This window comes from Cyprinus carpio, chromosome B13 (genome assembly GCF_018340385.1).
Source record: "Cyprinus carpio isolate SPL01 chromosome B13, ASM1834038v1, whole genome shotgun sequence".
In the NCBI taxonomy this organism is placed as follows: domain Eukaryota; kingdom Metazoa; phylum Chordata; class Actinopteri; order Cypriniformes; family Cyprinidae; genus Cyprinus; species Cyprinus carpio.
The window spans coordinates 20016342-20304699 of NC_056609.1; the positions used below are offsets into that span (position 1 = coordinate 20016342).

Sequence of the window (288358 nt, forward strand, 5' to 3'; positions counted from 1 at the left end):
TAAATAGACTATTTTTAACTAAATCAGTTTACTTTATGAAAGCAGTCATCTTAATGAAAAGCTGGTCAAAGTCTCTCAAGTGTATGTTATTCTTTCTCTGGTTCTCCACAATGCCTACACTGTTTTAAAAATGGTTAATTATCCTATGTAAAAGTATGTACATATTTAGCATATTTCTAAAAGTTTATTGAGCGCGTCTGGATTGCATGAGGCATTTTGCTCATTAGGATTTTTTTTTTCCTTACCGCATAAATAAAGTTGATTAATTAGCAAGTCAAAATTACAGAGGATGATCAATGTAGAATACATCACTGTCACGGGAGTCACTGAATTTTTCATTCACAATGCAAGCTTTCTAATTGCCATGCTAGTTACTTCATTTCCAGCAAGACTACAAAGGCATAGTTTAGTGTACTGATCAGCTTTGCCCTGTCATGTCAATTCTTCAAGAGTTTATGCTACATAATGAGATCAAAAGCAGTTTTTCAAAAAAGTATGTTGACTTTTAAACTGTAAAGCTGGCAGATCAGAGTCTCATCAGTGGACCATTGCACTCTTGTGAAAATTGACCAAACATTTAGCTCTGTTGGAAAATAGTCAAGGCATTACACTCAGTGACAATTCCACAGGTTGCAATGAAAAGATTCTAAGATCACCTTTCATAATAACCGCAGATATCAAATTTAACTCTTCATTTAAGGTTCTTAAAGAACAAAAAGGGAAATGTATGTATAGGCTGATGTCACTGATTTCTCTTTCTTCTTAAAGTGGCTTTACTTTGCCATCTGGGCTCCATTAGCAGCTCCCGTGGGAACAGTAATGAAAGACAGTAATCACTCATAAGCAATTTACTTTCTGAATGTTTGTACTTGCAGGAAACAATATGTCGCGAAGTTAAAAAACTAATGAGTGAGATGCTCAGAGACTGACGTTCCCTGTAGACATATTAAACAATGATCACAATAATAGAAGATAATTTACTCGCTTGATTTTGACTCCTAAATGTCAAGTTGTTGTTGTTCTGCTAGCAACACGTGTTCCACATGCAACCACTCAACTCAGTTTAAAATAGAGCATCAAACCCCGCTACATGGAAACTATATTTGTATAACAAGTATCGTGTATTACTCCAAGTGGGAAAATGAATAATATTTTGGGAGTTACCATATTAATGTATTACAGTTTTAAAACAATGACTACAGTAAACTATGGATTTAGATGGAATTTTGGGGGGATGACCAAACAGTTTCTTATCAAGCTGTCATGGTTGGTAAACTTGTTTCTTAGTTCAATCTATCTTCCCATGTGATTTCTACTCAAACATGAATATGAGAATTATTCAGCAACACCATTAATATATTTACTTTGTCATTATGTACAGTACTGTTTTTTTTTTTAAGAAAGGAATACTTTTATTGTGCAAGGATTCATTAAATTGATCAAAAGTAATGGTAAAGACAAAAGATTTCTATTTAAAATAAATGCTGTCCTTTTCCTTAAAGAAATGTGTCACAGTTTCCACAAAAATATTAAACAGCTCAACTGTATTCAACATTGATAATCCTAAGAAATGTTTATTAAGCAGCAAATCAGCATATCAAAATGCTTTCTAAAGGATCACGTAAAACTGAAGACTGGAGTAATGGCTGCTGAAATTTCAGGTTTGCATCGCAAGAATGAATTACATTTTAAAATATATTAACATAGAAAACAATTCTTTAAAATGTTAATAAAATTTCACAGTAATATTGTTTTACTGTACATATTGAGCAAAATAGACTTCTTTTAAAAAAATTAATTAAGAAAAAAGGCGTAGAAACCATTTTCCTTCAGAATTTGCTAGTAAATTTCCCAAACAGTTGCGGCAAGTAAAACATCAAATTAAATATGAATTTATGAAGTATAAAGAACTGAAACAGTGTTTTCTTGCAAAACATACAGTTCTCCAATAATCTTTTTTATTCACATCTTTGAAAAATCAGTTTTACATTGTACTTTCAAATAGCACATCAATAGTGTGTGAATCTGCTTAACTGAGAGCACATGAAAATACAGGCAAAGATTGCACTGACCCATCAAAAAAAAATTAAAGAAGATTTAGACTGATATCTTATAAATGTGATGTCATAAAAGTTTAACTCATAAAGGTGTGTAGGGAATGAAGAAGTGGGAGAGGGTGTGTGTGTGTGTGTGTGTGTGTGTGTGTGTGTGTGTGTGTGTGTGTGTGTGTGTGTGTGTGTGTGTGTGTGTGTGTGTGTGTGTTGTGGTGCTGTCATTGCGTTGAGGTGGAGGTAAAGTGGTCTGTGGCAGCTCACTGTGACCAGTTCCTAGTGGTCAGTGGTCCAAATCCAAGAGACTAGATTGAATTTATTGCTACTGGGCTAAAGGTAACAAATACATGCAATATAAAGAGGTAGATAGTGCTATTATTCCTAGATGGATTTTGAGCCCATCTCAAAAAAGCAATCAAATGGAATAGATTGATACTGTGAGCAATATCATTATATCATCATATTTTAAGTGAACATCAGCACCATAGTGGAATACGACTGGGTGCACTTTAATTCTGTACGATGTAAAGGATTTAAGGCCTATGAACAATTTATTCTAGCCATATATTACAAGTTGGGCCAGTGCATTGCACATTTAGCAGTCTTATTTGTTCTTTATAGGATTTTAACATATCCGTGCATTAATCTGCTTCAGCTATTTGATGTTCTGCATGTGAATGTGGAAATATCTTCATCAGCCGAGGTAGTCAATAGGGATGTTGGGATGCCACGAAGGTCCAGAGGAAAGGTTACAGGAGGTCATGTAGAACGACTTTCTGTGACAGCGGCCTCAGATCCCCCTCCTCTCTAGACACGGCCACGCTAAACAATAGCCAGCGAGGAAATTAAACACAAACAAAGTCCCCGTGGCAACTCCAGCGTCACCACAGCAGATTCTCTCATCACCACGGATACTGAAACTTCAAAGAAGATGACCTCACACTCAGACATCAACACAGCCTTGTTATACACTTACAATGGACCACAGGAGAACAATGACTTTTAATGTGTTGAATATGTTTTAAAGGCGGACTGAAAAGAGGTAATTAATGAAGTAAACATATGAATACATAAAATAAACTGCAGGTTCTGGGAATAAGCAACTTACAAAAAACTTTCACTATAGAGTAAATAAATGCAAATATTTATTTATATAAATAAATTGTTTCTCAGAATTATGATGTAGTAAATATGTTGTAAAGGTGCTTGAAAAGAAAGTAATTCATAAAGATATAAGTTTATATACATTCTGGTAATAGGGCAACTTTTAATTAAAATAAATGTGTAAGTAAATGCAAATATTTATTTATAGATGATTTTTTTTTCTTAGAATTTAATGCACTAAGTATGTTGTAGAAGTGGTTGTAAAGAATGTAATTAATGAAGTAAATAAATATGCATATACATACACATATACTGAAAGTTCTAGGAATAAGCAAGACTTATGACAATAGACTAACCAACTATTTAAATAACTAATTCATATATTTATATAAGAATTTTAACTGTATTTTAATTGTAAAGGTGGTTGGGAAGCATATTATAAATAGAGTAAACAAATAGATATACAAAACAGACTGTACAGTTCAAAGCAACATTTATTTTAAGTTCTAGAAAGACTTAGGCATTACAAGAGTTGGCTTTTATAATAAATGTATACAATAATAAATATGCTTTTATCTTAAATCTCTATAGCAAAAAATTTATATTTACAAATATTTAAATATTTATAGGTGTTAATAGATTTATAATGTTCATTTGTCTATGGCCTGGAGGCATGAATCAGTGACATTTCAAATAACTGTTGTTACAGGCGTAATCTCCAAGGGAAAATGGTGCAAAAGCAGAGAGAAGATTTAAGTAAATGACTATGTCAGCCTCTATTTATTTGTTACATGACTGCCGGAGGCAGAGCCTGAGGGTAACCATTAGGACTTGGACCATAAAGGAGTCAAATGCAGAGCTATTGCTGAAAAGTCAGTATGTAATGCAGCAACTTATCAGCAAAGTGTTCCCTGTGGAGAAATAGAGAGAAAGCGGGAGAGCGAGGGAGGCATTATGGGAAATGAATGCCAAGCACTAGCACCTTAGGCCAAATGCATCCACTCTATTAGAGTTATTATCCAAAGCCAAGAGGATCATACAGAAATGGTCGGTCAGTGTCACCACGAGACAAATAATCTTAACCGTAATAGGTTATAGATTATAACTTTAAATTTGAAATGTTAAACATCTGCATAAAATAATGAAGTCTCCATTTATACCCGCAGAGTTCATATCGGTCCGAGAGGACGCTCAATACAATTTATCGCAGCAATTTAATTATAACAACACTGCACTTATGATAATTACATTTATTTACAAGAACATGCAGAGCATGGCATTTCCTTCAGAAAATAATTTGCGTTCCATATACTTATATCTATTAAAATTTTGTGTGTTTTACCGTGACACCACCGGGGAGATGTAAGTGAAGATGAAACGCGAGCCTGAATTAATTAAATGACACTAATGCGGCACGGAATAGAGGACACGGGGTCGAAACAGTTTGTAAGGTCTGCTAGACAACTGGCGCAAGTCCCTGCGGGGAGGAGATTATGATGGGTTCGGTGTCACTCAAACCGGGGGAACACAATAACTTCTCTAAACAGAGAAGAATGCAGCCTGAGGCAGGACAGCCTCTGCCACTGCCTCTTCCTCAGAGGGGACCGCAGCAACCCTGGCCCTCACAAAGAATGCCTGTAATCTGCAGGTTGGCTGGGGGTGATGCCAGGCCCGGGCTCTGCTCTGCAGCAGGCCTGCCGCTATTGTCGGCGAGTCTCAAAGATGCAGGCTGGGAAGGATTCGGGGGGGAATGGGGCTGCAGGGGGAAGGGGAAGATGTCGGGAGGACCTTGTGAAAGCATTGTCTGAGTACTACAATTGCACTTTTTCTAATCCTTTGTGCTCTCTTGTTGACAGTGGATATTAAGTAAGCAGTCGGACATGGAAAGGATATGACTCCCTCTTCTGTCTTGAGGCCAATAGAGGAAGAAGGCTGCCCGGTTTACTGTTTACAGATTGAGTGTGGGGTGAGGGAGGAGTTTGGGGTTTTTGTGGTTTATGATAGAGAAGGGGTGGGGTGGGTGGGGTGGAGACCCAAACAAAGACTGAAGAGAAATCTATGGTTGGCATGTAAATGAGCAAGCAAGAGAGAGAGAGATACTGCACTCAATACAAGAGAAAGAAAGAGCCGAGACTTTTTCCATCACGGCAGACACTTTTTCTAGCTCCTCAAACAGATGCTGAGGCAGATGGTAGCGAATTAACAGAAAATGAGAGAAGAAGAAATGAGAAAGCTCATGACTGGTCCAGGGAGGCAAAACATTAAAAAATAAAGATTAAAGTGTGTGTATGTGCTTCTGAGATCAAGAGAGCGAGTCAGTGAATACAGTAGGTGATCATGCCCATATTTGTGTGTGTGTGTGTGTGTGTGGGAACAGAGCAGGAGGTGGGCTTGTCCTGTTAAAACAGCAGCTCAGCTGGGGAAGAAAAGAGAATGGGTGGAGGAGCAGTGCTTGGAGCTACAGTGTGCAATAATAATCAGAGGCATGAAATTACAAGGGTGATATTTGTGGGACCCTAGGGTGTGGTGTATGGACTCTCCTGTATCTCACCTGGGTCTCTCATCACATACACCATACTGGCCCGCCATCATTAATAATCACAGGAGCAGTGCACCCACATTGCAAGAACTCTGGCCGTATTTACATCAGCGACCCCATTTTTGCCAGCGAAGTTGCTGTCACAGGTGGAGAGAATGTGCATATTGGTGCTTTTAGTGGGCCAGAACTGGCAAACACAAGTCGTGAGCTCATATGACAGTGGGAGGTATGTGATATTTATTTTTTAATCAACATTTATATGGCATGGACCAATAGAAGCAGCCATGAAGCATGAAAATCAATCATCAACTAGCTCAATTAAAGAGTTTATGGCAGAGACTAGCTCTCAACACCTGTCTCAGTGTGTTTTTACTCTAAAAGATGAGAAGAGAATTGAAAAGTCACAAATATAAACAATTTGATGTACTGGAATTTTAATGAACATTATCATTCATTACATACACTATTCAAACAAACTTGTATTGATGACAATTTACTTACGAAACTGAGTAATGCTGAAGTGAGTCATTTCTGTGCAACCACCAAAATGACTTACAAAAAAATTGTTTTCAAACAGGTTTCCCCAAACACATCCCTCATCTGCCATTGGTCAAACAAACAAATAGCCCCGCCCAGACTCACACCATTGGCTGAGCCACTGTTGCCATGTCAGGCTGGTCGGAATTTTTAAACAAACAATCATTGTTTTTGTCATCAGCACTTTTAAGGGGAATCAACCCATACATGTCTGTCATGTAGCTGCATACTAAACTGGGATATGAGAAAGTATTTTCAAATATAAATGACACCTTTAAAAAAATACCTGCATGAACTACTTAAAAGCAAAGCAGTTAGATTGCAGCGCTGACGACATTCAGATGAAATTGCCCTTCAGTCAATGGTTCCTTTCTCAACAGGGACCTCGATCTTTTCATCTCTCTGGTGAAAGTTACAGACCAGGGTGTTGTCAGGGTAAAACTGATAATAACAGGCAGAGAGTGCTCTCCTCCCGCTCAGAACAACCCCATATTTTCACCCCTAAATGGCCTAATGACAGAGTGAAAGGGGCACTGTCGGCTCTGCTCTGACAATGTGCTGAGTGGACATAATCAGCTACTGGCCAACATAGACCTTTCTCTTTGGCACAGAACATCGACTTTGGTTTATTGCAGGCAGGAACTATGCCATTCATCTCATGCTACCCATTCACTCCACAATGAGATGAATTTTTATTTAGCATGTTTAATGCTCTTTTGTACAGATGTTTTATGTATTTTAGTTTAATATTTATGTAGCCACTTTTTTAACTCATAATTATATGTTCTAAACCTGTATGACTTACTTTCTGCTGTACACTATATATATATATATATATATATACATATATATATATATAGATATGTGTTGTGTCTATATATATTATAGAGACACACACACACACATTTCACAAGTAACTTGAAACAAAAAGGGGCAAATAACACATTGAATTAAATGTGAAATTTTGAAGGACTGAAATATTATTCTCTTGTAAAGCTACTCCCGTAATAAAAAAAAAAAAAAAAAAAAAAAAATTTACAGAGTAGAACAAATAACTTTTAAATAATGAATTGGTCACTTAGTGCAGTTACAATTAATGGGGACTAAGGCTGTCAATACTCAAAAAGAATACAGAAGCGCTATAAAAGTAACACATAACAAGATGTTTTATACATTTTTTAAATGAATTTTAATCTTCTAAAGCTGTTAAATGGTTTTGAGTTAGATCTTTTTAACTAATAATTATTCACAAATCTGGTTCAGTTCTCACTGACTCAATGATCCAGCTGCAGCTCACAGGAGGAGAAGACTATCAGTGAATAATGACATAATATTGGTCTGGTTGACTTCAAAAGACTTGGAATATAATGGACATATGGACTGCTTATATGATAATGTTTTTTTTGCATACTTTTTGAAGCTTGAAAGATCCAGTCCCATTCAATTCCATGAAAAATCAACCAGCACCACAGAGGTCCTTCATTTTTGAAACAACATGACAAGAATTCTCCCTAAATGTTTCTATACAAGTCTGAGATTTTATAGCTCCGCACAGATGAGGTGTAGTATGATATAGCCATGTTTTGCATTAGAATATAATAAAAGCTTACCATTTTGTCCCTGATCTTGCAGGCCTCACAACAATGGCTCCCTCCAGTTTGGAAATACAAGCAGGCTCATTGGAGACCTGCAGATTAAGTGCATATTATAGCGACCATCTTATCAGGCCCACAATGCATTCCTGGAGGCCAGCGATTTTTCCGGGATTAATGCCAGTCGGGCACTTTCCCTCTGAATGTGCTGTCATCTCGGGGGTCTGAATGACTGCCACCCGTTCTCGTAATCACTTCACGAGCTCATTCCCCTCTGACTGTCACCACCATTCTGCTGATGGAGGCATCTTTCACAGAGACGCAGCATGGCACAGCAAGGCGAGAGATGCTAAATTAAGGGCAATAGGCGACGGACATTGGTCAGAGTGACCCGGCTGGGCCTCAGGTTCTTGTTTACATATAGGTGATGCTAAGATACTGTTACATTGTAATTTGCTAAATGGTAAGATACTGTAAGTGAGGTCTTTAAGAGAAAAGGGTGAAATTCTAGGAGGCTGAAGAGGGTGATGTGTGTGAAGGGGGAGCCACGGCCCCATTAAAAAACATGATAACGGCCTGCTGAATAGAGTTATAGCATATATAGCACAAGCTAGCCGAGTGGCAAGAATGCACTTTGTCTTTAGACATGAAAACAGCAGCAGCTGTGTTACAATTCCGTCAGGGGCCAGGGCGAAATTGCTGTTTTTACATTTCTGTATCATTTTTGCCCATAAGGAATATGGATAACAAATAAAATATTCAGGCCTATTGTCTGATTTATTTCTTTTATTATCCACAAATATCAGGCAGGCAGTTTAAAGGATAGCTTGCCTCATTCTGGGCCCTCTCGCTGGGGGCCTGACAACCTATCAACTCTGCTTGCATAAACAGGTCAGGATTGTCTGAACATTCCAATATGTTCTACTTTAAGCTTTCAGCATGCAGAATCTCTAAGTAGAGACTGGGGGGGGGGGGGGGGTAAGAGGGAAAATATCCTTGGGCGAACAATGGAGGCTGCTATCTCTCAGATGACAAATGTACGCTGAACGTCCTGAAATTGAGAAACAAAATGGTATTAATTTTCAAATAACAGGGGACCAGGAACTTGCAGGTTTTCCGGCATTGTCTGGTTAAGAGATTGTGATTCTAGCCTTTGCGCACTGAAAGATTTTCTATTATTTGTTTAGGAGGCAGTAGGGATTGGTTAGGCTTGAAAGAGGGTTGGCTAGTGTCGCTGTTGATGACACAGTGGGGCCCATGAGCTCTAAGTAATTGACCATTAATGAACTACAAAAGAGTGCCCACCGAGGAATATCCACAAGGACTCATGGGATATCATAATAGAGGCAATAAAGAGGTGTGGCTTCTACCCATTAACATTACTCCAAGGACTACAATGGGATTTTAAATAGCCAATCAATAAAAGACATCATGATGTTATGCTAATTACATGACCTTTAGATTGCAGATATCTGTGGATTTCTGGAGGGACTGAAAAGAAATAAAAACAAGCTGATGATGTTGTTAAGCCACATTTCCAGAAGCCTAATACGAAAATATGAATGATTAATGAATTAAATATATTTATTATTAACCTTTTTTTCAATTAATTATTTTGCAGTAGCATTTTTGCGTTTAGAAAACAACTATTTAAGATCCCGGAAGAGCGCACAAGTATTTAAGTTGCAATTTAAAAAAAAAAAAAAAACAAGGACGTCACAAATTGTGTCTGACATTTACTGTTTATTTCAATAGCTCCAGCTGAATATGAAGAGCATGCACCCCAGTCAGTTTTACTTTTAATTTTTCCACTGGGTTATATGACACTATGAAATGGATATCATTACATATAACACCGCTTCCATACAAATACCAAGTAACGTCCTTGAAGGCTAAATAAAAAATGGTTCATCATTGGCGAACAAATGGCAAGAGAAATTTATGGCCGCTGATGTCCCTCATCATTACTGCAAAGTAGTCAGTAAAATTTCATCGTAACTTTCAGGGAAATAAATAAATTTGGCCCCCTGACCTTGAGGAAAAAAACGCCAGAGCGGTGATGATGGCCCCTCTCTCTTTCCATCACCATCTCTCATTCGCACAGTGTTTCCAAACATACAGGCGGGCTAAAGATATTCCACCTTGAATCGCTCTACACGTGGCCCCCAGAGAGAGAGCGAGTCCCTGTGCTGAGGCGCCCTGTGCTGCCCAATCTCAGGCTCTGGCAGAGGAAAGGAAATGACAGCACAGGAATATGCAGTGAGCCTCACTTTAAATCAAGATAAAAGACAGAAATGGAAAATAATGGGACGAACAAACCCCCGGACGGCTCAGTCACCTAATGGAAACACATGGCTGAAGGCTGAGGTGTTGTCAGCAGCCCGCGCCATGACATTCCTTTTTGATAATCTGGCCTGCCATAAAATTAGAATAGCAAATACCTCCTGACAAAGATGCATGTTCCCCCTCTATTGTGGCATCATAAAAAACTCTGCTGGTGACTCTGAACGCCACAAACTTCAATTTAAATTTACAGCGCCGCGAAAGAAGAAGTGATATGCGCTCAAAAATTTTAATAACCTATTAAGTTACGACTTCAATTTCATTTTATGAATATTTTCCTTGGGGAGCGCAGCTATCACCAGAGAAAGATAGAAATTTAAAAAAGATAAATAGTGCCATTAATCTACAACATTTCTCTTCCATTATCCTTGAGATGAGGAGTTATTTTTGCTCAGATCCTCACGTAATTAGCTCCTTACACTTGATTCACAAGCCAGAAAATGACCGTGTTCAGAAAATTAAAAATTTGTCATTAAGTGGAATTTAACATAATACCATTTATCTTTATATATTCCCCAGCTGACAAGCGTCTGCAATGGAAGTTGATCAGGCTTCAGTGGCAAAGGCTTCAATGAAACAAATACATTTCAAAACAAAAGGAGATGGATCCGTTAAGCTCTCCCTCTCTCTCTCTCTCTCTCTCTCTCTCTCTCTATCTATCTCCTTCAAATAGGTGTCTTAGGGATATGAGTAGCCAATAAAAATATTACAAATGAGGAATATGTGTAGAAATACGGTAACAGTTTAAAAGTAAAATCTAAATTATACATAAATATTCAAAATTATAAATATATACAATATATAAAAAGAATACAATATAAAATAAATCTGACACAATACTGAAACGTGAACCAAAACTTTTGAAAAACAAAATTAAAAAATTAAAAAAAAAGATCTCACATACTTAGACTTTTTCCCCCCACTGTTTCATTGTGGGTGTTTTTCCCTAGTAGCTACAACAATATCACTAATATCTAAAAAATTAAGTGTCACTCACAACAAAACTTGTTAGACTTTCAGATGAGAGATAATGTCAGGAAGTTTTTAAAATCTAGTTATTGTTTGTCTCTTGGGCATTAAACACAAATTTGGTAAGATCATGACTATGGAGCTCACAGCAGGCTGCCCCATAATATCTAATGGGTCATCAAAGGGAATTGTTGGTGGAGAGCGAACATTTACTCAAATAGTTATGGAAAACCCCATGAGGTGTCACATGACTCATTACCACCAAGCTCTTTGCTTAGTTATCAGACTCATATGGCTATTAGAAAGGCAGGTTAAAATAGACAGGCATTTGGCACTCTTCTTATTCTATTAAAAAGCTCAAGCTAATGCTGATTGTAATGAACTGGTGTAATGCACATTATCATAACCATAAAATATACTGCCAGCATAGCCATAAATACAAAGACCTTATTATCCGCAAGTAAATTGGTGCCGCTATAGTCTTTGCAATTATGATTTATGACTGCCAAGCGAAATCATGGCAATGAAGATTACAACATAAATATGGCAAAAAAAGAAAAAACTGAAGAATTGGGAATTGCCTTGGTGGTCTCCGATTGACCCGCCTGTTTATCTGAGGGAATAACGAGCCTTGACTGGTGCTCAGTGAGAGTCCCGAGCGTTCAGTCTAAATACAAATCACAGGCAGAAATCTCCTGGAGTTCAGGACTATTTTATCATCACTGAAACAAGTGCTCTTGCCAGATTAACCAGGTGAGAGTTTCAAAACGACATCATCAAGCCTTCTTGACTCTCTGATCCATGCTTGCCTCACTGAAAATAGCACAAAACCCTAAAATAGTGGTGCATAACCAGCCAATTCAAAGCTAACAAACTCATTTCATAATAATATGTGTGACTATGCTGGCAATCAATCATGATGTGGAGTTTGCGCTCCCCTGATGTTGAATTGAGCCGTTGACCCCAATCAGTCCACGTGGCAAATATTTGGAATTACAGTGGGGAGTTGATTAATTTTACATGAATTCGGTTGCAAAGTATATTCTGGCCGCACACAAGGTCTAACTTCACCATAGTGAATTGCTCAGCCAGATTTTGTGTGGGTGGACTTTCTGAAGATTGAAGAGGGGCTCTCAGTCATAATCCTAGAGCAATTTTCATGTGATGTTTCTCAGTATGCGAAGCAAACCCTATTTTGTCCACAAATAGGAACAATTTATAGGGAACAATGGCCCACTCTTGAAGCCAGAATAGAGTTTATTTTGTAATGCCTGATTAGATGGACCTCTAACCAGGACGATTTATCTTATATGCACATAGATTGATGTGGTGATTTAATAAATAATTATATATGTAATAACTATATATATATTTAAAAAAAAACCCTAGTTAAAATGTCATGCTTGTATACAGAGCATCATGGGGTTGCACATAAGACTCCCCGCAGCTTTCACACCTGCCTTCACAAGCCTGCTGCCTGTGGCCTAAGAGTGCTCAGACAGGCCGGAGAGATGAATGGAACATCCACCATTTGGTCCTCATTACATTTGGCCACAGAAAATGGATTTTGATTTTTGTCACAGCTGCTGACCTCCTTGGGCCCATTTCAGGAGGAAATCTGGAACTCAGAAAAACACATCAGAATCAGGGTTATAATCTAAAAAATAATCTAATATAAAAAGATTTTAAAATATGTTATATTCCACAAATGTAATATTCAATACTTAGTTCTAAGAAATATTAGGGGTTTACAAGTTAAGTTCATAGACAGCATTTATGGCAAAATGTTTATTAACACACACAAAAAAAAATCATTTGAATTTGTTCCTCCTTTTCTTAAAAAAGTGAAAAAGTGGATCCCAATCCATAAACATTACATTTCAATAATATTGCCACATAGCATAAATATGTATTCATGATTTTAATGTGAAAATTTTCTTTGTAATTGTACAATATCATCACCACAACAATGCACAGTAACACCTAAGAACCTAAAGTAACCATACAATTAAATATTTTCAGTTTAAATAGTTTGTTTTGTTATCAGTGATATTATATTATATTATATTATATTATATTATATTATATTATATTATATTATATTATATTATATTATCTTTACCCATGTTGATTTTTGTTTTCTCTTGTTTTGTTTCACCTGCCAAACTCAAGAGAAATGTTTGATGGATGTCAGGTAACACTTTCACAACAATGGAGTAATAGAGTAACAAGGCAATCAGTGTTTTATAAATATAAATTGAACAAAAGAGGGACCATTGGAAATTAGTTTTCATGGTAATCAACATTGCGACTAAAGTGGAAATTAATTTCTATTGTTATCACAAATGCTTTTTACTGAGCTTAGCTTGCATTAAGCCCAAAATATTGCTTTAATCCAGTGTTATCCAGAAAAAAAAATGTGTGTTTATTAAAAACAAATCTGTCATAGCCTTACATCTCTCTCTCTCTCTCTCTTTCCACACACACACACAAAACAACAGTGCACTGCTTACATGCTACTCACATCGATTCAGCTCCCGGGGGCCCAAACCAATTTCTCTTGTTTTCTGCCCGTCTCCCTGCCTGAACCTGCAACAGCCATCAGACCCATTAATCCTTCCACCCAAGATGACTATGACTGATTTGGCCGCCAAACAATCAATTTGTATCTCTCTCACTCCTTCACTCATTCCTTCTCTTTTGTGGATGTAAAGAATATCATGAAAAAGTGTCAGCGGTAACAGTTTCACAACAATGGAGTAATAGAGTAATAAGGCAATCAGCGTTTGACCTTGGAAGACAACTAATTCATCTGCCCATCTATCTTGATTATTTCACTTTTCAAAGCACAGTGAAAGAGAAACTGTATCAGTCAGTCATTCATCCCTCTGAGGCAGCCACATCTCTTCACCCATGTTGGTTTTTGTTTTCTATTGTTTTAAGTTTCTCAAGAGAAATGTTTGATGGACGTCAGGTAGCAGGCGATCTAGAAAGTAGTGAAGAGAGATCACAAACACATCTTATTAATGCATCAGAAGGCTTTTACAAATACTTCATCAGATGTGGCTTTTTTATGTTCTCTTTCAATGCCGTTCTTGATACCCAGTAGAACATCGCAACATTACGCATTTCAGTAACAGTCTGAATGGCTACCACTGCAGATTACCATGCTCATCTTGTGAGAGGAACATGAGGCCAGAACCCCCCTCTGAATGGCGAGGAGCAGAAGGTAGGGTCGGCCATGTCTGGGAAAAGCTGCAGTGGAACATTTGTCAGGAGACAGTGACAAAAAGGGGGTGGAAGGGTGGGGAGGCAGAGCTCCACACTATTCAGAGACAATTTGTAAGCTCGGCTGTTGAAGTCAGGCCAAAGACTGGTGAACAGCTGGAGCCCCACCATGATTGATAAACGTGGGCCCCAAGAACTTCATTTCGATGTGAATGAAGACAAAAGCCCGACAATGTTCAGCGAGTGTGTAATGTTAGCGTCATTAAGTGTCAGCTCTGGACATGCCCTGGCTCTCAGATGGGCGACTGAGAGATGCCATGAGGGAGGTCAAGACCCATGCTAATTACCATTTTAGGACAAAACACTCTTTTGTAGCTCTGCAATTATTGATTTACCTCTGAGGGGAGATCATTGTGGAGTAGTTTTTGTTGTGCGTTACGAAGACTGTGACATGCATGCATGTAGAGATTGCATTCAGGGAAATTTCCGCCATAGAAAATATATGCAACTGTGGTGATTTATTAGTACAATTCACAGTGACAACATAGAAATTGTCACATAAACATTTACCTGGAATTTTAAATGTGGTGGTTTACCTGGAGGTGGGATTCTTATGATTGAGGCTTTTGTGGTTGAGTCTGTAACAATAAATATATTTATATATTAACCAAAACACACAACATTACTTCAGTGCTTCATAGCACAAATTATATCACAGTCAACACACTATTAAGGCACTCCTTTTGCAGTATACTCTTGTATTACAGTAGTCCTGTTTCCCAGCTAACAGTGGACATTCTCAGAACCTTGGCTAACATTCTGGCAAGATTCTTTCAAAAATGTTCCAAGTCAAATTAATAGAACATTTGTTCAAAGTTATCTGGTCTTTAATGACGATATTCAATGTTATTAATGTACTTACTATTTGTTTCAGAATGTTCAAGACAACATTCAAGAGTAATGTTCCCATAAATAAATGGAACATTTCTTTAATGTTTGCATGACCAATATTTTTTTATATATGTTTAAAAAAACTGGACATTTTGAACATTAAGTGAACATTCAGAAAGAATGTCCTCATAACTTAATGGGAATGTTGACAAAAGAACATATTTCTAACATATATTCACCATCTGGGATGTTGTTTACATATGATCATTTCCACAGCCTTGTAGTATAAACAAATTCTAAATAAAAAGATTTTCTCACCTTAAGCTGTTATTCCACTCAAAGTGTTTCAGCGATCTATATCATGAGCACCACCATCATTATCATCTGTGTTTGCCTCTTCATTTGGCTACTAAGGAGTTCTCGGAAAGATACACTAATAGAGACATACAGCTGTGGAGATACTAACAGAGAAGCAAACCTGATTGATAGTGCATTTTGTCTGTATTACAATTAAGTTTCCTTGTGGATGTTTTACAGTAAACCCAAATGTTTTTTAAGCATATCCATGTGCATGATATTGCATTCTCTATGTTCACATTGCAACTGCAAAGACATTTAAGACATTTTAACTTTTTGCAAATTCAGTTTAATATCAATAATTCAGTACAGTAGATTAAATCCTGTGCTAGAATTCAGCAATATTTATTGATTTATGGCAAGATTTTTTTGCAGTAGTTTCCTTTATTTTATTTGAAAAATATTTCTAAGTAAAAACAGAAAGGGAAAAACAATTTAATATTTGGCAAACAGAAAGCAGAACAAGTAGATACATCTATTCTAGGCTTATTAAATGGCTGGGTAATCTTAAGAACTTGCAGAGCAAATTGAAAAGTTTTCTGTCACAACATAAAATATGTAGATGAGTCTGAATTTCATAAAAATTGTGTATTGTTCTGTTTTAACCCTAAATCTCAATTGCAGACAACCTCATGACAACACAGTGGATCCCTGGGTCATCCATTCAGCAATAGTAGGCCAAATTTCAGCTGCCATGGCTCACGATGAATGAGTGAATATTGATGAACATGGAAGATCAGGGGCAATCTTTTTCCCCCTCTTTGGCGGAACGAGGGAGGAGAGAGGCGCCTAGGCGGTCCCGTGGGAGGAGTGCACCTCTCTCAATATTCAGAATATTCTGGTTGAAGTTCAGAGAGAGATATCAATCTCACTTTGAAGCGCCAGACCTTCATTTGTTTGTGAGAGATGTGAGGTGTTCGCCAGATGACTGTGCCAATTCTTCAAAAGCCACTTACAGTAGAGACACTCACTGTAGCGTTTGCTTTTGTTGTCTGGGCTAAGATGACTCTCAAACCCAATAGTGAAGCCTTGATTGAAGCAGTGCACCCAATTCACCTGTGCGTTAAGGAGAATGTGCAACCTTTCCTATGACAGAGTGATGCTGAATGCAAAGAGTATGGCTGGGAAATAAAAATGCAAAAAGCTGAAAAATGAATTATCATAATCAGGCAAAACTGATATTTACAAAAACAACCAGTAATGAAAAACTGTAAAAACTATTAAAACACTGTTCTTTTCAACTTTTTAACAATCCAACTAATTGTTTATTGATATTTTTCTCATTTATCAGACTGACAGAAATTATACTAATAAACAAATTTAGCAAAATAGAAAGAATAATGACTTACAGGAATAATGCTAATATACATTTATGCATAGTTTTAGTGAAATAAGAATAATGAATTTGAATCTGTGTTATTTTACTATTATTGCTTTACCATTATAGTTTTAATAATAATTAATATTTTGAATTAGCTTTTTATTTTCATTTTAATTTTCATTTTAGTTAAAGTCTTAGCATTTTTTAGTAATTTTGTAATATTAATTTAATTCTAGTTTTAGTTTAAGTTATTTTAGTAACTAAAAAAAAGAAAGAAACAATGCCTTGGCCCATGTTGCAGCTAGCTGCAATAAAATAAAATGTAATAAAAAAAAAATTAAAAAAAATCATGAATTTCATTATTTTACTATTTTTATTTGATAAATTTATTTCATGAAACTAAAACTTTTTTTTTAATGATTTCATTTTTCATTTTTGTTGATTAATATAGTTGATTAAATCTCAATATTCAGTTAGAATAAAATAAAATAAAATAAAATCCCAGCTATCACACAGCAGTGTCACACACTAGCATTTATAAACACATTCACATGGCTGTCAATTTGCCTCAATTTTGTGTCACTTTAGAGAGGATTTCATCACCTGGAGGCTCTCCACTTACCGCTGAGGTGCTGTTATTTTTCAGAGTTTTCAGAGTGGTGGCATGTGTTGCGTGTGTGTGTATGTGTGTGTCAGGATGTTGGTTGCGGTTTTAGCAAAGCAATGGGCCATGCCGGCCTCTCTGTGAGCGTGTTTATAAGGGGAGTCTTCATGGCCACTCAGTTGAGCCTGGTTTACCAACACTATTGATTGCAGGTGATGTTCTGGACAGAGTCCATCTGACCTCTTAGGGGACTTAAATACATCATTGTCCTGGAGGGGGACCTCGAGAGACCTTCCTGACCACAGCTGAAAACACACAGAAATGCAACCACTGTGACATTGTTGGGAAAATAAAGTCATCTTCACAGGGACTATTTACAGATCTGTTTAAGATGTCAAGTTACATTTAAATACACTAGAGGAAGAAAAATCTAATACGGTTTAGGTGGAAAATGGTGAAAATTTCCTCTTAGATATGCATTTTTACAATATCACACAGCTCTTCCCTTTTGATTCCCTTGAGTACTAATTCAATTTCTTAACATGCAATCATGTTAACATTAAGGCTAATCTGTGCACCATGCATCTTTGTTTTGAAACACACCTTTGAGCAATTGATCGAAATCCAATGAGACGTAGGCTTACCTGCCATGAAACAACCACGTCTAGTGCCGACGCGAGGCAGGGACAGGGGGAAGTACGTTTTAAATTAATTACCATCAGGCCCCTTGTAACTGTTCACTTTTGTAAACAAACATTCTAATATGCAGTAATTAATTAAATCTGCCACTCTCCCCCTCTCCTCTCATTGATCTTTTTTGGTTTTAGCTTCTAAATCTAGTTAAGGTGTTTTTCACTGGTTATCAAGCACCAAGTAAGAGTCTCTTCTTTTCCATTCAGGTAAGTAATTTCAAAGGATCTTCTAGAATCTGAAGGCATCAGCAATATGATGGGAATATACCAAGCATTTTCCTCAGGAACTTCCTTTGCAGTAGAGTAGAGCTGGTCTTCATGGGCCTGTTGGTTTTGGCCAGAGCTGAGAGCTTAGGGGCCTCCACTGCTTTTGGCCAAATCATCAGGAGCCCTGGGCAGGCATGACTGCTTCTCATCATGAAGAATAATGTTTGGCCTGGCAGACCATTAGGGATGCTAATTTTTGTTGGCTTTGTGATGTCACTCCTGATATCCTGGCAATCTGGCGGGGATTACCCGGTGCGGACGTACAACCCGGTTTGCCAGGTTCTATTCCTCGTCTCGGCCCCAGTCGAATCTCTAACGCCACCTGCCTGCTAATGAGTGCTGGCGTTGGGGATGCCCATGTGGACCATGTGGCAGGAATAACCATACACCAGCATCACCTAAAGCTCTACATGAGCGATTGTGGCACGCGGCGTGACAGATGTTGCGTGGTGTAGGGACTATCAGAGGGGGATCAGAGGCACAGATACAAACAAACCCCTGTATGATTCACCCCTGGCTCCGAATCATCCATTCAGAACAGAAATGATTCGTCTCCTCACTCATAAGATGGCTAAAATGGTTTGCACCTACAGAACAGAAAGAGATACAGTATTTTCCAATCTCATATTTCATCTGAAAAGCCTTTACAGTTATTAAAATATATTACAGTGATAGTTCATCCAGACTTGAAAATTCTTTCATAATTTACTCACTCTCATGTCATTCCAAAGCTGTAAGATCTTTTCATCTGTGGAACATACAAGAAGATATTTTGAGGTATAAGTCATTGGGGTCTAATGTTCTATGTACACAAAAGTAAATAACTATAGCTTCAGCTTGTCTAAAAGGTGAGTCTAAATTAAGAGGGTATGAGTAGCTGTGGTCAGTGGAGAGTGCTTATTATTTGTAATATAACACAGCCCTACTGTAATTTCGGAGCAGAGCAATACTTGCCAGGTGAGCTACTTTTGGAGAGTCCATGCAAATCCGAAAAAAGTCAAAAAGTCAATTACACAAGCAGCTCAAGCGTGCACCATTGAAAGCTGGTGATGTTTTATTGAAGAGGTCCTTTAACTCACGTGAAATCCAGTGCGGGGCACCTTCTCCAGAGAACTGGTGTCAGGTGACCTCCCAGAGTCCAGAAAACAACTCTCAGGTGGTCTGCCATGCTTCAATAGGCTGCCCATTCCCCCATACACCCGAATGCATCAAAGGAACCTACGAGCATATCAAAGCAGGGTCAACTTCACAACATTAGCTTGTGGCCGTTACTAATAATATTTTGCTGTGTAGCAGGTACTGCCTCTCATTCTCTCTACTGGGCAGTGCTAACTAATTAAGGCACAGCAAGACTAACAAAACACTAATTAATTACAATTACAAAAAGATCAGGTGTAGCTGGTGTCTTCAATCACCAACAGAGAACAAAAAAGCGTTTTATTCTAGACACTGGTCAACCAAACATGGTGAGTACAAGTGTTGCATATTATAGGATGAATTTATACTGTACACTCTTAAAAGTAAAGTTTTTTTTTTTTTTTTTCCAATGTCATAGAAGAACCATTTTTGGTTACCCAAAATCTTTTATTGAACAGTTCTTAAAACAACCATTATTTCTTAGAGTGAAGAACATGTTAATATTCTTCCACTGTAATGAACCTTAGAAAGGTTCTCTGGATTTTAACCTTCAATGCTTTTAAAGAAGCTTTATTTCTAAGAGTGTAGATGGTTGCATTCAGCACCGTTGCATCTTTCAGACAATATCTAAAAGATTATTTCTGTACTTGCATCAAACTATATGCCAAGCTGTTACATGCTGTCACCACAAATCGATCTGAAAACAGAAGCATCTGCATCTGGAGATGGGGCTAATGGAGGCATTGCCTTGGGTGTGTGATGGAGACAGCTTATTTTTTCCATGTGATTATCCTAACAGTGCTGCTTATATACAAATGTAAATGGGCTGCTTAGAAGCTCCCCCTCCCTCCATGTTTCTCTCTCTTTCTCTCTCTCTCTTCCATCTGCTAGACAATAGTTTTTAATCTTTAATCCATGAGCAACCACTGAACACCAGTGAATTGCAAATTACAGATGTTTTACTGTCTCAGCTATTTTTTTCTCCCCAGTTTTGCTTTCCAGCTTCCCACTGTCAGTCAGTGTCTCGCACATATCCTGTGCCATCATGGCACCATATGACACTGTCATCATTTGGTAATTAAACCCGTACTGGCTTTAAATATGAAAAGCTGGCAAGGGGAGATGAGTTGATGGGGCTCGCTGTTGTGGGGACCAGATTTCACAAAAGCTTCCAGATTTCCGCAAGCAGAATTTTCTACTTTTCCTAAACTATTTCTTGTCTCTCACTACTGTTTTTGGTGCCCTTCACTGGTATGCTGGGTAACATTTTGCTGACTCAGTCCTCATGTCCGATTTTGAGAAATGTAATTTGCCCAGAATGCAAAATTTTCATAACATTTTGTTCAAACAAAATATTTTTAAAAAGGGATAGTTCACCCAAAATAAATAAACGAAAACTGCCATCATTGACCCATTTGATTTTCTTCTCCACACAAAAGAAGTCAAATTAATCTCAATAGGTGTATGTTATATATTGGAAAGGACCAAGAGATATATTAGGTACATACAATAGATACATTTATTTTATAGGTACATTATTTTTACATTGTATGGACAAAAAAAAAAATACATTTTCAATTATTATTATTATGTTTTGTGTTCCACATATATATTGGGACCAAGAAGATATATATAAGACCAAGAAATATTTTTACAAATAAAATGACTCACATTAAAAAAAGAGAAAGATTTTCAATTATTATTATTATTATGTTTTGAGTTCCACAACCATAAATGAATTAAACAATAACAATAATAAAGAAAAAAAAAATATATGACATGGGGTGAGTAAATGATGACAATTTTAATTTTAGTTGAACTATTCCTTATATTACATACAACATTTATTACATATTAACATTTATCAAATACTATACAATGAAAAAAATATTTATATAGTTATCACATTTAAGATGCACATACAGTTTTCAGAAGTTTCCTTCTGCATCACAAGAGGAGTCTATGACACAATTATTGTTCATCGTTTCCAAAAAGAGAGGGATGATAAATGATGAGTGCTGAACTCATAGGGTGCATGAACCCACTGTGCCCTTCTTCGAAGAAAAAAAGGGAGGGTGAAACTTATTTAAAGCTAAATGTGGCAGGAACTGGGACATATTCAAAAAGCCTTGCTGAAGGGAAGGAAAGGTCCGTATGTCCGAGGGGGCTGGAGAGAACAGAAGAGCTGCCCCATTAATCCACCACAGCCTCTGCTTTGAGAAACAGTGTGTAGTGTTGACCAGTGTAATGGACTATGCAATAAAACCATAATCAGCCACTCCCTGAGTTTTCAATCTGGAATCACGTCGCCTTCAGTTGATGCCCTATCCAAATGGATGATAACAGGAGAGATCTCACATCCATTACAGACACTCCAACAACCTTTATTGCCAATCAAATGGCGCTGTTCTGAACCCTCCTTTGGCTTCCCCTGTATGCCGTGTTTCACTGTTATATCTGAGTGAGGAGTGTGGGAGATGCTCTCTCTTCTCCGTTATGGCTTGCCATAGATCAAGGTCACTGTTTCTGTGATCATTACACCACTGAAGGTGACAGGCTTCATTTACAGGGCTATGATCAGAGGCCAGTGTGGGAGCCGAGCGGCTCTGTATTTCTCAGAAGGATAATAGATATGTACTCACACAGACACAAACACATTTACAGTGAAACAAAGCATCTCTACGGCACGGGGAAATCCATGTCTCTCTTCACACTTCCAGACACACGTTACCAAGCGCTTCTGAGTTACTGCTGAAACAAGTCAAGGTCCTATGAATGATCTCCAAAATATCAACCATACGATGCTGTTGAAACTATAAATGACAAAACAGGGTAAGATATTAAACCATTTAACACCACATTTAACAAAAGTCATGTATGTCAGTGTGTGCATGAAGAGTGAGAGGGGGATATTAGAATCATGCCATGGGGTGCATTGAGGAGGTCGCTGCTTTCCATATTGCAGTCGTGTTAGTGGAAGCTGTTTCCTGTCTGTTTTAAACAGTGGCAGCTGGCTTGAGAGCACCCTGGGCTGCCTCAGGGTCCAACACACACACACACACACACAATTGGCAATTGGAAACTCATTATATAGGAATATTATTAAAATACATTATTGTTTGTAAATTAATGAGAAATTATATGTTGTACATATTTTTATTTTTCATATTTTACACACACATTTAAAGTGTATGTGTGTGTGAGTGCATGTATTTTATATATATATATATATATATATATATATATATATATATATAGACACATACAGAGTTTCATAAATCAATAATTTCTCAAATTACAATCCATACTATATTTTAATATTCCTATATAATGAGTTTCACACACACACATCCAAAAATAACTCAAATCAAAAGAAAAACAAAAGAATCAGCAAAAAGTTAATTGTTAATTAACGGGACTCCTTCTGTTTGCTTTATCCACTCATTAACTAGTTAGAATGTAAAAGAAAGAAAGAAAGAAAGAAAGAAAGAAAGAAAGAAAGAAAGAAAGAAAGAAAAGAAAAGCTCATAAATTGTATTATACTTAAATAATAACTGATCAACAGTTACTGAAATAAACAGGCTACAACAGTTTAAAATAATTGTATATACGGCTAAACTACACAATAAAATCAGTAGTTTTGATATGTATTTATTTCTGTAGATCAGCTGTGCATTTAATGATTCTTACAACGAATAATACGCGTATGCATCTGATTCGACATAAAAACCATAGATGGTTTATTGCAAAACGTCAACTATGCGAGGAGAACAGTCGCGCGGCCACTAAAGGCTTCGGTACATTAAAGTAGCAAAATGACACGGAATTATGTTGTGAGCAATATGGTTCAAATGCTCGATGCAGATGCATGTATAGCTTAGCCCATCACAAATGCACATATAAGTAGAGCGGATGAGTGGAAACTTCAGCCAGAGCTTAACAGCGCGAGCGATCGAGAAGAGAAGAGAGGAATGGGATGATAAAGTCTACTAACTGGAACATTAACAGACAAGTAACTTGCAAATATGCCGTATTACAATATCTAAAAGTACGACAGAGCGTGGTAAAGCTGTAAAACTGTACATTAAATTATTATGGCCTCAACTTCGCCTAGTTAACAAACATTTTGTGTGAATCTGCTGTTGTCAGAGTTTAGGGATCCAAAACGTCAGAATTGTGGTTATTGAAGCCAGAGAGGGCCGGAGAAATCGATTTCATTAAAACATGGGTGGACGCCTTGTTACATGTGCAATGCCCTGCTACATCAGGCTAATTTAATTGTCCTGAGTATTATTACTAGTGACAGAGACGTGTAACTATTATAAAGTCTCTAAAAAACAAAACCTACTACATAAATGCAGGACTAGTTGTGGTTTAATTCAGCCTTAACAAAGGTACAGACTTGACATTCTCAAGATTATTTTTAGAAATCGAATCCCTCAGCCATAAATTTTAGTAAGGTTTACTTATTGGATTTTACAGTGTTGCCCTAGATTTTATTTTATTTATTTCTTTACGATTTTCACTTGAACTGGCATTAAAATAACAGGCTATAATCATTAAAAAAAAAAAAAAAAAAAAAAAAAACTGATGTTTCATACAAAAAAAAAATACTTACAATATTTAGAATTAAAACAAAACTGCAAATGATGTAGGCTTCGAACTGCAGTATTGTAGTGCAAAGAGGAAACGTTACATTGGTTTAAAATACAACCAAATATCTTCCCCAATAAATAAGTATTGGCTTGTTTCCGTGACGGGGGGAGCACACCTTTGACTGCTCAACTGAAAAGTTTGGCCTTTCCTTTTTTTCTGCCGGCTGGTGAGGCGGGTAGGATAAGGATTACTGTGATATAAGGTTGCTATAGTCTCTTAACCCAAAGCCTTATGAAACGGTGATGTGACTGGGCAACTGCATATTCTGTACAGTAATAAATGTAGGCCTATATGTCATCAGGCATTAATTGCTTTAACCTGGTAATAAAATATGCAACATCAAGGTAACTATATCAGCAACATAGCATCAATGTTACATTTCCCACATTTAGTAAATTTTTAATATAACCTATATATATAAACCACCAACCCCCTCCCCAAAAAAATTAAATAAAAAAAAAAAAACGAGTGCTTAGTAACACGTAACAAAGTAACAAAACATGTCAGAACTGTTTAATATAACAACATGTACTTAAACTGACTTCGTAATATAGGCTATTAACATAATTCCAAATTCCGTATTAGCTCATTTATTTAGTTAGACCCTCCTACTGAGAACAGGTTCACCTTAAAGTTCAGCCAATGAGCAGCACGAATCAGTTATCACAACCATTCAAGCAGCAGTTATGCGAACTTCTGAGCAAACTTCATACAAGTTCGCGATCAGAAGATTTTAAGCTGATAAGTGCACACATAAGCATATAGATATGTTTTCAAATGATCATGAATATTCATCGGTACAAGTCCTACCTTTGAGTCTTCTATAGCCTACACGAAAACGCCTGCGTGCGGATCTTAGCATATCTCCATACTCTTAGTCCCCTTTTACTTCCAGCAGACAAGTTTTATTCTTTTTATATAACACCTGCAATGCTTTATTTGCTTTGATTGCTATTTTCCCTCCTTTATCAATCTAGTTCAGTGGAGCAGAGGTTGCTCTCCTTTTTTGTTGTCGTCTAAACCGTTTAGTTTTGGATGATCGGTCAAAGGTTGTGAAAAGCAGCGGGGAGAGGCAGGACGCCCAGCCGAGGAGGGAACGCAGGAGGCCGGACAGATCTAGTGGGCTGCATCGACGAAACGGACCATTAGACAGGGAAAAGCCATGGCTCACAGCTCTGGTCGATCAGGTAAGCGCAGGGCTCTCTTTTCGTCTCACCAAACAGTGTGAATGTTTATTTTCTAGCGGTAGGGGTGAGTCTCCGTCAGCTCAGGTAAGAACATACAGTAGGTACTTTACAAACGCATACTTGACCAGCGACTAACCTTTATTGACCGCCCTATACTGTTGCACGTCTGCTCTTAAGGTAGTTCTTTGCGTGCTGAAAAGTCTGGCATTTGCCTTGTCAATCTGTACATTTAATGTGGCAACTGATTCACGCTGGGATTATGCTGTATTATGCGATGTTATTAGCTGGGCCCGTGTGTTGACATAAGTGCTCACTGTAATCTATAATAGTATTACTGCGGGATCTCCCATTGCATCATTCAAATATTAATTTCCCCCAAACATCAGCCTTTTTGCGATTGCATATTGTTTTATGGCAATATTAACATTACATAAATTAAGATTTCCAACGTTATTATTATTATTACTACTACTAGTACTGTCGTCGTTGTTGTTATTAATAGGCTATTAGGCTACTGTTGTTGTCGTTGTTGTTTATGCTGTTCGGTTAATTGAAAACATAGATCATGCTAATTCACTTTTCTATTTTGGGTGTGTGTGAGTGGGTAGATATATATACTTGTAATAATCTAATTAATTATGGTAAAATTAAAAGCAAGTACAAAATCAATCTCTGATGCTGTGGACAGAACTCAATTGATGGTCCATCTGTTCACTCTATAGACATCATGAATTGGTAATCTAAAGACAGCTGATATCATGACTGGCGTTGTGAATGCCGTTTTGTTGTTTTGGTTACAGCGGTCAAATTTTTGGATACTTCATATTTTTGTTTATTGAGGTATTGGATTTTAAAACATCTCAATTGTAATTAATATAGGAAAGATGATTAATTTATCGATAAAACTGTTTTTGTATAATTTAGGTAGGCTATTGGGCAAAACACTAATATCAGTATTACTATATTATCATTATTACTTTTAGCCTACTATTAATGCCAGTGTTATTTGCAAAATTCTTCCATCTGTTTAATTTCTGTGATAGCCTCTAAACTTGACCGGAGATTGTTTAAACTTTTTTCAGTTATAATTTTTTTTCCCAATGAAAATAATGGGTTTTTTTGTGTGTGTGTGTGTGTGTGTGTGTGTGTGTGTGTGTGTGTGTGTGTGTGTGTGTGTGTGTGTGTGTGTGTGTGTGTGTTTGTGTGTGATAACTCATTACATCTCGAAAAACACAACTAAATACGCTATTTTAAAACAATCCGTCGACTGAAATTCGCAGTAAGCGTATATCAGATTTCTTAAAATTCCATTATGGGTTACTCCTGCTGTAAAAGCTAAGGATACTTGCATTCAGCTATAGACGTGGACAGCAGGTTTAGTGGAGTGGAAAGTATCGATTGGTGACGTTGAGAATATTACAGTGAATGAGATGAAACCTATGGGCTTTTTAAAAGTGGAAATAGAAATATTGGATAGTGGAACAGAAGTGATTTTCTGCGTTCTCAGTGGACGTTAATCGCTGTTCACTTTGACTAACAAACTTATGTGGTGTATAGCAGAGGCTGTCAAAACAGATGCACTATACCACTGCACCTTCTCTCACTTTCTCTGTCTGTCTCTCTCTTTGACACGTTCGATCACTCTCTCCCAATCGTTCTCTCAAGAGTAAAACCTCCTGGGTTGGTCTAATATAAAAATGCAAAATGTAAAACGTGTTTTCAAACAAATCAGACCATTTATTTATTTATTTATTTTATTGTTTTTTTTGTTGTTGTTGTTGTTGTTTTTTTTTTTGCATGTTTCTTGTTTATTTAAAATGGCACGTTTGCAATTTATTACACCTCTTCCCTTGCCCAGCTATTATAGGAAAACTATATATATATATATATATAATAAAAACATCGAGGAGCCACATTAAATATAATTTTATATTGTAGCACAGAAAAAGTCCCAATATCCCGCTTTTAGTATTCAGTGGCCACTACGATCAGTTGCAATTAGTTTTCCTATCATTTAACAGAGGAAGTAACTAATATAGTAAAGGGGAGTGGAGGCAAAAAGCTGGGGTCTTGCGGGGAAATAAAAGCAGCTTTAGGGGAAATGTGTAGTCGAGTGTGAAATTACAGCCCATGGTGTTACATATTGTACCAGAAGCTCCCTCCAAAAATACTAACAAAAAGAAGAATCGTCCCCAAATTTAGCCGGAAGGCATAACATAGCAAAGCCTCCTGTTTTTTTAGACGAACATACAACGGTCACAGGGCGAACACTTCATAAATGTATAAGATCCTTCTTCAGTCAAGCCAGAGCATGCACTTTTTACTAATTACTACAAGCATTTTTGTTTTAAACACAGCATTTGTGGTGCTTAAATTCAGATCTGTGCGTACTTGCTATTTTACAAAAAAAGAAAAAAGAAAAAAAGAAAACAGTAAAAACAATAATAATGGCAACAACTATAACAATGTGATAATAATTGAGTGAGATACGTAAAATGAGTGCATACGATTGTATTTTAATTTTAACAGTTAAAAAATAATACATAGTACATACATTTTCATAAAAAATTATGAAATTTAAGATAGCACGCTGACTTTATCACCTGCTTTAAAAAGTGATAAAAAGTAAACATGATCGCAATATGTTCCAGGATCTAAAAACTTATTTTGAAATAGCTTCTTTTTTTTCTGAGACACGTAGGCTATATAAACATTTTTTATCGATTTATTTGAAATGTTGCATAGATAGATAGATAGATAGATAGATAGATAGATAGATAGATAGATAGATAGATAGATAGATAGATAGATAGATATTGTTTAAAATAAAAATAGCGAAAAGATAGAAGTGTCTAAAAAAAATAGCGAAGCGTCAAGTGAAGCACATGGGTACACTCGGTGATCAACTATGGCATAAACAAACTGACAAAACCACGAGTCAACGATGTACAACCATCGATTTCAGTGCTACAAAACATTTTTTCTTAGATATATCAGCAAAAATATTAAAATAACATGAAAAATAAATGAAAATAAGAAAATAAATAAAACCTAGAACTCACTAACAAACATTAAGTTCATCACTTGCCATCAACAATAAAAAAAATTGTTGGATAACCATAAAACAAACTTCAAGAGCCTCCCTCAGTCAAATAAAGCAAACTAAGCAGCGCCATCTACAGAAATACCTACAATACAGCAGCTCAAACAGCATGGTCAAGACACAATCCTTTTACTAACATTTGACAGGCCAGCGAACTTAGTATTGTTGTTACAGTACCAAAAGTGATGATAATACTTATAATTCTCGACTGTCATATAGCTGTCAAATGCAGCAAATATTTGTCAGAAATTCAGATTGTAGGCTATATTTATATCTGTACATTGCGCATATTTATGCTTTATATTATTGTTTACATTTTCAGGTTTTACTGTTTTAGAAAAGAAATGCATCAGCGTATGTCCTGTTTTAGAAAATAAATGCCAACATATTGCTTAACAATTTACTATTATTTAACGCCAATGCATAAGCCTACAACCAACGTTCGATGGAAAAATGTGAAAATACCCAACAAGACCTAATTGAAAGAAAAACAGACAGTAGACATTGAAAACATTGTTACAAAGATTAAGACATTCCTTCATCTTAAAATAGTCTCATCTTGACAACATTATGCCCATCAACAACACATTTTTTTTTACATTCAGTCAACGTTTAGGTCACCAATATGAGTTAAACATGATTCATGTAGTTTGACAACATACAGTTTAGAAATACCACGATGCCTGGCCGCTGGTGGTACCGCTTCCTTTCCACTTGTCTTTTAATTTCCTCGATTTTTTTTTAACCCATCTCTCCTCATTTCCCTGTTTGCATCCCTCCCCTTCCGAAGTGTCAGATGAAGAGACCTCCTCATTTGGTGCTCCAGCTTTTTGCGTTGGCGAATCACAAAGTGTTGGAATCTATTGCCTTTGTCTGACATGTCATCCATCTCTATGCGAGGGGGGATCTGGGAAGGAGGGGGGCGGTGGACTGCAGCTTTTAGAAACAGACACACTGAGAAGAGGGGTTTCAGTCTCAGCCCAAAGCTTCTAACAGGCACATCCCATTCTTGAAGAGAGGGGGACCGAAAGACACTCGCCGTGTCCATGTTTTTTCCTGTCATCCCCGCTCGAATCTGACTGTACCCCTCAGACTTTACCAGAAACGCTTCTCCATATCGAGGAATTTACACTGCAGTTTCATCAGAGGACACTGGAGGAGACGCAACCACTAATGCTTGCGTTCCCTTAAATATGTAGCAAACAAATATTAACTGAACGACTGATTACGCTAACGTTCCTGCGTAAAAGATTGTTTCTTTTTTTTGAGAGAGAGACCAGTGCAGGACATGATCTGCACCTGACCAGCCTCGTGTCTTCACTGAATGGACTGATCAGCACCAGATAAAGTTCGTCGCGCGCTGAAGAACTTCTGAACACTGACATCGGAAGCATTGCGCTTTGAACGGATAGCGATCTTTATTAATTCCAATTAAAGCTACATAATCAAGGCGAGACGGCGACCTCAGTCGATTATCTTTCCTTCCTTTGCTATCCCATGGATATTCACTGCAAAGCAGACCCCTTCTCGGCGATGCACCGTGAGTAAAATATCAGTATTTTCCTTAAAAATCTTTACATCGGTTAGCATAAATAAAGTCTAAATTTTTCATCGTTTCGGTAGAGTTGGCTTTGTAAGACTATATAACCTTTGCGCGTTAAGCGATTTACTCTTACTAAGTTTTCCAAAGCTCTTACAAGAAATGTAGGAAATTATTGTTTAAATATTTTATACTTGACGCTCAGCAAAGCGAATACGAAAAGTAGTCACCGAGAATAAAAATAGGATCGCTTCTTATATTTAGCGGCCTTTAAATCGCTTGTTCCGAGCGACAAAAAGTCGATTATATTATTTAGCTTAATTTAAAATTAATTATCCTGCCTTGTATATGTAAAACGTAAATGATTATGATATTATAAACAATATATTATTTTTAAGTTCAGTAGCTGAGTAAATTACTGGTACATGTGGGATGGCAACAGATGTAGTTACAGCAATAATATAAATATAAATCAAAATCGCCAGAAATGTCTTACATGTGCCAAGGCAATAATACCAGTTGAATTGCAAAATATTAAATTATTTTACAAAACACTGCCTTTAAAAACTCTGCATTTTAAAGCGATGAATTTCTTATGGAAATAAATGTGCTCTACATTTTAAAAATCAGAGAAAATGCTTGATTTTTGCCATAATAATTTAAAAGAGTTGTTTGTGCGATATTTGTTGAAAACACCGTATTGTAACAAGATGACGGAAGGCCTGGGTCTAATTTAAATAATTAATTCTTAATTATTTTGCAGTAGCCTACTCCATGGTTGTAATATGAGTTATCAAAGCTCTTTTTAATTATTTACAATAATTGTGCAAGGAAAATTAAACAGGTTGAAACATAATCTATGCGACATGTGTTTGGCTGCAATGGAATAGTAGAGGAAAATACTACCTAACTGCAGCGGGTCTTATGGGTAGAACAGCACATGACGTTTGCCAGTGTTTACGATCATTAATGTGCGAATAAAAATATGGTTATGTGTGTATTATTATTATTATTATTATTATTATTATTATTATTACAATAGTAGATATCATGCTACTGTGCTGACAAAATATATCTATGAGCATAAAGAAATTAATTGAACTAACTATAAATTAAAAACTATAGCCTACTGTCCGACGTGCAAAATGAATTTGTTTTAACTGTATGAGAAAAACATTAACTGTCGCCGCGTAAACCTTTCAACCGATTTTTTATTTATTTATTTTTTTTTAAATAGGCCTATTGTCATAGTACCAAAAAAAAAAGTACTGGGACGTCAAGACCTTTTACGGATACATTTTCCATAATGTTTCTTAGTTAAGATAAACATTATAGCCCAACTATCTTATTGTTTATCGTTGTCCACATTGGCACAGGTAGTGTGTGTGTGTGTGTGCGTGCGCGCTTCCGTGCGGAGAGTGTTTAAAGGGAGAAAGACAGAGGGTGAGGGGAGAAAGAGAAAATTAAACGCTTCTGTATAGTAGCATGTTAACGGCACAGCCTATCTTCTATATGTATGTAATGTTATGCTTTTTGTGTCTGTGTTGTTGTATCCCATATAGGGCACGGCGGTGTGAACCAGCTAGGAGGGGTGTTTGTGAATGGCAGACCCCTACCTGACGTGGTCAGGCAAAGAATCGTGGAGCTCGCGCACCAAGGAGTCAGACCTTGTGACATCTCAAGACAACTACGGGTCAGCCATGGCTGTGTCAGCAAAATTCTCGGAAGGTATGAAAAAGTACAGATGCAGTAAATTTGGCCAGTTATACACGTGTAGAAATAACAATAGTAATGAAATGTTTGCTTCATGTAAATAAACATCTTAAACATTATTGTACTGTTATGTGTCGTATTAATAAGTTTTTCCCTTTTAGTGGAAAAGTATAATATTAAACATTTCTGACCTTAAATTCATTGTTGAGAAGGAAGGATATGTTTTCTAGGAAACTGTTATAGATTTTTGAATTTTCTGAAATATTTTTCAGCTATCAAAAGGATCTTATAAGGTATTCTGCACTTTAAATGTTCCTTAGAAATTATGAGATATGTGTTGGTGGCATGTATTAATCGTGGGGTGCATGGGACATATCAGTCGCTATAGAAACCGTTTGATAAATGGATGATTACGATTTTAGATCGCAGCATACGAATGTTAATGATTTAACACGGAAAACATATCAAATATAGGTGTTAAAATAAAAATGACACATTTTCCCGTCGCAAGGGCTGGGAAAAAAATTCACACTTGATCATTTGAAACTCAAAAAAATAAATAATTAATTAATACATTAAATTAATAGATTATATAACTATTTATGACCCGTATCCATAACGCACTGTTTATAAATATGCTCAATGCCACACGCTAGCAAACAAAGAAAAAAGAAAGAAAGAAAGAAACGCCATTACTCTGACATGTAAGGGATTTTTTAAATAACGAATTATCGTTCATCTTTTTCTAGATACTATGAAACCGGCAGTATTAAACCTGGAGTTATTGGGGGGTCCAAACCAAAAGTGGCGACGCCCAAAGTTGTGGATAAAATCGCAGAATACAAGCGGCAGAATCCCACAATGTTCGCCTGGGAGATCAGAGACCGACTCCTGGCCGAGGGCGTTTGTGACAATGACACAGTACCAAGTGTTTCATCTATAAACAGGTAAAGCCATTTGAATTTCGATTTTCAGTTTTGAAATTTCAAATTAATCCAAAAAGCATGATGTCAGACAAAACATAGCTAACTATTATTTCCGTTCTCTACTGACCTTCAGCATTACTGTTATTAAAACGGCAAATCCTAACACTTACGGCCAAATTATCATCAGCTAATTTGAAAACCCTTTACAGGCCTTGTACAGAAAACTACACATCGTTTCCAATTGACGATGCGTAATCAAAGAGTGACGAGTTTATTTTGATTTTTTTGTTTTGTTTTGTTTTTATTCTTGCTCTCAGGGTGGTCTCAAATGTGCAATTCAATCCCAAATCTGTCCACAGCCTGCAGAGGATCTATAGTTGAGGTCGCGAAAATCACATCTGTCTCGCTGAAAACCAATCAATACTCTGTAACCAGATCCAGTTGCACTGGGAAATACGCGACTAGACATCACTGCGTTATACGGAATATATATATATATATATAGTAGGCTACACAACACATAAAGTTAAGGTAGCCTATTTAAACGGGTTTGAAAAAAGGCGATGTGTATTTTTTTATATTTTCTACTTATTTTAACTAATAAAATAATAATAATTATAATTATAATAATTATTATTACTATACTATTATTATTATTAAACACAAAAGTGTAGTAAAATTATTTAATCATTTGAAATACGGTGGGTGTGTAACTGGGCTTTTACCTCAGCAATTTCAGTGAGCTATTAAACTTAGCAAGGACTAACAAACAAGTCCTGTAGTTCTTATGTTATCGTAAATAATGCAAGGGAGATCATATGCAACCCCACTTTGCTTATGCCTACCTACATTAAATCAGTCAGCTGAAAATAAAAAGTCCTAACAATTAGTTACTATTCTTTTTCTTATTTCTTATTAAAATACAAAGGCTAGCAAGACTATCCCAAGTGAGATGGAGCCGTGGTGGTGGGAGGGGAGCGGAAGAGTGGAAGAACAAGGTGAAAAAGGCCTACCTGCAAGCAGGAGTAATGAACTTTGGTTAGGAGGCACTGTTCCATAGAGCTGGCCAGCAGCATTACATTTTAATGAGCTGAAGAGAGATCATGGGCCGACCCACACAAGACATTTCCTAGAAAAAAAAAAAAAAAAAAAAAACCGGGGGAGAGAGAGGCTGAAAAAATTCATTTCATGCACTATGGCTGCTTAAAAAGGGCAATTTGAACAGGTCTCAACACATGTATGCGGTAAATTTTTAATCTGCATTAATGACATGAAAGAAGAGCCAATAAACCTTCATTTCCAATGTTGTTCAAGTTGTCATCTCAAAGGAGGCCATTGTAAGGACCTCTGTTTATGTTCAAAATTAATATGTATAATGATGTAGCTGGAATTTATTTCAACTGCTATTATGAATCATACAAAGTTGGGTTTTCTGTGCCCATAGGAACACGTAGGATAAAACTGCCTGAGCTAATAATTTATAAACTTGCCTGTATTATTTGATAAAATAGGATTTGCTACAGTAAACATCAGTGAGGGCTATGCTTTGAAGTGAACTGGGTTACAAGAACACAGTTCTTTAACTTTGATACTGCTGAAAGCAGGCAAGTGCAAACAAAATGCAAATACAATATTTTAACACTTCCTATGATCATAAAAGAACATTTAACACAGGCTGCAGTCGCCTTGTCAAGCTTGTGCCATTTCAAACAGGTGTTCTTGTACTCTGTCTAAAAGTATTCCCTCACCAGTGAGCAGACTTCAGAGGCAGGACTCTCATGCACTGAGCGCTTAAGAGGTTGACCTCTGCTCTGTTGACATTAGGAGATGTCCCAGCTTTAAGCACATTTTCTCTGCATGAATTATTAAAGATTACACACTGTCTGGGGTGTTCTCTGTGTCCTCCTCACAGCATGAAGTCACTGGCACACAACCAGTTCTGAGCCCTTCTATCCCCTGAATCCTAAGCGTCCTTTCAATAGCATCGATTCATATTTTAATATTTCTACAGGGAATTCTCAGCACCCTGGCAAGTCATTAATTCACACCTTCCAAATAGCTCATTCGATAGCAAGAGCATGGATCCAAGCTATTGAATCTGTGTGATTAATGCAAATCGTAGGGTTAAATCACTGTTTGGTTGGTTGTTAAAAAATTCACACAATACTTATAATGCTTAAATAGATTTTTTTTTTTTTACTTAAAATATTTCAAATGAATTATTGCCAGTTCACTTCACTCAAGTCATCAGCACATATGGAATAAGGATTTCCTTAATAATGAAATTTACATCCATGTTATAGTTTATACAAATATGAAAATGTGTAGCCAATGAGTATAAATGTATTCCTGGAATAAGGTGACCGCTTCTTCACTGAAAAGCGTGTCCCAGATTAAAGACATCAGATGCTGCAGTGGGCTTTGGTGAAGAAATGAGACACTATTGCTTTCCTGTCACATGTAATTTATAGCCCTCCATTTGCATCTGTTCTTCTCTTCCTCTAATTCCCAACTTTTTTTTATCCCCAAGTCCCAATCAATAGGGCCTTATCCGCACTGGCACCCCTGAATGTTTGTGCTAGAAAAAAATGTCAGATCTGGGAAGTCAGTATCTACACTCTACAAGCAATCTTCACTTGCTTCGGTGAGGAGGAGAAGGATAGAGGGAGAGATTGAGATAGATAAAGAAGGAGAGAGGGAGAGAGAGGGAGATTATTAAAGCTGAGGCCAGTTCGAGGCAGTGAAGCTCATCATTGAGGTGAATTGATGTGATTTCATGCTTTGTTTGCAAGATCATTCAGACCAAAGTGCAATGAAGACTTTCCCCCATATCACACCTTTGAGGTAGTGGGACTTTATCATATTTCTAAAGATGGGATCCCATTTGATTGAATCCACTCTCTCCGCGGTAGCTCCCACTCTGCCTCACACATCTACTCCATGATTGGCCCTAATACCCCTAGATTGGTTATTTGTGACAGAATCAGTGCATCTATATAGGAAGGCCCCAAAACAACACTAGAGTTTTACACATGCATTGGGTCGCATCAGGCTGTGTGAAAGCTTACCGTAAAGTGATCCAGCCAACCAGCTGCAACTTTGACTCATCATTTTCTTTTAATTGTCATTTCGTAGGATAATTCGAACCAAAGTTCAGCAGCCTTTCCATCCATCCTCCGACGGCACAGGAACGCCTCTCACCACAGCGGGACACACTATAGGTGAGACAGCATATATTTTGCATATAAACATAAAAATCGTAATGACATCAATTACGCCTGTGACCTAATGTTAATTCATTCTCTTTTAAGGTGATCTTGAGAGCACTCCATATACGTTAACCTATTCCTGTGCTCTTTCAGTGCCCAGCACAGCCTCCCCACCTGTGTCAAGCGCTTCCAATGACCCCGTGGGGTCCTACTCTATTAATGGCATCCTAGGAATCCCTCGCTCCAACGGCGAAAAGAGAAAACGCGATGATGGTAAGAGACTGGATTTCTCTCCATCGCTTTTATTCCCCTTTCACTCCTTTTCTAGGCCTCTCTACAGCCCCCTGTAATTTCCAATTTGTGTGGGGAGATGAAGATGGCATTTTGATAGCACTGGACAAAGCATTTTGTAAAAGAAAAAAGCGCTCTCAAGTGACTTGTTATGTAGTAAAGCAGATTGGACTATTTCATTCAGCCGCTTGATACTATGGTGTTTGCACGGCTGTAGCACATTTTATTTGATGATACAGTAGCTCTGCGCAAACAAGAATATGCCTACATGATATCATTTGGTCCGAATCATGACAGCATAACGCTTAGGTAGTGTGTCAGGGGTACAGCTTTATGCTGTTTGTAAATAATACAGGTCAACGAAATGAGGACAAATAAATCAGCAACGTAAATATAAGAGATGCATGAGGAAATGTGCTTAGAACCGACTGGAAATGCAGAATGCAATGCAAAAATGGCCTGATGTGTGATTTATAATTGACTTCTAAAGACATATTCTGACGTTTTAATTTCTCACAATTTTCTGGCTGTGTATTTTTTGCTTTTGAAGAATTGAAATAGTGGCAAAATGGGGGCTGCCAACCTTCTCATGCCAACATTCTCTCTCCTTTTCTAAATGAGAGGGCACATACTGCCTGAGGCCTAATGGCTGATCGGCTCTTCATACAATCGCCTTTTGAATTCTAGTGAATAAACATCCATGTGGCACCGGGCCGAATGGGAACACAGAAAGTGCTGTAGTCAAAGGGAGGGAGGTTGAAGCAGTTGGAAATGATCTCTTAAAACATTTATCAAAGCAGGGCTACTTGCTTCTTTTATGTTTCCATCTCTTTAGTTCTCTGGAGTGGCAACCACTTGGATGGGAGGAAAATAGGATATTGTAAGTTCCGTTAGCCCACCTTCTCTTTGCTTGCTCAATCACGAGCCACTCGAGTCTGATCAAGTGTTCTGTGAGGGTGTGTGTGAGTGTGTGTGTTTGCACATGTACGTGTAGGGTTGTGTGTCGAGGGGAGGGGGACGAGACGGAGCGCACTGACGCTTAATGATATCTTTATGGAGAGAGCTCTGGATCATATATAAACACTGCGAGAAAACGACTGTGGCAAATCACATTTGCTACAGCGTGGCAAGCTCTTACTGAGACCGTCGTGGGGCTTTTCCTCTGTCACTGTCATAGGCCGTTTGCTCCTAAAAACTGAGAAGGGACATAACATAAGCGAGAGGGGATTACCCAGCCAAACGGCAGCGGCGGTAGTTATTCCTAGTTTGATTAGAACTGACACGACGTGAAGAGTGGATGAAGGGCTTGGGTGTAATTGCATCATAAAACACTAGGAGGGAAAACACAAGTTTACTTGTGTGCGCAATATCAAATTTAATACCACTTCAGCGAGGATTACCTTTCATTATAATGACTAGAGTAAATATTCCCATCGTTGCCAATGCGTTTCCCTCCTCTGGCATCACACGACCTTATGCAGGTCTCTCAAGGTGTACCGAGACATTTGTAGGGCATATGTCATGCCGTGTCCCTGATGAAGAGCTCATGGCTGGTAATTTGATACAGTGCCAAATGTCTAAAAAGCTTTGTGTTATTTAAACTTAGCCCTTATTTCACACCGAGACATCAGGGAGGCAGAGCGACAGCCAGTGTATGGTTTCAATTTCATAGCAGCCCAGCAGCCTTGGGCTACCTGAGCTTTATTTGGCTGGGCACAGCCAATCTTCCCTTCATTAGATGATGACATAACAGAAATATGCTAATCCGATTTTAGGAAGCTGCGCATGATGCACTTTGAAACACGTGTGAAATGAGGTTAAAACCAGCCAGTTCTGGGGCGGTATAAAGCGTTAGCGTTTGATTTAAAAGATGTAGTCTTCCTCAGTCTTTATATTTGATGATGCTAATGCCCTTTTAAAAAAAAAGGTCCCCATTACATGAGTGATATGGAGATAATGTAGTGTGACACGTGTTATGTACACCAGGTCTTTGCAAGAGGAGCTTCAGGGACACAGGTGTCATAAGAGTCATTAATCTGTCATTTTCATGTGTTACTGCAAATTAAAAGTAGCGTGTTGCTCGCCGGCTACGGGTGACGTTTGGTGTGGCGCGGACCGTCGGAGGAAGGGAAGGAGAGAGGGAGAGGGAGGTAGGGGTTGGGGGGAGCCTCCCAAGATTAGTTCTTTGGTGGCAATAGCTCCCTGCAAGTTGAACATAGTGACATTTAAGAGAATTTGCAATTCTGCAGAGAAAAGCTATTAATTCACAAATTAGCACCCCCTTCCTCTATCGTGGATGTGCAAGCTATTGAGGAGACAAAAGAAATAGCCTAAAGGGGAAGAGAGAGACACAGCCCTATCTGTGTAAAGATTGGTTTATATGTCTGCAAGCAGTGATACCAATTATGCCAGCACAGAGAATGCGCCTCAACCTTATTGCTGCCTTCACAGGCCCTTCAATCCATTGCCAGATTTATTTGTGTATATCATTATGGAAAATAGAATGCCTCTCTTGCCAAATGCATTAATGGCAAAAGAGGGAAATTAAGCCTGTTTGGGATTTCTCATTTGTCAAAGTTAATACTTTGTTACAAAATGACACAAATGAATGAACTGAGTTAATTACTAGCGGTACAGGCACAAGTTGCTTATTTCCGCGCGGTTTCGTTCTCACCTGTCCTTGCGTCAGCTGATTAGCAGGTTGGTGTGACCCGGCTCTCTTCCATCTGTATGAAACCAAACATAACTTACATAGGGAGTAGGCCGATTGCAATAAATTTTGTGTGCAAAAACACAGACTTGACACTTGAATCAGCTGTGGGAGCATGCATTCACATGAAAGAAATGAAAGTGGGTTGATTTATAAGGCCTAGCGGCGTATTTATTTGACGTTAGCGCGATAAAGAGATTACATCCGTGCCATTGTGGTACAAGAACGCAAAAGTTTCACTTATAGCTTGTTTGTTCATCTAAAAGTATTGCTTTAAGAGTGAGCGACAACACACTTCAAATCCCCATGCTAAAATAGTTTGGCCCACAGCTAGAATGCTTTAACCTGTGCTTCCATTTCATGGCCTGTGAGATTCTATTGTGTCAATATGGATTCTACTTTAAAAAAGAATAGAAATGAAATACATCCAAACCAAGAAATGGATTGGCCTCAGTCTAAATCGAATAAGAACATCCCACCGATCTCATCATGATGATAGCCTCTGTATGAAAGAGAAAGACCAGATTTGAGAGAGGCTGCAGAGCGTAACCGGCAGAGAAGAAGGTGCCGGGCTCCTTATCAAAGGACACAAAAGGTCTATGCCCCCACTCGGCTGATACATCTGCATTCAAGCAGACCCGCCGCCCCGGCCTGGCCGATAGCTCAAACTTGAAAATCTGCAGCACGAAAACATGTAAGGACAGGGTGGTTCGCTCGAGGAGGAATAATGTCAGGGAAAAGTCAATTATGAACGCTGATGCTGAGAATTAATGGTGCGCCGCATTACGCAGATTTTAAAAGGAAAGATAGCAAGAGCGAGGGAGATACGCATTCATTAATTGCGTTCCAGAACGCTGCATCACATGAGGCCGATGTGCTAAATGACGGACCGAGTGTGAGTACAGTAAAGAATGTGTGTTATGGGTAAGAGGAGAAACCCATGCTGACAGCGGTAGCCTGAGAATAGAAAAAAAAGGAGAGAAAGTGCAGCTCCTACTTGCAGCCTGCACACTGCTCAGCAACGCTAAATTGAATTTATAAAGCCTTTAAACATGCTGTAACATAACAGGAAATTAACAACCCCGGTTGTGCTGCTGCCACCTCGCTCTTTCTCTCGCTCCATCTCTCTCTTGTTCTTTCTCCCATTGTCTCATCTTCTTCTGATTTAGTTATGTGCTGTGCAGCCTTGCAGCACCATAGATTTCATAAATAGGGGTGCCAAGCCTCTTTTCCTATTTGCTTCTCCAGCCTATATAATGAGTGCAAACCCACATAAATTCCTAGTTTTTGAGCAAGTATAAAAAAGTTACTTTTTCGTTAGATCGAAAAAAAAAATTTTTTAAATAGGAACACTCAACTCCAGGCTTAAAGAGACAGTTCATCCAAAAAATGTAATTCTATTATTTACTCACCCTCATGTTGTTTAAAACCTTTATATTTTTTCTTTAAATCCATACAGTGAAAGTCAATAGGGTCCCAAACATTGCAACAATTCTTCAAAACATTTTAACAGAAGAAAGTGATGACAGAGGTTTTATTTTTGGGTGAACTACCCCTATATAAGTTAATGTGTTATCAGGTCAAGGGTCACAGGGGTCATGAGACCCTCATTTGCTTTTCAAAAAGCTCTCTCATCCAAACCAGCCTTATCTGATGAGATGAAAGCAGGAAGCTCAGCACTGTTCTCTTAAAAGAATGTCACACCTGCCCAGTCAACCCTAAACACACACTTCCTAAACCTAATATATTCCCTCAGAATTTATATCACAAATTTAGGACATTCCACTTTAAAATATTCAAAAGCACTTACACGTATGGACATTGACTAAGTACAGTGCATCTATTAAAATGACAAGTTCACCATGATAAGCCCTTGACTGTCTCTTGTTCTTAGTTTTATTTGAACTGGACTCTCCAGAGGAGGAAGCCCAGGGGAGGCCTGTTTTATGGACTCTGGCTATCTGATCTGACAGAGCTCTAGTCCCATAGCACCAGAGTGCTAATGCAGTTGGATGTCAAAACAAACACACTCAAGTGTTCAAATGAAATCAATATAGCACGAGCACTGATGAAAACAGGAGCCATATACTGTACATAGTCTAGACAGCATCACCGCATTCACACTGTATCACTGTTAAATGTTCAAAAAATTCCAGTGAGAAATGCTGATCTAACCTTGATCTAACCTAAATCTCCCCTAACTGTAATGTAACGGAGAGCAGCCCAGCCCCCACAGCTCAAACCGCAGCTTCGGGTCAAACTAACAGCCCTGCGTGCTTTGGGCTTTTGAGTATGGGAAACATGCTGCACCGAAGCAAATGACGAACGCCTGCTTATTGATCGCAGTTTGCACTTAGACCAGCTGATAGAAAGTAATTAATGACTCTATTTTCTTCTGTACCAAAGAGAACAATTGAGGTTTATATGGCAACAACACGGAGCCTTATAGAAGGCCCCCAAGGGAGCTGTCTATAAAAAATGCCTGCACTCAGATATGGAATGACTCAGATAATGCGAAGAGAAAAAAACGCAACAAAACAACCTCAACTTGAATTAATAGGAAGAGAAAAAATGGCACCTTAGTGTAGCTTAAATACACACTCACACACGTAATATCTCCAAGTCTCTTATCAGACCTCTCTGTGGATCTATTTCTCCTGAAAGTCAGTTCATCCTGTGGCCTCAGCCATTGAAAAAAGGTCAAGCTGGTGGGTAGAATGGCAATAAAGCCCCTGAAATGGTACTATCAGTGGAACATGATTGATCAATTGAATTCCATAGCACAGAAAAATGTGGGATTAAGTAGAGTATTATACGCACAATGAGTTGAGGCATGATGTTCATTTCAAGTTCATTTCGCCTCTCTCCTACCACCAGATCAGGCAATCAATAGAGGCCTTGCATATCATATATCACTACGCTCTCGCCGAGGAGAGAACATAATCTGCTGCAAATTTAGAATGACAGATTTGTAAGGGAGCAAAAAAAGCCCCTCCACCACCAGAGACACGAGAGGCTGCCGGTGTGACTGCCGAGGTTGCACGAACGTTTGCTGAATGTTTGCGGAAGGGCTTCCGGAATAGCAAAATGAGGAGCCGGGGAAAGAAGGCTACCTGCTTCGGCAGGGTGATGAGGTCACGGTCTGAGGGGAAACTGTTCATTTGTTTATAGAGAGCGAGATGGAGGGAAATGCATAAGCTGGCAGTCAAGCTGTGTAATTGTATTCAAGCCGGCACTGGCCTCCCATTTTTCCAGGGAAAAGCAATCTGAAAGTGAAAGCAGCATTACATTCTAAAGGAAATTGTGCCTTTTAAATAATAGCTCCCCATTTTCCACCAGCCCACTGATGGGAAAGAGAACAAGGTGGCTCACGCTAAAACACATGGCGTTCCCAACGAGTATATGTTTGCTCTGAAGGTAATCCATCAATTACTGCAGGCCTATCAGATGATGACGGTGCTGATGCTGATCTGGGAGGGGGGAGGTGTGGGTCTTCTCTCTCCCACTTTGCACCGTCCACATCTTTCCTTCTCTCTTTCTTTCCCAGCCTCATGTGCTCTATCTTTCCACAGCTATTAGAATCAGTTTGAGGCTAGCGCTGACTGAATTTGAGCTTGATATACTCCAATCTTTCATCCAGTGGTGCTGAGAGGTGCACTATAGCACTAGACATAGCTGTTGTGTGGGTGCGGGGAGGGCGGGATGGGGTGCCTGTCCTGGGAAGAAACGGGACGATAACGACTGGTACTAGCATGTGGCATTGTCCCTCTCTCCTCTTATAGATGGTTCAGATGGCTCTGGCCCAAACAGTGATTCTCAGGGTAGTGTGGAGAGTTTACGGAAGCACCTGAGGGCTGATGCCTTCACTCAACAGCAGCTGGAGGCTCTGGATCGGGTGTTTGAGCGGCCGTCATACCCCGACGTCTTCCCTACGTCAGAACACATCAAGCCAGAGCAGGTTAGTAATATTGAGGCAAATGGACGAATACTAACAAATTAAATCTTAAACAAAAAATCTGGAGATTGTTTGCAGTACTAATTTTAAAACAGACTGTGAGCGGACAGCAGAGCTCATTCGAACCGACAGATGTTTATTTTTCTTAAGATGAACTAGTGAAATCAAGTCACCATACGATTTAATCCCAGACAAATGTTAACTGATGCATCTTGCCCAAGCATCACTAATATATGCATTAAATAGTGTAAGGTGCATTAAAGCCAGATTAATTTAGTTTTTAATAATTGCACATCAACATGAATCCACTGATACGAATACAAAAAATAATTGACAAACCTTCAGTCTCATGAAAAATTATGCTCTGAAAAAAAAAAAAAAAAAAAAAAAAAACTCCACCTTGTATATACAAGCTCTTATTTAAAGCTTTCGGCTTATTACAGGAGATAAGCTTTATTTACTTTCATTATACTATCAAACAACCAGTGACTATTATTTTTTCCCTTGAAACTCCAAGTAGAGGCCCTTAAAGCAAAAGCAGTGGCCTAATTGAGTTCATTTTAATTTCTCTCCGATCGCAGAGAATTACACTGGTGATAAATCAGGGGGACAGCCCTCACCCCTAGTAGAGGGCCTAATTTGGAGCTAATTACAAAACTGATTTCTACTGGAAGATCAATACCAAAACGAATTGGAAATGACTTGCAATCACAAAGAGAAGCCAAGAAGGTATTAAAAAAGGCAAGGAAAGAGGCTAAGTGTGAGGGAAAAAACAGCCCTGGAACAGTCCAGAAAAATCACTTTTAATTTAATGTAATATTAATCAGACTACATTCCCATTTATTGGTCCATTTTGTGCCCCCTTTTTAACTCTTGAAAGAGCGGACCTATTAGCCATGTCTGGTGTTTGTGGCTGGGCATTAAAAAGCCATTTTGGAAATGCTAAACTCAATGGGCTCACCCCTCCCACACTTCTGCCAGCCATTTGGTCATCCTTTTCAGATGGCTCTTCAGTTGCCCCACGCCCAACTTGCCCCTATCTGCATGATAAAATAGCTGTTGTGCATCTGAGGCCAGACCAAATAGAGAGGAACATCCGCTACTGGCCAACTGAACATTTGTAGCAGACAATTAGAGTTTATCTGGAATAGAGACAGACAAGTCTGGGGTCACAGCATTTCCCATTGGGACACCAGCCCTTTTGTGGTGCCAGATGCACGAACACACACACGCATGCAGACGTATACGGACATATGTACGCTCACAGTTTAATACACGAGGAACAATGGTAGCCGGAAATGTGCTATCATTTGTTGCATTCGTTACAAAGAAAGAAAATCATAGTAACCACAAATTACCTCAAATGCAACTTAATCCAACAAATGTAAGCGTCAATGTTTTAGCATTTAAAAATTATAACAGAAAGCTGTTTCAGGATTATGTTCGTGTCATCATTTTCTCATCCTTAAGAAAACAATTACAAATGGTCTCGAAACGAGGCCATGTTGGTAATCGAACAAAGCGCACCCGTCTCCTCCCTTGGCTGGTCAGGGGAATGACTGCAGTCAAGCACAAAGAGACAGCTGACACCCCTTCCTTTCAGTCTGTTCCAAATCCTACTCTCTGTCCCGCTCACATCCTTAATGTATGCACACACAGTTCACATTAACTCCACCAAAACCCACATGCACTGACTGAGGGAAATAAAAATAATGTGCAAGTTTTAGTACAGCTGGATTTCAGGTGCCCATTTACAAAGCCAAGTAACTGAGCAGCCGCTATATTAAATCCACTTTCCTAAAATCATAAGAAATATCATAAAAAGAAGAGAGAAATAAAATAATACAGGACTGGCAGCTCAGAGGAAGAAAGCTTTCTAATTGGACACCTTAAAAGTGATGCTTGGATCCCAAGATATATCTACTTAAAGTGTCCCCTCCCCTCATTGGCAGGCTAATGAATACTCGCTACCAGCACTGAACCCTGGACTGGACGAAGTCAAGCCCAGTCTGTCAACCAGCGTCAGCTCAGATTTGGGCTCCAGCGTCTCACAGAGCTACCCAGTAGTGACAGGTAAGAGCGCTGGATCCACCGTCCCGGCTGACCGTTAGAATACTGGCATATTACGTTCATATTCTAGACTATGTGAATGTTTTATGTGGTAAAGTGAGCTTTTTAAGTTGAGCGGACAGGTGAGAGTAGAATGTGACATGTTGATCTAAAGTGGATGGATTAGTGCTGCCTGCTCTGAGGGGCCATGTAAGAAAGGAGCGATCGAAACAGACAGGCGCTGTTACTTGCATGCAAGAACTGATTATGGAGATTTGTCGGCCGGTGTCACTGTTCAAAAACCAATGAATTGTTTTACTACTTCACCATTGTGTACTGAAATGTTTTTTTCAGCTCATAGTTCTCAGAAAGAAATATGGCGGCCTAGCACGGTTTGGCCTTTTAATGCCGCAGCATTTATTTTTTTTCTCGTGGTATGCGGTGGTTAATGTCAGCCTGGCTAATTGAAATATTGTTTCATTGTTGCAGCTGTTATTACCTCAGAGAAGGTTAAGTTTACTGATAGCCAACTGTCGTGCTGAGATTAATACGCTGAGCTTTTAATAAAATTCACATAATTATGCAGGAGCCATCAAAGCCAATGAGTTCTGTGTGGGCGGAGGACAGGATGATTGAAAATTGCTGTGCCCCCTTCTCAAATGATAGCTGGATAATGTTATGTGAAAAGAAAGGGCTTTTTTCCCCCTCGGTAATATGTGGGAGGTAGAGTTCCCTCCAGAAAGTTGGGCCTCTGGAGAAGAAAGGTGTGTTTTTGTCCTTTGTATGAAAGCAGTCTCGGTCTAGGGAGCACCCTCATGGCAGGTGGCCTTTCTTGCACCTGGGACGGGACACACCGGGGGTCTTAGTGCAGACCACCTCTTGCTTCTGGTAGAGCGTAGGACCCTGGTGGAGAGATTTTCAAATGGTTGCTTAAGTTTTTATTGTTGTTAATGATTTCACAATGGTGTCTGTTTATGCATGCATGATGAGAATACTTACCCCTGGAAACCTTAATTCAGCATTTTCTGAAAAAAATAAAAATAAAACACAGTTGTAATTATGTTCTAAAGCTTTTTCAGAATGTCTAAGCTCAAATGACATTTCTTGAGAGTCTTATATATTAACTGTTCCATGTCATATTCTAAATGACTTTTGGCAGTAATAACTTCATTTATTAAAAAAAGCAAGAAAAGCAGTTCAAATATGCAATAACGTAATGTTATGGTGTACTCGCATGTGATAAACTGGAAATCAGAATAAGGACAGAGTTAAAGGAGGTGCTAAATTACCCCACGCATTTATACTGAGAGCCAATTCTGAATAAATTACTCCCTCTCATTGGATAGAGCTGGAGATTATGCTCATTCCCAGCAATGTTTTCCTGAGCCAATTAAAATTCACGCTGCCATTGATCTTGTTGATTTTATGTCGTGCCATTTGCATAATCTATTAAAGATGAATGATTAATGAACTCTTCATTACAAAACAGAAATTGGAATTTTAAGGGCACTACGAGGCATATGAGACGTGTTTTTTGTGTTAACTGTTTACCCAATTAGTTTTAGGGGTTACTGCTCTGTACCTAAAGTCCTAAAGGAAAATGCATTTGAAAATGGCTTGCTATTGGACTGAAATTTATGATGCCCGATGAAATCTAATTAATTAAAAAAAAAAAAAAAAAAAAACTTGTAATACAGTCTATTACTTTAAATAATGGAATAGATGCATACTTTTTTAGATAAATTATAATATAAATTCCTAGAAAGTACAGATAAGTTGTTGTGGGTTTATTTATGTGCTTCTATTGTTTTAAAGGGCTTCAGAATTATAAGAGGCAATACTTGCCCTTATGCGTCCTGCACATTCCATGTATTAACTGTAGTAAAAAAAACAAAACCATGGCATGATTTATTCAAACTGCAGTAAAAGTCTGGATGCTGTCCAGATATGGCTAGCTTTTTGAAAAGCCCGTTTGCACATACCTTCACAATGAACGACTAGTGCGGATTCTTAAGCGCCGTCCCTGCCGAGCCGTATAATGGAAGTCTTCCTGGTGCCAGTAGGATGGTACCATGTAAATGGGCACCCCTCCGATCCGCTGAAAACCTGAGCAGGTGCTGAAGGGATCCCCCTTGTTCCAAATCTCTTCGGAGAGATGGGAGGAGAGGAGAAGGGGGGAGAGGGAGGAAAAAATGAACGCCTGGGCCTGAAAGCAACAGAGCTCCACGTCTAGGAAAAAAAAAACAAGCAAGAAAAGTAAGACAGAAAAGCAACATACGCAGGCAGAGTGAAAGAAAAGACTGCTTTGTGTCGGCTTATGCTGCTGATGAACTCCGGCTGAAATATATCCGCCAGAGAGCCATTTTTTAAGTGTGGCCCGCTATTCTCCAGTGAGCAGCAAACAACACGCTGCCGGCTAGACTGAGGTACCTGATGTGTGGCCCGGTGACAAACTGCCTCTGTCTTGAGTCACCAGAAGCCCCGGCAGGCCCTAGAGCCCAAATTAATGTTTATTTCAGACTCACAATAGCACACTAACCTTTGAGCACACATTTGATAATGAATGACTTTAGGAACTTATATTGGGGATTCAAGCAATTTGGCCGTCCAAACATTACATTGCTGTAATTGATCGGGGTGAAGCAGTCTATTCCGTTTTTTTCCTGTGAGAAAATGTTGAATATTGAGGTCAAAGATTGCAGTACTGTTACAAAACATTGCAGTGTCTGTGATTATAAGTTGTTGGTTTTTTTTATCTCATCTCTATGGCAAGTGACTTTGCTGGAGCTGTTGGGTTTTAAAAAAAGGAAGTCATTCCTCTTGCTCTCTCTTTTCACCCATGTGAAACTGTGCATTCATGAGAGCGAGAGACAGACGTGGAGAACTCTATAGCTCTTGTTCGTGTTGAGATGTGATGCGCCTCCACATAGACCAGTGTTTATCTTCCATCTCAGTAATCAGGAGGTTGACAGCCTTCCTTTTTGCAGGTCTTGCTTGTTTCCAGGACAATAAGCAACACCACCTCTGATTAGTTTCAGAGTTCAGTGATCTTGAACACTGGGCTTCGGTCAGTGTAGCGAATGCACTTGTCTGCTTTACAGCGGCAAAGCAGAGGCCGTGAAAACTCGAGGCCTAATTCCTCCGACAGCCTCTCTTCCTTTTCTCCTTTATTGGCCTCTAAGGTTTTTTATTTTTGAAGTTAGGCTTTATGGCCGTCATCTTCTTCTCTGAAATATAGTCATCTAACCGCCTCGTTTCTGTGTGTGTCTCTCGATTAAAAACTGTCATGTTTATCCTGCTCCTGTTGTATGAAGATTCGACTGTTAGTCCCAGACTCACTCAGGAAAGGAAATTCTGCCATTGATTTGTGTGGGAAAGAGGCCAGTTAAGTTGCCTGATTTCCTGGCGTTAGGTCAGAACAGGTTGTCGGGGTTGCGTCTGACAACAAGGAGGCCTTATCTTAATGAGCGACTCTCTGCTCATAGCTTGGTTGTAAAACAACAATAGTTGGGAAACAGCTAATGAGGCTATCATGAAGCTGTGAGAGCCCTCCCCACAGACCATGTTAACAGCAGAGGATGTTAAAGAGGATGAGTGGAGAGAGAGATGAAGACAGAGCTCACATTGATTGCTCGAGCTGCAGTCGCAAACCTGCTAAGATGAAAAATGCCAAACCTCATCAGCCAAATGATATTACGGCTGGCAATGCGTAGGGGCCGTGTCGCGATTTGCAGGCTTTTTGTTTGGAGATGCGACTCTTACCTCCGAACCTTAGGGAAATATGAGCATGATTGATCTGCAAGCCAAGCTTTTGTTTGCTGATGCTATTCTAGAGATATAGTTTCAAAGTGATTTACCTGTTTATATTTGCTCATTTTTAGCTCATTCAATGGATAAATAATTTCAATCAGGTTTGTATAAAAATGTAGCTTTATTTAGATTTAGATATAAATCTAAAGTTGATAGACGACTCATGAAAGTCTCTGTTATGGAGCAAATTATACGTTTCTTTTCATTCACAGAAAAACTAGATAGAAAAAAACAATGGAACCAAAGATTTCTCTGATCCATTTATAAGAAACAAAATCAGTTCTAATCTATTCTGTGTGCATGTATGAATAATCAGGGCTCAATACAAACACTTGCCAAGTGGGTAAAATGCAAGTAAAATATAGCTGGCCTGTAACTTTCCAAATACTCCCAAGTATGGAGAACCACTGCGATATTACGAATCAGTATTTTTTTCTTTTCAATGTGAGTGAATCAAATCTACAGTGACTATTGCATCTATAACAATGTTCACACACCAACACAAAATCTTCCACAATAAATTATTTCTATATAAATTATGTCGAAACTTCTAAATTTGTAGAGATATATTCCTGGCACCAAGCAACCAAAAGAAATAAAATCAAATTTTTTTGTGTGAGACAATGTTTTATTGAGAGATGCTGTGACTAATAATGCCTTTACTGCCAGCTGTAAATTTACTGAAAAACAGAAATGAATAATTATTTTGTCATAGAAAGAAAAATAAATATAAATAGTTTTACATTAATATTGCAACATTTTTTATAATAAAAATATTGGCAGCACATTTGTGTGGCAAAAGTTTTAAAGCATCTTTGATGTAATTATTTGTGGATCAGTGTTCACACATAAAACCCTCACATAGCACAAGTGCACAGCAACATTTCCTGGCTTTCCATGACCAAATCCCCTCGTGTGTGTAGAAATGTGGTTTTCTGAGCGTGTGCCTCTGGAGGCTCTGTTAAAACTCCTGAACACACCCGAGGAACTGAGTCAGAACACCACGACAGTCGTAACTTCACATAAATCCTTCTTTTCCTCCTAAACGCAATGTAGCATCACAACAACACCAAACACTGTCAGCCAACTTCATTTTCCTTTTCTTTTACTGCTTCCATTCAGTACTTCCATCTGTCATGATTCATCTTTGTTTTTTTGCTGAGTGCGAGCGATTGTGCATTGTCTGATTGTGTGTGTGTGGCTTTTTTGTTGTTTTTCTCCACCTGGCAGAGTCACATTCATCCTCCATGTGCGTTAAACAGGAGCCGCATGAGGCTTCCCTGGCTCCTTTCACCCCTTCCTCACTGGCAGTCTCGGGCCTAGCGGAACTGTTGCCCCTCCAGCCCAGCGTGTCAGTAGATGCCTCCACCCCCTGCTACAGTGCCTATGCCCATCTCGCCCCCAGCTACGGCCAGTATGCAAGCCAGCCTGTTATAGCAGGTACAGCCCTACAAAAAAGATAAATAAATAAAATAAAATAAAATAAAATAAAATAAAATAAAATAAAATAAAATAATAATAATACAAAGAAAGATTAGAAAACGTACCCTGCGCTGGTAAAGGGGGAAACAACCAAAGGCATCGTGCTTCTTTTTTTTTTAGTTTGATGCAGCAGCAATGGCAGTCCAAGGTCATTTGCCCTACTTAAAATAAGACATTACAAAAAGAAGGGAACATTACTCTTTAACTAATTTTCATTTAAGTATTACACTACTGTTCAAAAGTTTAGGGTCAGTTAGAATTTTTTTTTTCTTTTTTCTTTTTTTTTTTAAAGAAATTAATATTTTTACTTGCATATATGCATTAAATTGATTAAAAGTGACAGTTAAGTCTTTTATATTATTTTACAGTAGAAAAAGATATATCAAATAAATGCTTTTGTATTTAACTTTTTAATCACCAAAGAATCTTAAAAAAAGGGTTTAGCACTACTGTTTTCAACACTGATAATAATAAGAAATATTTCTTGAGCAGCAAATCAGCATATTAGAATGCTTTCTGATGGATCATGTGACACTGAAGACTGGAGTAAAAAAAAATTGCTTTACTTTCAATGGAATAAATTACATTAAACATTAACAATTTACAAATTGTTATATTTTGCTATTTCTATTCTATTTAAAATATACATTAAAATAGAAAACTAATATTTTACTGTAAAATTGCAACATTTTTAAAAGATACATTTTTTTTTAAAATGCCATTTAAAATCGAATTTACTCCAAAATCCATTTGGGTACATTCCATGGCACTGCTGGAGACGGCTACTATCCTGTACAGTCCTGAAAAGTACTGTTAATTCTTCTCCAGTCTCTAGTACTTTGATTTTATTTTTTGATTAAAAGTATCTGTATTAGTATTTCTAACATGCTTGTTAATGTGTGAGTGGAAATGTATGTCTGTCATACTCTGTAACTGCAAATTTTGCTCATATTTTTAGTTAATGACCAAAAACAAGACAACAACACAGTTGGTTGTAATTTGCCCTTTGTTCACATTAATTAAACCAAAAGCACATCATCACACTAAAACACAGATTTTCACATTTCTTACTGACTTAGTGTGCCACACTTACTGGCAGCTCTCTTATTAGTAACTAGAATGGGGTAGCACCCCCCCCCACAACCCTCACTGGTCCCCTTTCAGACAATGATGCGGGACCTCGCGAGGGCCCATTCGGGACTGACGAAGGCCTACGTGCTGTAAAGTTTGCGCCAGCACATCCAGCAGGATCGCTAGCCGTCACCTCCAATTACAGAACTGAATATAGAGATAGTGTGCTCTCTGCACTCTCGTGATGTTCTGGGCTTTTTTAGCAGCAGCGATGCCACCAGCAGGCCGTGGGCATTCTGTGCTTCTCTCTGTCGAGCAGTTTAAAATATTTCAGTGAAAACAGGCCAGCAGCGCCACTCTGTGTAATAGAGGAAGTTAAAAGGCCGAGTGACCTAGAAGAGAAAAAAAGCAGAGAGTTGTTTTTAGCTTCTGCAGGCTCATCAGTTTTTCAAGTTGTGAATTTATGGAGAGGTGATCATTACCTACTGTATGTTCGGCATGTGGGATTTCTAGTGTTTTGTCTACAAATAAAAAGCTACAACTGACTTCAGTTTCCTCAGATTTTAAGAGAAAAGGGTTACAGGGTTGTGTTTTTAAGGAAACCAATATGTTTGAGTATTTTTATTATTGATGTGTATGGTGTAACACTAAGTAGTTTAATGCATGGAGTGATTTTACACTTTATTTTATGCATCATAATTTTTAATGTATCAAAATATGTTTACTGACCTTACTGTATCTTTTTTTATATATATAGAACATCTACTTTAAATCATAATTTCTATGTGATTTTCCTCTTCAGTTTTATTATTATTAATTGTATTATGAAGATTTTAGGATTACTGTACATCCAGCACCCATTTGAATTTATTATTATTATTATTATTATTATTATTATTTTTATTATTTTTTTTTTTTTTTTTTGGAGCTGCCCTCACAAACTTTGACTTTCTTTCCAGGTCGAGACATGGCGAGCACAACCCTACCAGGATACCCACCTCACGTTCCCCCCACCGGGCAGGGCAGCTACCCCACCTCTACACTTGCTGGAATGGTCCCTGGTAAGTGTAATTAATATTTTTACGAGGACGTTAATTTTAAGAGAGCTCGTAATATTTTCAGCGAATAGTCCTCGGCAATTGATCATCTTCAGGAAACCTGAGGTCATGCAAAGCCAACTTGAAATTGCACTGCTGCACCTGGAAAATAAAACAGCGATTTGATAACAATTTAGCATTAATATTTAATTTGCATTGGCCCAGAGCTTCCTATTGTGTTTGAATACATTAGTGTAGAATGCCAGGTAACATTTTAAGAATGAGAGTTGTGAAAGAAAAGTGACACAAGCATATTGCCCATGACATTTCTGGTGATGCTAATGTTTATTAAACAGGATAATATTAATGAGGAGCATAATATTAATGAGAAGCCGTAATTGCAGGATGGCTGCAAAGACAACAGCGGGCAGTGTGAATCTCGATCTCGACTTGTCAATAACCTGAGAAGGAGCCTCAGCTTATCGGCTGCTGAGGAGAAAATTAGCGCCTCTCAATAAGTGCAGGATATAGGACAGTTCCTCTCAGTTCCACTCGGGTTCCAGCGCTCATTACACCCCTCCCTCGCTCTCCCGGACCGTTCGACGCTCTCACAGGCCATCGATAAACATAGCTTTCTCCACCCTGCCTCCAGTGCTGCAGAGCGTATCTCTTTTCCCCTCTACTTAACCTGCAGTTCAGGTTCACAGCAAACAGTTAAGGGTCACAAAACAGCGGGCGGGAAGGCCTGTAAATATTTAAATCACTATCTCTCAGAGGGACCCGACTTGAGTTTCACTGCCAGGACAGGATGCAATCTGGCAGCAAGACCGGTGCCCTCTCCCCAAACAGCGCAAACACACACATACGTATGCAAACGGATGGTCTGAGGGGAGCTGCAGAGAAGTCGGAAAAGTGTAAATGCAGTTGTACGTGGAGCCAGGGGATAACATCAGCGCTGGCAAAGTCCGAGCACAAACATGCAGTGTGCGAAAATTGGAAAACAAATATTTTACATCAAACACAGAGAGGGATTCTTCTCTCGGTCACCGTTGAGTGCCTCAGATAGATTCGAGTCTGTCTTGGGCTTCCACGGCCCACAAACATGAATAGTTTGCAGAGGCAAATTTAATTCAGTGACAGGATTCATTTGCTGGGCAAACATATCTTTACAGGTACATCAAATATGTTTTCATCAAAGATTCATTTTCATTGGTCACACAGGCTGAGAAATCCTCTTAAATCCTAGAGCCATGGGTTTTGTGTGCACTTCCATTCATCTGGCCCTCGAACGACTAAGATTTAGTGACAGACCCCAAACACTGTTAAAGCAAAAGCCATTCCTCACCAGCTTCATATAAAACCCAGCCTTTATTGTCTCATAAAAGAAAGAAACGTGGGGGACCAACAGCATTGCTCACTGACATGGACAGGGCCGCTTCCTGAAAGTCGAATTTTGCCGAATAAAAAGGGCAGAGTGTGTGCGAGAACGAATCCATTGGGGAGGTTTTTTAGGAGGTTTTTTTTGGTGCGGTCTTTGAATAGAGAATCTTAAGAGCGCAACAGCAGAATCAAAGAAAGGAAACTTCAAAACCCAGCTCAGGATTAATGTAACAAATTCAGCCAAAATGGCCGAGCACCAGGGCGTAGGAAAGAGGACAGGGCAGGCCATCTGCTAGCTAGCGCTGTGAAACAATGCCAGTTCCTTTAGTTCTGATGTGCTGAACTAATGTGATGCAATATTTCGAGTAATTCAGTTAAGCTCATTCGACAGCATATGTCATTACCTCACCTTAAAAATTCATTTCTACTTGTCCTTTGAATTTGAATTACACTGTAAAAATTATTTTTGTTGTAAAAAAAAACAACCATTATTGGAGTAGATTTTACAAGGAATAAACTATTTCAGTCTTTCTACTTTAAAAGTATACATTTAATTTGGGTTTTTTGTTATTATTTGTGAAATTTACTAGCAATTTTTTTTTATTTGTTTAAAGGTAAATCCTTCACATTTTTTCAGTATACAGTAAGGCTCTTTAAAGAGGCAAATCTGTAAACATTAAAATACTCACTGTTTCAATTGTATAGACACAAAATGGAAACAAATAGCATGTTAACATTTTAGTGTAAAAAAATGTTTACTTGCCTTTTTTGTGTAAAGGTATAACTCATTTTGCAACTGCATTGTCATCACAACAAAACAATACCATAAATGCCAAATATATATATATATATATATATATATATATATATATATATATATATATATATATATATATATATATATATATATATATATATATTTATATTTATATTTATTTATTTATTTATTTGAGGGATGAATCAAATTGACCTTTTGTGGTGATGAACATTATTCCAAAATTGCTGACAGTCAAGCTTTATTTCATCCTGTATGCATGAATATGCCTTTAAGGTACACAATTTGCTTTATTGCTAACCTGTCACTTGTGTTTGATTTCAGGAAGCGACTTTTCAGGAAATCCCTACTCTCACCCACAGTACACAACTTACAATGAAGCTTGGCGGTTCAGCAACCCCGCGTTATTAAGTGAGTATTAACCCTTTTTGCTTATCCCTTATGGGATTAGTCACTTTAAAGTGGGATTAATATAATCACATTTTACAATGACATTATTTGCATACAGCTTTACTAAACTAGCTACAGTTTTATTTCTCTTTTTGATAAGTGAGGTCATAACACGCCGCATCTCTAAATTAAGACGTGCATAAGCCCTTCGCAAGTGTTTTTGTGCGTGCCAAGGTTTCCGAACATAATAGAATAGTCTGATTGTATTTTACATAAGCAAAATGATTAGGAGTGGGAGTAAGTGTTGCTCTTGTGTTGCTGTTTCAAACGCTCCGCTCTTCTGTTAACTTCCAGGTTCCCCTTATTATTATAGTGCCGCATCCCGGGGCTCCGCCCCTCCCACTGCTGCCACTGCCTATGACCGCCACTAGTTACCATGGCAACCCAATCAAACTGCAGGACCATGGCCACGGCCTCCATATCGTACCAGTCTGAATGGCGTTAAGGTCAGAGGGATTGAAGATGGCTACGCGATCTTCAGTTTCATGGGGCCGAGATCGGATTAGGAGGGTCAAGCAACAGCGGGTTTCCCCCCAGACATCGACTATACCCCCCTCACGCAACATCAACACTAAGGCTCTCATTCTCTAAATCACTGAACAATGACTGAACTATTTCCTGAAAGACTTTGAAAGATTCTACAAAAATATATATATTATACAAGATATAAAACAAGACGAACCGTGTGAAGAAATACCAAGTAACAATTGATGTGTTGTTGTTTTTTTGTTTTCATTCTCTCTTTAAATCAATCAATACATTCCTTTACATACTGTATTTAGTATCACTAACAGATCACACACACACACTCACACACACACACACACACACAAGGTTGCCTGAGGCCTTTAACGTAATTTGCCCTCGTCCTACACCATTTCACTAGTGTCTTACCTCTCACGGACAGAACAGCGACGTGTCAGCTGAGCAGAAAACTGCAGTATTGCTCCATTTTCTGTCAAACAGACAAGTGTAACAGTTTTAGAAGCCATCTCTGACTCGTGGTATGAAATTACCAACATGGTTTAACATTTTCTGTGATACACAATCAAAATGGGGGAAAAGAAAATAGAAAAAAAAAAGAAAAACAGCTCAGACACTGAAGAAGACGTTAACTGTTGCTGTATATGACCTGAAAAGAAAACCGTATATTAAATTATTGTTTTGGTTTAGCTGATGGTTTGTGTGCGTGTGTACATTTGTGTGTCATACCTTTTCGGGATATTCCATTTTATCATGTGTAATCTCCAATATCATGATCGGTGCCGCTCTTTTCTCGTTTGCACTATTTTGCATTACTGGATTTACAAGTACAATTGAATCTTCAAAAGTTTGTCAGATTACATGCTCTATTTAAGCAAAAAGGTCAACTCAAATTGACAAAGTAACAGCCACACTGGACAAAAATACACTTGCTATACGCTAGAAACTAGTATATGCCTTTTATGTCCTTCAGTGTGGATTCCTTTAAAAAAAAAGTCCTCAAAAGAACCCTTTTTGTATCGTGAAACTGAGACAGCTTGACTCTGGCTGGCTCAGTACCAAAGTAATCATTAGCAGTCAATTGTACAACAAGTTCAACAAATGCCTTACAGCTTTTTTAATTTAATTTTTTTATGGTTTGGCTATGGTCCTGAGAGGTAGACATGCATGTAACCCTTCTGTGTGGATCAACAAACGTTTATCCACCGAGGACAGAAATGGAAATGGTCCATACATACACTCCTGGAAATGTAAAGTGAATGTACTTTATACCACGTTTGCCAAAGACTTAGTTTGATATTTAATATTTTATTTGCTGTATCTGTCAATAAAACAGTATTATGTTCTAATAGTAGTCAATACTGATTGTATGTGGTAATGTTGAACAAAAAGGAAAAGTTTCATCATAGCCCCACAGCGATGTACACAAAAAAGGTGAATTCTGTTATTCAAAGGTATGTCATTTGCAACAAACTGCTGCTTTGTAGAATGATTTGTGTATAATGTGAAAACAATTCTTCTATGTATATAAGATCACCTACATTTCACCATTGCAGTATCGTACTAATTTACTGATTCCATTTGTAGATATGAGAACTGAAAAAAAAAAAAAAGATTGACATTACATTTGTGTCTTCAATGTGTTGTGCTTTGCAGAGACGCACAACAAAAAGTTTGAAACCCGTCCTGCGTCGGTGGGTGGGTTTCAGATGCTATCACCACATGTGCGGCTGTTTGTATGTTTTGTTTTGGTTCACGTTTACTTAACTTGTTCATACTGTTTAAGTCTCTATGCAAATCAAGTAAAATGGTATTCTGTATTCTCCTTTACTACTGCGTTCAATTTTACCCTTCATTTTAAATGCTCCCTAAATCCTGTATAGAGGATAAGCCTGTAGAAACGAACAAATACATTTCACATGCCTGGTTTTGTGGATTGTTTTTGTACTTTGAACCTTCCTGTACAATTCAATACAAGACTTTAGAATTTCTTTTTTTTTTTTTTTTTTTGGCCAATATTAAGTTAAAGTTATTGTACTACAAGAGCAGATTATTCAAAATTCACAGCATGCAAATGGAGGAAAAAGTCAACAAATATAACTACACATAAATGTACACACAGGACAAGTTCTATAATTCAATCAATACAAAAATAAAAATACAGTTGTTTGGGTCTTCTTTATTATTATTTCAGCAACCAAGGTAAACTATTTTCCCGCTTAGAATGAAGATATTGTAACCCACTCACTGCAATCCACATTTGTTTGTGGCTAAAACAAGTCAACAGCAGCAGAGCAGAAACAGAGACAATTCTCCTCTCCTTTCGTTGAAATAATGCAAAATACTGTATTGTATCACAAACGTTATTTGTTATGGGCAAAAAAATAATTTAAAAAACATGTAACAAAAAGCGACATGGCCTCAGCCATTACCTTTATTCCACCTCTGTCTAGGTCTTTTTTTTTTTTTTTTGTGCATATGAGAAATAAATTTTTTGTATGTCAGCCTGTGACCGTAGTGGTGATTATTAACCCTTTCATGAAAGATTCCTTCAAGGATATGCTGAGCTGCAAGACATTTATTGAGTAGTAACACTAGTTATGAACTTATCATCATTTGTTTGTGTAGTTAGTGAAGAGCCAATAAAATTACACATTGACTGAGTGTTTAAAGAAGTGAAGCTAGAAAACAGGGAATTCATAATATTAAAAACAAGTTAAAAGATAAAAAATGAAAAAATATTAAGACCACATATATATATATATACACACACAGTATATGGTTTTAATGTACAACATATACTACAATATACAATATAATTTAATCGTTTTTTTTTAAATGTGAATATAAAATTTAAATTATATTACAAGTGATATTATATATAATATAAAAAACAAAATGTATACATATATTTTCTAACATTTATTTAATATAAAATAAATTCTATTTAATTCTAAGTATTAAATTAATTTTATCATAATTTATATATATATATATATATATATATATAGATATTATATAAATATATATATATATATATATATATACACACACACACACACATATGTAAATATATATCTTCAAATATGTTCTTTTTTTATTTGTAAATTGATTTTACATATAATTAAATACTTAAAAAGGCATATGCATTGATTTTGCATTAATGCATTGAGGATGTTTAAGGCAGAAAGAAACAGCGGGAAGGAGGGATGAAAGTTTAATAGTTGAATAGGGGGAGGAAAGAGAGTCTTAGCGAGAGTGAAAGTGTAAGCAAGGAAAAGGAAAAGTGGAGGAACAGAAGCAGAGAGAAGGAGTCACAGTGAGGGTGTAAAACAGAGTGTGGACTATTTAATGATGCATTGGGTTCCCTCCGCAGCTGACTGCTGCCTGCAGCAGCTCTCCTCCTGCCCGAGCAGACAATCCTACCCTGCTGTAATTCAATTTTTCTGCCTATTGTTTATTTCATAGCTCCCCTGTGAAGCATCAAAAGCTGCTGTTCTGTCAGCCTCTTACTGTCGTATATGTTTGTCATTCAGCCCTTGTTAAAATAACGAAAAAAGGCCTGCCTCTGTTCTTCCCCCAGCTGAGAATTCCCAGTGGTAAAATTATTCCATTTAGATGGAAACTTTTTTGTCACTCCCCTGTCTAAATTGGCATATCTGCTTCTTTTGCTGGAACCAATAAACTGTGAACCCGGATGCATCTGTCAATCAGGCTCATCTTTACTTTAGCATGCCAGATGACAACAGGGGAGATGGGAAAAAAGCAGCAGAATGGAATCAGCTGATTGGCTCTCATCAGCAAGGCATTACAAAAAGCACCTGTCATCCTCTCGGCTCCTCAAACACTGCGAGGGGCCCGAGCTCAGTTCTGCTGGAGACAACTATACAAACAACTGCATGATGGTTTAGTCTCATTCTCACTTGAAATTTGAGGTTACGTGAACTTCTTTTGGAAAGTGAACTTTAAATTCCAAAACGTATATGTTTACACTTTATATAAAGGCATTATTATGATACAGTGAATAGAACACATAAAGTAAAAAATTAACTTAAAGCCTTTAACAATTTCTCAGTATTATATATTTTAATTAGTAAAATGCAACAATCAGTCCTAAAAGAAACTCCATGAATCCTACGGAAACGCTCATGTAAGCATTATTATCTGACAGTCCAGAAGGGCTCTATGACTGTATTGCACTGGTTTTACAAGAATAACCTGATCACTGACATAGAAACATACACGTTACCAAGAAACAGGCCACCGTGACATCACCTGCATCTCATCAAGCATTAGTCACATTGGTAATCGCACGGAAAATGTGCCCATGTAGTTCTATGTAAATTTCCTACAAACAATAAAGATTTGTAGACACATTATTCATAAGAAATGGGAAAATGTCTAGTGTTTTCTGAGGCTTGAATGGGGAGAAAACGGCATCATCTGTCATGGGGTGTCACACTGGAGAGAGAAGGAGCACCAGAGGAGTTGCACTGGACAGCACTCACTGGTAAGTCCTGTCAGCCGTCTATGTGCTCGTCATCATCACTGCTGTCATATTTGATGCTGGGGAGGGGAAAGGCCAACCTGGGGCTGTCAATCAAATGCACCTCATTAGGGACACCACTAATTATGAAATGTTCTAAGATGTTTGGGAATGGAGTCTTTCTTAGGTACTGTCAAGACAGTGTAGTTTGTGAGATGACAAGAACCGATTTTCCACGCTGTTTAAGATCAGGGTGTGCAAATTAAAATAACTATGAAGACAACACAGGCCCACAAAGAATCTGAACAAGCAAAAACTCTTCATCGGCCAGTAATTTCTCCTGATTTCAGTTTCACCTTCTGGAAAAAAATGTCAATAAATCAAGCTGCTAATATTTCGCCATTAAAAACTGCCAAAAAATAAAACTTGCACACAAATTACACCATTGGGACTCACATTTGCTCTGCATGCATTTAATTTTTATTTTACTTTTTGTTTCTTTTTACATGTCCTGTTCCTGTCTGAAACATTTGTGAATGTAATCATCTGAATATCTGTGCATTTTGTCATATATATATATATATATATATATATATACACACACAGTATATATATACACACAGTATATAGATATATACATATATAAAGGCAAAAATGTGTTAAATGTTTAACTCCATTACACATTTTTTTTATATGAATTAAGTCAAGTCAGGTCAAATTTATATGTATTGGGGTTTTCACAAAACAGTTTCAAAGCAGCTTTGCAGAAAATTATGATGTTAGTGTTTATAATATCTTCATATCCTCATGCCTTATGGTCTTATTTAGCAGATTAGAGATGGCCAATAAAAGCCTATAGTTTGCATTTTGCAATGATACAAGCAGTGGAGATATACTGTGTATAGTATATCATCCCATACAAGTATGCTGCAAGTATGTGAATACATTTGGACATACTTTCATGTCTACTGTATATTGTACAAGTTAATATAATTAGCTGGTCAATAATATAGTTACATTTTCTGAAAAAAAAAAAAAAATCAAGTAGTTGAGATTTGCTATATAGTATATATGGCTTTATGTGATTGTACTGTAGCCTATATATCCAACTTCATATATAGAGCTGTATGATAATACAGTTTACGAGATTTTCTATATAGCATATACTGCTTTACATGAGTATATTCTATGTAATTAACACAGTGTGTTTCAATTTGTATTTAACACAACTGCTTTAATGAAAGTGGCAGTGATGGGAATGGAAAACCACTTTTCCCAGCATCATTGCAGTGGCTGTGGCGCTCAGACGCTGTCTTGATGGCTGCGCTGTGATTATGAGGTCATTTTTACCCAAGCTGTGTGAGCCCATCCAAGAGACGCTTACATAAGTTGGTGAGGGTCCTAATGAGCAAGCACTGATTGATTTTGCTTTGTAAAAAGCGCCGTGTGGGTGGCACTGAGAGCTACCAGGTTCGGCCTTTGCACCAAACAGCGGGGTGGTTTCATTAGTTGTATTATTAGCACAGGAATCTTACAGAAGCTTGTCTGATCAGAGACCCTCTGCATCAAAATCTGGCCACTTCCACCGGCAGCCAAATCTCATTTTCTTTCAGTGGCTAAATGATCGCTTCTAATGGCCATTGTGCGATACATTATGTAATTAACCACTAACGCAATCTGCTTCTCCATGCGATTATGTCACCTAGCCAGTAAGGAAATGAAAAATTGGGCCGCCTAGAGGGGAGAGATTTCCTCGGACCTGACCATCCAATCAAGTGGAGATCTTCTGAAAGCCTACAAAGGCCCTACCTAAGGGGGTTTGTGGGTTTGCAACCCCAGGGCACCCTTAACGTCCGAGAGAGAGACTAAAACAACTCACACAACGCCCCCTCTACAGTCCTCAAGACTCCATGCGGAGGCTTATCTCGCCCGTTAAGTGTCTGAGTGTAGAGAAAGCGAGTGAGACAGAGATGGAGAAAGACAGAAAAAGGAGAGAAAGTGAAGAAGCACCAACCCCCATCGTCCCTCCTAACCCCAACCTCCCCCTGGCTCAGTGTTCCTCTCTACACCCCCACCCCCTCCCCAACACCCAGTCACTGTCAGGCCAAACACATGATGAATTGCCCTGTCAACAGAATTCATTCAGGGACCAATTAATTCAGCAGAAATGAACTAGAGCCATCAGTCGCTGAAAAACTCAGTGCAAAGAGAGCAAAGTAGCTTACTTTGGGAAAGAGAGAGAGAGCCGGAGGAGGAAGCCACGAAGAGAAGGGAGAAAAAGAGCAAGCGAGAGAGGGAGAAAGAAAGAGAGAGTGCGTGGTGGAAGTTAGTCTGACAGAAATTGGTCATTTAATGCTTTAGCGCACTGGAGACAGCCCCTGTCATAGAGAAAGGCATGGCAGGGCTCCCCTGGTGCTTTATTTATTAATTATCCAAAGCAGCGAGGGGCATTTAACTGTCTCACTCCAGGCCTGTCAACCCCATTTCTTGTCATTTCCTCTCCATAAACAGATCCTTTAACACTGCACTCAGGTTAATAGAATAGAATCCCACCCCATCGTTTCGAATACTATAAACACTCTTTTATTGGAAAATAGCCTCTGATTCGTTATATATGTATATGGCCACTTCCGTAAAGGAGGAATCTTTTACTCTACATGTTGATCTTTTCGATTTCATGATTAATCACAGGTCTGGGAAAACAGCAGGAATTATACACATAGCGTTAGGCTCACTTCCATACTATGTAGCATGTGAAAAGCAGTATGTCAAATGAGTAGTGTCTGAATACATAGGATTTATGAAACCGTATGGGAAAAATACCCAAATAACCTATTATACTGCTTCTGCTGAGAAAACTTCATTATTTCATGAGGACACGGGAACTGAGGAGCTGTCAGATGTAAAAAGTAAAAAAAAAAAAAAAAAATGTAAGTACTACTCTAACATGACACCAATTGTGACAGATAAAAAAGTTATAGCAGATATAAGGAAGAATAAGATTTTTGTTAAATATTTAAATGTTTTTAAGAATACCATATTGTGAAATTTGAATTAATATATTAGAAGATATTTCTGTGAATATGCAAATACAAGTTGTCATATGAACATCACAGTAATAGTTTAAGGCTCATTTAGAACCAGAAAATTATTCATGGTTCATTCAGGGAGTAAGCTGTTCATGCTCTGAATGATTCACTTATTTTATGAGCCTGATTCAAACCAAAACTCAAGTGTTTGTTTAAAGAATCATTAGAGTGTCTGGAATCGGACATCATGGCCCATGCAGTGTTGTTTGTTGCATGCATAAAATCTAACAAAAAGGCATACAGAAAATAAACAAATATAGACACACAGAGAGCATTACTGAGTGTCACCACTGTCAAATTCAGTCAAATTGCCGATCATTTTGACCACAATCTGGAGCCCTTGAATTTATTCAGACTACACACCTGCATACCTAAAAAGTGTATAATTTAGTAATTTATACAGTAGAAAATTTCAAATATTGCATTTAGTTATTCATATATGATGTGACTGAAGAAACACCTAAATAAATTACTCACTGACTTTCAAATTAAATGCTTAATACATGAAAAACAAAAAATTGGGTCCCACTTTATATTAAGTGGCCTTAACTACTATATACTTAAATTTGAATTAATAATTTGGTACAATCCACTTATTGTGTACATACATGTTTTTACATTGTACTTATATTTGAAAAATATCTGCATGGAATTTACATCTGTAATTGATTTCTGTAACTACATTTATAATTAAACTGTTAACCCATCCCTTACATCTTAACCCAACCTTAAACCTACCCATACCACCAAACCTGTCCCAAACCTTACCCGTTTCCCACCTGAGTAGCAGCAAAAGTGATTTGCAATACAATTTGAACACAATAAGTACATTGTACTTATTTTTTGATGTAAGTACATAGTAGTTACGGCCACTTAATATAAAGTGGGACCAAAAATTGAAAGTAAATCACAGCTTGATAATTCAGCTGAAATTTCTCCACTTACATTTTCTTTTTCTTTGTGCACATTTCCAAAATTCGATTAGAATCAATTAGCACCTGTGGTATCCGGCCTATCAGAAAACATCATTACAGCAGCAGATTAGCCTAGGATGGGCTCTGAAGCAGCCCAAACTAATTAAGGTTGTTGTGTGATTTTTGGCCTGGTGATCAAGAGACTGTTCCCTCATCCCATTGGTAATTATGATGTCCATATGGTCAATGCAAAGCTATCTAACCAAGGGAAATACTATCAGTGTGACGTGGTCGCCGTCAAGCCAAAAGTTTGTTCTTCCCCATTGTGGAAGGTTTGATCAGAGGCTGAATTATTGATGGGGCCCTTTCTCTACCCGAGGCACTGGGACTCAGGCATCTGTGGAACACCCCATCTCAAACAGCAGGAAGTGAAATTTGAGGCTTTTTCCACCACCAGACTGAAAGCCCAGGTAGCTTGGATGGTTTTCCATAGCCATCTCTTAGATGAAAAGATTGAGGACTGATCTGCCAAAGACTGGAGTCTATTTATTGCAGGTGTCCAATATGGAAGCACCACATGAGATCGTCTTATGGTTTATCTTCGCCATATGCAGAAGACATTACTACAGTCGACAACATAGAGATCATCAGGAAAACAACAGCACGGGATCAAGTCGTTTATGAGTTTAATGCAGTAATTTGAGAAATTGTTTTCCCAACAGAGTTCTCCATCTGATCTTGAGATCTGTCTGAACTCTAACTCCACTGGAACTTAACCAAAATCCCTTATCGCAGATCAAATGATGAGTGATCACCCACAGGCTCGCCAGTCTGTGTCTCAAGTCCACACATTAGGCCTGGTTGAATTCTGGCTCCTCTACAGTCCACTCTGCTGAAAAAAAAAAATCGCTATTTATCACACCTTCAGTAAACCTGATAGACAACAGCGGCATGCAAGCTGAGTGAATCTGACAAATGAAATAGAGAAACTAACCGAGAAGAAAGAAGGTGCTTAGGTAAACTGTCTTTGCTGAAGTGCGCTGCTGACTCCGGCTCACTTGCCATGTTTAAAGTTGACTTGTTTTCTTAGGTAAGGTAAAGAGCCGGCGGATGAGTGTGTCAGTAACTAAATGCGAAGCACTGAGGCCTTGAGCACAGGGATTGCTGACGGAGGGTGCATATCAGATTGACTCCAAGTGACTGGCAAATGGACAAATTAATAAACTGGCACGGGAAATTTAGAGGGCACCAAAAATAAAAGAAAACAATACAAAACAATACAGTATTATCAGTAGAGATTTTAGCTAAATGACGATTTAATATGGATGTCATTCATTGCTATAATATTGTGTTTTTAACACACAAGACGTACGGCTTAATGTAAATTATTAATCCTGATTCTTGTTTTCCATACCCATATTCTTCTATTTATTTTATATTGCAGTAAACAGAAAAAAATAAAAAATAAATATATATATAAATTTAAATAATATATATATATATATATATATATAATATATATATATATATATATATATTTATTTCATTTTGTATGTAATATTTTATCATACATAGTTTCAAAGCAAAAAGAAACATTAAAACATTTTATTCCTGTGTGCTTGTTCATGCAACAGAAGGTTACTGCCGAAAAACGATCAGTCACTAGACGTCCTTCTATTTTAAGTGGTGTTACAAGGGCTACATTTCTTTAAATTCACTACACAAAGCTGAGCGGCTCATTTCTTAGCCTAATGTAAATGGAAGAAAAAAAAACTGAACCGAGAGGAAGATAAGGAGATGTGCAGCAGAATATAATTAATTAAATGAGACTAATTAGGAACATGAGAGCAGGTGCCAGGCTATGGGCTGACAGCACAGACAGCAAGACAACATGAGAGACAGAGAGAGAGAGAGAGAGGATGAGAGAGAGGGAGGGGGGATACTCCGGTTAAGGGGTGTAACATGACAGGAAGAGGGACAAAACAACTTTCTGCATTTTGTCATGTGAAACCCCACAGGAATAGGTATGACAGAAACCATAGACCCCAGCACCATAGGGGTCTTTCCTTTGTTTGAGACAGATTATTTTTTTGGCAATTGGAAGTTTGCATAAGCGCAAGATTTTCCCCCCTAATTATTCCAGCATATGCTCAGCACTGGTGGCGGCATAAATTTCTCTTTCTCTCTCTGTCTCTCGCTCTCTTCTGCTGTGGCAGAGAATGGGTGAAGCATGTTTCCCCTCTGGAGAACTTAAGTGAGATTTCATATTTAAAAATCAAGATGACAAGACTTTCTTCCTTTCATGCCCACCTGTACTCACTGAAACACAGTGTGCTTCCAGCACACCTGAATATGGAGATTATCATTGTGTGATATTAATTTAATATTAATATTAAAATAAATGTATGATATTAAAATGAATTCTATTCTGTTCTGTTCTAGTATTATTTTATATTTGATATTAATATAATCAAATCAAATCAACAATATGCACTGCAACAAAATGATTTATTTATTTATTGTTTGTGTGTGTGTGTGTGTGTGTGTGTGTGTGTGTGTGTGTGTGTGTGTGTGTGTGTGTTCTCCAGTAATTATATCAAAACATTCTTAAAGCAAGTTCCATTTTCTTGGGAAACAGCATAGCATAAGCTAAGACTTGCTTTCAGTGAACATATATTTATTAAGTATAGTATTTTATTTTAATTTGTATATTAAATTTATGTATTATTTATATATTAAATTATTTAGATATTAAATAAAAACACATGCAATTATAAAAAATATGTATAAATACATTCTGAAAATTGCCAGGGGAGTATGAAAAGCACTCTGAAAATTCTCTGATACATTCTTTAAAATTTAATCTTATCTTACACAAATAGAATAGCAAAGACTTGCTTTCAGTGAATATATGGTAATTATTTAGCATAATATGTCATTTTATTACATTTCAGAAACACATACACTTTAAAGATGCTTCGAAGATGTTTAGATTTTTACTGTAAAACAAGGCAAAATTAAGCAAAGTGTTTTACTATTAGTGTAAAGTCCATGTGTAGTAAAATGTGTTTTTTGTAGCCCTTTACTGGCTTATGTACATAACATACTTTGGTAAAGACTACTGCATTTATTCTAAAGTCCATTTTATGGAGGTGTAATTATGGCCTTTATTTCTCTTGACACAAAGACTATTAACAGCACAGCACAATGTGCTCTAGGTTAAAACAAAAAGAAGATGCAACAGCAGCAGATATATCCCTCGCTGAGAATAACTCTAGAGAAAGCAGGTTAAAAAGTCATTTCTGCTGGAAACCAAATGAGTTCATTAAACAGACTCATCCGTTCATGTTATCTGTTTACTACAGATGAGGTTCAGCACCTCCGACCACCCTCTCCAAATAAATGTCATATTCCTCATTTTGCTGCAAAGAAGATCAGTGAACTGCAGTTTTCATCCAGACGCAATGTATTCTCATGTCAGGCTTTGAAATGTGTAAGATATGGCATCATGGCAGAAAGGCAGAGAATATAACAGGGCCAAAGCCACCCAATTAACCCTGTGCTGCACTTCTCAGAGTGGAGAACATCATCTCTGCGAGAGTGGGGATAGGGACGGGGCATCAGCTGATTTTAGCACAATTTACTCCCCTAACAGGTTACAAATGTGGCATGTGATGAATATAATGAGGCTTGATGTCACTTAGCCTGTGGTCATGTGTGGATAGCAAAACACTTGCTCAGATGGAGAGAGAGAAGATCAAGGGAGATTTCAGAAGGGTCTTCAGGAAAGGAGATTCTTCTCCTCTTCCTTGCTCTACACTTCTAAAAATAAAGCTTCTTTATTGGCATCTATGGTTTCACGAAGAACCTTGAACATCCATGAAAACTTTCTGATGAACAAAGGGATCTTTATAGAGGAAAAATGTTCTTTATAATGTTTTTCACAATATAAATACAATGGTTCTTTTAATAACTGTTCACTAAAAGGTTATTTAGAGAACCAAACTACAGGACTGAAATATTGTAATTGTAATTAATTTTCACTGGAAAAATCTACTGGAAAAAGGAAACAGCTGAAAGAAAATGTTAATATGGGGCAAAAAAAAAAAAAAAGCTGAGCTCTGAAGAAAATGTAAAATAAAAATAAAAAAATGTACTCAAAACTTTGAAAACTTTGTAACGTGTTTCGAGTGAGAGGCACACAGCCGAACACCAGAGTGCATTAAAAAACTTCTGTCAGTCATGAGCAGAAGACCAGAGACCAATAAGTTTTTTTAGCTCTTGAAATAGCACAAGAGACCATTTGAAGAACTCGATGCTGGCATTCAGGATGCTGCCAAGAGGACAGCTCAATATTTCGTTTGTGCTCAGCTGTCAATGGGCCAAAAGTAAAGGCTGAGAGAGAAAGGGCGAGTTTTTTTTTTTTTTTTTTTAATTATCTCCGACCCAAGCCCACTGTGCATCATCATTAGAGAAACTAAATAGCACTGGTCACTTACTCAGGTAGTGGTAAACGGCACAATTAATGGGCTGAGAGGGGAAAACTGTATTCAATTTGAAAGCCTTCTCTCCTAATCCATCTCCACTGATCACAGCCTGTGCTGAGCTACACGCTTTTACATTCAATTACAATAATCAGGTTAATTCTGAGTAAAAAGTCAACATTTTAATCAAGGACTGACAATCTATAGTTATCTTGTGCTGAGACAAAGAAGGTGATACTAAATGAAGAGACTGGATATAATGAGTTCTGTTTAAATGTGAATTAAAACCAACACAACCACAAGCAATAGATATATAGAGAGTATAAGACATAAAATATAAATATTACTTTTTTATTTAGTACTGCCCTGAAGATACTTAACAAATATTTATATACTGTATATTCCACAAGACAAAATAATAACAACAAAACTTACAAACAGTTATTGATGCACAAAGAGGCAATGTTAAGGTCAGAAGTTTGAAAACTTTTTAAACAGGATAAATTGTGTATTTTACTACTAATGAAATGTTTATGTTTTAGAGACACTTTACAGCTGAAATCATTTGTTTCATAACTGAAAAATTTGCAATATTAATAATCTCATTTTCTTGTTAATTACCATGAAGCAGCTTTGATAAAAATCTGCATTTTATAAAGCATTATATAAATAAATGCTATATGCAAAATGTAATAGAAATGTAATGAAATATAATTAGATAATAAGATCATGTGACACTGAAGACTGGAGGAATGGCTGCTGAAAATTTCGCTTTGCCATCACAGGAATACAATTAATTTAAAACAGTTAAATAGTTTTGTTTTTACAAAAAAATACAGCTTTACTCTACTAACTTTTAAAATTACAGCATTGCAAAAACATTGACATAATGGTAAAAGGTATAATACATAAAAATGTATAAAAAGTTAAATACATATGATATTCAGTGCTTTTTCAATGCTGAAATTTTAAACCTTAGCTAGGTGTACCAGGACCACACAAACACAATTAAAAGCCTTTACCTCTTTCCACAAATAAATAAATGAAAATCTAATAAATGTAACAAAAGTTCACCCTGAGCACATCATGAGAGAGTGTTATTGCAATACATTCCAATTAAAACAAAACTATAAGCCCAAGAGTCCAGTTGTAATAGAAATGCCAACCCTTAAACTTGAATCAAAACTTTGTAAGGACTAATATTTGTTTTACCATGCGTACTGTCTTTTACTGGCCTATGCATTTTTGTTTTCGACAGTATGTGACCCTGAAACCTGGTCCTGAATAACAAGAAAAATCACAGCGGTCTGTTTAATCAGACCGGACAGAGGTTAGAACAGCTCAATATAAGAGATAACCACTCTTTGATTCAAACAGCCATGCAGAACCTAAAGGTAGCAGTGTCAGAAAATGTACTGTCAGGAATTTCGTATGTAAATTTGATTTTATTAGCGCCAACAGAATAAATGGAGAAGTAAGGGACTGCAGGATAACACCAGCCGGACTGCATCTGCATCTTATTTCCACTAAACGGGAATCTGAAGACGTGAAGTTGAATTCTATAGTGCTTTCCTAAGTTGATTTTCAGCATATTAAAAAAGTATAGTGTTTGTTGAGGAAAACAAAACAATATTGTTAACTTATCTTAACTTGTCTGGGATGTTTATAAAGTATCATCTCTCCCTAATACCTGAAACTAGCATTACTAGCTAGCAGTAAACAATATTTATGACTGGGCAAACAATGTTTATGACTAGTTTATGCTATAAACTAAAAGCTATTGGATATTTCAGAACGTGCCAAAACCATTTTCAACCTGTTTCAACAGAACACAAAATTCAAGTCATGCCATTTCAAGGTGTTTTCAAATATATAAAATATATATGTGTTTGCTGAGGAAAACAAAACAATATTGTTTTCTTGTCCACAGGGATGTTTACAAAGTATCATCACTAGGCCTACTAGCTGCAATTGACTAGCATTACTAGCTGGTATAAACTAAAACCTATTAGATTTAGATTTAGATTAAATTTACCACAGTAACAGAGACATAAAGTCATTTCTGAGTAGGAACCTATTTCCCACTAGACCTAAATGTAAAACATTCATAGACATGACACGATAAGCCTTTTATTATAAAGAACCAACACGTCTCTAATTAATATCATACTGACATTCCTCAGACTGTCAGGTTTCCTCATTCTCATACAGTCTGTGTTAATTGCTCGGATATCGTTAGCTGTCCGAATCCCCCCGGTTCCTTCGTTTATCCTCAGGCGACCAGTGTGAGGTTTTCCCAGCCTTCTCACCACCACCGAAACAGACCTTCACTAGTCATCTCCTTCTCAAGCACAGCGTCCTCCACTAACACGCACCTCAGGGGCAGTCGTCAGACTCCGCTGTTGATTTTCATTAATTCACAGACACTAAATTTGCCAGTTTGGGGCTCACCCTACTCCACCCCACGTGCACCTGTGCTCCAGGGCAGGTAGAGAGCAAAGCACACCCCATTGTCCCCTGGCAGCCGAATTAAATGAAAGCCGCCTGATTGCTGGAAATCACAGGCTGGGTGATAAAGCAATTAAGGTTCTCTAATTCTATCGCCAGGAAAGGGTTGGCCCGGGCCTGGGAGGTAATTAACTATATGTAATGAAATCCTTTTATTACCTCTTTTTTGATTCGATTTTTGTTTCTGACGCTACTCGCTGCATGAGAGCGGAGGTCTGTGTGGCAGGGGTCTCTCCTGTCCTAAGTTGTCCAGCAGATGAAAACAGATCTTTAGTTAATAGGCTCTCCGTGGACAGATGAGGTCTATTAGGAGGTTAATTTGAAAATGAATGGAGGGACCGAAAGACAGAGACCACAGACAGAGACAGCACAGGAGGCTCATAAACAGTGGCCACTACAATGATCCTTCTTTCTCTCAAATAAGCAAACAGGCCTGCTATTCTTTTCAGAAACTGAAAATAAATGGGGAATAAAACAGATGAATGATTTTTAGTTATTCTTTTCAAACTGAAGCTACTTGATATTTATAATTAAGAATGAAAATGAAAGAAATAATCATATATGCTTTCATTATTTCGAGACATATTCCATATTATTATAAAACATATTGAAGTATTTAAATTCTTTGTATTTAAATTTAAAGTATTTAAATATAATATTTTACTTTGCATAATCAGAGGCATTTTTATACTATTCTCTGTGGTTTAAGAATAGGGGGCATAAAAACACTCCAAAAATACAGAAAATGCAAATGGCAGTGTCTGTATGGCAACATGGGATCTGAACTTCTCCATGGAGTCATTTAAAAAAACAGCAAAGCATTGTTCAAATGCATGGCACCACCCTCCCTCCCATTTCCATTTTTTCCCACTGCCCAGGAAAATATGATCCGAGTTCATTGGTGTGTGTATAATGAGGAGGATCTGCGGTGAGCTGAGAGAGGTCGTGTAATTCCCCGTACCGAGGGACAGGCTTTTTGGGGGAGTTGGCTGAGCACTCCTGCTCTCTGATGCATGCACTCATGTGTGCCAGCGACGACCCCTCAAAATCCAAGGTTCTTCTTAGGCATCGGCTGCATAAAACTCATACAGTCAGACTGTACCAATATCCGCTGCTATCTGCACGATTTTTCCAACCAAAAACCAGAAATGAAACTAAAATGAATGATGTATGAATTGAGAAAATCAATGCGTTATCTGGAAAAGCATGGTCAAGGATTAAAAAAAGGACAAGAATGGATATATATATATATATATATATGACATTTTTAAGAAGAAATGCTATTTAAATTATATAAATGATATATTTATAAATACAAACACACACACACAACGCCAAAATATGTAAACAAAATAATTTCAATATTTTACAAGATTTAAAAAATATGTATTTAACATTATATTACAAGTGTGATATGCAATAAAAAATGCATACATACATATACACATATACATACACAATAATATAGAAAGAAAGAAAGAAAGAAAGAAAGAAAGATCAAAGTGAGGTACGCTAAGTAAACTTCTTAAGAACAGTATAGTCCGTGATCAACAAAATAACATATTGCTGATAGCTTTCATTTTCCATTACACAAAATAGCCAAATGGAAAAAATAAAAAGGCATCTTAAACTTCATTAAGTGGGCTCAGTTCATGAAAGTAACCTCTCAGATGTGGGAATAGCCTCTCCGAACTAGGGGTCACCTCCATTAGCATATAATTTGACAATATGGCCGGCTATTGTGGGAGGGCTTCCCTGAGGAGGCCTACTTGTGCCTCCCAATGGACAAGAGGAACCACATCATTCCAGGGTTAAGTATCCCCACTTAATTATGATAAAGACATACGGCACAGTGCTTTTCAGTCTCCCCAGCCTGTGTCAATATCCCGTATGGTCAGTGCTCTTTTTCCTTTGACCGCCTGACCTCTTAAGAAAGCTTTATCCATCATCAAACTCCTCACCCCCGATCATTGCAAATCATTACGCCTGGACACGGCTGGCCTCTGGTGGTCGTGGCCAGGACTTGGGGGTGGGGGGTGGTGGTGGGGGGGATGGTTGTGATCTGCCAGGGGTGATCAATCATGCCCGTGGCATCCTTACATCAGGATCTTGATGAAATCTTATTGGGCTCTAAAAGCGTGGGAGAAGTGAGCCATTCAACTCAACACATGCCAACACCGTTATACTTCAACTGAAGTCATTGATCTCACATTAAAACCTACTTAATCACTGCAACCTGCCAGGATGGAGTCTCCATTGTGATTTGGAATCATTTCAGATGATTACAAAGACACAGATTACAAAGATTACAAAGGTTCATTGTAGCACCTTAACTGATGTACTAATATGCACATTTTATGAGTGACAAAGTTACAATTTCTGCACCTTTTCTTTGACAGCATAGCATCGGAAACAAGGTGTCTTTTAAAAGGTTTGGTTCACCCAAAAATTAGGTAATCATCACGAGATATTTTGAAGATTGTTTCAGGGGGGGTTTGTCCATCACTCTCTGAAAAACAAAAAGGTACAAAAGCTGGGATGATACCCTTTCAAAAAGTACTAATATATACACTTTAGGTACAAATATGTATATTTAAGGTACTAAAACGCAGCTTTTAGGGGTAAAAAAGGTACAAAGGTGAACTTTTTGAAAGCGTACCATGCTAGTGACAGCTTTTTTTACCTTGTTTTCTGAGAGTGTACAATGAAAGTCAGTGGGGTCCAAAGCAACATATTTTAGACCCCATTGACTTTCATTGCATGGATAAAAACACTGAGGCATTTTTCAAAATATCTTCTTCTGTGTACCGCATTTGAAAATCATACAGGTCTGAAATGACACAAGGGTGTAAACAATGACCATATTTTCATTTTGGGTGAACTATTCCTTTAAAAAGACACTTAGTATCTGCTCATTTATCAAAACTGCATATTGGAGCCAAATACAAAAGCAAGAAGGACGCCATCCTTCATCCTCTCTTCTGTCTGCGGAGGAACCCCTCCTTCTCCTCCTCCTCCTCCTCCTCCTCCTCCTCCCTCGTGCCGAAGATGTTCTCCTGACCCCGCTTGCTATGCAAAACTAGCGCAGTGCTCTAACCCGAGGGTATGTGTTGTCATGCAAGCGAGATAAGTTTATTCGGCGTGTGGCCGGCATTTGTTCCGTCAGGCAGTGTGGGCTCTGGACCCTGAGTGCTAGCAGCGGGGAGCCCAGCTCAGCACCTGCAGTGCTAGCGAGGTGGCTATGGAGATGCTTTGGCCACAACCCAAATATCTGCCTCTACCTTCTGCGCCGAGCCCAGCCTAGGGAAAGCAGGAGGCAGCAATATTGTGGAACAAATGTCCTCTAATGTGAGCCTGCTGGTCGGAGGCTCCGGTGGGGCCTGCCGCCGCACGGCCTGAATTTACCCTTCACGCAGGCCGGCCGGCAGCATGACGGAGGAGGTGCTAAAGGCAGGTTAACGCTGTGGGGACTTCCAGATGCTCCACGGCCCAGGCACTTTGGCCCAGCAACAAACAGGTGCTGACAGGAAGAGCCAGGCTCGGAGTTTAGGCATGCCAACGACCAGCGGGGGTAACTGAAGCACTATAAATTGCCAGAATGATGTCCACTCGCTCTATTTACGTCTGCAGCGGGACAGGTTTGGAATGTACTTTTGAGACTTGAGATCAAAGTAACCCTCATCTAACCTATCAGTTGAAAAAGTATCTAGTCATGAACTGACTGTAATTGAGAAAGTGGAGCGCTTTGGGATCGAAATGGTTCTTCTTTAGTTGAAAGCACTAAACCAAGTCTTTGAAGTTCATCTTTACGACTCTCGGAAGAAAAAACACAATTACAAGCACAGCTGCATACGGAGCTGTTAATGTTCGCCCTGCAAGAGACGAGCCTCTCACTGGAGGAAATGTTTTTGTTTGTCTGCTTGTGTTCCTCTGTGATTTGAGAAGATTCTGAGATAAGGAGTGCATTCTCTCTCAGGGTTTCTAACAAAGAGAGGGTGGATGTACTAATTTGGAGCTAAAACTGACAGCGTTGACAAAAATTAATCCATATGTGCTCGTCCCCCCATTAGTGAAATAACTGTGTTTCTAGAAATAAACTGTCAGAATGAGTTAATATCTACACATTTATTCATAGATCACAGTACAGAGTTCAGCACAGACGTTCATTACGCAAAATGTGGAATGCATTTACACTTTACACAATGAGTTTGTCTATCTATTTAAAAATACATTTAAAAAAACAAACAAACAAAAAAATAACAAATAATAAAACTAAATAAAATAAAATAAAAATAATAAAAGAGAGGCAAAAAGTATATAGGCCAAACTAGGCTAAGTTCTTTTAATTCAAACAAAGTTATATTATAAACTACTAATTATATTATATTACAAAATTATATTCAAGTAAAATAATGTATTAATTATGCATATTGTTACTATACCTACTACTTATACTACAACAACAATTATAAAAATAAACTAAATTATTATTATTACTATTATCATTATGCACTAAGTTACACTTTAAGAATAATACAAAATAAAATTAATCATTATTATTATTTAATTATTATTTTACACTGTTACAGAATATTAATAACATTATTATTATTATTATTATTATTATTATTATTATTATTATTATTATTAACAGCAACGATATAAAATTATTATTATTATATAGGATTTTACTACGATAAATATACCTACATTTGCAATTATCTTAATAAATTCCCATCACAGAACATCCATAAACATGCTCACTATTCCTGCGCCATTACAAAGGCCAATACTGTGGGGAGGGTAGTGGTGAAAACTATTTGAAATAATTTTCCTGATCAGTGGCCTCACTATCAATTGGAAAGCTTCCATCTGCAATACTGTGCTCTGTAAGACAGAGCAATATAAACTCGAGGAAGGATGTCTCGAGTGAATGGAATTTACTTTTAGTGTTCCAAAAATGACTTTCCATTTTTTATGCAATTGCTTTAATTTGTGTGCAATTAAAAGTTGCAAACGCGTGAAAACAAAGCAAGTACAGTTACAGCCAAATTCCATAAGCAAAGCAAAGAGGGAGGGAGGGAGGCAAACGGCAAGAAATCAGCCCGTCTGGAAGTTTACAGATCTGCAGATCGGCGTTTCGTGTCTGGGTGGTGGACTGCTTCTGTCTCAAATGAGCAGTCTGGGGCACAGCAATGCAACAGAAGGAGTGATAACCATAGCAACGGCCTAGTCCCCAGCTGTCACGCAGGAGTGGAGATGGGTGCTACGAGCACGGAGACCACTTAACCTCGGCCGCACTTCAACTTAGGGGAGTCAAGATGCTGTTCAAATCTTCACAGAAACCCCACTTAATATGGAGACAATAAGCCCCGTGTGTAGACAAAGGATGCTTTTGAAACAGCCAATGAATAAATGAGCTATGCATGGGCTCTTCATGTACATTAAGTGCCTTATCAGAACATTGGATGTCACCTTTCAGAGCAAAGGAGAGAAAGGAACCCGAGGCTGTGCTTGGTTAAGCTCTCAAAAATGTGCACATCACATGTTCATTATGATTCATGAAATCACCAACATCCTTTTATTTGTCCCAGCCAAGAATAACCTTCATTCAGACGTGCTGTAACCTATTCATTGGACGGCAATGACGGTACAGCTCTTTCAGCAGCTGAGCTCGCTAAGAAATAGCGGCACGTCTGCCGTGGGTATTCAATTACTGACCTGCTTCCAATGTGGGTAACTAGGTAACTAAGGTCAAGCCATCCCATAATCGACATCATGCATAATGTCAGCAATAATAATCTTCATTCATTCACTCATTCATTCATTCATTCAAAAATCTAATTCTTTTTTAAAGCCTTATGGGAGTCAGTTTCTTCACACTTTCCAAGCCTTTGAGTACTGTGAGTACTGATTTCGACTATTATGACAGATTTATACTATTTTATATTTACAGGCAGCTGTCATAAACACTGCCAAACCTTTAAAAAAATAAAAATGCTGTATACGGGAAGATTAAACAGAATTTTTTTTACCGTACTTTCAGACTTTACTTTATTTTATACTTACAGCTGGGTGATGGGTCTTTCACACAGCTTGTTTTACACATGTTTGTGTCAGCAAAGCATGAAGCAGTTCTTAGAAGTAAAAAAATGCTTTTTAAAGGAAATCTAATCAAAACTAAAGCGTCAATATGAGCCATTCCACTGCCACGTCTTCTTTATTCTCGCCATGTATTGAGCGAGCGATACCAGAGCCAGACCTTTTTGAAACATTTCCAAAAAACACACAAGCCATTTGTTTTCCAAATGCGTGTTTGCATGATTAATGCAGCGTAAACAATGCCACCAACCCAAATTCATAACATATGACTTTTTAGGGATCGCAAGGTTACGGGCACCAATTTGAATATGACACTATGATGCATAAGTATTTTGCGGCATATCATAAATAGCAATTGGTATTCATCATAATTTGCGGCTAAGCAAAGCCAGCCCCCCTTCTGAGAAGGTCATCTCCATATTAATACGAGAGAACAATACTCAGATGAGTAACGATCCATTCCAAATGACAATGTTCGTTTCTAATGACCACTTCACCCAGGCCTGACTTGTGGAAACTCGCCATATTGCCGCACATCAGCAGGGTTAGTGAGGCAATCGCCTCAGCCATCGGTTGAGTCTGATAAATGCTTTTTTTAGTATTAAAATTTTGGTTGTTTTGTTTCATCCACATGTTCTCAGTTTAAATAAATAAACCCATTCTAACCTTATAAGGTGGATTTCTGTGGCTAAAGCCCACACAGAGTGTGCATTAGTATTCTGTTTGGTAGAGATGAAAACTCATGGTTCTATCAGATATTTTGCTGGGGGCTAAATACAGAGTGTCACTCCAAGACTCTCAGCCCCCAAAACCCTCTTCAGCAGCACTAGAGCTGCATTTCCTATCTCTTCCCAGCTCAATGATATACTGCACACACCACGGATATTGAATTCCACGCACATCTGTACAGAAGAGCTTTTAGGAGGAACCCAGGCTGAGGCTTTTCCTTAAACTGCCTTTACTGCAAAGCATTTCCCTCAGACTCTTACATGTATAGAAATTCAGCTTAAAAGTATATTTGGAGCTGACTGGAGTTGAAAAAGGGGTTTTCGTAACTGTGGTGAGTGGAAAAAAATCTTGTTGAAAAAATCTTTTGCTTGATTTCAAGTTAACGATGCCACTAATACAGAACAAAGTAATAAAAAACATCTATTTTTAAAACATGATGGAACATTATAATTCCCAATGAAGTGACTTTCTAGCTGCTCCCTATTTAAACTAATTAGTGGCGGCCAATGTGACTAAAATCTTCACCACAATAGGAGTAATTTTCTACTATAGTAACGATAGACATCACAGTATAGAAATTCTGTCTGAAATGTGGCTTGACTCTATTTGAAATCAAAGCCATATCCTATATTTCTCAAGAATTAAAATTGAAAAATGTTGAACTCAAATCAGACATTTCATCAACTGGTTATATTCACTTATAATCAACTAATCATATTTTTATTGAAACTTTTTGAGAAATGATCTTTGACGCTTAGACCAAATACTGTGGCACTAATATATATGCTACACAAAATAATAAATACAACATGGCAAGATCTAAATCCAGAGGATTATTTATAAATTATACATTATACATATTGCCCAGCCCTAAATCTTGCTCTGTTAAATCAATAGGGCATTAGAAACATAACAGACTTTCCGTAAAGTTGCTTTGAAATAATGCATATTGTTAAATATTACTTGACAATGCATTTTTAAAATGTCAGAAGTAGGCTATTAAGTAAGGTAAAACATTTTAACAAATTCTAAAAAAAAACATGCCAGAAACATAAACTTAGTCCAAACTGAACACGTATAAAAAAGTGTGTATATATATATATATATATATATATATATATATATATATATATATATATATATACTTGTGTTTCTATTAAATGTTCTGGTTGAAGGCTTCAAAAAAATGGATCAAACATTGTGTATCATGCTGCGAATGCAGACTAAAACGTGCAGAGTATACTCAGCAAACACATTTACATAATATAAAAAACAATCGAGTGCGGTCTTCCTCTGTTCTGTTGTTTCTGTATGTGTGTGTGCAAGTGTCATCTTCACAGTGACATACATTGGCGGTGACAGAGGTCAGACGGGCTGGCCTGTTGTTTTGAAAGGGAAAATGCGGCATTGTCCTGCTGTAGTCTCCTCTGGCTGGGAGGCATGCTCTAATCAGGACTCTCCCCTTTTCACTCCGGCTACAGAGGGGTGAGAGGCGGCCTGCGGTCTCTGAGGGGACCTGCCTTCACCCATCCTCTGGGACCCCTCAATGGGCTTTAGAGGCCAAATGAGGTGTAAGTCTATTAAAAGGGGGTTTGTCTGCAGATTTCAAGCCCATTGAGAGTGTTTGCCATGTCAGTCAGGTGCAGTTAATTCAAAAAGCATCGACTTTACCTTCAAGAGAGAAAACAATAAGTGGATAGACTGAATAGAGATTATAAGAACTTAAAAGAATTTTAGTTGACTGTTGAAGATCATAAACGTGCAGCCATGTATTTAAATGAGTATAATTAAACAAAAAACAACCGAATGAATGAGCACTTCAGCAATTGTAGAGTCTGGACCATATGCCCTACAAACAGATGAAGGAAAGATAGATTAAACAGGCCCTGTTTATTCATATGGAGTACCAAGATGAAGAATGGTCTCCAACAAGCAGTGCATTTTGGAGGACGCTGTCGTCACACTATTCATTATGTAGGAGTGCCTGTGGGTCATCATGCTTTATCTAAATCAGGTTCTAGCCCATTTTCCCCCAATACCGCCAGGCAAGAGCCATGTGTTCTCTGATTAACCTACTTCAGGTGGAGTCTTCAAGTCCTGCCCTTCCAATGCGATCTCCTTGAGAATATAGAGCTAGTGTGATCATTCTGGGTCATGTGATATGACGGGGAGAACAATTTGACTCTTCAGTTTGTTAAATCTCAAAGACGTGCAGTGCAGATACTTCTAACAAATTCATTTCACCAAATGTAAGCCGAATCTATGACAAACAAGCTGGCTTAGTGGGATTAAATTTCCATTTCCCTTTAATTAAGAGTCTACAGTATGCTGATAGTTGATGTCAATGTTCTCTTGGTTATTGCCTTAGACTGGGACAGATGTTCTAGCCTGGAAGCTATGATAAACAACACAGCCACGCCACTGTTTTTGTCGCAAGGCATTGAAATGCACCATAAAGCGTTGACGTGCCCCCTTCCAAAGTAGACTTAAAAAACGGGTTACGTGACAAGAGGCAGCAATCTAATTCAGCCCGGGATGGACTGTCAGGGCTAATTACACGTGATTGTGAAAGTGTGCCTCAGAGCCGAAAAATTTAATTTGCTATTGATTTGCTACTTAAATGCCTCACGTCCATTCTTATCATTATTACATGGAAGCCACAATGCCAATATGCAGAGACCCAACACTTCAAAGTACAAGTTCTGGCTCAAGGTGCTTTCTTTACAAAGGAAAAAAAGCAACATGAAACACTGGATTAATTTTTTCATATACATGCCCCCAGATTACGAGACCTCAGTCTGTCAGACACACAATACAAATAAAATAAATTTTTTAATAATTTTAAAATATTATACACAGTATATATACATAAACTACTGTTCAAAAGTTTGTGGTCAGAAAGTATTTAAATTAATTATTTCATTCAGCAAGAATGTATTAAATTGAACAAAAGCGACAGTAAAGATATACATGCTGTTCTTTTGAATTTTGTAATGATCCCAATATCTTTAAAAAAAAGGTTTCCAACTGTTTTACTGAGCACCAAATCAGCATATTAGAATGATGTCTGAAGGATCATGAGACACTGGAAAAATGGCTGCTCAAAATCTTAGTTTTGACATCACAACAACATTGTAAAATATATTAATATAGAAATATGTCTTTGTATTTAAAAACCCTTTTACTGCATTTTAATCAAATTAATCACTTTTTAAAAAAAAAATCATATAAAGTTCATAATTTCTTAACAATGTAAGTAAGCCTTTAAGTATTCGATTTCCCCAAAAAGTGAAACACTGTACCTCTGTAGTGTATCCAAACCAGCTCAACATGACAACAATGGACTCAACCAATGCAGTGATTTCTGGGCTGGGCTTTCCAAACAATGGCATACAGAGTGAGTGCCAAGGAATCCCATTTAAAAATATTCATTATATTTGCACCATATTTTGTTTGGTGAAACCCACAGAACTGAAACTAATGTTAATTACACATTTAACTTTTGATATGTGCTTAAAACATACTGACATTTTCCAATCATGCTCAGAGTCTTACTAGCTCGTTACCTGGTACGTTAATTATTCTACTTCTCTACCTTAACTGAACACATAATTGCTGAGGTTAACTTTACAAACTAAAAACAAAATGAGTTGCACTTTATTTTACATAAGATGCACTTTATTTTTACATAAGAATGTACTAGGCAATATAAGGTAACTACTGTACTTGGGTTAAGGTTAGGTTAGGGATAGGTTCAGGGTTAGTACCTGCAATTTTTATAATAAGTATACTAGATGCAGAACAGGACTGTAAAATAAAGTGCTACCGCAGAATGTATGCTATCTATTGTCAACGACAGTGAATTATTTGACAGGCAACATTGCTAGCTGGCAAATATTCCGATGAGTTGAGTAGTGTTTATTGAACAGCACTGGAGGGGACACAAGCAATTGTGTGAGTGTGGATGTGTTTTAGAGAAGATGAGGCAGTGGGTGACGCTTGGGTGGCTGTGAATTAGAATTAGTGGCATACATTGACTGGTATAAGAGGTCTGGAATGATGTTCTACCTGTTACTGAGCCTTAAAGATTTCCCTTCAACAAGAATCTACCACAGCTCCTCCTAAGTCAACTAGTCAATGGTGGAGATGTCCCCACTAAAAATTACAATTCTGTCATCATTTACTCACCCTCATGTTGTTACAAGCCTATGTGACTTTCTCTTTTCTGCGAATATAAAAGAAGAAGAATATTGGTAACCAAACAGTTCTGGTGCCCACTGACTTCCACTGTATGGCCCCCAAAAAATTATTTTGACAGAAGAAATAAGGTGATACGGTTTTGGAACAACATGAGGGCAATTAATGATAACAGAATTTGTAATTTTTGGTGAACAGCCATAGGTAGACACACTCTAGCTCAATTAAAGCACAATAATTAGACATTATGATAAAGGCTTTACAATAGTTCTGTTTGTTAATAGTTAATAGCTAACATGAAATAAACAATACAGCATTTAAAATTATCATGTTAATTTCTGCATATACAAGTACATTTTTGACATTTCAAGGTGTAAAATTAATTAATTAATTAATTAAAAGTTAATGTTATTTTATAAAATATACTACTGATAATTCTTTTTTTTTCATAATACCTTAACTAAGAGCAATGAATGTTTGAAATAAAAAAAGTTAATGACGTTGCCTAATACATTAAATCATTAATGAATTGAACCTTATTGTAAATACTTACTGAAATTATTTTGCATTATTTAAATTATCTCTAAATATTTTTTGTTAGTCCAGAGATACAGCTACTTCTAACTACCTCACCAGAATGAGTGAGGAACTGTTTAATAAAGGATGTGTTCTGGAAGCACAACAGAATGAAGCTCCAAATATAACAACATTTAATTTGACATGGTGTCTTAAAAATCTGGCAATTGTCACAAAGATGCTGAACATAGCAAGAAGTGACATTAATTTCTCTCAGCATGTGTAGAATTAAAAATAATTTTAAAAACTACCTAAATATGAAAACAAAAATCACAAATAAGAAAACATGCATTCTGTGTGAACTGCCCCTAAATGCCTCATGTGTTAGATTTTCTCAGGAAATAGTGATTTACTGTGATTAATTTGATTAATAAATCAGCATATGCTTTTTAATAATTTGACAAACCTAAATAAAAATGAATCTATGGAATAATCTGCAGAAAGCATTTATGATCAATGTCAACAAACTGTATTAATTGTACCACATATATAGTGAACTGAGCTGCTCTGATTTTTCCACCAAATTCATGCTCAAAAGACTGAGCTCTTTTGTTTGTGTGTGTGTCTGTCTTGGCCCCTGGAGACTGTGGCTGCAAGTGTAAAACCACTTCAGTCTTTGTAGTTGGGGCTGAGGTCACCAGACCAACATTGACCTTTGCAGTCCTATTTCAGTGATGGGCATTTGTCACTCTGTGGAGGCCAATGTGTGGTAATAGATTATTGACCATCGCACAAGTCTCATCTTGCCAAGCGTCCAGAGCCCCGCTGTTTTCTTTATCACCAGAACGGAAGCCTGCAGCCATGAAGAGAAGCACCTAATCCACATTTTACACTTCAAATGCCGAATTACACACATAATGTAGCTATAACATACAGAAGACTCTGTAGAAACATGGACATCATGTTTAGTTATCAGTTAATGCTTATTTTAGCATCACTGAACACACCTACTTGTGCTCCTGTAGCTCAAGTGTTAGAGCATTGCGTTACGAAGCACAAGGTTGGGGGTTCGAGTCCCCGGGAACACATGATAGGTAAAAATTGGTAGCCTGAATGCACTGTAAGTCGCTTTGGATAAAAGCGTCTGCTAAATGCATAAATTTAATTTTAATTTAATCTACTTGCTGCTTTTGACTAATTTAACCTTAAGACTTACTGATACAACAATCATAATTAAACTTTTTTTGGAGTACCACTTGTGCACAATGCACATTTCTTAATATTAAGCCTAAAATGTGCTTAATTAATCACTACTGATGAGGATTGTAAGATCTCTGAATGGTATCGGTCTTTAAATGCAAAATGTATAAAGCGAATCTAAAGTATACTTACAATAGTTCCACTTTAGCACAATTAAATATACTTCTGTGTATCTTTAGTTGAGCTTTGGCACTACTACTGCACAATTAAAATGCATTAAGTACTAAAGTAGTTGTTCCAATTTAGCAGGCTATAAGTATACCAGTACAATTACAGGGTATTTTTATTAAGTACATAAATATGTAAATGTATTTGTAGTACACTTAGCATGAAATAAATGTTTCAAATACATTTTAGTATATTTAATTTTTTACTATGGAACACAGCAAACCAGTACTGGATGTTATATACATTATTTATTGTTTGAGATCATTTTCTAAAACCTACAGTACATCAACCTTTATCAGACATAAAAACACCAAATCATCATTCAGGATGTACTGGACAAAGTCATTAATTTATTACAAGTAATATTTCAGCAATATTTTTCTAAACATCCACTCTCTTCTAGGAATGCATTTTGATTAAACATTATTTTGTTTTTAAAAATAGGGAAACTAGAAATATCCATCTCATTTCTCACTTTATCAACTACTGTAAAGGTCTAACTGTACACACGCACACTGACAAAATGAAAGTGAGCCACCACAGTCATATAATATGCTTTTGTTGGTTGTAATGTCTGGATTTTAATTCACTCAATTGTAACACAGCAACAGTGCTACGAGAACAATAACTTTAACGTGATTACTGAAAAACAGCAATTCTGAGTGCAAATCACTCCTCAGATTTTATATGTAAATAAATACAACAAACAGCAGAAAAAAAAAACTTACAATCTAAAAGTGAGAAACAGAGCAATGAAACAGCAATGTGATTCGCTCTATGTTGTGTATTTTGTTTTTGGCGCAGTCTGGAATTTTGATTATATGATAATTCATCTCTGAGCTCCAATTTACCCCCTGCTGCTTGCTTTCTATGTTGGACCATTTTGTGAACGGTCCCCCAGAATGCTAAATGAGCGACTCGTTAAAAAAAGCCTGTCTTCCAGCTAAACCACATATTTATGGACATATTTGTTAGCTTTTTGTCAACATTAAACCTTTGGGCAAATGAAGTGTCCATATGTGTTATTTTCTGCTCAAAGAAAAGTTCTGCTCAACTTCGTCTTGGAGTTCTTTCACAATTTGGGTTTACATTGACTTTTTTGAGGCAGACGGTACAAACGATTACACACTGAAGGCTTTGACTTTGGCCTCGGCCCTCCATAAGTGATTTCCTGCATTGTAATGGGTTAGACGTGGGACCCGAGGTCTGCAATATGTCCCTCTCTAGAACACTGTATAATAACTACCTGCTGTTCTGAGTCTCCGGCCCTGTCTGTCAAACAATCTGGGGACATTTAGTGTTATTTCACCGCTGCTTATTTAGCCACAGGAAGCCTATTAATGTCAGCAGGCTCCATCCTCTCTGGAAGAGAGCTAAGAGATCAAAAAGAGAGCTTGTGTGCCATTGTTTTAATATCTGCGCACACTAAACACTGATAACTTTCTGTGCAACTCATATTACATACATTTATGATTTCAAATCCCAATACAAAGACAAAAATATAACACATGACATCTAAATTGCTTCTTAAGCACCTTCAGGTGTATTTCTGGCACTATCCCAAGCATTTCTTAGCCTTTAAGTGAACCGCATCCTCGACGGTAGTACGTAGGTAATAGAAGATTTGATTCTATTGGTTGATACAATCTGCTGGCACAGAACAAAACACTTTGACTGGTTGTGGCGGCAGTGCCAACAGAAAACATCATAGAATATTAACCCTTTTTGTTGTCTGGCATCAGTAGCAGATGGTGCCGCACATTGGAGCGAGATAACAGCTGTCAATTTCAAGGTACTGCCTCTAGTGGAGCAATTTTTTTTCCTTTTTGTTGCCTCATAGGGAGCTGGAGATGATTTTTTAAAACATAATAACCAAAACCGATGCACTTCCTCACCCTGATGAATTCCCACCCCTGAAAAACCTCAGATGTATCGCTGTATACGCGCACATGTACACAATAGATGGACCAGAGGTGGTGCACTATAGGGAAAATCCGGTAGTGGCTGCCCTAGTTGTCTTGAACGTGCACACGCCACGACTGTTCCCTCGAGTCGCTGACTCCTTTTAAATTAACTGAATCCTCCAAATAAATTCCTCATTGTGGGCTCTCAAAGCACAGGAAAGTTGCATTTCACCCAAGTGGTGGCTTGGGAATTGTCCTTCTAACCCACTGCCGTTCTTCTGATTTACATGAGAAAGGCAAGGGCTCGGAGAACTGGCCCCAGAGCTGAACCACTCCTCATTTATTCATTTCTTTACCAACATCACTCGCTTTCCATCAGGGGCTAGTGAGGAAATCATAGTAGCAATTTAGATTTGGTTTAACATACTCCCGGGGAAAGAGGACAGGGAATTGCCTCTGTGTAGCATGTCTGCTTTCCCGCGCCCTACGCGAGCAGTATCAGACAAAAAGGCAAGAGATCAGAGTGGCGTTCAGCCTCGGGTAAACACAGAAAAACTGCACTTTCACTGGTTTAGTGCTAGATTAAATGCTTTAAAATACCTCAATATCCACATAATGACTTTAAAACCGAGTGACAACATAGTTAAGCACATTGGCTAATAGCCGATCATACACGATACGTGGCTCAATTGCACACCTGCTTTGAGAGCACTTCGACACACCGTAGTCGATTCTAATACAAGCTCTTGAAGCAGATATTCAATCGCAATGGCAAAGTTTCATGATCAAATGGAATGCATCAATTCAGCACTTGAAGGAAATCAATTTGGAATTGACCTCAGCTCTCTCATCATCCAGGGTGATATGCCTCTTTATATGCCTGTCTGCTTTTGCACTCATCAGCACAGCTCAGTACAAGATTCAGACTGGCTTCAAAATCAAGTAGAATCAGTCTGGGTTACGCAACGGCTCTTTTACAAAACCCAGTGAACTGCCCCGCTATCGCCTGCCTACATAGGGAGCTGCCTTTTGAGACAGCATGCTAACTGAAATGGAACCTCAAAAACGATTTGGAATGCTCTACATAAGCACATGCATCCCCTAAAATAGCATTATGCGCATAGGAGACTCCCCTGTTGAAAAAAAAAAAAAAAAAATTGCATATTCTGTTAGGTAGGTTTTGATGCATGGCTGCTAGTTTGAACTGGTTTACCTAACCAGCATATGCTGTTTTTATCAAAAGGGACCTGCCTCTGTAGAAAGTGAACAATGAGCAATGATATAAGTTTCAGCCGGCATTTTGCGGTTTAATACTTTATTTAGTATCACAGCTCACATAATAAATCTGAGTCAGATACACAAATATTTGTTTTGATGTCAATAATGGGGAACAACATGATTTTTTTTAAAATATAAAGGTCTTGTAAGCACAGTTTTCTTGTGATGCAGATTACTGGTTTGCATATGAGTTTCAGTAAACTATCAGATGTGCTGTAAATGTGCTCATTGACTTCACTAGAGTTCTGCATTAGCATGTTGCTAAGCTAACAATAAAAATGTAAGAAACACCCTGTTAAAAAAACAGCATATGCTGGTTAGATATGTTTTGACACTGGGATGCTGGTTTATGCTGGTCCTTTGCTGGTTTATGCGGGTCCTTTTGCTGGTTTAAACTTGTCCTTTGCTGGTTTATGCTGGTCATGTGCTGGCAAAGGACCAGCATAAACCAGCAAAAGGACCAGCATAAACCAGCATAAACCAGCAAAAGGACCAGCACAAACCAGCAAAAAGACCAGCATAAACCAGCAAAGGACCAGCATAAACCAGCATTCCAGCATCAAAACATACCTAACCAGCATATGCTGGTTTTTCAGCAGGGAAATTGCATTTTCAAATATTAAGCAAAACGGCTATTTTAATTCTGTTTTTTAGCAATACTTTTCAGTACTGACTGAAATATGATATTTACCTCATCCTGGTTTCCTTTTTTTTCGACTGAGCTTGTCGCATTGCATTCTGGGATTGTCTTCTCTATAGGATACGATCATGCAATGCCACTTTTAAAAACTAAAAATCTTAAAGGTAGCTTCATTATGCTTGCATTTGAGGCATTTGTATATAACTCCTTAAAAGTCCATTCAGTAGGTTCTAAGTTAATATTAGCATTGCTATTTTTCACATACTTTAAGCAGCCATACCACAGTGATGTTAGATGCTGTACTGCTATTTATCACGATTAAGCAGGTTTTTCTTTCTCATGAGTTTTACTTTATTAAATTGCACTTAATCTACTGAGGTTTAGAGAAGTCTACCCTTACCTGTCCAACAAAAAAACAAACAAAGAAAAACTAAAGAATTTAATCAAATCTTTCAACCTTTCATTTGCCATACCAATGTTTACATTCATTTACTAAATAACACTAACAGTGTGAGGATTCTCTCTGTCATTTAGTGAAATACAGTGGGTCATATCATTTGAGCATGGAATAATACACTTATTGAGGAGTGACCTATATAATTAAAACCCTTTTTATAGAAAACTACTAAAATCTCATGAGTGATAAGTCCTCATAAAACAATTATGACAAACAACTTTTTAAATTAGCAAACTACTGAATGCACCTTTTAAATTCAGTCTGTACCATGCACTCACTAGGTTATTTGTCACTGAAAAGATGATGTCATGTATTTTGAGTGTTTGAATACTGTTCGCTATTAACTTGCTGAACGTTCAGAAACTTGTGAACAATGCGACCAGATATTAAGAGTACAATATTATATACATACATTATCATAAGATTACCTGGGTATAAATACTCCCTACGCTGAAGAGGGCTTTAGGCTACAAATATTTATTTGCTGCATAACAATGGAAAAATCTCTCTCTCTCTTACTTGGACGCACAGTACAGCTTAACAGAAAAAGCATTTCATTTACATAAAAAAGGTTTTCATTTTCATAATTAGCATACTTTACTGTTTAGTTCCTCAATACATCCTCCTTAGCTCCCCCTGTTATTTATTTTAAATGGTATCCTCCCCAAGAAAGATTAATTGAAGCTGGGATAAAACAAAATGGCTCCCAGGGGGTGGACGACTGTTTGTTATTCATGTTGGTCTGAAAACGGCAACAGTAAATCCTCTAAGTTGTTGTTAAGCTGGGGTATTACCATATGTGTGCCATTTCCACAGAGTGACAGCCCCCTTGGATCAACTGGGGACTATTGATCCTACAACACTCCATTTCAAGTTAATTGTGCTTGAAATGAGGTGCGCACTCTCGAGCATACCTTTGTTTGAAAGGTGGTTATTTATTTTTATTTGGCCGGATGTTGATATCTGGGAAACAGGAAATATTGATATCTGGGAAACAGGAAATATATATATATATATATGTGTGTGTGTGTGTGTGTGTGTGTGTGTGTGTGTGTGTGTGTGTGTGTGTGTGTGAGATGCGATTAGCCTGCTTCAATTTCAAATGTAAACTGTTAGACATTTCAAATGGTTTTTACAGTAACTTACTGTAATTAAGATTTACAATAGCAAACATTATCTTATGTACAGTAGCAAACTGTAAATTACTGTAAAAAATCAATTCACCAGTATACTACTGTAATTCATTCATTTTAATATAGATTTCATTTATTTTATATTGAATTCATTTTATTTTTATCCTACTTTTTTTAATCATTGCATGTATAACACTTAAAAATACAGTCTTCCAATGCTGAAAAAAAGTGCATCTTCACCATTTCTCCTGTCTTAGGACATTTTGCTGTGCATTATGTTGTATTCTCTGGATTTATCCTCACAAAAAATCTTCAGGCAACAGAAACATAATAGGGAAAAAGTACATAGCCACCTGCAAAACCCAGGTGCCGTTCCAAAACATGGCCACCACCTTTGCTCACCATCCACTTTGTTAGTGACAGATATGTATTCCCTGAAAAACAAGAAGTAGAAATGGCACACTTTTCAAAGGCAAATCCCATATAGAATGCACAAACCTCTCAAAACCATAGGTAAGTTGTTCTCTTACAATGAATTATAAGTCTCAGGGTGGCTGGCATGCTTATGTCTTTCTTGATGCTTCATTGCAGTTGCCTTTAAAACACAAATACAAAAAAATGCAGTAAATATTAAATTCCATTAAAATCTATAACAAACTAATTCTAAAACTAGAAAGACAGTTAGCAATAAAACTTGTATAACCTAGCTAACATACAATTTTATTTTCTCAATATAGGCTACTGGCCAACATTAACACCTGAACAAAATTTCACATGAGCTAACTCATTTGTTAATATAAGATAAGTGTTGCTCGTTAAAAATAATTTTAATTCGGAAATTCAATAAGCTGACAAAAGTCGTTTGAAACCACAGCGCAGTTTTACCATACTAAGGGTACTAGGTTAACTGATGTGCAAAAATCTGACAAAACACACAGACAAGCATACACATATTTTACGTTGCTTGCTGGTCTTATTCTCTCATAAGGTGCATCGATACTCAGCGCAGATGTTCTCAGGAACTCCTCCACTCTTGCGGGTTAGTCACTGGGCAAAACCTGTGGCACTGTGGATTTGAATGGTGCGGCGCGACATGACAAAAGACAATATAGAACCCATCATAATCAGTGATACTATCTAGTATCTACAGTGGATGCGGGCAGTAAACTGATGCCCCGGTATATTTCTGACGTACAGTAGTACTCCAAGCGCTCGCTCTGTTTCTGACACAAAGGGCAAAAGTATTTGCCAATCATTACAAGCGATGTAGGCAGTCTCAAGCTGTTGTGGCATTGTAGACACGGTGTAGACACGGTGTAGGGCAAATCTTGCCAATCCAAATGTAAGAAATGAGGAAAATTAAACAACCTCAATGGAATGGCGTCAAGAGCAAATACAGCAATTTAAAAAAAAATTAAATAGGCCTACAGTGAGTCTCTGTATGTGGAGTTTAACGTCACAGAAAATTCCCATGATGCAAAGAGTATCACAGTTGCTTACTGAAAAGGAAATTTGCAGTATTATACTGGTTGATATGCAGTAATTACAGAAATGTTTAACAGTATATCTGCTCTTTGTTGCTCATCTACATCTGTAATAACTTAATTGGCAAAACATGTTATTGCTAAACAGTCACTTTCTACCAGTGGCTAACTACAAAAGGAACATAGTCCAATTACACCTCAAAATGAAAGACATTGTCTATGTACTACCTCACTCATGTTAACTCATTTAACTTCCCAACTTTTGTAGCTTGATTCACAATTTTAAAAAGTTAATGGATAAATAAAATTTGAAATGGCATTTCAGGAAAAACATCCCCTTACTTTGCGATGCAGATAACACACAAGAAATCATTCCCCAACCATAAGGAACAAACAAATTGCACGTAAACCAGACATTTCACTAAGAGGAAGATTCTACCGTTTCTGGGGATTTTCCTCCAGCCGAGTTAAACTTTAATTTCTGATCAGAGTATAATGTGTCTGCAGCTCAAACCCCATGCAGGTGGGTCTGGGACACCACCCAGAGACTGAAAGTCAAAGCTCTATTCGCTGTATAATCTCCGTCATCATTAAGACCAAAGCCGATTAACGTATGCACTGCATGTGAGGCTGCGACTCCTAACAAGGCGTACAGTAACAGGATGCAAAGAAATAAGGCAAAGTACACACTCATTAGTTAAAAAAGGAGAGAGGGAGAGGAAGGGGAAAAACAGGATAAGCTCAGTTACAGAGCAAACAGTGGCACTTGCTTGGATTAGAGTCCTAAGTGGCTGGCGTTTCCTAATCCCCTCTGAGAGATGGCGGTGAATAGAAGGAAAATGAGAGTGGATCTAAGAAAGAGAAATGACAGAATATGACTGGCTCCTACATGATGATCAGGGCTCGTCCTCAGGCGCCTGAGCCCCAAAACACACTTCATTTTCCTGTGCAATTACTGCTGCTCCTCGGGTTGGCAGAAGGTACAGGGGCCCATATTTGAAACAATATTACATCTAAACAAATAAAGGGGAGGTAAAATTAATAATAATATTAAATAGACAAGCATATTGAGATAGGATTTAATTTGCATGCTAGATTATCGTGATACTGGTGGCAGAGTGGCCTCAGGGGCGGTGCTGTTATTAATAGGATCTAGTCTCTTAAAATCCATTAAGTCAATTGAGCGGACCCATATATAATCTGATTTCAAATCCACCATGAAAATGCTTAACCAGTAGCCTCTGCCCCAGGCTGGACTTCTTGCCAGCTGAATTCCATGCCAAGCAAAACGGGTGAGGCAAACCACCCGCAGAGACAAGCCCACACAGAAAAATCCCCATTCACCTCATAAACTCAATAATTGAGTAAATAAATATTATAATTAATATGATTAATTAATATGAATAATTTTAACATAAATAATAATTATAATTATTAATAATAACATTAATCATATTGTTGTTGTTCTTATTATTTATAATAATAATATTATTGTTTTTATTATTATTGTTTTTATTATACTCAATTTAATTAACAACAAAAAGAAGGTATGAAAAACAGCAAGTTATGCATCATTTAATGTGAATCACAAGGGAATCAAAGCCTTAAAAGCCAAAAATGAAATTTTTGTCATCATTTACTCACCCTCATGTTGTTCCAAACTGGTAGCCATCGACTTCCACAGAATAGAAAAATACTATGGATGTCAATGGCTAGCAGCAACTGTTTGTTTACCAGCTACCAACATTCTTCAAAATATCTTTTTTTGTGTGTTCAAAAGAAAATAAAGGTTTGAAACAAGTGGAAGGTGAGTAAATGATCACAGAATTTAAATTTTTGGTTGAACTAACACTTTAAATACACAAATCCTAGATAGTTAAGATGGACAATGACCAAAGACTTTTACACTATCTAGTGTGAAAGGTATAAATGTGTGAAAGCTGGAGCATCTACACCTTCATTTAGTAAGTAACTTGTCAAAGCAACATTTTTAGTGAATAATGGCTTGAATTCAATGTGTTCCTCACATTAAGCTAGTTTACATCTTCAGAAGATTCAAAATATTGTGAAATGAGTTATATAGACAACTTTTATTGTGTTTTTTAATTTTTGTAATTTGACAGTTTGTGTTAGAACTGCTATTGAATGAAAAGACCTGTGTTTAGATTTTGGAACAACATGAGGATGAGTAAATAACAACAGAATTTTCAATGGCAATGTAAAAAATTTAAAACAGGCTCTGTTATTGCTGTCGGTCACATCCCAAAGGCAAGAGATGCAAAGCTGTGTGAGAGATGAACATATCTCTCAGGGCTGTATATGAAAGAAGGTGGAGTGGTTTCTGTTGGCAACTAAATCCCTGTTTGTGAGCTTGGTAAAACACACCGCTGGAGGCACTCGGTTCTATGCCCCCAGCACACATGGCCTGACATGGTCAGGGTCATGCCTGAGTGCCTCGGCCTGCCGTCCTTTTCCAGCCACTCTCCTCTCTCACAGCTGGGGTGGCAAGGGGATAGACAGCTAGAGAGCAGAGCTTCACACCGGCCAGCTGTACAGGGCAGGAGGATGCACCCGCTTTGGGGAAATTCATGTTGTTTATAATTGGGGCCACAACCAGAGGGGGATGAAGAAAAGAGGCAATGAAAGTCAACAAGACAAGACAACGTTAAAGCATTGTATATTTCAGTCTAGACTGCACAGTTTTTTAATTATTAATTTTTATATATTATATTATATTATATTATATTATATTATATTATATTATATTATATTATATTATATTATATTATATTATATTATATTATATTATATTATATTATATTATATGTCCTAAATATGTAGTGAGGTAAAACATAATTGTTTATTAAAGAATTTTACACTTTTTGTGTGTATATTATTATATTGAGTGTGTGTGTATACGAACAATCATTTCATAATTTCTCAACATAATAGATTCAAATCTATAATATTGAATATTTTAAAATGTACTTTTTTAAAGTAAAATATGTATTGTATATAAAATCCTTATATTAATATAATAATAATAACCTAATATTAAATACAAGTTTAAGTATTTAATACTTTTTATATACTAGACAGACAGACAGACAGACAGATAGACAGATAGACAGATAGATAGATAGATAGATAGATAGAATTTAAGTTTTTAAAATGTCTACCAAGTGCTTCCCTCTCCTGTGACACATTATGAACATAACATAGCCTGTCCTAAATTACAACCGTGTTCTTTTCCTATCTGAATCTCATTATCAGATATTGCAAGAGTAAGGTTTGCTAACAGTTCATGCATTAACACACAAGGGAGGGTCAGCGTATACCGGCATTTCAAATACAAATGCTCCCGAGTGCCATGTTGTAGCCACAGTATCTTGAAAAATAAGAGCCGTTTTGTCTGCTTCTTGAAGGAAGCCCCCGCCCGACCCTCCCTCCTGACAGCTGACCATGCTGCAGTTTGCCCATCACTGATTAATAAAATCTCCATTCTCCCGGCCGGCACCCAACCAGTACATACCTTGCCTGTGGATGCTGACAACAACATCAGTGAGTGAACTGTTCAGCATGGACACAATAGCATTAAGTACCGAACAAGGCTCAATGGTGAACACAAGCGCTGATTTCATTTGTAAAACACAGACCACAAAAAAAAAGAACTTAATCGGATGAGGCAATTAGCAGCGTTCTTCCTGAGGACTTTGCTTTGCCCTTAACCTTTACACAACAGTTTATGTCAAAGGATTTGTCACCTCCACTGTGAGGCCGTCTTGGCTTTTCAAAAATACATAATAGGAGGAAAGAAAGGGGGGAAAACTCTTCCAAGCCTCCGCTGAGGATTTGGGCACTTATATAACTCCCAATTATCAAAACTTCTCCAGGCAGCCTTACAGTCCTCTGCACTGTTTATATGACTCACAAAATATCTAATACTCAACTGTGTATAATGCCACTGTGGCCACATGACTGCAGAAAAGGCTCTTGCACTTTCTGCCCCACTGAGTCAGGCATAATAGGTGTCTTGAAGGCTCCAGGCTCAGGCCAGCAACGCTAACAAAGCCTGGGTGGCTTGCAGGGAAGAGCATGTCTTCAAGCAACTTGCCAAAAACTAATTTTCAGGAGCACTCAGGGATTTCCTTAGGATGCTTTGGTGGTGCTACAACATGTCCGGCTTTAGATATCATGGCGCATGAGGGATCTAGGGGTGCATCGCATAAATGACCAAAATAAAAGATGTAAACCTGAAATTTAACAAAAGAAAAATCTAAAATGCGTTCTTTTTTAGAATTTAAAGGAATAGTTCTCTCAAAAACAACAATTTACTGAAAATTCACTCAACCACAGGACATTCAAGCCATAGATGAGCTTTTTTCATCGAAACACATTTGGAGAAACCTTGCATTACACCACTTGCTCACCAGTGGATCCTCTACAGTGAATGGGTGCCGTCAGAATAAGAGTTGAAACAACTGATAAAAGCATCCCAATAATCCACAAGTAAACCACACAACTCTAGGCCATCAAAAAATGTCTTGTGAAGCGAAAAGCTGCATATTTGTAAGAAAGAAATCACTTCTAGCCAAAATATGCGTCCATAATAACCCATAATAATGCTCCTCCATCCCCTGTTGTCCTCTCACATCAAAATCCACTGACTTCTTTAGAATGGTTTTAGTTTGTGAACTGTGCCTATTTCTCTCCTGATTCAGACTAGATGATTTTACACTGGAAAAAGCAATATTCAAGATAGAGGACACATATTTTAGAAGCAACGGTTTGAAGTTCTGAAGTTATGATGACACGTTATTACATACACATAGCTTTTCAATTCACTAGAGTCGTGTTGATTACTTGTGAATTATTGTGATGCTTTTATCAGCTGTTTGTGCTCTAATTCTGATGGCACCCATTCACTGCAGAGGATCCACTGGTGAGTAAGCAATGTAATGCTACATTTCTCCAAATGTGTTCTGATAAACAAACAAAATCATCTACATCTTGAAAGGCCTGTGGGTGAGTATATTCCTTTTTTGGCTAGACTATTTCTTTAATGAAAAGTTAACATTTATATAAAAAAATAATAATAAATTGGTTTGAATTCTATAAATCAGACAACATTTGCACCTGCCTCTGTAGGTCAAATAACACGGTCCCTCTGGATTTAAAACATTCTGTGGAAATCAACAGGGGAAAAAAAATGGGCATTAGCCTCAATGGAGACCGCCCCTATCACTGACCGAATCTTTCACTCTTCCTCTCTCACTCCCTCTCTTTCCCCTTGACTTTTGCTCTCTCTCTTTAGGCCCACATTAATGTACCTGTTTACCTGATGGGTGGTCTTGAGCCTGGCTCAAATAAAGCCCCTTTCCCTGCAGATCTAAGTGTAGAGTAGCTGCTAATCCGATTTCAGGAAACAACCAAGCCGCCCTCCAGCTTCCCAGCTTATTTCTACACCGCCAGGGGAGGAGGTGAGGTGGGGGTGTGAGGGGGGTGCATCATTCAGCAAATATCTGAGCCAGACTTCAGGACCACCTAACCTGTGGCTTTTATTGCCCTCCCCGTAATGAGGAGGGGAATATTACCTTTTCACTGCCTGTGCTTTCTTAACTACGCTCTGCCCTCGTGGGGACATTACAGTGGCCAAATATAAAGCCGGGTTTCATGAAGTCCGGGCTTATCTGGCCTCAGAAAGTATGTGAGACATGCCAGTGAACAAAGGCCCGTCTCTCTGCCAGCAAGCAGGGCGAGGGGATCTCTTTCAGTGGCCACAGATTGCCCTGTGTTCCCTTAATTGACAGACCCTGGCTGGCTGGGACAAAAATGACATGCAGCTGCCCCTGGCCCGGCCTGCACAGGTAGACCACCTTTCAACAGGGAAATTGTCTCCAATCCTCTATTCTGCATGGGGGTCTTATACCTGAGCCTGAAAACCATGGCAGAGAATTTATGAAAGACCAAAAGCAATTAAACATTTTTTTTCTAATCATCAACATTAAAAAAAATAAAAATAATATGAGTAAAAAATTTAAATAGATAAAATAAAAAAAATTAAATAATTAAATAAAAATAATTAAATTGATGCATGACTGACCAAAAATAAAGAAACAAATTTCAAATAAACATTGAAAATAACACAAAATAATATTAAATAAAAATTCAATAAAAATAAATGCACAACTCACCAAAAAAAGAAAGAGATTCATTTATAATCCTCAACAATAAAAAATAAAAATAAAGTAAAATAAAATACAATTTAATTTAATTAAAAAAAAAAAAAAAAAAAAACTAAATTGATTCATGACTGACCAAAAAGCAAAACACATTCATGGATAATCATTAACAAATCAAAAATAAAATAACATAAAAATAATCAAATTTATGCATGACTGATTAAAAAAGCAAAACACTTTCATTAGTAATAATCTATAAATCAAAAATAAAATTAATAAATTAGACAAAATAAGATGAAATAATGAAATGATGTGCATAAATAATGGGATTGTCTATATCTCACTGCATACAGGAACACAGTAGCTCTATATGAAAATGAGGAGGAGGGCTGAAAGGGGTTAACTCTGTTTGAGAAGAACAGATGCAGACTATCTGTCCTCCGGTCTCACTGTGTCTGCCCAGTTTGGGGAAAGCATGGCCTCAACTGGTCAAACATTGGCAATGCAGTTCCTAAAACACTTCCCTCTAAAATATTTCAGTTTAAATCAAGCCATTACATTCATGCCTAAAAATTATTTTAAATGACACTGAAAAATTGTACACCTTGCTTTATTTGAAAATTCAATGAAAAAGTATTTTTCACACTTGAAATGAGCACCATTTCTACACTGCTATAAATTTAATAAATCATACATGTATTCATGCCTTTAATAGCATTAAAATACTGTACTGTTGTGTTTCCATTCTGGCAGGAATCAAGCCCATCGGTGCTACTGACACATTACAGGTTTCAGTCCACACCTCACAGCTCCAGGATAACTCATCTTCAATGTGCACTAAACAGTGAAGAGCTGAACACATCCGCAGACAGATGACACCACCTTGCGTGTGTTTCAGCATGGGCCGGTACATGTGATCGCTGACATACTGTATACGATGGCATCAGAACATGAGGGTGTCACCGCTGATCCCTGATGTACTGTCAGATGTCAACAGACCCCAGGGGCGTCTCTTTCTGCTGGGAATACCACCGACCATACGGCATCTGTCGCTGCCGCTCAAATCGCCGAGTCTCACCCACACCACGCCAGACCCGAGCTACAACACACACCACTGATGGCCAGATTTAACAAGCTATTCGGGCTCATCCACACCCTTACCCATTTTTGTTGCTTACATTTTTTATTATAATCGTTAGAATTTTCTAACATCTGCTTAATAAGCAAAACTGGGTCTGGATGTCACATGGGAAAGATCACAAGGGTTAAGTCAAAACTCAACCTTGTATGTTGGCGTTCAAGTTTTAAAAATACATCTTACCAACAGATCACATTTTTGCTTTAGCTATTTGGTAAACAAGTGAACACAATACCACTGACATTTCTTTCAAACATTTGCTGTTATTAAGTTTTTTGTTTTTGAAAAAGTTTCTTGTACTCTTATGCCCAAGGCTGCATTTATTTAATCAAAAATACAGTTAAACAGTAACACTTTGAAATATTATTACAGTTTGAAATAACTGTTTTCTATTTTAACATTTAAAATGTAATTCATTTCTGTCAACGCAATGCTGAATTTTCACGTCACATGATCCTTCAGAATCATTCTAATATGTTGATATGGTGCTTAAGAAACATGTTGAAAGCAGTTATGTTGCTTAATATCTTCATTTTTGTGAAAACTGTCACATTTCTTCATTATTTTTTTTCACTTTCATTTTTTAAGAATGCTTTGATGAATAGAAAGTTAAATAATATTTAAAAATAAATAATACAAAATAATATTTAAATAAAATTCATATTTCTTTGCATCAATTTAAAGTGTGCTTGCTAAATAAAATTATTAATACCTTTAAAAAAAAATCTTACTGACCCACAAATGTCAACTATATAATGAAGGTATATTTTATAATATTAGAATGTATTTTCAGGACAAGGGTATTTTTCATATTTATAGGTAAGCTGTCACATTTTTAGGTCAATCAATTTTTTGTATAATTTGATTTTTAATAGAATTTTATACTTTGATTTGAATTTGACATAAAAAAAATATTCATACATACAATTTAAAAAAAGACGTTGATATCCTATGATCTATAATCTCCAAAAACCCATCTTTAAACCACTTTATACAACAATTGCTTTCACAAACATGTTTTACTGCTTAAATTTTGTTAAAAAGCCTTGAGGCTATGTACGGTTCCCATTGGGAACAACATTGTTCCCATTGTTAAGTTCCCAACAACTTAGCTCATATAGTGTGACAACAAGGATATACTGGGGCATGTTGTCACAAAGGGTCAATGTGTGTTCAATGAACTGTAGTTTTCTTTCAGAGCAATGCTAAAAAATATATATATGTTTGTAGTCTTTATAATATGTGCCCATACAGAAACTGACTTCGTAAAATAATTTGCCATCAGAAACTGAGCACTGAGCAAAAAGTGCCCCAGCTTCCCCACTGCAAAAACTAAAGTTAATTCTAGAACAAATTCTCTCAATACAAATGTTCTTTGAGATATAGAAAAACAGGTATAGGTGAAGGTAAAGACAGATATAGGTGAAGGTAAAGAGGCCCACACGGCAGAGGTAACTCCAGATGGAAAGAGAGAATAAGAGAGATAAAAGACTCCCATCTCGGCCCTGCTTCACTGTTACCTGAGGAACACCACTGAAGTCTATAAAAGCCCTCTTGTGTCTGTCAGAGCTCTTTCACTGCTCTCTTTGATGGCCCATCACTCTAGCATTGCTCAGAGATGACCTTGATCCCACACTTACTCCACCTCCCATAAACGCTCAGCCACTTAACAGCCCACAAATCTAAATAACACATGGCTTTGAATGTAAAGAGACATTTTCTCTGGTACCCAAGTGTCTGCACGGCCACTTTGGGTAGGAGTTGTCTTTACCTGTGTCTGGAAATTACAACACCTTGATAAATACTCTGTAAATCAAATAATTAAACATTTTACACAGTGGGCAGATGAGAAAACAAAACAATATATTGAAACTTGGAGTATCTATTGTTACTATTGTTTTTAAACATTCATAGGCTTGCATGTTAAAGTCCAAATGCTTTATTAGTAACATCCAAATTTGAATTTAACTCAGTAAAAAACTACCTCAGTAATTTTATACATAAATATATATATATATATATATATATATATATATATATATATATATATATATATTTTTTTTTTTTTATTATTTTTTTTTAATAGAAAAAAACAATCAAATAAAACACCAGTCTTTCTCATGCTGTTCCCCTAACCAAGACTTCAGTTCAAGATATTGTCTGAGGACCATGTCTGTTTTAAAACAACTTGTTTTCTTTGCTTTTGTTCTCCAAAATGTTGAGGAAGGCTGAGATGGAGAGGTGGAGATCTCCAGAGTGAGCAGTGGGTATAAATGACCTCTCCACCGGCTCCTGAGGAACACTCAAAGAAGCGAGTCTCGTCTCAAGCACATAAAATGTTATTGTGTGCTCAGTGGAGCTGTAACCAGGGCACCAACAATAGCCATCACCACTAAAGAGCTTTTTGGCTCCAGTGGGGAGTTAATGAAACTAAAAGAAAACAACACTAATACTAGCGCTGGTGCCCAAAATGGCCTTGACAATTAGGAGTCCGCTTGACTCAGAAATGTTGCAGGGCAAATGCCTCTTTGTAGGAAAAAGATGACAAATTCGCAACCCAACTGACATATTTATGCTTTTGATATACAACATCTGAAATGTTTCCAACACCAAACATTTATTTAGAAAATTGAACAGATATTTTTTTTCTTTGTAAAATAAGTACTGTGGAGCATGGACACTTTGCACTGTAAAACATTTAATATATCATGTATATGTTTGATATATTTAAAGTATAATACATTTGGAGGATTTGCTAAAGTCCATATTATATCCATATTAACAGTAGCAATCGATATACAATCTTATATTTCCTAAAAAAATTATAATATCTTTTAACTGCATGGATTAGACATTTTGAGGAAGTATGAAGAATATCAGTTGTTGCTTTTGTCAATTAATAATTCATATTTTAAAATATAATTCCACTGAAATTGTTTATTTTTCATCAGGAAAATGTTTGCTAGCTCAGTAAATCAAATAAAAAAGGTCAATCTTTATATCAGTACATCACTGCAAATGTATTTCCTGGTATCAGCTCTTAATGGCTTCCTCATTTCAGCAAACCTCACACACAAAACATCCAACATCAGATATATTTGTAGACTAAATCTTGAAATGTCTTGCATGTTAATATGTATTGCATTTTAATTAGTGCTGTCAAATGATTAATTGAGATTAATCGCATCCAAAATAAAAGTTTTTGTTTACATAATTTATGTGTGTGTATTGTGTATATTTATTATGTATACATAAATACACACACATGCATGTATATATTTAAGCAAAATATGATCCTTTTATGTATGATATAAATTATATGAATATAAATATATACATGTAAATATTTTCAAAATATATGCTGTATGTGTGTGTATTTATATATACATAATAACTATACACAATACACACACATATATTATGCAAACAAACACTTTTATATTGGATGCAATTAATCACAATTAATCGTTTTAGAGCAGTCATTTTAATACTCAAATTTCAACTCTATTGCAGTCTTCTAAAGGGCACAAAACATTGACCATCGACAGTGAACAAAAAGCTCAACGTATCATGCATTAAAAACAAATATGGATTCAATGTGCTTGGCTGGCATGACAATTTTCACACAAGAGCTTAAAACACAGCAAGTGTTTCACACTTCTCGTTTACACTCTAAAATCACTCCAGGTTTTGTGTTATAAGCAATATGCTGACAGTGCATATAGCATACACTGAGCTATGTCCAAACTCATAGATGCAAACATCCAAAAATGATCATTTAAAATTGATTCCTCAAAGAATTAAGTATTAATCCCCAAAATTTATGAGCAGAGAGTGAAATACAGTTCGATCATCACCTTTACATAAAAACCATGAAGTGCAGCAACTCATCCACAGCATATTTGAGTATAAGTGCACAACGACAAGAATCAACAAGAATCCACACACTCAAGCATTACAGAGTGTTATTGCTATTCTCATCGCTGTAATTTCCCAACTGCTGGCCACTGATTGCCTTTCAGCCCAGAGGTGAATATTACATGCTCACTTAGCACCTGAGATCAGACAGGCCGCCGTGTGTCTTCCCCTCCACTGGGTACTTGGCAAAGCAAAACTCTGTGAACATAGAACAAACTACACCTCATGCACCTCAGACAACCACATCTGTGATCAGAACAGATAAACATGTATATTCGTGCAGTATGTCTGGGTGTAGATGTGTGCCTTACATCCACACTCACAACTGAACTGCATGTAAAATTATTATTATGTAACTTTTATTTCTGAGCTGTTATAGAATTTTATTTGAAATAAAATAATTTACACTGTCGTTCAAAAGTTTGGAATAAGTTTTATTACATTTTTTGAAAAAGATATTAATATTTTTATTCACCAAGGATGCAAAGTTCTCACAAAGAAGAGAAACAGTTCAGCACAGTCTTTTACAACATTGATAATAATACAAAATGTTTATTAAGCTCCAAATCATCATATCAGAATGATTTCTGAAGGATCATGTGACACTGAAGACTGGAGTAATGACTGCTGATAATTCAGTTTTGCCAAACCAGGAATGAAGAAGATCTAAAATATATTACAATAGAAAATCTTTTTTTTTTTTTTAATGCAGGCTTAAAATTTCAGAATTACTGTTTTTACTGTATTTTTTGATTAAATAAATGCAGCCTTGGTGAGCATAAGAGACTTATCTTCAAATTATTTTTTTAAAAATGTATTGACTGCAAGCTAATCAAATTAATCACATATTAATATTTATTGAGAAAAGACCCAAAGTCCCAAAACATTTGATTATTGTACCAGAATAAATTATTGAAGATATAAGTTTATATGTTGTAGTTTTATTTCTATACGATTAACTTATATTTGGTTTAACAAGTTGTTGGTTTATGTACACATACAGATTGATTTGCATCTCATCATTTGCTCCATGGGCACCTTATTTTTAGGACGCCATGTCAAATTAAAAGTAGTTACTTTGAAAAACACTTTTCAAGATCCTTGCATTCTGCATTCTGACTTGCAAAATACTTCACTATTGAATAACAGAAATATTGTAGTCAATTAACAAATAATTGTGTACATTTCTTGATCACGTTATTTCCAAATTAAATGACAACCCAATATGTAACTGACCCCTTTAACCATCAACATTTGTAAAATATTTTGAAACGGACACAAAAGAAGACCAATATTAAGATTTCCATTTCTGTCATTTAACTCAAGGACAAATAAGAGCAACAATCACTTCTCCTTCAGTGTGAGTTGAATGCATTAGAAAAGTCAATGTGGCTGAGAGGTGTTTTGTGTATTCACAAGCAGCGGAGGACTTAACCCTGCTATAGAAGGGTGAGAATACAATAGCTAAGGCACCAGGGGTCTGAAACCATACACTTTAATAAAGTCACCAACGGCTAAATGAGGAGCTGCTATCGCACTCACATTACCAACAACAAGGGCCACACTATGCCTCAAGGGGTTTTGTTTTCCACAAATATGCTAAGCTAATGCAGACCCAAAAACACAGAAACCTGATCACAACTCAAGGCTAAGGTTGTTCAGGTTTTAGCTGGTGTAAAGGGGTTTTGTACAAGCAACACCAAGAGCTTAGTTGTGGACCGAAGTTGTGGAACTTGAGCTTTTTAAAAAAAAAAAAAAAATATCTCAGCATGCTAATTCATGAAACAAAGCAAGCCGCTCGGCTCTGTTCTTAGCTCTGCATCGATGGCCTTCTTGCTCCATGTTGGCGCTGGGCGGCACACTACCTGATGGCTATCCCCAGGCCTGTGTTTGAGCGCTAAATAAATTGTTATCTAGTGTGGTTTTTGTCATTTCTGGTTTGGTGCCAGGAACATCCCTCCCAGCCACCTGTCTTTAGATAGAGAAAGAGAGAGAGAGAGAGAGAGAGAGCAGGGCAAGGGAGAGAGGTAAACTTTGGAGAGACTCTTTTGGGCCTCCCATTTGGACACGGGAGAGGTCGTAACCTCCCTCTTTATTTTTCCCAAGGCTGTTGGGCTAATGAAGTAACAACAAACTGGGCCGGTGGCTAATTTGGAGTGGCATTTCCTGGCCCCTCTTGGCCCACAGAGATGTGTTTCATTTTCTCTTATCAGTGCTTCAGTCATGTGGCTTTCCGCATGGACGCCCCTGTCTCCCCCCATCGCTGGCCTAATGGAAACTTCGTTAATGTCATTAATCTGCCGACTAGGACATGCACTAAACACACATCAGCCTGTTTGTACCAGAAAACACCAGAGGGCTGTTTAGACTTGAGCTTCACGTGGAAAAATGACAATAAGAAAATTTCATCATCTTTATTTGTTTGTGCAGCAGCCATTTTTGGAGACAAGTGGGTTCACAAATCACGAGTCACGTTTGGTGCCCTACAGTTCAACCTAAGAAAAAAACATCAGAGAAGGTAAAATCCATGCTATTACATATAAACACATATTTATTACTAATTCCCTCAGCTGTAAAATTCCTAAACTAGGGTGCCCGAATTCATTTTTTCAGCTGTAACCCTTAGACGTAGCCCCAGGATTTTACATTAAATTATACTTTTATATTTACATTAATATTTCAACAGTTTAGGTTTATTCTTTATAAGAACTAACACTACAAATTACAATACAAATGGTTACATTTGAAATGTTCAAATTCTTAAGCTTTTATTTTGGCAGAATATTGGTGAAATTCTGTAAATAAAGTGAAACTAGCACACATTCTGTTCCCAAACGCATGTTAAAATACTGTTTTTGACAATCCTGTTTTAGGAATAGTTCACCAAAAAATGAAAGTTTTGTCATCATTTAGTCACTTTTGTGTTGTTTCAAACTTTTAGGACTCATTTTCTTCAGTAGAACTCAAAAGAAGGTATTTTTAGGAATATTATGGGCGTACAATGAAGTTCAACGGATCCAAAACAAGCACTGGACCCCACTGGTTTTCACAGTATTGGGTGAAAAAAAAAATACACTGAGATGTTTTTAAAAAATATCTTCTGTTGTGAACCACTGAAGAAACGCTACACAACATGAGTGTAAGTTCATAACGCAAGAACTTTCATTTTTTGGTGAACTATCCCTTTAACTAGCTTCTGATTCATCTCGGGGTCCGAGCGCTTCACTGTCATGCCCGACTCACGCATACAAAGAGAGACGCTCCCTCCCCTGGTCATATTAAAACAGAGGGCTCGCTTAATGCCACCTTAATAACGAGTCAGGTGACTAATTAAGAGGCTTCATTCACACATTCCCTCAACTCCATGAATGGACACTCTTAGACTGACATGTCATATAGTTCCATTCATCGTGAGCGAAAACCTGAGGGGGAGCAGAGCTCAGCTGGGAGGGATGGGTAACCGAGGGGACATTTTCTTTTGTGTGGCTCTAAGCTTCTGGGGCCAAATGCCAGCGGGTTAACCCCTGCACTGGCTGCCCATGTGTTTCTCCTTCCTCCCAAACGGAGTAATTAGGAAGATCTTAATGGGTTTCCAGGTTTATAAGTGGCCAAGAAAACCTTCAAATGTCACTTTAATTAAAGGGGATTCCACAGACAGCTTGTGTGGTAATGTCAACCGCTCGAAAAAATCCTTGTTTGGGAAGGAGGAGTAGAACGGGCCAAGTCTTGAATGCACACAAAGAAACGTGAAGTTCTAAATGGCAGCTGTCTAGACGTGTGGTCAGAGACAAAATAGATCATTTGACCTCGACCAAACATTAAACTGACAGCGATTATCTGCTTATAAATGCCACACATGTGTATACGAGACCCTTCCTTTCATATCAGCGGCAGCAATCCGACTCCCCAAAAGCCGTCCCATTGAAAACGCACCCTCCCAAATTATTTTGGGGGATGAATTTATTCCTGGCATATCCTATGCTCGTTCATGCAGGATATAAAATCCTAGATTATTTCTTGCTTGGTTAACCTGCATCCGGTCGCCTCGTTCACAAAACCACTCTAATGTTGCCATTAGTTATGCTTCTACGGTGGCCAAAAGATGAATCCTGAGGTCTCTGCATTCAATAAATGTGTACATGAATGGTGGAGGAAGATAAAATATATCTCCCAGATAGAGAAGGGGCCAGTTCATTGCTGGAACGTCAGAGGGAGAGATAATTAATCAATATGAAAATGACATGGGCCTCACTGAAAATCCGAAGCATGTAAAAGCCTTTCTGATCTGCCTTTTTCACCTTGAGGAAGCTTCAATATTAATTATCTTTGAGAAAAACAACGAAAATTGTAATACTGTGACACAAGAAAAAATAATTTTTTTGCACCAAATACAATTTTACAACGCATACACATTTATATTGACCTTGTAATGTAATTTATTTTTTTTTTTTTTAGAAAAGGTCAATTATAAAAATAAATCTAAAAATATAATAATTTTATTTAATAATTTTAATTATTATTTAATTATCGGAATAAAGTCCACCCTAGTATACACTAAAAAAGGGGCAGAAAACTGTTTTACTTAGAAATTGCTAGTAAATTTCACAATTAATTACAAACAGCAAGTAACATGAATTAAACATGAAATATTCAAGTAGAATTTTCTTGTAAAACATACTTGGTTTATTTACTTAAAAAAAAAAGCATTCTATACAGTGTAGCCTATCCCAGATACAAGTGAAAGCTTTAATTTAACACAAAAATAACCTTTTTAAATATATAAAATGTAATATATACCCTTCACACAAATACTGCAAGTAGCAATAAAAATTGTAAAGGTTAGTGTGAGGCTAAAACAACTGTGCCTCTTAAAACAGCTCGCAGGACAAACACACTTTAGCTTTTAAGTTAGAGGTGCTTTTGTTGAAGGGGAAGCTCATTTCAGTAACTGCAAGTAACTGGTGTTGTCTCACTGGGAGAAAAGAAACATTTCTGCATTTTATAGCACAGGTGTGAAATCGTACAAAGGTGACCTGGTAATTGGCCATGGGAAAAAGACTGTGTGTCAAGGGGTAGATAAGAGAAAGGAAATTTTTTTACTATTTACTATTATTATTATTATTATTATTATTATTATTATTATTATTATTATTATTATTATTATGTGCCAATCTACAACAACAATGCGCTTCAACGAATGTACAAAAAATAAACTTCAGAACACCCCAAAGACACAGTATCAACTTTATGGAACTAAAAGAATGAATACATTCTATATTTGGATGAGAAAATCCATTACATCAATAATTATAGGAGTTAGGATTAAAATTATTAAGGAATATTCTCTTTAGCGTTTTCTGACACTTTCATAGTAAACAAAAAAATAATAATTAAATCAAATTATCTGCATCTTTGAGAAAACATACAGAGCTTCACAATGAGTGAAAGACAAATACAAAAAAGACAACTGACTACAGTTGTATCATTTGAAAATGAAAATGCTGGGTTTAGAGTAGAAAGCACCCTGCAATTTTTTTGCACAAAGCGCAGAGCCCAGAGACTACCGCCCGTATTTCATGCTGCGAATTGCATCTGGTGGCAGCAAAGCGAAACAGCAAGCTTTATTTTCTTCAGACAGTAATGCTAGCGTACCTTTGGCACAGAAAGCCAGCGTCTCTCATAGCTCACTCGGGGCAACTCAGTCAATGGAACAAAGTTAGAAGAATGGAATACAGTCTCTGAACAAAACACACACATTGGCGAGAGAGCGGGCAGACAGGGCTGGAATTCCACTCGCTGTGCAAGATGAGCAATATGGTGACAGGCAAGAGTGCAGGCACAGGGCCCTTATGCTGAAGCCAAGCATGTTTTCGTCCTGAAATAACCTGTATTTTCATAAGCAAGTCAATCTTTACAGAGGGTAGGTGAACCCTGTAACCACCTGTGCATCCAACTGTAAAGGTCTGGCTAAGCTTAATCTAATTGTGAATGGTGTATTTTGCTGTGCACTTCTTGTGCAGAAAAAAATATGTGCCGCATTTACAATGACAATAAACAAAGGAGCAAAAAATCAAATCCAATTATGTCAACTCAAACTACTTAACCCTCTGGAGTCGATTAACGCGTATACGCGTTTTGGGGTATTTTCTCCTGATAACCCCGAAAAGAACTTAAATTCCACCTTTATTTATGGATTCCCTCCAGTGGCACAGACATCGTGTTTTGACGCGGCTCTAATGTCAAGATAAGATGAAGAATCACTTCAAGGTGCTCTCTGACACAAGATAAATGGCAGTTGACCTGAAGACACCAGGAGGTGAGGAGCCTTGTGGCACTGTTGTGGTGCTGCTCTAAAAACATTTCCTGTCTGTCTTGAGAGACACCACACCTTTGGGCCATTTTAGACGCAGGTATATCTCATCTATGAAAACTTTGAGATAAGGCTGAATGAATGAGCCTGCCTGTCCATGCAAATAGCTTAAGCCTATCGCATCTGTTATTTTTGGAGTTAATGCCACAACATAAAAATCACAACATAAAATGCAACAAAAGGAGGATTAAAGTCAAGTTGTTACATAAACATATAAAGTATAATGTTAAAACTTGTCACAAATATCTCACAATTTAAAATTCTAAGAATCTGCTAATTTTGGTTTTGGTAACAAAAACAACATGTCTTCTCGAAACCGAATCTGAAGGAGAAAAACCGTATACGCTCGGAGTTACTCAACTGCATGAACGCATGCCCAATTCTGCTACATTATTCTCTGAGCCGCGTAAATGATCAAACCTGATGACAGTCTCAGTCTGAGAAAGAGACAGAGCCTACAAAAGGGAAAGTGACAGGCCCTTCTACAACAGATGTTTCTACCGAGGGGAGTCTACTCTCCACTGAGCAGTCTCACACATGAGAGACACCCAAAAGCTCTGGAAACAGTCCTGAAAATGTATGTTCACTGGTAAAAATGCTTTCCCCCCATACGGACTACCCACCATTGAATATTCCAGACTTGTTCAAAAACACAGAGGGGTATTAACACATAAAAAGCAAAGTACCGTTGCCAAAGTTTGTACAAAAGGCAAGAAAGAAACCACTGAAGAGCAATCTTAAAGGGATAGTTCACCCAAAAATGAAAATTCTGTCATCATTTACGCACCCTCATGTCATTCCAAACCCGTATGAATTTCTTTCTTACATGGAAAACAAAAGATGATACTTAGAAAGCATTTTTCCTCAGGAACAGGCATGCTCACCACTCACTTTCATTATATGGAAAACAGAAGCTTGAACATTCTTCTAAGTCACTCTTTTAGTGTTTCACATACAAGAGAAAGACCTACAGGTTTGCATTGACATGAGGTGAGTAAATAATGACAGAATTTTCACTTTTGGCTGAACTATCCCTTTAAATCCTACCACACAGAGCGTTTGCTTCTATTGATCCACAATCCAGAGAAGAGCCACACTATTGACGGAAAACAAAACACATTAGAAAGGCCATTTGTCAGAAATGTTGCTCTCCAGATCTATCATGAAAAGAAAAATTTCCCCACTGTAAACGATAACACACGTCTTTTCTTCATTTCCAACAGATCAATGTTAATATGCAGGGGGTCCTGAAGATGGATTGCGGACACACTTTAACCAGTTAAGTGCCGGGGTCACATCACAGACGGGCTTGATAAGAAGTATGAGCCAGAAACAAGGTCTTCATTTGATATGAAGCACTTCATACATCATAACCCATAAGATCTGTCATATATAGATGCTGTAGCATGCATATACACTGTATGCTCGATTCCAGAGGAGATTTTCAATAGAGGAGATACGAGGACAAGCTGACCTTTTTAATGATTTATATCTGACAACTACTGGTGGTTTAAACTTGTTCACCACAAAACTGCTATTAATAGGATAATTTCATACGAAACCAAACATGGTGATAAAAGGAAAGCTATTTAATAAAACACATGCTACATGGTAGTTACTTAAGTAATAAAAATAATTTCAGAATCAACAAATTCAGACATGCTCATTTACCAAATTCAGTGGTTTATTCAAGCATTTAAACTCATCTACAATAGACGACGTCCACTGCACAAAACCGCATTATGCCTCTTGTTCGCAGCGGGTCTTAGGGAGCAGTGGCCAGTCTGGTGCCTATTTCCTTGAGACAGGATCTAAGCAGGAGCCAGACGGGAAGGCAAGCATTGCCTTGCAGGAGTCCGGATAAGCCAGCTCTGATGGCTTGATACAGCTCCAGACCCCCAAGCCTGATACCCTGGCCACAGAAGTGGCTCTAAATAATGTTTGCCATGCCTGCAGAATGCATGCTACTGTTTGACATTGAGCCTCCTGCTACTAGTCTTTCATAAAGATAAGAGTCAGAGTTCACCACCTGGCAACAAACAACTGAAAATGCACTAAAATAATCTTTAAACAAAATATCATAATAATAAAGCATTTTATTATTATTATTATTGTTGTTAAATAAATGCATCAAATTGTAGTGTAGTTTAAATTATATATACGGCCCCAAAATACAGCAAAGTTAAGTGAAAAATTGTTTGCTTTTGAACTTAAAAATTAATTATAAACTGCATGTGTTTCTAAAACATATATTAAAAAAATCTAAATTATTTTCCTCTTATAAGTGATGATGGAAAGCACAGCTTCATGCAGTATGACTGTGTGATTAAATTCTATTCATTTATTTCACCATTTGTGCTTTAGGAGGCAAATTGTGAAAGCTTGAAAAAGCTCATTAATAAAACTCGGTGGCTTCAATTACACAATAGATTTGTTCAATTTTTAACGATATCTGTGAGACGAAAACAAAAATCTGTTGATTTGATTTTGGCACTTGGGTAATTCAATTCAGATCATCTAATATATGAATGAATGAATATAATAATACACATTCACGTCAAAGTATAATAAAGTTAATAAAAAATGTGAAATCGCTGTACCTGAACTGTGAATCAAACATTAATAAAATAATTAGAGATGTGTTCCGACAGACAGCTTCTGGTATTATTGTCTAAAATTGGGGAAAAGGTAATTAATTTGGCAGTAAATTTATTCGCACAGTGTTTGGCTCCTCTAACGAAGGAGAGGAAATTGCAAAGCGGAGATCAAGTCTTCCTCCATTGTGTCTGATCAAATGGAAATCTTTCTCTTTTAACACAATATGCACATTGTGTATCCTGGCCTTCCATTGCTGAATGACATGCTTGAGCATACCAGTAACTATGAATGAAAAGCTTTTAATGAATTTTTAATGTTTTAAATATAAAATGTTTTAGATGTAGTTATTCATTTCTGAAATAGTACAATTATAAAATATATATACAAAAAAGTGATATTAGTATTTTTAGGAAGACAAGCTAAAATAGATTTATACAGATATACAATAAAATATACAATAATATAGGTGTTATCAAAAAACACTACCATCAAAGAAAACATCTCTATACAAACTACCAATCTTTTTAAAACAGAGTGAGATATTTTTTGAGAGAAACCTAAATTAAACTTCTGTTTAACAGATTTTCACAATACAGCTGTACGTTCTTGATTTCTCATATGGTTTCTGAACACACAGAGCAACAACCAGGTGCGTCTAACAAACATCAGCGCTGTTCAGAACATTTTAACATATGTAAGTGCATTGTGTTTCATACAGTATGTTAAAGCTCTGTTACGGGATGTGCTTCATGACACTGTGGTCCCTGCAGGTTCAGTACAGGGTCTCTGTGGCCCACCTTGAGCTCAAGGGTTCTGGTACGCTGGCAGATGGGACACATCTTGTCTTCAACTGGAAAATAGTTCTCCTGTGTCAGTAATGGCAAATAATAACTATAAAAACTGTAACAGTGCCTCTGGTAAAAGTATGAAATTTAAAAAAAAAAAAAAAACTTCTGTTTTGTCTTTTGCCAAATTAAATAGTTGTGTATATCCATAAGAGCATTTTCATATAAAAATAAAAATAAAATATATAATTCAAAATAAATGATATCCATTCATTTTAGTATTTACGAAAATAAATAAGCTATATTGTATTAAAGAAATTATTAAATTATTTTTCTGTAGGAAGATATTTGCTGAAACCCAAACAAGAAATACAAAACGAACACGCAGATGCCCGAAATTAACAATTTTCTGTAAACCCCATAAATACTACATGTAAAATGAGTTTTTCAATATCAACAATATCACATTTGCCGATTTATAAACTGCTTCTATGTTTCTGTCAAAGTCTACAGTAACGATGCGGAAGTGTATCATGACTCAATGCAGCCACCTAGTGTTCATACCGTGAATCTCAAAAAACATTTTTAATATATCTCCAAATCTATAGCACAATTTAGCCCACAATTTAAAAATAAAAACACCGTCATATTTTTTCTATAGCTGCTGGATAACATTAGACCACATTAATTTTTTATATTTCAACTATTATTTTATTACAGTTTCATTGTATGTTACCATTTACATTTTTACTGTTTTATGAAATGCCATTGTGACAACTTACCCCATTTATAGTGACAATTAGCCTCTCTACACTTACAATAAATAAGAGCCACAGATTATGTCACTTGACTTTCCTTAATTCAGTAAAAACACAAATGTACTGCTTTAATTCACCTTTAAAATATGTAACCAACATTGTGATGTTACCCTATAGCCTTTTTTCTTATAAATAAGTCATATGCATTTATAATTAATAATGCATATTATCTGATACACATTAAAAGCTAGCTACCTTCCATCCAATTAGGCTGTGTTGTTAGTCAACTTCATTATCCAGTCTAAATGAAAACACTGCTATATTCTTAATGTATAACAAGCTGTGTATATAAAGAATAGGAAAGTTTTTTTTTTCATGCATTCAAACATGCCACTGACCCAAGAGGGTTAAATAGAGTCCAGCCAACATGAGACGTCTTCTCCTAGACTCATTATCAGCCTCATGTACTGTATTTCCCGTACTAATAATGAAACAGTGCAGCTGGATAAAACACTCACGCGTGATGAAGCATTAATTATGCAGCGCTAAACATCTATGAAACCAATTTGTAATCAGGAGGCGTGACAGCATACACTAGTGTAATAACACTGGAGCTCTCTTTACCCCTTATATGTGCACTAACAGATGCTGACGTATGTGTGGAAGGGCCTTATAAAAGATCAGTAAATCACCACAGACAGCACTAAGTATTAGAGACAGATCAATAATGATCAATAAATCAATAAATTTTTCTGATATTCTTATTGGGTCTAACGATAAGTGGCATCCTTCGCTAGATCAAATTCAGCAGAACACAACTGCATTTTACAGGTAAAGTAACTAGTTCAGTGTATTATTTGCATAAATTTCTCAATTCGCATAACAGCCACTCTTTCTCAAGTGAGAAACCCATAAGATTTTGGCCTAAAGAGGTCAAAACAGAAAAGAGAAATAAAAATAATTTGCAATGTACAACCATAAAAGAATCTAATGACATATATATATAAAATGATTATTACAGTATAGTAGCAGTTATTTATGCCAGCAATAAAAACAAATGAAATAAAAATAAACTATTTATAATAGTTTATGCACAATAATGATCATGACAATAATATAATTATTACTATTATTATAGTAGTAGTTATGGTAGCAAAAAAAAAAAAAAATGTGTATCTGTAAATAAAATATTTATAATGTATAGGTTTATTATTAAATGTATTTTTTATATAAAAAAAATTAGTTATATAAAATATTTAGTATGTTTTATAATTATTATATGGCCTATTATTACATAAAATATGCATCAAATATATTTTATTTACATTTGTTTTTATTGCTATAGTCCATTTTTTAAGGGACAAATGTATTTAAAAGAATGAAAATTTTCATTGTTCTCTGACACTTAAACCTAAAATTACTCAGTTATACAAAATATTGTTCAATCTCTACTTGCAGTTAGTTGACATAAAAAATAGTTTGCTATGGGTGATTTACTTTGGCCTTTGTTTGTGAATGAGAAGATGACATAAAACAAATGTTCTATTAAAATATATCACAACTACAACAGTAATCATAGCAATCATAATCAAGTACAATCAACTATAAAAGCTCAAAACAAGGCATGTAATGCATCATCATGTAGAGTCACATTTAACATTTGAACTCCGGGCGTAAATCCGAGCTATGGCACAACTCTATACACTGAATGCTAAATAAACTGTATCATACAGCAGAATAGGCAATAAAGGGAGTATAATGCGTTTGCTCGGCTCTGTAAATGCAATCAAAACAGTGACACGAGGGTGTGTTTACATTAAAGCGGACGTGACGTCAAAGGTTTTGAACCTCAGCGACCGCGCGCAGGGCTAATGAATTAGCTATACATTTTACGATTTATTGCCAGCTTGCCAACACAAGTTATCAGTTTTTACGAGCTGATTCTTTTCTTCTGTGTATTCTTTTAGCCGTGCGCTTTGATCCAAAGGTGAGACGAACATCTAAAGGCCTTTGCGCATGTTATAGGACTATGCTAGTTAGCCATCGGCTACCCTACTGAGCACAGATAAACAAACCATGATGTCTGAATCAAATGCGTCTATTTGACAGCGGATGAATGCATACCATTTGTCCACTGTGTTTATAAAATGTTAACCATTAGATTAGTTGTGCAATTGTATGATTATACACCAAAACATTTTGCAGAGATAGCGTGCAAATGCTGCCGTTTTGCAAACATGTTTTCCAATACATTAAATAAAATGATTTGGTAATTAAAAAAAAAAATCTGTGCACTCAATATGCATCCACGTCGAAGCCCGCAAAACTATCTGTTTTTGGACTACTAGGCCTTGCATAAGAAATTGAATTGTTGTAACTTTTTGCAAAAAAAAAAAAAAAAAAAAAAAAAAAATGTGCAGACTCTTGTTTGTTTAACCTTCAGTTTGAGTTGTCTAAGTTACTCACATATTGACCACAATATCCAACACGCTGCAACATTAATGTCGTTTTTGTTTTCCGCAACGTACCTGCCTTAAAGCTTCTCATATGGTTCTCTAACAAGTTGTCACTGCTCATTTGTTCTTTCTTCTTTTTGATTCGACTGCATGTAGGATGGATCTTCAAAAAATAATCCACGACGCGCTGTACGACTTCATTTTGTCATATATTCCTCATGCGGATCTGAGGTGAGGGCGTGTCACTTCATACCCTTAATTAAAGTTATTTTTTCTCCACAATCATTAAATTTACCATTGACGTGTTTTTATTTTTATTTTGATCAGTACACTAGATGATGTGATTTTGTCCTACATCACTGGGGTGCTAGAGGATTTGGGATCTCAAGAAAGTGTGGAGGAAAACTTTGATGTAGAGGTGTTTGTTGAAATGTTGGAGGCATACATTCCTGGTTTTTCAGAGATTGACAGGTAGCTGTGGGCAGATTTCATGCAAGTTTAATCCTACTGAGATTTACAATTATTTTATATTAATACTGTGTAATATTTTCATGTTTTTTGACTGCTGGTATATATATTTTTTTTTTCTTATAGTGTCAAAGTTTGTGAGATGATGTTTAATCTGGCATCAAAGTTGGCCTCAGCCCGAGACCCAGGTAGTTTTCCTTTCGGAACAGATGTTGCATTTTTTATTATATTATGTTAGATACATTCAGTTTTGTCATAAAAAGCAAATCAACCAAAAAAAAAAATAATCTAGCCCCCTGCGAACTTATTAGCAGGTGCACAGGGCAGAGGCACTTATGTAAAGAAACAAGAAAATATCCCGCACTCTGAAATGTGATCTGTGTCTGTGTTTTAAGAATCTGGAGAGATGAAAATAGAAGAAGGTAAATTTCCCCTCTCAGAAAGCCCTTCTTTAACCCACGGAGGTTCAAGAGAAAAGACATACAACCTCACATTACAAGCAGAGGGAGCCACAGCTCAGGTAATGGACCTTTTTAAGCACATTCACATGTACCAGATGCTGGCAAGCTGGTTTGCAAATGAATATGTGTGTGGGAATGTGTTTTCAGGTTAGTGAATCATCATGGGACACACAGGAGCAACATCTTCTTGAGATGTTTCCTAAATGCAGTGTGTCTGAGGCCAGAAGTGCGTTGTCTATTGCTAAAGGAGACATGGAGGAAGCTGTTCGTCTTATTATTGAGGGAGATGTCCAGCTTAAGTGCCCAATGTCTCTCGACGTAAGTTCATTTGTAGCTCCTTTAACTAAAGTTGTTTAATTTCATAAAACTTAATTATAGAATGATCTATAATTAGGGTTTTTGCCTGTTATCTCTTTAACTGTTATTTAAGATTAATGGTTTTTATATTTGGAAGATACTATAGTGATATTTTGTTGCAGATCAGTTCAGTGATGATAAAACTATTAAAAACAACTTCTGTTAATTGAAATGAAGTTAAAATTAAATATAAATATTAGATGGAAAATTTTAAAGAAAATGAAAAATGTTTCATCATATATTTGTCAAAAAAAAAAAAAAGTTTAAGTAAAAAATAAATTGAAGCTAAAAATAAAAAAATTCAACTAAAATTACAATAAAAACTGATAACATAAAACAAAAGGATACTCAAAATATTAAATAATACTATAATAGTATATAGATAATACTAAAATTACAATGATGCCTTAAAAAATGTATATTTTCAGGCAAACCAAGGGAAGACTGTTTCTGCTGAAGTTGATCAGAAACTTAAAGCAAGCATTCTAGAAAAGTGAGTTGTCACCCTGATCTCAAATTCTTTTAAATAATTTTACAAACTTGTTATATTGGATGTCACTGCAAGTTGTAAAAAATGTCTAATCAAATGTTTGGACCCCGCAGGTACATGCTGGTTGACAGTGAAGAAGACAAGAAAGTGCACAGACCAGTCACTCCAAAAGATGTATGTTTTCAGTGATTGCATTGTATTACATTAATGAATTATGTGGATATTAATTCTTTCCACTTCCTGTATGGTCATCTGCAGGCTCCTAAGAAACTGGTGCGCTATCACGGCAGTCAGGTGGTCACCACAAAGGGAGAGCGCTACCATCTAGTCAAGAAAGAAGAACCGGATGACATGAAGAAGACTTACGTTAGTCTCAAACCAGCACGCAAATATCGCTTTCATTGATGAAAGGCATCTTCTTGATTCAAAGTCAACCCTCTTTGTTTTTGATATTTGTGTCTGGTTATCTGACTGGAAACAAATGATTTAGTTTTTATTTAAATGTATCTCGGTCCAAATGTGTGTCCATTTACATACATGGTGCTGGAGGTTTTGTTTCTTGGGAATTTTGATGTTTTAATTCATTTGCTTTTCTGTGTAATCTCCCAGCAGGTCTCTTTTTTCGAGCCCTTATAAGTTACTGTATTTATTTAAACTACTTTTTTACTAAAACTTTTAGCTATACCTGAAAACATGAAGTTGTTTACATTCGACTGTTTTCTTTTAGCCAAACCCTGTTTTACAGATCATTTTACTGAAAGTCATTGAAATGTTCCGCTAAGTGGTTGTTTTGTTCTAAAATCAACCAATTTGGCTTGTTTTCGGTGGCAGGAAACAGTTGAACATCAGTGTTTGTATTTTACACTCTGTGTTTATTTTCATATATAGAAATAAAAAGACTCCATATATGTTCCTACTGAGACTAAAGAATAGCAGGGTCTGTGTGACAGTTGATTTTAGTTGCAGTTCACAAACAAGGTCCTCATATACACTGGACAAGCTTTGGATAGACCAAACTTTCATCTGCATATTAGCTAGAGTTCGTTTGTCTGTATTGTGTAGTTGCTTTGCATAGTTTTAGTAGTGGATGTGCTTTGTTTTCACTATCAACAATTGTATTGTCATATCCATATTACACCAGTATTTGAGATTTGTTTGTGCTTGATATACTCAGTTTACATGTAAACCATGATGTCTTTGGCATAGAATCACAGGATCAGCTGTTAATTACTACACCGTGGCCCTGAAACTGAAGTGCAGTGCTTAAATTCAAATATATTAACATTATTTTTCAAGAACTGATGAAGTTTTTGAGAGTAACCAGTAAAGAATGAATGTTTTAAGAGTTTTGTGTCTTGCCTCAGTTGTCTGCTTGAAATACTTTTAAACTTCTTAAAACTGGTTTGAATATGGATTTTCGAACTTTAAGTACACAAATGAGCATGAGGTTGTAAAGGTGACATACCATGAAAATCTGACTTATGTAACTTAGCAGACTGTTTATGTAACTCGTGTATTTGACAGTTTAAGCGCAATAAGACATGAAAGGGAACTTAAGTTTAGTACTTACTGTGACAGCAGCTTCTGAGCGCGTGCTTCAGATGTGTGCTCTCAGAAATCCATATATAAGAAGCTTAAACTAATATTTCAGCGCTTGACGTGATAATCAAAAGTTGTTTTTTAGCAGAGAATCTGAGGAACCAGCTGTAAAGGCAGTTCTATTCTGAAAAAGGGGGCGGAAGGAAGCAGCAGCTCATTTGCATTTAAAGAGACACACGAAAACAGCGTTTTTCTGCTTCCACTCATAATAGGCATTTTTTTCAAAATGTTATAATGAATGATCTGTGGGGTATTTTGAGCTGAAACTTCACAGACACATTCTGGGGACACCTGAGACTTACATTATATATTGTAAAAAAAGGGGCATAATAGGTCTCCTTTAAAGAATAAATTAATTTTAGTGTGGATGAATATACACAAAGGTGAGAAAAGAAAAATTAAACATTTTGTTTTAATTTAAATACTTCAAGAACAGATGCAATCCACTTTAAGCCACTCAGAAAATAGTCCTGGGAACTACAGAGATCAAAAGATCATGCAGATAGCCTTTACACTAACCTTTTGTTCTCTTACACAGTATAGTTCATGCTCTAAAGCAGGGATAGGCAACGTCGGTCCTGGAGGGCCACTGTCCTGCAGAGTTTAGCTCCAACCCTAATTAAACACACCTGAACAAGGCAATTAGTGTTTTTGGGATTACTAGATAGATACAGGCAGGTGAGTTTTTATGAGGACTGAAGCTAAACTCTGCAGGATAGTGGCCCTCCAGGACCGGAGTTGCCTATCCCTGCTCTAAAGCATGTTAATCAATGCTAAAACACCTGTTAAATAAACCAATAGACAAAAGACATGTCTGTGAAAGGCCAAACCTTTCAAAATATCGTGTCAAAAATGAATATTCCTGTGTAATTTTTGTAAAAATTTGAAATGCTTGTAACAAGACAAAATTTCCATGGTTATTATTTATTTTGTGTCTGTGATGATTTACATGATAAATGACCGCTATTATTGTTGGTACACTGGCATTTTGACAAAATATAAAATCAGCTGAACTCCATGATATACCAATAGGTTATGAAGAAAATTTTGAAACATTGTATACATTTAAAAAATTAAAGTGACCATTCGAGTCATTTGCTTTCTTCTCAGAACAAAAGGGACAGTGAAGATATTTATAATGATACAAAATATCTCTGTCAAATGAATGCTTTTGAGCTTTCTATTCAAAGAATCCTGAAGAAAAAAAAGGATCAAGGTTTTGAAATATTACAGATATGATCAAATAGATGCAGCCTTGTCTAACATAATAGACTTATTTGAAAAACAATTATATTTTTTTTACTGACCCCAAACTAGTGTAGGTAATCTCAATTTCAGCTTTTAGCGCATTTTTGTTTTATCTTAAACGCACACATTTTAACAACAAAAAAAGCAATTAACAGGATAAAAAAAAAAATTAAAGTTACAATGAATTTTCAAAAGCATAAAGTTAGACCAAACCATTCGAAATCTTTTATTTCCTTTCAATTCATGGAGACAGTTAAGTGTAGTTTGTTCTGAATTACAGTCCTTACAGAAATGGTACCATATAATGTTACACTGTAAAATATAACACCAAGAAACTAAAAACATTTGAATTAATGTACACATAGCTAAAAAAAAAAAAAGAAGAAATAATTACAAATGCATATATGGAAATTTTAATTCAGTGAGTCGCCTACAAAAGGATAAGACATCCTTTGTTTTAAAAACATACTGTGGCTGACCATTGTATTCTGCATTACTTCTATGCTAACAGAAACACTGTTAACCCATGAGATTGAATTCAAAAGCAAACACAAAAAACATTGAATCATGATAGTATCAACACTTTAAAACTGTCAATGAGCCGAAGGTAGGTTTCAAGTTGTAAATCATCCTCCTTTGTGGATATAACTTCGAGGCACTCTGCCAGTTTCACTGCACGGACTCTGAACCACAGGAGTTTAATCATGACATATGGCACCTTCTTTGTCCCAACATGGGACAAAACCTGACAACAGGCGCTCTGGGTGGTGTAAAAGTGCTTTACAGGCTCTGCTAATGCATTTGTCTATTTTTTAGCACATAATGCAGCACACATGTGAATTTAAGGACTTTTTTAAGGAGAGATCAACTCAAGATTCCTCACCAGTGGTTTTCTCCTTATACCAATATAGAACTAGCTATAATGGGTCCAGTAAATGAAAGCAGACAAAAGGCAAAAGTCTTTATACTGCCATGCACTGGCATTTCAACAGTCTGAATGTACACAAAGGCATATACTCATATCCACACATACATATGAACAGACCGTCTTAGCAGCACACTAAAGAGGGTTCAGCTCAGGCCATTAACTCAGTCCATGGTCATATCTGCCTTTGATCATCATGTTCAGCAATGGACCAACCTGTGGAAAACAGACAACAATCAATATAAAATGTATTCTTTCAAGATTTATGCGGCTTTTATATAGTTAAATTAAAGACTTTTTAAGACCAAGTAAAGAAAATTCAAGGAATAAGTTGAAGGGAACACAAAATGTCATTATGCTTTGTTCATAAAAATGTCTCAGGAGAAAACATTGTGTTGTATTAGCAACACTGCAAAGTCTGAATAACATAACTCCCAATTGATTTCCAACACTTTTTAATTCATTAATCAAATATAAATAGGTTTAATACCTCAGTTCCCAACCACAAGAATATGAAAATAACTACTTATATTTTCTGTTCAAACTGCAAAAAAATTATGTTCTTTGTAAGAATTTTTGTTTTGTTTTCCAGTACAATTGTCAAAAGATTCTAAAATCAAGATGAGATCAATTTCCTTGAGAAGCAAAAAGACTTGAAGGGTTACTCCAAACCGAAAGAACATTTTGTCATTAATCATTTAAAAGTGAGTGAAGTGAAAGTGACGTGACATACAGCCAAGTATGGTGACCCATACTCAGAATTCGTGCTGTGCATTTAACCCATCCGAAGTGCACACACACAGCAGTGAACATACACACACACACTGTGAACACACACCCGGAGCAGTGGGCAGCCATTTATGCTACGGCGCCCGGGGAGCAGTTGGGGGTTCGGTGCAAGGGCACCACAAGGGCACCACAGTCGTGGTATTGCCCGAGACTCGAACCCACAACCCTAGGGTCAGGAGTCAAACTCTCTAACCACTAGGCCACGACTTCCCTTAAAATTTACCCACGTCGTTCCAAACCCGTAAAAGCTTAGTTCATCTTCGCAACACAATTTAAGGTATTTTGGATGAAAACCGGGAGGCTTGTGACTGTTTCATAGACTGCCAAATAAATTGCACTGTGAAGGTCCAGAAAAGTATGAAAGACATCATCAGAATAGTCCATCTGCCATCAGCCGTTCAACCGTTACATTATGAAGCAAAGAGAATACTTTTTGTACGTGAAGAAAACAAAAATAATGACTTTATTCAATAATTTGTCTACATCACCATGGTGCCATTTTGGAGAATATCCGCTGGACACAAACTGCGTACGCTCTTCTGTGTCAGCCGCGCCACAAGGATGCGCTTTTTTCTTTCAAAACACAGAGTAAATACACGTAGAAAATGTATCCTTGTGTCACGGCTGAAACAGAAGAGCGTATGCAGTTTGAGTTCAGCTCATATTCTCCAAAATGGCGCTACAGTGTTGTGGAGAGACACATAGGAGACAAATTGTTGAATAAAGTCGTTATTTTTGTTTTATTCGCGTACAAAAAGTATTCTCGTCGCTTCATAACGTTACGGTTGAACCACTGATGGCAGATGGACTATTCTGACGATGCATTTCATACTTCTCTGGACCTTGACACTGTTACTTACTTGGCAGTCTATGGAACAGTCACAAGCCTCCCGGTTTTCATCCAAAATATCTTAAATTGTGTTCCGAAGACGAACTAAGCTTTTACGGGTTTGGAACAACATGGGGGTAAATGATTAATCACAAAATTTTCATTTCGGGGTGGAGTAACCCTTTAAGGTTTTTTTGAAATTTTAAAAAAGAGAATATCTGCCAGTAATGACTTCATGAATTTAAGACTTTCTGCTTTCATTTAAGAAAATTTTAAGGCCTTTATTTGTGATAGGGTGAATTAGGACGTATTAAGACCCGCCAATACAAAACAATTAAAGTAGTAGAAAGAGGAAAAAGGTTATTTTTGCTCAAGTCACAGTCAAATGTAGGCATGCACAATTTTATTCAGGTTTAAAGCAGGTTAGCCACAAATATACTTGTAATTAGGTTATTGTCAAGGTCAAAATACACAGGGAATTTCTTAATGCATTATTCATATCTGAGGACCTAAAAACGGAAAAGGCTTTGATTGACTGTTCTACTTCTCTGTACCTCGTGCGGGTCCCCCAAGGCCTCTCCCAACATCTTCTCTATGTTCCTCATAATGGCCACCTTCTGATGAGCTTTCAATGGGTACTCTATCCTCTTTGGAGTTGGTGCCCCCTGGAAATATTTTGTACAATACTGGTTGATTTGTGCAAAGTTGTATATCATGTTTACAGTGCATGAGATGGTGCTGCAAAAGCATACCTTGTACCAGAAGTTTACTGTGATGGTCACTCCTCCATTTAACAGGGACTCAATGTGATGCCACCTTTATCAAGTAAAAAAATGCAAACATTTATTATTTAAGATAATTTCATAAACTTTTAGGGTCACTAGGGTCAAAGTTTAGGGTCACTGTTATTCAGCAAGCACACATTAAATTGTTCATATGTGACAGTAAAGAGCACCGAATTAGCATATTACTGAAGAATTCTGAAGGATCATGTGACAATGAAGACTGGATTAATGGCTGCTGAAAATACAGCTTTGCCATCACAGGAATAAATTACATTTTAAAATATATTAAAAAAAAAAAAAAAAAAATATATATATATATATATATACTATATATATATATATATATATATATATATATATATATATAATTATTTTAAACTTATAATATTTCACAGAATTTTATTGTATTTTAAGATCAAATAAATGCGGCCTTAGTGAGCATAAGACAACTTTCAAAACATTTTTTAAAAATCAGACCCAAACCTTTAAACAGTATAGTATAAAAAATATTTTATTAATTTAAATAATTTACTTTAAATTTTTGTTTACTCAGTTTAGGATTGCTTTAACATTTTTTATTTAGGTTGAAATTGATTTTGGAATTAATTTTTTTAAAAGGTTTTTAAATTAATTAACAAAAAAAAACTTCCATAAAGCTTTTATATATGATAACATTCAATCGGTATTTATGACACAGACAATTTAGGTAAGAGCACCATGCCTGCAGGAAAGTTAAACTGAAAAACATTTAAAATCCCACCCTGGACATTCCTTCCTCTATGTCTGTTCTCTTAATATAGTCACTTATGTAAAGCACATGATGTGCACTTTACACACATAAACTGCACTTTGGAAAACCTGTTCTGAAAGTTTTTTAGAGACTTGAACAATTACAGGGCAACAGGCTTTATTTTTGTAGCATGATTTCACGAACAAATGCAGCTGATGCCCCTGTGCACCACTCTTTGTCCATGTGCCAGAATTAGAGTTCAGATATTCATAAAAAGAAACTCTGAGAACATTTGGAAAATAGTACAACACTTTGTGTTTGCTCTCTAATTCAAACTGTGCTATTCTGTGACACTAGGTTAAAAGAAGATGAGAGATGTTCACACTCAGGCAGCCATGAGGAAAAAGTATGAACTGTACAATTACACAGCTGGTTGGCATCATTTTGCCCTCCAGTAACTAGGGGGAGCAAGGAGTTGGAAGAGGAAGCCGTCATGCCTGAGTCACTCTCACAGGCTTGAAACTAAGTCAGCAGCCCATGGAGGCAGAAGCCTGCCGAATGAGGCACGCAACAGAGAGAGAGCCAACACTAGTCGGATCACTTCAGGTCTACTCTACACTACACTGACTGATATTTTCAAGCTGTTTAAACATATTAATTAGGAAAGATCTGTAAAACTAAACCACATTTATTAATTTACAAACGTGTATGTATGTGTGAAATAAAACAAATGTTCTCTCAATTAATTTATTGCACTAAAATGAAAAATAAAAAAAAGTAATGGGAACTAAAGAGTACTTCTGCACTACTGAACAGAATTAATAAAATATTCCTAACAGGTTTTCCTAAGCACTCCTCCCATCTAGCACTGGCTGGTCAAACAGATAGTTCTGCCTCAAACTCTGATGCAGACTGGCTGAATTACACACTTCATCTTAAAGTCCCCATGAAATCAAAATTAAAGTTTTTTGGGGTGTAAGTATCAATATATTAGTCTTAAGGTTATTTAAAAGGCAGTTTGCACTAAAACAGTGGCAAAATTGGCATTTAGAAGATTTAAGCAGTCAAAGCTTGCAGTTCGTCACTTCCGCCAAAACAGCTCAGCAATTTTTTTGACGTTACAATGTACTTGATCTTCTCATTAAATCTTCTGACCAATCAAATGCTCTCTAGAATCCGAAGCACGCACCCCCTGCACTATAAATAGAGGCTGAAGTGTCGGCTGAGATCGGTCACTTGTTCACAGTGTGGTATTTCCTGGATAGTGAAAGGCTCGTAGTGCACAATGTAGGTGATAAGGAACAATTCAGACAGTGTAAATATGCTTTCGATTGGTGCAAATGAGGTCTGGTTTCACATTGTTTCACGTGAACTGCGGCAGTGCACACAGTCTGATCCTGACTTTGGCTCCGGACTAGAAACACGATCTCATGGAGCGGATTATATGTGAGAGTCGGCATATATAAAAAACTTTTACAACTACACAGCCTCAGCATGATTATGACCACTATTTTGTTTTACTAAGAGTTTCATATTGAATCTAGGGGGTAATCTATTAGACTCTGGCTGTCAATCTTGGCCTTACCGAGCTCAACAGCTCTGGCCGAGCAGATATAAACAAAACACTATTGGCTATTTTAAAAAGGGGGCGGGGCTGCTTGAAATGCCCTGCCTTCTTTTCCTGTTTCAGTTGAAATTACGTCACCACATAGAATAATGCTGCGTGTTTCAAGGCACTTCAGGGGACCTTTAAAGTAATCATTGTGATCCATCTTTTCTGTGTATTTGAAAGCAATCTTACCAGTACATTGGGATGTATAAGATATCACCTGGTCCCACAACAGCCTCATATCCAACAGCATTTTTGAAATTAGGAAACTTGTCATAATCGGGATTCTCAAAATCAACCTATCAATGCAAAATAAAAATAAAAAACTTGAAAAACATTTTATCATTACAGTCTTAAAGTGTCTGAAAAACAAATATTTTTAGCCAGTGGTTCTCAAACTTTTCATACCAAGAACAATATTTTGTTCACATTCAATCTACAATCCATTTCAGTGTACCAGGGCTATGCATGGAGAAGGATTGCGGATTAAATATTTGTGCTAAATATATTTTCTAGGACCTAGTATAAATCATACTTGGCATGTCTGTTTATATGTTTAATGTTTTTGTATTCACTGCCATCATTTTGCCACACTGATGGTCATAACCATGGCAAATGAGTGGAAAAAGTAATTTGACTAAAACAGATTAATGTAATATTTTATTTTTGTGTTGTTGTTGTTGATATTGCCAACATTTGTTTGCATGCTGATATTGCCAACATTTGTTTGAATGTACATTTCTCAAGTACAACGCAGACTATGCAATACAGTATTAGACACATAATATTGAACATTTTTTAAATGTATATTTTTTAGACTGTAAACTTCTGGGGTAATGTCACACCAATATTTGAGAACCACTAGTATAGAGTGTTATCAAACATATAATACCTGACTCTGTCTGTCACATGGATGATGAACTGGGTAAGGATAGAGGCAGTCAAACTGATCCGGAGGAAAGAGGATGCATCTCTTATGTCCTTTGATTTGTGCAAAGAAATTCTGCTGCTCATCATAGTGTGCTGGTGTCACATTGCCTGATGTGACATTTTGAGTGGATAAACAAACACAAAAAATTAGACGATGATTACTGCAACAACTCACCAACTTAAACGTAAACAACGAAGGACAATTTTCAAGAGGGAAAAGCCAATCAAAATTTAACTAATAATGACAATTATTTGGATAAAAAGTAAGGTGCACTGAAACTGTACCTTCCATGCCTATGAGCAGCAAATTTGAGGTCAGCGGTCCCCAGTTTCGTTTAGCTTGCTGTTTATTAATCCAGTTCCAATTGAATCCAAGGAAATCCACCACTATTTTTTGGCCTACTGTATCATTCAGAGTTTGTTGCAAGTACACTCTACAAATTAAAAAGCAATGTTATTTCTCAAGTTAAAATGTTGAAACAAATTAAATCAAGTTACTTTAAAATGCTATTCAACATCTAAGTATCTATCTGAATTTGCTTAATATTTATTAATTAAGATAAACAGTTAAAGGCCGGGAACCAGAAACAAGATGATTGTAAATGATACAGCGATAATGCCACCAAAGCAGAGTATCAAAAGGTCAGAGATGTGGCCTGGACATCAGCTGGCAGAATTAACTGCTTAGTCATACACCGGAGCGATTTTATTTCCTGGATTGGATTTCACGCATCTCAACACTTTTCCCCCACACATCTACTGTTCATGTCATTATAAACAGCTCCAAACTTTATAGTCAAGGTCAATTTTAAACATACACTGTACACAAATGTACAATTATTCGATACTTAAAGGGAGTTTTTACTGTGAAAGGAAAAAAGACAGAGCAACCGTGTTTGTTTTAATGCAAGCAAACTTAGAGCCATAAATCAAAGTGTCTTCACTTTTTAAGTAAAAAAATAAATTAATTAAAATCACCTCAACCAGCAGTTTTAAACATGTTTATCAGGAACATTAAAGCAAATCACATTGACATACCTATCTTTTCCACCTTGTTCCTCTGTTTGATGCATCTTCTCCACAAACTCAGAAAATTTCATCTCTATTCGACGAGATTTGGGCACAAAGTCCTGAAAGTTTGTCATCTTCTTCTCATCATAATACAAGAATTTGTGGTTTTCTGCTATGTAAACAGAGAAGTCCCCATTTCCAATGTTCTCTTGCAAGTAGGGTATGTCCCATTTTAGAGCTGGATATACTAAACTGGTATCTGTTAATACAACAGGCTCCTAAAAAAGAAAAAAAATATTAAATTAACTACTTATAAAATTAATATTAGTCACATAATTGTTTTCAAAAACAACAGATCAGTGTAGTGCTATTCTGGGTGGGTCATCTGTAGTTTCGCTTCATTATTCTGTAAGCACAGTCACCTTTGACTTCACTGTATGTTTCCTGTACCACCAAACACACTTCCACACTCATGTCTGCATTCAAATGCAAATATTTAGACTAGAGCTTAAATGTTACTGCAAAAATACGGTCCGAGTCGTGCAGCGACCCCGCCAAGGCTCGGGGTTTATTTGACACAGAATTATACTGATGCTGCAGCATGAAAAAAAAAGTGACAAGTGCTACGTGACTAGAAGAACGTAGACTGTTCCAGCACGCGCACGGCCAGACTGCTCTCGCGCTCCGCTGCAGCTACACTAGACGACCGCTACAGCAACAAACCGCCATGCAGCGACACACACTTTTAATGTAAATTACTGCTATATACATGATATTTAATATTTTTAAAATAATAATTATTAAATAACTTAACATTGGACTATGCGTCAGTAGTGTTCCTAAGATCATATATATATATATATATATATATATATATATATATATATATATATATATATATATATATATATATATAGATAGATAGATAGATAGATAGATACACTCATTTAATTAAAAAGGATAATTTTATTACCTTTTGAATTCATTCTAAAAGAATTAAAACGCATTGACTCGTGAACAGCTAAGACAGTCCCCTGCTACTGTTTACACGAGACAGCCGTCAACACAACAATGAACGATGTAAAACGTGCTTTGACTAAACTCATTAAAACCCATTACCACAGGAGGATTTTTGTTTTGTTTTTTGGTACATAGCGAAGCTTTAATTATACTTTCATGTATATGATTTTTTTTCATACTTTTCCTTTCTGTTTGGTTCAGGAACCCCCTCCCTTGTTCATGTAAAACCACTATAAATATTTATATTTCTAATCTATCGTTAAATCATAGGAATAAATGTTATAAAAAACGTTATAAAATCTAGCTAGAATGCTAAACGGCTTTAGGAAACGCACTATTTACATTTACGATATCTTACTGCAATAATGTATTGTAAACTTCTCACTTTGTGCGGAAATTATACAAAACGACCCATTTACTAATTTTCATTTAAAACATAACTTAACATGGCAGTTACAAAAGCCTCTAACGTTATGCTATAACTAAGGAATAAATGTAGATTTATAACTGACCAGATTTGTCTGCTTATTGGGATCGGATGTACTGAAAGGATCTCTTATCAAACACATATAATTGTCTTATCAACAATTATTTCAGCACAGTCTATGATTTTATGTTAGACAAAGGCGTTTAATTGCCTGCTGAGTTTGGTTAAATCATCCTTTCATTTTAGTGCACCTTGCACCCATCCGAACGAGTCCGTCGCACTCTAACGCGATGCAGGATAAATCTGCTAACATACCTCGTTATTGATGAGGACCTCCGCACGCGGATCAGTATGAGACAGTCGCGGTATCTGTCGGGTTGGAAAAGTATATTGCCGGAGCTGCGATTCATTCCAGCCTGGGTCGCGTAGATCCGTAAAGGCGGCGGCGGCGGCAGCTCCGTCGGTCTCTGCTGGGTCCGCTTCAGCCACGGTCACAGCTGCCATGTCCTCTGAGATCGCCAGAGGATTGCTGTTACTTCACAATAAAGTCACACGAGGGTGAACGGCACAGCCGTTGAGCTGAGAGAGTAGCAGCGAGAACCGCTCCTAGCCTTTCACACACCCCACAGAAACACGAACAGACGAGCGGAGCGACCCGCCGTGCAGTCACACAACAAGCAGCGCGAAAACAGAAACACTGCCGATGTTTTCAGAACACCCACCGGAAGTTGGATTTTCAAAATAAAGGTCACTAAACCGTTGGACGCCGGTGTTTATGAATGAATGAGTGGGTGAGCAGTAAGGAAACTATTACAAATATGCTAACTGATAAAAATATTTCAGAATAAAGCCGACAGGGTAATCATTAATCGGACGTGAAACGGAAGACACGAGCAAAGCAAAACTATGAACAAATGTCACCATCGGGTAAGACAACACAAACAACCAATAGCCTAAATATCACCATACTTTCCTCGTTGATTGTTCACAGTACATTTACGACAGTATTTTTGTATTACACGTTTTCTAAAATGTGTTTAAATAGTCAAGTCATCTTTATTTATATAGCGCTTTAAACAAAAAAGTTTGCGTCAAAGCAACTGAACAACATTAATTAGGAAAACAGTGTGTCAATAATGCAAAATGACAGTTAAAGGCAGTTCATCATTGAATTCAGTGATGTCATCATGCAGCTCAGTTCAGTTTAAATAGTATCTGTGCAATAATTTGCAATCAAGTCAACGAAATCGCTGTAAATTAAGTGCCATATATGCAAATGGGCACCATCTAATTAAATGTCCAATCATTTTCATGCATTTCCAAAACAGAATCTGAAAACTGAATAAAGCCAGATGCAAAATTATTGATTAATTTCACATACAAATTATATTAAAAAAAAACGTTTCATCTCTCCATAAATCAGAAAATATCATAGACTCTTTTTATTTTTTTGGAAAATTACGTCAACAGTCAGTCATCATATTGATTTTAAGAATAAAATGTTAAATAAATCAGGATGATAAACAAACGCCTTTGTAAAACACTAAAACTGAAGAGTTTGTTGCATGTAAATTAATGAAGTGGAGACGTCTGGCTCAGTTCAGGAGGGAAAAACTAATTCGAGAAAATGGCTTTTAAAGATGTAGCTATTAGGCCTAATTTTGCACTCTCAGGCGTAAAAAAAGATACAGTGCTATAAAATAAACAATAAAAATGTGTAAAAAGTTATGGATGGAATTAGCCCAACATTTTTACATTGACCAGTGTATGAAAAAAAGGTTTTGCCAAAGCGCGGATTGAACAGTAGATGGGGATATTGGACAACTGGTCGCTTCGTGGTCGGCCATACTTTATTGTGCTATATTGATTCTACTAGAATATTCTTAGCCCCTTTATAAAAAGGGGCTAACAATATTTAAGTAGATTCATTCGAGTTACCTGGGTATGTAGGCTATCTTTATATTTTTTTATATGTATCCTTTATATACATGTGTGTGTGTATCTATTTTATCACATGAAGAAAAACACTTTCTTATTAAACTACAGAGAAATACATCTAAGTGAAAATACTATACCATACTATGATGTGGATTATGAAGAACCTTCATATAAGCACCAGCAGGCCCAAATATGCTAGCACTCTTGGAAATAAACCCCAAAACTTTGAATCCTGGTAATGGGATTCACAGACTAGACCTTATAAATATAATTTTGAAAAACACATACAAATCCCCCTTTATTGCAGATGAAATACATATTATAGGATATTTATGATCCCTGTTGAACACAAAAGGATATTTTGGAAAATGTTTCAGAGATTTGCATACTTGAGTAAATAATGGCATGTTTTATATATATATTTAGATGAACTGTACCTTTAAGAATATCTGTAACCAAATCACCTGTCACTGCTTCTTGTGACAATTTGTATGTGTGAAAAATGACACAAAGTAACCTTTTCAAACAGTGTTAACTTTAGTCTAGCCTATTTTTTTTCTTTCACTTTTCCCTTGAACCTTAAAAGATGCTTTTCTTATTAAATATAGTCAACAGATAACCTGAGGGCGCCAAAACTCGTCTGAGATCATTGGCACTTTTTTAACCGTGCTACCTAAAGTTGGCCCACTATCGTTCAGGGGTTTTCTGTGTGGGGTCCGGGGACCACGAGGTTGACTCAAGGGGGTGCAGGGAAAATATGAGAAAAAATAAATTACAAAAACTTTTTAACTAAAACAAATGCATCCGATTTTGTGTGGGTGGGGTTGGGGGTATTCTTTGTCGCCTTGAAATGCACCTTTGTTAAATAATAGTTTGTCTTTCTAGGGAGTTTTCCTTGCTTTTGACGCTTTTTGTTTATATATTCAATGAATTAACTAATAAAGTCCTAAATTTAATTGAAAACGTGTCTCCTTTATTCTAGTATTTGTTAAATATTTTAAAGATAATTAAATATTATTTTGGCTTTTGTACAGAGACAACTAAAACAATCATTTCTGGGGGCAAAGCTTGTTGTGTTTAATATCATGCTTAATATTTTTGTTTTGGCCTAGTCTGAATATAGCAACTTGTTTTATATTAACATAGTGGCTGCACTTCCCTTTTGAGATGTAATGTTCACCACAGATCTTATTTAGCTCTTCATAAATATTTTATGGTCAGTATAAAAGCACACAGGAAAATACAGAGGGAAGCCTCAGGCTATAAAATGCTAATTCTATTCCGGGTTTTAGTACTACCGAACATAATGATCTAGTGATCGTGTCAGTAATCACCAGCAGATGGAACTATTGTGCCAAACTCAAATATTTCTCTAAATCCACCTGTTAATGCAAATCAATGGTTTCTTTTTCATTTTCACAAAACAAAAAAAAAAAAAAAAAACTGTGCTTGCCTTGTCTGAATACCTGACCATTTTAGGAATAGGTAAGCCATATCAAATTCTGCTTTATAATGTTTTAAATATTTTAGCTGTGTTTTGGAGTGTATCTTTTCATCTGAAAGTAATGTGAATCAACTGGTGTACAAAACTTGGAGAATGTCAAAGGGAGAAGACAAATAGTCCTTTCCCACCCACCGCTACACTCACATCCATGCTGACCTTAGCCACCTCTTGGTGTTCTTTCCCCAGATGTCTTAAGTCATAAATCCTATTAGTCAAGGTTTCTCAGAACCATTAAATGTAATTTTCCCAATTTCTGTGGATTGTTTCATCATTTAAGTGTGCTGAGAGAGCACATGGCCATCAGTCACACAAAAGAAAAAAGTATAACATGGTATAAGCTGAATATTGTATTTCAATATAAAAAAAAAAAATACTATAATTTTGTAACAGATCTTTAATAATAATAGCTTAGGGATAAACACAATTCAATATAAAAGAATGTTCTCTGCTGTGAATTCCCATGTATCAGACAACCTAGCTGACATGGGACATGCCAAACATGACTGAGTCTAAACCTGTTCTCTTCCAGTGTGTCACCTCACTCTCTTGCCCCACTGCAAATTATGGCATGGCATGGCAAGGCCAACTTTCCAGTCACGACCCTGCTTTCATGTGAACACATAAAAAACGGAAGTTTAGCAGTAGGGTTTAAGTTTAAATCAACTGGGGCTTGATTTTTCAGCCATGCCTTTGGGGATTTATTAAGATTTATTGCCTCATGTTATGTTTGATATCATAGCTAGGCAAGAGTTCATGATATGCATGCAGTTTCATCTCTATACTTTCTAAGGATGCAATAATATGAAATACTGTAGTCGTTTGTTTTACTACATAACACTTGAATTGTATGTAGGACATTTTTTAGGTTATTTTATGCTAACTCAATTTAATTTTATAGATAAAGTGAAATTTGAATCTGAATATTAAAACACACATTTTAATTTAACATATCTGTAACAATGTGCTGCTGCCTTTATTGGTTATCCTAACACACTTTGGAAAAAAATAAGGAATTCACTTCATCTCCACATATTTAGCAAGGTGTCAAGGGGAGTTTTTATTTTTGATCTTGATTTCGTTAATAAGATGTCAATGAGGTGCTTCAGTGAAACCACAGAAGCACAGCAGAACAAGCCATCATCAATAAATGGTGTTTTAATTAGTTTTTTTTTTTTTTTTTTTTTGTCAACATTTAAAGGGCCACGGTTTTGTCACTGTGTTTTACTGTAGGGCTGGCACTTTCACCGATGAGATGGTAGCTGGCAAGTATTTGTTTATAAACCCTACTTGTTTGGGTACAATACTTGAACTAACTTCTATTCAGCAAACAGTGTGAATCCATGCAAAGCCTTTTCCCAAAGTCCTTTTGAAGGCGACAGCCCATTGAAGGAGGAGGAGAGGGGGATTAGCATCTTCAGCAGCAGTGCATTTCCGAGGGAGCTGATTAGCTCGCCATTCATTGTTAAATCGAGCAAAGGAAGGCCCTAGAGGACTGAAAAGAGCCAAATAGGTGGGCCTGGAATAAAGCATCCACAGGAAGCCCAACACAGGCTACATGAAGTTTTCCCAACATTTTTTTTTCTCCCGAGATGGCAGGATGAAAAAGGAGATTAGCATACAAAATTAGATGCTAGATGATTTGTGAGGCGACTTGGTTCATGTTTTCCCTCTGTCTCTACAAAGTTAATTAAACTAGTCTTAAACAGTAAAGAAACATCCAAGAGCAAAGCATCGGGAGTGCTTTGAGGATTACTAAGACAGAAAAGGAGGCATTTGTGAAGAAGAAATTGAGAGAGGCGTGAAGGAAGGAAGACTATAATTAAATGCTCTCTCTCATTGTCTCTCTGCCCCAGGGTTATGTGACATCAAGCTGAAGAATACAGAAAGAAAAGGGTTATATATGCCAAAGACAAAGAAATCATTAGGTCTGACCAACGGTCTACGGTAAATCATTTGATTTTACATTGTGTGGGACTGGGATTTATGATATGGTCTTTCATTTTTTAACACTTAAAATGTCATTATTATAAAGCACATTTATTTTTCCAAGCACAAGAAATGAGCAGAGGATGTTTTACTACAAAACTCAGTTAATTGACATGCATTCAGCAAACCTAAATGAATGAAAACAAAAGATAATATTACGTATCTTTAATTATGAAATTGGAAAAAAAAACACATAGAAAGAAACTATCATAGAAAAACAGCACTATAGTATCTGTGCAATAAATTAACAATATACAAAGTGCTTCCTCTTATTTACAGTTCATATACAGTATCAGGGTAAAACTATTGTCAGAATTCTAAAGCAGATGGAAACAGACAAGAAAACATAGGCAAGAAATGATTCTTATGGCAGCTGGAGAAGTGGCCTGATAGTGAATTCAAAACCCCTTTAAAAATCATCATTCCAATAAATTATCCATCAAAGTACATCCTCGTTGGTGAATGAAAAGGTTATTTACAGTCTATTGTGCTATATATCGGTTAGATGCGGTGTTCAGTGCTATCTTACAAATGAATAATTGTGAAATGCTTAAGTGAATACTACAGATCAATGTGTTCAAAGTAACAGCTGTGGAGATCTACAAACTCTTAAAAAATAAAGGTTCCAATTCCATAGAAGAATCATTTTGGTTCCCCAAAGAACTTTTCAGTGAACAGTTCTTAAAAGAACCCTTTTTTGTTGGTATGAAGAACATGTTAAAAATGGAATGGAAAATTTCCATGGATGTTAAAGGTTCTTCATGGAACCATAGATTCCAATTAAGAACCTTTATTTCTTAAGAGTGAAGGTGTTCATTAAAGCATTCAAATGGACCTTTGCGTTCACTTTATTCTCAAGCTCAGGATGTATTCTGAGACACAAACGTCTGGACCACTGTATCAAACAGTTCATGGCATCTCTAGTGCTTCTTTTTCAGCCGATAGCTTTTCCTTCGACTGGCACTATCGTTCTTGACCCGTTTGGTTCTCTTCACACAGTAGTACTTTGTGACAGTTTTGCGGCACTGCTCACATTTTACAGCGCAACACCAGTGGAATTTGCAGTTGCAGCTGGACACAGTCTCAGCCCTGCGTTCCTCCACAGCCAGACCACACTCTCCACACAGCCGCTTGCAGCTACGCTTCTCCCATTTGCTCAGATTCTTGCCCTTCCTCAAGCACTCACGGCCCTCTGTTCCCGGCAAGCCCAGAGTGCGGTTCTCCAAGCAGTAGTCGGGGGAATCCTCCAAGTGCACCAACTCTTTGCGCGAGATCGAGCTGAAGGTCTCAGCGATCGCGCCACGGCTGGCTGCGCTGTTGCCTGCGCCACGCAACAGGTCCACCTTCACGGCTCTGTGATATTTCTCCTTTAGGTAGTTGCCCACCTCTCGAAACTCGGGCAACTGCAGCCAGCAGGTCTGAGTGGTGCAGCTGCCAGACACTCCATGGCACTTGCACGTCCTCTGCATGGTTCCTTTCACTGCCTGGTTGAAGAGAGGATCTCGCGTTAAAGAACTCACCCATTCATGCATTCTAGAGGCAAATGTTCATGTTTCAAAACATTCTAATCAGGACTGAACTCATCAGTCGAAAAATACAATGCACCCTTTAGTAGGCACCCTATACATCCACTTAAACAAGCAGAAGGAATCTACGAGTTAAGAGGAAGAGGTTCAAGGTTCAAGTCTGGGCTTTCTCTTTTTTGCTGGCTGTACAATAATTCCTGACTTTGGCTGAAATAAACAGCTGTCTTTTAAAAAGATATGCCTCTTTTCTCATTCGCTCGTGTAAGACGCAGAATCAGGGTTTCACATCGAGCTAGATTGTTCGGCGCAGGAAAGGGGTGTATTTATTTTGCATAGCCATTGTCAACATGTTTTCTGTCATAGGCAGACCCAGTGGCAAGTCCATTGAGGAGGAAGTGAAAAAGAATTCTTTCACATTTTTTCAGTTACAATGATGCTCCAGGTGCCAATGAATTGACAAAACCTGCAGACGGGGCACAGACAGGATAAACAAAGAGCACTTGATCCACATGGCTGTGATCCCCGTGGCTCTCTCAAGTACAACAAAGACCAACATAAATGTAAGATCCTTATTGCAAGAATAAAACTAAACACTTATTTGGGAAGCAACAGAATACAGAACCTTTGCAATGTGCGGACCCCTAGGTCGTCTAATTAAGCTTGCACCACTGATCCCAAGAATCTCAAGTTAAGGCCTCGTCATAAAAGACATTCACAGGCTGTAAATAGGCCCTTCTGGTACAGCGCACACTCTATTGGGAGAGCGAGTGGCACCTTGCTTATAGGGCCATGAATGAAACTCTTGGGTGGTAAGCTATCATTAGAAGCACTGAAAAATGATTCAAAAGCCACTCTGCGAGCTGTTGGTGGCCGACGGACGTGCCTCAGTTTTAGGCCCCCAAACAATCTGATTGACTTCATATACCTTGCGTCCTACTTCGTTGTTGTGCAGGTTCATGGCGGCTCGTGCATCCTGTCCGGTTTCCAGTGCATCCACAAACTGCTTGGAGATGGCCTCCCCGAATCCAACATTATCGCTGCAGCCTCCCCATAGCCATCCCTGACCACCTGAGATGACAAAGAATTGTTGTTTGCTAGGCTAAGTAAAAAAAAAAAAAAAAAAAAAATATATATATATATATATATATATATATATATATATATATATATATATATATATATAAAATATACTTTAATGTGGCATATACGCATATACGTTACTTTTGTTAAATATTGACAGCATTTATGGAAAAATATTGATGACCACAAAAATAATTTGGACTTTTCCTTTTCCTTACAAAAAGCCGAAATCAGGATTATGTGAAGGCACTTAAAATAGAGCCAAATGGAGCCAAATATTGGAGTTATTATACTATAAGTTATTATACTTATACATTGCCATTCAAAAGTTTGATGAGGAAATGTTTTCTTTTTTAGAAAAAAAAATATTCAGCAAAACTGCAAAAAAAAATTTTTTAGAATGTTAGAAATAATTCCAATTTCAAATCACTGCTCTTCTTTTGAAATTTCCATTCATCAAAGAACAGAACTGAGATAAATGTATCACCATTTCCACAAGAATATTAAGCAGCACAACTGTTTTCAACATTGATAATAATAAGAAATTTTTCTTGAGCACCAAATCAGCATATTAGAATGATTTCTGAAGGTGATATGTGACACTGAAGACTGGAGTAATGGCTGCTGAAATTCAGCTTTGCCATCACAGGAATCAATTACATTTAACACATTTATTTATTTTAAATTGTAGTAATATTTCCCAATATTTTACACTCTTACTGTATTTTTACTGTAATACATGCAGCCTTGGTAAACATAAGAGAATCTTACTGACACCAAACTTTTGAACTGTATATTGTATAAACACATTTAAATTAATTATTCTGTTAAAACTCATGTTTTATTTGAACTGGAATGATGTTCTCATCATTTTAGGGTTTTAGTTAGAAAGTCATGGGAATAAAGATGTTCAATTGAATATAACTGTACAAAATGCACAAATTATAGTTAACCCAAAAATCCCTTTAATGCTGACTGACTTTCCATCTATGTTGAGATTTAGTTTATCACCTCGTTGGCCGTTCCTGGTGTCATCACATCCACAGTTGTCAAAGTCACCGAGGCTGCAATTCCTGGTGAGGGTATACATGACTCCAGCAGAGCTGATGGCATGGAAAAATGCTGTCTCTCTGTTTGCTGTGATTAGAAACATCACTGAAATGAATATGCTGTGGAAATGCTATTTTATTTATCTTGTCTATAAAATATCAGGTTCTAGGCTACTAAAATATAAGCACTCAACATCATTGATTTTCTTCCTCATTAGATGATTTACTCAAATCTTTAGCATCCATCTCAGTAATGATGGCTTTTGACTCTTATTCCCCTGCATCAAAGTATGCATGGAGTAGTGCTGCTGGTCTGCTCTCATACATTGTCAGTCTGGGGTCGGCACTGGACTGCGACAGGTCCTCTCTTTGGCACTTCAGGAATGCCTAATGAAAGGAGTCTGAGGCAAACCTTTGACCCACACCCTTTGACTTGAGAGGGCGTCCATTTCACTCACTCACTCTGGTGCACAATATCCCCTTGGTGGCTTTTCTATTTGCCTATTAACAGACCAGGTTTAATTGACTCAAGAATGCAGTGTTTTCAGGCACATCAACATTGGGAGACGCTTCTCTCTGCTTTAAACAGGATCGTTGTGTTTGTTTTAAGTGCTGTATCTGTGATTGATACAGATGGGCTTTGAGTCACTAACCACACAGTATACATAACACACGCTCTGTTACGTTTATTCTATTAAAATATGTGTATTTTGAAAAACTTGAAAGCACAATATACATAAAACAGGCATCAGCAGAGGTCATAGTTCTCACCGCTTCTGAGTCCACTGTGGGCGGAGAGTTGAAGAGCCCTCTCCGGGCAGTTCCAGCGGTCCCACGCAAACTGATACTTGCACTCTTCAATCCCACTTTGAGCTCCTGCAGCCACACTGCTGGAGTAGATCAAGTAGGCCTGAAACAATGCACACCACACCAAAAAGATTTGGGATGAAATACACACTCACTATCAAGTGCTTACAAAACACACTGTGATTAAAACTAATGATAAAATTAGATGCTTTTCATTCTCAGCATGCACAGTTCATATAAAAATGCACCTGTATGTAAATTTATTAAATGACGTTTAAACATTTTAAAAAGTTTTAAAATTGGCTTTTATAGTTAACTAAAACCAAAGAAACACATTTTATTACTTGAATTAACATAAAATATGTATTTAAAAAAAACAAATGGAGGAAAAAAACATTTCATGAATTCAGCTAGTTCTAGGAAACTCATTTTCATTTAGTTTAACTTCATGTACTCAAATAACTAAAATGAAAATAAAAATAATACAAACTATGTAGACATTTAAAAAACAAAAACTAATAAAAATGAAAAAAACACTAAAAATACAAGTTCAAACTGAAAATATAAAAATAAAAACTAATAATAGTATCTTACTGATACTAAAATAATGCTAAAAGAGCACCAAAATGACACTATTACTTCTATTACAATAATTTTAGAATTAATATTAAAGTTAAGGGTAAATGTTTCCCTATGGTTGCACTGTGGTGTAAAATGTATGTTTGCTGTATATTCATTTATTAAATTATATAAAAATCACCAAAGTGCTAGCTTTATTTATAATTAATTTATTTTTTATTTTTTTTGTTTTTTTAGAATTACTATGTAAAGTTTTTAATTATAAGAAATACTGGGGTAAATGTTTTTTTGTTTTTTTCCTGTAGTTCCACCAGAAATGCAAACAAAAAGTTAACAAAAGGGTCTATGTGGCTGTGAAACTGTGGTTTATACAATCTAATATGTCTCAAGTGGTTTAGAAGAGACAGCACCACAAGTGCTCTCACGGGCGGCTGGGTTGCTAATGATGACCACCCACCAAAGACCCCTTCCCTTGCCACTCAGTAAAAAGTCCTCACAACTTCACATTATGAATGAGCTGAAGTGTGTGAAAGCTATATGGTCCAGTCCACCCCAAGCAGCAAGTAATACCTAATCCACAGAAGATACAGCACCTGTGATGCAGTGTGTCTTTTAATTTGCCACTTGCTTGCATTGTGATCACAGGGTCAATGTCAAACATTAACTACCCAAATCCATCCATTTTAACTTTTTGAAGTTACTCTCTCCTGATAAAGATCAACAAAGCAGATCAAAAGATGTTGGCTTACCTTTGGGCCAGTCATCAGGAAATTATTCACTGACCTGGAAGATAGAGCAGCCTATTAAGTCAGCTGACCCATTACTTGTATATGTTCCTCTTAAAATTTCAAGTAAAGCGTCACATTGATAAAACATAATTTTGTAACATTTTAAAATAATTTTATCTAATTACAAATAAGTCACTGATTTTGAGTATATTTTTAAATGAAATTTACAGTCTCAAAATCAAAGGTTTCAATGGAATTTCATATAGGCTATAACATGTATATATGCATAAATTTGATTTGTAAAAAAAATATAATAATAATAACATTTTTGAACGATATATATATATATATATATATATATATATATATATATATATATATATATATATATATATATATATATATATATATATATATATATATAATGAGAATTGATCAATTTATAATGATTGCGTTTCGCTCTCCATCAGCTTTTGCTCTGAATGAAACGAGGCTCAAAATATCTTTATGACGGAACGGGAACAGATCAGTGGAAGTGGCTGTTTCACCCCGACTTTTTAATCCAGATACCCAGAGATAAACGTAGAATGTAAAAGCTCGATATAGGCTAAATTTAGCATCAGCATCGCCTGCGTAAAGTAAAATAAAACGCTGAACTCACCAACTGCAGCAAGACTTCATGTGAGCCATTAGGATGAAAGCGTAATAATAAACCTCCAAATGCATGAACATCCTGAGACAGACGACTGGCAGACTTTTCTTCACCTTGGAAAGCAGAGGGGTCTGCAAGAGCTCTATATAACCTACATCCAGAATTCAGAGGCTGGGGGTCTCATGTGTGAGCCAAGGGGGTTCTGAAATGGAGCTCCTCTCATCCCAACAAGAGATTATATGCTTAATTAAAGATTTTCCCTTTTCTTACTCGTTCAGCCAATCAGAACTATTGTACCAGAGAGAGATTGAAATGATCAAAAGGGCACCCTGGGCTCCTCCAGGACAAATAGCTGGGAAGAGCTCCCTGCGTGCTAACAGTTGGAGTGAATTAATATGAAATCGGGATGGCATCTCTAAGGTTGTGCCTTAAAACTCAATTTTAAGAGCAGCATGAAATGGTTTGATAGGCTACAGTAGTGGCTGATAAAGCTCAAGGATTACTGACATCATTATCTACTGGATCAAACGACAAATGTTATTTATAGCGTTCAGATTTAGCGTTTTGAAGAATTTATAGCTACATGCTTCAATTTAGTAATAGGATCCGCTGAAGTATAGGCTACGTTTACATGCGGGTTAGAAAGGCTAATGAATTAGATTAAATGAAAATAGGAATAATATTCCAAACTATTGGGGAAAAAAATAGAAAAATGACAAAAATATTGCGTATGTATAGCTCTTGCTAATTGTCTAATTTTTGCTGATTCCGTTAAACTTCTTACGTTTCCAGGCAATGCATCAAAGTTAAATCCATGCTCGTTATAGTTGAATTAAGAGATTCAGCCTAAACAGCAGGAATTAACAGGGATAATCGATACGATTGTGTTTGCGTTTTTTCATGAGGACTTCATAATTCTTTTCAGAGTGTTATTTTACCTTTTCTTTCAGTTTAGTCTTTAGCTGACCCTTCATGACCTTTAGGTTCAGATTCTGTGACGTCCGCGTATCTTCTCGTGTGCAAATTAGGATTAGTAAAGTTATTTGAGAGATTCCAGAGGGATGTTTTTGGATTACGCTCTGAAAGGCTTCCATGAGACTGAAGTAAAACGAATTTGCCACTTGAAAGAGATTTAAAAATTCATTTCTAAATCCGTTGTTTGGTCTATCTGAATGTGAGTAGATTATAGGCTACTGTCTTAAAAATCTAACTTTCCAAAATGAATATAAACCTAGGCCTATTCTTGATTGATATTCTCGATGCGCAATTTCTGTTGTACTTATTATTTAGATTTATTACCATGTAGGCTACTACCCAAATGTTATTCTTTCACAGCTGAAATATAAACAAAACTACCGATTAAAAATCAGGAATTTATTAATTCAGGTTTAGATTTTCAGTAAATAGGCTAAACAAACAAATACATATTTACTTGCTTGCTTGATTAATTACGTTTTGTAATTTAGCTCTCCATAGAAAACAATTAATCAAATAGGCCTACAATACAATTTCAAACGATTAAACAAAAAAATGTTTCACAAAACTCGTGCACCGCTATATCGCGCACGGGTGAATGCTTACATGATCGGATAAATAGCACGGAGTAAACAGTTTTCATTTTTGCCTTATAAACTGCCATGGTGGTCTCACTCACTTATCATTATGATTATATGATTATGAATATAATCTGTGGTCAGCGCTACAAAAGAAAGTTAGCTGAGACTACATTTTCACATATACACACATTTTATTCAATTAAGAAAAGATTAATATTGATTCATAACAAAACTCACAGTACAACTCGCAAAACTTTTCCACTCTGAGAAATTTTGGTTTATGGTACATGAAACCACATTCCTTAAAAATGTGCCCATTAAGGCTCCCAGACATCAAAGGTCAACACTGTATAAATAATTAAGCTGCAGAACAGTGTAAATTTGTGTTTCTTCTTAAAAACGGTGTGTATGTTTTAAATATATAAAGCATCTGGAATTTTTTACATTTGAAAATGCATACCACTATCAACCTATAAACATTTATGAGGAAAAAAAATATATATGTAGGGAGATACAAATGATCATTAATTCATCACAGAAGAGCCAAGAAAACAGCCCACCCTGAATGACTTAAAACTTCATAAGTTTGAAATAATTTTTCTGATGCTATACATCATCTTTGTTTTTTCAATTTTGAGTCCAACCCAAAATCTGAATATATATAGGCCTATTTTATAAGGCAAAGGGCAAGATTCTATCTGATGAAGACATTTAAATATTCCAATCCTCGGATTACATCATAAGGACAAATAAATGTCCTATAATAAATCTGCTAGAATAAGTGTACACCTTAATACTTTTACTCCAACAGACACATTTCTTTCAAAATGTATTTTTGGTTAAATATATTTCATAATACTTGAAATAGTCCTTTCCAATATATTTGTAATTAAAAAAAAGTTCACCATATAGGCTTATATGGTCATTTGATAGGTATTTTTTTTTTCAGGACCACAAGAGTCCAAGGAAACCAGATAAGAGCACTATGCAACATGGAAAATAATGATTAAGAAATTAAACTTTCTGATAAATTGCTCATTTTACTTGAGGGAATTCCTCATTACAAGCATCACTGATCTGAAGACCTTTGCATTGGCATGTAGAATAACAATAAATAAGAGTTATACAAGTCAACATTTTAGCTCAATTGAGAACAATTTTCCCAAATTTTCACTTTTCTATGGCACAGTCTTATTTGACTACATATATGGACCTATAAAAAACTATTTTGGTGGTGGTTAAATTGATTTCAGTTTCAAATGGAAATCAGCTTTTATCATCTACGAAAATGTAATATAGTGCCAGTATATTAATAGCATGTCATCTTAAATTTACAGCTTGTATGGCTCGCTGGAATGATGTTTTAAAATCATAACAGTAACTGCTTAGCCAGAGAAAACATGGGTCAACCTATTCATGAGAGAGGGCTGTAATGAGGCACATGGCTGCTTAACTAGTGAAGTACCATCTCTTGCCTCTTGAGGCAGACTGAGACATAATTATTCTCCCAATATATGGCCTTTACCATCTCTGAAAACAATCTCCCACAGTCCAATACATGTCATGAAAAGGAAAGAATTCTTAAGAACACATATTAGTCCAACACACTCTAGAGTTTCTTATTTTATATGAGAGTGTATATAGATCAATCTTCTTTGCACACTAAGAAATGCTGCAAATGCTTTTGTATATGTTGCCTTATAACTTTTTTTGTTTTGTCATATGTACTTAAATCAACCACTTTTGTGGCTGCCATCACCAGTGCGTTGAACGCGGGCCATGATGGTCTCATGAGTTACCCTCTTGCAATCCTTGGCCAGTCCAAAGAAGCACATGAGATCTATAAACGCCTTGGTCAAATTCAGCCGACTGCCAAACTCACTTGCAGCGTAATCATGGGGGAATGTGTGATGATAGTTGTGAAATCCTTCACCTGAAATTAAACCATGCATATATTTTCCAATCAGTACATACCAAATATGTTCATTTCAAATAAATTTAGTTCTTTTAAACTTCCTATTCATCAATAATCCTGAAAAAAAAAAATGTAAACAGAAACTTTAAACAAAATAGTGTATATATAAAAACTTATATTAAACAATAAAAATGGTTTAATAATATTTATATTATTTTATATATAGTATTAATACATTTTATTCAAAAATACATAAATGCTTTTGTATTTTTTAAATATATGTTGATAAATAAATGTGCAAACTAGAATATATATATATATATATATATATATATATATATATATATATATATTTTTTTTTTTTCCAACAAAATTGAATTAATTAATATTAATCTGTAAAAGAAAAGCCACTGTTCTTACCGATGGCACTGAAGGCAACAAACTTGTTCTCTCTGGGATTGATGTTGTGGTCATAAGGTCTCATTCCCCACATGTGAGCTGCACTGTTGACCAGCCAGGTCGCATTAAGGGACACAGTGTATCTCAACAGACAAGGAACTAAGTAACTGGTCAAAAGACTCTCTTCCCAAAAGAACCAAGGTACAAACGTGGGAATGAAAAAGCACATCACCACCACAGATAACTTGTAATGCCTATGGACAGAGAAATGAAAGATTAAAAACAACAATTTCAATAGCCATTTTATCACTGCTTTACACTTGTTTGTCACATGTTCTTCTATGCATATCACAGATTTTCTGAATTAACATTGGTTGTTAAACCTTAGTTGGACCACAACATGCAGTTTGAAATGCTGACTAACCAGCTATTCTTCTATTATCTGTAGCAATGAAAAATTTTCTTAAACACTTATCAAAAAGCTCAGGACTTTTGTTGCATGTCATTCAAAGGAAGGGATATAGATTATTCCACACTAGCTAGTGCTAAATATGAGGCCTGGTTCAGATGGCAGCTCCCAATGGCGGGATCACAAAGGTGTAATGAACATTTTAGGTCATAAGAAATTACTAAACCTGTATCAAAATTTGTATCGTCTTAGTCATGTTTTCAGGTTAGATCTGTAAAATATTTCAGAACAAGGTCTTTCAAAAGCTGCATTTATTTGATCAAAATTAAAGTGAAAACAGTAAATTGTAAAATATTGTTACAATTTAAATTAACATTTTTCAATTGTAATATTTGTTTACTAATGTAATAGTTAATAATTTTCTATCATTTTTTTAAACTCATTCCTGTGATGGCAAGTCTGAATTTACAGCATCCATTACTCCAGTCTTCAGTGTTACATGATCTTTCAGAAATTATTCTGATTTGGTGCTCAGGAACCATTTCTTATTATTATCAATACTGAAAAATGTTGTGCTGCATAATATTTTCTGGAAAAATTCTATTTTCTTTAGGATTCTTTGATAAAAAAGAAAGCTCAAAAAAAGTATTTATTTGAAAATAAAATATTTTGTAACAACATGAATGACTAATGTCATTTATAATTCATTTGATGCATCCTTTCTGAATAAAAGTATTAATTAAAAAAAAAAAAATCTTACAGACCCCAAACTTTTATACAGCAGTGTAGGTAAGAAGATTTACAAAACTGAATATGAAATACCACAATTTCCCACTGACCTCCTCTGAAACATTACAACCCCATCCGCTTTTAGATCAGCAAGCTCCAGTTTGCGTCCTTTCTCAATAACTTCTGGGTGTTTGCGGACCAGCAGCCAGCCGATGTGAGCAAAGAAGAATCCTCTGCGGGCATTATGTGGGTCTGCATGAGTCTCGGAAAACTTGTGATGGACACGATGGTCTCTGGCCCACTCATAGATATCATTCTAAATAGATATATATTCATCATTATTGTAATTATACATTATACCTGTCATACTCTTAATTGAGTACAAGTGAGTGAAAAGTGAACAAGAAACGTCTCGGTTACGTTCGGAACTCTCATTCCCTGATGGAGGTAATGGAGACGTTATGTTGTGACGACATAGGGGGTTGACTTGAGAGCCCCAATCCGTTCTGACTTTCAGAGAAAACACCAATGAATTTTAGCAAGTGGATTTTGCATACCTGAGCCCCTCCCCGTGCATACTGGTATAAATAGGCGAAAGGTGCATCCACTCATTCAGGTTTTACTCTGAGGAGCCGAGAACGTAGAGGAGCCGAGAACCAGCGACGGGTGAAGGCTGTGGCATGGGGACATAACGTCTCCATTCCCTCCATCAGGGAATGAGGGTTATGTACGTAACCGAGATGTTCACTATCTGTCGGTCACTACGAGTTATGTCATGAAGACATAGGGGGTCCATGGTAAGCTCCATAACCTGAACCCCATCACAACCCTGTAGCGCTGCAAATGTTGACAAGCAGCCACATGTCAGACAAATGCTACGCAAAGGCTGTAATCTTCCCAATGCCCCAGTGCAAATTCGCAGACCTTGGTGCCCGCAGCAACCAAAAGGTGAGTACATTGCTGCTGGAGATAGCCAAGCCAGCGTTCCTATGACAGTTTTTTTTTCTTATGAGAAGGGATTTCAACCTCCATGAAAGTTGCTTCACGCCTCTCCTGTCCAGCTTGGCAGTAACGAAGGGGAAGCGAGCCTTCCGGAGAACGGCACTATGGAGACCACATCCTGCAGGTCTCCGTAGGCACCTTGGGAATGGTAGGCCAAGGCAATAGCATCCACTATCCAGTGGGCCAACCTCTGCTTGCAGACAACCTTCCCTTTCTGCTGACCCCTATAGCAAACAAAGAGCTGCTCACAACCAGGGGTGGCCTACGAGGATTCAACCTTCTGGCACCCCTTAGGAACCTGACGATGAGATCGTCGAGGGAGCTCTAGCCAGAGTGATCGTGTTTACCATGTGACATGCGACGTGTAGACCACCCTGCCAGTTGATGTACGAGACAGCCGCAGTGTTATCCGTGCGGACCAACACGTGCTTGTCTTGCAGCAATGGCCGGAACTGCCGCAAAGCCAGATGCACGGCCAACAGCTCTAGGCAACTGATGTGCCAAAGCAGTCGAGGCCCTTGTCCAGAGCCCTGAAGCTGCTTGCCCATTGCATGTAGTTCCCCAACCTGTACTGGAGGCATCCGTCATGACAATGACATGCCGGGACACTTGTTCTAAGGGCACCCTGGCCCGTTGAAAGGCAATAATAGGATGAATAGGCAGCAACACTCCAGTGTGATGGTCACACAAAGTGTACCATGACGTCATGCCCATCTTGGGACTTGGGAGTGTAACCAGTGCTGAAGTGGTCTCATATAAAGCAATCGGAGTGGCATGACTGTGGTTGAGGATGCCATATGCACTAGAAGCCTCTGAAAATGTTTCAGAGATACCACGTTCCTGCCTCTGAAGGAACTCAAGCAGTTCAGCACTGACTGGGTGTGCTTGCTGATGAGTACGTCATACTCACAGAGTCTAACTCCATACAGAGAAAAGAGATCTTCTGCACGGGGGTGAGTTTGCTCTTTTCCCAGTTGCCCGAAGCCCTACTGGCTGTGGTGCCATAGCACCAGGTCCCTGTGATCGCACAACTGCTCTCGTGACCGGCCCATGATAAGCCAGTCGTCAAGGTAGTTGATGATCCTGATGCCCACTTCCTATAATGGGGCAAGGGTGCCGGCCATTGACCTTTGTAAAGACACAGGGGACAGGGACAGCCCAAAGGGGAGGACCCTATACTTCCATGCCCGACCCTCGAACGCAAAACCGTAGGAACGGCCTATGTCGAGGAAGAATCGAGACATGAAAGTAAGCATTCAGGTTAGTGTTAATTTCGTAAACTATTTTCATTTTAATCTTAGTCCTGGATTTAGTCAACCTTATCCTATTTAGTTTTAGCCAAATTTTAGTCGACTAAAAGTTTTAACCTTTTAGTCAAGTTTTAGTCCAAGAAAACTTGACATTTCAGCAATAAGATTATTATTAATTAACCGTACAGCAGTATTTTGGCAGCCATTTTTAATTTAGTCTTAGTCTTACTCAAATGTACATTTTAGTTATCATATTTAGACAACCTTGTCCTGTGTTTGTTTATTCAATGAAATGTATGAGCATTTTAGTCAGGTTTTTTAGTCAATGAAATATTAGTCATATTTTTTGTCATTCTGTATAATGGTTAAACTGATAAAAATTATTTGTTTTCTTAAAATTATAATCATAATGATTGTTGTCATTTAAGAAATTTACTTTTGCTTTTTTTTAGGTATTGCACTTTCTCCAGTATGCACAAAATCAAAAGAATGTGGACACATACATGGTGTATTTTACCTAATCTAGTGTCCTGATTTATTATAGAGGCTTTTTATTATATAAATAAACACCAAAGACTTATACAATCACTCTGTCTACATTATGAAAACAACTAAAACAAACCAAAAATATTATAACAGTGAAATTCCTAGTAATACCACTAATTCCATAATTGCAATAGTCTATTTCTCTATTAAAAAACAGCGATTCAGTAAGCATATTTATTCAGTGATCCTAATTGCAAACAATATAGTGAGATCTCATGACAGAACACAGACCGGCTGAGAGACGCTTTCATTTAGATGCTAAATTAATGTTTTTCAGATCATCTGCGGTGGCGCTTCTGCAATGTGGAGTTAGTGCGTGCGCATGGTTGCCAGATTGCTTAAAATATGCAAAACACACCAGGCAGAAAATGTATAAATTTAACAGCGAAGCTCTGATTCGGAGATTAGAACTCTTGATATCTGGCAACCGCACTCATGAAAGCTCACATAGTAGAGGCGTGTAGAGCAATCTGCAATAACATTTTGTCTCCTTTTTTTTGACGAAAATAAAAATAGGTTTTTGGTAAAGTTTTTACATTTTAGTCTTGTCTTATTTCGTCAACGAAATTGCATGTAGATATAGTCTTTGTTATCGTTTATTGACCTTATTGTCGTATTGTCTTAGTCATGGGATGTGATAGGAAGAATGAGAAAAAAGGTGTGATAGGAAGAATGAGAAAAAAGGGAAAAAAGCCAGGTTGACCGCTGCAAACCAATCCTGAGGCTGGATACATCTGATGATGCGCTTCTGCATCAACATCTTGAATGGAAGCTTATGAAGGGCCCATTTCAAGACATGCAGATCCAGGATTGGCCAAAGGTCACCGCCTTTACTGGGCACGATGATGTAAGGGCTGTAAAACCCTGACTTCATCTCGGCTGGAGGGACAGTCTTGATTGAGTCCTTCACCAGTAAGACAGGAATCTCATCGCGCAGTACAGGGGCATCTCAAGCTGCCACCAATGTCTCGAGAATGCCGCTAAACCTGGGGGGTCACCTGGCGAACTGAATCGTGTAGCCAAGTTGAACTGTCCGAATGAGCCAGTTGAACAGGTTGGGCAGCGTGAGCCATGCTTCCAAGCTCTGTGTGAGTGGCACCAAAGGGACAATCGACACACCCGTGGTGCAGAAGTGGGAAGTCGTGCTGGATGGCACAGAAGGCATTGCGTCCTTGCTCATCACAGCAGGACTCCCCGTGTCCCCGGAGGGACTGGCCAGAGATGCGTGGAGAGGCAGCACGTCTCCACACTGTAATCTCTTGGCTGCTGGCGATAGGGGGAGGAAAAGGAAACTGCTCTTTTTTTCGAGACTGTGGGTACTGTTGGCGGTTGGAACAGAAACAAAATGGAACAAAGGATGCTCCACCTGGCCCTCCTACGGGTTGAAGGAGTGGCCCTGTTCTCGCCATCTCCTGAAAAAGAGCAGCTTCCCGAGTTGCCCGAGTCAGGGCCACTTTGTCGTATTTTTAGAGGAGTTTGGGGCCGGATGGGACACAGGGAGCGCTGCAGTCCTCGAAGAGGATCCGGCCTCGAAGGTGTGTCAGCACGGGGTGGAGGAGCTCTCAAGGATGCAGGGGGGCACCCTCGGCGACAAGCAGGCTGAGGCACGGCCCGCGGCGGCAGCTGGACGATCACGCCAGGGCAAGATGTGCTGGATGGCCTCAGTCTGTCTCTGCACTGACGAGAACTGCTGGGCAAAGTCCTTGACAGTGTCACTGAATAGGCCAACCTGCAAGATGGGAGCATCAAGAAAGCGCACTTTTTTTCGACATCTATCATCTCAGCAAAGTTAAGCCAAAGATGATGCTCTTGGGCCACAAGGATGGACATCACCTTCCTAAAGGACCACGCCGCGACTTTTATCACCGTGCGCAGTTCCTGTATCAAATTTGGGTCGGAACTACCCTTGTGCATTTGTTTGAGTGCTTTGGCTTGGTGGACCTGCAGAATAACCATGGCATGCAGGGCAGAGGTGACCTGTCTTGCAGCACCGTAAGCTTTGGCCACAAGAGTGGGCGTCAGCTTTCAGACTTTGGAAGGGATACGCGGACAGTTGCACCGCAACCGCTCTCTCCACCTGGGGAATTTCTACATACCCCCTAGCCTGCCCACCATCGAGGGAAGTGAGGCCGGAGACAAGCCGCTTCTGGCTGGAAAAGGGGCGGTCCATGACTTCTTCAGCTCCTCATGGACCTCTGAGAAAAAAGGCACGGTTGTAACCCACCAATCATCCAGCTCTAACTGTGACCCTCAGATCTCCCAGCGTGTTGGATGCCCAGACACTGAAGGCAACGCTCGTGGCGGTCGACAGAGGACAGGTAACGACCGCAACCAAGAGAATACGGACAGAACGGCATCTTTAAAAAGATGTGAGCCGTCCGTGATGAGAAATTGCGCTTTTAGTTGAAGCACCCTGGGTAATAGCTGAATCAAAAGGTACACCGCTGTTTGTGCCGTCACGCCAACCAGGAACCGCTTCTTTCTTCCTGTCATATCAGAAAGGCTTTGTGGAGAAGAAATCATTTATCTAAAGGAGTTATGCACCTGTCGCCTATTTATACCCGTATGCACGGGGAGTGGCTCAGGTATGCAAAAATGCACTAGCAAAAATTCATTAGCGTTTTCTCTGAAAATCAGAGTGGATTGGGGCTCTCAAGTAATCCCCTATGTCGTCATGACATAACTTTAATTAATAAATTAAGATATACATCTATATCGATATCTATATATATGCACATATAGCAAGTGTAAGTAGTCATTTGGCAGATGCTTTTATGCAAAGTGTCTTACACTACACTTATTACAGGGATAATCCCAGGTGGACATCCTGGGGTTAATTGCTTTGTTCAAGGGCACAATGGCTATTGCTCGGTTTGAACCTATTAGCCCAGATCTTTAACCACTACGAGCTGCGTTCATGTTTACAGCATTATTTAATGTGTAAAATTGTTTCATCCACTTAAAAATGTTTTACCTGAAAAGCCATGGAGTTTGCAATCGCTAGGAATATTCGTAATGGCAATGAGGCTTTGTAGGACCTGTGGCTCCAAAGGCGATGGGCGCCGGCAGTTATTCCTAGAGCACTTATCATGAAACACACTCCCACTGTGACATTAATAGAGAAAATAAAACAGAATGTTTAAAAACAAATTAGTCTGAACTACACACAGCTTCTATAATGTGTAATGGTGTGTGTGCCCTTGATTTGCTCTATGAGAGGACAAAATGTCTCGCTATGTGTTGTCAAACAAGGCTGCAAGGTATGTGGGATACCAGGCCACAGACTGTGAAGAAGGGCACACTGTTATGACTCAGCTCAATTTACAATGGAAAGCCTATTTCAACAGCAATTGTTCTTTGTTCAACAGGGTGCAATATTATGCAGCACTGTGATGCCAAAAATGTACACAACAGTGGAGCACAGTTATAGCTTTTGGTAGGATTTCAAATTATTCACGGGACTCGCTATCACTCACACACACATGCATGCTTACAAAACACTTTTAGCATTGCTCTACAAAACAAATAAAGTGAAGAAAGTGGCCTGACATATTTTCGCTTTTGGAAAAAAATAACCCAATAATTGATAATATCTGAGAATAGTAATCACAACTTTGAATCTTTAAGAGAAGAACACCTCCACGCTTATGAGAAAAAAACCTGCAAAACAAAAAAGGGAAACCGGGAAGTTTTGCTGAGTTTAACCAATTATACTGCACGAGTGATACAGAGGTTAAATCATAAAAGTTGTAAGTTAGTACAAAAATAATTAAAGATTTACATGAGGAAAAAATAAGAAAAAAACTATTTTGAGCAAAGAAAGTTAAATTCCATGTCTGATTTATAGTTTGATTCATATTCATGTCATGGGTGTTAAAAGACTAAACTGATATAATACAAATCAGCAGGTTTTCCTGTTTAATTTGATATATAAAATCCACTAATGACTCTATTTCCAATGTATTTCTACTAGACACATGAAGATTGAAGAAAATAGACTTTCAGTGACAATAAATGTTAAATTAACTAATAACTTTATATTTGATTAAAATATTAGCTAACATTTGACTTATTTAATATGACTTTTTTCCATTTTTGTTGCCAAATGTATTTACAATTGTTTTGAATTAAATGTCTACTATATTTACCATTTTGAGTCCAAATGAAATGAGGGTTATGGTGGGGGTGTTTTAGGTTTATAGGTATAGCCTATATTATAAAATAATTTATGTGTGTGTGTGTATCTATCTATCTATCTGTCTATCTATCTATCTATCTATCTATCTATCTATCTATCTATCTATCTGTCTATCTATCTATCCAGTGCTGTAATGTAACAAAGTAATAATACTTCGTTACAGTACTTAAGTATTTTTTGGGAGTATTTGTATCAGTTTTTATATTTCAGCCAACTTTTACTCTACATTTCCTAATTAAAATGTATACTTTTACTACGATTCATTGCCCGAACCATATTCGTTACTTACTACAAAATACTCAGAAGTCAGTAGAACACGGACTGCAGGAAAGCAGGTTTTACGAATCAGTGGTCTGGTGTCTGCAAAAACACCGTTGCTCATGTGCAAACAAGTGCACGCACAACCGCGGATGATTTCATTTCCCACTCAAGTCAAGTCTGGGGTGTGCGGTATACAGTAGGCTATATCTTCTGCGATGATGTGACATTATCAAATAGGCTAGGCTATATCACAAAATCACACACAGAGTGCACGCACGTTGATTTATTGTCTATTAAAACTCAAAAGTTCAGGGATTCTAAATTGTAGAAGGCAAAAATGCTTCTGTATGCTTTTTATGTTTATATAATTTAATATAGTTAACTTAATTTATATCACACAAAGAGTAAAAACCCGTAAAAGTTCCATTCATCTTTGGAACACAGTTTAAGATATTTTGGATGAAAACCGGGAAACTTGAGACTGTCCCATAGACTGCCAAGTAAATAACAGTGTCAAGGTCCATAAAAGGTATGAAAGTCATTGTCAGAATACTCCATCTGCCATCAGATGTGCAATCAGGATTATATGAAGTGACGGGAACACTTTTTGTAAGCGAAGAAACAAAAATAGAAACAGCGCATCCTTGTGGCGCGGATGACACAGAAGAGCACACGGTGATATGGAGAGACACAGAGGAGACCGTTGACAAAGGAATTATTGAATAAAGTCATTATTTTTGTTTTCTTCGCTTACAAAAATTCTTCCCGTCGCTTCATATAACCCAGATTGCATGTCTGATGGCAGATGGAATATTCTGAAGACGATTTTTGTATCTTTTATGGACCTTGACACTGTTATTTATTTGGCAGTCTATGGTACAGTCTCAAGCCTCCAGGTTTTCATCGGAAATATCTTAAATTGTTTTCTGAAGACGAACGGAGTTTTTACGAGTTTGGAACGACATGGGGGTAAGTAATTAATAACCAAATTTTCCTTTTGGTGTGGAGTATCTCTTTAACACAGTCAAATCGATTTAAATGCTTTGTTCCTGAATGAATCAGTCGTTTGAATGAATTTCACATTTCGACTATTTTTTTTTTCATGTTTTAATTCAGGGGTGTAAAACTCAATTCCTGGGGGCCCTGCAGAGTTTTGTTCCAACCGTGCTCCAACATATACCATGTAGTTTTCAATTAAGCCTGAGGGACTTGATTAGTTAGATCAAGTGTGTTTTATTAGGGTTGAATCTTAACTCTGCAGGGCTCCGGCCCACCAGGAATTGAGGTTGACACCCCAGTTTTAATTTATTTCAAATAGCCTATCAGTATTCAACGTTTTATCTTAAAAACAAAACAGTAAGCCTATTTATGCATCTGTAACTGCAGGTTAAATGCATGTCCCCTCTGAGATACATTAAACTGTAGGGTAAATGCCATTTCAGATGCAGATTCTAGAAATGTTTTCTAATGTTGAAATAAAGGACACTAAGTACCGGATGAAGTGCTTCTTATTCTTACCAAAAAATACAAAATAGGAGACAGAGTTAAAACTGAACACAATCTTGCTGCTCAAGCTGTGTATGAACATTTTTTATATGCTTCTTTTCCATTTTGCATTGAGTTGTACTTTTACTTTCAATAGGCCTACTTAAGCTCGTTTAAGATTTAAAAAATACTTTTGTACTTAAGTACAATGACTTTTGACTCAAGTAATGTGACTTCAACTTCTACCAAAGTAATTTTCTGGTAAGATATCTGTATGGCTTTCAGGTACTTTATACACCACTATGTACACAAAACACGTAGTTGCAGACAATACAACATTATCCAGTCTCTTTATAGCTACATTAATATTAGGCCATAACAATAAAAATGCAGTAAACACACACAGTAGTTGCTAACAAACGTCAGTCAGTTCATAGAATCAGAATTAACAGTAGTAGGTTATAACGTTACTCACTCCATATCAGCGTTAAGGATGAGACAGATGGAAGAATCATCAGACCATAAAGAGCTCCTACGTGCAAAAGAGACATTAATATAACGTTTCTCCATACGATTTTCATTGGAGGACTCGGGCCCGGTTTCTCCTCGTAAGCATCATCATAAACATCCTCTGTCGTTGTTTCGGCCATTTCTTTCATGCTCGTCATTGTCTCCTGTAAAGAGAATGAGTCGACTATATTTTCACTATCGACGGCAAAGAAATGCCATCTGTCATTTCAGTCATCATTGTTATTAAAGACCAAGCCCTCATTCAATGAATAGGCTACATTAAATTCTGCACAAAATGGGTGTGACTTCTGTCTCAATAAGGCACGCTGGATATTCGCGCATCTACAACGCGCTTACCTTGTTTACGATGCAACCATAAAGAATAATCGCAATTTGATTGATGCTAGCAGTTAGGCTCCCCCGTCGAATGATTTAATTTTTTAATTAATTTTCGCGTGTCTAAGCCTCTGATTTCGTTTATAATGATGCAGTTGGGCGAGGCTGAGATGATGCCGTCTTGCCCTGCCAGTTTCATTGGTTGCCTGGTTATCTGATGCGTATGTTGTGGACGCCATGTACGCTGGTGTTTGGTAGCCAACACTATTACTGTGTGAGACAGATCAGATCACATTTGTATAAAGATGTTTTTTTTTTTTTTATGTTCATGAGTAAATTCGAGCCCATATTTCCTATGTCAATGTGTGTTATACACTGTTTGTATAACCATGCTCACACATTTCACTGTAATACTTTCAGCACATATAAATATATCTGTTAATGTGTTTACTGTATAGTGAGTTTTACAATGCTATACATACAAATGCAAACCTTTCAATATTTTCCAAAATAACAGAACATAAGCCATCTTTTGAAGTGCTACACAGGTCTTACAACAGCTACGATTTCCTCAAAAGAGGAACTATGGATCCTTATGTGCTAAAATGACAACAACAAATCTGTAGTTCCTCAAACAGGAATTTATTACTTTAATTTCCCATAGCTAGATCTTATTTCCAATTTCAAAGTTTACTGCTGAGCACATTACAGTAATTGAATGGCATTGTATTTTGTACTCTTGTAACTGTTTCATGTTACATGAAATGGCGGAGTCTTTTGACTCTGGTCAAGAAGCATTTACTTAATGGCTGCTCAATCGGTGCACTTACTATAAAGTTTTTGCCTAGTTCAGTAGGTGATTCGTTGTAAGCTTGCTTTATCCAAATGATCAGCCCTTCTCAGTCACACATAACTGTGTCATACTGAAGCCTATGATGGTGGTTTTGTGTCCAAACTTACACAGAAAACCATACCACAGTTGAAAATTATAGTTGTGTTCATCATATGTTTATTCCGTGGTGCGTTCATATTTTCAAATGTGAACTTGTTGTTAATGCTTAAGGAATCTGTTCTATTTTCATAACCAACTTGCTCAGAAAAGCCAGTGTATTTATCTATACATACAGATTTGTGAAGTCTGATGGGAAGTATGATCAAGTTGTGAAAACAAGACAGATTCAGCATTAAGCATTCACATTTGAAAATATCTAACTGCAACACATCTGTGCAACACTGCACAAAATAGAGGGATGACGCAATGGCACCCTCTAGTGATAAATGTTGGGGATCTGCAATAGAATCAAACAAAACAAAAGGGTTTACTAAATGTGTTAATATAATTGAGATGCTAGAATATTGTTTAATTGCTATAAGATAAAATAGCATGTTTTGTAAAAAAAAAAAAAAATTACATTGTATATCTATGTCATGTCAGTATCACTGAGATACTTATAATTTTATTAAATGATTAAAAGTATTATTTTGATTTTTTTTATTATTATTTAATTTCAGTTTTAGTAATTTTGCTGTGGTTTATCTTATTTGTTTCTTAATGTCTACACAATTTTTTTTTTTAGTTTGTTATTTTAGTACTGCAAATTAAACCAAATATGAAATGTTTCCTTGTCAACTAGCCAAAATAAACTACTCTAATACTGTTACTGTTTATTTCATTTTATTTTAGTTTTTGTTAACTATAATAAATATTTCACGAGAGAGAAACTGCATTGAACATTTTCCATTGGCATGAATAAGAAGTCATTTATCAGAATGAATTCCAAAACAACTACTTTCTCAAAAACAACTACTATCGCTCAAACACAAGCACTAGTTCACAGTGAAGAGTGTGTGGAAATAGGTCCACTGGGACGGCCACAGTTGGTTTGAAGGCTTCTCCAATGATCTTCCTCTTATAGTCTGAACTGCACAGCTCTTTAAAGTTCCTCATTGCCTCCCCATCAGGTTTGCATGATATATAGACAAGCCTTCTTATGGCTGGGTGGTTCCTCAAAGCTCTGACAACTCGATAATGTAGGCCAGCCCTGGACGGATTCACAACAGCTGTCAGCCCGCCGTCAGAATTCAAAGTGGCCATCAGATTTGGTAGAACAACTTCTGCTTTGCCTGAGAGATATTCACAATTATGAACTCTGTTTAGTGCTGCATTAAACCTGGCGTCCTCAACCGCCTGCTCAATCAGCTCGATGCCAATGACTCTCTCCATCTGTGGCGATAACGAAATGCCAATAGCTCCAGTACCACAGCAGACATCCAGCAGAGTGCCTCCAACACAAGCCCGATTCATCTCCGCAACAGTCTTGTACAAAGCTTCCGCCGCTCCCCGATTCACCTGGAAGAAAGAATCAGCAGAAATGCGGAACCTGAAGCCAAGCACCTCCTCAAAGATATGGGACTGTCCGTGCAGAAGCTGATAGGGGGATTGTTTATGACTGCAACGGGTCATTGTGGTCTCCTGGAAGTACAGAGAATCCAGCTGACAAACTGATCCTGGACCTTGTGTGAAGTACTCCACCAGAGCAGCTTTATGGACGGCTATCTCCTCAGGTGTTAAGGTTTGGGGATGGAAGTAAACTATGGCCATTGTGTGACTGGTTGAATTTGTTCTTATCGTGATTTCTCTCCAGTGACCACCATCGTGAAGTAAAATGCATGGTTTGAGTGGTTAGAGGCGTATAAAATCTTCATAGTGCCTTGCAACCATCTTGTGTTTTGAAGGCATGTTCAGGAGATGGTCACCGTGGACACAGACAATGTTGCCTGCTTTACCAGTGCCGATATAAAATCCAACAGTTTTTGGATTCCCATCTACCCCTACGTTGACAGAGAAAGTTGATTTGTTGCGGTATCCATCACTCACCGGTGAGGCTACTATGGGAAGGAGGGGGAATCTTAAGTCGTTTGAAAAAGGGTGCATTGAATCCTGAGCTAGTTGCTTTGTCATCTCAAGTAAGATCTTGTGCTGCTGCTCTTGTTTCCACTGGAGCTGCTCCGCATAACTCATTCTCCACAGAGGAGTCACAGTATCAGCCAGTCTCTCCTCCCAGGAGAGAGTATGCCAGTCAGCAGGTAGTTTGGGTTTTCTTTCCTTTCTTCTCTTTACAAGCTTACAGCCAGTATTGACAGCACAGCGGCTGGTTACTGAATAGCTGAAGCATGTTTTTGGTGTAATGACTGCTTGTTTCAGCAGTGGCCAGGTTAAATGTAAGCGCATCGTTTCATATGCACGCGACATTGGTGTAAATTTGGAGGTCACCCGCTCAAAAAACTACACTAAAAATGTTATGATATGATCGCGTCAGTGCTCTAGGAATATTTGCCTCACAACATACACGTGTAAACTGTCAACAGTCCGGTAAAACAAATATCATTCCTTGAGCCTTTTTTCCATGTGCCCACAACAACAACTTGATATGGCGCTCTAATGACGTTAGTTTCTTTACTAGCACACCCATTCTGCTTTCAGACCCCAACAGCAAGTTTCCGGAAGTACAAAGGGTTTTTAATTTGTTTCATCATTATTTTACTGTTAATATGATCTAAAAAGTTTACATTGTTATTATTGTTATTATTATTATTATTGTCATCAACGAAAATATTAAAGAAATGTTAGAAAGGATGTTGTACAAACCTTCAGTAGAACAACACTCATCAATAAGCAGAATAAACAAAACAATCGACGTAAACATTAAATAAATAATTGCAAATAAATTTATTTAGTTAGGGTTAGAAAAATATATTAAATATAAAATATTAAAAATATATTGAATAAAAACCGTTATAAAAATATATGGAAAGCATTTATTTCATAAGTAGATCAAACCTTATCAATCACTAAACATTTCTTATATTGCTACAACAAAATTGCGAAGGGTATACATAGAAAAATCTAGAAAATAAATATTAACTATACATGTATATAATATAAAACCACCAAATAAATAAAGTTAAAAAATGAATAACTCGAATGAGTGAGTGAGTGAATGAATGAATGAATGAATGAATGATGCATTTATATAGATTTTTACAACTTTTTTGTTTGTACTGTCCGTAATTGTGCATATATAAATTTTCTAATTCCTTCTGTACCAGGTTTCTAAATGCTTAATACTCTTACAGTTCAGAAACCTCCCACCATAACTTCTTTGTATACTGACAATGCCAGAAAATATGAGGTGCAGTTTCTCAATGTAATGAACAAATCCAAAGCTACCAAAGACTGAAAAGTGGACGTTCTATCCATGAGTGAAAACCTCTTGACGTTGTTGTAAACGTCATCAGGCTGCGTCTGGGCGGTCAGGAAAGAGATCAGTCAGTCATCAGTTCCGCCGTCGCAATGGAATCAAACAAGGACGAAGCGGAACGCTGCATCGAAATAGCAATCGCAGCGCTGCGAGAGAATGAGCGCGACAAAGCCAGGCGGTTCCTTGAGAAGGCGCAGAGACTGTTTCCCACCGACAAGGCGAGATGTGCGTGTAATGTAAATAAGTGTATAGCGGAGATCGTAAGAGGTCTGTTAAAAGGCCACCGGAAAACCCGAAGTCTGTAGTTAGACGGTAATAAAGGCCTTGGGATCCCGATCTTTATCATGAATGTGAAATAACAGTATTTTCTACTTTAAATTGATCTAACTCTATGTTGTCGAACCACATATTTGTAGCTCTTGGTTATATATTACTTGTACTATTTGTCCATAGTATAGTAGTTTCATATCTAAGTAATCTTACGTAATATAATATAAATTAGAATGTCATCTTAGTTATTTTTATTTCTAGATAGAGTGGGTTCATGTATTATAGATGAATAGATAGATAGATGAATGGAAAGACAGACACCAGTGCTTCTTATTTAAATGGAAGTGTTCTTGTCATAGCTTTACTAGAGTCTATTGCTGAGAATGGAGGGCCTTCTACAAGTGAAGAACACATTAGAGAAAATGATGGATTACGAAACAGAAGTCACAAGACTGAAGATCACTCCTCTGGACAGGGTGCCACAGAATCAGAAACCATTCACATCAGAGCAGCTGGATGCCGTCAAAAGGTCTGTTATTTGTTTCAGGCTGCTTGCCTAAAAGTCTGGGACATGGTCATTATTTATGAGAGGAACATTTGGTTTATATGTGTTCGTAGTGGTTTCATCGCCTGACTACTTTCTCTCTTTTCTACTGTGATCCGTTTTTCTCTTGATGCAGAATTAAGAGATGTAAAGACTATTATGAGATTCTTGGAGTCAGTAAAGAAGCCTCTGAGGAGGATCTGAAAAAAGCTTACAGAAAGCTAGCTCTAAAGTTTCATCCAGATAAAAACCAAGCGCCTGGTGCCACTGAAGCATTTAAAGGTAAAACACATCACTTAAGCCCATGTATTAAGGATGTCTGCAATCAGTATGGAGAGCGTTTGCATGTGGTCATCTCATTTGTTTTGTTTCCTGGTCTTCAACAGCTATAGGTAACGCTTATGCAGTTCTAAGTAACCCTGAAAAAAGAAGGCAGTATGATGTTTATGGTGAAGAAAAAGCCCATCCGACTCACAGGCACAGGACCCATCACAGAAATTTCGAGGCAGATATTTCCCCTGAGGACCTTTTCAATATGTTCTTTGGAGGTGGATTTCCTACCAGTGAGTCCTGTGACCTTTTTAAATGTGGTTTTAGAAACACATCAGTGGTTGTGTTCGAATACATTCAAAACCGTGAAATGTGTCATTGTGCCATTTCTTTTTTTTTACGTTTCTAGATAATGTGCATGTGTACAGCAATGGAAGGATGAGGTTTGGCCATCAACAGCGACATGAACGACGAGAACAACAGAGAGAAGTAAGAGCCCGATCATCTAGAAAGATTATTAGGGGTTTTGTGTGGATTTTTTACCTGTAGTCTATGGTGGGGGAAGATGTGCATATGTAAGTGTAGCATGTACAGAATGATGATGCATTGGCTGATGTGTTATTAAGGGGAATAGCACAAAATGTAAACTGATACAAGAAGCTATTACTTTTCACTTCAGAATATTATAATGCCATAAATCTAAAACCATTAATATGTCCGACTCCACAAGTCCCTCATTTACAATTCTACACAAGAACCTTTGATATTCAACATAATATAATGTCATAATCACTATTTTCCAGAGACACAAGATCAATTGACCTCAATACTGTTTCAACTGACTAAACAAATGTTGATTCAGGTGAAATGACAATTAAGAAGTGCATAGCACTTTATTAGATATGTTATGAGATTGTGTCACAGGGTTTCTGCAGGTCCTAAAAAAAGGTCTTAAAATCACATATTTAAGGCATTAAATGTCACTTGCACTGCAAAACAAATATGTAAAAATACAATTACTTGAGATGCAAATTGAATATTTGAAGTCTTATTTTCTAATGAATTGAACAATATTAAGTGTTTAAGAGTTTATGCTTAACACAAAAACACACATCAGTCAATGGGGTATGAAAACTTGTTTTCACTTGTTTTCATTTTTCTGAGCCCATTGGCAGATATTTATTTTGTTTTAATCATGAACTTCATTTTGATCAATTACTAATAAAAAAAGACATCCACTATTACATTATTTTGCTTCTCAAGTAAATTTATCTTGATTTAAACAAGATAAAATTGTGAGGAGGAACATCATTTGTATGTGTTGTGTAGTGTTATTAGAAGGTAAAGTAAACATTGTCATATTCTTAAAGGGATACTCCACCCCAAAATGGAAATCTTGTCATTAATCAATTACCCCCATGTCGTTCCAAACCCGTAAAAAGCTCCGTTCATCTTCAGAACACAATTTAAGATATTTTGGCTGAAAACCTGGAGGCCTGTGACTGTCCCATAGACTACCAAATAAATAACAGTGTCAAGGTCCATAAAAGGTATGAAAGTCATTGTCAGAATACTCCATCTGCCATCAGACGTGCAGTCTGGGTTATATGAAGTGACAGGAACACTTTTTCTAAGCAAAGAAAAAAAAAATGACTTTATTCAATAATTCCTTTGTCAACAGTCTCCCCTGTGTCTCTCCATATCACCGTATGCTGTGTATGCTCTTCTGTGTAATCCGCGCCACAAGGATGCACTGTTTTATTTCAAATCAAAGTTAAATACATGTAGAAACACGCGTCCTTGTGGCACGGATGACACAGAAGATCATACACAGCATACGGTGATATGGAAAGACACAGAGGAGACTGTTGACAAAGGAATTATTGAATAAAGTCATTTTTTTTTGTTTTCTTCGCATACAAAAATTCTTCCTGTCACATCATATAACCCAGATTGCACGTCTGATGGCAGATGGAGTAATCTGAAGACAATTTTTGTATCTTTTATGGACCTTGACACTGTTATTTATTTGGGAGTCTATGGGACAGTCTCAAGCCTCCAGGTTTTCATCCAAAATATCTTATGTCTGAAGACAAACGGAGCTTTTATGGGTTTGGAATGACATGGGGGTAAGTGATTAATGACAAGATTTCCATTTTGGGGTGGAGTATCCCTTTAAGCAATTTTTTCCACAATGAAATAAACACATTGTGTTACATTCAATTTATTCCTTAAATTTTGTTTACTTGATCTTAAAAAGCTCTTGGAAAGTCTTATATTTACCTTTGTACAACACACAGAAACCCTGTATGTCATCTATGGTCAAGAGAACAAATCAAATTTGTTCTGTGATATGTTAAATTGCATTATTTGAGCCATTTGGTATGTATTTAAATTAAGTTTTCAGGCTGATGAAATATAACAATAGTTTCTTTCATTATGTCATGGTGTGCTGTTTAATATTAATGAATGATTTTTATCATCCAGGGTGGCCTTGCCTTGTTTGTACAACTGATGCCAATACTCATTCTGATCATAGTCTCGGCTCTCAGCCAGATGATGGTTTCCAGTCCTCCATACAGCCTCAGCCACAGACCGTAAGACCAACATTGACTAAATGATCATGTGTACTTGGTATAGTATTGTAATACACTATTATTTAACTCCAGTGTGTGTTTGATAGTAATATGAAGCATGTTCTCTATCCCATTGTGCATTTTGAGTTAGCTGTCACACTAAGTTAACCATATATTGTTTGATTTCATATCCTTAAACCTCAGTCTCACAGAAAAATGTTCTGAAAGCAAAAAGATGTTTATCTTGTTAAAGCATGATGGCTGTCACTCAAGTGATGAATATCTCTGACGTTCTCGAACATTCCACCTGCTTTAGATCCATGGGCCACACAAACAGGCGACACACTCCCACTCTGAAGGTGCCTTACTATGTGGGCGACCACTTCTCAGAAGAATATACGGGGATGAATCTTAAGAATGTTGAACAAAGTGTGGAGGAGGACTATATATCAAACCTGAGAAACAATTGCTGGAAGGAGAAGCAACAAAGTATGTGACACATATGAAGCTGCTTAATAATGCATGTTTATAGATGATGTATAAAGCAGTGTTATGTCCATATAATGCAAGTGTAATTTAGCATCTAAATCTGCGCTCTTGTTTGCAGAGGAAGGCTTGTTGTATCGGGCACGTTACTTTGGAGACACAGACTTATACCAAAGGGCACAGAAAATGGCAACACCCAGCTGCTCGAAACTTTCAGATGTACAGGTTCTGTTACATGGTCACTGAGTAGCAGAATGTGAGTTTACTTTTCTTTTCTGTATTTTAATTGTTTGTCTAGTGGATTATCTAGTGTTTATCTGCGGACATTCTTTGACTGTGTTTTATCATTTCATTCTGTTTCAGGTGGTGTCCTGTTGAGACGTCATTTGAAGATTATAATATACAGAAATGTTCTGTTCTCTTTGCTAAAATGGGACATTGCATTGCACCAGTTCAGGAGAAACAAAGATAGCCAATCCTGGTGCCACATGGGTTCCCTCTCATCTCACCTACCTTCAAAATCTTAGGAAAATTACTACTCATGGAAGATCTTAACATCTGCGAAATGGTTTTATATATGGATTCAAATATGTAATAAATTAAAAAGCATTGGATGATTTTCTGGTAGAGAGGAAAGTACACAGCTGTTAAATGGTAATCAATGCTGCTAGCTTACTGCTTTTCTTTTTTATTTAGACCTTTTCTCCTCAAAGCATTTTTCAATACCCATGTTTGGGTTTTCTGAGCCAATTCTGAAATTTATAGTAGTGCTTGATCTGTTTATCTGACCACAGGAAGTCTAATGATTACACCAGTGTCATTCAGCATTCAATGAATTGTTCACTGTGGTTTTGCCTGTTGGATTTTTAAAAAAGAATGTTTGAGATTTATGCAAATGGAAATTAATATTTGTATTTATTAAATGGTATCATACTATTTTCTTCCATTTTAATTTATTTTTAGAACCTTAGAAGCATTAATTTTAACAGTGTTTTGCAAAGTGTAGATGGAGGGTTCTAAAGCATAATCAAGTGCCTTGCCAGTTCCAGTCTTACTGTATACTGTAAGTCTCTGCATTATGTAATATAGGAAGGAAAACATCAATGCTTGACATTAGTGCTTAGACCAATTAGCCACTAAAATGTTCTTGGAGATTTTTTTTTTCTTCCACATTTGATGTTCTTTCTTTTCAGTGCAACATTTTATGATTATTATTTTTTTTGTGTGTATGTAATGTAACATAGTTACCAAAAAAGAAATAAATAATACATTTTCTTTTTAACAAATTTAGAGTTGAAACATAATTATGCCTAATTTCACATTCCGAGGATATATTAAGCCTGTGACAGTCATTGGGAAAAAAAAGGTTAATTGTGTAGCCATATAAAGAATTTTTTTTTTTTTTATGTTCTGAACTATTTGCTTCCAGTGGTGCTTCTTAAATGCTATCCATCTGAAAGTAAAATGTTCATTTTGTAGCCTCTATTGACTTGCATCTAAAGCAAAGAATATTTGTAATTACCCAAAATGATGAACCCAATTGGAATTGTCTTAATTAAAGGTATTTAAATAATCTTTAAGGTCTGGTTGATACATTATTTGATTAAGGATATATGTTTTTGGCCCTTAGGTCCTTTTAGGAATGAATCTACATGAAATGTAATCATGCTTTTACAACTGTCTGATTTATGAGGTAAGCACAGTGAGATTTGAATACATATTCAGCAAAGAATTATGAGAGTTGTGAGAAAATTGCAACTAGTTTGAAAAATAAATATTTAGGGTCGTCTGTTTGGACATACATTACTGTTCAAAAGTTTTGGGATCAGTATTTTTTTTGTTAAGTTATTGAAAAAAGTCACTGCATTTATTTGATTAAAACATAATAAAATTATTCTTTTTATTAATTAAAATGACTGTTTGCTATTTTTGTATAATTTAAATTTAATCCTGTGATGGCAAAGATGAAATCTCAGCAACCACTGAATTTCTTTAACAAATAATAAAAAACTTCTGTAAGGTAGGATATATTAGGATTTTCAGTCAACAGTGGGTGTTGTATTTGCACGCCAGGGGGCACTCATGAGCTTTGCTCATAGAAATCATTAAAGAAACGAACGCTATTATCTTATCAAACTCAGTATTCTTTGTTTTTTACATTGGAATAACAATAAATAAACATACAAAACAAAAATGCACATTAAAATCAAGTATATTGTTGCTAGCATTCGTACTAGGATGATCAACTCTTCCTTTTCATCCCACAGTCATAAAACCTATTCGACATCTGAATATTATATATGGTGAACAACACAGGCATATATTTGATCCCTAATGCTTAAAAAAGCTTTACCTATATTTAACTGTCCTTTCAATCCTAATGAAATACAGGCAGACTAAAGGACAGTGCAAGTGTCTGGACTGATGCAGATGGGCTCAGTGTTGGTGGTCAGAGTTGATTTAATGGGCAGCACAGAGAGGGGAGGAGCAGCAGAACAGTCCCTGGACTGATTTGAGTAGTCAGTAACCATAGAAACACCATGCTTTTAGGAAAGAGGACAGACTCCTGTTTTGTCTGTGGTCACCGATGTTTAAAGTCTTGAAACTATTATTATCTTCAGAACTATGAACTAATTGTGACTGCATATGGCATGACAATTTCATCTGACTACAAAATACTGGAGCATTTCTTTTTTTGATCAATAGAGAAATGTGTTTGATTATTAATATCAAGAACATAACCCAGTATAGATGCACACTGCATCTAAATAATGTCTCTCTGTGTGTCTTTATCCAAAACACTGTTCCATTTAAGATTTGATTTATTGCAGGGGAGGACGAAAAGGATCCCAGCTCCCAGAGGGCCAGGAGAAACTCTGATGTTGTTGGATAATTCTTGCTGAGATGTAGTGTTCTTTCATGCAGTTCCAATACGCAGCACAGCAAGTTTAGGTGTAAAGTTACAGTTAAGGTTAACATAGAGATCCGAGCCACTTATCTATTGCACCATGAGGAGGTTGCTTTCCTTCAGTGACATTATTGCACAGATGAGTAATTTATTAAAATGTCATGCCATTTAAAATTTGGCCCCCTTTTGGGGTAACCCAACCCTTAAACAATTCTAAAATCCTACTGTCAGCAAAATTGTGCAAAAATCATGTCTGCCACTATTGCTGTAGATGGAGGGAGGCAATATTAGGCAAAGGCATTGTTTAACGCCTTCAGCGGAGATTAATTGAGCCACTTTAAAGATTATGCTGTGTGCTTCAGAGAAAGAGAACGCAGATGCTGACATTTTGAGTGCAGATTTATACTGGTGAAGAAGCACTGAAAAATGACACCTTGCAATGCGGAATTGAGGATTAAAGCTTAAAAAACAAACTCTAATTCAGAGAAAATAGATGATCAGATATTATCATTAAATAGCTCTCTAAATACTCGATTCTGATTGGTCAAAAGTAGCATCCTGTGATTATTACTTATTATTTACTGTCGTCTATGGCAATAGTGTATCAGTCTGCTCATTGTTGCTTCTGTCGTACCGCAGAGTACTTCTGTATTAATGTTATTGTAACACTGTTGCAGTATATTCGTCAGCTATCTGATGCAACTGATGAAAGACAACAAAGGTTTTACACGTTCTGAATGGATCATACGAGAGCACTCCCTTTATAATCACTAAAAAGCTGTCACTCATTTTAGTTCATAAGTAGTGTGTTGGGTGCCTATACTGCATGTTCTTTCTTAAAATTTCTAAATTGCCTCAAATGTCTGAGTTTCGGCTTTGTTTTCCTATTGTTTTCATACTTGCTGAAGGTAAAGACTGTAAAGTAGTTCGACCAATAGCATGCAGGCTTTGTAATCGACCAATCGTGACGTCTGAGAAGGTGAAATCTACAAAGAACAATGAATGCAATGCAAATACAAATACACGTATGTACAATATAGGAGGACAATAGAGAGTGAATATATGAGAACAAAGCCAAAACTCTGATATTTAATGCCAATTTAGAAATCCTGTATGAATGTATGGTCACTTTAATTGTAAGTTTTTACCTTGAAATATCAGTTTCAGGTGAATGGCCTCTTTTTCTGTCCCACAAAATTCTGGCTCCAAAACCGCAAAAATATACAACAGTTGCTTTGAATCAGTTTTATTTATTGATGAGCAGACAGAATGGTGTACAGTTAGTCGGTCATTACTGATATGATCAATGAGATATGACAGTTTTCCTATAACCATGTTAAAGTATATATGTCCATATGTCTCCGGTTACTTCTGTTACCAAAAAATTGCCACCTTGAATCAGCAAAGCCAAAAATGCGACCAAAGGTAAAAAGACATATCAGTATCACTAAAAATCACTAAAGGGAAACATAGAAGAGTGTGACTTACAGTGCAAGGTAATGAAATCTGAGACTTTTCAGAGTCTCGTTGCAGATGAAAGAATTAAATGAAGCAGGGTAAGTGTAATATTTGCCTTCACTGCAGCATATCAGTGGCAGAAGTGACACTGCGATGCAGTGCTGGGAAGTGCTGAGAGCAGGGAAAAACTGCACCCTGTCCTGGTCTGCGAGATACAACATTACCTTTAAACATTGATGTTTCTTTCTTAGTACTTGTGAGAGGAAAATGAGTAATATAGAGTCAATATGTCTCTTATGTTATTTCCTATCTAGCTCAAACAGTGCATGGTTCTTGCAATAACAAGACCTTGGGTTTGATTTCCAGGAAACAGATAAAATATACTTCTATAGACCTTAGTCGGCATAGATGCCATGTTGAACCTCTCTCTCTCTCTCTCTCTCTCTCTCTCTCTCTCTATCTATCTATCTATCTATCTATCTATCTATCATGAAAAAAAACTTCAAAACTATTAAAGAGGCCTTTCATGAAAAATAAACAACTTTTGTTGAATTTGCATGAATTTGCACAACGGCACAAAGTTACTTTGCATAGGCCTACAATTGTCTGCCAAATGCATGAATGTCAGTGTTCTATTCTGATATTTATGTGTTTACTATATATATATATATATAAATATATTTATAATTGGAAATTTGTGTTTTTATTTACACAACTTTGACAAATATGTATACAAAAAAGCTTGTCAAAACCCTGTCTTTAATAGAGAGAGATGTATGTTCTATGTCAAGTATGTTGAGGTTTGCATTGCTTGCCTGCAGCTTATCTTCTTTCATATGAATCAGGTGTCACACATATTCATACATATATGTATGTATGAAACTACAGCAAGTGACAACTAGCCATGGTCAAAAATGACCACTTGAAACCACCTGTGGGGCTTTCAGGATTGAGTTTCACTATATCCTGACATATTCACACACAGCTAAACGATGTCATGTGTGTTCTGTCAATTGTCCTGTCAGTCAGTGCTTTGTATGTCACATCGTTTTGGTGTCAGTATCAGGGTGCATGTTTCTATCTGAGCACTTTAAGTTTCGCTGAAATAAAACTTGGTATTTGCCTGCTTGTTTCGGTCCATAATAACACACCTTATCAAACCTAAGCTGTATTAAATATTACACTCATAAATGGTTTCAATCCAAACACCTATTTAGGCTCCTCATTAATATGAACTGGTTGCATTTGGGAAACAGATTATATTACTTAATATCTTGCCATTAGCAATGAAATAATAAGATTTTCCCTTGTGCACACAAAACATCTAATGAAACTGAAGGCCTGCTGCGAATGAAAGGTGTAGCCAACCATTTTATACCCATTGTTCAAGTGAAACCTGCACAGCTCTTTACAAATAGGTTAATACTACAGGGCAATTTGCAACAAAATGACAAACATTTTTATCTACTGATTTATGGGTACTACAACAAAACAAGCTATAATAGCTCAGTCTATTTAAAGCAAATTTCAATAAACAGGAAGTATGAAGTGTGTGAATCTAAATATGTGTGTAAATATGTAAATCAACATATAAAGGTTACATAAAATGTTGACTTACAATATTTAAGGTAGTATGTCATGCCTGCTTAAAGAAAGAAAAAAACATTTTAGTGGTGGCTAGTTATCACTTGTCACTGGGGAAAATGCAGTTTAGGTATTTATGTACAAAATATTTACTAATTCGAATTAATTAATTTCTGAGTAAATTGGTTGAGTGAGTGATTCAATGATTAACTCATAAAGACATTGGCTACTACAATTCCTGCAATAAAGTATTGTAGAAAAAGGGAAATGAGTTGAATACAGCCAGTCACTTGTTTCCTTAAAAAGGGGTAGCAGTTTTTTTCAGCAAATAGGTTGAGTGAATGGTCCAGTGACCCACAAGGACAGTCCCTTGTTTCATTTCAGTGTTTTGAATGAGCAATAAAACACTTATAATGATAGTCTCTGTTGTCCTCCTACTAGAGTATTGATGTAACCTGCATAAAGATCCCCACATCTGTTAATTTTTCTCCAATTGTAAATAAATTAAGATATTTAGATTCACCTCAATTATTTAGGTCTCAGTATCTGATATAAATTGAACATATAAACTACAGAAAGATTACTATAATATTTGTTTTTTTTTTTAATCATTTTATGAATGTTTTTATTAATATTTTACAAAACAGTAGTGTCGAAACGTATAGGGATACCTGTAAAATCCAATAAAAACGTTATTATTATGCATACATTTAAAAACAAGAAAATCAAATGAAATGGTACATTTTTTTTAAGACCATTCGAGTGATCATCCTGCGGTCTAAAGTGAAAATACTTTTGTTTTAAAGACGCATGGCAGGCAAAAGTGTGGAACATGTTTATTTTCCAATGGTTATTTTCTGTTTTAAGGGGTGATGGGCTAACTGACATCTCGAATGATCCTATAATAGCTATGATGACAGCAGAATTTAATGAAATTCCGAGCGCGCGTTTACTGACGAGCTATAGAGCAGTCTCTCTCTCTCTCTCTCTCTCTCTCTCTCTCTCTCTCTATAGAGGGAAGACGCATCCTGTAATCAGGTCACACTTCGCTGTAGTCTCAGCATCCGTCTCTCGCCCGTTAAAGCAGAGGAATCGAGACATCAGACAAGCGGAATAATGGTGTGGATGAATGATCTGGGATGTCTTCTCGTCCCGTTGCTGATGCTCGTACGGTTTTCCGTGCAGGTGGACGTTAAGAGCGGGAAAGAAGCGGAGAAAACGGGGAATTTCATGGAAGATGAACAGTGGCTGTCCACCATTTCACAGTACAGTCGCAAGATCAAGCACTGGAACCGCTTCAGAGATGTGAGTTATCTTTGAGGCGATGAATGATGACATTAGGCTAACTGACTCTCTCTGCTTTAGCTCGTATCAATACCGATTGTTAGGAAGTGTTAAGAATGGTATTGCTGGACAGTCTTATTCCTAAGACACCATTAGTCCTTCAGCATTCCCTTAGAAATCAATCTTCCTTTTCAAAGCAGTTGCACTTAAGATAATAAATAGCTGTTGTGATAATAGCTTGAACTGTTGAGTTCATGCAGCACATGTACTAAAAGGTTTTAAATATATACAATTATCTATAAAAGACTTTAGACAAATCTTTTTGTATCTTTAAATGTATCTTGCAAAGGTAAAATGCTCAGATCTTCAGTTAGCCCCTAAATATAGCCTACTTGGTAACAATGTACCATCTGTTGTTGTTTGTTTAATTGACAATAGGTTTGATTACAGAATAAAGCAGATTGCATTAGAGTGTCATTGCCCAGCTGGTTGATGTGATGTAATAATAGGCAACTTTAATAATTGATTAGAACTTCACATGTATTCAGAGGGAGATTTATGGATTGATTTATCTCTCAAAGGTCATGTTGTAGCATGTCTCCTTGTACAGGTATGTTATTTGATCCTTTATTCAATAGTATTTCTTTATAAAATCATCCAAGACATTGTAAGGAAAAACATCCTTTATTAGTCAAAAATCAACGAATATGCAACACAATCAAAATTACGTATGGTGATGATTAATATTAAGACTTTGTGTTTATTTATGGTTTGCAGGTGACCTACTGTCCTCAGTTGTTTTCTGTTGAGTTTTGCTGCTCCAAATGAAACATTAAACCGTCCAATAGAAACTGTGATTTATCTCCACCAGTGTTTGGCCGGTAGCTATTTTTACCCTTCTAGAACTGGATTAAGTGTATAACTCCTTAAATGATTACGGTGGAAAAACACATCTACGAGAACCCGGAATTTATCAAAATGTGGGAATGAAAAGATTAAGTGCGAATTAGACTGGGATTATAAATAGATGGACACAGCATTTCTACATCAGTGCCTTACATTCAAACTAGGCCCTGCAGCAGACTTTATATTCTCCAATCAATGGCTATTGATCACACCATCTCAAACATATGAATAGCAGAGGAGTGATGATTGTCCAACACTGAAAACCAAAACAGCTTTGAGAAAACAAGTCTCAGCCCTTTCACTGTCTCTGACTCAACCATCTAATTAGAATGCAGGTTGGTCTTTTGCTGCTGTTTCTTGAACTGTACTTGAGGTGACACACTTCAGTAGCACTGAATAGCACTGGCCCATGACATGCTGTCTGCTGTTTTGTTTGGGTTGTCATGTCATTGCACAGATGGGAAGATCCTAATTGTGAATGATTAATGCAAAACGGTATTTTTTAGATTTTTTCTTTCTTTGCAGGATATGTCAGGACCCCTTGAATAAGAATATATGACACAAAAGTAAACTTGTCTCCCAGCAAAACTAATATAATGCTAGAATTTAATTATAGCTGACTGCCTTAAAATATTTAATTTGACTGCCAAATGAGTAATGTCTTCTCACCTTGATATATGCCCAACCACACACACTTCATGGATTAACATAATTTGCATTGTAATTAGATATTGATTTTAATGTGTTACACAGACTGTCTCAACACAAAGAATCAATATTAAAATGCATTTATTTGTGGTTTCATATCATGGTAAACCATGCTTATAAATGTATATTATTCTGAGATTGCAAGGATTCTGATACATCAACAGGCCCTCTGACACAGTTCAGTACCTTTTTAACAATCACCTGTTATCGTTGATCAGAGACAGAGATGGAACTGATGTAGACTCTGAAATTTAATCTGTCTCTGAACACAGCTTATTTCATCTTTAAAGTGTTGCTTGTGACAAAGGCAAATAATCCAAATTGATGCTGGCTTTTAAAGTCCTCTGAGGTTCTCAGAGCAGAATTATGATATAACTCAAACGAACACTGATGAAAGCAGCAGAACATGAAAGGCTCATGAGCACATGCTGATGCATATATAGATGCGTGTAATTTGACATTAATATTTCATATTCATTGTGTATTTCATCCTTGGTTGATTATAACATCTTCATTTTTTAGATACAGCATGAGATCATTGTAATGGGATGTTGAAGTTTATTTGAGAACTCTTGGGAGGTGTCCTCGCTCTGATTACTTTTTATTTAATTATAAATGGATATATATGTGTGTACTGTGTATATTTATTATGTATATATAAATACACACACATGCATGTATATAATTAAGAGAAATGCGTTATGTTTATATATTAAATGTATTTATGTATAATATAAATTATATTATGTAAATATAAATATTTCCATGTAAACCCATGTAAATATTTTCAAAAAATATATTGTATGTGTGTATTTATAGATTAATAATAAATATACACACACATAAATTATGCAAACAAAAACTTTTTGACAGCACTAATATATATATATATATATAATATATATATATAGTGCTAAAATTGTTTGACTAATATATATATATATATATATATATATATATATATATATATATATATATATATATATATATAGATATATAAAATATATTTTATGATTGCTTGAAATATCACAGCAGCCTAAATGTTTCAAAAAATATATGTGAACTACCAACCTGCTGTCAGGCCTTCTGTAATCCAAGGGTCCTGTTATGGTATGCGGATAGATTTTATTACCTTGTTTTGTCAAATCCATGATATCATATGAGATATGATACCTAAAAATGGAAAGTTGACACAAAGATCTTTCAGTTAGTCTGTCTACCCTTCTTACAGATTAAATACATTTTAAAATAGACTTCTTTAAAGTTGAGACATGAAAACGTCCTCCCTTTGGAGAAGAGTCAGGGCATGTCAAAGCTACACAGCACATCATAATTTGGTCCCATGAATCTTAGTGAAGCATGTCAAAGTCTTATTTTAACATATTAAGTGAGGTCCATATAAAAGTCATTCTAAATAAAAGTTTTGGTTGATTGATTTTATAATGCTTAAAATGTTTTGAGACTTCCAAAGTGTAAAATTTGTTCTATTTACATTGAGTTTTGATTATTTATTTATTTTTAAATCCCCCTGACTGCATTAGATTATATTGCATTACATTCTGAACAACCGACTGAATCAGAACCATTTTTGGCACACTCGCTTATCTATTTCCATACAAGTGGAAAATTAAATCTTATTTCATGGTCAGTATTTAAGACCAAATATACTGCAAAAATGTAATAGACTGGGTCGTTTAAAATGACAAATCCCCTTTGGACACAATTATATTCACAATTGCCTTTGCAACATTAATTTTGAAGTGAGCTATATATCAGATTTTGTCCAACATTATAGTCTACGAGATATGATAGATATAATTCAAGGGAGTAAAAAAAAAAGATGAAATGGATCAATTTAGTGTACATTTGCTGGCTTGGAATTTTTTCCTATTAAACATCCTGGGTGATATGTTCGTGTTCATTAACTGTAAATGCTTATAGAGATGCTGAGGGTAAACGACTCAGTCCAATTTCACCCCACACCTTACGCGGCTGTTAAAGAGAGAAACCAGGAGTGAATCCATTATCTATGCTCCTGAAAGTAAACAACCAGCAGCTCTGGCCAATTCTCCGGTGGCTGGCAACCCCCCCCCACCCCCACCCCCACCCCCACCATTTGTAGAAGAAGCTCATTAAAAATCAGTGCTTTCCCTTAGCTCTGAAACACTTGCACCTGTTATTCCTCCACTACATTTTTAATGAGGTAAAAATGTTTCAAGCCTACACTGAAAATGGTCTTCCATTTAACCATTCATTGGCAATTCATTTAAAATGCACATTTTGTTTTTCAGGGTGGGTGGTGGAAGCCTGTTCTTTGTGATTGCTTTAGATGTGTCTTTTTCTTAATTTATGAAATTTTCACTGTGGCTTAAATATTGAATGCATCAGTCTCTTTTTTGGACAGAACTCTGTTGAGGGCTTTGTTTGGCACAGCTAAGCAAGTATGTGTTGTCACTGATGAATGTAGTTTAAAATAACTTGGTGGTATGCAAATGCATCAATATTTGGCTGTCAAAAGAAGTGAGTGATCTCAACCGACAAGCCAACTGGATGTGCAGACCTACTGCAGAGAACCTCAGCGCTGGCCCCGTCACAGCCTCAGTCCATCATGATTCCAGTCGCATGCTTGTGGAGGTGGGAATGCCCTCGCAACTGCCAGAGCAGCATAGCATATGGTCTATAATTACGGATAATGTGGTTTAAGATGATACACCAAAATACCCCATTAAGATCTCAGCCATCAGCATTCAGTGCACTCAAATGCAAAACATTATGTTTTTTTTTTTTTTTGGAACACAGTTGATGCATGTTTATGCACATCTGTTTGTCACTCTCAGCCCCATTTGAGAGACTCAACAGGCCGGATTGTCCAGAGAAGGAGGTCGCAGGCCTGCGGGGCAGGGGAAATTGAGTGTGGTAGGATGGCTGTTTGACAAAAGCGAGTGAGGGCATTGCAGCACCACGTCTTGGCTATAGACCAGGAGTGTAGGTGGGCTTTAATTGAGTGGAGAGAAACTGGCCTTTCATCATTCTGCTCCTGGGGTCTGGGCCTTTCTTGCTGAATTGGACTTTTTATCTGGAGAGTGCAGGTGCAGTGCGTGGCATACCCAGGCTAATTTTTGGAGGCTTTGGTCCAGTTCCAGACATGAAATTGGTTTTACAACTCTTTTAACATGTCCTTCCTTTTCCAATATGTGCAATACTTACTTTTCTGTCACTCTGTTGACTTGTTTCCTGCTGCCCCTGGGAGGCTGGGTACCAAACACTGTGTTCTCTGAAGATCAAGCTGACCTACCAAAACTGCCAAATAAAAAGGCTCTTGTTCTGGGCATCCAATTACAAATACAAGCATGACAGTGTTATTTTCACCCCCAAGGCTGCTCATCCTTGATGAAGGTGGCATTTATTCTCAATTTACTTTTTATCAAAGACATGCTTTATTGAAAATGTCCAATTTAAGTGACTTGTACTAATCCCAATTAAAGTGCATTTTGCCTCCAGCGTTAATGAGGCTGGATTAAGCCTAAAGAGCTCAATAGATGTGCAGTAGGGCAAGAACTGTCAAGCCTGTCACCCCCCTCATTTTCTTTTTTGATTTGATTCCCTCACTTCTTTCCTTCACAAGCAGAGAATGCCTTATTGACTGCTTCTAGTGTCAGATTGGCCCATTTAAAGGCTGCACTTGCCTGTGCTGCATTGTTCTCTCTCACTTTCAGAGCTGTCAGTTGGTCCCTTAGAGTCGGTGGGAGTGTCATTGACACTGAAGAGGTCAGAATATTGAACCTTTTCTGGGTGTGTTTGAAACAATTTAATGCTCCAAATCCCATTAAGAAAAATATAATGTTTATGTTTTTATATAATTTCTGCACAGCTAACTTGTAATCTGCTATTGGTCTGACTACCATATAATCACACCCCAAACTCATGCCATTGGTTGGTTCAGTGTTGGTGTTTCGGGTTGGTTGGAAAGTTTTTTAAATACCATGGAGCAACAGTGACCGACTTTTAGTTCCGGTTGGATTAATTTTGGATTGAAACAACCCTAGTAAAAAAGTAATATATTTAAAATATATTTTATTTCACAAGTATAGTTCAAATCTATTAACATATTTACTGACATATCACTCAAGTTTTACTGATGTAAAAAAATATTATTCAACTTTATTGAATCTTGCATCTTTAAATGTAAGATATTTAAAAGTGTATACTTGCAATAGTTACACTTTAGCTCAATGAAATATACTTTAGTATATCTTTAGTTGGACTTCAGCACTACGTCCACACAATTAAAGTGCATTAAGTAAAAAAAATAAGTATACCAGTCTAGTATACCAAAAGCAAGGTATTTTTATTAAGTACATAAATATGCAAATGTATTTATAGTGTATTTAGCATGCAATAAATGTATTTCATATACATTAGTCTATTTATTTTTTACTAGGGAAGTGACCATCTTCAATAAATCATTCACTCATCTGATTTGTTCAAACATACTGATTTATTCTGGAGAAATAACACTACGGTGTTATAACACTACAACAGGTAATTACTCTGTGGCTTTATTTGTAGCTGTGTCTAAAACGGCTTGGCACACTAAGGATGATAACTATAAATATGATGTTTTTTGATAATTGTTCTAATTCTATAAGAATAGGAGAGTCCATAACACAGTAAACACAATACCAGCACAGAGGAACGATACAGTTAGAATAACTTTCAGAAGGATTTTTTTTTTCCAGCTAATGAACTATAAAAACATTGACAGCCAATCAGAATCTTCCCAATTTTAAAGAGCTTGAGTATTTAAAGTGTCAGATGAAATAACTGCATCTCGCGTAATAAACAGAATGTTATCGTCCATTGACGGGGATGCCAATATAGTTGAAGTTGTCTTTATAGTTACCATTTTTCTTGGGAACATGCCTTTATGCGATATTAAAGTTTTATTTATTAAACTGTTGTAAAACACTTGAGCACTTAATTTTGTTAAAACCTGGGGCTCAAGTTGGCAAACTATGATTTATCATTATAAGTCATGTGTCAGTTGCTGAAATTGTTAATATTTCAATGTGATCTCATTGTCCATCTGTGTGTTGTCCATTATAGCACATTACAGTGCTGTGTATCTGCTAGGCATCTGTGGTAGATGGATCACTTCATTTGTTTACAGTGAGTCAGGCTTCAAGTCAAGCAATCTCAATTTGTAAAATTTCTCATGCATCAAAGTGCACACAGTAACATCTTATGTCTCTAAGAAATAATACTAAAAGTCACCACAAGGCTTTCACCCTCAGTTATATGCTTTCACTTAAAGGCATGAGTCAGTGACAAATGCTCTCAGGGCATTCTCACCGAGAAGTCAGCACTCTCTTTGGATTTCTGTCCTGGAGGAGCTGCCTGCCGCTCTTGGCTCTACAAAAACAGAATGGTAGGCCAGAGTTCTTTTTTTTTTTTTACATGAGGAAAGCCAGGATATGTTCACAGTCAAGAGAGTGGGCTGTTAGCAGCACTTTTGATGTGCCCATGTGCGGTTAATCTGAAAAGCCCAGTCGGAAAGGCCCAATGCATAAATCAAGTGGGAGGCTTGTGCTTGCCTGTCAGCTATAGCCGTGGTGTGACAGTGAAAACATAGTTGGGAAGCTTCCAATATATATAATATATATATAATACAGTATCTGTTTTTCCTCTTGATTTCTTGGCTTGTGGAACACGGCCGATTAGATACAGAGTCAAAGGGAGAATGGATATGTGGGTCCTCAGCATCATGCACTGCCTGGGGGGGTTTATGAACTGCGAGGAGCCTGTATGATTGCCGGCAACACAGTGGAGTGATGAATGCGTAGGTGTGAGGCCATTGTGAGGTCATTACCACCAGGGTCCATCCGGCTTTAATCAATTATGGAAGACTGGCTCACTGTGCGCCTCCAACAAGAAGTAATTCTGAGCATGCAAAACTTGTCAGAGCGAATCTCTAAAATGCGTGGAAACAAAAAATGTGAAATAGTCACAGCCAAACTTGAATCCCCTCAAGGTTACAAGGCATGACATGAAATTAAAGAGACAACAAAGTAGGAGGACATAAGCTGAAAGCAGTGTGTCAGACAAAAAAGTGACAAGGGCTGGCTCCTAAAATGAAATATTTTGAGTAAAATTACTTTTTTGACTTATGACAGAATTGCATGGTGAACACTATTGTTCAGTATTGCATCAGCTGATTAACTGCAGAACTTTTTACTTTAGCCTTTAACAACTCTGCTGTGTGCTGAAATGCTCTTCTTCCCGTGATCCTGATTGTATGTGTGCCATAAAATATATATCACTGTTTTGTAAGAACATCTGTGCCTGTTTGGGAAAAATGTTAATGTATATTTTTAGAATACTATTATTACACTCATGTTTGCAAAAGAACTCTGCAGTGTATATCCTTGTTTACACATTGTCATATATTAACACACAGTGAATAGTGTGTTATACACACAGTAAATAGACTGATGCATGTCTCACAAACCTCACGGTCACACATCATGGTTCTGATTGATTTTTTTAGAAACCAACAAATCCAAAAATTACTCACAGTTCAGTAAGGGTTGTGAACTGATTCACTTTCACTTTCTGAGTGAATCTGATTGAAATTTAACAGCAGGTTCAAGGCTGAATCTTTTGTGATTGACTTAAGAATCAGATCATGAGAGTAATTTTTCATCATTTGGATATTATTCAGAAATTCTTAATGTGGAAAATGCTTAATGTGGTTTAATGTAGTAAGACAGAGATATCAAAAGTTAAAAAATACAATTCATCGATAATGCATACTATATACAGTCAATCAGATGAGCCAATAATATGAATGCAATGCACCAAAATGCTTAGGCAGTTTCTTTATATTGGTTTTCTTTGGGAAAGTGCTTAATGTGAAACTTTGTGCAATACAATCATATTTTGCGCTCATCTGCTTGCATGTACATTAATAAGCATAAGTGTAAGTGCATCATCAATTAGTTGTATACTGAATTTGTCATTTAATATCACTGTCTTAGAACAATTGCCTAGTAAAAAACAACTGGCTGGCAGGCAGCAGAAGAATGCCTTCCAAGTGGAAGGATATGACATTACATGAAACCTGTAAATTTAATGGTAAATGCATGTTATATTTTTTCTGATTGCCATAGTTGGTGAGATTCGTACATTTAAATGAACTTCTTCCGTCATCTGACAGTTTTGAAACTATCACTATCAATAAACCCAAATTTGAGTGATTTTAGTTCCCTTATGTCTTTGTGCTGTGTCACTGTCACAGATGTTTTCATAGCAGCAGCAACACAGGAGCACAATGGTAATTTCCTGCATTTTTTCTCTGCATTGTGATGTAACTGTCAAGTTTGAGTGAAAAAGACAGATCCAGTTCACCCACCAAAGGCTGCTTGAACACACACGCACACATATGTGTGTGTATATCACTTTTCATCTTCTTCTCAGGTGTCAGTCAAATGCTCATATGTCATATGAACATACACAGGTGTTTTCAGGGCCTCCAAATCAAAGCTGAATTTACAGAGTGCATGTTCAAACATGCCCGATTACATTGCAGAGATACGAGGGATAAAAGAGCTGTCAGTCAGCACAGGAGGGGTTGATGTGTTCTGTGGTGTTTTTGATGAGACCAGTGTCCACTGAGGGATAGTCCTGGCAGCCTTCAATCAAGGCAGGCCAAAGATGAGCTGACTCCGGATACAGGAGACGCTCAACTGTAGATGACTGCTTCCTAGACTGTGTTTTCAAGTGCTGCTGGCTCTGAAATGTCTCTATGCTCTAAAATACAACAAATTGTCGGGATTCCGCACTTACTTACTGACATAAAAATTATAATGAACCATTATTTGGGTTACTACTTGTGCACAATGCACATTTCTGAACATTAAGCCTAAAATGTGTTTTAATGTCAATACTGATGAGGATTGTTTGATCTTTGAATAATATTGCTCTTTAAATGCAAGATATTTAAAGTGCACCAAAAAGTACACTTGCAATAGTTCCACTTTAGCATAATCAAATATACTTCAGTATATTTTTATTTGGACATCAACACTACTAAGCACATAAATATGTAAATGTATTTGTAGTATACTTAGCATGAAATAAATGTATTTTAAATCCATTTTAGCAAATTTGTATCATGACAACTCTCGGTAGATTTTAGCATGGTAATGGATTTGGTCTTGGTGAAATAGATCTGCTACACTGCTGCTGCTTAATTGCTGCTGCTGTTGGTTATTGCTGTTGTTGTAGATTATTGCTTATTGATTATTGCTAGTACAGGAACGATAGGTGTTGTGAGTATTTAAGGCATACTGCTGCTGCACAAATAGCATAATAACCCGTAGCAGGTCTATACAGGTGGAGCTAGGGAAGGTGGAGGGTTTCAGAGGCAGTGAGCTCATTGGCTGAACCAGAAGTTGTTTATCACTGCAAATATCAGTTTACATTAACTACCTGTCAGCCTGCACCATCTAGAGTTTCATGACAGAACTTGGCATTTATTTTTCACTAGGGTAGTTTGCTTCAAATTAAAATTTGTAAAGTTTATAGCTTACTGATTTGATTTATGGTTTATAACTCTTAAATAAAGGATTTTTTAAATAAAAATCCCTATGGGAAAATACTTCTGGAACCAGTGCTGCTGAAATGTGGCTTGCTCTCTATTAAGCTTGAAGAAATCTTAAGCTTTTTAAGCTTTTAAGAAATCTTGATGATGATGTGTTGTGATGATGGTCATATAAAATTAGAAGATGCTGATATGTTGTGGCAATATTTCTCTAGTCTGACTCATTCTTGCATCTCAGCGAGGGGGAACACATTGATGTGACAATATTTTCCACATACTTCATGCTTACTGAGAACACTACAATACTCTTCCTAATAAAAGTGCATATCGAAAGAATTTAAGGCTCTGTTTGCATGAGTGGCTGCCACACTTTTGCATAAACTAAAGATAAAAAATATATTCAAGAGGTTTCACCACTCTGTCCATTCGATGTTTATTGATATAGACATCTAATGTCTCAGTACACCACACAGTATCTACTTTGCCAAGACAGCAAAAACTGACTTAAATAATGCAGGTTTCAGGAAATCAGTAACAAGGTTGTCCAGCACAAGGGATTGTTGCAGTTAAGCAATGCGGCACTGAATTTTGAGCCACTGGTCTTTCATTTGTTTTGACAAGGTTATATCATATCAGGAGCACATATTCATATAGTAAAATAATAGTTTTTTAGCAGGTTTTTCATTTTAAGTCAGGTCTTCAATAGATTTAGCTGTAATGTATCTCATCAAGACCCACAAAAGTGGTTGGTTTATATTCATGAAGTGTACATGATAATGGTCTACATTTCAGGAGTGATAAAGCATATGTATTGCCACTTGACTTGTGATTTAAACATTTGCTGCAGAAAAATAATAATTTATAGCACTGTTGTAGCTGACAAAGCCAAATTCAGTCAATAAGCAATTTCACCTAATGTTTACACCTACAACTGAAAAGATCAGTGACTGCTGGTGACACTAATAAGCTTGTGAACTTTACAAAAAAGGTTGTTATTATTATTATTAGTCAGAGTGCTGAAATATTTTTAAGTGTTATGAGCACCAAGTGTATAATTATCTTAAAGCACTTTCTCTTTTATAAGGACACTTGAGGGAATATCAAGGATATATTCAAAGTTTTACCCAGGAGGCATATAGATGTTTTTTTTATCAGTTTTCTTGATAGTTGCTCCTCAGAGATGCATCGCTCTCCTCTAACTGTCTCCTTCTCTTTTGTCTTTGATTCATCCTTCTCACATTTCACCAGGAAGTGGAGGTCAGTAGTGCTGTATCATGACTTTGCTTGTGTTTGATGTCTCTTTTAAAATGCTTGATCTAATATTCGCTATAAAAGCTGTAACCCATTTTTTATGCACTCTAAGTTGCTCATGCATCTTCATTTGACATTTAATTTAAGCGTTTACCTTTTTTGTCTTGTTTGCCTCTCCGAATTTTTCTTAAGTTCCATCCCTCCTTTTTCCATTAGTGCTTTCCCACTGCTTTTCACAATTAAAGTATCTTAGTATTGTATTTTTTAGTTCGGTTAATGATAGATGCACAGTGATAGATGTAATAATCTTGACTAAATTCTTAACATTTATTCTGTGCAGCACATTTGACTGTTTCACTTCTTTGTTTTTGTCAGGACGATTACATCAGATCATGGGATGAAAGTCAAGGCTCGAATGAAAGTAAGTCATCTTTAATATTGGTAATACTATCACATTACATTTAATGGAGTGATCTTTTATCTATTCTATTTAAGGGCCCAAATTGCATGATGTGCTGAACAATGACCTAGTTTATTTTCAAATGGAGCTGGGTTTTACATTAGGTTAAATGTTCAGACTAATTAGTCCCAGTTTAGGTTTTTCGTCTGTGTAAATGAAGTCTTCAGTTATCATGATACTCAACATGCATTTTTTTTTCTGTCAGTTGCACACAAGAGTCAACACAGTTGCAGTGTAATGTATTCAAGGAAGTAAGGACCAATCAGAGTTCAGTATGCAAATAGATGTAAGAAAGAGTAGTACTCAGTATGCAAATATTACAGTGATTTGAATAGATTTAAACATTTTCAGCAAGTCAGTGGAAGATTTTTTTTTTCAAACTTTATTAGCTAATCTAATTAAAAATTTAGTCAGAAATGTAATATTTAGTGTTTTAAAACAAGCACTGTAATTATCATTCAGTGGTGCGGTTAGGCTTGACCATGGTCTGCGTATGTTTGTCACAGCAGACAGCCCTTCTTTTCTTGTTGGCTGCCAAACACTAATTGCTTACACAAGAGATGAGATCATCTCCTCGTTTTGCTAGAGTAAAGAGACTGCCCGGGCACATTTGAACATTATGTCTTGATTTTTCAGTTGAAGTGAAGTCCTCAGAATGGAGGAGTCCATTAGCAAATATCTCAGGATGTAATTAATGGATAGTTGCTAGTTCCACTGAAGGCCCAGTAAGAGCCCCGGAGGCTTGATTTAGCACTTACTGACACTGGCTTTGTTCCTTCAAAGCACAAATCCACTTAAGCTTCATATGACCAAGAACAGAGGTCCACGAACCCGATGGTCCATTTTTTTTTTTTTTTTGAGCTGGCACTAAAGCTTCTTGCTCAGCCGTCACTACTCCCACCACAAATCTTTTACTTGAAACTCATTATTTGAACTTATTCTCTGTGACAATAGGGAATTACTATGAGATCCATTTGTTGCAGTTGTTAGAGAGCAAGATTTCAAACATATAATGATAAATTTGATATTTAAGAGTTCGTATTTGTGCTATTAATAATTTGAACACTTAAGTATTAAAACCATACAATATAAGAAAGAAAAATCCATAAATGGAAAAAGTTCTTGTAATTTTCTACCAGGACATTTTCCGTTATGTTTAACCCTACTGGTTCTTTTAACCCAATGTGTAGTTTAAAATACGTGTAAAACACCTGTGAAAAATAAATACTGAAAATGTATTCAAAATAACACGACATACATTTTTATGAACTCTTCTTAGAGGCCATTCACACAGAAGGCGTTTTAGATCTAAAAAGCGTAAGACGTGGGGAATGGAATGGGGGGATCAATGCAAGGTCTTAAAACAAGTTTTTAAAGTGGAACTTCTTTTAACTTGAGCACCACTTTGATAGAAATTGAAATTGTAATTGAAAAACGTGTACACAAATATATGCACATACTTATTTTTAAAAATATATTAAGTAAAACCTAGTTGTCTTACCGCATTGAATGCATTTTGTCTTCTTTATAAGGTAATTCTAAAGAAGGAATTTCAAAAGTAAAAAGAAATCTATTTGAAATATGTTAAAGAGATTGTTCTGGCCGAGTTTTAAGAGTGTTAAAATACACCCTTGTTGTGGCATGATAGGAATTAAATTAGATAAATCTGCAGTGTAGAAGAAATGTTAAATTGTATCAGTTATTTACTTTATGTTGGTGTTTAATTGGCCTTGTAAGACTTTATTTATAGTCTGAAATTTCAAGAGCATCTGCTCGCCATGTTTCGATTTTCAGGCGTCAGACAGCTAACAGATACCAAAGCAGCCGAAATTCCCAAAGAGCCTTATTTACAGTCTTCTTGGAAGGTGGCACTGGTCCTTACCTTTTTAATGAGGAACAAATTTGCATTTTACAAGTTATCAAAACAGCGGCTGTCACACAACTTCAGGACAAATCTATGATGTATCTGTTGTGACAGTAGTTTTTCTCTAAACACCATTTATATAAAAACCTCCTTGCTTCAAAAAAGGGACATATACTATAAAGTAAATAAGATATATATATATATATATATATATAGTATATATATATATATATATATATATATATATATATACATATACTATAAAGTAAATAAGTTTATTTATTTACTAATGTGGAAATAGGTTTCCATATTATACACCCACATCCACTTTAATTCAGTTTGGGGTCAGTAAGTTTTTTTTTTATGTTTTTGAAGGAAGTCTCTTATGCTCACCAAAGCTGCATTAATTTGATTAAAAATACTGTAATTTTTTTTTTTTTTTTTGAGCAGTAGTTCATGTATTTCTTTTTTTTAATCCTGAGTCCTGAAGGCAAAACTTTCAGAGCAGCACATATTCTTGCATATCTATGGCTAATCACCCGTGTCAGATATGATGTTATGATCTCATATGAGCTGCACACACCCTTTAAGTTGAATGTGTATTAATAGGTCAACCAAGGGTTGCCAGTATGTGGACAGATTTATCACAAGCAAATGTTATTTTTTTCACATTCCTGGGTGTGTACTAGGGGTGGGCGCTATACCGGTATCAAAGTGACTACCAGATGATGTTGTTCCATGATATGGATTTTGCTATACCGTGGATACTGTTATATATTCATGAATTAAAATTGTGTGTTTATTTAGTTTTGTAAAATTTTTTACTCTTTGCAAATTTTAACACAAATGACGATAAAGAGTCGAGGCTGAATGTTTTTGTCCTCTGTGTGCAACGACATACTACACAGGCATTAGTAATCAAACACATAGACTAGAGCATCGTAACAGACCAAAATAATAGAGCACAAATCGCCTGCTCCAGTATTTCCCAAACTGAGGGATACAGTCAGCAGATTTGTATTTTTTTTTGCAAAATAAACCTCTGCAGGGTGATAAAGACTACACTGTATAAGTTTCCTGCTTATCATGCGGATACTTGCCTGATAAGAAAATAATTGAGCGCAAAATATTAATTTGACATTTTAATTAGCTGAACATGACTCGCAGTACCTGCTTAAAGGGATAGTTCACCCAAAAATGAAAATTTGATGTTTATCTGCTTACCCCCAGGGCATCCAAGATGTAGGTGACATTGTTTCTTCAGTAGAACACAAATTATGATTTTTAACTTCAGCCGTTGCAGTCTCTCAGCTGTATAATGCATGGCAATGGTAACAAAATCTATGAGAGTAAAAAAAACATGCACAGACAAATCCAAATTAAACCCTGCGGTTCGTGACGATACATTGATGTGTAAAGACACAAAACGATCAGTCTGTGCAAGAAACTGAACAGTATTCATATCGTTTTTTTTTACCTCTGATTCATGCAATGTCCGAACTGTTAGAACTCTTGTGAACACGCATTCACAGCAGCAGGCACCTGAGGCATCTTCTTCTTCTTCTTGCTTTACGACGGATCACAGACTTATAAGTGCATTACCGCCACCTATCTCTCAAATGGACCATTGACACTCCTAATTGAGAATAGACAATATTTCACAATATTACAATGTTTACTGTATTTTTAATAAATAAATGTAGCCTTGGTGAGCATAAGAGGGGTGGGGGTCCTTGAAAATATTTTTCTCCACAAAAGGGGGGCCCGGCAGAAAAGGTTTGGGAACCACTGGCCAACTCAAACACACCTCATGTTGCACATTTGCAGTTTTTTTGAGAAAAACAATAGCACAATAAAAAAAGACTTTTCAGGTCTATGTCCAATCCCTCACTTTTTCTAGTTCAAATTTTTTTCCCCATATCGCAATATAATATCGATATCGCCTGGACAGTGTAACATATCATGATAAGAATTTTAGCTCATATCACCCACCCCTAGTGTGTACCTGTGAAAAGAACATCTCAGCAGTCTGTTGAATCAACCTGTACCATAATTAATCAAGAGGATACAAAGCATCAGTTCATTAAAAACAAATGGAGACGTCTTTATTCAATCAGCGTGATTGTATTTTCTCTTTCCTGTGCACACAGCATGTATTGCGTCCTTATCTCCGTGAACCTTTCTCAGTGAGCTGATCTGATATTCTCAGCGTTAAGTGGGTCTGGCTGCTGATGTATATTAGCTGCATTAGCTCAGCCACTGGCTTTGCTTGATAGAGTCAGTAGCTCCTTACTTCTACTCGTTGATTGTAAGGATAACATTAAATGCTGCCCTGAGTGTAAACAAAGGATGACTGTACAAAATTCCTCAGCTCTCTAAGCCAGACTTGGCATCGCTTACACATGGAGACATTTTTTTATGTATTTTATAGGGACAAGTTCACAGGGCCACTGTTTGTAAGATATATTTAATATTAAAAGGAGTGATGATTATGGATAGATCTAGAGAGAGAGAATTCTTTGTTTCATTTTTTTTTTTTTTTTTACTTATATGAGCAGCTAATCAGTCCTCACTCTGGAGTTGGACTGTTGCTATAGCAACATCATTATTCTTGTGTTCTCTTTAATCTGCTTGAGTCTGTTGTGATGAAGTGAGGTTTACCGATCAACCTTGTGCCGTTGTGTATAGACTGTAATAATCTTTCAGTCTTGAGATATAGTTTTTTGTGCAAAGGAGTATGAGATTTTTGTAATATTATTTGTAGTATGGTGAGATAAAGTATAAGATGTAATTATGATGGCTTACTGAAAAACAGTAAAATAAAATTTTTGTCTCTTAGCTTCTCTAATGCTGTAGCATTGAGAGCATTGCTGATGGACAGGCACTTTTGAATTTGTGTAATGCTAAATTTTAGTATTTTGCATTAATGTTCTTAAATATGAATCAAAGGGTGTTTTTGTTATGATATTTTTGTTTTTGGTGTAAATAGGAGTTTCCCTAAAGATTCATGATGAAATTTTTTAGTTAATAAAAAAAAAAAATTAATAAAATAAATATAAATATAAAAAATATGCATAAAAAAACATATCGTAATTTTCCTGCTGTTTATTTAAGTTCAGGTCAGAATTTGTTTTTGTTAACTAAAATTAAAATCATAAAAATTTGTTACTTTAAAATAAATGTTAACAGATATAATAATTATAATAAAAAATGTAATAACTAAATAGTGTATCATTTACTAAAATAACACTGATTCAGGTTGTGGTGGCAGCATTTAATCAAATTTCTAAAATAAAAAAATTATATATAATTATTTATATAATTATATATAAATATATATTATTATTATTATTATTATTATTATTATTATTATTATTATTATTATTATTATTTCAGCTAGTTGCCAAGGCAGCATTTCTTATTTTCAATTTTAACTTTTTTTTTTACTAAAATGATTAACCTGAAATAAAAATTCTGAAAAAAACTGTATAGACAATACATTATTTTGTAAAATAATAATGAAAATTACAAAAACACAAAACAAAATTAGTAAAACTTTACCTAAAGTTAAAATAAAAACTCAAATATTAATCAAAATAATTAAATTAATAATCAAAAATAATTTCTAATTAAAATAAGAAGTTCAAAATATTAACAAAAACTAAAATAGTGTATCATTTACTAAAATAACACTGATTCAGTTTGCGGTGGCAGCATTTAATCAAATTTCTAAAATAAAAAAAATAGCCAATAATAATTAAATATAAATAAATATTCAATGTTTTATTGGAATTAAATACATTATTCATAATATTTATTGGAAGTTTGCAATATTGAAATATCAGGGAGCATCTAAAAAAAAAAATAAGCCTTAAACCATTAAAAAACAAAAACAAAAAAAAACTGAATGAATAGCAGATTATTGGGTACATCTCTCTTCATTACAGATGTTGACACCACTAAGGATCCTTGCCAGAAGGTCAAATGCAGCCGACATAAGGTGTGTGTCGCTCAGGGCTACCAGCGTGCTGTGTGCGTCAACCGCAAAAAGCTGGAGCAAAGGTAAGCCTTCAGCTACAAGACAGTAATACACGACAGGATAGTGTTTGATTTTTTTAGGGTATATGAATTAAAGAAACTGGGTGCCATTCTAAGGCACTGTGCAGAATGTAACTGTCCAATCTAGCTTTTCATCATTCATATCATGAAGAATCACATTTCAGAGCTTTTAAGGTTCAGATGATTGGCTGAGTGCTTATGAGCAAAGATGGCTGTTTAGAAAGAAGTCTTAAAGACACAACAGCAAAAAATGAGACAGGGTTGAAAATGGTCATAAAATTACAGTGCAAAGAACCCTGACTAACATTTTAACTGGACCCTAGGGGAAAATAAATAAATAAAATGATTATGATCTGTTTATTTCCACAAGCGTTAGAAAATGTTCATTCACTTGTGAAGAGAAAGTCATATTTTTATAGAGGTGAAATAAGGGCAATTTATTAAAGCAGGCATGTGTTGTCTATTGTGAGGTACACAGATTAAGTCCCTGGATGTTTGTTCTTTTTACAAATTGAACTTGTTCCTGAGGCCGTCCCTAAGGGACTGGCTCTCATTGTAACACACAAATAACTACAGAGAATGTTTTGTTAACTTTAAATTAAAAAATGGGCCAATGATGCTCTGTTCCTGTGCATATGAGTGATCAGTACTCAAGCATGCCTCAGTTTATATCTCATATTGATGATATTATTGATGGCATGTTAATACTGACTGATGTGTTTTAGGTTGAAGCAGCAGGTCATCAGACAGCAGCAGGAGAGTAACTGTAAATCTTGCCCAGTATCTTCCTCTGGTCCCGTCTGTGGATCTGATGGACACAACTACGCCTCTCAGGTACTTCACACTGCATTCAACTTCCTTTAATTGTATTCAAATAAGCTGAACTGCAGAGAAATTGATCATATCCATATGATCAATTTCTCTGCAGTTCAGCTTATTTTAATACAATTGGATATGTTGCACTTTTGTGCCTGTTCAGCCTTTTTTTTTTAGTTCAGAGGTTTTTGTTTAGGTAACCCAAAAAAGAGCTTCATATTCGCTAAATCGGTAAATTCAAGCCAGGGATCAGTTTTGCTTTGTTAAATTTTTAAAACAAAATTGAACTTCTGTGGCTAACAGTAGATTAAAATAATCATTCATGCTTAATAATGTTTTTTTCTTTTTACCTGCATTTAGTTCCTTTACATCCAACATTTGTGTTAATTGATGATGAAGGTGATACTTCATACTTGTTGAACTTCTGAATCCCACGACACAAAAAAGACCACATATATCTTTCTTTAATTTTGTTAAACGTCCCATCTGGATTCTTTTATAACGAAATTTGCCGCTAGGCCTTTCTTGGAGAACGTTTCCCCATGAATGCCCCCAGTACATTTTCCCAGAGAGCACACAATAATTTGTGAAAGACAAATAGGACACGTCTCATTAAAGGGAAGGAAAAGTACTTAGTATGTTTGTTGTTTTAAGTGAATCATTGTAATAATGGATACTTTAATATTGTTAATAGTAATTATAAAAAATATCCAGTCTTATATAATGTCAATATAATGCAAACCCTTAGGAAACACTGATCTAGTCACAAATATTGTAACCAAATGAACACTAGGTCAGGTCATTTTTAAGAGTCAGATCAGGTAAAAATATTTTCTAAATCCTGTCAACAAACCTGTGGAGAAAATTCATAATCCTTTCACTATCTGGCAACTTTGGACAATAACATTATTTCTATTCTTGTTATTCTGTGCCATTCAAAAAAACATTTTTTTTCTATCTCTGTTATTTTCTGTGACTCATGGATCAGTCTGCTTGCGCAGTATGGATAAAGGTCTCTATTATACCTTGTATTCTGGCCCTTGACATCCTTAAAAGTCAATGAATTTTCTGAAGATATTCTGGGTACTTGGGGATGAAAGAACCGTTCTGTTGAATTATGTATTATCTCTATTATATCTATTTCTGACCTTGTGAGGGAAGAAATGAAGGTTGACCTCAGCTTCTTTTAATGGAGATGTCTTGTCTGAACCAGCGATTTTTACTCGTCTGTAGAAATCATTGTGCTGTATCTAGGCTTACAATTCATGCCATTGAACTGCATGTGACACTGGACAAGTGTTATGGCGGCAGTGCTTATTCTTTGTGTGTGTGTGTGTGTGTGTGTGTGTGTGTGTGTGTGTGTGTGTTGCACCTGAATTTAGTGCAAACTGGAGCAGCAGGCTTGTCTCACAGGGAAGGAACTGAAAGTAAGATGTACTGGTCTCTGCCCCTGTACCGCCACCGCGGCTCCTGCTACAGACGTGGACAGCAAACACGGTATTTACCTGCCACATGCTTCCAACAGCTGCAACTTGGTCTTGCAAAGCTTGTTAATAAGATAGTTTCTCCAAAAATCATTTACTCAACCTTGTGTCGTTCAAGACCTGGAACACAAAATAGGATATTTTTAAAAATCTGTTGTTTTGGACCCAACTAAAGGAATAGTTCACCCCAAAATTCACCCAATTTTCAGAAAATTTACTCACCCTCAAGCCATCCAAGAAGGAGAAATTTAGCATTACTTCAGAAGAAAGTAAGTCATAAAGGTTTATGACATTTTTGCACAAGCTCCTGTAAAATAAGCACCTGTCTTAAAATGAAGCACAATAGAAGGGCCAGCGTTTAAATTTATAGGATCATATTTTGATCATAATAATGAATGGTTATATTCTGAGATTGCTTCTGATGTCATTTGTCTCTTCAACATCCCCTTGAGCAGTCTGCAGCTCTCACTCTAACAAAGGCTTTATTGATTTATCAACAGACTATGCTGCTCTCTTTTCTTTCTCTTTGCTGCTTGCTTTGTGAATTTCCGCTGACTTTGATTATGACTGATTTATGTCTGCAGTCTCCGCAGGCTTTTCTTGTCAAATTCAGAAGGGCAAAAGCAGGACGATTGGTTCTTCACTCTTTAATCCAATGTCTGCCAACACTCCCTTATCTCCTTTCACTGTCTCCGTCTCTCTTCTTTTCTGTCCATAGAGAGTTGCACAGGGCAGGACCTGGCAGATCTGGGAGATCGCCTGCGGGACTGGTTCCAACTGCTCCAAGGCAACGGCAAGCAGAACAGCACAGGGAATCCTGTAGCCAGTTCTGCATCAAGTGAGGATCTAACATATATTTAGCCAGTGCTTTTATATTCATAAATTACAGCAGCTTCACGACGGATCAGCAGCATACAGTGACTCATTTATTTTGGTTGTATCATTTCACGAAATGCCACAAATGCTGTTTCCTTTTTAGTATTTTTTTAGTGTAAAACTTCAGATTAAGAGCTGTTATGTTTGAATTGTGTCGTTTCCTGATGTCCAAAGATCACCAGCAGCATTTTATCCACTCAAAAAGCAGGATTGCTGCATTGTGAAATGCAGCTGAAAGCTTAAGGACTTCAATGGCAGATCAGTTCTCTAACTAGCTATGCCTCTTTTGTTTGTTACATTTATATAGTTTGCTTCTAATTTGCTTAGAAAAAAAAGATCCATGGTTTCCATTAGTGATTTACTGTCTTATCAGCAACATTTGAACAGCAGTTTTGCATTTAAAAGGACATTAATTCAATTTTACAGCTGATATGATGGAATCATCTATTCTGGGAGAGATGGCTCTTGGAGTCCAGTTTAAAAAGCTCACAAAATGCAGAAGTATTACAGTATTTAAGCTAGTATTTCTCTTGCGTTAACATGTAGCTTGTGATTGTTTGTGCACAGTTGTGGACCGAACTCTTGTTGCGACCTGTAAGGACTCTATTGGCTGGATGTTCTCTAAGCTGGACACGAACAGTGACCTGTATCTGGATCAAGCTGAGCTGTCTGCCATTAATCTGGACAAGTATGAAGTGTGCATACGGCCCTTCTTCAACTCCTGTGACTCCTACCGCGATGGCAAAGTCTCCACAGCTGAGTGGTGCCTCTGCTTTTGGAGAGAAAGTGAGTTTTTAGTATCTTTCCACAATTAAACCAGGTCTTAATGGTTTTTGTAGAGAAATTTACATTTTAGTAAGGTATTTTTGGTTTTATTGTATTGTTATGTTTGCTATCTGATATTTTTTTAAATTTTTTTGAAATATTTGCAATCGCTGTTTATAGTACTTATAATTTTAAACGCAATCATGAAAAAATACAGAAAAATTTATTATTTCAGCATTATTACTCCATTATTTATTTTCAGTCCAGTCACGCTGCGGTGTCACATGATCCTTCAGAAATCATTCTGATGTGATGATTTGGTGCTCATGAGACATTTATTATTAGTATTATCAATGTTGTGCTGAAATATATTTTAATAGAAACAATAGATACATACTTTATGTAGCATTATCAGTCTTCTACTGTGAAATTTAATCAATTTAATGTGTCCTTCCAGAAAAAATTACTTTCATAAAAAACATCTTGCTGACGCCAAACTTTTGAAGAGTAGTGTGTCATTTTTAAAAATTTGCATCATGATAATTAACCAAATTTAATTAAAACATACTGTTGATAAAAAATACATGAAAAAAAATAAATAAAAATAATATCAATGCGATATATATTTACAAAAAAAAACATATTAGTTTCATTATTAGTAAATAGTGTCAACTCTGAATAAAAAAACATGGCATTTTAGTCAAATATTTTCATCCGAAGGCAAAGACTCTAAAGTAACACTGTTGTGACATTGAAACATCACACACTTCAGATTTGAAATCAGCTCTAACTGGGATCGTTGCCTCAGCATTGCACATTTGTGCCCTGCACCCTGCTGGTCAGTGCCACGGTCCACAGTTTGCTCTGCTTGGTTATATCAGCGTGACAGAAGGGGGACACATGGCCGAACATCAGTGCCAGCACTATCTTTGTTTGAGCGTGTTGAACACTGCTTCAGAGAGTTAGGGCTTTCAAATCTGAAATGATGTTTCCATTACAAAAGCCTAGAAGACGATATTGCATGCAAAGGCTGGTCGCAGAGCGCATTTATTTTACATCAGCATGCACTGGACTGGCGTTAAAGATAAAGAAGACATCAGTCGGAGGAGGCAAGGCTTTAGAAAAATCCATCTGTGTGCTGAGAATTCTGCAGACTCGTGCCACTAACTCATTCAGTTTGCACTGGATTAAGTTTAATTGGTTTTCTAAATATAATCAAACATTAAAGAGGGGAGGGGAACCATATGTTTGGATTATTGTAATCCAAATCTTTCATTTCCTCTACAAACACTCCCCTTGGGTAGAAAATGAGAGATGGGAGAGCTGGAGAAGGCATGCATTGACCTTTAGCTGTTTGTGGCATGTGGAGAGAGTGATTTACAATATTAATTTTGACGAGATGCATAGGTCTGGAGGAATTGCTATTCAGTGTGTGTTGCTAGGGTGACTGACAGTCAGTGTGTGTGTATGTGTGTGTGTGTGTGTGTGTGTGTGTGTGTGTGTGTGTGTGTGTGTTTGTCAGCGGGGGAGAGCGTAGATCTGTTTGCACTGTGCATGTGTTTATCGCCACATGCTCTACATATTAATGAGACTCGTAAGTGTGTTCTTTTGTTTGAGGAATTCCTTTGAGTGTGTGTGTGTTTACTTAAACCATGGTGGATGGTGGGTTTTTTTTTGACAAAAAGAGATATGTTCTACTGTGTGTATCGCTGGAGGGGGGCAGAGATGTGTATTTTAGGTGTATTTTAACACACACACACACACACACACACACACACACACACACACACACACACACACACACACACACACACACACACACTAGACCAGCCTGGCTCTTGTTTGATGTGATTCTGCTCACGATATGTGGCTGGGCACTCTCATTTCTCCTGGGTAGGGCACAGTTTCTTTTGGCCTGTCACACTTTGTCTTCCCCTCGTATTTCCCCCGGTGGATAGGAAATGGCCACTGCAGAGGGAAAAACAACATCAGTGTTGGTTGTTGACAGCCTGCTCAGCCTCAAACTCTCTGGGACTAAAACCAGACGGGCAGTCATACATAAACCTGCTGCATTTTTTTTGACTTGACCTGTCCGGCCCTCACATAGTGATAGTGTTGAAGCATTGGCGAATATTCCAGTATGTGCTGCACTGACTTATTTATTAAAGGAAACATTCTGTCATCATTTACTAACCTTTATGTCATTTCTGAACCTGTATTACTCTCTTTCCTATATGGAATACAAAAGAAGATGTTTGGGAGAATGTCCAGGCTGCTCTTTTCCTTGTAATGGAAGTAAATGGGGACTTGGGCTGTCAAGCTTCAAAAAGGACCATTAAAGTGGTCCTTACGATTTGTATGCTACTTTCGAAGTCTTCTGGATTCATACTCGTATAATATCTTTGTGTGATACCAAATCTTGCTTGATAGCAGTGGTGTGTGGTATGTGTCATTTGGAACAATATTTTCTTTGTTGTTTTAACAATGTGTTAGCTGACATTTAGTATGTTTCAGAAACCAAACAAAAACAGGCCACATATTCACTGCGTCATGTAAAAATAGTTCATGTAAAAGAAGTGTTGTGTGCATTTGCATTTTTGAATAAATTGTTTGAGTGAATGATTCAGTAACTCATTCATAAAGTCACTTGATTGGTTTTTGAATGAATAAGCAGCAAAAATAAATAAATAAATAAATAAAAAATAGAATGAATGGTTTACTCTTTAAGACAGGAAGAAAAGTCAGCAAATGATTACAGAATTTTCATTTTTGAGAAGAATGTTCCTCTAATGTATTATAAGAAGGTTGTACATTTCACATCAGGGCATTAAAGAGAAAATTACAATATAGAAATATTTTATAATGTGTGTTAATTTTGTTCAAAACCTATTTAAAGCAAGTTCTATAACTCAAAATTGAATTTACTCTTTTGTTCATGAATTGTATTGCTGTAAAATTAGAGATTAGAACTGTCTATTGTGACACTTTTAAAATGCGTCTGTGTTTGAGTGTGATAGTGTGATCTGATTGTGCGGCTGCATGGAGAGCCGCCTCATCTGGGAGTTGGTGAGGGAGCTCGTGTGAAGCGTTTGTCTGGAGGAGATTAGCGCCGGCTCTTCCCTAAAGGCACTGATTGTTTTTCTTCCACAGAGCCTCCCTGCCTGGCTGAGCTAGAGCGAATCCAAGTGCAAGAAGGAGCCAAGAAGAAACCAGGTAAGAATGAAAACAAAAGGAAAACGAGGCAGAAGGGAGGTAAGTGGCTGTGGGCAGTGCTTCATGTTTGGCTGCAGCGCTCTTAGGACTCTCCAAGGACATGCTGCAGATGCTTCAGCCTATCAGAAGCAGCCAAAATGCAAAGAGCCTCCAAAGCCTGAGAACAAATATCAATGTATATAATACAAATAAAGTGTTTTATTGTTATTGTGAAAGATTAAACCATGTTTACTCTGAGGTACATTTATTATTAAATCACAAAAAGAAGAAAATCTCCTAATGTAATATCTAAACCTATAAAATAAACATTTTCCCCCTATATGATACATATTAAGAGAGTTACACATCTGTGCATTCCAAAAAAGATAATATTAATATTCCATAGTGCATTACCACTTTTGCCAGCCATGTTGAGTAAATGTTCAAAAATAGAAAAGATGACAGTCCTAAGAAAAAGCCTAATCTAGAAAGTGCAACCTGTTTAACTCTATAATGCATTTATAGTTAAATCAAAATAAAAACAATTTTATTTTTACTTATTATATTCTTTTTAAAAAAGAAATGGTATAATTTTCTGCCTTTTTTAATTGCATATTTTGAGAGAACTATACATCTATACACTATACAAGGAGTATCACCATATTTGTCAGCCTCGTTTAATTTATGTCGTCGTAAATATAAAACACAATTCCATAAAAAGAAGACAGTCATGTAGAATTACGGGTAAGTGTCAAAGAAAAAGCTTAACCCTAAAAACCAAAATCTGTCTTTAACCCTCTGAGGCATTAATTATTAAATCACAAAGGGAAATTATATATATATATATATATATATATATATATATATATATATATATATATATATATATATTAGAGTTGCACATGGTCATGCTTAATTTATGTTCTCGTAAATAAAAAGCACACAAGGACATAAATAGGACAGTCAGGTTGAATTATGGGTAAGGGTCAATGAAATCACCCGTGGTGGTTAGGATATAACATCACATTCTGAATGGTTAAAACTGGCTTTTAAAGATTTGTCCCTTAGTACACTCAGTGCATTAGAGGGTTAAATCCTGCATTTCATAGATCACGATGATTATGTGGACATATATGTTTATTACACCGTGCAGTTGTTTTTTATCGTGCATCATGATTCGAGACACTGCAGACAGAAACCCAGCCCTCAACCCTCGCCAAGGTTACATTTTATGCATTACAATGAGCACTGTCACTTGAGTCTGTCACATGATTTACAGCAATATGCAAACTAGTTTGGAATGTCACCCGTGATGCAACACTCATTTTGTATAGGATATGAAAATGAATGTAAAATGTTCGCAAAACGTGCGTGTCTGTGTGTTTCTCTCCCTACTTGTTTAAGATACATACATTCCCAGCTGTGATGAGGACGGCTTTTACAGGAGACTGCAGTGTGACAAGAGCAGAGGGGAGTGCTGGTGTGTGGACCAGCATGGAGGAGAGTTAATGGGCTCCAGAATCCATGGCAACCCCGACTGTGGTGAGCACGAGCACAATACACACACACACACACACACACACACACACTACACAGAGGACAATGCTCCTTCTGTAGCTACAGGGCTTAGGGCTTAGATCCACAAAATCATCAGTCATCCATCTGACAGAAGACCAAGTGCTACATTCATTAGGCCAGGTTCATTTCCATTCCAAAAGAGCAGTTGTCTCACCCAAATAAAGGTCCTTAAGATTAATTACTACTGGCTGCGACAGACCTGCAGGTGATAAGAACAAATCCCCTGACTGGACATAAAATAGCGATTAAAAAGCCCAATGTCAAAGTCACACCTCCTGTTTGTTTATTGTTCTCGCACCAAGCGCATATTGTTTAGCCTAAATTGCTCGCAATATTTTTTTAACAACATTTCCCTTTTGCAGACGAGATGGTCACGTACTCGGGCGATTTTGGCAGCGGGCTCGGATGGGAAGATGAGGAGGAAAAGGAGGCGGAGGAGAACGGCGAGGAGGCTGAGGAGGAGGAAGGGGAGGTGGGGGAGGTAGATGACGGTGGATACATTTGGTAAAACGAAACGTGATTCTCACCTCGTTCGACGTAGCTTTCTGTGGCCCATTTCTACAGAGGCAGCTCTATCTTCTGACATTAAATGGTGGACACTGGAGGGTCTGTGATCTTTATACTGCACTCCAAACAGCATTGACTTGGGGAGGGTGGGTGGGAGGGTGGCTTGGTTAGTGTTAGCTGTAGTGAGATTTCGGTATTGGGAAAGAGTTTTGGATTATTGGGCTTATGGATACTTGTAAAACATAATATTTTTGTTGTAAGTGCAAGAGTTTTCTCCTGAATCAGTCTCTAGCATCTGCAAACACGAGTTCAGAATTAGGCGCTTGATAGGTGTGATGTGATGCATTCTTATGCAAGTCTAATTAATACATACTTTCGTCACTATACATTCAGAAATGATACCTGTTAAGTCTGAAGCGACTTTTTAAAGTATGTATATAAAGATAGACAGGCTTCAGGGTCTAACCTGTTTCATTAGATCTTCTGTCGACCATCAGCAACTGCTTTCTTTGGGAACTGAGACTGCTGCTAATGTTTTTGCTGTAAGAGTTTCTGTGAATTCTTTTAAATGTCCTCCAAATGATTTCGCGTATATGAACACAGATTACTATAAATACAAAGAGACACAGAGTCCAAAAACACTAAGAGCTAAGTTAGCTTAGCTTAGCTCAAAAAGCTAAGACTGTTAGCCTGTTCTGGCTGAAACAGTGTCTGCATCATTTCTTTGCTACCTTGAAGTAGATATAGTCGTAAATGTCTTGAGATAAAGTAGCCTTGTCAGTGTATTTGAAGAACTATTTCTCCACGCTCACAAACTACAAGCGATTTTAGGCTACTTGCCAGAAATACACAATGCACTTCTACAAAACGATCCTATTTTTTTCTGTCTTTTGTGTAATAATCCACCGAAACCAGAGATGGCAAAGCATTATATTTTCATATAAATTACGCCTCAATGCAGTAGCTTTCTCCCTCACCCCGACGTCCAAATCATTATTTTCTTTGAAATGGACAGTCATAAATCCTGAGATATGTGCGCTCTGGTTTCATATGTCTGTCATAATAGAATTTGCTTATACTCCACTAGGTCAGGCTGTAATACGGTACTTCTGATGCAACATAGCTATTATAACGAGGCAGTGTATGGATGAACAGGAGAGGCAGGAATGAGCTTTCGGAAATGCATTCTGACATATTCTCTCTCATATACCCAAAGGGACCAATCTGTCTTTGCAGATGTCTTCTAATCAGATCTTCCCATCATTTGCAGTGAAAGATGTGTTGGCTGTAATGTTCCTAGGTGTAAATCTGGTGCTGCAAGGATTTATATTCAAGATCTGAATCTTAAAATCTACGACTAAAGGTGAAGTACATGAGTCCCGCAGTAAAAAATATCTAAAGCATCAGTTTTTAGGGTTAAAATGCTGTAAAACGTGTATGAATTACAGACTCAGCCTGGTATGATAATTCACTCGGACGTGATTTCGAAGCTCCACATAGGCAAGAGAAAATGCATTTGATATGGTAACATCCCCAGCGTAAACACATTCATCAATGTACTGCGGCGTCTACAGGGGAATATAAATCCTGCAAATGTCATTGAGACCAATCTTGGTGTTATTTAAATTAGTTGTGGATTATCATCATAGACGACACCACCTTGCTGGTGTGATGGAGTGGAAAGACGGCCTGCTCATTAAAAGTCAATAGTGAATGTCCTGATGTCTTACTCAGCAGTGTTCAGGAGTCTGCTAACAGTGATGTTATACCACTTGGACTAGTGTATGATTGTATTGTACTGTACATGCCATTATTATTGTAAATACTTGGATTTACTGATTAGAAAACATTATATTTACGCTGAGTTGCAGTATATTTGCATTTAGTTGCATGTTTCTTTGTCCGAGTGTGTCATCTTTCTTGCCTGAATATGATTAAAGGCACTGGGCCCGAAAGTGCTGTTCCTTTGTTCTCCTAATTACTCCCAAGACTCTGCGACATGCTAATTTTCACGTGATACTGGAGACATGAGAAAACAAATCTTTTCAACCCACTTTAACCTGTTACCTGTCACCCCGTCCCGTATACGGGACGCCTACGTTTACTTCACTAAATCCTTATCTAGTGCAAGGTTTAAGATATTTTACCAATAAAAACTACCAAAAATAATTTATGACAAGAGTGCATCAAAAATCTACAAGTCAGGAGATCTGACCTTGAGTCTTCTTCGTTGCCTTTTTCTCTGTCACACTTTAGAAAATCAGAAATGATATATCAACTGAAAACTTAAAATCTCAAAATTCATCCTTTAAAAAACCCATTTTAAAATATTGCATTACCACGAAAATGGTACATCAATATAGTTATAAAATGTTTTTGTTCATGAATTATAAAAATTTTAGTTTGGAAAGTACACTTTCAAGTCTATGTTCAAAAATGTGAGTGACAGTTAAGGGGTTAAAACACATTTTTTGACAAGTGCAATTTATAATAACTACCAAAAATAGTTATCGAGGCATACAAAAGTCACCGGAGGGTTCAAAAAAGAAGACATATTATAATATTTTTTATAGGGGGTGTTGTGTACAAATCTTTTTTATATTATTTTATTGTTGTTAAAAAGAAAATTAAAACGCATTTAACATTAAGAAGAAAAATGTGCATGATGAAATTATAATTATCTGCTATTATACTCTATTATTATACTCAATATACTGCTATTATGGACGAAGAGGATTAAGAAGAATACTCTATTATAATACTGCATTGATTCATTATTGACACAATCCAGTGTAGCTTGCTTGGCATCAATCTAAAATAGTTAGAAAACAGTTTTCAGCCTTGGTTTCTAACCATTTTAGGTTTTCATCCCTGGTTTCTTAACTATATTACAAAAAAGCGTATGATGAAGCTCTTCTATAACACTGCATTGTTTTAGTGTTGGCACATATTCACATATTAGTGATCCAGTGCAGCAAACGTTCAAAAATTAGAATTAGAAACCAGGACTGAAAACATTTTTTACTCAGTTGGTTTTATTTAGTTATAATGTATGATAAATGTATTTTTTAATCCTAAATCATTATAAATGTAGATATATATATATGACATGATACATAGTGCTGAAAAGAACAATGTTTTGCTTGACCAATCATTATGTTCACTTGCTTGTATCTGATTAAAAAAAAAAAAAAAAAAAAAAAAAATTCAGGGATGCAGGAATATAAGCAGGATTTTTTGTGTGATCTTAAATAGTCAAGTTAAAAGAATTTTGAAATGTTGGAGACTGATTAAAGCTTGCTCTGATGGCTTTGTAGTCTCCAAATCTTCCTGACATCATCCTCTGCACTGTCTAAGACCTTAAACACAGCAGCATCTCCCGTTTGAGCAAAACGTCTCAGCAGCGGCTCCAGAATAGTCACTGGGATGCTGAAGTTCAGGTGGGGATATGTCACTTTTGCTGTAAAGTCTCTTGTGTTACTGGACACGATACCTAATATTGGAATATATAAGAAAAAAAAATGAGAGCTGGAATGCTTTGACGCCTAACTATAAGAGAGAAAAATATGCTTAATTGGTCACATGGTGCCCCCTTCTGGTTAGAGACGGTATCGTATATTTCAATCTCCACTGAATACTGTATTTTTTACTGAACCACAACTGTTGATGGTTGTTCTCATAAACAAAACCTTTTCCATTAATTCCTAACTACTTCAAATTAAATGTGTAATGATATTACCTAGCAATTCCCCAGTGGCAGAGCGAACCACAGCACCACCACTGGCTCCAGACTGCACTGCACAAGTAGTCTGCAGCATCACAGGCCGTGACTGATGGGTAATAACTCTGGATAAGATCCCTGAGGTCAATGAAGGGCCACAGCTGCTCCCTAAAGCTCCATAACCCACAACAAGCACATCCTCACCTAAACAAACACACAACATGAGAATTCCAGGTGCTGCACAGAGACAAAGTACACACAGTTACAAAATATTTTATATAAACTGAAATGGATCATTATATATTTATAATACATTTAAATGTATTAAATTAGTTAGTGCATATATAGTCATCATTCTGTAAGTGTAATGCATTTAAATGCATCTATGTTCCTTTTTAGCATACTACATAGTACTGAAAAGAAAAATGTTTTGTTTTGACCAGTCATTATGTTCATTTGCTTGTATCTGATAAAAAAAAAAAAAAAATCAGTTCAAGGGTTGCAGGAATTTAAGCAGGCTTTCTGTGTATCCTAAATAGTCAAGTTAAAATAAATTTTAAGGATCACTGAAATTTAATTACATTTTTTTTATGTTGAAATGACAGGTCATAATTTGACAATTCTGACTTATTGTTATAATTGCAGCATTATTTTTATGTATTATTTTTATGTGATAAATAATTATGACTTCTCGTAAGTTTGACATTTCATGCCATAATTATGACGTTTTATCTCATAATTTTGACTTTTTGTTAATTATCTTAGAATTATGACATAGTGTGTCACAATTTTGCCTGTTTATTTCTATACGATTTACCAAAGCATGATTTGTTCTTATATGACAGAGGTACGCTTCAATATTCCATATTAAATAAAAAATATAGTATCAAATATAGCATTAATTGTCATTGTATGTAAAATACTACAGTTAAATATAAAAATGTAGTGTCAAAATTGATACAAAACCTCCTGATATTTCAATATGAATTTATCACACACATAAACTGACACACTGGAAGAAACAAATATTATTTTTCTTATGTTGGTAGCATTAGACATCCACAGAAATATCACACTGAAATCTCAAAACAAACATGGCTAAATATGAGTTTCAATAAAACAGGTTTGCATCACATTACCTGGGTGAAAGTATGTGGTAAACTGTGTTTTTACTGAGTCGGCAAGAGGCTCCTGAAGCTCCACTACAGCGATATCATAGGGAGATGATGGTGCTGATGAATACAGCACCTTACCACTTACTGCATGAAATCTGAGGTGTTAATTTTAGATATTATTACAAATCCCATGGTGATTAAAATACCAATAACATGTAACATGTTTAACAAAGATCGTCAAACAAAATGTCACTTCTTTAGGCCTTATAATTATGAATAATGAATTCAAAGCACTTTACCTTTCTCTGAAGTTGACTCTGACTGTAAGCACAGATTTTTCATTCACCACATGTCTGCAGGTCAGAACCAGATTCTGGTTTAGCCGCACACCAGAACCCCACAGATGGCCGCTCTCAATCAGCACCACTCCAGGGTAAAATTCAGCACCTGGCTTTCGGTTTGCAGTTAATGGAGCTTGAAGAGAGCCAGTAATGAACTGAGATGACTTATCTATCAGCGACTCCTGGATGGCACCAGCCTGTCGTATGTTTTTCAGAATCAGGTGAACCGAGCACACAAGTGTCAGCCCAATCCACTCATCTGATTTCCAGCACAGTGGTGAAACGATCAAACCCACAAGGTAAGATCTGTTTCCTTTGCTAACAAACACACCACCTCCTTCGGTGCCAGGCAAGCAGCGGGCATCAGTCAGGATCAGGGCATTCTCATCTCCTGCCAGATTACTAACTATACCTTTACTGATTGTGTTCATGAAGAGGTCTGGACAGAGAGCACCGAAAGGAGACCCACATGCAATGACATGACATCCCTTTTTAAGACTGCCACTGTTCACCCATGGAATAGTTTCCTTACAGGTGCATGAGGATGAAGTGGGCACTTTTAAAAGTGCAAACCAACTTAAAAACCTGGAGTCTTCTAGAACTTCTGTATCCAATGTGCCACTACAAAAGCCCCAGTTATCAGCCCCTTTGAAGATCTTCTGAAATGCATCTTGAAACTCCACACAATTGATCATCATTAAGAGTTGAGCCTCTTGACGGCTCGTATTGCGTCTCTCCGTTGCACACGATTGGTTGGCGCAAAGGTGAATGTAATCTAAATGAATTTTTATCTCTTTAGTGAAACTTTCAGAATGTAAAATTTTCGCCTTTTTCTCCATGCACTGTCTGTCACTTATAAAGCGTGAGAACAAAATGCCACTACAGACTACAATCCCAGCCTGGTAATTCAGAAACACTCCACTACAGCTCAATTCTTTATTCTGAGATCCAGGTGTGAGGTTGAGTGGCTTCTCGCACACTGTGACAACACAACAAGTTTCTTCCACATTGTTCATTTTCAAACGTTGGATATATAGATATGTATATATAACAGTATTAAGTTGGTTCAGTAAAATGGTCACGGTTTTTTAAGATAGTAATAATAGTAATACTAATTCTTGCATCTTGAAATAAGTTCAAGATACAAACGTCAAACGCGGCGTTGCTGGAGGTCAAATTATAAATAAGAACACCATGCTAACAAACATAATTTGTCAATAACAACTAGTCAGAGTTGCAACGAATACGCCTGACAAGCTGGATAATGTAATAATATCTATATTAATTTATCGCTGACTTAATATTGCTGCATGCGCTATCTTACTGCAAGGCTTCCTGGTCTGGTTTCATTGGCGTAAAACTAGTCACGTGGTCGATGAACGTCGTAATTGGAAGTCCGACTCTTTTGAACAATTCGTTTCATAGAACCGGTTCAGTGATTAAAGTCCACGTTAAAAATACGATTGTTACTGGGTGTATGTCCCAAGGAGACGTTTCTCTCGTCAAACCATTCGTGAACGTGTCGTTTTCGCTTTTTAGTTTAATAGAAGAATTTTTGAGATGTTTACTGTTTTTTTTTTCTGGTTATTATTTTTAATTGTCCAACTAAAGATAAAGTTCCAAATTAGGTTTCGAATTGGAATTTGTTTTTGTTCTTGTGTGTGATTGTTCTAGTTCATGGTCACGTCACAAATGTCACAAAGGTAAGGATTTAGTATGGCCAAATAAACTAAAAAAAAAACCTTTACTAGATTGTCACAGTTGTTTTAAATGTTTATTCAAATTGCTTTCTGCGATTCATAATTTCATATAGGCCTACATATATCTGTATGATTTATTTGAGATCAAAGTAAACACGGACAATTCAAAATATATATATATATATATATTTTTTTTTTATTTGCTTACTTCAGTGCATAAATGCTACATGTGGCATGTACATAATCAGCTATTTCAAAAGATAAGCAGCATTGAAACTCCCAATCCTTTTACTTAAGCCTATTTACAAGAATGAGTAAAAGGGACCCAGTAATGTGACACATTTTCTATTGCACATGCATATTTTCTATGAATTACATATACTCTCATGCCATAACTGCAAATAAGTTACAGATGGCAGTCAACAAGTACTCATTACACAGTCAAGTAGTTAATGTGTTGAAACAGGCTAATGTTGACATCACTGGCACTGAGTGCTACATAAGCAATATTGCTTATGTGGCAATATTGCTACAATACTTAAAAGTATCAAAATACTACATACAAATCAAATATTTGCACTTTTTATATATTAGATAGAAATATTTCCATTTTAAATCTCAGGTAATTTTGATAAGCATGCATGTATACATTGGCATTGCACACCAAATCACTTCAGAAGTTTTTTCCTTTGAACAGGTGGGAAATACAGAACTAGGGAAAAAAACACCAACATTAAGGCACTGAGGTATTGTAACATGAAAACAAAAACACTGATTCTGTGTCTTCTGATGATTTCACCTCAGAATTTCACAGCACATGTAATATTCACCTGATTAAAATCCTTGATTTAAATGTTCAATGGTATGTTTACCTTTCACATGGTATAAAATTGATGCAAATCCTCACTGGATTGAAAAAAAGTGTTCTGTAACTTGATGCCACCTCTTAAAATAACCCAGCTCAGTCAACGGTTAAAGCAAACTATTTCTATCTCTGCTTTTAGAAGAGGAAACTGCATACTGCTAAGGTAAACGTAACTTATGTAAGTAATTACTACTGTAGCTTGAATGAATGCATATCTCAGTTACTTCTCTATCACCACACTGGATTTTATTGGCTCAGATAATATATATAACACCCCTGGTTACTAGTTTCATTACAAGATAAATAATCAATTAATAAATAAGGATACACAGGTTTTTAATTAGTAAACACATTAAATATGTTAATCAATATATTGAGAAAGCCATCGAAAACCTTCACCATATCCTTGTCTCTTCAACACACTGCACATAAAGACTTCCATTGGCCTCAGGTTCAGTTCTTTCAGTGATACATTCCCCTGTGTGAGACAAAAGACCATGTACTACTCCAGAAAATATCATTCATTGTGTTAAATATACTGTACAAGTAATAAATATATTAAATATATTCCCTCAATGACCTACCTTTCCTGTGGTGTGTCCATAAAGACCAAACATTCCTCTCAGTGCATCCTCACTAATTGCTTCTGGACGGTCGATTTTATTCCCCAAAATAAGGATTGGCACATTGGAGATGGTTTCATCAGTTAAGAGGGCCTATGATTAAAAAGCAAGGTGCCCTCATTATTATTCAAATACATGCCAGTTTTTTTGATTGGTGGGACTGGGAAGAAATTTAAATTAGTGCCCTGAAGTCATTGCAGTGATATTCCTATGCACTGTCAAACAAAAGGTAAAAAACTTTCACGGACACCTTTGTACCTTTTTTTCTGAGAGTTTGGATGTGTTCAAAGTTAAACATTCATTAGTAAATAACTGGTCATAGACAAAACCATTGATTATATTTATAAAAAAAGTAAAAAGTAGACTTACATCCAACTCAGTTTTGGCTTCTAGTAGACGTTCATGGTCAGCACAGTCAACAAGATACACTATCCCATTTATTGCTGGAAGATAATTCCTCCAAACCCTTCTTGCTGAAGATTGGGAATAGATCAAATCAATCTGCATTGTGTTTAAGGTTGTTCTAGAATTTCTAAACAAATTTGTTTTATATCTATTTTCAAATAAATCTCCTTTTAACTATAGCAGTGATTTTTTTTAAATTCTGAAATTTAAATTCCAAATATATTAATTATTTATTAATAAATGCTATATTTACCTTGAGCATGTCCACCCAGGTCAAATGTTGTGAAAGTCATCCCAGCAATAGTCAGTTCTTCAGATGCTAACAGACAAGATACGGTACATCGTGTACAATGATTGCTTCAACATATACAGAATTCAATTTGTAAGAATAAGCCATTCTGTTTTTGTACTTTCCTTTTAAAATGTATACAGCTCATATTAAAAGAGTAAAACATGCTGCACTTTAGGCAACTTACTAGGGTGAAGTGTTGGAACATGTTGCCCAAGTCGATCATCTTTAAGCATGTGCAATAATGTTGTTTTTCCAGAATTGTCTAATCCGAGAAAAACTAATTTCCCAGACTTTTTATAGAGTCCTAAAATGAAATGAGATTATGAAAGCACAAAAAAACAGCTACATTATTATTTGTGTTCATCAGTATTTCAGTATCTGCGTGATACTTTACCTAATAATTGTAACACACTGCTGAATCCTCTGTACAGCCAATCAAATATGAAAGACATTTTTGTAGCCTGTTCCCTGAAATAAATTAGCAGCAGAGTGAGAGAATCGTTTCCAATACTTTTCAAGGGGCTCTGCTAACTCCAGAATAAGCTCTTTACCTAAATCTACTGTAAGCAGGTGAAAAACAGCTGTTACTTAATGACCCAAGTTAACGTTTTGTCTCCAAGTGTGCATTTAAGAAAAGAAACATAACCCCCCTCGTAGCTATTAACCAATATCCCGCACACAACATGCGCAAGAAACTATTTCTAGTTGTGAGACCTTGTCACTTGACGCCATGGATATAGCACACAGACATAACTGTCACTCAAATGACAGCAACTCGCGTTCAAATTCAAGTACACATTAATAAGGGTTCGCATTGAAAATTAAGATGAATACATGTGCAAGTAAATATTACTGGTTTCCAACTGTACTTTAAATGGAAACATCGCAGTAGGCTATACACAGTCCAAATGTTAAGCGCGCGTTTCTAGAAACGCGTCCATAGTGGAGGACACACTCAAAACAACAGCCAGATAGGCTGAAGTTGAATGAGTAAAGTAGGGTATTGTAAGGGTAAAAACGCTAACTGACGTTTTAGATAAAACCTGGCGTTAAAAATGTCTACATTTATAGTCGCGTCATTTGCTAACAGCACAGAATGCAATACGTTGTAATAGGAAAATATTCGTGTTTATACCTGGAAGGGTCCTCCTCTGTTGCAGACCAGTCAGTCCGGTCTGTATTCTGCTGCTAAAAAAACAGACCGAATTTGACGTTTAACCGGAACTGCGTAGCTGCAGAGGGTGGTCTCAGATCGATTGTAGGTTCTAATGTGTTGGCATCGGATTGCTAAATGTTGATTAATTTGAAGCTGTGGGTTCTGACAGCTAAGACTTTACATTCAAAAGTTTGGGATCGGTAAGATTTTAAAAAAATGTTTTTAAAACAAGTCTATAATTCTCACTGCAAGGCTGCATTCGTCAAACCCAGAGTAATATTTTGAAAAATTATTACAATTTATAAAAACTGTTTTCTATTTTAATATATTTTAAAAGGTGATTTATTACTATAAAAAGCTTATATTTCAGCAGGCATTAGTCAAGTGTTACATGATCCTTTAGAAATCTTAATATACTGATTTGGTTCTCAATAAACATTTCTGCTGCATATTTTTATTATTATTATTATTATTGAGACTTTTTAATCAGGATTCTGAGTTCAAAAGAACAATTTATTTAAAGCATAAATCTTTTGTTACATTATAAATGTTTTTATTGTCACTTTTGATCAACGTAACATATCCTTGCTCGAATAGAAGTATAATTTCATACAAAAAAATCTTACTGACCCAGAATTTTGAATCGTTGGGATAGTGTAGGAAAAAATTTTTAAACTGTTGTTGAAATTATACATAGTAAAGCATTAGTTCATCCAAAAAATTGCCATAATTTTTTGTTCCACACTTGTATGGCATTGTTTCATGAATGTTAGGTAGAATGGCATCTCCAGTCCCCATTCACTTACACTGTACAGGAAAAAACATGCAATGAAAGTAAATGAGGCTGCCAGCATAATATCCGTTGTTGCACCGAACAAAGAAAGTCACGTGGGTTTGAAACAACATGAGTTGGAGTACCAAACTCAACCAAATATTTTAATTATGTAAAGACAATCTAATACAAAACAAAAGGTATTAACAAAAAATGTCTGATAGTAGTGTCATATGAGAAAAGCTTTATTAAAGCATTTGTTCAGCATTTTACAGTACCTGAGTTTGACCAGACTATTAGCGAACTTTAGTATCTGTTACACAGAATATCTAACCATTATCAAATACAACTTAACTTAGCAAGACATTGGTTAGCTCCCCTAAATGTTAATGTGAGATTCAGTCCCCAGATAAGGTGTTAAGTGCCCCTGTTTTCATAAAATACCATTATTCTAGACAGATAACGACATACATATTCAAAACATGATCAGACTGGTCCGTTAACAGTGTTATGTTCTTCAGTTCTTTGCGTAGTAGAACCATTTGTCAACTGAAAAAGACAGCACAACAAAGTAAATATCATGTCACATCTTGAAAGAAAAAGTGTAAACTCAAACTCAATGGATAAGCAACAGAATTTAAAAATATATATATAATTTTAAAGTTAAAAAAAAAAAAAAATAGAGACGAAAACAAAATCAAACCTGAGCTTGGAACTGGACTAGCCTCTCCACATGGGCAAGACTGAAAAACGAAATTAAAAATTTGTTTCAGTTACCACAATAGTGAAGTCTTACTTGACACAAGGAACCACTATTGATGCTAGTCATTTGTATATACCATTAATAAAACAGTGAATAAATTAACTGAAAGCAAAAACAAAGTTCTTACTCCATCAACAACTGCTTTGGCTTCATCTGCCGAACAGCAGAATGGACTGTCTCCCTCTGAGACACATGTGTTCTTGCTGCACAGTAAAAGAGAAAAAAGCAACATGATTAATGTTAAAAGGGGGGAAAAGCAAAGAAAATTATTTTATATTTTATCACACATTGATGTTTTCCAGCAGTAAACCATGTCTACAACAGATTACATCTGTGATTGAAAATGAAAGTGAAAACAGTCAGAGCTGAAATAAAATACTATGCAAACAAATGTAGACCACTGAAGAAACATTCCCTTACCAGTTTAGTTCTCCAGCATTGGTTTGCTGTGAGATCAGTGCCTTCCAGAAACCATGTGTGGCTTTGATTGTCTCAGTGGCAAAGTCCTGGAATAAATGTAGCATATTTATACGACAAATATGACCAATCGCAAATTAAAGCTTGTTTACAACAATTTTCTGACATACACACCTTGTCTTTGAATTCTCCGTTGAATGCAAACTGATTTTCAGGTTTCCCATCAGGTACCTTGTACCTCCTGAACCAGTCAACTGTGGCCTCAAGGTAGCCAGGCTTGAGTCGTTTCACATCACTAATGTCTATATTTCACACCAGAAAAATGATAGCAATCACATATATGTGTCTCTCTTCTAAGTCAAGTTGAAAGCAACGAGTGTAACTTACTGTTAAAGTCCTTTGCATTAGGGTCATCAACATTGATTGCAATGACTTTCCAATCAGTTTCACCTTCATCAATCATTGCTAAAACACCCAGGACTTTCACTTTGATAACATCTCCACGACAGCACACCTGTGAAGATCCAGCATTGTGGGGTTTGTTTATCTAATCCAACTGTAGCTGCACATATGACAGCTTGTTTTATAATTTTGGTTTTATTTTACAGAATAAGACAAACACTGGTATCTATACCTTGTTTCCAATTTCACAGACATCGATTGGATCATTGTCCCCACAACACCCTGTGTCATTGTCTTTGTGCCCAGGGTCTTCCCATGTCTGTCAGAAAAGATTTAAATAAAGTCGTTGTAAAATCTAGGGGGGGACAACACAATGGCACATGCAATTTACATCTACAAGAAAGGTTTTTAATTTCAGTTTGAATAATGCTAAACTGTCTCCACCAAGATCACTGGAATGCAATGAGATGGAATGTATTTCTCCAGAAATGAAGGAAAATCTGTACAATCGTATTTATTTTCATATTGAGCAGCAAATCACCATATTAAAATGATTTCTGAATGTGACACTGAAGACTGGAGAAATGGCTTCTGAAAATTCAGCTTTGCCATCACAGAAATAAATAACATTTTAAAATATATTAAATAAAAAAAATTATATATAATAATATTCTACTGTATTTTTGATCAAATAAATGCAACCTTGGTGAGCATAAGAGATTACTTTCCAAAAAAAAAAAAAAAAATTTTAAAGAATTAAAAAAATATATATTACTGACCACAAACATTTGAACAGTAGTATTTTAAACAGTTAACTGATTTCAGAAACTGAAGCGGTTTCTACCTACTGTCTGTTTTATTCTTGGTGTTTAATGTGTGATGATCAGTGCTGATTTAAAGCTTACTTGAGGGATTGCTCCATAATTCCAAATATAGCCTTTGTGGGGGAAAACATTGGCCACGTAGCGCAAATTGCCCTTCTTCACATCTTGCTTAATGGGGTTCAGTGGGTCTTTTGTAGCAATCTGAAAAGTAAACCATAATCTCATACATACAAACACCAACTAGTTGATGAGTCATTATTTTGTTTGAATGTCAATACACAACCCACCACAAAATGTAGGTTAAAAGTCTTTTTCCTTTAACTGTACTGTAACCATTCATGTTTTAAGTGTGTAACTATATGACCTTGCAAAATAAATAGCCTGTTACAAAGTCCTCTATTCTATTGTTTTATTCTGTTATACTGCATGTAGTGTAGTTTTGTACGGTTGGCCATACTTTACCTCCATTTTTGCATTTGTCCATCGTGGTACTTCAACAACCATGTGGAAAATGTTCTACAGAGAAAATAAAAACATTTTTTTTTATATATATAAAAAAGGGAAAGTAGCCTAAATGTGACATTCCCATAATAATTTAACCTTCATATTACTAAAAACAAAAATATATGTAAAGCCATGAGAATGATTAATCAAAGTTTTAGACAGGTAAGATATCAGAACAGTCCAAAGTATTGAACGATTTAAGATGACACTAATGAAAGGGTAAAGATCACTCCTCTTACAGACCAAGTACCTTCACCTGATAAAGAACTGATATACACTGTGCTGGATTGTGAAATGGCTGTTCACTGCCAAAGGGGTCCCATAAGGGGATCTATACTGATCTACACTGAGACTAGGAGAAGAGAAACTAATAACATATTAAATGAACATACTGTACCTGAGCTTCATCTGCATACATAGGTATGTCATGGAATGGTGAAATGTACTTTCCATCTGAGCTCTCTGGTTTAAAAAAATAAATAAAAATCTATAAGAGCATAACAGACATTCAGAAATATGTTATGGTCAAGCCCAGTCATTTCAACTTTATTAAATGGTATGTTTTGGAAGCATTTATTGACTTTTATGAAGCATATCAAATAACCCATAACTAATAACACCACTATTCAGAAAGCTGAGATATTCTGCACAACTTTTCACTAGGTGTTACAAAGAAGAAAGTCTGGTTTGATGCATTAGTGATGACAGATTTAGTGAATTATTGCTTTACACTGCACACGTTAATAATGATCTTGCCGTGTGTGCGTAGAACTTGTCAATCTTTTTACTTGTCAGAAGAGAGCAGGTGACGTCATGCTGCTGCTAAGGATGAGATGCACAGTTGGCAACTAAAATAAACAAAGCACACCCAATTTTGTGGAAAATAGTCCAGTATATCTGCTTTAGTAACTTTATATTTTATTCATCCGAAATAATTTTAAACAATGCAGACAGTATAAAAGAAAAAAATATATTCTATGAAAATTTGTGAAAGCAACCCTATATTTACCCGTCCTTCATTTACACATTTGAACGAGTTTAGGTTATACCAACAATGCAAACAAAAATAACATCGTTTGCTATGTTGCACTGTTGGTGATAACATATCATTTTCGTTTTTAAAATGTAACCGGTTTAACAGGTTTACATTCTTCAAACTGAAAATAACTCTGCACAAATCTACAGTCAATCAGAAATTACAATAAACTTTGTGGACCCGATTATCAGCTTAATTCGTAAAATCGTTAATTTTATTAGGTTTTAGGTCATAAATGACGCGACAAAAAGCGACACGTGGGACTTGCGGCCCAGCCCCTTTCATCTTAATTCAATGAACTGTCCTTACCGTTCAAACTTCTCATCACCAATCCCCGAAGAACAGAATTCATACTTACTGAAATAAATCCTATAACTCAGAGTGTTAGGGTTTCCTCTTTCTTCAGTGGAGAAGCTCATATTGTGCGCTCTGTGTAGTGATTCCGGTGGGATGTGTGTTAAAAGACACCAGCGACGTGTTAGAGGAACTCGCGCATGCGCAGAGACTGAATTGCGCAAAAGACGTAAGCGCACGTTTATTTGTGAATCGGCAGTGTGATAGACCATAGACAGTAAAAGATAGACAGACAGTGCTAGATGATCTTGTAAACGGAAATAGGAAATGTCACACTTTGAATGCGGTTACTTTTAATGTGTTCAAAGACAGCTTTGCATATTTGCACCTAAAACCCTGTGCCTAAGCTCTTTTTCTGCTCTTGGCTGGTTTGAGTTGGCCAAGTCTTACCTTTATTTTTAGCTGTTTTAGCTGGTCATCAAGGTGTTAATCTAACCGACTGTCCCTAACCAAGTGCCCACTGAAAATCCAGGTAATATTTGATATAATAACATTGACATAAATAACATTTGATATAAATAACATTGTATAATAGATCAAACAATATTACTTTTTTCTTGCATTTTTATGAAATAAATGCAGTCTTGGTGAGCATAAGAGATTTTTTTCTAAAACATTTGAAAATTAGTCATATAATCTGAAGCGTACATAATGTTTATTCGCTATATTATATTCTTACGCTCTCGTTACCTTTCTTTTCTAATACATATATATATATAGAATTATATTATTTGATTTTAAAATATATTCGTTCTACCATCTAGCCATCTTTCCTCGCTGAATATTAAAATAAATAAATATAATGACGTTTCGCGAAGTGGGCGTTTGTGCGAGGTAATTCTCCGTTGACGTCATATCCTCCTAGCGCTCTTCGCTTTCTGCCTGGCGGAGGGAGGGGTTGGTGCTGACGGCTGGGAGGACGAGTTGAACGTGAAGAAAGCCTTGGGAAAGCGATAAGAAACGAGGGGAAAGGGCCCGAGGTTTTTACCTTCCATCGGGAAAACTTATCGCTCGACTCTGATTAGCACCCGAAGCAAGTGCAATGTCGTCCAGTCGTCAGCTTAGTGAGAGCAGGGCCATCCCGACCAGGACGGTGCTGATCAACGAGTCAACGCAGCTACCTCACGACTATTGCACCACTCCTGGAGGCACTTTATTCTCCACCACCCCGGGAGGTAACAACCCAGACTCATATCTGCAGGCGTTCGCTTGTTGTTTGTGTGGAGAGCGTCTAATGTTAGAGGGGTGCCTGTGTTGGCCAGGAAGCCGTAACCACATAAAAGGCTGTCTCAAAACATTTTGTTCTACCTGCTTAGACAGTGTTTTTAGGGGTCGTAGGAACGTGTAGTTAGTTTGCATGTAGACAGTCTGATAACGCTCAAACTGTCGAGAAGTTTAAATCGACGATAACCAAAACATGCTCACTAGGAAGGCTGTTTCCTGTGCTTTTGAGACACAGCCATGTAGTTCAAAACAAAAACAGCGCCGCCTGTGCGTCTCTCTGATCAACATGATTGGTCCGCAGTGACTGATGGACAGAATAGAACAGAACAAAGGAATGCATTACATTAAACATGTAAGGAGAACGGCACATGTAGCAGTAAACACCCTACCAAGTGTCTTGATTGCTGTCAATCATTGCTTAATTTTATTGTTGTTTGTTGCGACCATTTATAATAAATTATTTTTTGTGATTTCAAAAGCATTAAAATATGCTATATTAACATCTGTTTCACTTTTTTTAAGGCAGATGATTATCATAAAAGTCAAAGTTCAGTCAATTCTCATCATTTACTCATTCTTATATTGTTTTCAACCCAGTGTGACTTGTTTTCTTCTTTGTAACACTAAAGGAAATGTGTCCGATTGTTTCAGGATTATGACATTTTATGCAGGCTGATAGTTATGTAATAATAAAACCATCTTATAACAGTATGTTTATTATGACAATGCAGGAACCCGAATAATCTATGATCGCAAGTTCCTGTTAGACCGGCGTAACTCGCCCATCGCCCAGACCCCTCCAGCACACCTGCCGGTTATCCCAGGAGTGACAAGCAAGAACGTCCTGAATGAAAACAAGAGGAAGGAGGCTAACAACATCAACAACCATGATGCCAAGCCAGGGCAAGGTTGGTCTTTAAAACTGACTGAACTGGAACTGTTTCCACTGGAACCTCCCTGCTTTGTGCTCGATCAACTTATGTACACAAACAGTAATGGGTCTGGTTGACAAGGGTTAGACTAGTGTTCACTCATACTATTCTCTTTTAGTGGTCATGCATTATAGTTTTTTTTGTGTGTGTGTGTTGCAGGTGAAGATGCTCAGTTTGAGATGGACATCTAAAGAAGAGGAACCAACGTGAAGAATGATTAATTACCTGGTACCTGTGTGCCGGTGGCTTGGCTTGTAGAATCCAATGTTGTGAGCCCTCTCCTTTAGCTCTCTCTAGCTGCTGGGTGCTGCATAATCATGGGGATAAATGACTAAAAGTTTGCCCAGTGGGGCTGCTGGAGCCCTGAAAGTTAACCTGGGAGCCTGTTGAGCTCTTTTTGTTTAGGTTTCAGGGCAGCCATCAGCTGTACTTGTTTAAGTCACAGAGCAAGGGAAAAATTCTGTATTGTAAGTGCCCGGATATGTTACCAATTTACCGTAATAGACTCATAAACAAATCAGCCATCAGAGATTCACTGCTGATAGATCAGAGTACACTGTTCCAGTTGATACCCTTAATGCAGTCTGCTTGGTTCACATGTAAACTGATTTGCACTCAAGTCAGGAAATGCGGTTATCTGTATGTACATGTCCTCCCAAATGTAAGATCTTTTTTTTTTCCAAAAGGGACAGCAGGATTATCATCATACTTTTGATTAAAAAAATGAAAGGATTCCATATTCATTCCAAGTCTTTTATATCAGTTAAAACAGGTGACTTTTGTTCTAGATTTTTATTTTCAGGTATTTGTATAAATAGTTTTATAGAATTGTCCAAAAACAGACCACAGACCTTAATTCCTCCTTTGAATTTATATACGATAACAATGCCAAACAAATGTTCTAGTTTTATTTAGAACTAACCCAGAATACGCATTTCAGTCCGTAGTTTTCTAATTTCCTTTCGCCCTTTTAGCTGATTGATTTTAAGTGAAAACATCTGATCGCAATTTTGAAAGACCAAACTGTTACTTGAGGTCAGAGAGAATGTTTCTGTTCAGATTTGTCCTGCTAACAGTGTGATTTATACCTACCTTTGCATGGCGAGTCTCTTGAAATGTCAACATCAGCTCTTAATTCACATCATCTAGTTATAGGTAGACAATACCAAGTACCGTTGTACTGATCAAGGGTTTAATATACTTTATGAAACAATGACAAAAAGAAAGCTTGTCTCAGGAAGCACTTGCATTATGTACTTAACAAGTACACATCTTATGGCTCCATTCATGGGAGAAATAGCACGGTGAATATTTAACATTAACATCAGCTGTGACATCTACTGTCACTTTCCGATTACTACAATCCTTACGAACCTTGATAATCAAATCAAAGGTAGGAAAGCACTGAAGTGTTGTTTTGTTCATTTCATTATTGTCTGTCTCACAGCCACACAATGTGAACGATCCTTTGAAAGATAGATAGTTTTGTTGTGACCAGACATTCATGTTTTGATTCAGATCAAACATCTTGAACTGAATCTTTCCAATGCTCTTCTATGCATGTTCTTTTGGTCTGCTTTTTTGTCTTTAGTTCACAGATCATTAAAATGTTGTTGAGTTTTTTTGGGATGCCAAATCTTGTGGAAGACGAGAAGATTTGATTAATTTTGAAATAGAATTAAGCAAAGAGATTATCCAAACAAAGTGACCTAAAGAGGATAAGACTTATTCTCATGACTTTAATTGTCTCGTTCTGTGTTCCGGTCAATCTCTGAAGCACAGAATTTCTCTCTCTCTCTCTCTCTCTCTCTCTCTCTCTCTCTCTCTCTCTCTCTCTCTCTCTCTCTCTCTATCTCTCGCGCTCTCTCTCTCTCTCACACACACACAGACACACACACACAGTGATTTCTTGTGCTTAGCCTCTGCATCCATGCCTTACTTTACTAAGCTGAGCAGCTGTGTCAAATACAGTTCCCTTTCATACCTTAAATACAGGATCAGTTCCTTTCTGTTTGATTTCTTTCCAACTTTCAAGTTGAGGATAAGATCAAGATATTGCTATGTTTTACTAGAAAACATTATATTTTTGGAAACATGTTTGTTATTATTTACTTTCTTACAGAAATGGAAAGATACAGCAGTGTAATATTTGTAATAGTATTGGACTGGTTAAAAAAATAATCACGGTTTAGGTGTCAAATCCCAATTTGTTTAAACTCTGAAGTATGGACGTTTAGTTTGCTTTTTTTTTTTTTACTTCTAAAAAAAAAAAAAAGCATCACTGCTTACTTTTTCTTCATACTTTCCCCTGGTCTCAGAAACGTTCAGAAATGCATTTAGCTCTCTTTTTTGATGGGATTTAGGATGAAAGATTTATCTAATGTGGCAGAAATTGGAAACTGTATTTTCTTTCTTCTTTGAGACCCTGTTCAATTTAATTTTAATGAAATGCCAATGCCAGTGGACACTGTTACAGCAAGATCAATAAAAGTTCCTAGATATCAACTTGTCTGTTTGTCTTCTCTGCCAAATGCTTGTGCATTTCAATATGCTTGAATGTCATGTAAACAATGTGTTTGAAATACTAGGGTTTGCCGCTAGATGGAGCAGTAGGGTAAGTGTACCAGCTAGTTTTATCAACGCAAAATCGAAAAAAAAAAAGATTCTGGTCCTCTGTAAGTTAGTTTTGGCTCTGGTTTTTGTAAATGCTAAATTGTTTTATACCAAAGCGGGAGTTCTCTGTTTCTTGTCTTGCCCTTATTACAGTAGATGAATGCATGTGAAGAGAGCTTGGTTGCTTGGAAACTCATGGAAATACAAAGTGTCCACTTCACACCAGCGGTTCAAGCAGAGGCTATTTTCAATGCAATGATAGACATTCGACACAGTGGCAGTGGTGAAAAATAAGAACTTGGCCAACAGTGAGCAAAATGACCCTCTGCGATATGCAGCAACTTGAGGTTGAGACGTTCCGGTTAACGGTCACCATTACAAGAAAATCAAGTCAGAATATTGACATCGTACTGTTTAAAGTTATAATTGTCAGCTTATTCATACTCTGCCCCCCCTACATCGCAGGCTTTTCAACATTTCAGGCATGTCTGCAGCACCGTTGCTGGGAGATGGAGCTGTTATTGACTGGTGAAAAGATGAGAATCCACCCACCGACATCCTCCTCTCCCATAACATATATGTATATATTGCCAGTAAAAGAGGCAGCTGAAGAAGGTGGCCATTCTTTCCTCCTCCTCTCCTCCCCCTGAGTTATCCATCTGCACTGCTGTCTGTTGAGACTCGCTCTGCTGGATTGACATCTTGACTGCATGTCTTTGGATCTGTGAGGGACATTAATTGACAGGACTCAAGATGAGTGTGACATAGACTTGGTCTTCTTTTACCTTTAATTGTTTCTCTCAAGTCCTGACAGGTGTGTGAGAGAGCGGGTAACCAGGTGAGGAAACTTTTATAATATTTGTCCTATTACCCTGTCTCTACTTCAGGGTAGAAATATGATGTGCTCTATTAAGTGTTCAGTCATGTAATTTTGTCTTAATCTGTGCTTGGCATAGCTAAATTTGATTCTCTTATCAGTCAGCATCCTGTGAAATGCTGGTTGACAAGTGTACTTACTAAGTACTACACGAGAGTTGATTTACATGATCTCTCAGAACATTGTAAAACAAAATAAATAGAGAATGGGATATTGTTTTTATACAACAGTTTAATAAAGTTAAAGTAACTTGCATTTTAGATACTATATTGCCAGGTAGGTTTTTTTTTTTTTTTTTTTTTTTTTACTCTGAGACGAACAACAAAATTAGTTCCAAAGAACTCACAGATTAATAGTGGAGTGTTTAAATGAATCAGTGTTTTGAACGATTCGGTTCAGTGAATGATTCATGAGTCTCTCGCCAGCTCCTGGCATATGCAGAAAGAGTCACTAAAAAATATCTAAAATATTCTTTATTTCCAAGGATTCTATAGTTCATTTTATTAATGGCCAAAGTAAGAAACAAATGAAGACATCATTTGACTAATACCGTTACCACAGAAGTCTAAATTCATTAATAAAGACATTAAAATTTACAATAGGTTAACATTTATTTAGTATTATAAAATAAAAAGGTTTTATTATTATCAAAGGTTATTAGTGGTTCAGAGAAAATCTTGATTTATTTTATTTTAGGGCATGGTTTGACTCCCCATGCATTTTTAAAAATCGTGTTTTGCATTATGTGTTGTGTTACAGGGCCTCTTATGGTCATTGTTTCAGTATTTTCAAAGTCTGATTGTAATGTTGACTGAAAGCCTAACACACATTTTTAAACTCATGTCTTAGCGAGAATGAGGATGTGCCAATCACTGGTCACTCCCACTCACTGCATATCTGTGCACTGATCTGTGCAGCATTGTACAAATGCATCCTTTCCCATCCATATTTAGAGATTTTTTTTGTTGTTGTTTTTTGTTCTGTGACCGTGATACTCGGACACAACTGGAATTTAAATCAAGCCCCTGAAAAGGGCAGCATTGCTCTTGGTGCCAGCGACTCAGTATCCCAAACTTTCAATAGACCAGCCAGTTATATAAACATAAGGCAGGAATGTCCTAATGACATTCACAGACCTATCATATATTTCCCAGTGATATCTCTCTGGCACAAACTTGATCTTATGAAAGAGGAGGGGAGAAATAGGATTTCTTTAATTAACTGCATTATCTCTGCAGTACAAGCAGGAAATTCGTTTGGCTTCATGATTCTGACATCAAACACTTTCAGATTTCGGTAGATGTAAAGGCATCAGAAATCTTTCATCTTGCACTTTCTCTCACTTTTGGCTTTCTGTAATGTCTCCGTCATGGCCTTTGCATGGGCCGTCCCTGTGAATGTCTGGAGCCGCCCACACCGTCGTCTGGTTGCCAGATGTACTGTATTTCTTTGTGGCCCCCAGAAGGGTTGGAACGGCTATCCTGTCACGGTGAGAAGAGAACCAGAGAGGCACTGAACGAGAAAGAGAAGAAAAGAGATTAGCAAAACATTGGTGGTGGTTGGAGTTGAAATAAAAGGCTTCTTATGTTAAGATTCTGCTAGCAACAGGAAACTGAGTTCGTGTTGACAGGATTTGCACTTAAAGACAGACCTGAACCCTTGCTGAAACTAAGATGCAAAAACCAAAGGATGTGAACACACGCGGCACAGCTGTGAGACCGTAAGCCATTCATGCTATGCACCTGCAAATTTGATAGTTTGACACATTCAAAGCTTCAATAATGTGTTTTAATAATGGGTTTTGTTGTGCATTACATGTGTTGGGGTTCCAGGAAATTGAAGTGTGTCTGGTTCTTTAAAAAGTGCAAATGTTAGAAATAACCCCATGTAAAAGGACTAGCATGTCTGCCTGTTTACTTTATATTAGTCACAGTATAAATCCTCATTCCAGCTCTGTGCAGATTATGGGTACGAGTGCCAGTGCAACTTCCCAGGCTGCTCCGTTTGCACCTACACACCAGGCTGATCACCAAGGGAACGGCATGGCTGAGCACAGACGCTTCCTACAGTCGGTGAACATTCGCAACAGCAAGGCCAAATCCATCATCACAAACAAGGTGGCCCCTGTTGTCATCACGTAAGTGACAAGTGCAACATGATGCTTTTAAAACTGTCTGTAAGGGCCCTCATATGCACAAAATGTCACACCCGTGTGTTACTCTTTGAGCAAAAACTATTGTAGATACCGTCAACAGCTTCACTTTGACTTAAAGTGACAGTTCACCCAAAAATGAAAATTCTGTCATTGTTTACTCACCATCATGTTGTTCCAAACCTGCATGAGTTTCTTTCTTCTGTTGAACACAAAAGAAGATATTTTGATATTAAGATATTAAAGGTAGTTATCAAATAGTTGCTGGTAGCCATTGACTTCCAAAGTATGAAAAAAAACTTTTGTGCTGAACAGAAGAAAGAAACTCATACAGTTTTATAACTTGTATAGAAATTTTCATTTTTGGGTAAACTGTCCATTATAATTATTGTCTCTATACAGAAAAAACTGCAGGGAAGAGTTTCAGATTCATGACAAGATCCAATCTGCCAACTACTCGATGGGAAGGATATCTGACCTGTTGCCGGAGCACTACCTAGTGCTGGTATGTTTCACTTTTTGAGATTTAAATTAAATATTTAGAGCCTAATACTTTAAAAATCCTGGAGGTGTAATGGAAAATGCAGTAATGAGCAGGAAATGTAGATCATTGATGGAAATTTCTTGTCATTTACGATGAAATAAGTTTTATTACTTGCTTTAATATTGTCCAGGGGGAGTTTTTTATGGTTCAGGATGTATACAATAGAGCTGATGTCTTAAATACTACAAAAAGCCACGGGTCCCCCAACTTCCGCAAGGTCAAGGGAAACTACCCCCTTTTTGGAATGGGTCAACCTAGCCTGAGTGGTTTCAAACAGGTCCTCCAGAGATTGCAGATTGACGGCTGTGAGGTCAGTGAGTGCTCCTTGTCCTTGTCCAGTAAGATTAAAGGCAGTGAGGCACTTTCCATGAACACCGTTCACTTTCGGATCCCATTACATTTTATTTTCTTTCTGTAAGAACCATTAGATATGTTAGATATTATGTTTTTATGTAGCATAAAATTGACCTACACTCTTAAAAATAATTTACAGCAGTGCCATAGAAGAACCACTTTTGGTTTACCAAAGAAACTATCAGTGAACAGTTAAGAACCATTTTTTCTCATTGTGAAAAACATTTTAATAATCTAAAGAAAGGAACAATGGAACCATTAATGCCAATAAAGAACCTTTATTTTTAAGAGTGTAACATGGGAAGTAACAATCAAATCTCTGTACTTTCCTGTAAAATGGTGATTTTCATCTGTCCCAACTCAGAGGTCTTAACCACCCTGACAACCATATGTTCTGCAGATAGACGTTCAAATATTGATCAGGTTAATTGCTGTTTGTCCCAAAAAATATGTGAACAGGGTGATTTTCATCTGTTTGAGGGAGGAACCAGTGGTCTTCTTCCGCTCAGATGGAGACTTTATTCCGTACACTCCCAGAGGAAGAGAGAACCTCCATGAGAACCTGCATGACTTAGACAGAGAGCTCAGCGCAGAGCAAATAGAGCTCTCCATCCGGAAAGAGGTCTGTTATAGAGCAGAACAAGTTGTATGAGGAGGACCGCTTGCCATCCTTTTATGGTGAAATGTTGATAGAGGTCATAGTGTCTGCTCAGTGTCAGCTTTTAATTCTCTGATATTTTCTCCAGCTGTGTGACTTTGCCAAGCTGAGTGAAAATATGTTCTATGTCTATAATGACATTGAGCATTTTAAAGATGAACCTCAGCAGGTACAGATTCTGTCAGAGGAGGACATTCATGTCACTGAGGAGGTCTACAAAAGACCACTTTTCAGTCAGCCACTGCACAGGTAATTGCTCATATTTTATGACAGAATAAAATCTATAATTATGCTAAATTTCTAAATTTCTTATGCTCACCAAAGTTGCATTTATTTGGTCAAAAATACAATAAAATGTATTGTTAAATATGATTACAATTCCAAATAGCTGTTTTCTATTTTAACATATTTTAAAAGTTTAATTCCTTTGTGCAAAACTGAATTTTCAGGTGCCATTGATCCAGTGTCAAATAATTTTTCAGAAATCATTATTTGGGTCGCTCAAGAAAACATCTTTTTAACAATGTTGCTTACAGTTGTTACATTATATATGTTTTTACTGTCACTTTTGATAAATGAATGCATCCTTGCTAAAGTATTTTATTTTATTGACCCGAAACATAAAGGCATTTGAACAGTATCAAAAATAATTGATGACGACATGGGAAAAACTTTCCAAGAAACTTTTTTGATCCTTGTTTAAAAATAGCAGAAATCTGTTTTAAATAAAACCCTGGCGAAAAGTAGTGCCCATAGATGCACAAAGACATGCATATGTGGATCAAAACTAATCTTACTTTTTAGATTCTTTTAGTTTTGTGTATTGTTTAATGATAAAATCTGATGAATTTAGATATTACAGATTGCCGCTCCCTATGGAAGGGGCACCACTGGAGGAGACATTTGATGCCTTTGTTAATATACTCAGGGTAAGATCTCCATGAACATTATATATCTTCCCTCTACTTATATTCTCCCTCTACTTTCTAAGTTTAATATAACTCCATGTGAGCTCTGGTTTATTTATATCTGATGATTTGTGTCACTGAACCAATAATTCATCCCAAGAACCCAGAACTTTAAACCCAGCGCTAGCCAGCAAACCATATTTATATTTCACAGTCACCAGTAACATCAATCTTTGCAAGCCGTATTTACACAGACAAAAGTCTGGACAATGTGCTTTTACAATTTCATCTACCTTTGTGTCCTCCAGGAGACCCCAAACCTCTCTTTGATGCGGGACAGCTCTAGACCTCTGCCTGCACTGCTCTTCAGCTGCCAGGTGGGGGTGGGACGCACCAATCTTGGCTTAATTCTGGGAGCCTTAGTCTTCCATCGCCTGCAGGGGGCATCAAAGAGCCCCAGGTACCTATTAAACTGTCAGTACAATTTCAATTACTGTTTACTTTCTCAAAGAAGAGTATTGATTAATTAATAACACTCTACTGTGGTAATATTGTGTTTTAAGGTCCATTCTCTGTTTAAGTTCTACTTACACTTCATCTCTTTCACAGGCACGAAATACAGAAGAGTGAACACAAATTGGATTTCCAAGTGATTCAGTTGCTAATCAGTCGCCTACCTAAAGGTCAACAAGTCCTTGATGAGGTTAGAGTGTATTAATGATGTTTGTAAAACTCATGAAGTAGTCCAGTTGCTTTCAAGGGTGTATTCATTTGCAAAAGTAATAGAAGACTTTTATGTCTTACAAAACATATACTGCATTAGGATTTATTCAATGAATGGTTTTACATAACTAATTTTAAGTCTATTTTTATGTATATGTACCATAGGTTGATGATGCTGTTGCCATGTGCTCTGAGATGCATAACATAAAAAATGCTGTGTATGAAAACAAACTAAAGCTTGAAGGCATTGGCGAAGATTACCAGATTCAAGTATGTCTCAACTAAAACATTCTTGTGTCCGTGTTGTTAAACTGCTATAAAACGGTTTCATTTTTGCTTTTTTCTTTAAATGAAGGTCACATTTGCACACGTTTTTTTTTTTTTTTTTTTTGACAGGGAAGCAGCACAAAAGGCTATTTCCTGCAAAGAACACTGCAAAGTCTTGAACGCTATGTGTACCTGTTAATATTCAATGCGTATCTTCATGATCAGGTATTGCAAAACTAAGTGCTACCATACTATTATATTTAAAAGCAGTTATTTCTGTCAGTATATGCCATTATTTTAAACCTTTTTACATTATCTGTCTCTCTCCATTCTCCATCTCTGTAGTATCCACAGGCATTTCCTCAGAACTTTAGTCAGTGGCTGTGTATGAACGCTTGGATCTACAGACTGCTGGCCAGCATGGATAGCTCTGAACTCTCAGCACCAGCCAGCCTTATAACTGATGGGATTCGAGTTCTGGTAAGGGCGAACAATTCTTGATTCACAGAACTTTCCAAGCACATTAGTTTATGGTTATAGAAAACCTAAAACATAGCCAAAGGGAAATCATACACTAACTTTAAAGGAGCATTCTGTGTTTGCTATGATGACATATAGATTATAAATATATTATAACAGATAAAAATACAATACAGTACAATATTTATTTGTAAAGCACATTTAAAATCAGCCGAAGTTGACCAAAGTGCTGTACAGAATAGAATAAAAAAGACTCAGAAAAAAATTAATTAAACAAGACTGTCAAATTTAAAAAACACAACAATATCAAAACAACAATTGAACCAATGATCAAGGGGTATTGAAAGCGAGAGAGGATAGATATGTCTTTAGAGCAGACTTAAAAGCAGAAATAGAGGGGGCTAATCTAGTATGAAGAGGTAGACTGTTCCAGAGTTTCGGACCTGCAGTTGCAAAAGTGCGATCACCTGGTTTTTAAAGTTTAGATCTAGGGATGATGAGTAGACAGAGATCACTGGATCTCAGTGTTCTAGAAGGGTTGTATTGACGGAGCAGGTCTGTCAGGTACTGAGGGGCCAAATTTTTGATGGCTTTTACACAAATAATAGAATTTTAAAATCAATTTTGTATTTGATGGGTTACCAGTGCAGCGCAGATAAAATAGGAGTTACTGATTCATACTTGCAGGTCAAAGAGAGTAGTCTAGCAGCTGCGTTTTGCACTAGCTGTAGACGGGAGAGGGAAGATTGAGAACCACCATAATAAAGTGAATTTCAATAGCCTAAACAAGTTGTTACAAAAGCATGGATCACCGTCTGAAAGTTACTCTGTGATAAGAAGGGTTTCACTTTAGACAGTTGACGGAGAAGAAAAAAGCATGATTTTACAGCAGCACTGATCTGTTTGTCAAATTTTAAGTTATGATCAAACAGAACACCCAGATTTCTAGTGCACTGAGTTTCATATGGGGCCAGAGAGCCACAGTCAACATCTAAAACACAATTTTCCTTATGCCCAAATATAATTATTTTAGTTTTATTTTCGTTTAAATTTAGAAAATTACTTGAGAGCCAAAGCTTAAGTTCTTCTAAACAGGCCAACAATGGTTGTAAGCCATTTTTATCATTATGCTCTAAAGGAAAATAGATCTGAGTATCATCAGCATATAGATGGAAGAATACTTTATATTTGTTAAAAATGGAAGCATGTACAGGTGAACAATACCGGCCAAGGATTGATCCCTGTGGTACTCCACAATTAAGAGGTATAAACTAGAGTAGGTGTGATGACCATGCAAACATGAATGTTAAAATCACCCAACAACAGAATTTTTTTCATGCCTGGTAACCAAATCCCACATTAATACAGGAAGTTCACTTAAAAAGTAATATGTAATAAAACATAGTTACATAGTTATACTAAAGTACAGGTACGTCTCAATAAATTAGAATGTCGTGGAAAAGTTCATTTATTTCAGTAATTCAACTCAAATAAATAAAATAAATTCAATGCACACACACTGAAGTAGTTTAAGTCTTTGATTCTTTTAATTGTGATGATTTTGGCTCACATTTAACAAATTAGAATATGGTGACATGCCAGTCAGCTAATCAACTCAAAACACCTGCAAAGGTTTCCTGAGCCTTCAAAATGGTCTCTTAGTTTGGTTCACTAGGCTACACAATCATGGGGAAGACTGCTGATCTGACAGTTGTCCAGAAGACAATCACTGACACCCTTCACAAGGAGGGTAAGCCACAAACATTCATTGCCAAAGAAGCTGGCTGTTCACAGAGTGCTGAATCCAATCATGTTAACAGAAAGTTGAGTGGAAGGAAAAAGTGGGGGAAGAAAAAGATGCACAACCAACCGAGAGAACCGCAGCCTTATGAGGATTGTCAAGCAAAATCGATTCAAGAATTTGAGTGAACTTCACAAGGAATGGACTGAGGCTGGGGTCAAGGCATCAAGAGCCATGACACACAGACGTGTCAAGGAATTTGGCTACAGTTGTCGTATTCCTCTTGTTAAGCCACTCCTGAACTACAGACAATGTCAGAGTCTTACCTGGGCTAAGGAGAAGAAGAACTGGACTGTTGCCCAGTGGTCCAAAGTCCTCTTTTCAGATGAGAGCAAGTTTTGTATTTCATTTGGAAACCAAGGTCCTAGAGTCTGGAGGAAGGGTGGAGAAGCTCATAGCCCAAGTTGCTAGAAAGTCCAGTGTTAAGTTTCCACAGTCTGTGATGATTTGGGGTGCAATGTCATCTGCTGGTGTTGGTCCATTGTTTGTTTTTTTGAAAACCAAAGTCACTGCACCCATTTACCAAGAAATTTTGGAGCACTTCATGCTTCCTTCTGCTGACCAGCTTTTTGAAGATGGTGATTTCATTTTCCAGCAGGATTTGGCAACTGCCCACACTGCCAAAAGCACCAAAAGTTGGTTAAATGACCATTGTGTTGGCGTGCTTGACTGACCAGCAAATTCACCAGACCTGAACCCCAGAGAGAATCTATGGGGTATTGTCAAGAGGAAAAAGAGAAACAAGAGACCAAAAAATGCAGATGAGCTGAAGGCCACTGTCAAAGAAACCTGGGCTTCCATACCACCTCAGCAGTGCCACAAACTGATCACCTCAATGTCACGCTGAATTGAGGCAGTAATTAAAGCAAAATGAGCCCCTACCAAGTATTGAGTACATGTACAGTAGATTAACATACTTTCCAAAAGGCCAACAATTCACTAAAAGTGTATTTTTTTTATTGGTCTTATTAGGTTTTCTAATTTGTTGAGATAGTAAATTGGTGGGTTTTTGTTAAATGTGAGCCAAAAATCATCACAATTAAAAGAACCAAAGACTTTAACTACTTCAGTCTGTGTGCATTGAATTTATTTAATACACGAGTTTCACAATTTGAGTTGAATTAATGAAATAAATGAACTTTTCCATGACATTCTAATTTATTGAGATGCACCTGTATGTTCATATGCATCAGGTTATAGTTTTTTGTTGTTTGTTTTTTTTACTTTATCCTTGAATAGTCCTTTTCTTGCTTGAGTATATCTGATATGCCAGTCTTTCTAAAAACACATACTGACAGTATAGACTGAATCTCATAAACATGAGATTTTCTAGCCCTGCTCTTATCAGAGGCGAACTATGACCTCTTCCTCCTGTAGCTCAGCAGATGATCCCTAAAACAAAGGCATGCGCATTATGCACATAATATCTTCAATTTTGAAAGGTGTCCAGTGAGTTTTTAGCAACGGATCTGCTCAGTACAGCCAAGGAGATGAAAGTGGCCAATTTCAGACGAGTTTCCAAAATGGCTCTATATGGGATGGCCCAGCCAAACTCTGAGGTAAATCCTTTCTAAATCTCATTTCAGCAGCACAAGCTCCTAATTTGTGGCCATCTGTAAAGTCTAATAAAAAATAATCAAAGCTTGTTTGTGCCCATTTCAGGCTTTGGCTGTTGTGATGTCCTACCTGACAGACCAGAGGAGAGGGCACTCTACAATTCTCTGGCTGAATCTGCAGGAGGAGCTTGTGCTGGAGGCAAATGGACAAATGTTCACCCCACGAGAGCCCGGCTGTCTGGAACAGCCTATTCCAGTCTGTGTTCAACATCCACAGCAGCTCCAGGTGCAATTCTGTTCAGGGTTGTAGTAGTATGTATTAAATGGAATTGAAGAGGGTAGTTGTGGCTTTATGTGAAGGGGCTGGACACATTTTTGTAGGTACAGCATGCATGCTGTGTGCAATGTAATACAGTGCAGCGCATTAAGCTATCACTAACTGCACTAAATGTTGTATTGAATTTAATTTAGTGCAAGTATGGTGACCCATACTCAGAATTAGTGCTCTGCATTTAACCCATCCGAAGTGCACACACACAGAGCAGTGAACACACACAACACACTGTGAACACACACCCGGAGCAGTGGGCAGCCATTTTATGCTGCGGCGCCCGGGAAGCAGTTGGGGGTTTGATGCCTTGCTCAAGGGCACCTCAGTCGTGGTATTGAAGGTGGAGAGAGAACTGTACATGCACTCCCCCCATCCACAATTCCTGCCGGCCCGAGACTCGAACTCACAACCCTTCGATTGGGAGTCCGACTCTCTAACCATTAGGCCACGACTCCCCCCACTAGAGTGTAAATACATTGTGACATAGTGACCATCTTATTTTAGGCCATATTTTATTCTTATTTTATTGCACGACTATTTGATCCATTTAAAGTGTTGTTAAATGTTTTCCAGTTTTACAGGTACAATAGCTTTTGATTTTATCATAAATTAAGATGAAAGTGAGAGGAACATTTTTCAGTTTCACTTACAAGAACTGCTGCTGTGATCTAACAACCTAAGGAGCTTTAGCAATATGGCCATCTCCACAGGAAATGGAGCTGGCACTGAAGCAGGACGTCCTGAGGTGTGAGAAGTGGCTTGAGGTGATTACAGAGCAGGATAAACAGATGAGGATGTTTAAGACTTGTCACACCATAGAGGAGCTCTTTGTCCATCAGAAGAGCATTCATCCAAGTCTCAGCTACCAGAGGATTCCCATGTCTGACTGCTGTGCACCTAAAGAAGAGGCAAGTAAATACACTATAAGCATGGTATAGATTTGACATTTTAGTTAAAATGTTTAATCTCCCTCAGGTTTTTGACCACTTATTGGAGGCCATGAAGAGCAGTCTGGCTGAAAACCCCAAATGTGCTTTCATCTTCAACTGTCATAATGGGAAAGACCGAACTACTGCAGCCATGGTGATCGCCACTCTCACCCTGTGGCACATTAATGTAGGTCATTTTCAGATATCAGCTGTTTAAGTGGAGGGAGGAAGTGAGAAATAAAGTATTCATCTCCAGGACATAGTTTAGAAGAGGAAAAATGTTTAAACTAAGCTCAAATCAGTTTCATAAACCTGGCTCTGTTTTCTTCAGGGCTTTCCTGAGTGTGAAGAAGATGAGATTGTTAGTGTTCCAGACGCCAAGTACACCAAAGGAGAGTTTGAGGTGAACTGAGGTTGTGTTTCTTTGAACAGCTGCCAGTGTCAGCTTTAAAACAAACACTTTGCTAATTTTGAACACATAAATTCTATGATTAATAAACCCACCCATGCAAAGTAAATGAATGTGTTTAATGCATTTAATATAAAATTGTTTCTATTATAGAAATAGATTAAAAAAACATTTTATTTGATGAATTGTGACCCATGCATGCATGTGTGTGCGTTCAGGTGGTGATGCAGGTTGTAAGGGTGTTACCTGATGGCCATCGTGTGAAGAGAGAAGTGGACGTCGCTCTGGATGTTGTTAGTGAAACGATGACCCCCATGCATTACCATTTACGGGAAATCATCATATCCACTTACAGACAGGTGAATTGTGATGTTAAGTAACTTTTATGTTGTTCATTTGACTATTTCTTTATGTGTTTTGGATGCATAATCTTCAGCAGGAAACATCACCTAAAAAAGGTATATAATAGTAAGTCAGTGATAATAAGTCAGTGCTTTTAGGAGCCATGTTGAATAATAGATTGCTTCCAAAGCAATTGTTTTTGTACTCTAACATAGCCTTGTAAAGTCTATATAGGTGCAATTATCTCATTTGTGCTGATCCGCTGGAAAGGACCAAGAGATTAGTAATGCCCATTGCAGTGCTTAGAGCACTCTGAATGTGTTTAATTTGAGGCTAAAAAAATGCTTTTATTTTAAAGTAAAGACCTTGAAAAACAGCAGCGTAAATGAGAAGAGAGCTTTCCAAAAGACTGCTTTGAAAAGGCCTGCAAATACTTTGTTAGGGTCCAAGACTTTATATTTTTATCTTTTGAAATATGTTCTGAGGTATTGGTGCAACTCATTTAGATCCCAGATATACATTATTAGTTACATATATTGTTATTATGAAACAGTTGTTATAAAAGCTCAAAAATCTGGTATTTGATAGACAGAGATGTAATTCAAGTTTCAAGTATCATGTTTGAATTTGCACTAGTTTAATCAGTATTTATGTCTTAATTAATTTGCACCAAACTTTGGCTTTAAAAAAAGGCTTTTGGCTTTAAACTTATTCCAACTGCTTATGCAGATGACACAAATATCTGATCCTGCTCTCCCCCTCATGTCCTGTCCTGTCATCTCCTTTACTGTCTCTGTTAATAAAACATGGAAAAGATGAAAAATAGTTAATGAATTTTCTGATGGGTAAGTCATCTGAATGTTACATTATTCTGGCCTTTTTTCACACACATTTCTGTGAATTATCTAATAAAAAGATAGAGGTTCAGTAGATTGCTAAGGAAATTAATGTCAAGAACAGAAGTTGTAATATGTATGTCAGTCAACCAAGCAATGTGCCCCTCGATGTAAACTGATGTAATCACATGTTTGTGTAGATGTCAGAGGCTGTTTATACCACACGAGACAAACGTACCAACTAAATGGACATTAAAATTAATAAAAATGATTGAACAGTTGATTATGTCGTGCCATCAGCATTTTGTCACCATTAACAAGGAAACTAGAGGAATAACAATGAGTTCACTACCACTTCTTCCTTCTCAGATTAAGATGGCTAAATCAGAAGCTGATGCTCAGTGGTTGCGGTTAAGGAGCCTGCAGTACCTCGAGCGTTACATTTATCTTATCCTGTTCAACTGCTACCTCCATCTGGAGAAGAAAGACTCCTGGAGGCGATCCTTCAGCCAGTGGATGTACCAGGTGAAGTCTGACTCACTTGCTTACTTCAGGGGGAAAAAAAAACATTTATAATATATTCACACTTACATAATATATTTTCATTGCAGTGGCCTAGTAAGAGTGCAGAATCTTAAATATTTCTTGTTCAGTTTACTTTTTTTTTTTTTTTTCAGTTTACAAAACACTTAAACTATTTCCAGGTTTAAATAAAAAAAAAAAAAACAGCTTCAGAATGTGGTCTCCTACTTTTAGAGTATGAGTTTATGTTACAGATGACCCTGTTTTTGTTTTAAAAAATCAAGATAAAAGTATAAAAGTGTGCTGTTTTGAAGATATCTTAAAAAAAAAAAGCAGTTACACTGTACGTTCACTTTCTGTTTGAATAGAGATACAGGTATAACCTGCCACTCCTACTCAACACACAAGCCTATATATAGTTAAAATGTTCCTGTACCCTTGAGAAGCTGACGGGAGGACACCCATGGTGCAGCAGACCAGTGCCTTGTGGCAAAATGAGTGTCTGAACACTTATCTGGCTCACTGTGCTGCAGCTTAACATAGTTCTGACTTCCATGAAACATTCATGGAAAAATGTCAGTCTGTCAATATGAAGTTGTAAATGTATTCGGTCTCATTCAGAGGTTTCCTGAGTCAAACCTTAGTTTATAGCCACATCTTTTATCCTTGGATTGAAGGGTAAGAGAATTGGAAGACTGTAAGGCACCTAGTGTTTTCTTACTTTTTACAGTTGAAAACTGTGTAATCTTTTCAGTTTTAAGTTTTCAGTGTTACATGATCAGAAATCATTCTAATATTCTGATTTGGTACTCAAGAAACAATTCTTATATAATTAATATTGAAAACAGTTAAGCTGCTTAATATTTTGTATAAACCATGTTACTTTTGTGGGGGGGGGGGGGTTCTTTGAATAGAAGGTTTCAACAGAACATCATCAATTTAAAATAGAAATCTTTTGTACCATTATATATGTCTTTTCTGTCAGTGCTGAATAAAAGTATTTGAATGGTAGTGTATTTATTGGATTACACGCTAGTTTAAAGAACCCTGCTCTAACAGATATAGTTGAACTTGAATTGTTTAGCAAGAGGTTATCACCTCATTTGACCACTGAACAGTCTGTCCTCATGTTTACAAAGAAAAGCATCCCAATTGTTCTTGAGGTAGAATTAGCTGTTGAATCACTTTGTAGGTTTTTATGAAAGTTGAGCTCTGTGGATTTTTTAAATTGTGAAGTACATTGGAAATGCATCAGTTTAATATTCTGTCAAGGCCACAAAAGCATTTTACTGTCATCCTTCCATCCTTTAAGGACAAGTGAGCAGCTGCACCACTTATGAACATAAGTGTACGTCTTGCAGTAAACCCCATTACACACACACCAAGACATGTGTTATATAGATATGCATTCATGAGTTGTGCTGGTTTGCAGGTGGCAGCTAGAGCTGGTGTCTATGCCATCCTCAACCATCTGGGCTTTTCTGAGTTTGAGAACCCTGACGACTCTCCGATGGCCAGGCTCCGTTTCCGCTGGCTCCCACACAGTGTCCAGTCTATTCCCATGCGAGGGCAACTTATTTAGAAAGGCACCGTATGTTGAAATGACTAAATACTGACTCACATTTCATAAATTTGTTTTTAATACAATTTCTGTCAGACTCATTAAATCAAGAAGTGATTTAATGCATTCTGTTATCTTATTTACATTTTTGACTCTATCTTTGGCGTTGCAGTGTTGTTTTGTCCTTGTAAAATATAAGACAACAAACACAGAAGATGGTTAAACTAATAAACCACACATTAATGCTTATAACATTTTTAATGCTGTCCTTAAAAAAATTGCACACTGTTATAAAAATGTCACCTCATTTCTATATAAAACATTTAATTAATTGAGATTTTACTTAATGTGACAGTCTTGCTGGGTGATCATTTGTACATGGTTATTAAATTATACGTATTTCTAGAACAATTTGCTTTATTAAGTCATTAGATAATACGGTTAAGTGTGTTATTTGTCCATTATAGCTCATTAAAGATCATTTAATAATTCCATTCAATTAATTGAACTAAAGAGGGAAAAATAGCACAGCTCGAATGTTTGAATAGCCTGAAGTTTTAGACTGAACATCTTTTCTATCCTTCTTGTCCTTCAGACTTGAATTATACATAAAAACCCGCTGTTCCTTGTCTAGACTTCAGTCTTAAAAATAATGCCAAGTTTAAAATAAGTTTTAAGGCCGACACACTTTCTGACAGGGTCTAGGTTTGCAATAATCATTGCCTGACGGTACATTATCTGGATGAGATTGTCCAATCAGAATCAAGTATGCAAAAAAATTATATATATATTAATTGTAATTAATTAAAGACATACCTAATTAGAATGCAAGCTGTGTAATGTTTTAAACAAGTTACATTAATTTTGATTACCTTTTTTGTCTTCATCCTCAATTATGGATTTTCCCTCATGGAAAAGGTATAGTTGCAGGGAGAAACAACTCATGCAGTCTTAGGCACAGGATGACTTGTTTGTCTCTGATCTGTCTATGTGTAGAGGACTGTGGGCAAGGTAAAATGAACGCTGCTTGGCAGTCAAGAACAGTGAAGAGCCATGCGCTTCGGAGAAACTGTATCTCATACATACTGTAACCTGCCATCTGAAGTGTCCTCCCAGCATTCTCTTGTTATTCGTAGCTCTGTCTCATATCATGATTATAAACAGCCCTGTAGCTTGTGTCAGGAGACCAGTGCTTCACTGTGAGACTGAAAACTTTGTCGGTTTCATTCTTGGATTCTCTTATCTTCTCCGGACTCAGCTTATTCCAATCCTCAGTTTTTAGAATGTCTTTTATTTTGGGAGATATTTAAGATATTTTGAGATTTTTTTGCTGATATTCCATAAATTTGAGGGCACAAGCACTTTCTCGCTTTCTCAGCTAAATCATACATCAGCCATTTATATTTGGTTGTGAAGCAGTGACAGCTGTTGTGAAATGTTGCCAGATATATCCTGCGTATATGATAAAAATACATTCAACATCACTGATCCAAATCTACAAACATCTTGACATTCATAAGGCATAGTGCGATTGTGTCTGTATATCATTACATAGACGGGAAAGAACACATTTTTATGGATAATACTTGTCATCAATAGTCATCAAGCTAACTCTAATGTTGTTTTTGCTGGGCTTCATAGTTTAGTTTCATAGAAGAGTTTACACACAAAAAAATGAAAATTTCTTAAAATTGACTCATCCTCAGGCCATCCAAGATGTAGATGAGTTTGTTTCTTCATCAGAACACATTTGGAGAAATTTAGCATTGCATCACTTGCTCACCAATGGATTGTCTGCAGTGAATAGGTGCCGTCAGAATGAGAGTTTAAACATCTAAGAAAAGCATCACAATAATCAACAAGTAATTCAATTAATGTCTTGTGAAGTGAAAAAAAAATTCCATCATAGAGGAATCTTAACTTTAAAGCATCGCTTTAGTCCATAATCCATATTAATGTTTCCTCCAATGAAAAATTCCATCCCCTGTTGTCCTCTCACATCAAAATCCACTGACCTGTTTGTTTAGAATTGTTTTGTACTGTTTTCACTTGTAAACAGTGCTTGATCTGTCCATATATCTAGATCTGTGCAAATCAGATGACTTTTTCACTGGAAGCAATATTATGTGACTAGACTAGAGGAAGGAACAGTTTAAAAATAAAAATGTCTTAATTATGTATTTATTTATTACAAATATGAAGCTTTTTGATTCACAAGATGGAGTGGAGTTGTCAATTACTTGTGGATCATTGTGATTTTTTTATCTGCTGTTTGAACTCATTCTGATGGCACCCATTCACTGAAGAGGATCCCTTGGTGGGCAAGTGATGTAATGCTAAATATCTCTATTTTTTTTCCAATGAAGAAACAAACTTATCTACATATTGAAATTGAATAGCCTGAGAGTAGAACTAGTAATTGAAAACTCTGGTTAGTAGTTTTTCCATCGTTCCTTCATGCCACAATCTAGAGTACAACTATATTCCACTGACCTGTGTACTTTTGGTTTACATATAATTTCAGGGCACGATGTAATAGGGAACAGTGACAGTAGAAGCTCTCAGCTCTGAATTCAGATTTCATTTCATTGCATGAAGAAGGAATAACTGGAGCTATGGCTGTATTTGGGTTTAATATACAGTACAGTATAATGAGGACAGGACTGTCAGCATTTATCAGAATGCTGAAGATTTTTTTATTTGTATTTTTTTACTGCCATACTGGCGAGATGATGGGGAGGTAATAACTTAATCTTTTGCATATTAATAAGAATGTTTTAAAATAATACAGCATTTCATGCAAATATTTCATTCAGTCAAAAAAAAAAATCACTTAACATTTAGGTGAGTCCATTTATTTATTTAGTTGCATCACTGCCGGTGTATTTATCACTGAATCCTTAAGCATTAGTCAGTCGAGGATGTATTTGGATTTGATATATTGTTATAAAGATAGGGCTCATTATACATATTAATACATATTAATACAGAAAAATGCATATTCTCATATTCTCGATTACACAAATTGATGCATTGAACACAGAATTTTTTTTCCCTGAAATCTAAATAAAGTTTTGTGGAAATCCAAGTAAAGTAAAAAAAATTTAAAAAAATAAAAATAAGAATGAATGTGAAATCAGTAGCAGTCTATAAAGGCTTCTCTGTCTATTTCAGTTCTTTCAGAAGACTGAAACTATTGAGAGAGCATTTCATCAGATGTAAGAATAATTTCTCTTAGTCTTCACTCCTCTGTAGTCAAAACACCTACTTCCTTTTCTGATATGATGATGCTGATTATACGCATACAGTAATGATCCTCATCTATGTTAAACAATGAGATGCACTTTCAGAACCAAACCCACAAGAGTACTTTGATCACAAATTTATTCTAATTTATTCTAATCCCTTGAAGGCTCATCAGAATACTATAGCATAATTAATACAAGTACAAATGTGCTGCAACCTCAAATTAAATGAATCTGAACACATTGCTTCATACAAAAAAGAAAGTGATTTAATGATCTGCTCTTGTAGCATCCATTGAGGTTTAGTGATACACATCTCATGATCCCATGCTCCCTCAGACAGCAGAGCAGGACCTGAACACACTCCCACAGATGACTTCTCATTAGTGCTACAGTTTGTTGTTGCCCTCAAACTGCTCTGTAGCAATTTACAACTGAGAGATCCTTTCAGCCAAAATACAATGTTGTGCTTTTTATGAATAGAATGTTCCAATGAACATCATTATTTGAAATGAATCTATTATAAGATATCAAATGTTTTTACTTTCACATTTGATGTATTTAATGTGTTCTTGCTAAATAAAAGTATAATAATAAAAATAATAATATTTTTTGTAAATGTGTGGTGCTTGCTATGACTGCCATTTTTTTTATCCACTTTAACCCAAATTCAATTGTTTTCTGTCACTGATCATTTGCTATATAACATCCATATCAAAAGAAATGTGTCTTAAACATTTCACCATGTATATTGTGGTTGATTACAACTACATGTAGCTGAGTTCAGCAGTGTCATCTTTTCATGTTTTAATAGAGTACACAGTAAGTGGCTTTTGATACAGTACTAACCAAGTGCCCTTTAGAGGATGCCATCTATTTTTTGTAAAGCTCTCAGAGTTGCTCTCAGTACCCTCCCTAATAAAGACTCTGCTATAATACAAAGAATTATGCAATGAATGAAGCTGCTCTTGGTGGTTGTCAAGGTTCTACTGTGAAAGTCTGACATGATTTGACTGGTTCCATGGTAATACTCACCTCAGCACAGACCCCAGCGATAAAAGCCACTCAAAATATTTGTCTTCATTCAAGACCTCCACCTCCATAGGTTCACCAAGTGCTGATGAAACATGAAGATCTTTGCCTTGATTTATAATGGATTAATTCTCGTTTGTACCTAAAAAGAGGCATTATCTCAGCTATTGACTCAAAATTGTCCCAAGTACTATTTGTTTCGTAAATTTAAATTTGTTCATATACAATAAAAGCACAATGACCCATTCATCAAGGACACATTTAAATAAAGTAAGAAAAACAATAATCCGTAAAAATATGTGGTTGGTTTTTAAATGAAAAAAGAACTATTGTCTGACTCATTACTATAAAGTCATTTGTAAATGTAAGATTCAGACTATAGTGTTGGGTGAGGATACATGTAAAAAAAAAAAAAAAAAAAAAAAAGCAGAGCAAAACAGATGCACATATAAGCAAAAACATATTTCTGTGAGCTGCAAGATCAAACAGACATTAATTCAAACTGATTATGGAGCACCAGCATGTGTCAGCATCTGTGTGTCCTCTGGAGTTCTCCACTCATATCTTGAGCCAAATATATTGATATACGTTTGCTTAATTTGTTTTTTCATGGAAACAGTAATGATCTGGACAGGTTCTTGATCTGGATCTCTACTAAATATTGATTGCATTGCCAAACAGCCACAAGTTAAAGTGATGAAAAAAGTGAACTTGTACGAAGCTACATTTATGTATAGGCTAAGCTATATCAGCACATGGATTGATGATTCTAGTTTAAACAGTTGAATTGATTAGACTGCACCAATTCTAACAATATGAGATAAAACAGACTAAAGAAATACTGCATTGCTGAGATAATCTTTCACTGATTTACAAATAAAAATGTAGCTTTCTTATTCATTCATTCATTCATTCAAAGTAAAGTTTTGTCCCATGTCTGAAGAATCATGTGGAATCACAATATACAATTCACAACTAAGGTAAATATCGCAAAAATAAATTTAACCAGAATTTTTATAATATAACAACAGCAATAATATTAATAACAACAACAACAACAATATTACATTTTAGTTAGAAATCTGATATTTTTTGTTAGTTTTATTTACCACATTTCTTCTTTGTTCATGTTTCATATAGGTTTTATATTTTTTCTGCAAAGGTGAAAAAGTGTGTGTGTGTGTGTGTCTGTGTGTGTGTGTGTGTGTGTGTGTGTGTGTGTGTGTGGTGTGTGTGTGTGTGTGTGTGTGTGTTTGTGTGTTTGTTTTTTTTTGTGTTTTTTTTTGTCTTGTTGTTTCGCTGTTTGTTTTGTGTAAGTGATCAGGCGTTTTATACAATATGTATATTTTGGATGCTAATGAGCACATGGCTGTCTCCAAACTTAATGATCCGCCTTCATATACATTCATAGAAGAGTTAAAGAAGGCGCCTCACTGTAGGTTCTGTGACACAGCCGATGGTGTCATAAAACACTCCGCATCAAGGGAGCTGCTGCTGCTTCAGTGTGAAGAGACGCGGAGCAGCAGCAGAGCAGCACTGACTTCTCAGCCTATACTGTAAAACTTTGATTTCTTTCGTCCCATTTTTGAAGACAAGTTTCATACATGGGGGATACGAAGATTACTCCTGAGGTGTTGGAGCAACTACTACAATTTTACAATCTTACTCGTCAGGAGTTTATTGAGACGTATCAGATTCAGCCGTTGGTTTACATTCCTGAGTTACCGGCCAGCGCCAAAACTGCATTTGTTATTTTGTACACGGTGATTTTCCTCCTGGCTCTCATTGGCAATAGTCTGGTTGTCTATATTGTCTTAAGAAAGCGAGGGATCCAGACTGCCACGAATATTTTCATATGCTCTCTAGCCGTCAGCGACCTCCTGATATCTTTCTTCTGCATCCCATTCACTCTGCTGCAAAACATCTCCTCTGAATGGTTCGGGGGTGAGTGTCACTTATAAAGCATTGTTATTATAAAACAACGTTTGTAATGCATGTAATATGCATGTTTTGTGCGCTTGCAATATGTTCTGCAGGTTTTAGTTTTCTGTCGACAACCAGTGAATCTGCTGATGATCAATACATTCAAGAGCCAAATGTATAAGGATTTCTCTTATAAAAAAGAGAAATCTTTTCTAGTAACCTAGTTTAAAAACATATGCTAAGTTCTTAGCAACCTAATTTTTGGTTACATGTTGTCTTATTAAAAAAAAAAAAAAAAAAAAAAATTCTACAGATGTTTTGATTTAATTACTCTGAAATTCCAGCCATTATTATTATTATTTATTGACTATTTGTTGATTGTCTGATGTTTTTACATATTGAATAAATAGAAGTTTTAGTTACTCCATTTGACCTCAATAAAGTCAGGCAAAAAGTTAATTAATTAATTAATTAAGGGACTAAACTCGTCACAGGACAACAAAATATCTTCCTGCATGTTGATTATGTCTCACTGTCTTTGACTTGGCTGATAAAAAAATTTCAAATATTAATTAGCCTGTATTAAAACAAAAGTATACCCAATTTTTCCCTTTTTTGGCCCTTTAATAAGACTTAATTTTTTTAATTTCTAAATAGTTACACCATCTAAAAAAATTTGACAATAAACCCGACAATAATTTAGAAACTAAAAACATTGATAAGACGTATGGAATTCAGTTTTATATGAACGGTTGTTCTCAATGTATTTATTAATAACATAATATATCTAAACAAGTCAAGTCAAGTCAAGTCACCTTTAATTATATAGTGCTTTTAACAATACAGATTGTGTCAAAGACGCTTTACAATATTAAACAGGAAAATAGTGTGTCAATAATGCAAAAGGACAATAGTAAACACTCAATTTTCAGTTAAAGGCAGTTCATCATTGAATTCAGTGACGTCATCATCCAGCTCAGTTCAGTTTAAATAGTATCTGTGCAATCAAGTTGACGATATCGCTGGATATTAAGTGTCCCTAACTAAGCAAGCCACAAATATGAATGGATGTAGGCTCTAGTTGGCTTAAAACTTTGATGGGTTGTAATTAAAGTTTGCCAAAGCAAAAGACTCGGGAAGTAAACGCTCTAATTATAACATTTAATCGTTTGTAGGCGTGTTGGTGTGCAAAACAGTTCCCTTTGTTCAGACCACTGCGATTGTGACTGGCATTCTCACAATGACCTGCATCGCCGTGGAGCGGTACCAGGGGATTGTACACCCTCTGAAAATAAAAAGACAGTGCACTCCACAAAGAGCATACAGAATGCTGGGTGAGTAGTTTCTGACAACCAATATCCTTCACACACACACACACACACACACACACACACACACACACACACACACACACACACACACACACACATAGTATATAGTATTTATTATTTTTGAAGTATTAGATCATGCATAATTTGCATTCCACTTCTATGCGTAAAGCATCTGCATAATTGAGTTTTCATTCTCTGTTAGTGGTTGTCTGGATTGCAGCCATGATGGTTGGATCTCCAATGCTCTTTGTTCAACAATTAGAGGTACTAATCAGATTTTTTGTCTGCCATTTGATGCTTTCAGAACATTCAAAACATCCACATCCAACTTGTTGAAACATTACTTAGCATGCAGTCTGTGGGTGTATTACCATTACAAAAGTATACTTCAGGATTTCCCCAGGGTTTAGCTTGTTAGAAGCTGTCAGGTGCCTTCTGGTCCAAGGTAAAAAGTATATATATTTTAGATTATTCACATATTAACACTGGTCCATTTCATATGCTCTATTGATAATTGTTTCCATATCCTAATTAGTTATTTCAAATATCTGTTTTTTCCTCTGTGTACAGGTGAAATATGATTTTCTATATGATCTCCATCATGTGTGCTGTCAGGAGCGCTGGAGCTCGAGTGCCCACAGGAAGCAGTATGCAACCTTTATTCTAGTGTTCCTCTTCCTCCTGCCGCTTGCAGCCATGCTGCTACTCTACACCTTAATTGGTATTAAGCTCTGGATTCGCAAACAAGTTGGAGACTCTTCAGTCCTCAATACCATGAGCCAAAGAGAGGTCTGCAAAATATCCAGGTCATTTTTTTTTACATTTCTCAGCGCATGCTGTATTTGACTGACTCTAATTTAAACAGCTATTTCTTGTTTTATAGTGTTTTCTTTATAACATTCACTACCGGTAAAAGTTTGGAATAATTACGATTTTGTAATGTTTTTGAAAGATATCACTTATGCTTACCAAGCAGTGAAAACAGTAATATTGTGAAATATTATTACAATTTAAAATAACTGTTTAATAATGTTATTTATAATGTTATTTGTTTCTGTGATGGCAAAGCTGAATTTCTTCAGAATAACATTCTAACTTGATAATTTGGTGCTTAAGAAACATTTCTTAATATTATCAATGCTGAAAGCCATTTTTGTTACCTAAAATTTTTTATTGTAAACTGTGATATACTACCATTCAAAAGTTTGGAGTAAATGAGATTTAAAAAAAAAAAAAGCATTAAAAAATAGTATTATTCCAACTACCTTTTGACTGGTAGTGTATAAGGGATTGAATATCTGAAAACTGCTAATGATTAATCATTATGCAATCCTCCCTCTTTATGCAACAGAAAGAAGCGAAGGGCCATCAAGATGATGGTCACCATTGTTGTGCTGTTTACTGTCTGCTGGGCCCCTTTTCATATGGTTCATATGCTGTTTGAATACAGTAAGAAAACCAAAGTGTCCAATAATATATCTGTGCACATTACAGTGTGTTTTCTTTCAAAAATCAGTTTTATTTTCTTGTTTCCAGATTACCTGAACAAAACGTATGATGACATCACAGTCAATATGCTTATTGCTGTCGCACAGGCCATAGGATTTTCAAATTCATTCAACAATCCTATTATTTATGCTTTTATGAATGAGAACTTCCAGAAGAACTGCATGTCCATGTCCACCTTTTCCTTTTGCATTAGGCGATCCAATCAACGTGTCGATGTTAAGGACAAATCGACAAAGGACAAGGTACTTTTTTGTAAGTCTGCCAGACAAGAAGAAGACATCTTTGTCGTGCCCAGAATACATATAGTTGATCAAGTTCAATCTGCAAGATCAAACATGCAAACATCTCTGTCATTTCTGGAGTAGGAATCTGCCGAGAACAATAGGATGCATGCAAGATGTATGAAATCTATCTATCTATCTATCTATCTATCTGTCTATCTGTCTATCTATCTATCTATCTATCTATCTATCTATCTATCTATCTATCTATCTATCTATCTATCTATCTATCTATCTATCTATCTATCTATCTATTGTTCCAACATTCTAAAGTTCTATCTATCTATCTATCTATCTATCTGTCTGTCTGTCTGTCTGTCTGTCTGTCTGTCTGTCTATCTATATACTGTTCAAAAGTTTATGGGTTGGTAAGATTTTTTATGTCTTTTTTTGTCTTTTATGCTCACCAAGGCTATATTTATTTGCTCAAAAATACAGTATAAATAGTAAAAATGTAAAATATCATTACAATTTAAATTAAATATTTTATTGTAATTTATCAAATAAATGTCATTTATTCCTGTGATGGCAAAGCTGAATTAGCAGCATACATTATTTCAGACACATGATCCTTCAGAAATAATTCCAATATCCTTAATGTTCAAGTATGTTTTTTATGTATGTCTATGTATGTATGTATGCATGCATGTATTTATTTATTTATCAATGGTGAAAAGTTGTGCTCCTTAAAGGAGTAGTTCACTTTCAGAATGAAAGTTCTGTCATTTACTCCCCACTTCTTCCAAACCCATGAGTTTCTTTCTTCTATTGAACACAAAAGAAGTCAATGGTGCTCATCAACTGTTAGGATTCCAACAAAAAAAATATCCTCTTTTGTGTTCAATAGAAGAAAGACACTCATACAGGTTTGGAACAAGTGGGGAGTTAGTAAATGATGACAGAATTTTCATTCTGAAAGTGAGCTAAACAGCATTTTTTTTATATAGAAATATTTTGGTTTTTTTTTTTTGTCTCCAAGACAATGACAGACCATTGCATTTCTGCAAATGGCAAGGATATATAAATATTTCTTAAATAAAATCTACTCTCAGATACACTGATCTCATTATTGCGTGGTTTGTGTGTCAATGTCAAATCAGTCGATAGGTGATAGTAAATGTGTGATAGTAAGTGACATTGATTTAAATCCTGTAAAAATGTAAAATAAAGTGACAGATTAAACCAGAATAGGACTGTTAGCATAAATAAGTTTCAGCCTCAAGTAAATCTAAATAAATGTTTTATCTTAAGGTCATGAAAGGTGCGCGACTGACTCCTAGCTGTATAAAGTCGGAATTTCATATCATCATTAAATTACTACTGTTTACTTAAACGTTTAGAAATATGAATTTTTTTTTTAATTCACGTCGACTTAATTTAGATAATGAAAACAGTTTCGTTCAAAGCAGCCGGTCGTAACTTACAATTAATAAATGTGAATTTATTGATCATGTGTGTCAGTTCATTTCCATATAACACTTTTTCCTTACTTTCAAATAAAAAAAATCCTATTTCTATAAATAAAAATGTTTTAAACACTTTCTGAAATCAGTTTTAAAAAACAAAAAGTCAGGCAGTACCTCAATATACTATACCACCGCTCAGGCATATTCTTGGACACCTACAGGTCCTTCTTTCTTTTCCTCGTCCCTGAGCGAGCAACGCTAAGATGGTGAGTTGACTGTGGAAAAATGATTGTGCAAAATCCGATTAAATCTCCTCCATCCGGTGATATTATATTGACATTGTTGCCATAAAGCACACTACATGTGTATAATAACCAATATATAGCGTCATTTAGAGAATATAATGTGTACGAACTTTTCGGTAGACTAAAATGTTGGTGTCCCGCCTCATACCATCGTGCTACTCTTAGCAGTGGCTAGGAGAATTAAAATGTTACATCGCGGTTACATATATGTATCCGTAGACTAGAAATGGGAACTATATAACATTGGAAAATCATTATTAATCCTCGTATATTGTATGTAGCCCATGAAGCTAATGTAGCTACAGTGCTAACTATGGTTCATGCTCTGTGTGCAAGTGTCTTAAACTGCACAGGTTTCGGTCTGCATCTGTACAAGAAGCTCACGTTTCCTTTTGAATATCGCTAATAAATACTACTAATAAACACTGTTGGCGTTTTCACAGTACGTGGCTGTCAAGTAACTGTTTAGGGTAAGAAATGTGACTCGTGACAATAATAATGAATTCTGCTTTTTAAAAAATGGCTTCATCGAAGTTGAACATCAGCCCAGCTCATAGATGAAACCTGAAACATGTCAACAATTGTCTCTTTGCAGAACGAGACAGTCACTGTCAGGACCAGAAAGTTTATGACAAACCGGCTGCTTCAAAGGAAGCAAATGGTAAGTGTGAGGCAGTTTATGTTTGCTGTCTTAATGGAACTTAGTTTGCACTTTATGCATTTACTCAATCACGTTTTTATAATTGTTTCAGGTTGTCGATGTCCTGCATCCAGGCAAAGCAACAGTCCCCAAGACCGAGATCAGGGAAAAGCTTGCAAAAATGTACAAAACCACCCCAGATGTGGTGTTCGTCTTTGGCTTCAAAACTCAGTTTGGCGGTGGCAAGACAACAGGGTTCGGCATGATCTATGACTCGTTGGACTACGCCAAGAAAAACGAGCCCAAATACAGGCTGCAAAGGGTATGCTGCTTGATGCTTGTAGGATCGCATGATCATTTGACTTGAAATAGAAAGGCTGTGACTTAAATATGCATTGCGTGTTTCAAAGTATAGTGCGGTATTAATCAGAAATGAAAAAGCCTAGCTTAATATTTATGAAGGAATAATTAATGATGGCCATAGATGTACATATTGTGTCTCTGCAGTTGTAATGTAAAATATAACATTCTAGTTAATATTTACAATAAATATTTTTCATTAATTGTAATTTTATACTCATTTTTCTGTTCACAAAAATTATTAAAATTGTGTTGCCTTCTAAATAAGCACAGTGTTTTCTTTTAATTGAGATCTTCATTTTTTTTTTATCAAAAGTCCTTTCCGTTGCTGTTTTAAAGAGATAGTTAACTTGTTGAAATTCAAAATCGTTGTCATTATGTCTTCTGTTCAAAACTTCTTCCAGCAGAGTTTGTTTTTTATATATATATAGAGAGAGAGAGATGAGTAAATGTGAACATTGTGTTTTATTCATTCTTTTTTCCTCAGCATGGCCTTTATGAGAAGAAAAAGACATCTAGGAAGCAGCGCAAGGAACGCAAGAACAGAATGAAGAAAGTTAGAGGCATCAAGAAAGCCTCTGTTGGTGCTTCTGGCAAGAAGGTAATGTTCATTTTTGTTTTGAGTTCTTGTTTAGGATTCGGAGCACTTATTTCTGTTGTTCATCATAGATGTTTGTTTCTTCATCACTGTCTTGGGTTTTAATGTGTAACTTTTCATCTTTCCTCCTTTATCAAATGTACATCTGGATTATAGAAGGTAAACACTTTCACAAGTAGACTAACTGCTGTGGAAGGAGAGTCTGGAGTGATCTGTAAAGTTAACTCCAAACATTTAGCTGCTATGTTGATGGCTAATGCTATTAACCAGTATGTGATTGGAAGTAATTCTTACAGGCAACTCTGTTTAATCCCACTCAAGTAGTGCAACTAGTGTGCTCACTAATAGTGAAGTGCTGGACTATGTAGTAGTTAAGTAGAAGAAGCTATATTGCAATTGCTCTCTGAAAATGGTTGACAAATTCATGTGACAGTCAGAGACTGTTTTTTTGGGGCTTAGTTTACATACCCACCATGAAAGTCTATTTCAGAGATCCACTCTAGAACTTGATAGTGTTAGTTGAAAGTTTCATCTTTGTCCAATCTTTTGCCTCCCTGGGATGTTTACAGAAGTGAAAGGCTTGAGGTTTCAGGTAAAGTAGAGTGGGAATCAGCATGGTGTGCTGATGTGATACACTTTTACCACTTACTTGAAGTGCTTTGCATGTTCAATCCCAATGCCTCACCTCAATTGCAGATATTTTAAGGATCCTGTGTTTCTAACATGGATAAAAAGATCTTTCAATTTATGTATTTGAATTGTTCCAGTCAGCATATTTGACTGTTATAACTTACTACTAATTTGTAGCATGCTCTGTGTGTGGTTAGCATTCACTCATTTGAGGTAAAATACCCACTTGACTGCAAGTTTGACAGAACCCACTGGAGTTTTCAGAAACAACCCCTCCCTCAGTTATATTTTCCCTTGAAGTGAGAGCTTGTCCTTGATACACATACTTAGGGATTTTGTACGGGTAGTTTGTGTATAATAGTTTTGTAGTTTGAGTGTTGAAATGTTGTAGAAACTCATTGGAATATGTTTTGTCTTTCCTCTCTTACAGTAAGATCTTCAGGGAAGACCATCGGCCTGAAAATGTTCTTGTACATTGTCAACAAATAAATTCTTTAAAAAAAGTGGATCACAACGTCTTTGAGTGCTCAATCAGAAATGCAAAGTTTGTGTTTTTGCTTGAATGTTTAGTAGCATGGGACTGTAATGATTGATACAGATGTTAAACATAATATCTAAGCCTGTAGGGATTTCATCACAGTTTACAGCATTGCTTCTCAACTCCGGGCCTGGGAGTCGATATCCATTTGTCAATTGCTGAAATGTCACGTTATAGAATGGCTCGAAATTGTAGTACACATTCGTGTATTAAAATGTTAACCTAATGCTGCGTTCCAGACAACTCGGAAATAACAATTATATTACATTTATATATCACATTTATACATATGTTATACTTTACATAATATGCACAGAGATATATATTATAGTATATAATATCTGTATAGATGTTCTTTCCAGGTCCAATACATTGGTTTTCGTGCATGTCAGTAATTCATTGACAGATTTTTTTTCCACCCAGTCTTTGAAGCATACTACTTTTATTCATTTTTGTTTGTTTGTTTAGTCATTCAATTTAGATGTGCATTTCTGTTTTTCTGCCCTTATTAATTGTAAATTCATAAAAAAAGTAATGAAGTGCAACAAAATGCAATCAAAACTTTATATTATAATCATATTGCACTTGAATAAAGTTAAAGGTGTAATCTGCCGATTGTCCTGCAGAAGGCTGCATAAATCTGTCGTCTTACGATGCACTTAGGACTTTACAATTACTCCTGACCTCTCGTAGATCCATGATGATTTTCGTGTGCTACTTAAGTTACAAAGCCTTCGGGGAAACAGACCGTAATAAGATCAGTTGTACAGTCGTTTTTACGAACTTCATAGGCTTACAAAGCTTCTGGGAAATGCAGCCCAGAACAGTGGCTCCGTGCCAAATTGGACAAATTTCTGCGCGCCAAAAATATCAATCAGACCTTTTTCACCTTTCCAGGCTTCTTGGCAGCAGAAATCATCATAGTTGGGTTAAATGGATACTCCACCCCAAAATGAAAATTTTGTCATTAATCATTTACCCCCATGTCGTTCCAAACCCATAAAAGCTTAGTTTGTCTTCGGAACACAATTTAAAATATTTTGGATGAAAACCGGGAGCTTGTGACTGTCCCATTGACTGCCAAGTAAATTACACTGTCAAGGTCCAGAAAAGTATGAAAGACATCGTCAGAATAGTCCATCTGCCATCAGTGGTTAAACCGTAATGTTACGAAGCGACGAGAATACTTTTTGTACGTGAAGAAAAAAAAAAAGACTTTATTTTGGAGAATATCCACTGAACGCAAACTGCGTATGATAATCTGTGTTAGCCGCGACACAAGGATACGTTTTCTACGTGCATTTAAGCTTTGATTTGAACGAAAACAGCGCATCAGTGCAGCGCGGCTGACACAGAAGAGCGTACGCTGCTTGCGTTATGTTTGTGTTGTAAGAGATGGCACTACGGTGATGCGGAGAGAAAAATTGTTGAATAAAGTCTTTATTTAGGCCTACGTTTTCTTCCCTTACAAAAAGCATTGTCGTCGCTTCATAACGTTACGGTTGGACCACTGATGGTAGATGGACTATTCTGACAATGTCTTTCATACTTTTCTGGACCTTGACAGTGTAGTTTACTTGGCAGTCAATGGTAACGTTACAGTCACAAGCCGGTATTCTATACTCTTTGATAGATCGGTGGTTCATACACACGGCCAGTCTGAGTGACGTCACGATGCAGGTTCAAAAGATTTGCACCCTCGGTTGAATTCTTTATTGAACTCAGTGTGTCTTAAACTGCAGGACGGAAGTTCAGAACCGAAAGTCGAGTGAAGTTTCTTCGTAAAGCTACATTCGGCGAGTATGTGCTTAGGATTTCGCGGGTTGCGTACGCTTAACGCTACGCTTTGTGCCGCGAAGCAGCATCCGGTAACAGGTGTAGTGCCGAAATTTGCACCCTGCCAGATTATGCACCCCCTGGTATTGGTAGGTTTAGGAGTAGGTGTGGGGGAGGGGTTAGGATTAGGGGTGGGGTTGGGATTAGGCAATCAGGTAGTGACTTCAACGAGGGGATGCAGAATCTGGCAGGGGTGAAGAATTCGGCACAACACCGGCACGGAGTGGCAACCGGTTTACTCGTGCACAGCCTTGGATGAGGCGCTAGGCTGGCGCTGACGACCCCCGGGCAAGCACGTGTAGCCGGCCCCTTCCATAACATACAGAACTGGGTGGGGGGAGGGAGCATTTCGTTTTCGTAGGTTGGGGCACACCTTTTATTATCTGAGAAACAGACATTATCCAAAATAATTACAACCCGTATTATAACTGAAATAGACCAGGTTCTATATTAGGCTACAGTATATCACCAATAAAAGACCATTCAACCTTGTGTGGTTTTACTGGGGTGCTAGAGGCCCAAATGAAAGCAAGACCGGTCTAGTGGAGCATCACATATTTCTGTTTATTGTCAAGCATTGTAGCCAATCAAAGACTTTTCTGTTGATTTCTTGAAGGCAATGAACACCGCTCAAAAGTGAAATATGACAAAATGCCCGCATTGATGAGTAGTCACATAAAAGCAGTCGATGTAAGTAAGCACTGTGCATTGTTCTGCACAATTCATCAAATATCACAACTTGTTATTTATTGTTTTCTGTTGGGGAAAATCATGTTTATTAAATAATATTATATTCTTTTTTTTACTGTGGCTCTTTTGGAAAAATGCATTCATCAAAATAGTTAAGTGCTATCCAGTTTTATTAAAGTCAACCTTAACTAAAGATTGCAGTGCAGAGCAATTGTCAGCTCATACTACAGATTTACTATTGCATTGTAGCCTGTGGTCGCATTTTTTCCTTAGACATTCATATATAATTATGGGAACTGGGCTGGCAGAACTATAGAAACTAATTAGGGTGTGTACTTTATTACAGTGTAATTAATTTCACTTAAAATCTGTGTAGATAGCCATATAGTCTTCATATGTTTATGTTTTTGTGCAATTAATTAGCAGCAAATATGGCACTGACCTGTTCAAGGTCTTCTGATGTGGAGGGTGGAGAAAACAGGCTCTGACAGTCTTGTGCAAATGATGTCTTCAGGGTTCCCATGTAACCAGAGTAACCCAGGGCTCCTGTCTGCTGAGAGCTGTGTGTTGGCCCAGTGATTTGTGATTCATAAAAACAGTGAACCGGAGGGGGAAATCTGAGGATTTTATGCCTCTTTGTGTTCCTTCCTCAGGGCATTGCACTTCTCCAAGGAATATTTTATTGACAACACACACAGGTGCATTGCAAAGCATGTACTAAGCGTGCACTGTGTGCAGATATATGCTTAGGAATATTGTGCATTATGTGACCTTTCTTTACACTAATTGGTCTCATTACATCAGAGATCTACTGCTGTTGTTTTTAAGGATTCTTTGGCATTTAGACTAAACTTCCCTCCCCCAATGTAACTGTTGATCGGAGGTTGGAATGTTGGTGTTTATTCATCTTTATGGATATTATGCAACATGCGTGCAAGACCTGTTCGACTTTTCCTGAAGAGTATTTCGTTAGCATGCCTGTAAAAAGCTATTAAATATGCACATAATCACAGTGGATAACAATAGTGTTTCCCCCAAGGATCTCAGAGGGTTTGCATTGCATTATAACATTTATTTGCCTGGCAGATGTCCTTACCTTTGGCAATATGCAGTAATTATATTGTGGCAGCTTATAGCTGCTGTCAAAGCCATATTATTTCTGTATTAGGTAGATAATTTGTCAATCAGAATCTGATTGATTTCAAAACAGTCAGATTCAACAACAATACATCAGAAAACTGAAATGAACAGTTGATCTAAAAATTAGAATTAAAGTTCTAGAATTATTAGCCTAATATATATATATATAGATCATTAAACTATTGTGTTTTTTTATTATTATACGATTTTTACAGTGTATGAAGGTTGAAACGAAATTTAGTTTCAGTTAAAAAAATGTTTAGCGTATATTCAAAATATATTTTGGCCAGAAAATATAAATATGACGGGTTTGGTGACTAAATTTTGACAAAATGTTCATGTTTTGTCTGAACGATCTCTTTACATTTTTAAGAGGTGCCACTTAGCGGCGCTGTTTGCCTGGTTTTGGGCGTTGACTCCTTGTAATAATCAGTCACACATACCACACACAAAAACACATTCCCTGTGGTGAGGCTGATTCAATATTCTACCAGCTGATTTATGCAGAACAATTCTCCACAGGAATGGCTGGAGCCAGAGAGAGGAGGGGGTAAAAAACATCTCAAAAAAGACTGGTAAAAAATAATTATCTCTGGTGTCACTGTAGCAACAATCTTTGAGGCTGATGTCAATGAAATATTGAACAGCACAATCACTTTGAATGTGATCTGAGTAGGGCTGGCGGTGGGTCAGGCAGAGCCACAGGAGCGCGCTCAGAATGTTCCGGAAACGTGGGCTGAATGCAGAGCGTGGAGCGCACCACTGTCTGCAGTCATTTAATATGTCAAAACACTCCTGCTTCTCCTCGTCTGCGAACCTGGCGTCTGCCAGTTTGCTTTTTCTAAACGAATGTCACGTCTGAAAGTATATATAATTAATATCACATTGAATTATTTCTCGTTTTGCTGTTGTGTCCCATGTTCTTCTATGTTTCTTTGTGTTTGGCAATAGCGGCAGAGCGGGGTTTCCTTTAGCTTTGTGTTCTGCACACACTCGCGCATTGAGTTTGTCATGGGCTTGCTGCCAAGTGTAAAAAGCCAGTCGTTCTCATGCACCCGTAGAAGTCTGATTTTCTCGGGTTGCTGTTTAACTTGCTTAACCGCTCAAAGCAAATGGTCAGCAAAAAGTTGCATTTTAGCATCGTCATCATCACATTGACCACGACCTTTTAAAGAGATTTGCATAGAAACAGAAGGTCCATGATGACAAAAGATGCATGCTGATGGTTGTCTTTGAGGTTGCAGATTTAATAACAGGTACAGTGATGGCTGATCCTGAGGAAAAGCTCATTGTATATGCTGACATGTGACCACTGCAGTATGACTATGATATCAGATCTTTATGCCTGCCTTTACCAAGCTTGTTTTTTTTTTCTCTCTCTCAGTGAAACTGAGCTTATGACACACTTTACTTTGACCAATTCTTAAGTAGGTCGAATGAGTTGAGGCGTCCTTGGTGTCTGTCTCAGTGCGCTCTGAAGAACAAAACATGAAGTCTCCTTGACTTTCCTATACTGTGTTTTCAGCCACAGAAATATTTTATTTGCGCCAGCCTCTTTGAACCTTAGATAATTAGCACATTTTCCTATTCAGTCAGGTACATATCAACAGGTATAACATATTGGTTGGATATTTTTTCATAATATATGAACAGTCATCATGGGGTTGCTTCTCAAGGGCACAATAGTCAGAAAGTATTAGTGATAGACACTTTGCAAGATTTGAACTTTTTGTTTAAAGGGGTCATATGATGCGATTTTAATTTTTCCTGTCTCTTTGGAGTGTTACAAGCTCTTGGTGCATAAAGAAGATCTGTAAAGTTGCAAAGACTAAAGTCTCCAAAGAGATATTCTTTATAAAAAGAGTCAACCACATCCCACTAAAACAGCTCATTCTAACACGCCCCCACATATCTACATTATGTGTGAAGATTTGCATAATGCCGCCCAAATGTTCACGCAAAGAAAGAAGGCGTATCTTTTATTCCCTCTGTTGCCGCTGCTGCCATGTCGTGGAGTCGCTGTGTGTTTCACTGTGAAAGCGAAACTACTTTGTTTGGTCTTCCAAAAGAGGACACGACTAGAAATCAGTGGTTAAGTTGTTTCTACAAAGTTGGGCAGTTCAAACTTTGCAAGGACAGTCTGGCGCTTCTGACTCACAGCCTGTAAGTACGTTTTTTATATTTAAATAATTTGCCAATGATGATTCAAATGCGAATTTTGAGCAGAAGAGTAGGCTTGTTTGTTGTTTCTCAGATCACAAATGCAGACACGGTTTTATGTTTACGCAGTGCGGATACGCAACGCAACGTGTAAAAAGACAGTATAAGTCATTATCAGTAATTACATCCCCACTGGATGCAACAAATGCCTCGTTTATAATGGGTTTTATTGGGTTTGTCTCGTCTAGTGATGTCTGGATCGCGAACAAATCTTCTTAGTGAACCGGTCGAACCAGTTCACCAAATCGAACTGAATCGTTTGAAATGGTTCACGATTCCAGTACAGACTTATCCACAAATTATTTAAGTTATTCTGTTAATAAATGTGCCTTACACTCCCTCTTATGCGAAATATCCTGATTTATTCAGTTACTCCTAACAGTACTTTGACTGAACTGCTAAAATAGAACTGATGATGGGATGTGCACAAGCAAAGCAGCTGGACTGAGTCTTGTGCTGCTGGCCTGGAAAACGGCATCATAGTATGTTAAGGGGCGTAACATTTCCGTCACACACTTGAGGGTTTCGGCCTATCACAACATACTGGATAGCTGGCCAATCAAAGCTCACCTCGCTTTTTCAGAACCATGAGCTTTGTAAAAATTGACGCGTTTCAGAAATGCGGGGCATAGAGGAGAAACAATAATGTACATAATACGGAAAATAATGTGTTTTTTGAACCTTAAACTGCATAAACACATTGCATTACACCAAATACACAAAATAATGTTCTGTTTAGCAGCATCATATGACCCCTTTAAGATGAGGATACAGATAATTGTGAACTAATGTAATTTTAGGTAAACTGGGTCATTTTTGACATTGAGAAGTGTATACATATTCAGAAGTTGATGTCTCTTATGCCCACGGATGCTGCCTTTATTTGATTAAAATACTGTACAGTAAACCAGTAATATATTAAATTGTAATATTATTAGTTTAACTAATTAGTTTTATTTTAATATTTAAAATATAATATATTCCTGTGTTGACAGCTGCATTTTCGGCATACATTACTCCATTCTTCAGTGTCATATGATCCTTCAGAAATAATCAGAAATTATAAATTTGTGTTAGTTCACATTTACATATTTTTGAAACAGCAAAAGCATTTTATGACGGATGACAACATGATCACCTCACCTGGTGATGCATGCACAACTAAACAGTAATTTTATATCTATAACCTATAAGTTTATAATTATGCAGGGAAATACAGTGTTAGGTTACCAGGTTAGTCTAACCAGACATTTTTTCAATACATGTAGAGTGTGTGGGCGCCCTTGCGTTCGATATCTCCTGACCACCCTGCATCTCACTGCAAAGGTTACAGCGTGCTCGCTCCACAAATTGATTAAAGGAGAGTCTCACTCAGTCACAGTATAGTGCAAACAATCCAGCACCCATCGATAGGAAAGAGGCAGCCAGGTAAACTACTGTGTTCAGGCAGTGCTTTGAACACAGCACGCATGGCCTTTTCCATTTTCTGTGCCTACTTCTTAACCCCCTGCAGTGCTTCGTCTCTGTTCCTCTGGTATTCGCTGTCAGTCCGTTTCTTATGTTTCTTTCACTGCACTTCAGACTTCTATTGTAAAAACGTACACAGTAACAGTTCTGGCAGCTGTTGCTTTGAATCTTTTATGCTTTAAATCAGAGATAACAGAGCAGAGCAATAAAACAGCTTTAGATCTATTGCAGAATGCATTTATGAATCATGCTGTGGTATTTTTGGAAAATGCCAATTTTTTACAGATTTTATTTATTTATTTAATATTTTTACTTCTAGTCCTTGAATTTCATTAGTTGATATTCAGTACAACAGCACTGGGACTTTTTATCATTTGTATTGCTTCTCCTCGTTTGCGAGTTCCAAACGCACTCAATCTGGGTTGCATTTCCCAAAATCGAGTGATGCGATCTGAGAGAGCAGTAATCAGACCACTATAATAAATGTGTAGTTTATGGACTTGCAATGCTTTTGGAGTAAAAAAAAAAAAAAGCAGCCTATGTATAAGTGGTGGGTATTTTCAGTGCCTTGTTTTGCATGTTACATCGTTATGGTGTAGGTAGGTAATGACAACAGTTTTTACAAGTGAGTTAGTGAACCATTCATTTAACTGATTCATTCAAACCAGTAATTCATTCATGGAGGAATCAAATCTTTATGAATGAGTCATTCATTTATTTAAAACGCACTCTTTTATTCAAAATTAAAACAAGTAATTTTATGAGCGAGTCATTGAATCAGTCACCAAATCGAATCACAAAAATATTTTTATTCAGAAACACCACTTGTGTTTCTTGGAGAGGCGATGTAAAAAATCTGCGCTGGTTTTGTTTGGAATTCATATTATGTTTGTTGGTGACATGGAAACAGACTAAGTAACTGGCAACTGTGTGTGTTAAATGTAAGTTACTCCATTTAAACTTTCCAGCTTGCTATACAAAAGCAACATAGCGCTTGCAATGGAACAGTTTGGTTTGAATATCAGCGTGGCTGTAATTACCTGCAGTTGAATTTCAGTCATATTGAGAACAACAGTATTCTTTCTTGTGTGATATTGCTTAAATATTGTATTATGTTATGCTTGGGCCATAAATCTGCCTACTAATTATTACAGTGACAGTGAGTTGCTGATGAAAGAGTCAGAGTTGTGGTGTATGCAGCAGTAGAAGAGGAAGCATTGCTTGTATGGCAGTGGTATGAATGACATAAATGGAGCTTTCAGCTCAGGGACTGGTAACAGATGGTCTTGGAAAATGAGGTTCTTCTCAGCAGCGCTGACGTGCACTCCCAGGCCCCCACCGCCCCCTATTTCTCTCTTTTCCTCTCATTCTCTCTTTACTGTTTTTCACTTTTCTTTCTCTTTGCAATTTCTCGTGCTTGCTCCCTTTCATCCCCGATGATTTTGCAAAGGTGCAAAAGCCAGAGAACTCATAGGAGTAGTCCTACATTAGATTGCTTTATCCATGCCAATAGAGGTGAAAAGAGGTGCACAGAGGGTGAGGAGAAGACAGAAAAAAAGCGAAGAAGATAAAGAGGGAAATAGAGAGCGGCAAGAGGAGAGATGCTCCTAATGAAGTAGAAAGTACACAAAGATCTGCTGTCTGCCTTCTTAAAATCTCTCTTGCACCTCAAACTGTATTTTTTAAAAATGTTTGTTTTCTCCTAGTCCTGCTGACATATGCAGACAACTATAAGTTAGACTTAGGTTGAATGATTTACCCAAAAAGTGTAAAAAAATATTGTTCTGGTTGATCCCGATCAACCCGACATGGCAGCATTTGCTCAACTAATAGAATACAACTGACAGCTTCCGAAAGTAAAGATTTCATGCATTTTTTACATTGGGCAATTGATTTCGAAAGATAACTTATAAAGCTTTAAAGACGGGCCTACTGTGAGCCACTTGGTTGTTAATCGATATGTGCTTTGTTGAAGCCTTAGTTTTTAAATAATCAAATTCAACGGTAGAATTCATAGTGAAAAACTACTTAGGCCTAAATATTTTTAATGAATGTAAAAAAAATAATAATAATCAACATCTTTAAATTAGCAGTATTTTAAATTTAATTGTGATTTAAAATGCTTCAAAATTATATTTAATTCCCTCATTAAAAACATAAACACAAGTTCACAGTTTTGTACTTGTTTTTATTTTGTCTGACTTTCTTATTTATTTAGTTATTTATTTGCTTCAAATCAAAGTTTGTAATGTTGTGATTCACTATGTAGCTAGTTTGCTCATGGCTTATGTTAGAGTAAACTTACTCTAGCGTTAGTCTAGGATGCGGCTATCTATTTTTCTAGCCAGTTGAAGATGGGGGTGTCCTTCAGCTTTAAAAACCATCCCTTGGTTCTGATATGTGAATTTGTGATCCACATTTGGCATCCTCCAAAATTGCCCTGTATCATCTATTATGCATTAAGTGGTAAACTGTTTCTCTCTTAAGTAGACTAGGGAAATTGACTCATTTATAATGTTCAGACTTTAATGCTCTCCTGTCTTGTGTTCCCTTAAAAACCATTGGTAGATGTAGATGAAAGTACACAGTACACATGTGGTAGAGCTTTTTTTCTGTTGCATCCAGGTTGTTCAAGTCTCAGTGAATATTTATTTGACATCCAACGTACAAATTAGGACCTCATGCCATGGTCTTCTAATACTATTCTCTTTGCTCCAGCTGAACAGAATAGAATTAGAAGAACTGAGAGGTAATAGGTACAATTGCAGATTTATCATGCATGGATTTGTGAGGCTGTTCGGGCCAGTTCTGTCACCTGGGTCCTGGCAGCCATTCTGGCTCTTCCAGACGCAGTTAGCAGATGGTGGGGCTGTGCCTGCCCTTCTCCAGGGGCTTCTGTGGATAGAAAGAGAAACTGAGACAAATGTTTTGCCGCTGTACCTTTGTTACAGACCAGGGACATGCCCTAGCCAAGGAGTGTGTCAATGTCAATGTGTCCATATTTGTTGAAGTGCATCAAACTGTGTGTTGGTTTTTGTCCAGAAAGACCAATGAGATGTCATCCTTAATTCAGCGGCACCTCTTCAAGGGGGATACAAAGTCAGTTCCAGGTTTTGATGCCTGAACACATGGCTTAGCTTGTAATGGTCTTTCACCATTGAGGATTGGCAGAGGTGATTATCGCACTACCTCATGTCAAAGCAAACAATGCTTTGACAAAGTTCTTCCTGATACAACTTGAGGTTTATAAAATTAAAGGGAGAAACAAGATTTATATTCACACATAAAGCACTTGAAACGAGATGGGGTGGATTTGATGGAAATATCAGCACTGAATTAATCACTGGTCTACACGGATCTGTTGTAACTTTTTGTAAAGTTGTTCAGTTGATGTCCTGTTAAATTTAATGAGTGATTTACATAATTTATCAGCAACACTTTATGCTGTGAAACAGACATCTCTATCTTTCACAAAGCAGTGTTTTCTCTATGAACATGTTTAAAAATAGATATATTTCCTTAGTCATTATTTTAAAGACGTAAAATACACCCAAATATAAAAATTCATCCTCTTGTTATTCCAAATCCATATGCTGCTATGTTTTCAGTTGAAAACCAAAGTGGAAAATTTTGAACAATCATTAAATACAAGCTCTAAAAAAAGAGCCACCAGAAGGGCTTCATAAAAGCATCACAAAACAAATCCATCCGACACTTGTACAACTCCTCATAGAATAGTAAAGTGTCCATCAAATGCACATTTTCAAAATTGGTGTGTTAACACTCTTAACGGCAAAATGCAGTTGGTTTTCACATTTGTTTTGGCAAAATGTGGCACATCCAGTCTATTCTCAAGTTTTAAGAACTGATGTGTTAGGTCAAACAAAAACACACCACCAAAATTAAACCTAACCAAAAAGCCCAACTCCTAACCTAACCATAATTGCATATGGGCAAAATACACACACACTATATATATATATATATATATATATATATATATATATATATATATATACACACACACAGTGGGTACGGAAAGTATTCAGACCCCCTTAAATTTTTCACTCTTTGTTATATTATAGTCATTCCTCATTAATGTACACACAACACCCCATATTGACAGAAAAACACAGAATTGTTGACATTTTTGCAGATTTATTAAAAAAGAAAAACTGAAATATCACATGGTCCTAAGTATTCAGATCCTTTGCTGTGACACTCATATATTTAACTCAGGTCCTGTCCATTTCTTCTGATCATCCTTGAGATGGTTCTACACCTTCATTTGAGTCCAGCTGTGTTTGATTATACTGATTGGACTTGATTAGGAAAGCCACACACCTGTCTATATAAGACCTTACAGCTCACAGTGCATGTCAGAGCAAATGAGATTCATGAAGTCAAAGGAACTCCCTGAAGAGCTCAGAGACAGAATTGTGGCAAGGCACAGATCTGGCCAAGGTTACAAAAAAAAAAAAAATTCTGCTGCACTTAAGGTTCCTAAGAGCACAGTGGCCTCCATAATCCTTAAATGGAAGATGTTTGGGACGACCAGATCCCTTCCTAGAGCTGGCCGTCCATCCAAACTGAGCTATCAGGGGAGAAGAGCCTTGGTGAGAGAGGTAAAGAAGAACCCAAAGATCACTTTGGCTGAGCTCCAGAAATGCAGTCGGGAGATGGGAGAAAGTTGTAGAAAGTCAACCATCACTGCAGCCCTCCACCAGTCGTGGCTTTATGGCAGAGTGGCCCGACGGAAGCCTCTCCTCAGTGCAAGACACATGAAAGCCCGCATGGAGTTTGCTAAACAACAGAGAAATAAGATTCTCTGGTCTGATGAGACCAAGATAGAACTTTTTGGCCTTAATTCTAAGTGGTATGTGTGGAGAAAACCAGGCACTGCTCATCACGTGTCCAATACAGTCCCAACAGTGAAGCATGGTGGTGGCAGCGTCATGCTGTGGGGGTGTTTTTCAGCTGCAGGGACAGGACGACTGGTTGCAATCAAGGGAAAGATGAATGCAGCCAAGTACAGGGATATCCTGGACGAAAACCTTCTCCAGAGTGCTCAGGACCTCAGAATGGGCCGAAGGTTCACCTTCCAAAAAGACAATGACCCTAAGCACACAACTAAAATAACGAAGGAGTGGCTTCACAACAACTCTGTGACTGTTCTTGAATGGCGCAGCCAGAGCCCTGACTTAAACCAAATTGAGCATCTCTGGAGAGACCTGAAAATGGTTGTCCACCAACGTTTACCATCCAACCTGACAGAACTGGAGAGGATCTGCAAGGAGGAATGGCAGAGGATCCCCAAATCCAGGTGTGAAAAACTTGTTGCATCTTTCCCATAAAGACTCATGGCTGTATTAGATAAAAAGGGTGCTTCTACTAAATACTGAGCAAAGTGTCTGAATACTTAGGACCATGTAATATTTTCAGTTTTTCTTTTTTAATAAATCTGCAAAAATGTCAACAATTCTGTTTTTTTTTGTCAATATGGGGTGCTGTGTTTACATTAATGAGGGAAAAAATGAACAAATAATTTTAGCAAATGGCTGCAATATAACAAAGAGTGAAAAATTTAAGGGGGTCTGAATACTTTCCGTACCCACTGTATTTATATATATATATATAAACCGAGTCAAATGATATATAATTTTGCCACCTCATGAATTAGTTATGAGACCATGTTGGACTGGTCATTTTTCAATTCTGGACATGAACATATGAACGTAGGCTAGACATGAGTTGTGTGGGAGGGCAAGATTATCTGTAAATAATCACCTAAATGTCAGCCTGTCCATCACACTAGGCTATTTCTGTTATTTTTTGTAGTGGTCACTATGAACTGTTCTGTCGTTAGAACTACATAATGAATCTTCGAAAATGTGTGATAATGTTTTACTTTATTATACTTTAAAAAAATAAATAGTGCTGTCAAATGATTAATTGTATCCAGAATAAACGTTTTTGTTTGCATAATATATGTGTATGTTCTGTGTATATTTATTATGTCTATATAAATACACACAAATGCATGTATATATTTCAGAAAAATATATTATGTTTATATATTAAATATATTTATTTATAATATAAATTATATTATTATGTAAATACATGTAAATATTTTCAAAATATATACTGTATGTATGTGTATTTATTTATACATAATACATATACACAGAACACACACATATAAATAAATAAAACAGTCTGTGAGAAGGGTTGGAACAACATCATTTTCATTTGTGCATGAACTGTACCTTTAAGAGCTAAGGATGTGTTATTTTATTTGAACATTTAGCTACTTGTTTTATGTGTGTTGCTGCTGTTCTAAGCAGCAGTCTGTTGTATCGGCATCACTACCTCTACATTGTGTCAGTTGCTAGGTACTAATATGTAAAATGTGTTGCCTTTAACCCCCCTCAGGACCTGGCAAATGATTTGCTTCAGAGGCCATGTAGGGTTGCTAGAATTCTAATCATGTGTGCTGAATCCCAAGCTCGGCGCAGGCTGCGATTCTTCCCAAACACAAAGAAAAAAAGCATGAGGCATGAAGAAAACAACCCCAATATCCCCCACAGACCCCGGCACATCTCTCACTCCAAGTAGATACATATGCTGGTGTTGCTACAGAGCAGCTTTGATGCTTTGGGTCAGGAGATCATTTCCCCCTTCCTCTCTCTCAGTTTTGAAATGAATGTCTGAGTGCATGTCTTTCAATCGTGCATCTTATTTCTTTCTTTCCTTCAGACCTACATTTTCCCATTTCAAGCCTCTCCTGGTGCACTGTTGAAAAGAAATGTGTTTCGTGTGTTAGTGTGTGCGTCTTACCCGCTTGATTGTGCTGGAAAACAGTGTGAATGAGATCGCAGCATGCAGCGGACAGGCAGCATCTGCACTGTAAAGGACTCTCCTGGCTCCCACTGATGGCACGTCCATGCTGTTTTCATGCGGAGAGAGGGAGTGACTGAGGAGTCATGGCTTCAGCAGGGCCAGCAGATGTTCAGATCACTAAAGGAGGTTGGGGTGGACTGAGAAACAGGCTCTGGTGGTCCAGTTAGAATGACAAATTTGATTCCCTGGATGAGGGCCCACATTTTGTTGAACAGATTGGCGAGCGGTGGCGTGATTGGACGGTGTGTGGACTGATTATGTAACGGACTAATCCAAGAACAAATTTTGTGCTCTCCATAATGATTGGGAAGCCTAGTGATGGGCTTCTAGGAGAACGATCTCAAACCAGAGCTTTAACGCATGCATCAGTGTGTTCTCTTATCTGAGTTGAGGCTGTTGTTATCACACAGGCTGGCACCTCCGGTCTTCTGTCACTTACCTGTGGCTGATTATCTCCAGGCTAATCAGAGGCCGAGGACTGACTGAAAATGATTCAATCAGCTGTCAGGGATTAAGCCATCTTCATTCAACCCAGTAAGGGCTGTATCAAGCTTTGTTTTGTGTACAAATACTCCCTCCTAATGGTTTTTATTTCACAAGATCACATTGATTGTGAACCACTTTGGCTCCTGAATCATTTGTAGTGTTCAGTTCATCTTTTTTATTTTTGACAAAATACCATAATATTAGTTCATACGATGTGCTATATTCCTAGTCTTTAATTTTTTTTTTTTTTTTAATTTTTGTCATAATACTATATTTGGTGTTCAATTTATGTAGTTTATTTTTAGTTTTTTGTATGTTGTGAATCAGCAGATTCACTTTATTTGATTTTTTTTAAATGATTCATTGATTTTGCTGTCTGCTTAGCAGCTCACAAGAAGATGTAATTATCTGTGAATAGCGGCTTTTATGATAAAGAGGAGTATGCATGCGTTTTCTCATTTGCATTTTACAAAAAATCACATAGGGTTGAAACAAGAATGACTGTATAAATTCTGTAATTATTCAATTCAAATGCTTCAAATAATGACAGATTTTCCCTCGTTGAGTGAATTGTTCCTTTTAAGTATTCCTTGAGGCTTCCTTAAGTGCATTTTAGTGAACTCAGAATGTGAAAATTCCTCACCCCAAAGAATAACCTCTAAAAAAAGTGTATTTTCAAGCATTTCTGTATTTGTATGCCAAATGGTTTTTAATCAAATATGAAATAATTTCATTACTGTGTGAACAAAATCTCATTCATTAAATGTGGAGATAAAAGGGCTTCAGAATTGGCTTTCAGATCCAATTAAATGTTCCGCTTTTTGTGCCATGTTTAATTCATAGGTGTGGGGGTTGCTTCTTTGTTGCATGGTAAACTATCATTTGCAAAATTCAAGTCATATGACAGTAGCCCCTTCGGTCATAAATTTTGCATGCATGATGTAAGGTGCACGTTCATGCAAATTCAGTAATTTCAGTGCACTAATATGTGTTAGCAAATATGATTTATCAGTAATGGATGCTATTATTTTTGCTGGGCAATAAATCACTGACTCCAGAATGATTTATTTGTCAAGTTTCTGATGCATTTTGCCTCTTACCAACAAATTACAGGAAACTAACAAGAGGGGGCGCCAGTAAAACAAACTAGTTAAATGGGTAATTTTCTTTTGAAAGTTAAAAACTGTTTATGCTCATTTGTTTAGAGTAACTGAATAAACTTGAAACACATCTATGATTCAGTAATATGATTCTCATTAAAAAGTTAGAAAATTATGTATCAAGATGTATTCAACATGATAAGCACAAGCAACAACTGTTTTCATATTTGTTGAGCATGAGTATGCATTTACATGACTTTCAGGTTGGTAGTTTTATGTATGTTATATGAATGTATATTAAAGACGCCTGCAAATGGCACTGATGTGTTACTGTGCATGGATGTCATTGCAGGTCTAGGCCCATGCGTTCCCAGGATCCATTTCAACATTAGGCTGTATCACTGAAAGTATAGCCTGTGTTCTGACCGTCAGGCAGGTGTCATTACTGCACTTCATTTGCAAGGTAAGTGACTATGTGCTGTGACAGTGGTGGAATTAGTAATGCGCTCCCGCTGTCATTTTTATCAACAGGGCCTGCAGGGAGGATGTGATAAAATGGATATTCCTCCCTCTGCATTAATACCCTCTGCCCCACTTTCAATTCCATTTACTTACCCGAGCACAGAATGAGGAATTTTACTATCGATTGGCAAGAGGAGAGGCAGATTCTTGCACTAACGTGTTGATTTTAGTGCTGGAAAACCTCACATCTGCTGGATTAGAGGATATATATGGAAAATAATATATTTCATTTTATTGCTGTTTTTTTCTCGTCATGTTATTAGGACCAGAGGATTGTGTGGAGTAGAAAGATGTGGTTCCAGCACTTCTGTTTGTCCATGAATGAAAAATTGAGAAGAGGAATCTCATAATACACATCATCAGAGATTCCATTGTCTCATTTTATTGGATAGACTGGGGCTAGTTGTCACACTTACTCCAGTGAATATTTCTTAGGATAGGGTTATTTAAAAAAAAAAAAAAAAAAAAAAACCTAAAGCTATTTAGCACTGCTGTTATTATCCAGGAAAAGGGTAATATGCAGGTTAACTATATGGGGTAAGTTGTCACAATTGAACCTTCAATTTAACTATTCAAAAGTTTGGAGTTTTGTTTTAAGAGATTAATCATTTTATTTAGCAAGGAAGACATTTATAATGTTACAGTTTCTATGTATTTCAAATAAATGCTGTTGTTTTGAACTTTCTGTTCATCAAAGAATCCTGAAAAAAACTGTATCATGGTTTCCACAAATATATTTAGCAGAACAATGGTTTTCGACATTAATAATAATAAGAAATGTTTCTTGAGCACCAAATCAGCATATTAGAATGGTTTCTGAAACATCATGTGACACTGAAGAAGGTAATAATAACTGCTTAAAATTCAGCTTTGCATCGCAGGAATAAATTACATTGTAAAATATATTAAAACAGAAAACAGTTATTTTAATAACATTTCACAGTATTTCTATTTTTACTGTATTTTTGATCAAGTAGATGCAGCCTTGTTTCAGCATAAGAGACTTCCTTCAAAAGCATTAAAAATGTTCCTGATTATTGAACGGTATACTGTATATTTATTATTATTGCAAATATTCCTATAATTGTGTAAATTAAATATTTGATAACTTTAACCATTAACCGGACATTTATTAAAAAATACCCCAATTTTTTAATTATTGTATTTTATATTGTTGAAATTTTACTTTAAAGGATTTACAGAAATTATTGTAATTTAAGGACTGTTTGAAACCAACTTACATAATAACTGCTATTAAACAAAAACATACATTTGCATAATTGAATTTGGAATTGGAGATACATTTCTTGTGACAACTAGCCCCAGTCTCACATGTGTGTTTGAGTGATGCTACTATAGATCAGCATTAGAGGCCAGTGATGCTGTTTAGCAGACACAGCTGCAGCTTACAAGCTGGGTGCGGGAAGCAAATCAATAGCCATTGACCTTACGGTTCCTTTTCTGCTGGAGTGACTGACCACAGAACAACACAAGCTATTTCGCACTATCCTTGTGTTTAATATGCAGCCATTTGTCATTCGTTAATGGGAAAACATCATTTATGAATCAAAACGTAAATGTAAATGTAAAACGAGGAATTAAAAGCTTTGTTTTAATCAAAAAATGTGCACTGTGCCATAGTGAGGTTCACATCAGAGCGCAGTTATAAATGAATTAAATGGTGAAAAGCACTGTTTATATATGCATGTGATGTGGGGATAGATAGATGGGAGGTCAAACTCCTGACTACTTACTTACCATTCAATTATTCATGACAAAATGTTAAAATACATCGCCGGTCATATTTGGATTTGACAGCGTCTGTGAACACTGTCCGCCCAGACTGGGACTGGAGCATCAGCTGCGGACAGAGCTGTGGATGAAATGCTTTGGGGATTTAAACTGGAGACCATGGTCTCATAACTCTCTGCCATATGCACTGCAATATTCAACATTTATGAGGTTATGATTCATGAGCTGGCAAACACACGGGTCACTCTTGTTTCTTCAAAAGCATCAGAGAAGTGTGGCGTTTTCACGATGTGAGTCTAGAGGCCTCACAGGAAGCAAAACCCCAGATTATTTTCTATATTACAGGTGATTTTTTGTGAATATCCTGGCCACACTTGTCCAGTCATTATTCACTGAAAATGTTGTCATTAATAATATCTCTTAGCTGGACCTTAAAATGAACTGATAAACAAATCAGAATGATTCAAAAGTTAGAGGTCAAGTCATGATTTTTAAGTTCACCAAGGCTGCATTTATTTGATCAAAAAATCCAGTAAAAACAGTAACATTGTGAGATATTATAGTTGTAAAAAACTTCTTTCCTTTTGGATATATTTTAAAATATTAAAATGTATAATATATTATATATATGAAAATATATAATATTTTACAGTGATGGCAAAGCTGAGTTTTTTTAGTGGCTATTACTCCAATTTGTAGAGTCATGTGATTCTTCTGATGCTGATTCGCTGATCAAGAATAATTTCTTATTATTATCAATGTTGAAAACAATTGTGCAGCTTAATATTTTTATTTATTTATTTTGTGGAAAGTGATAAATTTTTCAGGATTTATTGATGAATAGAAAGTTGAACAGAACAACATTTTTTATATATATTTTATTTTTTGTAACATTACAAATGTCTTTGCTGTTACTTTTGATACATTTCATGAGTCCTTGTTAAAAATATAAAAATATTTTAAAAGTAAAAATATAATATAGTATAATTAGTGGTGTCAAATGATTAATCATGATTAATAGCATACAAAATAAAAGTTTTTGTTTGAATAATATATGTGTGTGTGTTCTGTGTATATTTATTATGTACATATGAATACACACACATGCATATATATATTTCAGAAAAATATATTATGTTTATATATTAAGTATATTTATAATATAAATTATATGAATATAAATATAGACATGTAAATACATGTAAATATTTTCAAAATATATACTGTATGCATGTGTATTTATATATACATAATAAATATACACAGAACACACACACATATATTAGGCAAACAAAAACATTATTTTTATGCGATTAATTGTGATTAATCATTTGACATCACTAAATATAATATAATATCATAATGTAATATAAATCTCTAGTATTGTAAATCTTTTATATAATAAGAGATGGAAAATCATGAAAGAACTGTAATAGTTCTGTGAACTGTCCCTTTAATTGGCCAATGTAAATTAGTTAATAGGAACACAAAAAAAATAAATAAGAAACTTCCACTTGTCTGAGTTCCAACAGAAGTACAACAGACCTGAGTTATGACAAAAGTGCACCTTGTACATTCTTAATGGATCTGAAATGTATGCATGATTTAGTGCCTGCAGGCATTACTATTTCAGGCACAACAACTGACGATTGGAATCCCTGTGGAGAGCATGTTCATCCTGCATGAGATTCTTCTGGAAAAAAAAATATCAGAGTTGTAAAACAAAAAATCTTGTGCTTTTGCAGAAATCAGATCAACCAAAGACAATGTTCAGTAATTAGCGGTATTATCACTCCAGCGTTGTGACAGTCAGCGCGTATATCCAGAGAGAACTGTAGGTGTCACTCCTGACACAGAATGGGGCCGGGGCCATTCAGTCGGAGCTGTCATTCCGAGTCAGTGAGCTCTGTCTTGCTGAAGAGGGCCCCAGTCAGATGTTCACTATGCATGCTGCATTGTCTGCTTGCCTGTTCGATAGGGCTGGCAGCAAAAGGTGACATCTGGTGACTAATGTGCTCCCATGTTCCCCCTCTTCTCTGGGCGGCAGATGCTCTGCACAGGCAGATAGGAAGAGAGGGTGGGGGAGCGGGGAGAGCCTGAGATGGACAGGCAGTGGAACGCGTGTGTGTAATAAATGCAGGCTTTTGTAGTGCTTTCTTGCAGCTGATCTGTTGGTGGCTGGTGAAGAAAGAAAGGAAACAAACAATTAGCATGTTGAACACTAGTAGATCTAAAACTGGTTCAGATATTTTGGATGACAAGTTATTTATAGCCAAAACAGTAATAATAAATAGACTTCTTAAAATCAGTATTTGATGAAAATGTCTTGTTTTGACAAATCTGCCATAACAAAACAATTTGAATGTGAAAAGGTTATTTCCTTAAAAAGCATTGTTAATCAGTACTCTTTGTTTTTGGCTCATTTCCCAGTTTAAATATCTAAATAACCTTAAAACTAAATTCAATTGCTTGAGAGGCACACTTTTTGTTGGTAATTTCTTGTTTTTAGAGTTTATATCTTTAATTAACACTTGGTGCAAAAAAATAAAATGTCAAGATATAATTATTATATAATAGTTTTTTTTGTATGTATTTATTTGTATTACATAATATCACAATTTATTAATTTAGTCATTTATTCATTTATTTCTTCATTCACTATAATGTATATTTATTTTTATTTATTTATATATTTATTTATTTGTTTTCAGTTTTCTTAAACTGCCTGGGTTTTTAATTTTTATTTCTTGGCTCTATTTTATGGTGTATATATAATTTGATGTCTTTGTGTGTGTGTGTGTGTGTGTTTTTACACACAAAGACGTCAAATAACCCAAACTTATCCAGCTTATCAGCCGTTGTTTCATGCCAAAAGCTGAGACTTTCATTATTTTATAATGATTTTTTTATTTTATTTTATTTTATCCAGACATTTAAATATGTTAAATATTTGATCTTATTTATTTGGATATTTTTGTTTGTATTTATTTTTATGACTGTTCTAATTATTTTATTTCAGTGCAGTTCTTTTGCGCTTCCTTGAATTCTCTTGGATCTACTTTGCTGCGGTCGTTCTGGGATACGGCTCAGTCTTTAGGTTTAATGCCGTCTGGAGATTTTGTTTCAGCACATCTTAAAGATAACACTTCCATGGAGCTTCTTCAGTCCCTACACTACCACATATTCCCATCACGCCATGTCACCCAGACAGCTGTGCTTAACCTCCCTCTGGCCTTTTTGCACAGCTGCAAGTGGGCTCTTTTACCCCTGTCTCACCCATGAGTGGGCCTGCGAATGCGAGTACATGTGACAGAGGAGTGGACAGCTCCCATTCTGCTTCCTAACAGCCCTTGTTGTTTCTTCGCCACTCAGAGACTCACAGCAGAAGTTCACACAATGCCACGCTGTGTCAGACGGGCCAGAGCAAAACTGTGCTGTTTCTAGACAGCCTCCAGCGTAAAACAAACACAGACTGATGGGAACAGACTGATGAAATGTCTCCATTATGACATTATATTTTCTTGAGAAGCCGTGGTTTTGTAAGATCCACGTCTATCATGGATTAAAGCTTGCAGAAATAGCATATGTTCCACTCAGTATTGGTGATAGTCTCTCTTGTTGTCTACACAGGGGTGATTGAACTGCCTTTATGCTGATATGGCGATTCATACATTCCACAGGAAGAAGTTATTAAAATCCCTTTCATTTTAAGCTATATTGCCCTGTCTTTCCAGAGAAAATACCCGTCCTCTTTGAGATGAAAAATCTGCAGAGAGAAAATGAATTGGCAGGTTGCTTCCCCCGGGGTCTCCTCTATCAGCTAGTGCAGTGGGTGACAAAATGCAGCGCATGTGTTCCCAATACAAACCTTATTCCATCTGTGGCCCTATCAGCCAGGAAATGACATATTTATCAGAGCAGTGTGGCCTCGCAGGCAGCAGAAAGCATAGAGGCTGCTGACTGTGAAATCTCCCAGAATTAACTGGGGCTGTCCTTTTCTCCCTCCACATTACTGTTCCCTGAGGGCCTTGGCGGTTCAAAGTATCCTGCGTCAGATTGCTTTCCTATTTGTTGTGCTGCATACAATTGATAACATTTGTTTTGACCAAATAAATGCACTAAAATAATAAATGCTTTCGTTTAAGCATGCAAAACTGTGCTGGAAAATAAAGAAGTCACTGGACCAACTGTAATCTTTTGCTATCTGAATTATTTCATCAAACAAATGTGTAAGTAAGACGTGGAATGAAAAGACATGCAAAGTGTTGCAGGAATTGTTGAGATGAAAGATCTAGCACTGAGATTGAATAAACCATTAAACCATGCCAGGGACGAAACTGTATGCTATCAGTGCTCAAGCATTTTAAAACAGCCTGAGGAAATTGTTTCTAATATTGTCGCAGGTTTTTTTTTTGTTTGTTTTTTTTTTCTCCAGGAAACTTATGCATGAGAGCCTAAAACAGAAAACATGTATTTTTGGACCATGATGTTGTTAGACTGCAGCTAAATGGTTTAAAATTGTTGCATAACATTGAGTGGCATGATGAAATGTTTATGCACTTATTTTAGTAAGTGAACTAAAAATCCTAAATAAAAATATAGAAAATAAAAAAATAAATAAAGACCATGGCTATTTAATTTTTTAACATTTTAATTTCAATTAAATATTTTACATTATAAAACAGCTGTGCATTACTTCTCCTGCACTGAACTGTGAATCATTTAGATGCATCTCAGAAATAGTTCACAACTGTTTATTATTCTACAGTTCAATACAGACAAAACTGCCAATCCTAAATAATGGCTTAGTTGTTTTTTTGGTTTGTTTTTACACACAGTTATGTAAGTGGTGGAATGAGGTGGAGGTATGTAAACAGATGTGGTGTCAGTGTGGGGCGCAGTGCCAGGGGTGTGTGCATGTGATTTTCCTGTGTGATCAACAACAAACAGACCTTACACACATCTTACACACAGAGTCACACATGCCACAATGTCAGTCCAAGTTCATTCCAATCATGGTGACTGTTATGTCAGTCTATACTTAGTTTATTTCCGTCTGTGATGTAGCAGAATAAAACAAAAGACAACAATACAAACACACTCAAATGCATTCTGAATAGCATGAATCTGCATTATTGTGATACACTCTTAAAGGTTCCAAAAATGGGTTTTTGCAGCGAAACAAATAAAATTATTGGCGTGCAGAATATTTGAATTATCTAAATGATCTATTTTCCACTATAAAGAACCTTTTGTGCAATGGAAAGTTTCCATGGATGTGAGAGATTCTTCATGGAGCCATCAATACTGATAAAAATCCTTTATTTGTTAGAGTGTATTGTTTGGTTTTCAAGGGCATTTAGATGGCTGATGGTTTTGTGAAGTGTGACACCTTTGGAAATTGGATATTACTGAAAAGCCGCCATTGCTTAATGTCTGCTTAGGGGCGACTGGCCACTAGTGAGCTGTACAGTATATTTTAATCAGCCAAGAGTACACAACGTACAGAATAGTCACTGAATGTGACCCGTTTTCTTGGCTAACAATGGGAATCTGATTAAATGGACGTTAACTCGCAGAGCAAATGATATTATGTGAAAAAGCTGTATTTGTGTGTAGCTGGTTGAATAAATCAAATCCTTTCTCCTTGGTGCTATTAATCTATCAGTTTCCTTTAAGAATAAATGGCTAAAATGGGCAGTTTTAGATGGCTAGGTGTTTTTCTCCTATCAGTCTTCTATATTTGTCCCGCAGGACTGTAAACAAGATCATTCCACCCTTTAGTCACCATATTAGAGCTGTAAAGTGCAGGTAGCAAGAAAACACATCCGATCACTATTAGCTGGCTAAAATCTTCTCCTGTGTAATTGCAATGTTCCACTTCAAAGCCTCTGACAGGAAGGCTGGTGTAGGAGTGAGATATCCTTAAAATAGCAATTAAAGAAGCTGAGGAATAATATGACCTCCGCTTCCCTGGGTCACAACACTGAAGAGACTGAGTATATTGAGATTCTCAGCTGTACCTTTCAGCCACAGTTCAGAGCTTTTATATCAACACCGCTGCTTCCCCGATTAACATTCTCTCGCTTAAAGGATTATTATGTCTCAGCACGTCTCTATTTAGGCTCTTCATCATAAGTATGTATGGTAATGCGGTGGCGAGTTCATTTGATACATCCGGTACTCCGCTTCAAGCTACACTAAAATCACTTTATTTTAATGGATGTGCCAAGGATGTGATGATTGAATGCAAACTTTTCTAGCAAGGCTGGTTTTATTTTAATTCTACAGTGTGTGAAATATCGATTTGCAGTTGTCATTGTCGTGAGCATTAACCTGGACGAGAACGGGCAGGAAGTAGTTAAACTCACTCCTTGCCACATTTGTCATAGTAGCATGTATGATGCTCTCCGGGTTGGTGGCCTGATTTCCATTTTGGGATGAGTCTCTGTTTGCCTGCGCTGCCTAGTAACGGTCAGATCTGGAGTGTGATTTATGTAAATCGGCTGGCAGGGGCTCACGGGTCAGAAGCGATCTGTTGTGAGACCACTGCTGGGCAACTGCACGGCATAAACAGCAGGACAAGACTCTGCTATCAGAGTCTTCTGTAATAAAACATCAGGATAGAATATCCAGCACCTTCTAATTATAAATCATCATTAATTTGCATTCATTTTGAATTGATGTTTGATGAATCATGTCTTTAGATCCTTAAGTACAAAATCAAGTAAATAAATACTACACTCAAAAAAAAAAAAAAAAAAAAAAAATTGTACTAAAAGGGCACAACACTGTTTAATTTGAAGGAAATTTTCTGTATTCATTTTTTACTGGTGTTTTACAAGTATTTTGAATTTCACACTTCATTGCATTGTGTTTTAGAATTAACAGAAAAGTCAGAAATGTTTTTTTGTTATTTTAATATATATATATATATATATATATATATATATATATATATATATATATATATATATATATATATATTAGTGCTGTCAAATCGATTTAAATAATGATTAAAAACACAAGTTTGTGTTTACATAATATACACAGTATATGTGTGTACTGTCTACATTTAAGTATATATGATTACACACACACATATATATATTTAAAAATATGTTATACAGGTGATGGTCATATAATTAGAATATCATCAAAAAGTTGATTTATTTCACTAATTCCATTCAAAAAGTGTAACTTGTATATGATATTCATTCATTACACACAGACTGATATATTTCAAATTTTTATTTCTTTTAATTTTGATGATTATAACTGACAACTAAGGAAAATCCCAAATTCAGTATCTCAGAAAATTAGAATATTACTTAAGCCCAATACAAAGAAAGGATTTTTAGAAATCTTGGCCAACTGAAAAGTATGAGCATGAAAAGTATGAGCATGTACAGCACTCAATACTAAGATGGGGCTCCTTTTGCCTGAATTACTGCAGCAATGCAGCGTGGCATGGAGTCGATCAGTCTGTGGCACTGCTCAGGTGCTATAAGAGCCCAGGTTGCTCTGATAGTGGTCTTCAGCTCTTCTGCATTCTTGGGTCTGGCATATCGCATCTTCCTCTTCACAATACATATAAGGTCAGGCGAGTTTGCTGGCCAGTTAAGAACAGGGATACCATGGTCCTTAAACCAGGTACTGGAAGCTTTGGCACTGTGTGCAGGTGCCAAGTCCTGTTGGAAAATGAAATCTGCATCTCCATAAAGTTGGTCAGCAGCAGGAAGCATGAAGTGCTCTAAAACTTCCTGGTATATGGCTGCATTGACCTTGGACCTCAGAAAACACAGTGGACCAACACCAGCAGATGACATGGCAGCCCAAACTATCACTGACTGTGGAAACTTTACACTGGACCTCATGTGGCTTGGTTTGTGTTGGTCTCCTCTCTTCCTCCAGACTCTGGGACCCTGATTTCCAAAGGAAATGCAAAATTGACTTTTATCAGAGAACATAACTTTAGACCACTCAGCAGCAGTCCAGTCCTTCTTGTTTTTAGCCCAGACGAGACGCTTCTGACACTGTCTGTTGTTCAAGAGTGGCTTGACACAAGGAATACGACAGCTGAAACCCATGTCTTTCATACGTCTGTGCGAAGTGGTTCTTGAAGCACTGACTCCAGCTGCAGTCCACTCTTTGTGAATCTTCCCCACATTTTTGAATGGGTTTTGTTTCACAATCCTCTTCAGGGTGTGGTTATCCCTATTGCTTGTACACTTTCTTCTACCACATCTTTTTCTTCCCTTGGCCTCTCTATTAATGTGCTTGGACACAGAGCTCTGTGAACAGCCAGCCTCTTTTGCAATGACCTTTTGTGTCTTGCCCTCCTTGTGCAAGGTGGTCAGTGGTCGTCTTTTGGACAACTGTCAAGTCAGCAGTCTTCCCCATGATTGTGTAGCCTACAGAACTAGACTGAGAGACCATTTAAAGCAGGGCTGGCGCTAGCCATTTGGGTGCCCTAAGCACAAATGCTTGGCGGTGCCCCCCCCCCTCCCCTCCCCTCCCCTCCCCAACCAACCACCCACCCATCCACCAACCAAAGAAATAACTACCATTCAGAATTTCTTTTGGAAGTAAAGAGTTAGGTTCTCTTTACTTCCAAAATAACTGCTGCAAATGAATAATTGGAACTGAACAATGTAAACACAGAAAGTTAAAAGTGCAAAAAAAGTTTCTTAATCTTTAAGTAATCTTTTCCCAGCCCTAATAATTTGACAACTCTGTGAATATGAAAATATACAAACACTGAGATTGTGTTTTTTTTTTTTCTAATTGCAGTTTCACCAACAGATGTCGCCCTTGGCCGAACCTCTTGAAAATGACCGCATGCCATAGTACAACAACAAAAAATCTTTATCTAAGCGGTCTTATTTGGCAAAATCACATCACGTTCAGTTGCAGGGTTTTTCTAAAGTTCAGACTGAGGCAGATAGACATTGTATTGAAGCGAAGAAATTACAATAGGGAACGTTCTGCACTAATAGCTATATGCACATGTGACACATCTGTAACGTACGGGGAAAATTAGCTTTATTTTGTCATTCAAATATGAAGATGAGGACCCCAACGATTGGCCTTCCTTTCCTTCTCAAACAAACTGCATCTTTAACAGCCCAAGTTTCACAATTTCCCCGGACCCCGTTAAAATAAAAGACTCAACATGCAGGGCTAAAAGCCCCGGATCTTTTGCACTACTAGCGACGCGGACGCGCCGACGCCCCTGGACATGCATACTACACGCAAGGGCTACAAAACTAACGTTTTTATTTAAAACATTGTCTTACCTGCAAGCGACGCGCGAGCATCATCCCGTTGTCTCTTCTTTTTTCTTTTTTCCGCCCCCGACTCTTGGTGCCTTTTCGAGGCCATGTCTGAGGTCGGTGTCTGCCAAATTTGACATTGATTGAGGCATAATCGAACAGACCACTGGGAGGTGGGGAAGGGGGGGCACCAGAGGGAGACTGGCACAGAGATTCACCTTTTTCTCGACTAATTTGGTCTAGGCCTATATTACTTTTGTATTGCTTTTGTATATTAACATGCTTTTAGAAATATTTTATTTGTTATTTATACTAGTAGCCTATTGTGGTGATTTTTTTCACGACCCAGATTTTTTGGTGCCCCCCCCAAGCACTTGGTGCCCTACGCGCAGTGCGTGATGTGCGTGTGCGGAGCGCCGGCCCTGATTTAAAGGCCTTTGCAGGTGTTTTGAGTTAATTAGCTGATTAGAGTGTGGCACCAGGTGTCTTCAATATTGAACCTTTTCACAATATTCCAATTTTCTGAGATACTGAATTTGGAATTTTCCTTAGTTGTCAGTTATAATCATCAAAATTAAAAGAAATAAACATTTGAAATATATCAGTCTGTGTGTAATGAATGAATATAATATACAAATATATAAATATATAAAAGTTTCACTTTTTGAATGGAATTAATGAAATAAATCAACTTTTTGATGATATTCTAATTATATGACCAGCACCTGTATATATTTATGTGTGTGTGTGTGTGTGTGTGTGTGTGTAAATATATATATTTTTAAAATATGTACATGCATATGTGTGTATTTATATATACATATAAATATACACAGTACACACATATTTTGTTAATTTATTTTTATTTTATATTTTATAAAGTACACAGACTACATTTTTTTATTTTGTTTGTAATTATTCATTATTAATTAAATCTGTATGACTTACAGTCTTCCAAAAAAAGGGATAAATTCTGAAGAATTTATTGGCGAATGAAGTGTTCAAGAAAAGGGCACAGAAGCACCATAAAAGAATCGTAAAAGTAGTCCATATGATGGATTGCTTTGTTTTCCAAGTCTTCTGAATTCATTGTCATCTCTCACAACTTTGTGGGAAATAGAGCAAAATTTACATTGTTACTCAGTTACCTTCATTTCTACTGGACTTTTAACCACAGCAACTTGAACGTGAGAAGCAGATCAGTCAGATTTATAAATGAATCATTCAGACTGAGTTGAACATGAGAACTGGATCACTCTGATTCAACAACAAATTATTCAAACTGGTTGTGAAGCCACTCAACAAGTGCATTCAGAAGATAAGACTCTACAGAATGATTCATTCACACATCAGACATGGCTGAATGACCAATCAGCATTGAGGACCAGAATTATCAGTTTTGACTATCAAACTATCAAATCAGTTTTGATCTGATTGGTTAGTCAAGATGATAATGACTATGTTAATGATTAAATCTGAATCACAATCATCTTTAAGGGAAAGTTCACCTATAAATGAAAATTCTGTCATCATTTACTCATCCTCAAGTTGTCTACCCATCTCAGCCCAATATATACAATTGTAAATGCTGTGTAAATGCATTTATGCCACCTGTGAGCAGCATTAAAAAGCTCTGTGTAAAGACACCATTAGTCAAATGTGAAATCCTTTTGCATATGTATTATGTATTAGGTTACCTTGCCCAGGTATTTTGTTGTAAAACAACCAAGATGATCATTTTTATTCCCTCTAAGAGTTATTATATGTATTACCTCAGTATGATTGTTTTGCCACCATTGAGGAATAGACCATTCCTAAATGTACTGCCCCATCAATACAATGTACACCAGGGATGCAGCTCTGTGGTTATGTCAGTGACTTCAAAGAAGTCGCACACTATCTGAATGCATGTGGGTTTTGCCTTTGAGTGCAAATGTGTTTGCAGTTGGGTCTGAATTAGAGGAATGCATTGTAGTGTTGATCAGAGTGCTGTCATAAGCTTCAAGCCATTCTTATCTCCTTTTTGCAGCATGGCTTACAGTGCCTTCATTTGGATCCCCAGCAAAACAAAACCGGGCAAAACAGAAGCAGGAATTAGTCAGTTTTCTTTTTATCCCCTTGTGTTAAAAAATGCTAACATTTGACACGGCGAATAACTCTGAGAGGTTCAAAAAAGCATGGCATTCGCTAGTGTTCTGTACATTACCTTATTAGATTAATGATCCAGAGCTCAATCAAGAAAACTCACGCAGACGTTTCTTTAAACAGAGGCAAAGTGTCATGAAATAATTAGAGCGGAGCTTGCCAGTCCCTCGCGACAACCGATGCAACTGTTTTCAGAAAGCTCGATCTGAAACGACTCTTGTGAGGGTGGGCGCTTTGGTACCAGTGCAGATGGTCTCGGGGCCATGTGTGCCAATGGAAAATTTAATTGCGCTGCATTTAAAAGTATCTGTTTTAATAGCAGGGTTCTGGAGTTTCCCGCTGGCGCGTTTTAATTAGTTTGAATACATTAGGCTCCTGTTGGAGCTCTACCTGCCAGGATTGATCACCGGACTGGGATTACACAGGGGCCATTTGCATTCACACCCATCGGCCCCATAGATTGAAGCAGTTACACACCCCTGCGATTCAGTGCGTGGGTACTTCTGCTTCTCTTTATCAGCAGCAGGTAAAAATGGAAACCTATCGCCTGATGGATTACAGCAGTTTTAAGGGTGTGAAAGTGTCTGAAAGCAGGAAATCACACACTGAGCGGTTTTCAGGAAAAGTGTGGAAAGGTTCAATCTTTTAGCGCTGTATCCATGAAACCGCATGGCACATTTTTCTTTCTTTTTCTCTTTTGTTTCTTATTACCCTGTCTGATTTATTAGTTTGATGATGTACCTTTTGTACAAAATTAATCTTTAGCAATTGTTCTGTAATTTTGTACTTACAGTACTGACAAAGAGATTCAGTTTCATATAAGGCTGCTGATGTATTTCTTTCAGCACAGTGTACACGCATATGCTGTTGATCATTGTGGTTACCTAACCCAGATGTTCCCTCAAACAGCTTTTTCCTCTTTCACAATCATAACCTGGGTGTAGAATACAGTTCGATATAAGCAGAACAGCTACGCCCTGATGGAGAACCACAGCACTGCTGCTCAAAATCCCCCAGTTTCTTATCTCCGCCAGTGAAAAGTGCACTTACAGCTCCTCAGGAGCAACTATGGCTGTATCAGTCAGCAAAAACAAGCTGACTTAGGTCTAATTTGTGTTATGAAAGAGAGAGCGAGAAATTCTTAATTTAAAAAGTCCTGCATCATGAGCCTGCAGGCTCACACTGGCACAGACTTCATAGCCATCAGGACTGCAGAGGCAGAAACGCTGTGTTTTTCCCTGCTGTTTCAATATCATGATTTCCTGTGTGTCTGTAATGGAACCACAGGCTACTTTCAAGGAAGGGTTTCTATGCTAAAGAAAGTGTTTACTGTGATTGCAGGGTCCAGGCTTTATTGACTTTTTGAGAAGAAGTAGAATTGTAGAAGAAATAGTGTTTATTATTAAAGGTGCTATAAGTGAGGTTAACCACCTTGGAAGCAAACTTAGCCAGTGATCTACAAAATTAACAGAAGAAATGACATCACGGCAACACTGATTATCTGATGGCACCACTTGAAATTATAGATATGCTGGTTAGCATGACCTCATTAGCCCCTGCTGGCAGATGTTGTTTTAACTACACCATCTGCCAACAATAATCATCTTTCCTATTGACAGCCATTAATATAAGAATTAAAATGTTCAGCAAGCAACATCTGAATTTCAAAAATGTAATTTAATATTGTAATATTATATTTATTATGGTAATATGTAATATTAATATGCAATATTATTTAAATGGAATTATATTAAATTAGTTTGTTTATAATAAATTGGTTGAAATTTAGTTAGATGGTTTATGGATGGATGGACAGATGGACGGACGGACAGAAATATAGATAGATAGATAGATAGATAGATAGATATATAGATAGATAGATAGATAGATAGATAGATAGATAGATAGATAGATAGATAGGTGAATATGGCACTAACTTTGATTCATTTCATCTATCATTTTCCTGCTCTGCCTGGTGAGCATCCAAAGAGACTGACAGGTAGAAAGCACATCAAAGCCTCTGATTTGGCTAAACAAAGAATCTGACCACAGCCTGTCACATTTATTTTTGCAGGTTATTTATTTTAAGATATTTCAGGACACCTAATTCACTGCTATCTGTCAGATAAAGGGATATTTTCTGGGTAGCATTCTATAAAAATCATTTATGACACCTTTAACGCAAATTTGTATGAAAGTTTGCCTTTTGAAAACCCTCTGGGATATTGATTTTTATTTTACATGGGTAGGTTATTCTATAAGTGGGTTTTAGTTCTATAAAACAGGTTTTATTTTGAATGTTATTTAATTAACTTTAACTTTACTCTTATCAATATAACAGGCACGTCCAGATCAAACAAAATTGGACCCCACTGAAGAAAAAAATCAGAGGCACTTTTCAAAATATCTCACAGTCATATATACAGGTTTAAAGGGGTCATATGATGCGATTTCAGTTTTTCCTTTCTCTTTGGAGTGTTAAAAGCTCTTGGTGCATAAAGAAGATCTGTAAAGTTGCAAAGACTATAGTCTCAAATCCAAAGAGATATTCTTTATAAAAGAAAGGGTCAACCACGCCCTCCTAAAATGGCTCGTTCTAACACGCCCCCACATGTCTACATCACTATGTGGGAAGATTTGCATAATGCTGCCCAAATGTTCACGCAAAGAAAGAAGGTGTAACTTTTATTCTCGCTGTTGTTTGGTTGTGAAAGCCAAGCTACTTAGTTTTGCCTTCTAAAAGAGGACACAATTAGAAATCAGTGTTTTAGTTGTATTTACAACACTGCTGTATTCAACCCAAATATTCAGATGCAGCGCATTTTACGGAGGACGAGGACTATTTCCTGTGAGAGTAGCCTACAATGCCGGTGTCTGTTTCTATAAAGTGGGGCAGTTACAACTTTGCAAGGACAGTCTGGTACTTCTGACCTGTCTGTGAGTATGAAGTACGTTTACATATTTAAAGAATTTGTCACTGATGATTCAAACATGAGTTTTTAGCAGTGTAGAGTAGCGTTTGTTGTTTGTCATTTCTCCGATCACAAATGCAGACATGGTTTTATGTTGACGTGGCGCGATACGCAATGCAACGCGTAAAAAGACATTATATTGTTATATTGTTTTTGTCTTGTCACACTGGGACACGGCATCACAGTATTGTAAGGCAGCGTTTCCCAGTCCTAGTTCTTTTATCACGTACAACGTTTGTTCTATTCGACCGTAAGTGCCCTGCAAAGTGGACATCACCAGATATTCCGCCATGATTCCAGTTCGAAGCGAGTGTATACGTTCCATTCAAAGGGCATTAAAAGTGTGTGAGACATGAATTTAAATTGTATTTATTTACAGAGGTATATGATGTATGTGTGTGAAGATGCTGCAGCCAGCAGCGCAGTGCAAATCCATGAATGAATGTTCGGAAGTTATGTTGTCTTAATCATATTTGTGTTAATAAGGTATTTGGTGTCAATGTAATTTGTGTGTTGTGAAGGTGTGATGTAAGTTTGAATGCAGTTCATGCATGTAATCAGATGTGTTAACTAAAAGAGACATGCAAAATATGCAGAGAGGGGGGCGCGAGCACTGGGATTGGGAACCACTGTGGTGAGGGGCGTAACATTTCTGTCACACGCTTGAGGCATTCAGCCAATCACAATGCAATGGATAGCTGGCCAATCAGAGCACACCTCACTTTTCAGAACGATGAGCTTAGTAAAAATCAATGCATTTCAGAAAGGCGGGGCATAGAGGAGAAACAATAATGTACATTATGTGGAAAATAATGTGTTTTTTTAACGTTAAACTGCATAAACACATTTCATTACACCAAATACGCAAAATAATGTTCTTTGTAGCAACATCATATGACCCCTTTAAAAAAGACATAAGGGTGAGTAAATGATCAGAGAAAGTTTATTCTATCCATTTTAGTAAATCACTGCTAATTCACTCTTAAACACAAATGATTCTACTGTAGTTCTACAGGTTGCACGTCATGCTGAAAGAATTTTATATTGCTTCCCGTCTGCTTCAACATATTGGCTACCCGATGATGAGTAGACATGATAAATTGAGATCTCTAGCTAGAATTTGAAATAAAACATACATAAAACCATGAGAAATACCTTCATTTATGATCAGACATCAATCAGCGTGCAGTAATGGAAAACAGACGTGAAAAATGTGGCAGGAATATTATGAACCCGTTGCCAAGGAGAGAATGAGTGTGTGAGATACTGAGCGTGTGTGTCCTGTAACAACCAGAGCTGTTCTGAGCTTACTAGTAAAAGCAGATGTTCACCTGAGACCCTGCCAAAGATATGTGATGTAACAGGTTGAGCTGTGAAGACCTTCCTCGAATCTCTTCCCACTGGTTGCCCACAGGCCTAGAGCTGTTCAGGGCCTCCAAACCTGAACAGACTGCAAGGAGGAGTTCTGACTACTCCATTCCATTCTAATACCGCCACATGACACACAGTTGCTGTGGAAACGTGTGTGGGGTACTGGGAAGGGCGCCCTGTGAGCTTTTTGGATGCTTAGGAGACCCATGTGCTCTCTTTAATGATGCTTTTCATTCCAGTTCCATTTGAGAAGTAATTCCTTATGCTTATTCACACAGTTCTTTTTTTCTTCTGAAAATGTTTGAACATTAACATTGAAATCCATAATATACATATACCTTAAACCAATAGCAGGCAACAGCTAATGCAAATTTGACTCAGTAGTTATAATTTAGAGAAACGCCATGTTGTGTGATCATTATGTCTAACTAATCTCAAAGTCATTCAGAGCCAAGGTATTTTTTATAAATGAACAATGAGGATGATAACAAACAACAGTATTACATGGCCGCTGGCAAAGCATGAATAAACGAGTGTGTTTTACTGCATGCATTTAAATTATTTCACAATTTATTGTCTAATAATTTAACATCACTGTGTTATTTTGTGGAAAATATCTTTTAAAAACGATTTGGACACTTTTGGACATTTAAAAACACACGTTTTATTATTTATATTACAATATTTTTTACAGCCTCTAGTCATTTAGGTTTTGTTCATTTATACATTTGTTCATTGTTAATGCATGCTTAATATTAACAATAATAATAATATAATAATTTACACAAATGTTTCTGAAGGTGGACATTTTTAAAAATGTCTCTTATTTTCACCAATGCTGCATTTGTTTGATCTAAAATATAATAAAAACAATAATATTGTGAAATATTGTTACAATTAAAAAGAACCCTATTTTTAAATTATGTGTGTTTCTGTGATGGAAAAGCTGATTTTCGAGCAGTCTTTAGTGTCACAATCCTTCAGAAATCATTATAATATGCTGATTTTCTGCTCAAGACATTTGTATTATTATTATCAGTGTTGAAAATAATTGTGTTGCTTAATATTTTGTTGCTTTAATATTTTTGCCTGTTCAAATGAACATTTACTTAAAATAAAAAGCTTTTGTCACATAATAGGTGCAAAATAATACTAATACTAATACTAATAATAAAAAATAAAAAAAACGCGTACTGATCCCAAACTTTTAAATGGTAGTGTAAAACATATTAAAAATAAATAAAAATACTTTTTTGCATCTATTATTTCATGGTTAATGTTAATTTCAACATACACATTTTTTTTATTATTATTTTTTTAATAAATAAACAAAAAAAATAATAATAAAAAATGTGTATGTTGAAATTAACATTAACCATGAAAAAATAGATGCAAAAAAATATTTTTTTTTCCCCAACACTTTTTTTGCAGTGATCTTTAACCAGCTTACTGTATCTCAGTCTTTATGTATAGTCAGGTTCACACAGGTGTCCATTTAACATTCATCTAACAATAAACATGTTCTACTAGCATCTGACAACCTGAAAGTGTTCAAATACTTTGTCAGGCCACTGTATCTACACATTGTTTTTTGCTTTTCTACAATTGATAACATTGTTGTATTATAAAACAGACATCAGATAACCATAAACCACAAACTGTAGGTTGTGTAATTCTTTGTTGCTAATGTATGTCTTTCTCTTGAAAGCCTCCGTCTCTGTTTCAGTACCTTGCAGTTATGGTAAAGGAACTGAAAGGCTCGCAGAGCCCTGAGGGTGATTTGTTGTTAAGGAAACCAGGCAGGAGCGTGTTACAAGGCATCAGTTCACTCCGAGCCGCCTGTCCTCTGCTGTTCGCTAGAAGAGCGGGTAATGGATCAGACTGGGGCCCAGGAGACCTCTGCCTGAATCAAACCGTTCAATACGTGCCAACACAGGCTCCTCTGCCTCCGAGCAGCAAACATAGGAAAGAGCCTTAGACAGACACCTGATTTAAAGCTTCAGCTCTACACGTATACACTCACCCTCAGATTTATTAGCATATAACATAGACATATTCTTTTACTCAGAGAAGAAAAACTCACCATTGGAATGGCCTGATTGATTCGCTGTGTTTGTGTATAAGAGGTTGCTGTGCTAACATGGCTTTGTTCCTTAGCCACAGAGCTTTCGTATCCGTCACTGTCCCGTTAAGACTGCCTGCAAATTAGTCTCTGTCTGCTTTTCTTTCCAGGATGCAAAATAAAGGGGTTACAAATGATGAAGTGCAGATGTAAACAGAAGTGTGTTTGCCCTCTTTAGGACTAATTTAAGTCCTTGCTGAATTTGATTACCACTAAGTAGATTGATAACTCTTGGAATATCAGCGTGGTTGGCTAATCTACTTACAGACGCAGAGATACACTGAAAGCACTTTTTTTTTGGACATGATGCTGAGAACACAATTTTTTTTTAGCAAACATTACTTCTGGGGTGGATGATCACACTCAAAAAGTAAAAAAACAGTATTGTGAAATACAGTAATCTGGGACACTATGTAATGTGGGGCACCTGAACTATACAAACTCTATTCATATGTTAAAATAATGGTATTCTTGCTGATTCTTCTTGTAATGTAGGTTTGTTTGTTTTGTGGAGTGAAAATCACAGTAAAACGCTGAAAAAGAAATTCCTTATTGCTATAATTCAATCTAAAAATGGTCATATATTATCTAAAGAATAATATTTCCCAATCGTTTTTTCTGACACTGAATGGGTCTGTACTACAATAGGAAAAACATTGTTTTTCTTAAAAAGTGTCAAAGCATTCCGTACTTAATATCTCTTTACCGAGTTCTTACAAGCTCAGCCTGAGTGAGTTATTTATTTTTCAATATTGGTCTTAAAATCGAAAGCTCATCCTTACTGCTAGTTAAATATAGCTAATTTCTTCCAAACAATGAAACATATATCATTATTGTGCTTCCTTGTGCATAAATACAATTATATTATTGTAAACACTTCCACTATTTAGAAAACTTCAAATGAGGAAATGCAATTATTGCAGTTCCATTGTGGTACAGAATTGCCATATGGTAACATATGGTTCTTTTTCCTGCTGGTACAGTGTCCATATGGCAATGTCCATATTTTCTCAATTTTCTGTAAAACTGTGTTTGAAAAGAATAGGCTACATCTATGAACAACATATATTCAGCTTTTTTTTTAAGTTGCAGCAAAACATCCAGATGTAGAAGAAATGTGAATAATAGCACCATTTGAGGAACACTGCAGCATGTGTCTTGCTAATGAAAAGAATCCTAGTGAGAAAATGGCATGTGGCTTAAAAATAACATAGTATTTACTTTAATGATTTTGTCATAATGAAAAAATCTTGATGTATTTTAAAAAAGGAAACACACTCATCTGTACCTTGATGGCCTAAGGGTAAGTCAAATTTAAATTTAAATTAAATTTAATTCCTATAATGAAATGTATTGAGAATTTGAAAGAAAATGTTGTAGCAACACTGTATTAGGCAGCTAAACCAGATGTGTAGTGAGTTCAGGTCTTCTAAAGCAGCAAAAATGTAATTTAATTAAAGTGTATCATTGCATATAATAAATATTCCAAAATACTTCTTTGTCCCATATAAACATTGTGTATATTTTATATTTTCATATAGTCAAGACCTCAAATTGCAGAAGAGAAATCTCAGCTTTAGGCTGTAAATGTCATAAGCAAAAATAAATAAATAAATAAAATACTGCTTAACCCCACAACACTCATGTTCTAGTAAAAGTAACAGTATCACATTGTTCATAAATATATTTCGCACACAAAATTGAAATAATACATTCTAGAATGAAGACGCTACACTCTTAGGATCACTTACAACAGTTTCGAACTTTCTCCAGCTTAAACGTGCCTGTGAATATGGATATTATTATCTGTTAGGAGACCAGGTCACTTTCAGAAGACCACTTTAAAAGTGGATAGAACGGCTGACATTTATCAAAAGGGCAGGAGCATTTCATACCATTAGGGCCTCTGGCTGTGTCTAGAGAGACTCAGCTAAACCAATCTAGAAACCAAATGTCATAACAGCGTGCTCAGTCCATTCAACCTGTTTTAAAATCAAAAAAGGTGAATGTACTTTGCTTTATATTGTTACTGGCTTCCAACATCTGAGTGGTGTGGACCTCCCTGTGTTTCTCTGAGGAGAACGTTCTTCCTTTGCCCTGTGGATGTCCTTGCCTGCTCTGCTGGGCTCAGCAGCTGTAATTCAGGAGATACATGTGCTACCCGTGACCTGCCTTGCTTTCCTCCGTCTGCGCACCATTATTACTTGGAATCTTTAATTGCTCTAGACATTCATTCACCAAGTAAGGGTATCTTGTTCACCATTAAAGTACTTGCTTTCTCAGTTCTTGTGTGTATGGATTTAGCCTGGAATGGGGCCTGGTTTCATTGTTGTGTTTGTTACTGGAGTGACTACAAGGGCACTACAAGGGTCAGAGGTCACGCTCAGCAAATACACGTCATCAGCTAAACCACCATGTATTCTAATCACCTCAAATTTTTAAAAAACGTCCTATGACTCATGGAGGTGCATTCAGTCCAAAACTTCAGTCCAAATATGCTCATGTTAAATTGTTTGGGGTCGGTAAGACTTTTTTTTAAAAAAAGGAAAATAATACTTTTATTCAGCAAGGACTCATTAAATCGATCAAAAGTGAAAGCAAAGACATTTATAATGTTACAAAAGATTTCTATTTCAAATAAATTAATCAAAGAATCTTTAAAAAGTATCTTGGTTTCCACAAAAATGTAAGTGCTCAGCTGTTTTTTAACACTGATAATGATAAATTAATGTTTCTTGTGTGCCAAATTACCACATTAGAATGATTCATGAAGTATAATGTGATACTGAAACTGGAGTAAAAATTCAGCTTTGAATAGGAATAAAGTACATTTTAAAATAGTTCTTTTAAATTGTATTAATGTTTTATTGAATAAATACAGCCTTGGTGAGCATAACAGACTAACAAAATATTAAAGTTATCTTTAACATTATCTTATCAACCCCAAACTTTTGAATGACATGCATTATTAGTATGTGCATTCTTGTTAATAATTACTTGTTGAATTTAGATAAAACTCGATTCCTACATTTAAAATGTATATATAATATAATATAATATAATATAATATAATATAATATAATATAATATAAAATATAATATAATATAATATAATATAATATAAAACCAAATGAAAGTGCAAATTTAAAGAAACTTGAGGCTTATAAAGTCCAAATTCAATAGCTAATTACTAAATAATTAGGGTCATTTAGGTTTATTTAGATACATCTACATATGTGTACATTAAAGGGATTTTTATTTATTTATTTATTTATTTTTGGTTCATCACAATATAAAAAATTACATTATATTTGCCACCAAAATTACATTTGCCTCCATGTCCTTTAAGGTTCAAAGTTCCCAGAGACTAATACTGAAAATAAAGGTTGAATGACACTGGAAGAGCTGTCACGATGTGTGAGATATTAAAAACTTTCTATCTTCCATAATTAACTCAAGTGTGAACCTGATCGGCATTCTCAAAGAACCAAATCACCTCTTTATCAGATGAACAAGTTTTAATAAGGACTTACAGCTCTTATGGGAGGTTGTCCATTAAACTCAAACTGGAGAAAAAGGACAGGACATAAAACGATGGCGCCGGTTGCTTCTTGAAGCACCTTTTGCAAGGGGACGAAATACTACCCGCTGCCTTAAGGATATTAAAAATGATATACAGAGTCATTTGCCGCAGAAGGTCAGCCTATACTGATCTGTTTTTGATTAAAAACAAGGAGCTTAGAGGCTTTCCTGTTGTCCTGATAAGGCATCATGTCATAAGTCTGATTTTAACCGTGGCCATACGGACAGTAGTAGTGAACTTCGGCTGTACCTTAATAATCTTCCATCTAAATGTGTGAGAACTCTCTGAACCCTGCAGCATCAGACACTGCTTTTAAGCTTACAGGTTTTGGCTTTGATGGATCTCTCTTACAAACCTCAATTTGGAAAATCTGTGCTCTTTCCCCCCTCTCCCTCTCTCTTTCCAGCCATGTACTTTTTCAGGCTGACTCAGAGGGTGAGATATGAAGAATCCACTTTGTTTCTTAATACTTCTGTAAGCTTTTGGATGCAATGATATTTTCATAGTCCAAAGACAGAAAAGAACTCTTGACAAAATGCAATGAAGAAAAGCAATAGACTTGGGATATATTACTCTCCAAATATACTGCTGTGGATATCAGGAATAACTAAGCTGAAACTGACCTATATTTTAGCACTGTAAATGTTGAATTTTCTGCATGGATGACATCTACAAATGCTTGCGTGGAGGAATCACGCTCTACTTTTATTAGCCTCCATCTCAGAGTCATGTAGATGAGCCTAGACCAGCGTAGGCCATGGCAAATATTGTATGTTCGTGCTGAGGCAATTGTTCAAGTACATGAACTAGCTGGGCTATTAAACCTTCTCCAGGTCAATAAACATTTATGATAAGAGCAGTTCCCTTTCAGAAAAACCTTATTTTACAGTCCCGGTTTGGCTCTGCTTTTCTCGGCTGCATTGTGCTGAACACTTTAATCCATCCAGGAGGGACTTATTCTGGGCTGTGGGGGCCACTCTGTCCCTCTCCTTCTTTTTGCAGAGGTTCAGTGGCAGAAAATCCATAGCCTCTCTAAGAGGAGGAATTCCATTAGATAATAGATATGGAATCCATCTCGATTCTCCACCTTATCTTCTCTCGGGGTGAGAAATCAATACAGAAGCTTCAGCTCAACTGCCAACAATAACAATAAATTGATAGGCTTATGAGAGAAGGAGACTGAGGAAGAGCATTAATGGACAAAACGGCACGCTTTTCATCGGCAATGACGCAAATCAAAGCATTAATTGTGCAAATAGTCTTCTGAATGTGTGAAGGTGGGAATAAACATGTATATAATTTGGCTATATATAGAGTTGTTACTTCCAGCCCAATTTTGTGTTTGAAATGTGTGGATTTTTTTTTACTGTGTTTATGCATCTGCTGGTTATATTGTTATAGGTGGTGACAGGAGAATGTCTTTATGAATGAGTCACTGAATCACTCAAACAATTAGTTCAAATCCTCTGATTTACTAACAAGGGACTGTCTTATCAGTGAGTCACTCATTTATTCATTCAACCAATTCACTCAAAAAGGTACTGCGTCTAAAATAACTCAATCATTCACTAGGGATAGCCATTTGAGCCCACTATTGTGAGAAGACTTGAACAAAAATAAGTGAGCAAATTTGGACTATTGGGGACTGTCATTATGAGTGAATCATTCATTCAGGCAATTCATTCAAATCTACACACCACAACTATTTGCTTCTTGGAGACGCACGGTTTGGAGAAATTGGAACTGTTTTCGTTGATAGAACGAAAGTAAACAAAGTATCTAGTGATGTTGTGCCTACAATGGTAAGTTATTCCGTATTTA

The 288358-nt window shown here is 36.7% G+C and overlaps 15 protein-coding genes and 4 long non-coding RNA genes across 45 annotated transcripts; 9 read left to right on the top strand and 10 right to left on the bottom strand.

Annotated features, from left to right (window-relative positions):
- Positions 1-11831: 11831 nt before the first annotated feature.
- On the bottom strand, positions 11832-17570 carry LOC122139443. The gene is made up of 2 exons (XR_006156298.1): positions 13660-17570; positions 11832-12753 (listed from the first exon to the last, which is right to left on the bottom strand). It is a non-coding gene; the product is annotated as an uncharacterized LOC122139443 (long non-coding RNA).
- A 15-nt stretch (positions 17571-17585) lies between these two features.
- Positions 17586-29374, bottom strand: LOC109078953. 3 transcript variants are annotated; one of them, XR_006156299.1, is made up of 5 exons: positions 29241-29374; positions 19575-19713; positions 19209-19243; positions 18181-19082; positions 17586-17841 (listed from the first exon to the last, which is right to left on the bottom strand). It is a non-coding gene; the product is annotated as an uncharacterized LOC109078953 (long non-coding RNA). The 3 variants fall into 3 exon arrangements; XR_002015877.2 differs by having other exon boundaries at positions 17586-19082; XR_006156300.1 differs by lacking the exon at positions 29241-29374 and adding an exon at positions 25099-25250 and having other exon boundaries at positions 17586-19082.
- Positions 29375-29533: 159 nt separating this feature from the next.
- Positions 29534-56120, top strand: LOC109056105 (paired box protein Pax-2a). Of its 23 annotated transcripts, none has more exons than XM_042737140.1 (12): positions 29537-30118; positions 31666-31846; positions 32104-32124; positions 32581-32778; positions 35893-35978; positions 36069-36239; positions 37093-37137; positions 42750-42925; positions 44875-44995; positions 52294-52395; positions 54851-54937; positions 55290-56120. In XM_042737140.1, exons 1-12 carry the CDS (start codon positions 30076-30078, stop codon positions 55409-55411), a joined length of 1353 nt encoding a protein of 450 aa, XP_042593074.1. In that variant the 5' UTR covers positions 29537-30075; the 3' UTR covers positions 55412-56120. The 23 variants fall into 23 exon arrangements, with proteins under 23 accessions (XP_042593097.1, XP_042593098.1, XP_042593074.1 ...); XM_042737141.1 differs by having other exon boundaries at positions 29538-30118; positions 31669-31846; XM_042737142.1 differs by having other exon boundaries at positions 29538-30118; positions 31681-31846.
- A 33235-nt stretch (positions 56121-89355) lies between these two features.
- LOC122139444 lies at positions 89356-118499 on the bottom strand. The gene is made up of 3 exons (XR_006156301.1): positions 118360-118499; positions 89855-89919; positions 89356-89758 (listed from the first exon to the last, which is right to left on the bottom strand). It is a non-coding gene; the product is annotated as an uncharacterized LOC122139444 (long non-coding RNA).
- Positions 114379-118129, top strand: LOC109056103 (CUE domain-containing protein 2-like). Its single transcript, XM_042737165.1, has 9 exons — positions 114379-114544; positions 115170-115244; positions 115341-115484; positions 115608-115669; positions 115877-116001; positions 116090-116260; positions 116728-116792; positions 116903-116963; positions 117048-118129. The coding sequence occupies exons 2-9, from the start codon at positions 115171-115173 to the stop codon at positions 117192-117194; spliced, it is 849 nt and encodes a 282-aa protein (XP_042593099.1). The 5' UTR covers positions 114379-114544; position 115170; the 3' UTR covers positions 117195-118129.
- Positions 118500-119833: 1334 nt separating the features above from the next.
- Positions 119834-129404, bottom strand: LOC109056102 (hypoxia-inducible factor 1-alpha inhibitor). Its single transcript, XM_042737170.1, has 8 exons — positions 129007-129404; positions 127272-127522; positions 126519-126667; positions 126196-126341; positions 125496-125602; positions 122932-122995; positions 122734-122844; positions 119834-120777 (listed from the first exon to the last, which is right to left on the bottom strand). Exons 1-8 carry the CDS (start codon positions 129193-129195, stop codon positions 120721-120723), a joined length of 1074 nt encoding a protein of 357 aa, XP_042593104.1. The 5' UTR covers positions 129196-129404; the 3' UTR covers positions 119834-120720.
- A 3774-nt stretch (positions 129405-133178) lies between these two features.
- On the bottom strand, positions 133179-141772 carry wnt8b (wingless-type MMTV integration site family, member 8b). The gene is made up of 6 exons (XM_042737169.1): positions 140550-141772; positions 139910-139943; positions 138546-138684; positions 137737-137862; positions 136571-136713; positions 133179-135603 (listed from the first exon to the last, which is right to left on the bottom strand). Exons 1-6 carry the CDS (start codon positions 140618-140620, stop codon positions 135040-135042), a joined length of 1077 nt encoding a protein of 358 aa, XP_042593103.1. The 5' UTR covers positions 140621-141772; the 3' UTR covers positions 133179-135039.
- Positions 141773-142267: 495 nt separating this feature from the next.
- Positions 142268-155347, bottom strand: LOC109101154 (acyl-CoA desaturase-like). The gene is made up of 6 exons (XM_042737171.1): positions 155158-155347; positions 154766-154964; positions 151321-151451; positions 145659-145864; positions 144432-144664; positions 142268-144029 (listed from the first exon to the last, which is right to left on the bottom strand). The coding sequence occupies exons 2-6, from the start codon at positions 154956-154958 to the stop codon at positions 143830-143832; spliced, it is 963 nt and encodes a 320-aa protein (XP_042593105.1). The 5' UTR covers positions 154959-154964; positions 155158-155347; the 3' UTR covers positions 142268-143829.
- A 1296-nt stretch (positions 155348-156643) lies between these two features.
- On the bottom strand, positions 156644-158601 carry trmt2b (tRNA methyltransferase 2 homolog B). Its single transcript, XM_042737166.1, is given in 1 exon segment — positions 156644-158601. A coding segment is annotated over 1 exon segment (1446 nt). The 5' UTR covers positions 158390-158601; the 3' UTR covers positions 156644-156943.
- An 822-nt stretch (positions 158602-159423) lies between these two features.
- Positions 159424-165124, top strand: dnajb12a (DnaJ heat shock protein family (Hsp40) member B12a). The gene is given in 10 exon segments (XM_042737167.1): positions 159424-159623; positions 160028-160151; positions 160153-160197; positions 160349-160494; positions 160599-160775; positions 160892-160971; positions 162970-163079; positions 163375-163547; positions 163666-163800; positions 163908-165124. Coding segments are annotated over 9 exon segments (1113 nt in total). The 5' UTR covers positions 159424-159490; the 3' UTR covers positions 163791-163800; positions 163908-165124.
- Positions 165125-170491: 5367 nt separating this feature from the next.
- On the top strand, positions 170492-199801 carry spock2 (SPARC (osteonectin), cwcv and kazal like domains proteoglycan 2). Of its 2 annotated transcripts, XM_042737172.1 has the most exons (11): positions 170492-170799; positions 182243-182251; positions 182621-182666; positions 188517-188631; positions 189354-189462; positions 190827-190941; positions 191647-191766; positions 192372-192590; positions 195720-195782; positions 197166-197303; positions 197702-199801. In XM_042737172.1, exons 1-11 carry the CDS (start codon positions 170611-170613, stop codon positions 197845-197847), a joined length of 1269 nt encoding a protein of 422 aa, XP_042593106.1. In that variant the 5' UTR covers positions 170492-170610; the 3' UTR covers positions 197848-199801. The 2 variants fall into 2 exon arrangements, with proteins under 2 accessions (XP_042593106.1, XP_042593107.1); XM_042737173.1 differs by lacking the exon at positions 182243-182251 and having other exon boundaries at positions 170493-170799.
- Positions 199802-200469: 668 nt separating this feature from the next.
- Positions 200470-204368, bottom strand: LOC109100810 (peroxisomal leader peptide-processing protease-like). The gene is made up of 4 exons (XM_019114245.2): positions 202982-204368; positions 202707-202837; positions 201586-201771; positions 200470-201339 (listed from the first exon to the last, which is right to left on the bottom strand). Exons 1-4 carry the CDS (start codon positions 204037-204039, stop codon positions 201137-201139), a joined length of 1578 nt encoding a protein of 525 aa, XP_018969790.1. The 5' UTR covers positions 204040-204368; the 3' UTR covers positions 200470-201136.
- Positions 204369-204897: 529 nt separating this feature from the next.
- On the bottom strand, positions 204898-208183 carry sar1ab (secretion associated, Ras related GTPase 1Ab). Its single transcript, XM_019114246.2, has 7 exons — positions 208044-208183; positions 207303-207376; positions 207093-207212; positions 206870-206935; positions 206581-206684; positions 206173-206304; positions 204898-206066 (listed from the first exon to the last, which is right to left on the bottom strand). Exons 2-7 carry the CDS (start codon positions 207358-207360, stop codon positions 205950-205952), a joined length of 597 nt encoding a protein of 198 aa, XP_018969791.1. The 5' UTR covers positions 207361-207376; positions 208044-208183; the 3' UTR covers positions 204898-205949.
- An 882-nt stretch (positions 208184-209065) lies between these two features.
- Positions 209066-213298, bottom strand: ppa1b (inorganic pyrophosphatase 1b). Its single transcript, XM_019114247.2, has 11 exons — positions 213141-213298; positions 212144-212208; positions 211705-211758; positions 211324-211443; positions 210651-210737; positions 210404-210530; positions 210191-210318; positions 210020-210105; positions 209727-209802; positions 209540-209579; positions 209066-209385 (listed from the first exon to the last, which is right to left on the bottom strand). Exons 1-11 carry the CDS (start codon positions 213199-213201, stop codon positions 209354-209356), a joined length of 876 nt encoding a protein of 291 aa, XP_018969792.1. The 5' UTR covers positions 213202-213298; the 3' UTR covers positions 209066-209353.
- A 693-nt stretch (positions 213299-213991) lies between these two features.
- Positions 213992-217797, top strand: LOC109100665 (eukaryotic translation initiation factor 4E-binding protein 2-like). Its single transcript, XM_042737175.1, has 3 exons — positions 213992-214311; positions 215092-215268; positions 215452-217797. The coding sequence occupies exons 1-3, from the start codon at positions 214179-214181 to the stop codon at positions 215481-215483; spliced, it is 342 nt and encodes a 113-aa protein (XP_042593109.1). The 5' UTR covers positions 213992-214178; the 3' UTR covers positions 215484-217797.
- A 979-nt stretch (positions 217798-218776) lies between these two features.
- Positions 218777-233281, top strand: LOC109100666 (paladin-like). The gene is made up of 20 exons (XM_042737176.1): positions 218777-220502; positions 220734-220919; positions 221337-221439; positions 221609-221796; positions 222292-222454; positions 222579-222739; positions 223344-223419; positions 223707-223858; positions 224008-224101; positions 224287-224391; positions 224518-224613; positions 224734-224868; positions 228112-228228; positions 228332-228511; positions 229267-229464; positions 229532-229672; positions 229817-229888; positions 230113-230253; positions 231442-231597; positions 233027-233281. Exons 1-20 carry the CDS (start codon positions 220456-220458, stop codon positions 233174-233176), a joined length of 2661 nt encoding a protein of 886 aa, XP_042593110.1. The 5' UTR covers positions 218777-220455; the 3' UTR covers positions 233177-233281.
- A 5479-nt stretch (positions 233282-238760) lies between these two features.
- On the top strand, positions 238761-242671 carry qrfpra (pyroglutamylated RFamide peptide receptor a). The gene is made up of 6 exons (XM_042736155.1): positions 238761-239376; positions 240531-240689; positions 240889-240950; positions 241257-241492; positions 242038-242135; positions 242223-242671. Exons 1-6 carry the CDS (start codon positions 239037-239039, stop codon positions 242558-242560), a joined length of 1233 nt encoding a protein of 410 aa, XP_042592089.1. The 5' UTR covers positions 238761-239036; the 3' UTR covers positions 242561-242671.
- A 1364-nt stretch (positions 242672-244035) lies between these two features.
- Positions 244036-246923, top strand: rps24 (ribosomal protein S24). 2 transcript variants are annotated; one of them, XM_042737177.1, is made up of 6 exons: positions 244036-244148; positions 244783-244848; positions 244940-245149; positions 245675-245788; positions 245942-245944; positions 246846-246923. In XM_042737177.1, the coding sequence occupies exons 1-6, from the start codon at positions 244146-244148 to the stop codon at positions 246846-246848; spliced, it is 399 nt and encodes a 132-aa protein (XP_042593111.1). In that variant the 5' UTR covers positions 244036-244145; the 3' UTR covers positions 246849-246923. The 2 variants fall into 2 exon arrangements, with proteins under 2 accessions (XP_042593111.1, XP_042593112.1); XM_042737178.1 differs by lacking the exon at positions 245942-245944.
- A 4141-nt stretch (positions 246924-251064) lies between these two features.
- Positions 251065-269594, top strand: LOC122139445. The gene is made up of 3 exons (XR_006156302.1): positions 251065-251194; positions 263148-263258; positions 268089-269594. It is a non-coding gene; the product is annotated as an uncharacterized LOC122139445 (long non-coding RNA).
- The last annotated feature ends 18764 nt before the right edge of the window (positions 269595-288358 follow it).

Bases quoted from the DNA above. Each gene is read 5' to 3' on its own strand.
- LOC109056102 (XM_042737170.1), bottom strand. From the start codon at position 129,195: ATGGCAGCTGTGACCGTGGCTGAAGCGGACCCAGCAGAGACCGACGGA. The intron at 122,996-125,495 runs GTAAGATTGCTT...TACTTGATAAAG, and splicing joins TTATACATCCCAATGTACTG to GTGGCATCACATTGAGTCCC. The intron at 122,845-122,931 runs GTATGCTTTTGC...AAATATTTCCAG, and splicing joins CAGTAAACTTCTGGTACAAG to GGGGCACCAACTCCAAAGAG.
- LOC109100665 (XM_042737175.1), top strand. From the start codon at position 214,179: ATGTCGTCCAGTCGTCAGCTTAGTGAGAGCAGGGCCATCCCGACCAGG. The intron at 214,312-215,091 runs GTAACAACCCAG...ATGACAATGCAG, and splicing joins ATTCTCCACCACCCCGGGAG to GAACCCGAATAATCTATGAT. The intron at 215,269-215,451 runs GTTGGTCTTTAA...TGTGTGTTGCAG, and splicing joins TGATGCCAAGCCAGGGCAAG to GTGAAGATGCTCAGTTTGAG.
- LOC109056103 (XM_042737165.1), top strand. From the start codon at position 115,171: ATGGATCTTCAAAAAATAATCCACGACGCGCTGTACGACTTCATTTTG. The intron at 116,261-116,727 runs GTAAGTTCATTT...GTATATTTTCAG, and splicing joins AGTGCCCAATGTCTCTCGAC to GCAAACCAAGGGAAGACTGT. The intron at 116,793-116,902 runs GTGAGTTGTCAC...TGGACCCCGCAG, and splicing joins AAAGCAAGCATTCTAGAAAA to GTACATGCTGGTTGACAGTG.
- rps24 (XM_042737177.1), top strand. The intron at 244,849-244,939 runs GTAAGTGTGAGG...TAATTGTTTCAG, and splicing joins TGCTTCAAAGGAAGCAAATG to GTTGTCGATGTCCTGCATCC. The intron at 245,150-245,674 runs GTATGCTGCTTG...TTTTTTCCTCAG, and splicing joins CCAAATACAGGCTGCAAAGG to CATGGCCTTTATGAGAAGAA.
- spock2 (XM_042737172.1), top strand. From the start codon at position 170,611: ATGGTGTGGATGAATGATCTGGGATGTCTTCTCGTCCCGTTGCTGATG. The intron at 190,942-191,646 runs GTATTTACCTGC...TTCTGTCCATAG, and splicing joins AGACGTGGACAGCAAACACG to AGAGTTGCACAGGGCAGGAC. The intron at 197,304-197,701 runs GTGAGCACGAGC...TCCCTTTTGCAG, and splicing joins CCATGGCAACCCCGACTGTG to ACGAGATGGTCACGTACTCG.
- LOC109100666 (XM_042737176.1), top strand. From the start codon at position 220,456: ATGCAAAAACCAAAGGATGTGAACACACGCGGCACAGCTGTGAGACC. The intron at 221,797-222,291 runs GTGCTCCTTGTC...ATATGTGAACAG, and splicing joins GACGGCTGTGAGGTCAGTGA to GGTGATTTTCATCTGTTTGA. The intron at 223,420-223,706 runs GTAAGATCTCCA...TGTGTCCTCCAG, and splicing joins CCTTTGTTAATATACTCAGG to GAGACCCCAAACCTCTCTTT.
- wnt8b (XM_042737169.1), bottom strand. From the start codon at position 140,620: ATGTTCATGCATTTGGAGGTTTATTATTACGCTTTCATCCTAATGGCT. The intron at 139,944-140,549 runs GTGAGTTCAGCG...TCTATCTTCCAG, and splicing joins ATGAAGTCTTGCTGCAGTTG to GTCAGTGAATAATTTCCTGA. The intron at 138,685-139,909 runs GTAAGCCAACAT...GCATTGTTTCAG, and splicing joins TCCTGATGACTGGCCCAAAG to GCCTACTTGATCTACTCCAG.
- sar1ab (XM_019114246.2), bottom strand. From the start codon at position 207,360: ATGTCTTTCATATTTGATTGGCTGTACAGAGGATTCAGCAGTGTGTTA. The intron at 206,936-207,092 runs GTAAGTTGCCTA...CTTGTCTGTTAG, and splicing joins TGTTCCAACACTTCACCCTA to CATCTGAAGAACTGACTATT. The intron at 206,685-206,869 runs GTAAATATAGCA...CCCAATCTTCAG, and splicing joins CCTGGGTGGACATGCTCAAG to CAAGAAGGGTTTGGAGGAAT.
- ppa1b (XM_019114247.2), bottom strand. From the start codon at position 213,201: ATGAGCTTCTCCACTGAAGAAAGAGGAAACCCTAACACTCTGAGTTAT. The intron at 212,209-213,140 runs GTAAGTATGAAT...TTTTTAAACCAG, and splicing joins GAGTTATAGGATTTATTTCA to AGAGCTCAGATGGAAAGTAC. The intron at 210,531-210,650 runs GTATAGATACCA...GGATCTTCACAG, and splicing joins TCTGTGAAATTGGAAACAAG to GTGTGCTGTCGTGGAGATGT.
- LOC109100810 (XM_019114245.2), bottom strand. From the start codon at position 204,039: ATGAACAATGTGGAAGAAACTTGTTGTGTTGTCACAGTGTGCGAGAAG. The intron at 201,772-202,706 runs GTAATGTGATGC...GTGTTTGTTTAG, and splicing joins TACCACATACTTTCACCCAG to GTGAGGATGTGCTTGTTGTG. The intron at 201,340-201,585 runs GTAATATCATTA...TTCCAATATTAG, and splicing joins TGCCACTGGGGAATTGCTAG to GTATCGTGTCCAGTAACACA.
- qrfpra (XM_042736155.1), top strand. From the start codon at position 239,037: ATGGGGGATACGAAGATTACTCCTGAGGTGTTGGAGCAACTACTACAA. The intron at 240,690-240,888 runs GTGAGTAGTTTC...ATTCTCTGTTAG, and splicing joins AAGAGCATACAGAATGCTGG to TGGTTGTCTGGATTGCAGCC. The intron at 242,136-242,222 runs GTAAGAAAACCA...TCTTGTTTCCAG, and splicing joins TCATATGCTGTTTGAATACA to ATTACCTGAACAAAACGTAT.
- LOC109056105 (XM_042737140.1), top strand. From the start codon at position 30,076: ATGGATATTCACTGCAAAGCAGACCCCTTCTCGGCGATGCACC. The intron at 32,125-32,580 runs GTATTCTGCACT...ATCTTTTTCTAG, and splicing joins TATCAAAAGGATCTTATAAG to ATACTATGAAACCGGCAGTA. The intron at 42,926-44,874 runs GTTAGTAATATT...CCTCATTGGCAG, and splicing joins AACACATCAAGCCAGAGCAG to GCTAATGAATACTCGCTACC.
- LOC109101154 (XM_042737171.1), bottom strand. From the start codon at position 154,958: ATGACGAGCATGAAAGAAATGGCCGAAACAACGACAGAGGATGTTTAT. The intron at 145,865-151,320 runs GTAAAACATTTT...ATATCTATTTAG, and splicing joins CAAACTCCATGGCTTTTCAG to AATGATATCTATGAGTGGGC. The intron at 144,665-145,658 runs GTCAGTGGGAAA...CTCTGTCCATAG, and splicing joins GTTGTAATGTTTCAGAGGAG to GCATTACAAGTTATCTGTGG.